This window comes from Phragmites australis, chromosome 4 (genome assembly GCF_958298935.1).
Source record: "Phragmites australis chromosome 4, lpPhrAust1.1, whole genome shotgun sequence".
Lineage (NCBI taxonomy): Eukaryota > Viridiplantae > Streptophyta > Magnoliopsida > Poales > Poaceae > Phragmites > Phragmites australis.
In genome coordinates, this window is record NC_084924.1 from 48,500,164 (window position 1) to 48,782,278 (window position 282,115).

General features: G+C 43.7%; 22 protein-coding genes, 2 long non-coding RNA genes and 4 pseudogenes across 47 annotated transcripts in view; 18 read left to right on the plus strand and 10 right to left on the minus strand.

The window, feature by feature from the left end:
• Positions 1-17, plus strand: part of LOC133917022 (CBL-interacting protein kinase 9-like) — a 7,035-nt gene extending 7,018 nt beyond the window's left edge. For both annotated transcript variants that reach the window (XM_062360951.1, XM_062360952.1), the window contains exon 16: positions 1-17. This exon is cut by the window's left edge and continues 312 nt beyond it. The gene's annotated coding sequence lies outside the window, so the exon portion shown is untranslated.
• An 8,613-nt stretch (positions 18-8,630) lies between these two features.
• Positions 8,631-10,594, minus strand: LOC133917023 (heavy metal-associated isoprenylated plant protein 39-like). 3 transcript variants are annotated; one of them, XM_062360955.1, is made up of 4 exons: positions 10,368-10,594; positions 10,157-10,260; positions 9,749-9,824; positions 8,631-9,647 (listed from the first exon to the last, which is right to left on the minus strand). In XM_062360955.1, exons 2-4 carry the CDS (start codon positions 10,163-10,165, stop codon positions 9,055-9,057), a joined length of 678 nt encoding a protein of 225 aa, XP_062216939.1. In that variant the 5' UTR covers positions 10,166-10,260; positions 10,368-10,594; the 3' UTR covers positions 8,631-9,054. The 3 variants fall into 3 exon arrangements, with proteins under 3 accessions (XP_062216939.1, XP_062216940.1, XP_062216938.1); XM_062360956.1 differs by having other exon boundaries at positions 10,474-10,592; XM_062360954.1 differs by having other exon boundaries at positions 10,157-10,594.
• An 18,690-nt stretch (positions 10,595-29,284) lies between these two features.
• On the minus strand, positions 29,285-30,540 carry LOC133914529 (uncharacterized). Its single transcript, XR_009909259.1, has 3 exons — positions 30,306-30,540; positions 29,977-30,035; positions 29,285-29,392 (listed from the first exon to the last, which is right to left on the minus strand). It is a non-coding gene; the product is annotated as an uncharacterized LOC133914529 (long non-coding RNA).
• A 3,822-nt stretch (positions 30,541-34,362) lies between these two features.
• Positions 34,363-35,351, plus strand: LOC133914530 (transcription repressor OFP8-like). Its single transcript, XM_062357628.1, has one exon. It carries the CDS (start codon positions 34,418-34,420, stop codon positions 35,144-35,146), a length of 729 nt encoding a protein of 242 aa, XP_062213612.1. The 5' UTR covers positions 34,363-34,417; the 3' UTR covers positions 35,147-35,351.
• Positions 35,352-41,723: 6,372 nt separating this feature from the next.
• LOC133914903 (phosphoglucan phosphatase DSP4, amyloplastic-like) lies at positions 41,724-45,157 on the minus strand (annotated as a pseudogene).
• On the plus strand, positions 45,038-50,333 carry LOC133917024 (probable F-box protein At4g22165). 3 transcript variants are annotated; one of them, XM_062360957.1, is made up of 4 exons: positions 45,038-45,295; positions 47,668-47,746; positions 48,321-48,406; positions 48,493-50,333. In XM_062360957.1, exons 1-4 carry the CDS (start codon positions 45,156-45,158, stop codon positions 50,132-50,134), a joined length of 1,947 nt encoding a protein of 648 aa, XP_062216941.1. In that variant the 5' UTR covers positions 45,038-45,155; the 3' UTR covers positions 50,135-50,333. The 3 variants fall into 3 exon arrangements, with proteins under 3 accessions (XP_062216941.1, XP_062216942.1, XP_062216943.1); XM_062360958.1 differs by lacking the exon at positions 47,668-47,746 and having other exon boundaries at positions 45,132-45,295; XM_062360959.1 differs by lacking the exon at positions 47,668-47,746 and having other exon boundaries at positions 45,151-45,453.
• A 6,830-nt stretch (positions 50,334-57,163) lies between these two features.
• LOC133917026 (flavanone 3-dioxygenase 2-like) lies at positions 57,164-67,140 on the minus strand. 3 transcript variants are annotated; one of them, XM_062360960.1, is made up of 4 exons: positions 66,853-67,139; positions 66,508-66,755; positions 65,128-65,452; positions 57,164-57,677 (listed from the first exon to the last, which is right to left on the minus strand). In XM_062360960.1, the coding sequence occupies exons 1-4, from the start codon at positions 67,045-67,047 to the stop codon at positions 57,435-57,437; spliced, it is 1,011 nt and encodes a 336-aa protein (XP_062216944.1). In that variant the 5' UTR covers positions 67,048-67,139; the 3' UTR covers positions 57,164-57,434. The 3 variants fall into 3 exon arrangements, with proteins under 3 accessions (XP_062216944.1, XP_062216945.1, XP_062216947.1); XM_062360961.1 differs by lacking the exon at positions 57,164-57,677 and adding an exon at positions 58,406-60,770 and having other exon boundaries at positions 66,853-67,140; XM_062360963.1 differs by lacking the exon at positions 57,164-57,677 and adding an exon at positions 58,406-64,932 and having other exon boundaries at positions 66,853-67,140.
• An 11,197-nt stretch (positions 67,141-78,337) lies between these two features.
• On the plus strand, positions 78,338-79,401 carry LOC133914904 (uncharacterized; annotated as a pseudogene).
• Positions 79,402-80,943: 1,542 nt separating this feature from the next.
• Positions 80,944-82,173, plus strand: LOC133917028 (uncharacterized). The gene is made up of 2 exons (XR_009909561.1): positions 80,944-81,858; positions 81,978-82,173. It is a non-coding gene; the product is annotated as an uncharacterized LOC133917028 (long non-coding RNA).
• An 883-nt stretch (positions 82,174-83,056) lies between these two features.
• Positions 83,057-95,089, minus strand: LOC133917027 (MADS-box transcription factor 50-like). 4 transcript variants are annotated; one of them, XM_062360965.1, is made up of 9 exons: positions 94,871-95,083; positions 94,529-94,791; positions 94,195-94,347; positions 84,734-84,812; positions 84,097-84,158; positions 83,928-84,027; positions 83,778-83,819; positions 83,629-83,670; positions 83,057-83,424 (listed from the first exon to the last, which is right to left on the minus strand). In XM_062360965.1, the coding sequence occupies exons 2-9, from the start codon at positions 94,708-94,710 to the stop codon at positions 83,251-83,253; spliced, it is 834 nt and encodes a 277-aa protein (XP_062216949.1). In that variant the 5' UTR covers positions 94,711-94,791; positions 94,871-95,083; the 3' UTR covers positions 83,057-83,250. The 4 variants fall into 4 exon arrangements, with proteins under 4 accessions (XP_062216949.1, XP_062216948.1, XP_062216950.1 ...); XM_062360964.1 differs by having other exon boundaries at positions 94,529-94,771; positions 94,871-95,079; XM_062360966.1 differs by lacking the exon at positions 83,778-83,819 and having other exon boundaries at positions 94,529-94,771; positions 94,871-95,089.
• A 17,577-nt stretch (positions 95,090-112,666) lies between these two features.
• Positions 112,667-115,146, plus strand: LOC133917030 (SUMO-conjugating enzyme SCE1-like). Its single transcript, XM_062360969.1, has 5 exons — positions 112,667-112,826; positions 112,950-113,033; positions 114,352-114,504; positions 114,593-114,706; positions 114,835-115,146. The coding sequence occupies exons 1-5, from the start codon at positions 112,758-112,760 to the stop codon at positions 114,895-114,897; spliced, it is 483 nt and encodes a 160-aa protein (XP_062216953.1). The 5' UTR covers positions 112,667-112,757; the 3' UTR covers positions 114,898-115,146.
• A 154-nt stretch (positions 115,147-115,300) lies between these two features.
• Positions 115,301-117,631, plus strand: LOC133917029 (phragmoplastin interacting protein 1-like). The gene is made up of 3 exons (XM_062360968.1): positions 115,301-116,326; positions 116,956-117,002; positions 117,098-117,631. Exons 1-3 carry the CDS (start codon positions 115,940-115,942, stop codon positions 117,441-117,443), a joined length of 780 nt encoding a protein of 259 aa, XP_062216952.1. The 5' UTR covers positions 115,301-115,939; the 3' UTR covers positions 117,444-117,631.
• A 2,139-nt stretch (positions 117,632-119,770) lies between these two features.
• LOC133917031 (B-type cell cycle switch protein ccs52A-like) lies at positions 119,771-123,884 on the plus strand. The gene is made up of 10 exons (XM_062360971.1): positions 119,771-120,516; positions 120,780-120,902; positions 120,990-121,094; positions 121,741-121,920; positions 122,077-122,139; positions 122,243-122,437; positions 122,851-122,952; positions 123,044-123,106; positions 123,192-123,260; positions 123,354-123,884. The coding sequence occupies exons 1-10, from the start codon at positions 119,914-119,916 to the stop codon at positions 123,411-123,413; spliced, it is 1,563 nt and encodes a 520-aa protein (XP_062216955.1). The 5' UTR covers positions 119,771-119,913; the 3' UTR covers positions 123,414-123,884.
• Positions 123,885-136,868: 12,984 nt separating this feature from the next.
• LOC133917032 (homeobox protein knotted-1-like 3) lies at positions 136,869-141,099 on the plus strand. The gene is made up of 6 exons (XM_062360972.1): positions 136,869-137,589; positions 137,712-137,832; positions 139,951-140,141; positions 140,286-140,417; positions 140,556-140,689; positions 140,790-141,099. The coding sequence occupies exons 1-6, from the start codon at positions 137,254-137,256 to the stop codon at positions 140,791-140,793; spliced, it is 918 nt and encodes a 305-aa protein (XP_062216956.1). The 5' UTR covers positions 136,869-137,253; the 3' UTR covers positions 140,794-141,099.
• Positions 141,100-141,857: 758 nt separating this feature from the next.
• Positions 141,858-144,986, minus strand: LOC133917033 (uncharacterized). The gene is made up of 8 exons (XM_062360973.1): positions 144,734-144,986; positions 144,607-144,628; positions 143,569-143,625; positions 143,385-143,466; positions 142,879-142,974; positions 142,633-142,757; positions 142,530-142,548; positions 141,858-142,438 (listed from the first exon to the last, which is right to left on the minus strand). The coding sequence occupies exons 1-8, from the start codon at positions 144,834-144,836 to the stop codon at positions 142,121-142,123; spliced, it is 822 nt and encodes a 273-aa protein (XP_062216957.1). The 5' UTR covers positions 144,837-144,986; the 3' UTR covers positions 141,858-142,120.
• A 3,334-nt stretch (positions 144,987-148,320) lies between these two features.
• On the plus strand, positions 148,321-150,624 carry LOC133914905 (zinc finger BED domain-containing protein RICESLEEPER 2-like). The gene is made up of 5 exons (XM_062357873.1): positions 148,321-148,509; positions 149,230-149,474; positions 149,598-149,680; positions 149,765-150,430; positions 150,524-150,624. The coding sequence occupies exons 1-5, from the start codon at positions 148,321-148,323 to the stop codon at positions 150,622-150,624; spliced, it is 1,284 nt and encodes a 427-aa protein (XP_062213857.1).
• A 17,071-nt stretch (positions 150,625-167,695) lies between these two features.
• On the plus strand, positions 167,696-170,073 carry LOC133917034 (uncharacterized). The gene is made up of 2 exons (XM_062360974.1): positions 167,696-168,712; positions 169,481-170,073. Exons 1-2 carry the CDS (start codon positions 168,131-168,133, stop codon positions 169,532-169,534), a joined length of 636 nt encoding a protein of 211 aa, XP_062216958.1. The 5' UTR covers positions 167,696-168,130; the 3' UTR covers positions 169,535-170,073.
• A 22,866-nt stretch (positions 170,074-192,939) lies between these two features.
• Positions 192,940-197,990, plus strand: LOC133917035 (homeobox protein BEL1 homolog). Of its 6 annotated transcripts, none has more exons than XM_062360975.1 (6): positions 192,940-193,104; positions 193,495-193,563; positions 193,643-194,374; positions 195,187-195,569; positions 196,594-196,654; positions 196,982-197,990. In XM_062360975.1, the coding sequence occupies exons 3-6, from the start codon at positions 193,673-193,675 to the stop codon at positions 197,630-197,632; spliced, it is 1,797 nt and encodes a 598-aa protein (XP_062216959.1). In that variant the 5' UTR covers positions 192,940-193,104; positions 193,495-193,563; positions 193,643-193,672; the 3' UTR covers positions 197,633-197,990. The 6 variants fall into 6 exon arrangements, with proteins under 6 accessions (XP_062216959.1, XP_062216962.1, XP_062216960.1 ...); XM_062360978.1 differs by having other exon boundaries at positions 193,648-194,374; XM_062360976.1 differs by lacking the exon at positions 192,940-193,104 and adding an exon at positions 193,111-193,331.
• A 20,089-nt stretch (positions 197,991-218,079) lies between these two features.
• On the plus strand, positions 218,080-219,909 carry LOC133917036 (probable receptor-like protein kinase At5g24010). Its single transcript, XM_062360982.1, has one exon. It carries the CDS (start codon positions 218,257-218,259, stop codon positions 219,667-219,669), a length of 1,413 nt encoding a protein of 470 aa, XP_062216966.1. The 5' UTR covers positions 218,080-218,256; the 3' UTR covers positions 219,670-219,909.
• Positions 219,910-224,677: 4,768 nt separating this feature from the next.
• LOC133917037 (uncharacterized) lies at positions 224,678-225,912 on the plus strand. Its single transcript, XM_062360983.1, has 2 exons — positions 224,678-225,481; positions 225,596-225,912. Exons 1-2 carry the CDS (start codon positions 224,783-224,785, stop codon positions 225,608-225,610), a joined length of 714 nt encoding a protein of 237 aa, XP_062216967.1. The 5' UTR covers positions 224,678-224,782; the 3' UTR covers positions 225,611-225,912.
• Positions 225,913-230,751: 4,839 nt separating this feature from the next.
• LOC133914531 (uncharacterized) lies at positions 230,752-233,042 on the minus strand. The gene is made up of 4 exons (XM_062357629.1): positions 232,785-233,042; positions 232,001-232,262; positions 231,568-231,635; positions 230,752-231,195 (listed from the first exon to the last, which is right to left on the minus strand). The coding sequence occupies exons 1-4, from the start codon at positions 233,007-233,009 to the stop codon at positions 230,950-230,952; spliced, it is 801 nt and encodes a 266-aa protein (XP_062213613.1). The 5' UTR covers positions 233,010-233,042; the 3' UTR covers positions 230,752-230,949.
• A 2,088-nt stretch (positions 233,043-235,130) lies between these two features.
• On the plus strand, positions 235,131-238,630 carry LOC133917038 (probable polygalacturonase). Of its 2 annotated transcripts, XM_062360985.1 has the most exons (7): positions 235,131-235,230; positions 235,324-235,611; positions 237,208-237,328; positions 237,434-237,506; positions 237,546-237,608; positions 237,696-237,766; positions 237,855-238,630. In XM_062360985.1, exons 1-7 carry the CDS (start codon positions 235,147-235,149, stop codon positions 238,535-238,537), a joined length of 1,383 nt encoding a protein of 460 aa, XP_062216969.1. In that variant the 5' UTR covers positions 235,131-235,146; the 3' UTR covers positions 238,538-238,630. The 2 variants fall into 2 exon arrangements, with proteins under 2 accessions (XP_062216969.1, XP_062216968.1); XM_062360984.1 differs by having other exon boundaries at positions 237,434-237,608.
• A 141-nt stretch (positions 238,631-238,771) lies between these two features.
• LOC133917039 (large ribosomal subunit protein uL5c-like) lies at positions 238,772-240,232 on the minus strand (annotated as a pseudogene).
• Positions 240,233-242,081: 1,849 nt separating this feature from the next.
• Positions 242,082-244,606, minus strand: LOC133917040 (beta-carotene 3-hydroxylase, chloroplastic-like). 2 transcript variants are annotated; one of them, XM_062360986.1, is made up of 6 exons: positions 243,809-244,606; positions 243,665-243,724; positions 243,328-243,529; positions 242,648-242,773; positions 242,511-242,567; positions 242,082-242,401 (listed from the first exon to the last, which is right to left on the minus strand). In XM_062360986.1, the coding sequence occupies exons 1-6, from the start codon at positions 244,181-244,183 to the stop codon at positions 242,253-242,255; spliced, it is 969 nt and encodes a 322-aa protein (XP_062216970.1). In that variant the 5' UTR covers positions 244,184-244,606; the 3' UTR covers positions 242,082-242,252. The 2 variants fall into 2 exon arrangements, with proteins under 2 accessions (XP_062216970.1, XP_062216971.1); XM_062360987.1 differs by having other exon boundaries at positions 243,323-243,529; positions 243,809-244,603.
• An 8,328-nt stretch (positions 244,607-252,934) lies between these two features.
• On the plus strand, positions 252,935-257,045 carry LOC133917042 (G-patch domain-containing protein 1-like; annotated as a pseudogene).
• A 2,163-nt stretch (positions 257,046-259,208) lies between these two features.
• On the plus strand, positions 259,209-262,737 carry LOC133917043 (sphingoid long-chain bases kinase 2, mitochondrial-like). Of its 2 annotated transcripts, XM_062360988.1 has the most exons (12): positions 259,209-259,480; positions 259,570-259,646; positions 259,790-259,843; positions 259,928-259,987; positions 260,104-260,181; positions 260,313-260,359; positions 260,456-260,496; positions 260,850-260,934; positions 261,011-261,125; positions 261,220-261,342; positions 261,429-261,529; positions 262,160-262,737. In XM_062360988.1, exons 1-12 carry the CDS (start codon positions 259,327-259,329, stop codon positions 262,287-262,289), a joined length of 1,065 nt encoding a protein of 354 aa, XP_062216972.1. In that variant the 5' UTR covers positions 259,209-259,326; the 3' UTR covers positions 262,290-262,737. The 2 variants fall into 2 exon arrangements, with proteins under 2 accessions (XP_062216972.1, XP_062216973.1); XM_062360989.1 differs by lacking the exons at positions 259,790-259,843; positions 259,928-259,987; positions 260,104-260,181 and having other exon boundaries at positions 259,210-259,480.
• Positions 262,738-265,986: 3,249 nt separating this feature from the next.
• LOC133917044 (probable serine/threonine-protein kinase At1g01540) lies at positions 265,987-269,771 on the plus strand. Its single transcript, XM_062360991.1, has 7 exons — positions 265,987-266,858; positions 267,469-267,573; positions 267,674-267,796; positions 268,717-268,887; positions 268,982-269,111; positions 269,207-269,416; positions 269,509-269,771. Exons 1-7 carry the CDS (start codon positions 266,137-266,139, stop codon positions 269,596-269,598), a joined length of 1,551 nt encoding a protein of 516 aa, XP_062216975.1. The 5' UTR covers positions 265,987-266,136; the 3' UTR covers positions 269,599-269,771.
• Positions 269,772-269,892: 121 nt separating this feature from the next.
• On the minus strand, positions 269,893-275,726 carry LOC133917045 (DET1- and DDB1-associated protein 1-like). 6 transcript variants are annotated; one of them, XR_009909562.1, is made up of 6 exons: positions 275,461-275,726; positions 274,807-274,864; positions 272,215-272,276; positions 271,976-272,119; positions 270,784-270,961; positions 270,492-270,746 (listed from the first exon to the last, which is right to left on the minus strand). XR_009909562.1 is itself a non-coding variant. In XM_062360993.1 (5 exons), the coding sequence occupies exons 1-5, from the start codon at positions 275,549-275,551 to the stop codon at positions 270,441-270,443; spliced, it is 384 nt and encodes a 127-aa protein (XP_062216977.1). In that variant the 5' UTR covers positions 275,552-275,726; the 3' UTR covers positions 269,893-270,440. The 6 variants fall into 6 exon arrangements, 5 of the variants coding, with proteins under 5 accessions (XP_062216977.1, XP_062216976.1, XP_062216978.1 ...); XM_062360993.1 differs by lacking the exons at positions 270,492-270,746; positions 270,784-270,961 and adding an exon at positions 269,893-270,469; XM_062360992.1 differs by having other exon boundaries at positions 270,491-270,961.
• Positions 275,727-282,115: the final 6,389 nt, after the last annotated feature.

Below are 282,115 nucleotides of genomic sequence, written 5' to 3' on the forward strand. Positions count from 1 at the left end.
CATTCAGATGTCTGGCATGTCCTATGGTCTGTATTAGTGGGATGAAGTACTTCGTTATTTTTATTGATTGCTTCTCTAGGATGACATGGGTATATCTTACGAAGCATAAAGATGAGGTGTTGAAATGCTTCTAAGATTTTTATGCTCTTGTGAAAAATCAATTCAATACTCAAGTCCAAATGATAAGAACAGATAATGAGACTGAGTATGTGAACAAGGAATTTGGTGCATTTCTGTCAGCAAATGGTATATTGCATCAGACTTCATGTCCAGACACATCTCCATAGAATGGTATGGTCGAAAGGAAAAAATCTTCATATTTTGGAGGTTGCTCGCTCATTAATGTTTACCATGAACGTGCATAAGTTTTTATGGAGTGAAGCTGTTTTGACAGCTACATATATCATTAATCGTACTTGTGAGGAACAACATAATTATATACAATATAATGAGATGTTTGGCTAATTAATTATGATATTTGAGTTAATCCACGTATTAATTTAGTACTTATGAATATTTGCAGTTTACATTATGAAAGTGAAAAGTAAAACTTTTCCATGGCCCACATGTCATTGTGCCAACTATTAGTGATGATTGCAGAAATTCACTTCTAGGCCCACTAGTAAGTCAAATGCATTAGTACTATGGGCCATTGGATTGCAGTGGCACACACAGTACGTCTGACTCTAGTCTATCATGTAAAAAAAAAACTATAGGTGCCCAATATTTTGTTTGGATAAAGTTCCAAGTCACTGATAAAGCATAACTTTTTACCTTGCTTATCCTCCACGTCATGTGACTAGCAAAACCATTGTTTTCCATTTTTTTTCAGAACACCAAATCCATAGGCACTCATAGGCTTGTATGAGTTTAATTGTTTTGACTTAAGTCCACTGATACTACAGGACACTGACTATTGGGCCATCAAAGTAAATCTTGATACCTATACCAGTAGCGCACGCAGCTCAGTTTGGATTATCTTGGAGCAGGGAACATGTTACCTTGCATGTTTATCATTGTAGAATGCAAAACTTCCGTAGTGGCCAAGTCGTCGACGCTTATAAATAGAGTAGTAAACCACCTGCTACTGACCATCCACAACGACTCTTCTTCCAACAGTCACACACCTCCACTCAAGTTTTCCTCATACAATACACACGTACACACACTTGCACTTCCATATTAGTATTAGTCAAGATTATTAGTATACCATTAGGGTGCTATAGTCTATAGATAAACTATAGTTTGGGTATTCTGTCAAGTTATAGTCTGGGTTTTTCGCCGAGATATATAAACATCGGTTTTCAAGCGTCGGTTCTACCAAAATTTCATATCAGAACAAAGGCGCTATATCTTGGTTTTCTTAGTAAGAGGCAAGCTGCGTTAACCCCCGTCTTATTTATATCATACTTTTATTTGCAAGCTGCATTGGCACCCTACTTTATTATTATTATGCTTTTATCTGCAAGCTGAATTCACACCCTCTTAGAGTAACATATTTATATCAAAATTATTGTCTATTTATATTTCAATATTGTATTTCCCGTTATTACGCATTATTATCCATTAATATTGCAGTTTGATGTTACATTTTAAGTTATGTTTGTATTTCTAGAATAAAAATACATATGTTCAATTAATTATTCATACTGTTGTCGATCACTAATGGTAGAGTGGATACTGACGTGGACAGTCGATACATTTTGAGTTACCGGGAGTGCCTAGTGAAAGATCTAGTCATGTAGCCGGGACTATATTATTCACCTGTATGATGTGGCATGTGCATTAAAAGTATCATTTGGGATTGTCCATAGGAAAAACTCAGGCCTCGTCGTGATACAAAACACGACGTAATATTAGTGATTAGACAATCTCTGCAGAGTTAAATAAACAATGAAAATTTGATATTAGAATAATTCAGGTTTATTTACACATGCAATGTCTTTATCTTGCTGAGTATTTTATATTCACAATTGTTTTGGGTGTTAAACGCAGAATCTCAAGGTCATGATCAAGACAACGACGACTAAGATGCTATACACAGGAAATTTTGGGATATATCAATAGTGTAGTGTTTAATAATTTATTTACATCAAAATAAGTTATATAAGTAGACACTTAATCATGTAAATTATGACTTCTCATAAAAATAAAGCTTCCGCTAGTTGCTCTGTAAACCACTGATTTTATTTGAGTATTTTTGCCTTAACATGGTTATGGGTTTTTAATCCATAATTATGTGGCGGCTGTTGCGTGAGCCCGTATACGGGGCGTGACAGTACTCCTTCAAGAGTACTTGGGATGAAGACCTCTTGTGAGATGTTGTTGAGTGAGAATAAGTTTGTGGTACCACCTAAAGTTTTTGGATATACATGCTTTGTGAGGGATCATAGACCCTCAGTAGGAAAGCTAGATCCACGTGTCGTAAAGTGCATCTTTGTGGGGTATTCTTCAGGACAGAAGGGATATAAATGTTGGTGTCCTAGTGAGCGACACTTATTTGTAAGCATTGATGTAACTTTTAGGGAGTCAGTGTCCTATTATAGAGAGATGATGACCTAAGTTTTATGTTTGAATCTGACTCGGCAAATACAGATGTGGTCAGTTAAGAGGGTGAGAATAATGGTGCGATTAGTAGTTCAATTGAGCAACTGTCAAGGAGAATGGAAGAGGTGATTAATTGCTCAACTCAACCAAGAATGAAGGTTGTGATTGGTGGTTCGACTCCAACTCCTTGTCATGAGAATAGCTCTATAGGTGAGGAGCAGTGAGATAAAGGAACCTTGAAAGTGTATACAAGAAGGAAGTTTAGATCTCAAGTAGATGCACCAACAGTGACTCCATCATTGACCTCTGAACAAGGTTTACCAACCCCAACGGATATTGTTGAGGTGCCATCAGCCTCTGAAATTAAGATTGAAAATGACCCCTCAGAAGATGTACCCATTACATTACAGAAAGGTGCACGAGCTAAGGTCAGAGTGCCTCCACCAAGGTATGGGTTTGAGCATGATATTAGTAATTATGTCTCTTATGCATCCCTATCTTCTGCATATAGGGCATTTGTTGCATCATTACAATTCATAGAAATTCCCAAAGGTTGGAAAGAAACAAAGCAAGACCCTAAGTGGCGTGAGAACATGTTGGAGGAACTGAGAGCTCTTGAAAAGAACAAAAATTGGGAACTTATAAAGTTACCAGCCGGAAAGAAAGCTGTCAGATGCAAATGGGTCTTCACTATGAAGCACAACTCAGAAGGTAAAGTGGAAATGTACAAAGCAAGACTTGTTGCAAGGGGATATAGTCAGACATATGGTATTGACTATGATGAGACATTCGCACCGGTGGCAAAGATGATCACGGTAAGAACTTTGATCTCTTGTGCAGCTAACTTTGGTTGGCCCTTGCATCAATTGGACGTCAAGAATGCTTTCTTGTATGGAGATCTTCAGGAGGAGGTGTATATGGAGACTCCATCCGGTTTTTCTAATCCTGAAATAGCTGGGAAAATTTATAGATTGAAGAAGTCCTTGTATGGGCTCAAACAGTCTCCACGAACTTGGTTTGACCGATTCAGATGTGCACTGTGTGGCATGGGTTATAAATAGTGCAATGGGGACTATACTGTGTTCTATCGACATTCTGGGCATAAGATCACAATTTTGGCTGTGTATGTGGATGATATCATCATCACAGGTGATGGTGAAGTAGAGATTAAACATTTGAAAAAGAATCTGAGTAAGGAATTTGAGGTGAAGGATTTTGGTCCACTCAGGTACTTTCTTGGCATTGAGATTGCTCAATCTCCAAAAGGCATTGTTCTCTCACAGAGAAAGTATGCACTAGACTTAGTGAGACCGGCATGCTTGGGTGTCGATTTGCATCAACACCTATTGATCCAAACCACAAGTTATTTGTTGAATCAAGCGATCTAGTAAACAGAGAGAGCTACCAAAGGCTTATTGGTCGACTCATTTATTTGTGTCATACAAGATCGGATATCTCCTATGCCGTAAGTGTTGTAAGAAGGTATATGCATGATCCTAGGAGTGGACATCTGGATACCGTTTACCGGATCCTAAGATATTTGAAGAGTAGTCCTGAAAAAGAATTTTGTTTCAGAAGCCATGGTCATTTGAATATGGGTGGTTATTGTGATGCTGATTGGGCTAGTTGCCTTGATGATAGGAGATCAACTTTGGGCTATTGTGTTTTTGTTGGAGGAAATTTGGTGTCATGGAGGAGCAAGAAGCAATCAGCTGTATCTCACTCAACTGCAGAAGTAGAGTATGGAGCAATGTCTCATGTGGTGATTGAGATGTTATGGGTAAGAAATCTCCTGTCCAAGTTAAATGTGCTAAGGAAAGGCCCTTTAAGAGCCCGGTGTGATAACAAATCAGCTATTAACATTGCTAACAATCCAGTTCAACACGATAGAACGAAACATGTGGAGATAGATTGCTTCTTTATTAAGGAAAAGTTAGATGATGGTATACTAGAATTAAGCTATATAAACTCGGGTGCTCAAGTGGCAGATTGTTTAACTAAGGGTTTAGAAGTAAAAGAGTGTAATGTAGCATGTAACAAGATGGAAATGATATATATCTACCACCCATCTTGAGGGGGAGTGTTGGACTGTAGTCTGGGCTAGTATGCCCATATATGTACAATATATGTATGTATCTCTGAAGGAGTAAGAAGTGAAGTTCTAGAGTTTTCCCAAAACCAATTGCCAACACCTTTTTTTACTGAGCGCAATTGTACACATACATGTATGAAGAGGCCCTCTTGGAGATGCTCCTAGCATTGCAATGGGATGTCGAATCAGCATCCTGAATGCTCTTTGGTTGTGACCATGGTTGAGTGTGCCTTTCTTCTAAGCCGTGGCGAATATGTTGTTGACGAATCACAAGATGAACAATAGCATAAGCTAACTGCGCAATTGCGGATCAAATTTGCTGTAGTTGAGGAAACTGCTATGCGAAACTTTAGTGGTTACCTAGAGTGGTGCACTTTGAAATGCATCATTGCCACACACAAGGCATAGCTTCTGCGGGATACATACCCAAATTCAGCATAGATTTATTTGCTCGACCTCTTTCTTTCCTGTGGCGTAGATGGTAACATTGAACTGTGACCTTTGTTTGTTCAAATTCCATCTCCCTCACCCGCGGTCTCCAGTATCGGAGGAGACTGCTAATTTCGCACTAGAGATTGAGCTTGTCAGTGATCTTTTCCATGCACTCCTGAGTGCCGCTGCTTGGAGCAACTAGTAATCTCAGAATCTGATGCTGATATATTCATCTGTAAGCAAAGCTTGCCAATCAATGTATTCGCTTCAACGCTTGGCAGCTGCGTAGCACAGGCTTTGCTGCTAGTTTTGCTGATTTGAGCTGCATCCAGCCGCCGGCCGGCAGGGCCAAACTTCTCAACCTGATGCCGCTACCACGTGCTGAACCTGAACGTCGTCAGGGAGCCCGCTGCGGCGCGGCTCCTTCGCCCCTGGGGGCAGCTCGTGGTGTCGCGCAGGTGATACGGGTGTTGAAGCAAGACGCCATTCAGTGCGTGCAACGGCAGGCACCCTGCGCCCGGCCGCCGTGCCAAGCTCTCGTCCACCGAATTTTCAGCGAGCTCGGCCACATGCGATTCCCTGCTCTGCACAGCCTCCGTTTCGTTCGAGCACACAAGGGGCAGCAGGGAAATACACTACGCATATAAGTTGAGTGTCAGGCGTAGAATTTTGTTTGGTTTTGGTGAACTGACCTCTTTCTTTGGCACTTGCTTGTGCCGCTCAGAGTAGTTGCCTTGCCTTTGGTAGGATGAACGTGTGTAGATTGCTAGACAACGGTTAGCCATGCAAGACAAATGGAGCTCAATAGCCTATCGTGTAATTCAGAGTGACTCAAGTTGGAGAACCATGGGGGACCTGAACAGGTTCGTACACGAGAGCACCTACCTTAGGTAGTCGTATGTAGAAATGACAAGTTTGATGAGGTCCTTCAGTTTTGCAAACACAGTTTTGATGTATGCGTAATTACGATGCTCCTGATAAGGGAACGGACGAAACTCTCAGCCTCTCTCATTTCCGTTTCTTTTTTTTCTATTATAAATAATACCGTCAAAAGCACTCATGTGTACGTAAATCGTGGATACTAAGATTTAAACCTAATAGGTGAAGTTGTATACTCACACCTCTACTATCACACCAAAAGGTGTTCCCCTTTATTTCTAAATTTGATAAACCTATGTTTGGTATTGTGGTGGCTCTTAAAAAGCAATTATCTTTTTCTATTTCGGGATAGGTTGTTAGTTCAAAGCATCTTTCTAGGAGCAATAACAACACAATCTCCCTCTAAAAAAAATAACAACACAATCTCACTAAAATCAGTAAATGTTTACATAACTAACTATAATCAACTACGCATCAACCACAGCCTGACCCTAAGATAGTGACAAAAAAAAAGATAGCCGATACATGTGCGTCTACATCCATCTTTATCCTTGTTTGGAACACAAAAATGTTTCCCAATTCCACCAGTAATATAACCTTTTCCCTAAAGGATTTTGTAAAATCTACTTCTTTTTAATATAATAGACATATATCCTACTTGTTCGTTTCAATTAAAAAAAATGTAGAAGCTCTTGCGTTCTGAAGAAGGCCTTTATTTTGTAAAATGTCGTACATGTCGCATCAGATCAGACGCTGCTTTGATGGACATCATCTTTGCGTCACAAATGGCTAGATTGCAATGATAGCAATCTGAAAGGCGGGAGCTAGTAGTTATACAAGATCACTAGCAGAAACAGTGCTGCTTTTGTGGCTATTCGTCCGCGGTCGCTAGTCAGTACAACCATCTGAGCTCTGACACTGATTTCCGGAGAAGAAAAGGAGAGCTTTTATTGGCCAACCTCATACTCTACAGGTGCTTGATGGGCAACCATTTGAGTATTTGTAACGCTCCCATCTGTTCTGACAGCAGCCTCTCAAGTTACAGTATCTGTTCTGTGTGTTTGCTCTTTTAGTTTCAGAAGACGGCGGTGTTCGTCTAGAGACGCTGAGCTGATTTTCGACGCACGTCTACATACAATTCTTACCTGCCTGTGTGACAACGAGAGTAGGCAGGAGGCGCGGTTGATAAAAACCGCAGCAGGTAGCTAGGTTTTCTTTAATTCCATTCCATCCATCGCCATCGTCACCGACCACCGCACGTCCGCACCCGCAGAGAGGTCCATCTGCTCCGATTCTCCTCTGCCTTTGACGCAGACGGGAAACGAAACCGAAACACGAGAAAGAGAAAGAGAAATTTTTCTCTCCTACCAGAATACCAGATGCAGTACAGGACCTCACAAAATTAGCCCCAAGTTTTCATCGCCTCTCCGTGGCCATTGTTTCTGCAGGAGAAGAAAGAAAGAAAAAAGGAAGGAAGGAAGCACGTCGCGTTTGGATAAACTGTTGAAGTCCTCTTGGCAATTCAAAGGGCTGCCGGTGCCAGAGGACCGGCTGTCGTCATGGGGCGTCGAGATCGTCCTACTCATCCGCACCGAAAAATTTGACGAAAATGGCAGAGGGATTCGCTCCGTAGTCGGCTAGGAGAATAGAGGCTGCCTGCAAACTGCAGACGCAGATGCAAATGCGACGTCACAGCCGCTACTATACTAAACAAGTTTTGTCAGGTTGGAAATTAAAATGCTACGTATCTACCTTTTTCCGAGCCCTGGTGATCGTGCCGTATTTTTTTGCTTCCTCATAAACAAGTCAAGATTGCAAGTTGCAGTTGGCTTGAGATCACAAAAAAGCCTTTACTTTTGGGTAACCCTTTTTAATTGTGGATCAACAAGGTTCTAAAACCAGCGTGCAATGAAGTGTTAGCAGACTGTAATCCACTATTCATTAAGGTTCGGTTTAGTGGCAAAATGTTCGGTGGTAATGCACGAGAAAAAAGGCAGACATTGCTGCAATATTTCTACTAAAATTTCCAACTTCTCTCTGGTCGGTTGTTTCATTCTTGAAAGCAGAGGGGCTTTGCTCATGGGGGCCGAGCTGCTTCAATTCTCCTTCTTCAATGCCGTAATGGTGGTGGATTAGAGTAAGTGGTAGCCAGGAAAGAAACGCATCAAACGTGATTTCCTCACGGCGACGACATCTGACGACATCTTCCATAAAATTATTCGGCACTCCTTTCAGATGCGTCGAAGTGTATGCTTCTTGCTGCTTCATTGTCACAATCTCTTTTCATTTTTGTCCTGATTTACCTACCTACATCCTTATTCCCGTGCCGGAATTAATCAGACGGTTCAAATGTCTCTGGATGGTTTTCAGCTAATTCTATGGGAAAACAGAACGCCTTGATTTCAACTTTTCAGAAATTCAAAATCACCGACAAGTTTCATCTCCCCTTTGAATTCAAACAACACGTGCAGCTAAAAAAATATATCTTACGCCAGGTTTATGTACCAAACATGATTCGACGAAGAACAAAGTGTAGTGCATCCAGCTTGCATTGTCAGATGGCCATGGTTTTGATTCCCACAGACTAGAATTGTTTGGCTTGGAGATCTCCTCCACCAGCTCCAAATTTCCATGTCTGGTCCGAATTGTTTTCTCTTGAAAGAAATATGGTTTTCCAAAATTATGAAATGCCAAGAACAATCTATCTGTACATCACCAGTAGCACACATGCATCTAGCTACAAGCAAGTGCCTGACAAAATGCCAAGATTTCATTATTGTGGCTCCAAAGAAAGCAGAGTTTGAACAGCCCCCAAGACCGCCCACCCATCATGCACCGCATATTCCTCTCTCCAAGACTGATCACTCTTTCTGGCTCTCCTTCATCTCTTTGCTTGGAAGGAAAAGATGATGCAGAAGTGTGCAATAGGGCAGGCAGCACGTAGCATCACAAATTTTGGTTACAATTTTTTACATACGTACTGCTAGTTTCGACTTGGAAAACTAGTTTTTCTTCTCTCTCATAATACGACGGATATACACATGGATTGATTGAACACGTACGCCTACCTCATGCAGCGCAAGAAAGCGGCCGGCCGGCTTCCTTCAGCATATGGCGCAGGAGTTGGGGTTCTCCTCCATGCTCATGTTCCGCACGTAGTAGTACTGGGGCGGCACGTACGGGTACGGCTGCGGCGGTGGCGGGCGGTACTGGTTCATGTAGTCCGTCGTGATCATGTTCATGTACTGCGGCGGCAGATGATGCAGTGGCATAGGCATAGGCGCCACCACGGTAGGTTTCTTGTCACCGCCGCCGCCTTCCTCTTTCTTGGCCGCCGCCTCGTCCTTCTTGCCATCGCCGCCGTCCTCCTTCTTGCCATCGCCGCCGTCCACCTTCTTGCCGTCACCTTCCTTCTTGCCGTCGCCGTCTTTCTTCCCGTCACCTTCCTTCTTGCCGTCCCCCTCCTTCTTGCCGTCGCCTTCCTTCTTCCCATCTCCCTCTTCCTTCTTGCCCTCTCCTTCCTTCTTGCCCTCCCCGTCCTTCTTCTCCTCCTTCTTCTCCGGCTCCTTGGCCGGGCCGACCGAGTCGATGTATGCCGCCCACGACTTGCGCAGCTTGCTCACCACGTCCACCGGGTCCACCGTTCCGATCAACGTCATCTTGTGCGATGCCATATCCACCGATAAGGCGTCGATGCCTGATCACAAGCCAAATTGTTGAGAACCAGGGTCTTTTGCCAACATATCAAGGATGGTAGATGATCGATCCATCTGATTCAGCAGTGTGAGTGGTACGTACCGACGAGCACAGAGACGGCCTTTATCGCCTTCTGCTTGTCCTTGTTGTCATGCAAATCCAGCTTCACCACAATTTTCTGCGCATACCAACAGCAATGCATCATCACAGTCAGAGTCAGTCAGTTACTCTGGCTCGGAACCGGGGAAGGCTACAGGCGATGTGTGAGCAACACAAGCTAGCTACAAAAATCAACACCTGAACAGAGAGCAAAAGTGCAGAGAAAAGAAGCCGTCTTTGATTCTAAAACGTCCAAAAATCATTCCAACAGAATCTCAATCAACTCTGATGTAGTTGTAAGTTAATAAAGCTCCATTTTCAGAACAAAACAAAAATTCAACCAACTTGAGGACGCACAGAAAGGAACGGAATCATGATCAGTATGTATCCAAGACGAACAAGAAGCCTCACCTTCGACATGTCTCCGGCCGGTCAGCCACGCAGAGAAGAAGCGCAAACGGGTAGGATAGGAGCGACCAAGAGCAACACTGACGCTGCGCAGGAATGAAGGGCACCTGATCGGGAGGAGGGAGGAGGGAAGCCAAAAGTTAGGCGAGCGTGCCACAACACGCAACAACAAAGAGTGGCAAAGAGAATTCGGGAGTGGGAGGCGACTAAACACCAGAGGCAGCTAGCTAGTGTTGGTACAGCCCAACCGCCAACCGGATTAGCTAGTCGCGGCTGATGGCAAGTCTCCACCTCGGCTCAGCTGTGACTGGTACTATCACCTCCCCTCCCCTGCCCGGGCCTTCTCTTTTGCTGTCAGTGTGCGACCGTGCGAAGGCAAACGAGGTGAGATGACAGAGGACGAGGGATGTCCGGCCATGGCTGTGGCCGGACGAAAAATTCCACTAGGTCATTAGATTTATATTGAATAAGTAGTTAAAAAATTATAGAATAAATAAGAAAATGTAGGTTAAATGAAAGGGTTCAGAATCTAGGACGGAATTGTATGAGACGTCAATAGATATATAAGTATTAGGTTGAAAAGATAAACAATCGAGATATACCATACCTGTAGAATAGGCGAACTTACATTTTCCTGCACAGAGGCCAGAATAATTATTATTCTTTTATCTAAAAAACATTTCCCTGGGCAGGACCCCAGCCGCTTTATTGCTTGTTCCGAACTTCCGATCTGGCGCGGTAGCAAAAGGCCGAGCAGTCCACGTTCGTCCCACGCAGCCGTGCTCCCCCCCAACCAATCATTCCCCGTTCATTTCCGTCCCTCTCCCACCGTCCTCTCGCACGCCTCTCATGGCCTCATCGTTTTGTCTGTGCTCCAACACAACGCAGCCTCTGCCGTCTGCTGCAACTGTTGGCTCCTACAGCGTCCTTCCTCTTTTTTCAGAAACAGCCTGAATTGTCATGTTGGTGTCATTGTGCGTGAGAGTTATGACCCGTCCTGCCTTGAGCATTTCGCCGTAGATTCACTATCTAGGACGGCACAGGGTGGATTCTTGGAAGGAGAATCTGAAGCCGGTTGCTACAGCCGAGCAAAATTTGAGAATCTTCAGATGATTCGAATGATTCCTGTTGTTCTCGACAGGGTTCCATTTCCCGGAGGCCGGACAATTCTTGCTCCCTGCCGGTAATCGGCAAGATGGAAACCAGCCGGTATCTATCCCGTGATTCATCAAAACATCATGCCGCGTTTATTTCGAGTTATAGCACGTCAAAAGCAGAAATGAATTGCAATCCCATTGTTCATGTCATTTTCATCTGTAAGTGATCAATAAGCACATGTCACCTCTCTTAGATTCTTTAAGAACGATCATTCGAAGGTTGCTCTTTGAAGTTGATACATACGGTGCCAATCATATAGTTTCAACTGATAATTATCAGGTTGCACCACATTGCAATAACATTAACGAGCTCTGGTGAACAATTTAAGTTGCCCCGTCACGATCGCTTAAAGCCAACGCCGAGAAGCCAAGTTGAACTGGAGTAGGCCATGCATGCATGAAAGGATTTCGTCTTTTCCTTTGCATGATAGAGGATAGATTGCGATAAATTTAGGACAGTATTTTATATCGATTTCGTTTTCTTGTATTGGACGTAGACCAGCCGAATCAAGATTGCAAGTTAACTCACGCTGCCGATTACCTACACCACCAGTTGCAATTGCAACACACTCGATTCTTTTATTAGACTCTCAAATCAAAGCCAAGCGTTCTAAGGTCAAAGTGTCCAACATTGTTCGCAATCTGGCGATTGGTGAAAGGCATGCGACGTAATCTGGACTCTTACAAGCTCCTTTCTGACTCAGTCCGATCCTCTAAAGTTGTGCCATCTTTCTGAGTGCTCAAGACATTCGTGCAAGGCGAGCTTCCCATTTCTCTTTTTCCTTGTGCTGGGTGTCTTTGGTGGGCCTTCGTGCATAGGACTAGTATTTTGCAGTCAAGCATAATCCAATTTTCTGGCCATATACAAAATTATTCTTGCTAGGAGCATGCATGATTCATATGGTTTGTATATAGTATCCAGATATTAATAGCCTAATAAGGGAACTTTTGGATTAGTGGTCACATAGTATTTTGGATTAGTTGTCCTCTAGTCTAGCTCTAAGTTCTATTCTCAGAGTAGGCCCGAATGCCCGATCGAGCTAGTGTAAATCGAAAGGGAAAAATGCAAAAAAAAAAAAACCCAAAAGTCACTTGGATTTTGACTTTCCTCCCCAAAAATTATTTTGTTGCACCCCCCCCCCCAAATGTTTGGTTTTGTTGCAAAAACACCCCCAAAAATTCAAAAAAATCTAAAAAAAACTAGAGACAATTCTAAGACCTTTTGTGATTTTTTTTCAAAAATAATATCCTTTGCATCATATTTCATGGAGAGGAAGTTTGAAAAAAAGAAAAACGTGCATCTCATTTATTAATTCGAGTTAAATGCATAGTTAATTATTTACTAATCTAAAAATCATGAAACCAATTTTTTTAGTCTTCTTACATGATCCTCTATCTTCTAAAAATACATGAAATCTTAAAATAGTTATTGTAACATGCAAGATTGAGTAAATGTGTTGCAGATAGATTAATTCATAACTAATCCATAACACCCCTAAAATTAGTGAAACCACTTTTATTAGTTTACTTAAACAATTATTTGTGTAGGAAAAATAATGGTAGACATGAAAAAGTTAAAATAACATGAGTTAATAAATGAGCTGCACATTTTTCTTTTTTTTTCCCAAACTTCCTCTCCATGAAATATGATGCAAAGGATATTATTTTTGAAAAAAAAATTCACAGGAGGTCTTAGAATTTTCTCTAGTTTTTTTAGTTTTTTGTGATTTTTTTATTTTTTTAATTTTTAGGGGGTTTTTTTACAACAAAGTCAAACTTTTAGGGATTTTTTTTGCAACAAAACAACTTCTTGAGGGAAGTCAAAATCCAAGTGACTTTTGGAGGGGGGGGGGGGGTTGCATTTTCCCCAAATCGAAAATGCTACCCTTGAAACCTAATTTGTACAGTATCTAACCTGTGGACTCCAAGAAATTCCAAGTATGGCCGCACAATTATTCCAAGAAAAATGGGGACTACCTTGTGGTACTTCTCATTTGGGTTTCACTAGGCATCTTGTATTAGTCTCTGGAGCAGTAGTTAATACACACATTTCTAACAAATTTGCCATTACAGACATACTTCGAATACAATAACTAGATTAAAGACTTACATACTTACATAATACATTACAACACAGAGTCCAATCATAGCTTTACAAGCTTAATAGAGTAATACAGTACAATGGAAAACATAATGCGGATGAAACCTTAATCTTCTATTCTTCATCGCAAACATCGGGGTAGTTGTTCTCTAGATCTTCATCTGAATTCAATAAAGCAAGGATGAGAACATAAGGTAATCACTAAGTCCTACCTCAAGTGATAATTATATACATAAGGGGTAGACCAAGGATGAGGCTACAAATCTTTAGGTTTTGACGGAAAGCTAGTTTTAATGTAGATGTTTAGTTTGCGAAGTCTAACTCAAAGAATCTAAGGAAAGCATTGTTAAGTTAAGATTATGGAGTTACTGGCCCTAGGGGAGATTCATCCATTCCACCAATTCCCAAGTTTTATAGTTGGTGGACACTCAATCATCTCTAACTCAAGGCACATAACCTGCAATCCCAAAACACGAGCACACAACCCACTCGTACACCAAGGAGATACACACACATAGAGCTAATCATTAAGACTGAGCCATAGCGCCGTCCATGACCACGAACACAGTTATTTGAATAGATTTCCACTCTGCAAAGGTGTACAATTTTACCCACACAATATGATTAGACTCTCACCATCGTCGTGGTTCGAGCTGGCATAACAAGATCCCATTACATCACCATGATATACACTCACGGGACTGCTAACTAGGGGTCTAAAGCAATAGATCTCATTAAACATTGCTCAAACATGGCCCTTATAATAGCACCATTCGGACATCGGGACCCACATGGACTGCCCAAGTCTTTCCTTGGCCCTCGTTGCTATCCTGCCACTAAGTGGGTATCGAGCTAAGCTAGTAAGGTGTGAGGCCAAGCCCTGCAACATACATGGCATGCGTCTGTACGGTAGTCGCTAGGTAGGATGTCATAACGAAACAGTCCTTATACAATCGAGGCAAGTGTCACCCAGCAAGAACACCACATAAAGCGAACCTTGCTCATAAGGCATTCTCACCTTCATAAGGTACCTTACTCACCCCCATCAAATTAATTTTTAGAGTTTCATTATCACCATCATTCTTAACTCACTCACACCACCCCACACAACATTTAACACTTTTCGCAATACATGATAACACATGTATTTATCTTTATTCCTCATTCACGCGAGGCAATTCTAAACATGTTATTAGTCAAACAATCATCCAAACAATCAATATAGTTGATATTGGGAACCTTCTAGGATTTCAACAGAATTTAGGTAAATCAATTTCAAGGCATGGCACGCAGGTCAGGTCGATTAGGGTTAGAGCTCAGGTGTGGGTACGTCTCGATTCGTGGTGGAGAGAGGGAGGAAGAGAGGTGGTGGGGCTCATTGGTGAAGGAGGTGAGCTTGGTGGTCATTGCCGGAGGGGGCGGCCAAGGCAGTGGCGACCGAGATCCAATGGAGCAAAGAGAGGAAAAGAGAGGGTGGTGCCGAAGTGAGGGAGGGGGAGTGCGATAGTGAGAGGGGGCAGTGAGAGGGAGCGGCGGGGTGAGGTGACAACATGGCAACATGGGGGATGGCCACAGTGGCGGAGGGGATGGTGACAATGGGCAGCAAGGACGGGGAGGATAGTTGCGACGGTGTGACCCCAGTGTCGTTGCACGGTCGGAGTGGCGCCAATGCTGGGGATGGTAGCCATTGTGAGACGTGACGGAGAGAGAAGAGGGGGGGGGGGAGCCATTGTCCCATATAACGCAAGATAATATGTCACAGTTCATTTTTAAAAATTAAGTTATCACGAGGCTGCTCTTTTGTTTTGTTTATCCATCCACAACAGTTCCATACAGAAAGACTGATAAATTGTTGTGTCATCACAAAGGTTCTTTTCAGAGACAGAAAGATATGCTTGATGTAGCTCGTTTGTTGAATTATTTACAGGCGTATAATGCAGCAAGACTCTTCTCTGATATTTCGATTTTTGAGCATTTTTATGTCCTTTTTAGATGGATCGACTCTCTGATCAATGTGCTGACCGTTGAACCGAGACAGACAAAATGTGGATTGTTTGCTCTGCTGAGCATCGCATGCAAAACATATTGCGAATTGTTCATGAATTGTTTTGCCTTTCCGATCATGCTTAGGTTGGGAATAAGTCCAGGTGACACACAAGTCACATCGGGGATTTGATTCTGCTTGACACCAGGAGTTCACCTCTTCGTCACCATAAATTCATGGAGATAACTCTTGCCACCGAAGGTTAACGAAATTCTCGATTTGCCACTGAAAAAATCATGATTCCTTCCATGTCATCACTATTTTTTCCTTTCCATATGTGCCATCGCCATCATAATGGAGGTGACGACAGTGGCACACAGGGGATGGAAAAAAATAAGATTTTTCATCCCATGTGTGCCACTAACGTCACTTTCGTTATAACAGTAATGTCACTTAGGGTTGAAAAAACTAAATTGATGGCATGGAATGAATCATAATTTTTTTCAATAATAAATTGAGAATTTCGTTATCATTTAGTATCACACGGGGAATTATCTCTTCATGTATCAGTGTATCACTACCATCGGACTCCGGATATATTACCATTTAAATGAAGCGAGGGACCCTTTTTTGAATCTAAGGATTTCCCGGAGGCGATTCCGTTGGCGTTTCTCCAATCTCCCATTCGTGCAGCACCGCCCTGGCCGCACGTCGCTGGCTTTGCTGGCTGCCGAGGACAGGGCCTTCTCCTTCCTCATGTACGCTTGCAACAATGGACCAAAGGTGCTTTGTTTGATCCGGGGTCCCTGAAGTCCGGCCAGCATCCTAAATGGACGAGGCAACTCCGACCTCAAATCATTATGATAAGTTTCTCGGCCTTGTTTCTCCATTAGCCACGGAGGTTATCATCGTGGCACGCCTGGACAGATTCTTGGATGATGAGATCATACAAGCTGAAAAGTGTGTCGACAATGGCGATGATGCTTTGCTGGCCTCCCGTATTGTAGAGACTATGGCAAATCATGTCACCATTAATAGCCTGAACCAAACCAGGGTTGTGGCTACTACGAAGAAGGGTGCATATTCTGATCGCTCTTCCGAGAATTCCCAAGATCAAGCTCGCCGTGGGAAAAGCCGTGGATGGCTAATGCGACCCTGATGAGGAGCACTGCCAAAGGTGCGCCATCCCCCTGTAGTTGCGGTCGGTGATTTTCTGCCAGCAAATATGTTGTCCACGGAAAAATCATATCATCCAATCAAGGAAAGGTTTTGTGTGAATACTGCTACCAAAATCTTTGACGGTACCAAAGATCTAGATATCAAAAAAGGCGATACCAAAGATCCGCCTATTTCCTCATTTGATAAAGCGCACAAGGCAAGTTTTGGAACAAATTGGAATTATGTTTTTGGTGCCATCTGGGAAAGATGCCGAATTAAACATGTTTCCATTCTTCCCACGTAAGGCTTTGAGTCGATTTCTCCATCACGAATGTCGACAATGGCGATGATGCTTTGCTAGCCTCCCGTATTGTAGAGACTATGGCAAATCATCTCACCATCAATAGCCTGAACCAAACAAGGGTTGTGGCTACTAAGAAGAAGGGTGCATCTTCTGATAGCTCTTTCGAGAATTCCCAAGATCAAGCTCGCCGTGGGAAAAGCTGTGGATGGCTAATGCGACCCTGATGAGGAGCACTACCAAAGGTGCGCCATCCCCCTGTGGTTGCGGTCGGTTATTTTCTACCAGCAAATATGTTGTCCACGGAAAAATCATATCATCCAATCAAGGAAAGGTTTTGTGTGAATACTGCTACCAAAATCTTTGACGGTACCAAAGATCTGGATATCAAAAAAGGCGGTACCAAAGATCCGCCTATTTCCTCATTTGATAAAGCGCACAAGGCAAGTTTTGGAACAAATTGGAATTATGTTTTTGGTGCCATCTGGGAAAGATGCCGAATTAAACATGTTTCCATTCTTCCCACGTAAGGCTTTGAGTCGATTTCTCCATCACGAAGTCGAGAAAAGAGCAAATGTCTATCCTATGCTCAGGTGCTAATGGCCGGCGGTGAAGATGATCAGCCATCTGGTCTGTTACCCAGCGACATGAGGGGCGTCGGTAGAGTGGCACACAACAGGCCACCTCCGAAGCCCTTTGGCTGGTCATTCCCTCAACACCAACCTATGTCGATCTTCAATTCGCTTGCGTCTGCAAATTCGGCTGGCCCTGGTTCATCTAGTACCGAAGTGTTCTCTTTTGGTGTCTCAGGTGCACAGCGAGGAATGGCCGGGGGTCCTTTTCACCGGCCGCGTGTGACCAGTACTGGGCATGATCGTGGTAGATCAACGGCGGCTCCTTCTTCTTCAACACAGGGTGCTGCTTCTTGGCCGAATATTGTTGTGACGCCGCTAACTTCACAGCAAGTGAGGTCCTGGAGTGTCCATCAAAAGGAAAAAAGCCTTATAGCTTCCGGTGTAAGACCAAAGGGCATACCACGGAGCATTGTGAGGTGACACTTTACTGTGAAATCTACGATAAAAAGGATCACATTCCTTCCAAGTGTCCACTGCTCTGGCTACCAAAGCCAAATGCGACACTTTTCAGCTTCGAAGGAACTAAACTGGGGATCTTTCATATCTGAGACCGGCCATAAAGGTATTGTTCCTCAATCTCCTCCGACTGCTATCGTTTCTGTCATAGGTGGTATGGTAACAATAGAAGTTATTCAAAATGAACTTAGAGGCCTCATCCGCATAGATTGGAATTGGGGGCAATCCCTAAGGGGGCGGATACTTTTCTTGTGGCTTTCCCTACATTGGAGGAGCTTCACAAGATGGTAAAGGCTGAATTCCGTCTTAAAGCACATGGGGTAACACTCTCTTTTGAAGAATGGATGCCATCCGATGTGCCAATCCCCTATTATCAACTACACAAAGTTTGGGTGCATGTTTCTGGAATACCACCTGCGTACCGACACTATTTGGCCATTTAGGCCATTGGCACAATGCTTGGCTCTCCATAGGAAATTGACATGAAATGCCTTCGGAGATGAGGCATTGTTCGTATGCAGGTGGCCATGATGGACTCCAATCTACTTTTGGTTAAAACGGACATAGTTTTTGGTCTTGATGGGTATGAAATCACTTTTGCTTTGGAAGATTCGAGATTTGTCGTCGATGATGTTCAAATGCTCCACCTTTCGATGGGGATTTTAATGATGATGATGACGACCTGCTTGATGATAATGATGATCATACCAAGGGGGCAGATGAACAGTCAAAAAATCAAAAAAGAATGAAGCTCCCAACTCAGATGAAGCTACACATAACGCGGTCCCTATGCAGGTCGACAAAACAACGAAGATGTCTTCTAGGCAGATGGAACATGGGGAACGGTATTTACCGAGACTATCATCACTCCCACAGCTGCCAAGTCATATCGTGGTTACCCCTTTGAATCCAAGACTCTGACACATTTCAGCACGGCCATGCAGCGTTGAAACTGATGCAGCTGCTTCCTCTGTCTCCACATCTCATATCGCATCCAGTACGGAGTACTCAACGGTTATGAGTTCAAAGGTCTCACTTGCTACTACTGAGCACTGTGGGCATGAGTCCTCCCCCGCGTAACTCGCGCCCAAGCCCTCGGCGACATCCCAGCTGCCTGTAAAGTTTCTGCTAGCTTCACCAACTAGAGACGTGCCGGTTAAGGAAGCTGCTCCGTTGGTGATCATGCCTCCTCTTGTGGAAGCGGGTGCGCCCAGGGCTACTACTGCTTCTTCCCAGGTGGCTTCTCAGGCTCTGAATGCTACACCGGCTCATGAGAATAGGCCGGTTTAGATGGTGTCAGGACTGGCATGGGTGGACACGCCGCCTCAGGAGCCTTCTCTGGTGGACGAGCCCACATGGCATGCCCACTCTAAAAAGGTAGCAAATTCTCTCAGGGAGGTGATGCCTTTGATGGATGCTCCGGCTCAAGTGGCTGGACTGGTTACTCCACTGCCTTTTGGTGAGATGGGATCACATACTTCGTCACTGCTTCCAACTAGCCAGGAGTCATGATGCTCCTCAGCACGTCGTGCCTACCACTGGCCTTCGTTGAAGCGGTCGTTTCAATGAGGCCTTCTCATTGAACGGTCTTGCTTTGGCGGATGAAGACACTATGGTCAATGCTATGAAGCGCACTGCTGCTCGCAATCTTGATTCTCCAGTGATGGAAAGGAAGGTGGCTATCTCATCTAAGTCACCATGCTTGGTTACCACCACTCATGATACTAATTCAGGTATGCCACAAACTTCTACTGCTATTTCTATTGCTTCTTTATCTAATGATAGATTTACTTCTAATTTGAGTAAATTAGGCGTGTCATTATGTAGTTGTAGCAGTGAAATAACTTTATCTATCAATGCTTTGAAACATGTCGAAATTGATAAAAATGAAGGTGGCTCCTAGTTTCAAATCAATGAACAAAGTACAAGAGATAAATCCCTTTCACGAAAGTGATGACGAGGGTACTAAGCCTGACGGTGCCCTGCTCTCTCACTTGGTTAAGGAGGTGTCGGAGGTCGATTGGGATGAGGTGGAGCTAGGCACAAAAATTTGTGACCTTATGGCTACTGCTAGAAAATTTAATTTTTCCTCTAAGACAAAAGGGTGAAAGGCCTTGAACATTAGCAAGAAATCCAATAAAATTGTTTCCCAATGAAAGGCATCTTCTGGAATAGCAAAGATCTCTCCGACTTGGCTTAATTTCGGTATGTTGCTGATGGTATTAGGGAACATAATTTGGACTTTGTGTCCCTTTTAGAGACAGGGAAGAGAGATATGTCAAGAACAAATCAGGCTCGCCTCTCTGGTGGTGCTGATTTCCTTTGGCATTGTCTCCTTCCTCGTGGTAGGTCTGGAGGCATTCTACTTGGGATCAATGCATCCACTCTAGATTTGTCTCTGGTTTTGGAAGGGGAATTTTTTGTTAAGTTCCATCTGAGTAACAAGATAGACAAATTTAAATGGATCCTTCATGGCGGTCTATAGGCGGGCGCAGGACGATTTCAAGTCTAGCTTCCTTGCGGAGCTAGTGCGTGCCTGCCAGCAGAACCACCTCCCAACCTTGATTGGCAGGGATTTGAATATCTTGCGTAACAGTAGCGAGAAGAATAATAACAGAGATAACGGATGTTGACATTTTCTGTTCAATGTTGTCATTGACATATTTGATCTTAGAGAAATTGATTTAAAGGGTCGACAATATACTTGGGCAAATTTCCTTCGTAACCCAATGTTTGAAAAGTTATATAGAGTTATTATGAGTACGGAGTGGGAGTCTAAGTATCCGTTGGTCTCTGTACACGCTCTGGATAGAGATGTTTCAGACCATACACCCCTGCTACTTGACATTCGAACGACAGCTTTCCCAGGGAACCGGAAGCATTTCAAATTAGAACTTGCATGGTTCACTAGGGATGATTTTCATGACCGTGTGCTGGAAATCTGGAATAAGCTGGTAAAAGGACAGAACCGTACCCAACGATGGAATAACAAGATAAGCGCCTTGCGCAGACATCTACGGGGTTGGGCGGCCCATACCAGTGGTACTTACAAACAAGGAAAGTCTAACCTTCAGTCCATCGTAGATGATTTGGATATTGCCGCTAAGGTACTAAGCCTAACTGACTTTGAGAGAGACTAATTGGCTCAATCCAGAGATCGACTGGCTAGGCTTCTTCGTGAAGAAGAACTCAAGTTGTACCAGCGCGCGAAAGTGACTGACATCTTGCTAGGCGACAGTAATACCAAATATTTCTAGATGGTTGCCAACGGCAAACATAGGAAGAAACAGATATTTTGCCTTGAGCAATAAGAAGGCAAAATTGAAGGCGAGACTGATCTAATATCCTATATTACCTATTATTACAAAAAGTTGTTTGGGCTGCTTGAGGACAATACCTTCTCGTTGGATGAGTCTAGGAATGAGGACGTCCCTCATGTCTCATAGGCTAAAAATGATTTCCTTATGGCACCTTTCTCGGAGAAGGAAGTTCGGGATGCTGTGTTTGACATGTAACACAAAAAAGCTCCCAGCCCGGATGGGTTTCCAACAGAATTCTACCAGAGATTCTGGGTTGTCATTAAGTTTGACTTGATGAATCTATTCCACGAATTATATACAGGTGATCTACCTTTGTTTAGCCTCAATTTTAGGGTGATAACTCTTCTACCGGAAATCAATGAGGCAAATCGTATACAACAATATAGACCTATGTGTTTGTTGAATGTTAGCTTCAAGATCTTCACAAAGGTAGCCACTAACTGTATTAATTCTGTTGTGGATCAAGTGGTCAGTTCAACTCAAACTGTGTTCATGCGAGGACGAAAGATCCTAGAGGGAGTCGTCATCTTACATGAAACAATGCATGTACTGCACAGAAAGAAAATGAATGGTGTAATTTTTAAGGTCGACTTTGAGAAGGCCTATGACAAGGTCAAATGGTCCTTCCTTCTACATACACTACGGATGAAAGGTTTCTCGCCCAAGTGGATCTCTTGGATTGAGACCTTCGTCTCGGGTGGAAGTGTAGCAATTAAAGTGAATGATGATGTCGGACCTATTTTCCAAACAAGAAAAGGTCTCCGACAAGGTGACCCACTTTCACCAATATTGTTCAATATAATAGCAGACATGCTAGCAGTTCTTATCAAAAGGGTCAAAGCAAATGGGCAAATAAGTGGAGTAGTGTTCTACAATATATCGATGACACGATACTCTTTATGGATCATGATCTTGAGAAAGCCCGCAATATGAAGTTATTGCTTTGTGCATTTGAGCACCTATCGGGTCTCAAGATCCATTTTCATAAGAGTGAACTATTTTGCTTTGGTGAAGCCCAATCCATGACCGAGCAGTACATCGAGCTTTTCGGCTGTGGTATGGGTGTATTCCCTTTACGGTATTTAGGCATTCCTATACATTATAGGAAACCGAGGAATGCAAATTGGAAAGGGGTCGAGGAACAGTTGGAGAAGAGACTCAGTAGTTGGAAAGAAAAACACCTTTCAACAGGTGGCCGTTTGACTCTGATCAGTGCTCAGCAGTTTGCCCATGTACATGATGTCTTTCTTTGCTATACCAAAGGGTGTGCTTAAAAATCTTGATTATTTTTGCTTCAGGTTCTACTGGCAAAGTGATGATCAAAAGAATAATATCGACTTGCTAAATGGGACATTCTGTGCCGACCCAGAGATCAAGGGGGTCTAGGTATTCAGGATCTAGATACTAAGAATATTGCCTTACTCAACAAATGGCTTTTTAAGTTGCTCACATCTGATGGTATGTGGCAACAGATGATTTGTAATAAGTACCTGGGCTCTAAACCCTTATCGTAGGTCTAGTGGAAAGCTGGGGATTCACACTTCTGGGCCAGCCTTATGAAGGTGAAGCGAGATTTTCTCCGTTTCGGAACCTTCACTATCAAAGATGGTGCCCAGGTTAGGTTTTGGGAAGACCAATGGTTGGGTAATTGAACAATATCCATGCCTCTACAATATTGTAAGGAATAAACATAATACAATAGCAGAAGTCCTCCAAACCTTCCCTCCAAAGGTTTCTTTTAGAAGATATCTTATAAGACCAAAATTAATAGTATAGAACGCTTTACTTCCTCGAATCGCAAATATTGTGCTTACTCAGAAGCCAGATGAGTTCAGCTGAAACTTAACCCCAAATGGGCAGTTCTCGGTGAAATCTCACTATCTTCCCTTAGTGCATAGTGATGTTCCTAATGTTAATAAACGTCTTTAGAAACTGAAGGTGCTACTCATAGTCAGAATCTTCCTTTGGTACTTACGCCATGGTGTAGTTCTGATAAAGGATAATCTAGCTAGGTGTAATTGGTAAGGGGATACGAAATGTTGTTTTTGTCATCAAGAAGAGACAATTAAACACCTTTTCTTTGAATGCTATCTTGCTCGTGCCGTGTGGACTATCATACAAGCTGTTTCAGGACTTTTCCGATCTCGTAGTGTCTCACATATGTTCGGTAATTGATTACGGGGTCTTAGAAGGGATTTAAAATCGAAAGTACTGCTGGGGGCGGCTGCTACTTGCTAGTCGCTTTGGTTATGCATGAATGATATGGTATTTGACAAGAGAAATATTTCATCTCCTTTAGAGGTTATCAACTTTTGTATCCACTGGCTCTGTACTTGGGCTATTCTACAGAAGCCGGATTTCAAAGATATGGTTACAGTGGCGTGTCAGCATTTAGAGCGGGTGGTCAGGAAGTGTTTTCCTCAAGTTTATAGGTGGCGGTCTAGTCGGAGGATCGGAGCGCCTTAGCATTTCATGTTTCTTCTCTTATATTAACCTCTTTTTTATTTCTTTTCTTTTTGGACTGTGTGTATTTTGGCTATACAGAGATCAAAAATATTCTAAGTATGATTGTATCATTTGATGTAATTGTTGAGTTTAATAAAAACTTCTTTTATCAAAAACCACCGGACTCCGGCGGTTGGAAGTAGAATTTACGAGGACGCGCGCGCGAGTAGTCAGTCAGTGTGTCAAAACGGCAAACGGGATAGTTGGTGGGCAGTGGGTGCCGGCTGCGCCGCCGCCCACCGGTACCCGCCGGGTTTTGACGTCCTCCCTCCGCCCGCCCGCTCGGCGGCGCAACTTTCCCGTGAGAATGGCCTGAATTCCACGGGCGCGGCGGCTAACTGGTCGTGCACGTCGTCCCCTTATACATGCACCTTGCTGGACGTCGAACAGATCGGTAGGATTACTACCAGTGTCATCCATATTTTCCGCATGCAGGTGCATGCACGCGTGCATGTTGGCGTGCGCGTCAACTCCATCGACAGGGATGTGAGGTGTTTGGTCCATCACCGGTGACTAGGCCTAGGTATAGACCTCACTGTGGCGAATCACCCCAACCGGCAAAATTCCAAGCCATGGAGAGGAGACATGCGCCACTGTTGCCGCCGTCGTAGAGCTGATGAGTGCACATATACTAGCACTTTCCTCGGTTCCTGGAAGAAGCTACTACTAGTAGTGCTGCATAAGCATAGTAGCGCACATACTGTTTCAAATTCCTGGTTCAAGATACGCATACGAAATAGCAGCCAAAATCTTTTGCGTGCTAGTGTTTTCTCTCTGGATGCTTTACAGGTCGGATGAGCCGTCCGGTGTCACCCCAAGAATAAACGACAGCGAGCAACATCCAATAAAGCATGATTGCATTGGTGTGTTGATATGTATCCTGGCATGTCGAGCATTATTCCACCAAAACAATGGATTGGATGGGAGAAATGATGTCAGAAAAATGACAAGATTTTGGCCCTATAGAACCTAACTCTAGGGCTCCTCCAGGCTGCAGCCCACTAAATTCCAATTAGGCTTTAGCTAGCTAGCCCAACTAGCTATGGTGAATCGGTGTCCTCACTCCTCACCTCATTAACCTTTTCCTTGCCACAAACCCATCAACCTTTTCATTTGTTTTCGTTTGTATCACTGGAACAGGCAACTTATCTGAAAGAGATGACAGAAAGAGAGCTATTACACGTACGTCGACACCTCAAATCCAAAAGAGATGGCTGCAAACCAATCCACGACGCCAATTGCTTTAGAGAGAGACGACCTCTCATCTCTCTAGTCTAGAATTGCAAACCAATTGGGGCACTTCTACTTCTTGTTGGATGCGTCCCTTTCCAGCGGCTTGAATTAAGCACAAGGGGAAAGTAAGGAGGAGACAGGCAGATTTGCGAGATAGAACCTGACCGAGTTATTCGAAAGGAACGGCTCGCTCACTTGCAGAGATGGTGACGCTTTTTCTCTGTAGAGTCTGTACATACATCTTAGCACCACAATCCACATTGATCATGTACGCCTCAAGAAATGAGCTCAAACAGAAGTGAACAGTCTTGATAAGCCATGTGTGCACAAGCGCATGTGAAAAAATCGCGTTCACCTAAGAACCTCGCTGCACCAAGTAACAAATATGTGAGCTCATTTGCATAGTTGAATAGGGAAAAGGGCAATTTAACATCTTATGATTCCACGGTACACTAACATTGGATTATCAAGAGAAAACACCACTATTGACACAATCATGATTAACTTATAATAGAGACAATAATGAAGTAATTAACTTTGAGATTTACTCTACTGTTTCTATCTTTCCTCTTATTCTTTACCAGCCTTAATAATCACCTTTGTGCATGAAGTCTGCAAATTAACAAATTAAACATATTTTAGGATTACTAGTTGAATGCTCGTGCGTTGCAACAGGAACAAAAAATTTCACGAAATAATATAGTTGGCTGGATGAGGCTAACGCAAAATAACACCACACAATCAACCAGTAGCAAGCTCAACTCCCATCACAAAGAAGTTATGGGGTCGTCTTCCGCACGATTAAACTATGATACACCCTATTCTCCTCTCATAAGCGACTAAACCCCTCTATATTAATCTTGCCACAAAGGATTTATCCTCGCAATGGACTCCTTACATGGGGTGTTACGTCACAATGCCTGTTGCATGTTTTGACGATCTCTCCTTGCTTGCCTCTGCATCGGTGTCATATTTGCATAGCATGCCCTATCACGTGCATGTCTTGCTTTCCTATGAGCATTTTGTTGATCATACCTTGATTGTGTTTGCTCTTGTGTCATGGTTCCCTAACTCTGCTCTGAAGAAGCCTGAATGTCCATAGGGTAACCCTCACTAACAAGATTAGCACAATCACCATCTTTTATGGATTCAACTGGGACATATATGCTAGCGAGAAGGGGGTCGTCCACTGGATTGTCCATGGTGTTTTTCATCGCAATGGTCTCCAGAATGGTGCTGCGTCGCAGCTTGCGGCATGCGTTTTCACAATCTATCCTTGCTTTCTTCTACTCAGGTGTCATATTTGCATACTGCGCCCTATCACATGCGCGCCTTGCTTCAATTTTCTCCATTGTTAATCTTGCCTTGATTCATGACTTGGGTTGTTACGTTGCAATGCGCGACAGGTGTTTTCACGGTCTCGTCTTGCTTTTCTCTGTTTGGGTGTCATATTTGCATAGCGCGTCCTATCACGTGCACGCAATACTTCAACTTACTCGTTTGTTTGCCTACAAGCACTTTGTCTCGACTCTTCTAACATGTTAGTAGAATGTGTCGTATCATGAGCATGCTTTCTTCCTAAAACGGAGTCACATGATATTAATGTTAATGCAAGAACCCATGCAACATGAACAGATGTGTGTAAGTTGTATACTGACCATTAGATTCTTCACCTTGTAACAATGTACTCGATGGCAATATACTTTGAGAAGGATATACGGATGTCGGAGGATGAACTCCTCAAGCGGGGATCCAGAGGAACCCCCTTTGAGATTCGACCGCGGGGGGGGGGGGGTAATTCCGAATCTACCTCGTACGTGAATTAAATGAGAGTATACGAGAGATGCAGGAGGGACGGATGATCGGATGCTAGTGGAGTAAATACTCGAGGGATTTTAGACAGGTTCGGGCCGCACGGAACGTAATACCCTATTCCTGTGTGTATGCTATAAATACTCTGGGAATGCCTCTCTGTGGATCTCTTGCGTTACAAGGATTTCTGCCTAAGTCTAGAGCTTCGGTCCTGGAGAACCTCTGCTCGGCTTCGAGCTTCGTGTGTCATATCTTCGTTAGCTTGTCTGCGTCTGTTGAACTTCTTGAACTTCTAAAGCCCTTCTAAGACCCTGTCCTTGTCGTCGGGTGCACCTCCTCCTTTTATACCGTCGGGGAGGCTTGGCGTGCCCAGAAAGGAGAGCACGAGTCTCCATGAGCCATAAATAGAAAGCAACCATCATGAGCTGCAGCTTGATGTTACGGGGGTTGAAAAATGCATCCCCGACCAGTCCTATCGTCATCATGCCACTTTTCAGCGAGTGCAGCAGGGGGCCCACCGGGCAGCCACTGAGCAACCCCACGTGCCTGTCCGGTCAGAGCAGGCCTGACACAGCAGGGCGGCAGGCGATATGCCTCGAGCCCAGCGACGATATCCCAAGGCGCGCCGGATGACGCGTGATGGGACCCGCCGCATTAAATGTCCCCACGCCTCCCTGCCAAGCAGTGGCAGGGACTGACAGCAGGGGTGGGGGGAGTGGTTGGAAGTGACAGGTCACGCTCCCTCTTAAATGTAGCATCAGGCTTCTCACCAACTGACACCTCACCGCTAAACCCTCGTGGGGTCCACCGGCAAGGGGCTTCTCAAGTTCTCGGGGAACTCTGGGTGCTCGGGGACTACTGTTCATAACCCCGAGCGCCCTCTCCCGGATATGCCTTTTCTCAGTTCTCAGGGAACTCAGGTACTCGGGAACCACTGTTCATGGCCCCGAGCGCCCTCTCCCAGAACTATGTCTTCTCGGGTCCTCGGGGAACTCAGGTACTCGGGGACCACTGTTCATAGCCCCGAGCACCCTCTCCTAGAACTTGTACTTCTCGGGTCCTCGGGGAACTCGGGTACTCGGGGACCACTGTTCATGGCTCAGAGCGCCCTCTCCCGGAACTTGTACTTCTCGGGTCCTCGGGGAACTCGGGCACTCGGGGACCATTGTTCATGGCCCCGAGCGCCCTCTCCTGGAACTTGGTCTTCTCGGACCTCGGGGAGATAGTCCCCGAGGGAAGACGCCATGTGGTATTCTGTTGTTCTAGCATCGGGACTCGGGGACCTCTGGTTCGTATGTCACCGACAACGGACGAAGGACAATTTTGGTTGGCCTCATCTTCATGATCTGAGGACATGACACATAAATCTGATGGTTCAATTACAAATAACCCAGTAGGGGTAGGCAAGGAAATAATGTTGTGATATCTCTCTGTGCATTATATCCATACGAGGACATGACATAATCTAAATCATAATTCCAGAAAATATAACAAAAAATGAGTCATTCATCAAACGAGCAGACACTACGATCAATTCAAAGAATATTGATGTAGGTATCTCAATTTATATGCTTTAACTTGAAGATTTATCAAGATAGAATAATAGACAGGGAAAAATGATCAACTATGAGGCAACAAATAGGTGCATTCACAACAGATTTAATTTGGGTAACGAATTGAGTTGATGCATGTTTCTACTACCTAGTGAGTAGTACTCAGTTCCACCAGAATATTAAATTTTAGAGCTGTTAAGCAATGCTATATCTTCTACAATATAAATTTCAATCTGATAACCCAAGGAATCAAACTTAAATAACACAATAACTTAAAAAACATTTTTTTAATTATAATATTAAAGACTATTATAGATTAATAGATAGATGTCATGGTCAAGCTCACTCCATTCAGTACATGACATTTCAATTGCATATATTGATGTGCATGCTTTCAACCAATCAAGCAAAAATAGGTCAAACATCGAAACTATGCCTCAAGTTTGCAGGAACAGAAGAGGGCATACTGAGAACCATGGATTAGGTTTTGTAGCAGTTTTTTGTCAGTAGGAGATCTTGCAAAACACCAGCTTCCAGTCTGAAAACACACTGTTAATATATATTACACACACATATAAATGTAACAATCTAAATGGAACTTTTAACAGCTACATATACTCCACACTGAGATGTTTGGTCAAAACATAAGTAACAAAATGGCAAACTTGAACCACACATACTCAATACAAAAGGGTTCTATTTGGGAATAGCTATCTGCATACCTCTAATAAGATTACGGGAGTTCTCGTGAAGCAATAGCACACGCCAGCCAATTATCTTGCTAGCTCATGTTTTGCAAACAATATGAGCATGGTAATGAGCACAAACATAATGAGGGAGTTCTCTTGAAGAAATAGCAAAAGTCAGCCAAGTATCTCATGTCAATAAGCACACGAAGTAATTTAAGTATACATACCTTTCTGTCTTCAGGACCTTGTTCCATAGAAAAATCTTAACGATTTTCCCATGGACTGAAATTTTAGTGCACAAAAGAGAAGAATTGGAGAGAGATGATATAAAACCTCTGCACATAAAGATTAACTAAAGTCAAGACAAATATTGGAAATCAGTAATTTTTCCATAGAGCAAATGTCAAGGACCATTTCCATAGAGCAAATGTCAAGGACCATTTTATCTGTTTGATAGAAAAGGGATTTTATTGATAGACAAATATTGGAAAAGAATTGCTAGATTCTAAGCAATTTGATCAGTTTTTAGCTTTTTGCTAGTCTGTCGATGTTTTGTGATGTATAATTAGCTTGGTTTACCTTAGATCCACAAGTGTATGTATAAGACTTTCAGAAATCAGGTATGGGCACCAAAGTATTGGCAGAGCAAATTAAGGCTATCGTTTTGCAAAAGGATCAGAGACATGTATTAATTTCTTTAGCTCGGAGAAAAAAACTTTTAAGTGAATTCATGATCTAGACCAATCGCTTAGAAAGGCTGCCGTACCAAGCTGCAAATATTTTAATGAAATGTTGTAGTTTGCTAAAGCAAGGACTGTATGAAATTTGTGGGATCAGTAGCAAAATAGAAATCAGGGAACATCTATGTAACAAAGACAACAAACTGATGCATGGATCGACGCCTTCCCTTCTGACTCACCTGTTTCACCGCCAGCGTGACAAGAAATCAAGAATGCACATTGAATATCCTTGTTGCCCCTGCAAGAAAAAGACAGGTTGAACTGAGGTCAGCTGCATGGACAATTTTGACATACGAGATCAATCGGTCTTGCGAGCTAAAGACGAATGGCATAATCGAACGTTGAATGGATTAGATTAGTAGGCCACCACCATGCAGCATATAAAACCAGCAACAAAATGAACGGATGGAGAATGAACGACTTCGATTTGATCGCTCATCTAACTGGCCATAAAGAGAAGATTCCCAAGAAAGAAACGATCGAATCCGATGAAGCTAGGGTTCCTTACCAAGGGGAAAAGAGCAAACCAACCTGAGGCGGCCCCACTAGCGTGCGTTGTCCCCAGATTGCCTGCCCTGACGGCGCCGGCCATGGCGAAGGCACCACCGACCCGGCGGCGGCGGTGGCCAGCAGTTGGAGGAGAGAAGGGATCGGGAGGTGAGGCAGAGAGGATCGCTGGAGTCGTGGAGGTGGTTGCGGGAGGATGAGGTGATGCAACCGATGTGCGTGATTCAAGTAGAACATTTGTTATTGGAGATAATGCATTAGGCGTACGTGCCAGCGTAAATAGATGGAGAGATAGGCAGACGAATGGGCAGACTACGGGCGAATGTTGGGACTCACGAGACGCACACGGCGAGGTGAACGATCTACCTTCTTTTTAAGTAGTAGAGATATCTTACTTCTTTTACAAATAAATTAGAATATCTGGTAATCTCTTATTTATTCAAATCATGGATGATATTACATTCTGACAAATTTAAATCCATGCCATTTCTATTGATTTTGATTATGTCATTGGTGTAATGAAATAGTAGTAGTATTACTAGTCATAAGAATCATCAAACAAAAATATAAGAATTGACGTCAATTCAAAAGCCTACATATGCATTTATGCATTTCATAGGGTGATAAAGGCCGATCACTGCCATCATGCGTGACTCATAACGGTACATGGAGTTGCATGAGAGGTTGGCATCATCCAGCGTAAAACTCTCAAATGGAGTTGCATCATGTTATTCATACATTTATATAACATTTGAAGGATACAGAATCCTGAAGAGTTTAATGTCATGATATGTGGGAAACCGTGTTGGAGATTGTCGTTGTTGTTCTGTTAACAAATATTCTGCCATGTAGAAAGATACTTTCTTTAAACTTATATATTTTGGCTTTTTATTGTGAGAAAAACAGTTATTTTTAAAATACTCTTTAACTTGGTGAGGTATGTTTATATACATACCCATTACTTGCTGAGTTTATCTCGCCCCTGTTAACTCTTTTTCAGGTACATTTAGGTTGTTGATGTGTATTTTGGGAATGAGACTTGGTAGCTGCACGTATCACTTCACCACGATATTAATAACCAACCATGCGTTTTGAAACTTTATCTTTGGTAGTATATCGTCTATGTTGTATCAAGTTTTGTTTGAGGAGAACTAATCTAATGCCTGTTGTAAAGTATTGTATAGCATAGTTGCGTTGTAAGAAGTTTTATATAATGTGTGTGTGTGTGTATATATAGATGCTGCAAAAAAAAAAATTGAATTTTTAACTGTTTTATGCTTAATCGTAAAGTAGGATGTTACAAAAGCATCACTAATTTCCATGTGATAACTTCTACATGATATGCCCTTATCTTTCTCAAAGCATTTCTTTGCCTCCCTAAAAAGATGGTACCTGAGAGCAAAGATGGATATGAATACACAACTAGCTAAGTAGATACAACAGGCAACTAAAGATATAAACATACACATTTAAATAATGACATCAACGGCAAGATAGCTTCGTGGTAATCCGAATGAGAAGCTTCTAGTATATTATTCCACAACAAATCAAGGGCCTTATGAACCAGCAATGTAAACCACCAAGTCAAGCACTAATCTAGCAACCGTAGTTGTCAATAACTCAAAGAAGAAATGTTAAACTGATATCATGCCATGTGAAAAGGGCGCCAGATTTATGTGCAGGAAAAGTTTTCAGCTCCTTCTCTAAGCTCTTGAGGGTTGCAGCTGCTTCTCTGCATTCCTTTGTCCTCATCTCCTCAACTGAATACGTTTCTGTTCCGCTGGACAGAAGAAGCACAGAATGAATGAAGCATGTCTCCCAACTCTGTGAAATAGAAGAGGTCACGCTTCTCTGAATCTTGAGAAAGGGACAGAACATCAAAGGGGCTAGGACCATCAGATGCATCCTCAGGAAATTTGAGTTTTGGATCCACGACTGATTTCAAAATCTCTGAAAACCCCTGGAAGTGCATTAGGAGGATTGAGGAAGTGTTGAATGAGATCCCGAGCCTTTGGGAGCCAACAACCATTACAATTGGAGTCAGTAAAAGGGCAAATCCACAAACTCCACGAACCGTGTCTCTTAAACTGAAACACTGCCTCAAAGATGGTATCTGCAGTGGTTCATCAAGGATGAGATGCAGGCGATGCCGGTGGCGGGCGGCGGCGAGGGGGACAGAGGCGGAGACGGTGCAGATGGGCGAGCGTTTGATGGGCCTTGCGGGAAGCACAAGTGTTACACAGTCTTTGAGAGTAGATGGGCCGGGCCTATCAGAGCAGATATCGGCCCACGTTATAACAAAGGAGTAATCCCGCAGGTCCCAATTTTCCAGGAATAAAGCATCGACGAAGGGCTCTGTACGTTCCGAAGGAGGAAGAAGATGAGAAGGTGCGCTGCATCTCCGAGCCGAAAACGAGGCAGGGATCTCGCGGACCACGCCGGATGAGCCGCGGCCGCTCTTCGCCTGCCCTCTCGTCGCCGCCCGCACCACCTCGCCTCGCCGCCTTTTAAGAGTAGTGGAAGGATCCGCATCTGAGCATGATGCCATCCTTCATTTGGCACCAGCTTTAGTAGCACCAACTGTTAGATACATGCAGGCATGCGCCATGAGCGCATCACAGTCCTCAAAATTTTACACTGCATTGCACCGGCCACCACTATTCTTGGTTCCAGTTAACGGGAGAGGATATCTCATCGAGTTATCATGCCGTCCAAAATGAAATCAAAAGTTGGATTCTCTTTTAGATCGAGTGGATTCCATGATTATAAGTTCATAACCCTAGCATCTATTCCCATTTTTGGCGTTGTTTTTTTTAGAGAAATACAGGAAGAAAACCCCTGTGAAATTGATGAGAGCCGAAGTCGAGCAGGCTCAAATGTGGGTGCCACGGGCGTAACAATGCGCATTGACCAATTGCGCTAAGCTCAACTTCTTATCAAAAGTTGTTGCTTGTTATGCCTGCTGCTTGCTTTGGTATGTCTTTTCATCATGTCCAAGTGAAGCCTGCTCTTTTGGATTATCTCTAATCACCCCAGATTAAGCGCGTATGCTTAATTAAGCTAAGTAGCTAACTAGTCCACGTACGAGTGTACAATCTGTCGTTAGGCCTACTTACTCATTCACCTGCTTGCTTCTGATTAGATCTAATTTTTGGTGAACTTGTGATGAGATTGTAGGAGTAATGCAATGCCAAGTTTGGTAACCTTCTGTTGAGCGCATGATGAGCGGCAGGCGGCACTTTGCCTAGTGTGACCGGAATGTATCAGCGGACGCATGGGACAGCAAGCAAACCGTCCAGGTCCAGAACAGTGTTTCCTTCGAAGGCATCTCATCACCTAAGGTTAGATCCCAAAAACTGAAACAAGAATTTGGTTATGCACATCCAAATCTCCTGTCAAATCGTTTTGGAATACAAAATGTTGGCTCATCCTCCCTTGTCTGTGAGTCCTGTCTTTTACTCTCTTCTATTCGATGGAAGTAGCAGAGAACGCAAGCCTGGGAGATAGATACAAGCATTTCTGACATTTGCTTATCAAGACCATTCGTTTGTGTTAGGATTCGTATTAGAGTGATAGGTGAAAAAATTATAGAGTAGGTGGGAGAATCAATTGATAAATAAATATCAAGTGGGAGAGATGGACGGCCGAGATAGGTTGTGTGCGTGTAAAGGCATGTGGAGTTGCATTTTCCATTAGTCGCCTTTCATGTTGTATATCTTGGCTTGCAAATGCAAATAAACAGTATCTTAACTCCCGAGACATTGTACTGGAAGAACATGGCTAGTGTAGAACTCACTGCAATTTACCACAAGCTCATCTGAAACTGAAAGGCTGAAACAGGTTAGGTAACTCCATGCCCTTCACTCACCACGAGCTAATTACACACTGGTTTGCGCCAATTATCACTGCTGGTAATCGAACCAAATGTGACGTTGACCACCTAGCAGCCACTAGTCTGATACTAAGTTTCAGTTGATCAAATCAAATTACTAGCGATTATTTATGTGGCCACCACTACTAAACTGGATCACACTCCATTTCACCTGGCTCTTCACTAGCTCCCCGTAGCTTAGCTTGTCACACGCGTACACACACTTGTCCTTGGCCGAGGGCATGAAAGCGACGACACGGCGCGGCGCGGCCGGGGGCCTACCGTCCAAGAAGAAGAAGAAGAAGGCCGCGCGCGGCTTCATGTGCGGCTGCGGCGGCTCCAAGTCGGTCTCAACCATCTCCCGCGCCGCCGCCAACATTTCCTCTGTCACGACGACACCGACGGAAACCGCAACAACGGCGTCTGCGGCGAAGCCAGTGTCAGCAGCGAAGAAGACGGTCGTGTCGTGCTACCGTGGCGTGGACGCCGACGACGCGGGCGCGAGCGCGGAGGGCACGCCCGGCGTGGACGCGCTCCTGCGGCAGTTGCGCGAGCTGGAGCGCGGCGTCCGCGCGCTGGGCGTCCGGGAACGGGAGGACGACGTCGGCGCCGAGGGCAACGCGCCAAGAAGGCCGCGGCACAGGCGGAGCGCGAGCGACTGGGAAGTAGGAGGCGGCGTCGGGCGCCTGGAGTCCGAGAGCGTGGCGGTGGTGACTGAGTCGGCGGACCCGCTGCGCGACTTTCGGTGGTCGATGGTGCAGATGATCGAGGAGAACGGGATCACCGGCGGCGCGGAGCTGCGGGGGCTGCTGCAGCGGTTCCTGGCGCTTAACTCGGCGCGCCACCACCACCTCATCCTCCGCGCCTTCGCCGACGTCTGGGAGGAGCTCTTCGCCGGCGGCGGCCGCGCACCACCACCTCCGGCTCCAGAAATCTCGTACAGCAGTAGAGCTAGCAAACAGTCGCGCTGACACGTTGACTACAGTCACTTGTGATAATTTCCGCCCTCGGGAATTGTTGCTGTCCGAAATATAGAGTAATATGCCTTGCACGCGTGGTTTTCTGTGCCGTGACCAGAAATTTGTGCTCCATTCTCGTGAGTTTCTTGCGTTCTGTACATGTAATACGTAACATTTTCCGTGAATTTTGCATGGTGTTGCGTAGTGCATTCTTTGATCGACCACAACATCCGTGGTACGGGGAAGGAGATGGAGATGGGCAGATGGCAGGAGAAGAACCCGCGACTTGTTAATTTGGTTTTGGTAGAGGAAGCAAGGGAAGACTAGCGGAGGGGAGAATATCAAATTTCCATTAACCCAAATACTTTATAAAGATTGTTTATTTATATTGAGATTTAAATTGAAAAATTGATGAAAATAAATTATAGGATATGTGAGTGAATAGACGAACGAAGATATATATGTCTAAAAAAAAGCATATAGAGTTGCATTTCGCGGGATTGGAGGCCGTCATCTTCGCGAGGCTGCTCGTCGGTAGGAAGCGAAAGTGCGACAGAGACGAAACGACTCGACCAATTTGATACCTTTTGTCGATGGTGACGAGTAGCAGGAGGTGATGGAGACTGCGTCGGCGCAGCAAAGACGTCAAACTGGCTCGGTGAAACATCGAATCGCAGCATATTTGCTGGTGATCTCAAGGAACTAACATCTCGTCGTTCTCATCTGACGTCGCGATTTCATCGTCTTCCGTGTGTCTGCGCCTGCACGCAGGATGTCGAGTGTTTGGTCTCTGCCGCGCGCCGTATGGACATGGACGCATTCGAATATTGAAGCAGAATATGCGCGTGCAGTAGAGGCCAATCAGCCTCTGATGGACTGTTCGGCATGTCTCCGAAAGCTAGCTCCAAGATCCAAATGGCTTCCTTGAGTCGAAGTTGGAAGCTGCTGCACAGTTAGTTGCAGATTCTGTATCTGGGAAGGTAGCTGCAGGTATCGCTAAAACTAGATTATCTTATCAAGCTGTAAGCTTCCCACTTGACTTTTTTTTTTTTTGCCGGGTCGGCCGAAAGATTGGCCGACCAAATTTCATTAAGATTGGAGGGAGTTACAGGTTACAAATCAACGACATGAAAAAGTCGAAAGTCCCAGGAGGGCGAACCCCCAGGACTACTCTGTACAGCAAGAAGAAGCTAAAGGACTACTCTGTACAGATTTTGAAGACTCCGGCCTCTCTCCAGATCGCGATTTCATCGCGAATGTCGTCAAAGAGCTGATCTGCTGTTTTTTGTTGCTGAGTGAAAATTCGGGTGTTGCACTCTTTCCAAGTCAGCCAACACACCAACATGCAGAGAGTGTCGAACGCCTTCCTGTAGCTTGCCCGAAAACAGAGTCTGGCTGCCGACCACCAGTCCACCAAGTCAAGACGTAGCTCTGCCGGTATTGGAAAGCCCTCATTGATCCAAGACTTGATCCTTGCCCAGACCTGATTCATGTAGAAGCATTGGACAAAGAGATGTGTGCAGTCCTCCTCATCCGCTTGGCACAAAGAGCATCATGATTCATGCGGCCATCCTCTCTTTTGTAGATTATCTGCAGTTAAGCATCTTCCCTTGGTGGCCAGCCACATGAAGAATTTAACTCTCGACGGCGCCCTTGTCAGCCACACCAGGTCCGCTGATCTGGACCTAGTTCTTGCCATGAAAAACAGATTGTAAGCCGACGCCACCGAAAAAAGAGCGTTGGACTTGAGTTTCCAAAGAACCTCATCGGGTGACCCTGGTTGGAGGTTGATCTGTTGCACCTCATCCCAAACTTGGAAGTACTCACCCAGGGCCTGAAGGGAAAGGCTGCCCTGCAAGTCCCTCACCCATTTATTCGCCACCAGTCCCCTAGCCACAGTTGTGGTTTTGCGAGCAGCAAAGGATGCCAACACTGGCCACTGTGTTTCGATACTTCCTTCCGGCAGCCAGCTCGCATGCCAGAAATTGATGTCATTGCCGTCGCCTACTTGGAAGGAAGTCGAACTGCTCATCATAGCCTGTAAGTTCTGTGGAGTCTGCAAATTGATTAGAGTCCATGGTCTTCCTTTCTGCTCCACCTTTTTCATCAACCATTTCAAGCGCAAGGCCTGGCCAAAGAGTTCCAAGTCCTTGATGCCCAACCCCCCACATTCCAGAGGCGCACAAACCCCTTTCCAGGCAACCAAACAGTGTCCTCCATTCACCTCTTCCTGCCCCTTCCAAAGGAACCCTCGGCATTTTCGGTTTATCTCTTTCAGCGCCCACTTGGGTAGTTCCATGACCGAAAGGAAATGCACAGGAAGAGCCATGAGTACAGATTTGATGAGGCGTAGACGGCCGTCAGGAGTCAGCAACTTTGGTTTCCATCCCGCCACTTTCTGGAGAGACGATCCAAAATTGGTTGGATTTCTGCTTTGGTGGGCTTACGCATGGACAGCGGGAGTCCCAGGTATGTAATTGGGAAGAAGTCGACCTTGCACCCCAGGACCTCGTACACCTCCTGAATCTGGTCATCGCCACATCTGATTGGGGAGATCGCGCTCTTGGTGAGGTTTGTCTTCAAACCTGTCGCTGCACCAAACAGATCGAGGATGCTTTTAACTGCTGTTGCTTCCTGCTGGTTTGGTTGGAAGAAAATGACTGCGTCGTCGGCGTACAAGGATATATTGGGCAACCTCCTCCTGGACATCATCTTGGCAATGATGCCTTCCCTCTCCGCCTTTGCAAATAGGGCATGTAGCACATCCATGACAAGAACAAACAGCAACGGCGATAGCGGGTCTCCTTGTCGCAATCCCCTAGCAGGTTTGAAGGGGGCGCAATCAGCCCCGTTCAGTACCACACTTGTCTCTGCCGTTTGTAGTATTGCTGCCACCCAGCTTCGTCATCTGGGCCCAAAACCTCTGTAAATTAGCATCTCCATCAAGAACCCCCACGAGACCGTGTCAAAAGCTTTGGTAATGTCAATCTTGAAGAGAATCATAGACCTCCTGCTGCGGTGGAACTGTTGTGCGAGTCCCTTCACAAAGATAAAATTCTCATGTATGGATCGCCCTCTTATTTGCTGAGCCACTGTGATAAAATTCGTAGGTCATAAACAAACAGTACGCATCGCCTGGAACAAGAATTCTTACGTTCCTGCAAAATTCTTGCGTTCCAAACAGATACTCTTAGTTTGTTTAAATTCATTAAAACATATTTGAGAGAGTGACTTAAATATTTCGGTTCATAGCAGCAGGCCGGTCCAATAGCATCACTAAGTGGCCTTCATTAGTTGGGCTTCAGACAATATTTGGTAAATCACTTCGTGCATGAGGACAACTGCAACCTATTTTTCCTGCAAAGCTATTGTGCATTAGGCAAAAATCCTAGCATGCTTAGGGGGGATTGGGGAAGGGAGGCTTTCTGTGTTCTCATGAGGATGATTCACCATTTCTAACCAGACTTTGTATGAGTACATCACGTTCCCCGTAAGCTCAATAAGTGATTTCTTAAGGCAAAAACCATACCCACTTCTTATTTTGGTACTCTGCTCTTCAAACACTTGCGGATAGTGTATGCCTGATGACAACTCTTTCAGGGTGCTGGGATCGCAGCACATCTGATGCTAAAATTTTGGCCTTGGTTACAACTTGTCGGCTGGGAGATTGATCCTATGGTGACAACTCTTCTCATTAGTCACTTTTTTGTTTATTCATCACAATGCTTAAAGTTCCGATAATTTTACTAATGTCTATCATGCGAATAGTCTATTATCGATTTGTCAGAAGGACATTCGTAATCTATCCTTGGTTATGCTAAACTTTTCTTGCAGTCTTATCTATTTGGTTTATGCATATGCTTTTCATGTACCCAAATTTCATATTTGAAAAGCTGATTGTGTTTCATGAGAGATAATTGAACTGTCAAGGGATTATTTTGGAATGTCTGATTTAGAAAAAGGCCACAGAATCAGGTGGTTCACTTTCTGTGCGCGTTGGTGATGCACTTTCTCCATCAGCTACAGTTGAAGGAGGATTGGCTGGTGAATAACTAACCTGATGACAATGGAATACATGTTTACTGCCTTATTTTTCAAGTACATAATTTGATTTATATGTGGTTAACTGTAAAGTCTATGCTATTTGATCAGTATTTTCAGCATAACCAACCTGAGCTTTATCAAGCTTGAGCTTGCGCACAGTTATTACACTAGGGAAGCTTGGATTGAGTCGAGCTTAATAAAGTTAAGGTCATCAAAACTGTTATTTGGAGCAGTGTCTAGTCCATTCGCTAGCAGCAGTGGCCGATCGAGAACCAGGAGGCAGCTGCCTTGGGTCAATTTCGGCCAACATGGGACGTTCCCTAGGTATGGGGAGGCTGCTATGGAAGCACTGCAAGTAGGACGATTCGAAGGAGAATCTATCGGGGGAAGACGTGGTCTTATTTGGATCGTGCATGCTAAGATAGGCTTAGTTCTTTCGGCTGACAACTAAGACGGCCAACTGTTAGGTTTGCTTTGTATGTCAAATTAATCTCAAACAGAGACAGATTAAAGATAGGCAGTTTAACTTTATCCACTGAAGCTACCTAGCCACTTAGCTATATAGCCTGGAAATTTGAAATAGATAATTTGAGGAACTCCTTATTTGACAAGAAGAATGAAATCAGTTGGCCATATTTTAGAGCTGCAGCTAGGGTATTGAAATCCATAGCTGTTTTGGTTAATCCAATACAGCTTCTCTTTTTATTTTTTATTTTTTATTTTTTTGTGTCTACGTGTATGTAGCTGCTAGATGGTTGGCACCGTAGTCATAGTTTCTATGGTCTCCTTATGCTGTTTTCTATATTTGTGCATTTGCATCTAGCTAAAACTTGCAAACTCGTATCTGTTTTCAGTGATTAGTTATTGTCAATATATAATTCGCCGTGCCTCCATATTTTAAGCATCAAAAGGTTTGTCCTGTGCCTCCCAAATTCCTGTCTACGCCATTGCTTGCACACCGTGATTCTTGTTCCCAGTTTCATTTCTAAGTCTTGTATCACACATTTCTATGTCATGTATCAACTATGGGAACATTGCAAATTTTTGTTGTGTGCTTGGTTAGTAGAACGTTGGTTGGGGTAGAGAGGGAAGAAGGCAGCAGCAAATAGATGGGAATAACGACATAGCATAGGGGCTTGGGTAGGGGGAGAGACATAGGGAGACATGATACGGACATACGGTTAGGGTACTTTGGTAGTTTGGTTTACTCTCTGATTGCATTCTTCACAATCAAATTAACCAAATTAGTAAAGATAAGATAGAATAAATAACAAAAGAAAACTAATCTCAAAAAGAAGGAAACTAGTGACAAGAGATGGCGCTGGTACTGTAGCGTTCCTGTGCGTTTTGCATGGCCCGTGACCATGACTGTTCTTTTTTCAATCTTGTTCGTTCTGCAGCTTCTGTTTGTGCTCTTCTTTATTAGGCAGTTAACAAGGAGCTTATCATTTCTTTCCATTTTCCTTGTCAGAAATTATTTGAAAAGACACATAGTATAACACTAATTCAAGAAACATCATGTACATATGACATTAGCTATCATGAAAGAAATAGGGAGAGTTGAGACATTAGCTTGTTCTTAGTCTGTTTTTGATACTGAAGAAGGCATGAGCTGACTAGCATCTTCTACCTAATGTTTGGAAAGATTGACTTTTTGATACTGAAGAAGGCATGAGCTGACTATGCTTGAAATTTCTGATATTATGACTTCTTGTAAAGATTAATGATCCCAACAAATTCGCTTCGGCATCCGGCCGCTAGCCCGGTTGGTAAGTACGGCGCTCCCACGGCGCAAGTGCTCGAGTCAACCCGCGTTCGAACTCGAGCGCTCGCACAAGCATGGAGCGGGCGCGTACGGAGCGGTCTCACTTGACCCTGCCTCCAAAGAAAGCCGTAGAAATGGGTCTCACTGTTAGAAAAAAAAAATTCGCTTCGCAACTTGATCTAGATAGAGATGGTGACAAACACCATGCTTCAGATGCAGATCTAACTAATTACTGAGTGCATTTGATAAAATGCAAGCTACCAACAATTGTTTCTAGTATTTTATTATAATCTGCAGCTGAAAAGACTAACTCGTGAGTACATACGACAAAATGCACAATATCTGCAACCAAAATTATTTGTTGTAGTTTAATGTAACGAGATGCATTGTTGACAAGTTGACATCCACATCGAAAACAAGGAATAACTTGGTTGTCAGTAGTTTCCTTCTCAAAATTATGTTAGTTAAGATACAATAAGCGGCAATCTTAAGTATTAGCCAGGACAACTCATTTGCTTAGGAGGCGGAGCTCCCATTCGCTTGACCTAATGAGAAATTTCCTTCACTTTAAAGCTGCTGCTATTATATTCCGATTTTCAAGGTTTAGACATGTTTCCGAGCTTGCATGCTGAAAGTTTATTAAATAAGACCTATTTTAATCCACTAAGCAACCAAATAAGGATAAATTGCTAGTCTAACAATATTGATAAACCTGGAAGAGAACAAAGGCGCTAACAATAATATCATTGTCCCCAATCTATTAAGCAGCTTGGATAAAGGTTTTCTTCAGTCTGTCAAAGGGAATTTCTTTAAACACCCCCTATGTGTTACATAATTGAAGAAAAAACATACCTGTCCCCAGCCAATGTCAAGCCCAGAAATTTCAATAGAAGAACAACTACCATTTTCCCACTTCAAAGTGATGCGATTTCTTGGTAAGCCCATCAGCTAAATAACAAGATAGTCATCACTTAGCAGAAAGATCTGTGACGCACCACAATATACAAGAAGTATTTATCTTCTCCATCATAACTAACACTGAGAAAAGCGTACAGCATTCACTTATGTCAGCAGTTGCCAACTTAATGGCCTCCAACTTTGGAAAGCAAGCCCTTTTACTTTACAAAATAAAAAAATGAATTTAGAGATAAACAAATTAACAAAATATGTTAACTAGCCCCGTGGTAATAGCACCATGCCTACCAACAAACATTTACTGTAGAGGACAGATGAGTGGGATTAGGGATATTCACACAAGCAGACGATCATTAGAGATCGGTGTTACCAGTGTACAGATAATGCAAGCGAGCATTCAGCTCACCGGTAGTGCGTGTCCTTGCCGGTCCGGGGTTTGAACCCTGGGCTTGCATAGGGGCCGGTCATTTATTTGCTCGGTGGTCAGACTCAAGTAGAGAAAGGTCTGATCGGCCAAGGTTCGAGAGTCTGGATAGACCTTGGCTCATCCTTGGTTCCCGTGACCTCCTGAGGCTGGGGAAGCATTCTACTCCCTACTTCCCTACCAGTGTACAGATAATAAGCATATTTGATTTTTTTTCCCATTGAAACTGTTGACCATTCCACAGAGGCAAATAGTTAAGTTTTGTAACTTCATAAGGATTACCTGCAGTAGCTGATGTCCTTCATTAAGACTGTACCCAAGAATCCAGAACATATAAGCCAACTGAAATTTTATAAAATGTGCTCAGATTAGAAAGCTATCAAGCAACCAATGCTCAAGGCTATGGACAACATCAAATTGTAGCCAGTGGTGCATCCCTGTAAGTAAAATTTTCTAATTTCAGTTGAATAACTTGGAGTGAGAAATGAGACTATTTAAGTCATTGTTGGCATGGCATCTTGATGCTATTACAGCACTATAACACTGCAAACCATAGCATTTACTGACACATAATGGATGAATAAGTTGTTCTCTAGGAATCATGACTTCCATTGAGGTGACAGTGTTTTGTTATCTGGGCGGGGTTAGTAGTCTAGTACTCTGTTTGAATGAATGCAAGATAGTTTTAATTTTTAATTTTTTGGGTGAGTGGGGATACAAATATCTGCAACGAGAAATAAGAAAGAGAATGTAAATGTACTGCCACAGAAGGAGGTCTTGGGAAACAAAAAGGACTATGTAAAACTACTGCGACAGCAGGAAGTCTTGAGAAACAAAAAGAAACAGGACTATGTAAACCTACTGCGACAGCAGGAGCTCTTCCAAGTCCAGCAGTACAATGTATATATGTTACACCACCATTACGGTTGATAAGCTTGTGCAATTTGCTAAGCACAGCAGGAAGCCTCAATCGCAAATCAAAAGCATCAAAATCCATGGTGCAATTACACATTAGACCAGCATAGAAAATCCAAATATGCACAAAGAAGACAAAAAAAAAAGGACTTGGATCAATGCAGGGAAAAACTAAATTGACATTTGAGTGCTGAATGGAAATGCAGGTCCTCTCCTTCCCCAGTATATTATGAATCTTGTAAGCTTTAGTGATGAGGTTGACCCAATGATTAAAAGGAATTGCTTAATTCCATTTGCATATGAACAAGGCTACTGATTTGTGCAAAAGTTCTTAGTCTCAAAGTTCCAATACGAAATAACAGTATTATATGCCTGTTTAAGTACCTAATTTCAGCACGTCAGTGCTCAATATCTTTGAATTGTAGGCTATAATCTTGAATTGCACCTAGTTCTTGTTAAAAAAATTGTGGCTTGACCTTTTTCTGGTAAAAAAGAATCGGTTTATCGATAGGATTCATGTGATTTGAAATCATCAATCTCATACACTTGAAAGGGGTAAAATTTGCTAAACCAGACAGCTTATTTATAAAGTTATTCCTTCATTTCAGCAATAAAGACAACAAAAGCAAGTTCAAATAATGGGGATACTCAAGGTCCGAATCTTGTTGCAAGCAGAATACAGTTTTTACACCAATATTCCGAAGCTTATCAACATCATGTGGGCTCTGCAGATGAATGCAGATAGTTAGACAGAGGTGGGCAGTATTACTTCAATTCGAAAAAGTTGCGATGAGAACCTGTAAGAAGGAGCCTACGATCAAGTCTGGGCGTATGAAATTGTAGTTCATCCCGAGCTCATGTCTGTACGTCAATACTGAAAATGATTTTTGAAAAAGGAAAAAATATCAGAAATGAGCGTTCATTGACTGAATTTACTGAACTACGGAGGTGGGTACAGATGCAAGCCTACTCGGGAATTTTGTGCTTAGCATTGGTCTATAAGTCCTCAAATTTTGAATGCTTGGTATCAAGTTTCTAGCGGAATCTAGACAATGTAAATAACAAAAAACAGATGGCAAGCACAATGTAAAAGCAGCAAACGGGAATATTTTCCGTAGAGGAACAAAACTAAATGTGAAACTGATCACACTAACAGCTCTGCACTTTGATGTTGACACCCATACGAGGTTAGGCAATTTTTCATTTTCCAGCTAACGACGGATTCAAACTTTCAGCAACCAGTAAGTCCAACAAGTACTAAAACAGTAAGTGCCTAAGGCTGATGATTCTCCTTACCTGATCCCATAGCCTGTGTCATGTTAGTGCTATATACTTGATTTTTCGGTGCCCGCCTCTACTGCACGGAAGGAAATTCTATGAGACTGGATCTCATAGAAAGACCCTCTTTTGTGTATGGCACGTGTCCCTTTCATACCTCTCAGTTGCACGTGACAACTGTTAGATCAGGGAAGGACATCATAGATCAATATCTCATAAAGATCTTTTGTGAAGAATCTCATAAAACTTCCTTCCTAAGTGGACGCCTCATGTGCCTGCAACGGCCAACCGACAAACTTCAAAGATTGAGCGTCAACGAAGTGACAACACCCACACTGATATATAGTATTATTTTTTAAAATTTCATGAATACAGAAAATAGAAATTCAAATTTATAGGTACAAAGCAAAGCATGTAGTGAGCTCCACATCTATGAAATAATCACGCTGAATTCATCCATCACAAGATGAAAGGAGGGGAAGAAAAGAAAAAAATAAATGGAATGGGCTTCCATGTGCCGGGCTGCTGGCCCATTCAGCCCAAAGTGACTTACCCTAACCCATAAGCACAGCGCGCGCGCGCAGCCATCGCCGTCGCACGCACGCTCGCCACGCTCGCCTCCCTCTCCCCCTCCGCCTCCTGCTCGAGTGCTCCGCTCTGTTCCGCTCTCTCCCCGCTTCATGGGAGCGCGGCCTCCCAGGTGCTCGCCGGCCTCCTCGGCCGGGCCGCCACTCTCTGCGCCGAGGTCAACCGCATCCTGGAGCGGCGGCGGCACGGATCTGAGCGGCGGCTCGGCATGGCTTCTCCGGGCGTGTTGCAGGTCTGTCTCCTCCTGCTCCTCTCCCTCTCCCCAACATTGGACATGGCCGTAGCGCGTCGGATGCGTGTGGCACCGTGTCCGTCGACGCGGCAAAAAAAAATTTTGGACTCGCGTGTCCCTGTAACACTGGATCTAAGAAACCTTTATACTCTACATAGGTAAGGAGTCTTTTCTTTTTATTGCATATAATTCGTGGTAACCTTTTAGAATGGTTTTAAGATAAATTAATTCTGTCTATCACATGCTCCTATTGGCTTAGTTTGGGGCTTCAAAGTTCAAGAGACATTGCAGCAATAATATTTTTTTCTTTCATTTAGATGCTACTATTAGCTATACTCAAGTGGATAAAAACTTGAGGAAGACAACTGATTGATCATATATAATGCAAGTATGTGCCTGCACAGAGTTTCATACATAACTGAATTAACTCCTAAGAATTTGCCTACTGATTCAACCGAGAATTTGCCAGGAACGGCATCTGCAACTTTCCTCTTGCTGGTCATTTGGATGTGAGATTATGAAGTTTTGTGGAAATGTCTTTGTGTGCAAGTTTTAGCAATACAGATTTTAAGTTGCTATTGGGCTAGGATAGCATTTAGTGAGAATATTATTTGGCTAAAACTAGCTCAGTTTTTCTACTATATCCTTTTCTTTTATCTTTTATGTGAAAACTAAGTGGGAGTGTTTCTTCATAGAACTCATAATTTGAGTTCTGGTAAACACCAAATTTCCTTATCCTTGTCCTATCCTAAGTTCGTAGCCAAACGTGGTTGAGATATATTAACAAAAAATCTTGATTGATGAAACCTAGGATCCAAACAACTGCTTCATTTATTGTGTAGTGGCAGATTCTTGCAAACTATTTTTACTGTAGTGCTGGTGCGTGAACAGGTGTTAGACTTCCTCGCTACATTGAATTTTGTGTTTGTGTGCTGACTGTTTATCTGCTTTTATTCTGTGTGCTTGTTCACAGTGGAGCACATGATGGTCACTACTATGCTCATGAGGCCAACCCTATCGTATCAGTGGTTGGTTTTTTTAATAAATTCTTTGGCTTTATAAATAAAATTACTCAACCAGTTGCTAGATAGTTCCATCCTCCTGTTATGCGTCGCCTTTTGATGCTGATGATCGCTGAATAGACATGTTGGCTGATATTAGTGTTCTTAAATTGGACTACTGATATATGAGTGCGGATTTTGTGTCCAAGGGTTCCGGCGTCCCCATTAGTGAATTCAGCATGTTGCAACATTTCAAAAATTCGTCAAAAATCATGTATGTAGTACAAATGAAGTTAAGTAAATCTACAAATTCAGCATCAAATTCATCTTATGCATTGAAAAACAAAATAGACAAGAATCATTCTGGCATTATTCATCATGTGTGAACAGTACCACTTGTGTTTTTTGAATCTCTATATCAAAGATGAATTTGAAAATGAAAATTTGCAGGCTTACGTAACTCTATGCACACTACATACATGATTTGTTATGAAATTTTTGAAACATTGCAACATGTTGGATTATCGCATTTTCGCTAATGGGGATACCGGAACCCCTGGTCACCAACAAATTTCCCCTCATATATCTTACTAGGACACATGGTTGTTACTGTACAGTACATTTCCCTGCCTTGTTTCTCAAAATAAATATCTGAAGAGTTTGTTTAAAGTTGAGAATAATGATAATCTCACCAGAATTTGTAAATCTATGTAAGTTTTTCTTAGCTAGAGTAAAAGGCCCTTATGCCAGTTTTCATAGAGTAGTTGGTTCTGGTGTTTCCTGTTAGCAATGCTAACCAGCCAGCTACCTTGGGCTTCAATAAGTTTGTGTAAAATACATAATCGTCACTTGCCCGAGAGGCCGAGATTCCCAATTGGTATGGTGTTTGGGATATTGATATTATACTTGCAAATTACATTGTGAAAGCGCCCTGACTGCATGTATATCTTGTAAAATCAAATTAGAGAGTGTGATATTCTCAATTAGACATTGATCAGTGCATTTTTTCAGATACTCGAAGCAGATTACAGTTTCAGGAGTAATCACAGTGCAACAACAGTAGCCACTTGCGTAACAATAGTAATACATATCTTTTGAGCAAGAAGGCGGTAGCCAATGTTCATAAAAAGAACTTGCTTTTCCTCAGAATTTTATGCAACAGCTTTCTCTTATTCGTGGGGACGAGCCGATGGCTCGGTGGCATACCTCCATGGGTGGAGGGAGCCGATCGGGGGAAGGCTCCGGGAAGGGGGCCCGGTTCTAAAAAAAATGCTTATGCCCTTTCATGGAGTGAAGTATGCTCTCTGATTTGTACATCCCTGCAAAAAGTTTTCAATTCACGAAACATTTAGATATTTTTCTGCACACCAGGTACAAATTTGACGATGAGTGTATAACAAAAGAAGGTAATAGGATGGCCCTTGGAGAGCAATATGGGTTTGAGGAAGATGTATGTTCTGTTTAATGCTGACATTGAACAAGTTTGTTCTACTCATGGCCATCATCCACATATCCCACTTTTGAATTAAACAGCTTTCGTTGTATTCGTTTTATGCTGAGTGTTATTCACTTGTTTGTCATACTCGTACATACGTTCAGAAAATTGTTTGTTCTTGAATGATATAAATTTCCTTGCAGTAGTCCAATACATTGTGCTTGATATTTTAGACAACTCAAGAAAGATCTGTTAAAAAATGTAGAATTCCTTTGTGTTGTTTCCATCGCTGCACTTCACTTCTATGGAGTCCTGTTACTAGTTTTCTACTGCACAGTATCAAATAAGGTGCACAATGCTGTGCTGAAGCTTGTTTTAGGGATCAGAAATTGGTCTGGTTATGATATGATAGAGTTGTACCCGTTTCCTTTTCTGTATGCTTGTAATGATATGCTGGAGTTTTACTTTTTTTCTTTTTCTGTATGCTTGTAATGATATGCTGGAGTTGTACTTGTTTATGCTTGTTTTTTTAGCGCCTGTTGTGGCTTCCAGATGCAGGATGCTTAATTTTGTTTAATTGCTCATGTAGGATTTGTGGCATCTCCCTCCTGAGAAGAGCAAGGAAAATATTCTTCTTTTCTTCATACTCTACAATCTCGAAGAGGAAGAACTTTGGTAATCTTCTTTGTGAGCTGACTTCTCCGTCATCTTTTGTAACTTATCCCTACAAATGGCTGATACACATCCTTTCATCGATGTAGTTTTGTGAGGAGTCTCTTAATAAAGGCCTCGGGAAAGCTTCCAGAAATCCTGACAAAACTAAGTGAAATGGCTGGATTTACGCCATGTGAAGAAATTGAACTTCATGAGTCAAGAGTTAAATTCACATTTGCAAGCATTTCCTGTAAGTATAGTCAGGAGCCAACCCTTGGTGTGCTCCATCTGAGGTTGCAACTTTGCAAGAATTTCTGCAGAAGCAATTCATCTTCCATGAGACCTGGTTTTGCTCCAATGGGGCCCTGTAGCATAAGCTGGATAATGAGCTTACGGAGTCTAGCTATACACCCGAGAAATTTACGCGCTTTTGTATTCAGAACTTTGCCTAAGCTCATAGTGCTTTCTCCTGGTTTATTGAATAAATTCCGAGAAGAACATGTTCATCCACCACTGATGGAGATTTCGGCAGGAAAATTGCCAGAGCTGCCCCGGGAAATCCTGATGGATATATTTGCCCTTCTGGAGATCCCTGATCTCGTGCGTGTGGGCTCTGTCTGCTCCTCCTGGAACTCTGCGTATACCAGCTTATGTAACATTGGGCAGTACAAACAGTCGCAGACACCATGCCTCCTCTACACTTCCGAATCTGCTGGTGAGAATGTTGCTTGCCTCTACAGCCTTGCCGAAAAGAGGGCCTACAAATTAACTCTCCCGGAGCTGCCCATCCACAGAAGGTATCTGATTGGGTCCTCACATGGGTGGATGGTTACTGTTGATGAGTGGTCTGAGATGCACCTTGTCAATCCAATCACTTGTGAACAGATTGCTCTGCCATCAGTGATCACCATTGAGCAGGTGAAACCCATTTATGACGATGGAGGTGCAATTTGTAAGTATCATTACTCAATGCACACTGCACAGTCAGTTTTTAGACGGCCCTTAACACTTGATCTTGGCAAGTTGCGTTACTACTTCCATCATAAGGCACTTGTATTTTATGATACATCTTCAGGAAGCTATATCGTGGTGTTCATCCACAATCCATTTGGGCAGCTTTTATTTGCTAGGTTAGGGGATGTGAAGTGGACCTGGCTGCCATCTCACAGAAATTTTCAGGACTGCATCTACAAGGATGGTCTGTTATATGCAGTGACATCATTTGGCGAAATTATCGCCTTCGATCTCAGTGGGTCTGTGGTCACGACAAAGATAATTATGGACAGGGTAAAGAATCATTGTGGGAGTGAGAGTGTTTACATTGTTCAGGCTCCATGGGGCGATCTACTGCAAGTTTGGAGACCAGTCATTCGGATAAAAGAAGAGCACAAGGCAACATTTGAGAACACTGCTAAGTGGATGGAAATATATAAAGTTTGTACTGTGACCAAAAAACTAGTGCGAATAGATAACTTGGATGACCATGTATTGTTTCTAGTGAGTAACCAATCACTTTGTTCCCGTGCTGAGGAATATCCACAGTTGAAACCAAATCATGTCTACTTCACAGATGATTTTGAGGGCAGGCCTTTTGCCTGCGAGCGGGGTTACCGCCTTGATATTGGAGTCCTTAACTTTGGCAACAAGAGCATGGAGGAGATTATATCTCCTCGGCCTTGGTCCAACTGCCAGGCTCCTTTGCTGATCATACTAAATCCCAGGAAGATGGATTCAGCATTGCACATTTAGATGCAACATCCCTTATATTTGAGTATTAGGCCCCGGTCTCATGTCGCCTGAATCGAATCAAAGTCCTAAGGATTTTGATCCCAAAATCCCTTCCTGAACATGCCTTTAATCATAATCTTTCCGCTTGATACGGCACACACTATACAGTGAACTATTACTTGTGCCTTTAATCATATCGGCCCTTCATGGTTTTGTGACATTCTTCTGTGTTAGACGTGAACCGAACATTGAGATATTACTTAGCCTCTTTTCATAAAAAAGTTCAGTTCCTACAGATTTGAACATATTTGTGCACCATTATAATTTCCTTGTGTTGCATCCTTCCTAGATTAAATGATGATGTTAGTCTCCTTTTTCTAGACTAATTCCTTTGATTTTAGCAATTTTGATTCTATCTTTATGTTCTATTCATCTTGATCTTCTTAATACAAGATTTTTATCCTCAATGGATGCTTATGCAACGAATGGTACTATAGTGCTTTCCTGTACCACATTCTATTTCCTGTTGCTATCTAGATTTCCCGGTTTAAAGCATTGCATATGGAGAAGTGGTTAGTAAGCTTAGTCACAAACCTGGGTGAATTTTCACGCTGGAATTGATTAGCCATCCACTGGTAGACAGAGCTATATAGTTGCTTGCATGTTGCTACATAATTTGCCTTATCTTGCTTAAACATATCAATCAAGCATCTCATTTGATTGTTTCCTTTTGTATGTTCATCTGAATTTGCAACAATTGTTTTAATAAAGTTTGTGACCTTGAGTGTTGTAGTGTGTTCTTATCGCTAATGCTAAACTTAAATTCTCATTGGATCTCCAATTTTCCATTGTGTTTAATGAAGACGTTGTCCACCCTTTCATTTACCACATAATAAATTATCTGGGACTAACCTTGATTCCGATATTCCAGTTTCTAGACCATGGCAAGGTTATGCCTTCTCTCATTTACTCCATTTAGCTCTTATTAGATGATTCAACCAATGTAGTTTCTTGCCCCTGTTTTGTAGTATAAAATACATTTTGTTGCCAAAGCAAACATGTTTATAGTATGTTGTCAGTGTATATCTCAATAATTGTAGCGCTGCTGACATACACGAACATTTGTTCTCATGTGGCGCCAAAATACCTAGAGACATTGTATGTGCTGAAATACATCATCTGCATCTTTTCATCGAATAAGAACTAAGAGCTGAGGACGAATTCTGAATTATATGCATGTCAGCAATCTCTTAATCAAGTCTATTCTGAAGATTGAAGAGGGATTTAGACAGGTAAGATGCTCAATTCTTGATCACCTGTTTAATTGCACCCCTAAGTCTTTGCGGACAAGGAAAGGTGACCCTTGAGCTGGAAGAAGGAACGCTTAACCGCTCTGAGCATCCGTCTAAAATCTTGGATCTGCTATATCTATACATGTTGGTTTGGAATTTGGCTTAGTGCGCCTTATCTTGCATAAACCTAGCAAAATTTCGATGGTTCAACACTAGAATTAATCCTCTGAATCAGCGAGCGACACGCTTAATAAAAATGATAAGCAAAAATTTCAATGGGAGGCATTTGAGGTCAAAGTTGGAAATTGGATTCACCTACGCATTGTATACTCGAGTTACATTTTAAAATTAAACTAGCATTCCGTCACGTCAAATTAACGGCATTAACTTTGACACGGGACAATGTTTTGCTGAACTAGACGCTACCATTTTTTAATAATGCATTTCTTTAGCATAATTGCACTTATAAATTATAATAATTTATCACTTAAAACTGCGGTGCGGGACTTGACGGTTCTGAAATGTCTATGAATTATATGCTCTGTTCTATGCTAGAAAGACATTCAGTGACAAATTTCATTATTATTAGTCTATTTTTCGTTTCATGGCATTCCTTCTACCTCATTCTAATGGTAGTTTGTTAATCATTTGCAGTTATACTGTTCCACATCTCCGTAGCTGATTTTTCATGTCTGATATATGAGTTGTGCTTTTACGGAGAAGGCTTTTGCAATAGTGCCACCTATTTAGTTTCTGATACGAAGGACTCATAATTTTATCAGTTACTAGCCTAATAGTTAATTGTAGCCTTTTTAAGGAGGAGTAACTCCCTTTTTTTCTCCTGCTGTATTCGAAGATCTTTAACAGAGTGAATTTTCATTTTGTACCTGCATTAGTTTTATTTGATTGTTCATTATCAGTTTAATTTTTTATTCCCAGATAGTTAATTTCATTTGCCTTCTTTAGTCTCACCTCCTATATAGTTATTCGCAGGGGTGTTTCCTTCTGGAGCGCTGCTAGTTTACTCGATCATGCTGTAATCTATTAAAACAAAGGTTTACACTGCTAATGATTAGATGGTTCCTAACTGACTCCAAATTTGTCTTCAGCTGTTTAGCAGTTTCCCAAATGGTTCATTTTGCATGTTCCAAGCTACCGATTTTTACGGTCATATAATATTTAGCTATGGAAGAATAACACATTCTTGGTGATTTGCCTGAAGCCCTTAGGTTGGCCTTTCTTCGAGGAACGAGAATATATGAAATCTCGTTTGTTTTGATTTCGCATGACTAGCGCTCCAAATGTCTACTATATATGCACATTTGAATATCCTCACTCAGTGCCACATATGCATTTGTAAAGACATAATTTTAGTCAAACAGAGAGAACCGTTGCTTGCACAAAGCTGAACAGAAAAGGTAAGTCATCTGCGACTGTTCCAGTGGGATGAGTATTTTGTGGAAGTGATAGCTGCATGTATCACAACCTCACAGCTAAGGTATAGATCCTCAATGTCAACTACACAGTTCTTTAAAGATTGAGCTTCTTTAAAGGTTGAGCTCCCGGAAGGATTTCTTTTGAGTGTTCTCATTATGGTTTTGCTAGGGGCTTCTCTTCAATTTTTTTTAACTATAATCAAAATAAATAATTCGTAACATTCATCTCATTGTCAGTCTATGTAACGTGGTTCATTTACAGATATACACGAAAAGGACAACCGAGTGGTTACCTCTGAACAGATCATTTGGCGTCGTACGTCTCAGCATGCCCAAGCCCTTCAGGATGTCGTGGAGGAGGCACATTTATTCGACGAGCGGAGCTTCGAGGAGTACCTGCAGTGGTACGTGCTAAGTACACGTACAAGGATCACCTTCACCCCAGAAGATGTCCGGTCCCACGTCGCATCGACTACGGAGGCCTACCCGGGCCATTAGGACGAGGACGCTGCATTAGCGTTATGTATAATTTACATCTTATTTTAGTACCATGTACTTACGTAAGAACGACTATAAACTGAAATTCTCATTTTTTATTTGTTTCCACAGACCGATATCATTTATGATATCCATAGGGACGTAGCTGGAACTATGGACCGCCTTAGGCAAGGGGTGCAGCTCAGTGCGGCAGATGTAGCGGAGTTCGCCAAACGGGTTTTCGATAAGACCGCGCGGGCCCTGAAGTTTACCTCTTGCTGGTCCACCGCAGACGTCGCAGGGGCGCCAGTCAGGTCGAGTGGGGTCCACGCAGAGTCGTCCAGGAGATCTGATGTGCAACGCCGTCCACCGGGGTCGGCACCCACACGGCCCCCTATACCACGGCCTACAGGCCCGGACCTAATAGGTACAGATATTTCATACGCATGGCGTTTAAAGATATTCGTTTGTTATTGGTGCATTAATTTGAAACAAATATTAGGTGTACTTACACACGTCTCGACGCTGCCACCTAGACCGAGCCCAGTATCGACACCCTCACCACTCGCAAGCCACTCAGGTACTGGGCGACACTACATTGTCGTATTCAATATATTCAATAGTATATCTAATATTGTCTATAGGTTACTTCGGAGATGAGGCCAGGCCATCTTCAGCTACACCTCGACTGATCCCACGACGAGCGTTCAACCTCTACTATGTCACGCACGCCTAGCCATCTGCTGCTACACCTGCATACCACACAGGTACAATAGTGCATTTTATGCAAATACTTTCATTTGCATATTTTCCGTATCAAATAAATTCATCTAGTCGTAGGCCCCTCCAGCCAATACACATGGACACCGGCAGAACCTTTGCAGTCTTCATACTCGAGCCAGGAGGATGAGCCTGGGCCAGACCCCCCGTTCGACCTCGTGAGGGACTTCTTCGGGAGCACACCAAACTACGACGTCTTCCAACAGTCCCAGCTACCCAGCTCACTTCGGACACAGCACACCCATGAGGAGGTCACGACACCTTTGATCCTTACTAGGCTTACCAGGCAGGTTGGTGCACCCGATGCCCTGACCTACTCTAGGGGTCATGTGAGGGCCAACTAGCGGCATCGGTACCAGGACCATGATGGTGGGAACAGCCAACGTCAACGGGAGAGATAGCGGTAGGATTGTACATTTATTTTTGTTGCTTACATATGCATCTTCGATTCGTGAGCTATTCTTACATATTCGGATGCGTCTAATCTCTATGGTCTACTTACCATATCGTAACTACATTTCTTATTCTAATATGACTACACGCTAGTTGCATTTCTTAATCCAACGTGACCACATGCTACTTTCTATCGTCCTCGGCTATGTATGAACCGGTCACGACAGACTAGAAAAGTATTTTTTACAAAATTACTTATACACGAAGTGACCACTTGAAAACTCTGTTGGGAGTCTACCTTTAGTCATGAAGTGACCACATGACTCAACTTTAATCATTAAATGGCATCACCTCTGTCCTGGCGTAATCTGCAAACACGAATTGACCATACCACTCAACATTAACTATGAAATGACAACACCTTTGTCCTTACGCAGGCTATAAACAAGAAGTGACAACACGAGAGAGCTTTTACCAAAAATTAAATAACAACACATGTATCTTGACACATGAAATCTCTACCCAGCATCAATGCTACAACTTTTCTATTCTTCAAGAGGGAATCCAATGCTCTTGTCCCTGCTAAGCCCTTCCACCCACTCATTTCTTCAAGAGGGAATCCAATGCTCCTACCCTCCATCACCATAAATAACCCCACCTTCATGTATGGATACACCACTCATTTCTCAATTCTCTCAACTACATGTCTTCCTCAGCTCCACCAAGCCCACCCAATAAACATTGGGGGATTTTCATCCCCAGAGAATCGAACCATCGATGTGCTTCTGTGGTGATCTTTGTAGGTTTCGTGAGTCACAGGACATCTCTTACACATATGGCCTATGCTTCTTCATGTGTGCCAACTACCAATACAACAAGTCTCAACATGGATCGTATGAGTATCCACTGGTATAGCGATAAAGATCAGCCACATCTTTCTCAATTTCACACACTGTTTTACTAATCTCTCATCTTATTTTATTTATCCAATCTCCTCCACCTATCTGTGACTTTATTGAATGGCTCGACATTGAGCAAAATGAAGACCAGAAGCGGTGGGTCAACATGAAAATGCGATGGAGGAGGGAAGCTTACGCACGTCGGGAGTACGAGCAACAACAAGAGGAACTACGTCTGAAGCAGCAGGAAGAAGAGCGTATGAGGAAGGCAACACAAGACCATACCGCGGCTCAGGCCCGCAAAGCTAAGAGGGCAAGGAAGCGGGAGAGGACCCGTCGCGCTAAGGCGGTATGTCCCGATGCCCTGCGAAAGTGCAAATATCCTCGATGCACTCAGTAGAGAGTATCTAATGTAACCTGACATGTTTCCACTCCCTAAGGCATGTTACGATTAGGAGCGGCGCACTATTAAGTAGGTTTTTATGTGAACCGTACATGCCACCTTTTTTATCGTCGTGTCTTTGTGGTTACAGTCTCATGTAATGTTTTTCACCGTATGCATAATCTTATGATTGTCACTGTTTGTAATCTCATTGCCGCGTAATATGATACGAGTGCTTCACATATATAATTTGGTAGCAAATATTAATTTTGTATCCTCCTAATAATACATAAACTAGTCCAAAATATCGCTTCCACATTATGCCGTATTGGCCACTTTTTAACCATTTTAATTTCAAATTTTGCAACATATCAATTTCAAATATTGAGCAATATACACATTTACAATTAAAAAAAACTAGAGTGGGGCCTACTCGCCCTGTAAGAGGGCGGTTGGAACCTACCCGCCCTCTCAGTAGGCGGTTGCCCCTACCCGCCCTCTGAGATGGTGGTTGAGCCACTTGCCGCTCTCTCAGGGGCGATTAGACCACCCGCCCTTTCAAAGGGTGGTAAGGACTCCTTATTGCACTCTTAGAGGACTGCAGCTTTTTCAGATGGCGACAGACGCAAATGTTGACCCGATGAATATATTTATTTAAATTCTTAATTAAAAAATAAAAAAATAAAAAAACTCCGGGAACGCAGGCGTCGGCTTGGCCCGTATTTCCGACTCGGACGTAACCGCTCATCTGGGCCGTGCGCCTGTGCTCAAAACGGCCTGCTTCCATCGGCCGCACGACCTTTCCTTCCCCTTTTCGCTGGAGCCTGGAGCCGTGGGGCGTCACGCATGGCGGCATCTCACGGAGCAGCAGATGAGCAGAGAGGACTGGAGCACCGTCTGGTTTGCTGCCGTTCGCTTGCCGGTTGGGCCAACTCTGTTGATTGTTACTTGTTAGCGTCGGAGCTGCTCCGTTGCTACAGGATCCTATTTGGCATAGCTCGATTTCTATATTCATCTCATATAAGGTGTTTATAGATGAATATAAAGTGGTCTAAGTATATATTTTTACTTTAGAATTTAAATAAAATACTTATATAAACACCTTCAGTGCACACTAAGCTTCAACTTTACCAATTTATAGAACTATAGATATCTCTGACATGCGTTTGCTTAGATCCCCTATCAAATTTGTTCGTCTGCTCTGCGCCGGGTAATAGCTTTTCAATGCAAAGCATCGTCGACCCCAGTTTTCAACTGAGGTTTCCCTCCACCTGAACAAAGTTTCTACAACTAAAACGACCTAGATACGTTTGCGAGTTGTACTAGTATCGAACTCTCACGTCCAGTTTGAGTGAGTTGCTGAGGAGGAAGCTGATGAGAGGCCGCTGATCGAGTCTCCAAGTCGCAATTAAAAAACTACAGTACTGATGTAGCATACATGTATATCTAGTGGCGAAGCTAGAACCAAATTCTAAAGGGCTGGTTTCTTCTTTCTACTCCACCTCTTTTTCCTGTCTCCTCCACCCTTCCATTTCAATGGAGCTGCAGCCAGTAGAGGCTGCGCTGTGTACACCGACAAAGTGGGGGAAAAAAACAAAAAAGACCATCTGAAACACTACCAACTCTTCTATTGTTTATAGAGGTGTAGGTGTTGCTTAGCTGCTAGGTTCTGAATAGCTCCAAGCAGTGCTCCTGATCCAGGTTTCTGCTCCAGAACTTGTTGTAGTACTCGGCGTAGGTGTAGTCCCTGTAGACGGCCGGAGAGTCCTCGCTGATGAGCTTCGCGGCGGGGCCGATGAGCACGTCGTTGCACGGGCACAGGAACGACGCCACGGACATCCTTGATCTGTCGGAGTTGACGACCGCACGGTGCCAGACGCTCTTGTATTTGGCGTTGCTCAGTGCCTTCAGGGGGAAGATTCAGTTAAAAAAATACTGGGCTTGCAAGGGAAAAATATGTAGGCTATATCGGAGTATACTGTGTCAAGTGTGAACCACAGACACTAGGACCTGAATTTATACCAATTTGGCCATGCAAATCATAATTAGTGCTCAAGTGCATTAAAAGGTACAATACTAAGTTGCTTGACAGACTGACATATACCTATATACTACAGATGGTTTTGATTGTACATGCTTGTACATTCATGGATTATTTGTCTTGTCCCACATGCATGAAATAGTGCAATTAGTTATTTAGCTGTTCATCAGTCTTTTGCTGCAGTTCTTATATTGTTGGTGAAGTGCGTTTCTTTTGTGCATGTAGGTTTGCTGAAGCAGATCTAACCATATTTTAATTTACTGTACTTCCACACAATAAACAATTTAGAACTTCCTTCAATTTAACTATGTATGTCTACCATGGGTAAAGTCGATCATATAATATTTATTTAAAGTAAAGATACATAATCATCAATGATGCTTATCAAAGTGTTGCTAGTGAACTCGGAACTCCATATCAAGCTACTACATTCCTTATGATGAATCGTTTGGCAGTATCCGTGGTTATTTTACCTGTTGGCTCCACATGAATCCATTTTGTAAATATATCAATAGCGGTAAATATGTGTTCAAAACCTCTGAGAGCTTTTGAAAATAGTCCCAGAATATTCAAACCCCACGTAGCGAAAGGCTAAGATAAAAGAATTGTTTGTAGTGCTTGAGCAGATCAGTGAATCTGTTGGCTATGAAATTGACATTGTTTATATTTTTTGACCAATTCTCCCGTATCATAGAGGGTTGTATGATAATAGAAACATTATCTTAAAAGCCTTTTCGACCAGAGTTCTAAAGGAAGCATAAGCTACACAACCTCCCATGGACTTCATCGAATAATCTCTTATCCCGCGTCTCATAGATGCACTTCATCAAAACTCCATTGGCTCCTCTTCGACAGAGGACTCCATCGACTAGAATATACATTCTAGCCTTTTGGGGATTATTTCTGATTCGACATCATCATCAGGTAGAACTCAATCATGATGGTATTCATACACGTTTCTTAGTACTTGAATTGTGCAACGACGCTTTGCGTTACTCCGGATGAGATGGTAGTGATTTGCGACATCTCGGGTCAATTATCGATTATTTGCGATACCTCGAGTGATATGTCCTTATCAGAGATAACTACTCCCTCCCGTGTCTCGACTATTTACGATATAGAATACATCGAGAGTTTTCCCATAAAATCCCCAGAAGGTACTGGAGATCATGTGGAAGCTAACCTTGTCGGCCTATCGACTAGGACTTTATCCCTTCTCGGGATGTATTGTACCTCTAGTACGATGAAATGCCGCTCAAGCTTCCTAACCTCCGAAAAGGTATGCAACCATGGTCGAGTTGGAACACTTATATTCTTTTTTGACCTAATTCATGACTAACTGTGAATATCCCTTCAAAAGAAGTTGATGAATTCCAAGCGAGACAACTACTCAGAGACCGATCATCAGTCCTTTGTATTTTGCCATGTTATTTGTGGCCATCGTACTGCTTGGAGATCGGGTGTGAAAGCTCGATAGCCGATAACCATAGAGTGCCTCTCCGATAGTTGGAGTCATAACCATGACCTCGGGAATTGCATTAGCATAATTCCTAGAACTTGGTCTAGTTCTTCTTAGAGACTACCTCTATTTCCCGCTCTGTTACGAAGTTCATTGATCTTGTAGTGTATATCTATATTAGAACAATTTGTGGGGGGGGGGGGGGAGGGTTGCATGACATTCCTGTTAATCACAGACATGCATCTTCTCATAGGCTAGTCTAGCTTCTCTCATTCGACTAGAGGAAACTGGGTTGGAACTATTTCAACATGTGCTACCTATTTGAGAGGTAGATCTTGCAGAGCTCAAGCCTTCTACTCGTTGTTGTGCATCTGTAATAATCCCAACAATATCTTCATCCACCGCACCTCTTCTAGAGTTCCTAATCCTCCTCACATTAAAGATCAGAGTTCTCGCACCTTGCAGGTACCGAGCAGTACCAGAGGCAAATTGTTAGTTGTTGCCTTGTCGACCCAACGAACAGAATACTAAACGACGAGGTGACATATGTTGACTCATGCGATGGTTGATTTTCGCCTGGGATGTGTGCTGAAGAGGTGGACTCAATTATCCTCATGAAGCACCATCGCCGCTTTTTTATGGTAAGACTCATTCCTAGGGCTAACATCCGGATGATCCTCTGGATGGCCATTAGAGATCGCATTAATGCCATAATCGTCCATGTTTTTATTTTCTGTAGATGCGTCAAATTCTGAGAAGCGAGGTTCGTCCTCCAGAATCTCCTTCTTTATATTGATGATTACTCGATAACAAGAGCTACCGAAAGTTGAGGCCACAATCACAGTCGGGTTTTCGGACCCACAACCCATATGTGATCATGTGAGTGATAATCTTGACTAGCAAACCATAGGATTTGTCGATCGAAATTCGCTATCAGAGATCGAGAGACATCACCTCATCGGGCTTCATATAGATGTCGGGTCCAAAATTGTCGCAGAACCCATCATCGGAATAACCCATCACCGGAGACTTGATGCGCTTAGTTGATAAAGACTCTGTCTTATCATATCCCCACGGACGATGTCAGTTGTCGATGATTGGTAAAATCGATTATGCAAATACTTATTTAACGTAGGATTACCTGGTCATCAATTGTGTGTTTTGAAGAGGAGGATACATGATTTTATATAGACCAGGTCTCTCTTAGGATAATAGTCATATATCATGTTTCGCTTGTATTAATCTTAGGAAAATATACTTACAATGAGGATGTGTCTAAATCTAATCCTGAGGATCTCGACAAGTTCTCTTGTGTTCTAAATTCTAAACCCCTTGTCAAATGAATCTCGTCATGGTATGACTCTGTTGTAGATCTCAATGGGTTGTTTCTGCTACTACCCGACTAGGCTTGCTCTGTATTGCTTGTCCAGTTTCTTGCTTGGAAACTGATTATCTCATCTGGAATTCCATCGCCCCCTTTGGATGTACCCTTTTCCCTCTATAAATAGTCGGATCAAGGAGATGTAACATACTTGTAGTCTCTGAATGTAATCTTTCAATATTTATGTCTTCCGAATATCTGTAAGACTCTTCCCTAATTTGGGGATCGCTTCTATATAGAATATGATAAACTGACTAAAATATCAGCGTATGTCTTATTTACCCTATAACAGTTGTGAAACCTACCGTATCAGATTAAAGACATGTGTATAGTGGATAACCATTCTAAGTATATATTGTATTTCTATTAAATATATAATATATAATTATTTATTCATCGTCAATATTACTTCGCTACAAAATCTCAAGTGATCCTGTACACATAACAACACTACAATGGATCCTCGTTAGATTTTAGGAAGTATTTTCTGTACTCTTTGTTGTACATACGTCCTCCCTAATTAGGTGTTTGAAAAAGAGTATGTACATCTTAAAAAGTGGTATATACTTTTAAAAAATATATTCACTTATAAAGAAGTATATGCATCTTAGAAAATATACCATCTCAGAAAGTAATATATACTTCCGTTATAATAGGATCAACTATGGATCGAGCTAAGATTATATACTCCCAGGAGTGCGTGTGTCTATATATATATATATATATATATATATATATATATATAGACGTACGTACGCACGCACACACACTATATTACACATATGGTGTAGAATATTACCCAACCCAACACCGATCCCTTTTTTAGAGACGTCACTGTCCTTCCCGAGCGCCCCTTCCCGAGCGTGGCTTCCTCCGGCGACCCGGATCCCATCTCTAGTGATCTCATGCCCCTTCCCGGTCGCGGCTTGCTCCGGCAACCCCATGCCCCTACCAGGTAGTGTATCGAGGAGGTTGTGCACTTAGCGAGGATCCAACATCGGTGGAGGAATGGAATCTGGGTGGGAACCGGAGCAAGCCAACATCCAGGAAGGAATCAGTGGGACGACCATCACGACAGCATTTGCAAGCTTGTTGTCACTGAGCGGAGCTCTGGACACCCCCCCCCCCCTCCTTTGACCAACGGTGGTGTGCCCAACATCATCATTTTGCCATGTGTGGGTGAAGCTCGTTGATGTTGGTCCAACACAAAGCATGGATGTTGCAGCTGATCGAAAAATTTGGCTTAGCATGTGCTACTAGTTCACTTCTAGTGACCATTTTTGTTGAGGCTCATAGGAGGTCAGGAATCATAGGGATAAGTGTGATTGTGTGAAGAAAGGGAGAGAACATACTACCCATGATTTTCACGTGGTTGCTGAAGCAATCAAAACATACTACTTAGTCAACCAACCTAAAAGTGTATATAGTCCTTTTGTATGGTTTTGGTAATTAATTATAATACCTATGGACTAACAACATTGTTAAAAATTGTTAGTATGTTGTTTTATAAGTGATGCATGGAAGGGAGATATGCATGAGCTCTAGGTAAATGTGGAAATTGAAAATGCATCAAGATGAATGAGCTCTTAGTGATGCTAGGTGATGCTCATGAGGAGAAGGAGAAGCTCAATAAGATTAACAATATGCATGAAGACTAATAAATTATTTGTGGAGATCAAGTAACTGAAGGTATAAAGTTGTCAATTGAGTTTTATAAAGTTATCAATTGAGTTTTATGGACTAACTTATGTGCTTTGTGTTTGAGAGTGAGTTAGGGTTAGGATCCATAAGAAGGCATGAGTTGAGATATTTTATATGCTAAGAGTAAAGAACAAGATTAGACTGCATATATGATAAAGTAAATTTATTAAAGATATCGAATACAAAGTGGTTTTCTATGACAAAATAATGAAAGACAAGCAAGACTTGGCTGCCATGGACCATTCGGTGGCTAAGGATAAGCAAATGGTTTGACGTTGAAAGACCAAAGCGGTGGTAAAGAGTGAGTAAAGGCTTTGCGCCTATGCCGTGCGAGATCATGTGAAGCTACCGGTGATTCATATCAATCACATGAAGAATCAAGAAGAGATGGAGTGACGATGATATAAAAGTTGACAACCCTCTAAGTTTGAAGGAAAGAAGCGATATTTGAAGGTATTCAAAGGCTCAATGTGATTCAAACGTGTTTTACCTTTGAAATTGAGTATATGTATGCAACACTGTTAAGAGGGATGCAATGTGAGCTATTTATTGTGTCTCAGTGCTCAAGAGTTTTCTAACCAACCAAAAGTGAGAATTAGCTTAAGAAGCCTGGTGCGAAAATTATGAAAGTGTCCGAATTTGATTTCAGAGTGTTCCTAGTTTGATCTAATGTGTTTGAGGTCATAAATTCAATTGGGATGTGTAGCATCTGAATAAGTTTTCCATAGAATCCAAAATCGTTGAAATTGGATTTTGGGACTAAAAGTTATCACCATTTTTCAGAGGGCCAGCCGTGCTGAACTCGGATAATTCGGGCTAACCCGGATACTCCGGGTGAGGTTTCGAGCCGAGTGGTCTGTTAGGGTCTAAGTATTTCACCCGGATACTCCAGGTTGACCCGGAGACTCTAGGTTTCGAACCCTCCGAGTTGTACATCGGCTAGGGCTCTCAGTTACGTATTCTAGTGCCAAAAAGGTGTGTTCTAAAATAATTTTCTTCCGTGCCAAAGCAGCAGCAACAAAGAATGAGGGTGAGAGGGTATAATATTCAACCCCCAAAAACTAGCCATTACACACATTTTTTACCGACGTCTAGTGTATGATTTGACAAGAAAAATGAGTTGAGTTGAGAGATTAAAATATTGAGTGCAAGTGAGTAAACTTTATTCTTGAGCCCTTGAGTTCATCGGCGAGAAGTTCGTGAAGCATTTGTTACTCTTGGAGCTTAGAGCTCTTAGACGGCTAGGCGTCGTCAACAAGCACTTAAGGTTGTGGTGTGCCATGAGAAGTTTATAAATATTTCGATTTTGTCTCCGACAGGGAAGAAATCAAGAGTGAAATACAAGCTCAAGTGTGATAGAGCTTGACGAGAAAAACAGTTGAAAGAGACCCAACTCAAGTGTGATCAAGCTCCTCAACGAAGATATAGGAACCTCTAGAGGAGGTCATCTAGGATTGTAATCTTCACATTTATTTAAGATGATTATGCACTAGTTAAGCCTAATATATTTAATATTTTTATTTGTAAAAAATTCGTTAGTTTATTTTTCGCTGCAAATTTAGACAACGGTAAAAGAAGACGATTTTTTATAAAAACGTCGACTCACCCCCTGTCATTTCCCAACGACCTGCATGTAATTTACGGAATCTATTGACTACTGACAATTTCTCAAATTGCCACGATTTAGAAGCTATAAGTTGGAGATTCATTAGTGCATCCTTCTTATCAATAGTTCCCAATCATAGCACTTTTTTACTAAAGCTATGGCTCAAATTTTACTGCATCATTGGTAAAGTTTCGGTAGTCTAGTTAATGTCTGACTTAGTAGCTATTTCTCGATCTTCCTGGGATCTCCACCATTATTATCGACGAGCATCCTCTCTAAGCTCTTCCCCACTCCTCAGGTGTTTGGTAGCTTCCATCGATGTCATCTTAATTTTTTTTTAGTAGTACTCTCTTTTAGCATTAAGTAACTCAGACTCGTATTGAGACTTTTGCAGTTCCAAGTCATCTCAAATTTATAGCATTCAATAACACATATCTAGACTTTTACTGTTTTAAGTCATCTCAAATTTCTCAAGCAATACACATTTGCACATTTAGTAGTCTTTCAGTAGCCCGGATAGGAATACTGAACCCAGTCGGGCTCGAGCAGCATGGCGTCCTGGAGGCGGTGCGGCAGGTTTGGCACAGAGATCTCGGGGTATGAATCACAAATCAATGGTCGGCGGGATCAATTTTGCCGCAATGGTGGCAAATTAGGGATCGGTAGCAGCGTGGACTTGGAGTCGTGCTTGGGGTAGCGGTTTGGGAGCGTGATCGGAGGTCGGAGCGGTCCGGTGTTGCAGCGGGGCATACGCGGGGGAGCGTTGTCAGGGGTCAGGAGCGGTCCGGTGCGGCATCGGGAGGAAGCAAGAGGAAGTAAGTTGGCGTGATTCAGAATGGGAGGAGCCATGTTGGGCACTCATACTGCTCTTATGCGAGTGGGTTGCGTACGGGATGACATGTGCGGTCGGGTGGGAAGCGGTTTGGTCTGGGTGGGTTAGGAAGGAGGTGGGAGCTTTGGGTTAGGTTCAATCTGTGGGGAAAATCTGGTTAGTTGAATTGAGTTCATAATGTAGAATAATATTTTACACTTTATATGTAGAATAGCGTTTCTGTATAGAGTTTTGTTTATATATGAAATTGCACTTCACCAATCAGTCAGGTTAAGGTAAAATTTACTGAAAACAGGTAGTTTTTTTAGGAATGAAAACTGGCAGTTGTGCATCACCTGCAGCTGGTCCCCAATATTGATCACCAGCGCGTTGGGTAGTGGGTTCACCGCGATCCATCTGCCTTCCTTGAGGACCTGCAGCCCGGCCACCTGCTGGTCCATGAGCAGGATGGTGAGAGCGTTCGGGTCCGTGTGCGCTGGGAGCCCGTACGTGAGGTCCGGCGCCGGGCACTTGGGGTAGAAGTTCACCGCCATGTGCTGCTCCTGCTCGCCGAGCACCTTCTTGATGTAATCTTCCTCCAGGCCCAGGCTCTCGGAGATCGCCGCGTAGAGCCTGAAACCGAGCTCCCGGACTTCGCTACAGTATGTGCTCATGATCTCCCTGTGGCACGATCAACACAAAATGTGGCTTGTTAATGATTTTATCATCATAAAACTCCAATGAGCTCCCAGTCCCAGTGAAGCTCTTTGTTAAGAGGGTGCGATCTTCAAACTTGAGTGATCTACGTGAGTTACTTGCTCCCCAACCACTAGATCCGCGGGAGGATTACAATTCCTAACGAAGTGAAATCTACATCCCCTCCGAGCTGCAAGATGGGCCTACGCAATCGGCACTACTGGATCCTTGGCGGGCGGCGTTCCCAGCACTCACCATGTGGCCACCTCATCGTTTTTGTTTCTGTGATCTTCATGTGATCGGGCACATGGCCAGATGTGCTTTTCTAGTAGCAACAAGTGTGGCTCTCGTTGCATTGTCATGTACGCCCCTTTTCCTCTGGTGCCCATGCTAAATATTGCCTGTTGGAGACAGAGAAGGCAGAGGCCGGGACCCACTGACACTCGCACCCGTTCTTGTTCAGGTGATCGCACGCTCCATTCATACTAATAGCTATTGCTAGTACGGGTAAAACATTTGGAGTGGTGGCCTCTTGGACCAGTGCTAGGTTTTTAGCATTCCTTATTTTCTGTCTCCTGAACATATCTTTTCTCAGAGCATGAGCTCTGTCTGTCCTAGAGACGGTTCAAAAATGTAGGGCCTGCATCTCCAGCACATGGTAGATTCGTTCAAAGTACATCTCCAAATTTCCCTTGAAACATTTATTTTAGAATTCCCTTGAAACATTGCTCAGTACTAGCTCCTTTCTCTGTCTGCAGTTGAAGCTCGAAGTACTATATATCATGAAAAATTTATCATTATTAATTTTGCTTTGGTGTCCGTGCAGCATAATTAGCGACTTAGAAAGACTGCATTTCTCAAGGAAAAATAATGCTGGAAGCCTGAAACATGAGGGTGCAGAACTCCAGATCAACAAACCATTGTGATTTGTGAACTAAACAACCATTTTTTGTTTCAGTCCTAAAGGAGAGATCCAGCGAGCAACAGAGAAATAATGCAAGCAATAGAGAAATATATCTACGGAGGTTGGTGCTGCATACCTGAAGGAGGGTGGATTGGCCGGCCAGTCAGAAACGTACTGCTCCAGCGGGTGGCAGTGCAGGCGGAGGTAGTCGCGCCAGTTGTGCACGGTCTCCTTGCGCACGTTGAAGCTCGTTGACAGCCGTATCTTCTTGGCCGTGTCGTCGGAGTAGAGCTTGGCCTTCTCCTCCGCCGGCAGCCGGAAGAAGTCTTGAGCTACCTCTATCACCGCCAGCATCAGCTCCACGGGTATCCCGTGGTTCAGCACCTGACCAAATCAACGCAGCAGCGAGCAAACGTCAGCATCATGAATCCTGCCATATCATGGAAAGAGAGGTGTTGGATCGTCGGTAGTCGATTGGGACCTGGAAGAAGCCGTGGGAGCGGCATGCCGCGCCGATCTGGGCGACGACTGCGGCGCCGTCGGAGCTGGCGAGGTCGACGACGGGGATGTCGGCGTCGGTGACGACCTCGTGGAGACGCGGGCGCTGCGTCTCCGGCCGGACGTAGCTCCCCGGCAGCTTGTCGTGCTCAGCCGTGGAGATGAGCTGGTCCGCCATGCCCGGTGTTGGAGAAGGAAACCGACGGCCGGCGCTCGGCTCACTTCACGCAGGCTAGCTGTGCGGTGCGCGCTCCATGTGTGTCACGCAACGGAGTGCATAAATAGACGTCACGACACACGGAGCCAAGGGACTGAGCATATCGATCCGATGACGACGAGCAGCACTTCGTCAGTGCTGACTCATGGTGATTAGCCGCGCGCCGCGCATTTAACGCGATGAGAGAAAGGGCCCCGCCTGTCAGCACGACAAAGTAAATTCTACGCGGATTGCCGACTGACCGGGATGAGCGTCAGCTGGACGGAGCGGGGTAACGTCACGTCGGTGACGGCAGCACGGTGGCCAATTCTTGCGCACTGTGTCCGCGTGGCGTGTGATGGGAGCGAGCCGAGCGTCTGTTTGCCGCGTGTGGAGCATGCTTCGGATTACCACTCGGCTCGCACACTCCGATGACTCTGATCAATTTTTTAACTACTAGTATTCCATCGAAACAAGTGCGTCGATTCTGCTTCCGGGGCCAGGTGCCGAGTTCTGAAACGAAATCCAGGACGTTGGCATGGCGAAGACCGTGGAGATCTCATACAGATTTCAAGCATTGGTGCTGTCAGCCAGCAGCTCAAATCTTTCAAAAAAATGTACAACACCCACGTCAGGTTCTCACCATAGTGATCGGAAACGTGGAACCATACCACGTTTCTCAACCCGAGAACGTCATCCCTGTTTTGAGAACGCAGAAACAATCTCGTCTCTGCCTTATCAAAATCTTTCGCAGCGTACCGTACTTCTCATTCCCGTTCCTTGACCCATCGACTCGGAAATTACGTGACTATGGTTCTGACCTCGACAGGCAAGGAGCGTACGGGCAGTTGTTCTCTGTAAAATCGATGGGCCACAAGGAAACAAAGGACGAGCCTCATGACCCGAGAGGCCGAACAAGACGGAGTGAACGCCGGTCGCCGCAAACGTATATACTAGTATTATACTATTATATATTATATACCGACAGGCGACAGGTGTATAGTAGGCTGAGTAAGATGGCAGTGTCTGTTGCCTTTCTTTTGGGCGGCTGCCATGGCTGGATGCGTCGACACCGTGATATCTATTGGGGTTACTGTACAGACGACGGCTAATGATGCCAGATCAACAGAGGCACATGAGTAACGCGGAATTACTACAAACCACAAACTTTTCTTTTCTCTTTCGTCGTAGGTGGTTGAGCCGTTCGGCACCGCCACGGAAAACTTTTTTGCCGGATCGACACCTACATTTCGTCGGCAATTGGCAAAGATTCGTCGGAACTCCCGAGTGAGATGGACCGAGACGGGCTTCCTGCTGTGTTCATGCATGCATCGAATCGACGGTCTAATAAGCAACCTACCCTTCCCTGCGTCTTGCCCATGCGGTGGTGGGGACTGGGGAACCGATCGACGAGCTAGAAAAGATGCCATCAAGGTGCAATGCGACCATTCGATGACTCAAGTGCTCAGAATTGCAATAGTAATTTCAAGCTCAGTTTGACATACCATGTCCATATGCATGCTGATTCAGGTCCAATTATTCGGTAAGCTCGTGAAGTCAGCTCGAGCAGTATCTGGATATACATGGATATATAGAGGCGTATGGGACAAGACATATATGACCGTCTAGCTTCAATGCAACCAGGTCGGCAATCCGCGTGGAATTTGATTTCGCCGCCATATGATAATGTATATATATTTTCATCGCTAAAGGCTGCCGACCTAGTCGGCAATCCGCGTAGAATTTACTTTGTCGTGCTGCTAATGTGGCCTACCTGGCTTTCCCGTCACGAAAGAATATTGTTGTTACGGATAGATATCTTTTTATAACTATAAGATCAAGTACTAATAGACATATCTCCCTAATATATATGATCTCTCATCATATTGTTTTATCATGTTATATATATATATATATATATATATATATATATATATATATATATATATGTAAACCATTCTTTTATTCTTTCTACTCTATTCTCTGGGTTCAATCTCTCGATCTCTCTCTATTTTTAATACGTTATCAGATATTATTGTTTTAGCTCTACTGTTAATTGGCCACACCTAGATCAAGAACACAGACTTGACGGCCTCTACGATGAAGAAGAGTGGCGCGACAGCCTCGACACAACAAAAATCGGAGGCATGAAGTCCTCAACACAAGGACCCCCTGCTCCACCGGTGGCATCTCCAAGATCTTTCAATCGGCGGCGAGGCAATCCACAACCCGGTATGCTTGTTGTCTTGCCTCCTTATCATCAGCAGTGCACACTAGCACTGCCTGCCCCATGGCGTCGGCCACTCGCACCACGCATCGGCTGTGGCGATTCGCCCCCTCCAACGGTGCTTGCACGAGCTGACCACTGCCCGACGGCGGATGGCCTTAGCCCAGTGATGGCCGGCGAATCTAAGGAACAACAGTGCCTCACGTGTTGGGAGATAGCAAGCGAATGCAGTTCTCCCATGCCGGCGGCCATGTCTTCCTTCGATTCTGGGCACCCCATTTTGGCCACCCCCACCCGCGCCCATTCAGCGGCACCTCACCCTCATAGAAATACGCCATCCAACTGCAACCATCTCCGATGGATCCTCCCTTTGGTGGCAACCATCTCCCACGTGCATCGGCCTATCCGTTGGCGGCCCTCGGCGACCACTGGCCGACATCCCGCCACCTCCCTCGGCAACAACCTGGCTGTGGTGCCTGCCCAAGCCAGCCACACTGGCATTGCTTTGGCGCCAGGCTCTGACAGATCAGCCCGGATCTCATCGGGTTGTTCGCACACCAGCGGCGCACCTCCATCAGCGGCGCCCGACGTGCCCCTCCGCACTCCAGCGGCCTCCTCGCCGTCCGCACCCTAGCGCAACCACCCTCAAGCGGCCACCTGTCGCGCCTCCTCCGGCGGCGGCGTAGCCCAAGCGCCAACAGCCGCAATCGCTGATCGATGTCCCTCATACGACGACGACGATGACACGCCTACTCCAGGCCGGCTTCACCGGTGGCCTCTGCGCCACTACGGTAGAGCACCGACCGGTGGCCTGTAGCCACCTGCCAATCGATGGCGAGAAATGGCGACCGGCTGCCTGATGCACCAGCCTGCCCGATGGCGGCATCGACTCTCCGGCGGCCCTACTTCCATCCTGGTTAGCTTAGCTCCAGCCCAACTCTAGTGGTGACGACGGCACCAGGGCAGTTAGGGTTAACCCTAACCGCCGACCAGCTTCCTCCTCTCGTATTTGTGTGCGGGGAGGGGGGAACCCACATGGGCCATTGAGCCCAAAGTCCGATTGGGCCACAGCTTAAGTTGACTTGGCCCACAGGCAAGTAAACCCACCCTAAGGCTATTTTGCAAAAGCGACCTCTAGTTTCTAAAAATTTTCAATATGGTCCAACTAATAGTATTGTGTATTAAGTACTTGTCATGTTTAGGTCCCTGAAATTTATTGTAACAAAATCCAGTATTATTTAGTGTTGTAATTTAACATTCCAGACTCTGTTTTTCTGAAATATTGTGCAATGTTCAATGAGTTTGACTCATACAATCCCTATAACATGCACTTATGTTTGCGACCGCTTTAATTTTGCAATTGAGATTTATTATCTTTGCAAAAATATATATTAATTCACCTTAATTAAGCCTAAGGAGCCTTTACACCCAAATGTACTTAATTCAAGCAAAATTAAAATACAAAATTAAGTGACTATCTCAATTAATATTGGTATAACATAAGATCATAAATGTTATGAAATCTACTGCAATGTTTGCAGATTATGCTCATAACAACGAATTACTCGCCCACTACTGTACGGTCTACATCATTTTTTTGTGACTACTGTCAAAGTGTTAAACCATTGCTATGCGGCCTACACCATTATCGGTGGCTACCATCAAAAAGTTAAATCACTACATTTGAGGTCTACACCATTTTGGTAATTACCTTCTATGTGATTACCTCTATTTAATATTTGTGAAACACAAGGTAATGGAATGACATCTACTGCATATTTATAGATTATCCTCCATTACTGTGAGGTCTACATTTTATCATCTTGACTTAATGACTATCTTCAACGTGTTCTTCCAAATATTCTAATTAGCATAACAGAAGGTAATATGAACATAGGCGTCTACTGACAAATATCAGATTATGCCTCATACTACTATGAGATCTACACCACATTTGGTGATTATCTCCAACGTGTTATCTATAAAATTTGAGGTCTACACTGTATAATTTAAGTCTCAACTTGACTTTACCAATTTTACATCATTATTACAACATTATCATGATGATTTTTAATTTACCTACCGTAAATTAATCAAATTTATGGTCAAAATCCATGTACGATACAATGACCGACAAAGAGTTCAATGAACTCACACTCAATGGTCACAATTATTCAACATGGATAATGGATGTCAATGTCAATCTTGTGTCTCACGGAATAGTAGCGGCTCTACCAACCTCCCTAAGAGGGATATCCATCGCTACTGGATCATATTAAATATGGTGCATTATACATATGACATCATATCTATCTGGATCTTAAATCTGAATATCTGATGGAAGAGAATCCGAGTACTCTATGGCTAGATATGAACAATAGAAGGCATTTATTCTGCCCAATGAAAATCATAAATAGACACATCTCCGACTTCAAGACTTAGTGTTTTACGATCATGCTGTTTGTAAAATCTGCTCAAAATTGTGTTTCTTAAAAAAAGAACCTAGAGATGCGAAAAAAATAGAGCTACTATGCTTCTCACTGATATAATCTTACAGCAACAATATCATGCAAAAGAATACTAAGTTTATTATGACTTAATACATGTATTATTTCAGGACGAAAAGCATGATGAACTCTTTCTAAAAAATCATCTTCGGTGTCCAATCGACGCTACTCAATTACATGAAGTACATGCGAATGTTCAAAATAACAGCAAGTTTGATAGCTCTTTTGCGTGACTTATCATAGAACTGCAATTTGGACATGCGCATGTCTAAAAGAGCTATCGAATCATAGAATGTCTTATCATAGAAATGCTACACTAAGAAATGTGCAATTTGGACATCCACAATGGTCTAGCTGAATATCTCATCAAGAGAATCAATTCAGTTGCATGACTTATCATAGAATTGCAATTTGGTAACATCTTTTTGGTGACATGCGTCATTACATACCGCACCATTAAACCAAATTCATTCAACTGCAATCATACCGCTCCCTCTGTTGTAGTTAGTACATGAAAATTTGGTCTCATCCAAGTATTTCCCATTTGTGAATCGGTTATGTTCTGCATGTATCGATATCACCACCATACAACATACATAAATGGGCATTAGGACCATATAAGGTATAATTATTCGTCAATCATATAATACCTTGAGTCCCTCAAATGGGATATATTCATTGCCCGTACATTTATAACATTCTAAGGACAATTCCCGGTATTAGGAGGAGAGTAATACCACAAAAATATCAGGAATCATAAGAGAATGCCATACACGTTCACATTCAGTCATCTTAACCATGTACCTAATACCTGAATCCTTATTCAGAACATCTTGTATTTGTAACATATTGCAAATAACCTGCTAAGATATATTTACTGATAACAAAGATGTCATCAAATCATATATTCATACTAGGAATGTACCGAAAAGAGTGGAGGTACCAAACAAAACCACTCAACTCCCAAATCAAAATAAGAGGAAGAGAAGTATGATTACAAAGGAAAGCTTCTTATAAGCTATCGCAGAAACAGGGAAATCCCTCTTCCAAAACAGTAAATGTAAATTAACATCAAGTTGATAGACACCTTATAGATATTCAGTATCCAAATGCCTTTAGATGTTTAGCATCCAAATACCCAGCATAAATATGTGCACAAATTCAAGTGCTGGGTCATGGGAACATCCTAACTCCATTATTTTGGAAAATACATGGAGTTAAATTAGACAATATTTCCACAAAGTATATTGATTCTATATAATCAATCAATACCAAAGACTACAAATTGTCAAAAAACATTTTCTCCTTGAAAATTACTGAAGGTCTTCAATTGTTTCCAGGCCAAAGTCCATGGCCGTAGCAGGATGCTTCAAGCACCCAGATTGTACCAAATAGAAGAAATTAATTGAGGTAGAATTGCTCTCACTTACAAAAAGAGAGGTATTCATAAAATTAATACCTACACCTTCAATGTCTTCCCAGTGTTTTTTCTCAGTGTCTCTTCTCAGTGTTTTGAATTTGTTCTATTTTCGTGAAGATTTAGCAGGGGATTTGTTGGTTCGGATGCAAATTGAGGTCAATAGTTGTATCCTGCGTGTTCTGGGGTTTGGGTTTCGATCTGATTTGTCTATTTCCTCCTATCAAACGAGTATTCGGGACTCATCAGCCTCGAGCTTTTGCCGGCAAAATCACTGATGTGTTCGGCCGCTAACACGCTCTTGACAAGCAAGGTCCGCATTGCTCAAGTCCTATAGTTGTGAACAAAAAGGTGTGTTACGTTGACAAATCTACAACACTACAAAACCTCTTCTTTGACTACCTCCCAACAAATCTGTATTATAGTTGTGAACTAGGTACCCAAGCAGGTGTTCTTGGTTTCATTACAAATATTAAAGTACAAATTCTCAATTTTATTTTCATCTCCATTGTGCTCCATATTATCAAGTGACAAGTGTTATAGACTAAAAGTTAAGTTAAATGTTTGCTATCTTTTTCATACCTCGTTACCTGCTATCTTTTTCATACCTCATTACCTGTTATTCCAATATTATTCTACTAAATATTTGGTTATTGCTTGCTAGGTTTCAATCCATACAATTTCATGGGATAATTAGTATATTTTTCAGAAGTAAGAGCAATTCGTGTAATTTTATAGTTGTGATGTCTAGTAGATCATGTAGTAATTGCCAATTTTTTTCCTAACATTGTCAATGATTTCATTTTTAGGGTGTTTTTCTATGTTTTGAGGTGCAACACTTTTTCAGTATATTTTTCCCTCAATCAGTGTATCACTTCATTTTCATTTTCAGCATGTAATATGGACACGAGGGTCCTTCTCAGTTGCCAACAATGTCTTTTACTGCCATTTTCCATATAACTTTTGTGAGACTAAGATTGTCAGGTGCTTATACTTGTTTACAAGGTACCATGAGTTTCATTATCTCCTTTTTATTGCATAGTCTTTTTATCATATTGTATATCAATTGATGAGTATATTGAAGAAAAAAAATGGATTCTCTTTTCTATGTTGATGAAGAATAAAGAATATGGATTTTTTTTTTAGTATTTCTTGCTGTCTTGGAATGCGTCTTTTCCAAGATCAATTGTAAATTATGAAGAATGAAGACTTTTTTTCAATCTTTAGTAGTGGTGTTGTATTGTAATGTGTACAATAGCTGGTTAAGTGTAATGTGGAACTGTAAATGTATATGTCGAGAGAAATTTATATATTAATGGAATAGATTTTTATGTTTTCATATTTTGTTGTACTAATAGTGCAAATATGGTACTAACTGTACTAATTTTGTAGTTGTTGTCTTTTGTTTTTTTAATCATGACTTTTGACTCTTCGAACTTCATTTTATTTATATGGATAGGAAAAGGAAATGTTCTATAGGTAACATTCCAATGCCTGATTCTTTTGATGGGACAGAGAGTTCCGACACTACTGGACATAACAACAACTTACATGATTCTGAAAGTTCTTTTTTTCAAATTTTTAAATTTACAGGCATATATACTGGTATATATATTACCTTTTTATTTGTATGTTCTCATTTTCATAGGTCACATCATACGGATGGAAGAATTTGTTGATTATGCAAGTCTAGGGTACATCTTTTGATTTACTTTATTTTTGTATATTTTTGCAAGCCGAATGGACTAGTTTTTTTTACAATATTGAGTTTCATGTGTTTTTCAGAGAGCAATCTACCGTAAGAAAATGGATGAACATGAGAGTAAACTAGATCACATGATTCAAAAGGTACATGGAATCAATCTTTGCATGAATGATGACCATCTTATGCAATAGTGCTTCTAATATATGATGTTTTTATAGGATACAAATCATCACATCATTAGTCCATCTGCTTCTGGATCTTCTAAATTTTTAATATCTTATTTCTCAAGAGTGATTGAATCCCTCATCCAGTATCAAAGGAATGTTATTGACAAGTATGGTATGGGTTGTTTGCTGAAATTTGAGAAGTGATATGTTCCCAAGAAATTTGCCAAGTGGATAGCTAGACACATTGATGCAAATTCTTCTGAAATCAAGTTAGCCAAAAAGTCAATACCAATATACAAAGGATATGTTCATATTGTGCTAGATTTGCCAATTGGTGACAATGAGATCATTCTAAATAGGGAAGCTGATAGATCTTATCTGTTATCCAAGTTCCATCTGAATTCAATTCCTTAAGTTACATATTTTGGAAACATGCTTCAGCGCATAGACATTTCTGATGAAATGATGTTTTCGTGCTTCATGATTGTTGCTATGTCTTATTTTCTGCCCCCCCCCCCACTCATCTATGAAGTCTACTTCAAAGTATTTGTATGTTCTGCAAGATATATCTTCTATTCACAAGTTTGTTTGGTCCAAATTTGTTTATGATTGGTCCAAACTTGACCATCGTAACTATGGAAGGAAGCCAATTAAAAACTTATCAAAGACATGCTACTCAAAGGTTTGTAATATGCTATTATTGATATGTTTATTTTGCATTTTTTTTTACATGTATACATGCTTCTGTCTCAAGTTAGTTGATTTTGCACTAATACTTTTTTCATTATTTTTTTCTCATCATTGAGTATATTTCTCAAAGGTTCTCCTCTCGACAAAATGATGATTCTTCACATCATACATTTGATTTTAACCATAAGCTTGAGGATTCTTTTGGTGATATTTTGACTTCTAAGGTGAGTTTTCTTATTTCTTTTTCCTTGAATTCGATAAATAGTTGATAAAATTTATTATATTAGGTAAAGGATTCTTTGTTTCTTACATAGGTCATAAAAACTCCTTACTGATACATATTTTTGTTCATCGTTCATTTTGATATAATTCTAAACCATATATTTTTATATTAGATAAAAGATTCTTTACGTGATTCGATACATGAAAATTATTCCAAGAAGTGTGAAAACTGCAAGGTGAAGGCAGGTTCCCTTATTCTTAGTGTACTTCATATTTTGTCTGATGCTACTGGAAGTATCAATGAGGAGCATGCTCTAAATAACGGAAACAATGATGTTGTTGTGAAAAAGTTTGTTGATTGCAATGAAGCTATTGACCAACATTAGAGTTTTATCGCCAAGCAAAGAATGTCCTTCTAAATTTGGAAGACCCTACACTCCCACAGACATCTTGCAGTCGAGCAATGGTTACTCAAAATGAGCATTCACCTAACAAAGAAGTAACTCAATATGTTACTAATGGTATGTTCCTATAAACTTGCAAACCATATTTTTCCTAACAAATGGTTACATTTTTTTAAATTTTTTCATTCTAGGAGCACAAGAGCGTCACATATTCAAGTGTGTCTACTATTCTTCTGGTATTGCTGTAACATGTTGTATCGCCCGTTCTTTTCCTTTCTTCTGCATATCTCCTTTTCCTCTTTTTTGCCTCACGGTCAGTTTCGATCTGATCTTTTTATTCATGTTTCTCTTATGTCTCCTTTTTCTTTCTTAAGCCACAAGTTTTCTGTTACCCTCATACTTCTTTCTAGATCTGTAATCCAGTTCAGATTTTTACTATAAATTTAGTTTCGAGTTTGACACACCATTTCACCCGTTAACAATCAGACCCATTAAGAATGGGACAGGATACAGTCTTCTAGTTTCCCGAGCACAGACAACAGAACAAACATTTTGACTATTGTAGCAACTAATTTTTCAGTTGATTCTTTGCAAAAAAACAAAACAAAAACTGACTGCAAACAAAAAAAAACAATCATATTTTCATTTGCAGGAAACCAACTTATTCATGCCGTGTTACTTTTTCATTGGTTCAAAATCTTATTATAATCAGAAAAAATAGCTAGCTATCAGTAGTCATTCCCTTGCTTTTGACAAAAATCAAATCAGGGTGGTACTGTAGCCATATCTTACAGGTTCTCTGAAAAATCAAATCAGGGTTCGTCACAGTCTCACCGGCTGTTAAATCGAAAGACGGGCCGGCCCAATCCAACCAGGCCGACTCGAGCAGCGTCCTCTTTCCACGATGGGTTGGATCGTTCATGCCAAGATGGGCTGGTTCTATCCCGAGAGTAGCCTACGTAGCAGTGGGCAGTACAAACTACAAACAGGGTTTGAAAATTCGTTGAAAATCGTTGGGTAATTGTGATATTCGGCTAATTCGATCCGCACCGCATTCTAAATTTGATCGGTTTTCTAATTTGAATTTAATTTTTTTTAAAAACATAAAAAATTCTAAAAATACTAGAGACAATTCTAAAACCTTTTTTGAAAAAATTCAAAAATCGTTTGTGTCATATTTCATAGAGAGGTAGTTTGAAAAAAAGAAAAAAAATGATGAAATAGGTTGTATGAACAGTATGATTTGGCTCATCATGTTAAAAAAATCTTAACATGCAAACACATATTTTTTGTGTGGAGCATATCTTAAGAGAATCTTTAAAATTGATTTCACTTTTAGAGCTTTATTAATTTCTCCATGACTTTTACAAATTTCACAAGCATAAACTGAACATGTTAAGAAACAACACTGTAATTAACCTTTTCTTGTCTACCATTATTTTCCTATATGAAGCATAGTATAAGTAAACTAATAAAAATTGTCGCACTAATTTTAGAGGTGTGATGAGTGAGTTATGAATTAATCTAGTTGCAACATATTACACAATCATGCATGTTACAATAGCTATTTAATGAGTTCATGTATTTTTAAAAGATAGAGGATCATGTAAGAAAACTAACAAAATTGGTTTCATGATTTTTGGATTAGTCAAGAATTAACTATGTATTTAACTATGTTTAGCAAATACATTTTCTCATAGAAAATATTAAACTTTTTTATGAGTATAAACACTTTTAACATGTAGATCATGTTACAAGGAAACTAAAAAAAATTGTTTCATTTGATTTAAAGCTCAGATGAATTAATTATTGATTTTACAAGGTTAAGTTATTTTATTTTATTTTTTTGCTGAACTTCACTGCAATTTGGGAAATACGTCGGTAAATCAGGAAAACCAATTGGTTTTCGAAGAGTTTGTTCGAAATGCGTTCAATGCGGAAAGTTCAGAAAATGCTGTCGGTTTTTTTGTGTAATTCGATCGGTTTTCGGTTGAATTCGAGCAGTCATCAAATGGTGGATTCAGTCAAATTCTCACCAAATTTTACAAATTTGATAGGTGAATTTGGATGAATTCTCACCAAATTTTGAACGATTTTTCCGATATTCACGAATTTTAGAAATTAGATGGGTCCTTGTTTTCGACTATAAAACAAAATTGTAAACCTGGGTACAAACAGCCCTAGACACCATGCCTCCTCTACACTTTTGAATCTGCTGCTGAGAATGTTGCTTGCCCTATGCCTCTACAGCCTCGCGCAAAAGAGGACCTACAAATTAACCCTCCCGGAGCCGGCCATCTGTGGATTACTGTTGATGAGCGGTCTGAGATGCACCTTGTCAACCCAATCACTGGTAAACAGATCGCTCTCCCGTCGGTGATCACCATTGAGCATGCGACGCCCATTTATGACGATACAGGTGCGATTTGTAAGTATCGTTACTTGACGGACACCACACAGAGAATAACTAGACCGCCCTTAGCACCTCCATTATAAGGCACTTGCATTTTATCGATACATCTGCAGGAAGCTACATCGTGGTCTTCACCTACCATCCATATGGGAAGCTTTCATTTGCTAGGTTTTTAGGGGATGAGAAGTGGACACACGGCTGCCATCTCACACACATTTTCAGGACTGCATCTACAAGGATGGCCTGTTATATGCAGTGACATCATTGGGCGAAATTATCGCCGTCAATCTCAGCGGATCTGTGGTCACGGACAAACACATGGACAGGGTAAATGATCATTACGGGCTTGGAAGGGTTTACATTGTTCTCAGGCTCCATGGGGCGATTTGCTGCAAGTCTGGAGACCAGAAGTTTGGACAAAAGAAGAGCTGGATGGGCATGAGCACGAGGCAACATTTGAGAACAACATTGGGAGGGTGAAAATATATAAAGTTTCCACTGCGGCCAAAAAACTAGTGCAAGTACATAGCTTGGATGAACATGTCTCCGCAGTCGAAACCAAACCATGTCTACTTCACAGATGATGCTGAGGCCATGCATGCATTTCAGATGCGCGAGGGGATACCGCCCTGCAATTGGAGTCCTTTCACTTTGAAAACAAGATCGTGGAGGAAATTGTATTCCCTCGGCCTTGCTCCAAATGCCTGGCTCGATCCGTTTCTGACCACACCAAATCCCAGAAAGACGGATCAAGTGTTGCACGGTTGAACACACCATCCCTTATATTTGAGTATCAGTGTTCTGTACCTATTTTCCTTTGTTTTTGTATTGTCCGGCAAGATACTTTTGTAATAATATTTAGATAATTAACTGTAGCGATTGAGTTAATTATTGCCCAGTGTTCTTCCAATGTTATGAACACGTGTGTGAACACAATTTTGTACTGATCGTGCTCGTCTCGGCGTGATCATAGTATGAGAGGAAGGTTGCCGAGGGTGTGGGGGGGGGGTAGCGATGGGCTGGAATTAGAAGCCCGTTGCCTACAAAGAGAAAGGGCCTTTCTATAACATCAATATTAAGGAAGAAGTTCTAAAAGCTAATAAAAATCGGAAAAATTTAGTTCAATTTTGGGTTAAGTTTTTTAGATCAAACTAGTAAAAATAGGTTACAGATAAATTATAAATTTACACAAAAAAAAATTCTAGAATTTTTGAGATAGAAAAGACATTCGTTTGAACTGAGAAAGAGAAAAGGAAAGGAATCATTGCCAGTCGGTCGGTTACTGTTCATACGACACGCATGCCTGTTACCTCTCGATCTCCTTTTATCTCACTTTGGACAGAAACGTACTAGGAGACAGGACATCGCCACGCCACCGAGCTTGACTGCCACGTCTACAACAGGTGTCCCTCTCCTCTGCCTGACACACCAAGCCAAGTCCTTATCCTCTTGCTCTCTCTCTCTCTCTCATTTCTCTCCGGCTGAGCACAGCAGCACGAGCAGCAGCCTGCTGCTCCTCTCTCGCACAACCAGTAGATCCACGCCGAACTCCATGGCCGCCGTAGCTTACCGATGAGAAGCATGCCAAGCTGCCCCACACCCAGAACCACCAAAAGGGGGTCCCCAAGATCCCCTCTGTTGGCCCAGCAAGGCCGCAGCTCACCGTCCTCTCCCTCGCAGCAGAGCTCGCGAGTGCAACCTCTTCTCTTCCAACTCCGGCCGTGAAGAGCGACGCGCCGCCGAGAAGCTCGATGCCGCCTCTGCTCCGAGCTTCGTTCGTCCATCCAACCGAGCCCATGGTGAGCTTCCTCCTACCCCGTCGATCTCGCTGGCCTTTCTTAATCCTCCCTGTGGTCCTGTTCCTGCTCGCCGCCATGTACAGAACCGCCGGTGCCATGCGCCGTCGGCTGGTTACCCGTCTAACGGGATTCCCACGACGCGCTGATGCTGCTACTGCTCTTCCTCAGCCGAGCTACGCCGCCGCTCGTCGTCAGCGAGGTCGTGCAGTGCTGCCGGGCATGGAGGCTGTTGTACAACCATGGACAAAGGCCATGTTGACCTGAGTCAACAGCCCCCCCCCCCCCCCCACCACCACCACCACCATCTATCTCTATGGCTAGGTAACCTCTGGAGCAAAAAAGACAGAACAATTTACTACCCGGTTATTTCCAGAAAAGTGTGAAAAGGATTAATCGATACACTATTAAAACGGGTGAATATCCTAAAATGCATAGGAAATTAATCATGAATCCAGTCTTATTAGTCTTCTAGCAATCTGAGCTAACTAGGGTAAAACACTGTACCTACTCTCATGACAAAGCAGTTTAACATGCCTTTAGATGGTTATGATCCATTAAAGCTTGTTTATACTAGAAAATTCAATAAGAATCCATATTAAGTAATTCTCAATGCAACGCAATCATGACATGTGCCTCTGCATCTCCTTTGAATGTCCTGCATTGGGGAGCATTTCTTATCGCATCGCATCATGTTAATTGCGATACATATTTCATTTTTTTACTAACGAAGAACCGAAGAGTGACGCAAGTATCGATGTTAAATCTGAGCTCGAGATTGATTTTGAAGCATCTGAGCATCAAGGTTTGGGAAATTCCGAAATATGCAGGAAGTATCGAGGTTAAATCTGCTGTTATGTTATTGGTTCCTTCATGATTCATGCGATTCTGATGTGATGTTTCATGTTTTTTATTCCTGTCTTCGTGATGAACCTTTCATATCGTGTGATGGTATGGTTTGCTTGTTATTGGTTGTGCTTTTTTATCATTTCTAATTATGTTTATTTGATATTCGTATTTTCTAGTATTTATTTATTGAAGTTTCATGAATATCTTTCTATCCAAAGATTTAAGTTTCAAGTTATTCCTTTGCATCTCATTCAAGTGTCAGTGATACCGGATGTGTAATTTGGTTCCTATATTCAGATTCATGTGAGTGCTGGCTCCACTACTCGGTTTTATCGGTAAATGCTAAGGATATACTCACGCCTGAACATATAACTACTGTTTCATCGCTATTTTCAGGTTTGCTATTTTCGTTCTTCTTTGATTTCAATTTGATTTCGATGTTATATGTTCTTCTAAGTTGCAGACTGCACTTACCGAGTATTTTTACTCACTTGTGTGTTTCATTTGATTTGTAGGTACCGAATGACCCTGGCATGCGTGGAAGGGTTAGTATCTTGTTCAGCACACTTACACCAAAACTTGGTCTTTTCAGTAATGACATAGAGTGGTAATTACCATGTCTGTTATAGCGGGTTGCGTTGGTCAAATGTATTGAGTTCAAGAGTTGTATCGGGTCCTAGTTTTAGCTTTGAGTGAAATTTCATTTTTGCACGCGTGCGCTCGGACGCGTTTGATCTGTTGCGTAGGGCGCAACAGAGCTCACGTAAAGGCAACCTTATTCAAACTTATTTTTGATAATTTTTCTTAAAAATTTTAAACTAAACTTTTGTAGTGCAAATTTTTACCACACGACAGACGTTTTTTGTTGCTTTCTGTCGAAAGTCGTGTGTGCGCCTGCTAGCACACGTGCACGGATTAGCAGGGTCCGGCAATGAGGCTTTCTTTCTACTTATATATTATGACTGTGGAATCTTGTGGGTTTTGATTGTCGAGGGAAGAGAGTTTTAGTGGAGACTGCCAAAAAATTTCAAAAAGTTCCGTATTTAGTGATATTTAGGTGTCTGGTGGTGACCCCGGTTTGTGGATACCGGTCTGTGAAAGACCACAAGCCCACCGTCCGCCCGCAGGCCGCAACGCTTCACTCCAACACCCACACCGTGACACTGGCCTCCGGGGGCCAAAAAAGGAAGGAAGAAAGACTATTGCAGAACGGATCCCAGCCAGCCGTGAGAGTGAGTACTAGGTCCGATGCGTCGCAAGGATTATCTGTCCCGGCGCTCGCATCAGAACTTGAGGCGCCAGGCAAGGACCATCATGCCCTCTGCCGTCGGAACCGTCCCAAGGATGAGCCCCTACGTGAAAGCGTCTCTCCTCGCGCTCCCAAGTGGCCAGAAGCCGCCTCCCCTCTGGCCCGTCGACAAGACGAGGCCCAGAAAGCAAATTATAATCAGCGTCGATCGATTACTTCCACGCGCGTTCAAACCAAACAGGTCCCCTGCATGACTTCCTCCCCTCATCTTCGTCCTCTTCAGAATAAGTACAGCATTCTGCGAGTCTCAGAGCACCGGCATTTGCATGAACCAAAGCAGGAGTATATACTTCAAATTTCGATTGAAAGAAGAGATACCGGCAGCAACTAGTATTTCTGTCGGATGTTTGTTGCATGTGCCTTGCATTTGCATCCATGGAAAACACAGGTAGGTAAATACAACGCGATTGATTTCAAGGGCGTCATTGATTGGCTTGCATCTCCATGCCAGAGATCTAGATTATTCTCCTCCTGTTTACTCAAGCATGGTGAGCCTGACTAACTGCTGCGGCCTTGTGGGGACGATTATCTCTGCCAGGTAATCCTATATACAGCTCGGTCTCCACATCCATGTCGTCGACCTTCTGGTCCGGGTGCTCATCTTCTCTGGTGACGACTGCCAGAGGAGTCGCCAGCACAGGCTGATTCTTGCACTGCAGAAATGATCAAGAGCAGCATATCATATGCGTCCTGAAGTTACAGATATGGTAGCACTTTGGAAGTCTAGGTTTGTATATATGCTCATAAGATAGCACAGGAGAGGTAAGCAGTACAATCGAAGTCTGACGCTAAGTTAGTCGGTCGTTCCATCCAAACAGGCAGCATCTGCATGGCAGAAAATGTTTCGTTACCATTACCTTTTCACGTAAATCTTCATTGCTCTTACGCAGCGTCATCTCCTGATTGATTTTTATGCAAGAGATAAACAACACAAGGTTAGTAACTAACTAATCCGATGTTCTCTTCAGGTTATTGTGGGACAACAATTTGGCGGGAATTGAGATACCTTCTCTCTCAACTTATTAACTTGCTGTTCGAGCAGCTGAGTCTGGCATGTACGATAACACACATATAAAACGCTGTAAGCTTGTGTGCATACATAGGCAGCTTCATTTTTGCAAACATTATAGACTGTAGTGACTAGGAAATAACTAACCTTTCTTCCCCTGATGCTATGGAGGCTCTTTTCAAGTCTGACTTCCAAACTGTGCAGTTCTTCAATTGAGCATTCTTCCAACTTCTCACCCAAAAGTTTTCTGCATCTCGACGAAAATTAGTTCCTGCTGGTATACAAGGATAGCAGTATTTTGAGTGCTAAAAAAAACCTTTTGTAAGCTTCAAGTGCTTCTAGTTTCTTCGCCAGGCCCTCAGCATCAGCTTTTACTTGCTGCAATTCAGATAAGATAATCTTAGAAGTCACCTCCCTAAAAATTAAAATTACCATATGCTATTACTGTCAATAGAGTGATTCACTGTAATTATACCAACAGAACCATACAAGAATCTCGGACATCCTTCTAGGTTACAGTTGAGTTGAATTTTTTTTACGGAACACATTTAGCATAGTTTTAATTTTTAAATAAACTGAACATTCCTCAAGAATTCTCCAACTGCTACACTGTTTTCGTACAAGGTATTATCATATAGGCATCACATGTTTTTCTTTTCTTTCAGCTATATTGATTAAACTCCGTCATGCTTCAGTCCAGGAAAGTATTGTGCTTTCAGGTTTCAGTAAAAGCATCATCAACTGGAAAACGGACATTCAACAAAAGCAAATTGAGCAATTGAAAACAAAGACCTGTTAATGCTAAGTATCATACGGATCCACTGAATAGACAACAAATTTTCCTGACGAAATATGAACATTAGAAACTTGAAATTAGACACCAGAGTACGCCCACTATAATAAGGACTGTAGTCAAGTCTATCGAGCAGAATGGTCGTATTGAGTGTTGTCACCTCTGTATCCTGCTGCACAGTCTTGCTGCTGACATTGTCCTTTGTGTATTTCCTATAACGTTCAATTGTTTTCGGCACACTGAAATGAAGATAGAGTCAGTAAAAATTGTCATAACTTAGAATGTTGCTGATTCATTTTGAGAACAAAATATGAGATGTATCTCTAAACATTCAGAATATTAGCTGTCTCCCATGGTAAAACATGGATTATTGCGTGCAAACATGGACTGTAATTGCCATTCATGAAGTCTTACACCCTTTTATCCATGGTTTGACCGGGCAATTAATCATTGTAGTTATTTTTTAGAAATCATAATCATTGTAGTTATGAAACAAAATACTAAGATTCAAGAGTGCATCTTGTTACAGATTTGCTACCGGTATGTGCCAGAGCTCTTAACAAGCTAGAACACATGCTTAATTGGCATGGAGCATAATGTCTATCTTGAGAAACAGTCATGTCATATTGGAACCAGGCTTGTGGATTTGGAAGCAATTTGGTACTACTGTAAAGGAACTTATGTGTCAATTTCATTTTGAGTGAATATTATAAGTTAGAATACTTGATCTTCTGCATTTTTTAGCAGCTATGTGTGACCTATCCAATTGCCGGATAAGATACAGTCCAATTGTTCGAAAGGTTACAGACAAAAATGTAGTTCCACAGTAGTCACTGTCATGATACCTGACTACAATGTAGGACCTGATAATGTTAGATATTATGATTTCTCTGTATAATAACCTCAAAAGAAACTACCCTTAGCTCAGTCATAAGTAGAAAACAAGACCTGATAGTGTTAGATCTTTGGATTTCTCATTTATAACTCTAGGAAAATTTACTACTTAGCCCATTCATAAGTAGAATTTACTTTCTAGCACATTTATCTCTTATATTGGTTCGATATTTTGCACAATGTCAGTGGATAATCTTTCTTGTCAGTGAATACAACAGCCTATATACATCAGGAGTAGCAAGCGAAATATTGGTATTATTGTTTACGGGAATACCATTTGTAATCAAATGGAAAATGGGAAAAGACAGTAAAATAATAACAAAAAGTATTAGCAGTGTGGTGAGTAATTGATGAGGGTCCATGAGTTATAATTATCTAGTAATGCTCCAACAGTTAATTTCTGAAAGTTTTGCTAGAAGCAGAGGTTGGTAGAATCTTAGGGGGAGGTGACCCGCTTCAGCTGAGAAGAGTTGAATTCAAGAAAGCGGAAATTCTCCTAGAGTTTTGCAGGAAGGATTTTGAGATTTGTCACCACCTGTTCGCTTAATTTAGATTTACCAAGCGTGTCTGGTCATATCTAGAGGACATGATGTCGCAACCATCACTAAAATCGGTTTCGTGGCCACAAACCCACTCCATTCACCAATGGTGGACAGTCTTGGCCAGCAGCCTAAACACCCCAAAAAAGGGCTGAAGTCGCTCATCATCCTGGCTTGCTGGGAGATCTCGAAGGAATGCAACGCCAAAACTTTTAATAAAGTGGAACAACCTGCGGTCTTCGTTGCCCGGAGCATCAAAGACGAGGCTAGCACTTGAAAGTTTGCGGGAGCATGGCACCTAGGCCGCCTTATCCAGAGAGCATAGATCAGTCTTTTGTTGTTCTTTCGTCGGATACTTATTTTTTATATAATTGGCAAGTCTCCTGCTAATTCGTTTTTTTAAAAAAAAAAATCTATAGTTCTATCATCCTTGCATATCCATCATTTGGGTCTCCAACATGCTCTCCATTCTACCAAAAATCATATAAAGAATTTGTTAGGAGTAAAGTTCTTCAATTGACTCTAATTCCAAAGAGAAGTTACTTTCAAACATGGACATGGTTTGCTATAGTTCTTACTTTGACTACTAATTTTATCAAAATATGTTGATACAAATAACAAACTATTGTCTTTGTTAATGTTCTCAAACATGAATAAAATGTGAGTAGGAAAATGAATGTGGCAATCCGTAGCACTCTAGTGTATCTATCATCCAACATTTCAACGTACATGTAGCTAAGAGAAATATTTTATCTCATTAGTGTGTCAAAGCTGTTAATATTATTGGTGCATATAACAGAGATCGATCGGGGACCGGATGAACAATACCGACGGACGGAGGAACATTAGCCAGGCGCGATCAATCTGTACGAGAACAGAGGAGAGGCTAGCGTCCTAAAAAAAAACCCCAACTCCAATACCATGTTAGAATAGCAACATGTATTCCCTAGAGACACTAGACCAGTATATATACATGGACCAGTGTGTGTGCGCGCGCGTGCGTGTTCGTGTGTGTTTGTAACACGATTAAGCTATTTGTGCCATCTCTAACCATAGCTTTGTGCCTCCGGCACGAGGCTCTAACATTACAAGAGAAAATGACCAAGAAATTGTGTCAAAAGAACATGCTATGTTGAGCATAACCTTAATAGCTTCAGTCATCGACTAGTTTCCATTGTTTAGGCACTATCATGAAGTTGTCAACACTGTGCCTTCTCATTGACACTATGTTAAGAGTTTTGCCATGCTATGAACTAAACTTATGGGTTGTAAATCCTTGAACAACAAATCATGTTTTTCTTTGTGTGTAGGCTATTAGCATGATTTCAGTTTTTGCAATAAACAATTGTCACTGAATATCGTAGAACATGAATAGTGCCATTATATCATACTTCAGACTTTGTGTTGTGTTAATGGCCGGTTTGTTACCTAAAAAGGCCCAATGCACCCTTACTACCCAAAAGGAGACGTGGCGGCTAATGTGCTCACTTATTAAATTGTGTTAATGGCCGGTTTGTTACCTAAAGCGGCATTGGTATGATCTCCTAGTTCCTACAAGGTGGGAGACAATGAATTCGATCCATGGTTTTCCTCCCTTTTGCCACATTTTTTCTCAAAATGTTTAAGGGGAATAATCCATCAAGCTATTCACAAAGGTCAAATCGATCCTCTTTCCAAGGGATCAATGATAGTGTGTGCTCAAAGAACCTTGACAAAGTAGTACAAATGTGGGTCAGATGTAGCATAAAAGTTCTATCCTATGTGTGATCTTGATTGAACGATGGCTATTGAATTCCCACTTTGTTCCCGAGACCAATGAACTAGTTGCTTCACCATAACAAGTGGTTTCGGAGATTCTTTTGCCATAACTTCCTCATTCGAAAATTTTGAGCGGCTCCTAATAGATTTTCTATATAACATCAACACAATTGTATCCCACTTAACATAGTAAGCACAAGTTGGGACTTGTTTTCCCTTGACAATTGGCACATAAGAAATAGACCTTGATGTTGGATTACACAAATTATAACACAAAACATTTTTTAAACTATACTCTTAAGGCTTTATCCACAAATTCTTCAAACAAATAAAAAACAATGTTATTTTTTATATAAGTGAGAATAATGAAACATGACAACAAAGTTTAAAGAAGATATTATATTTATATATAATTACTTATAATAAATTACAAGGAGTGCACATCATATCTAATAGAACCACAAGAATCATATATAAATTATGATCTCAACTTTACATCACTTTTGTAAGAATCACGTGGTCCACTAAATTAATAATTGAGCTGCGACATTTAGCTTGCATTGCAAAAGCTCAAAATAATATTCATATAAATGCCCACACAATAGTTGGAAAGAACACTAAGTGGACTATGTGATTCTAGAGACCCATGGGTAATAGTATCACACAATAGTTCTGGGCAATAGTTTTGGGTAATTCTACATGAAACTAAGTGCCCTCGCGAATCATGACCACAATGAGGTCCACTGGGTAATTCTGGAGGGGGAAGCACTAAGAAGTGTAGAATTATATAAAAGATCTTTGTGGTGTTCTATCTTCAATAGTATTTGCATGACTAGCCTATTGCACATCCATGGTAGCACCGGAATATCCTAAACCATTCCTTATTTTCTAAATAGTTGTTGATTTATTAATTCACACTTAGACACTAATATAAAAAATCTTATTTCAAACAAAGTTACAACCAAGCAATAAAAACATATAATGTATTAAAATATTATTCAAGATGTTTTATATTGCAAAAGAATCGTATCATATTCAAAGTGATACTATTTATAAGTAAATATGATAAATTAAACGCTTTAACTTATTTTTAAAAAAATACTAGTGTGCATGGAAAATTATTATGACTAGTGTCAAATATCAACAAAGGTATGCAGTGGTGACACTATTTATAAGTAAATATGATAAATTAAACACTTTAACTTCTTTTTTTTAATTCCTGGTGTGCATGGAAAATTATTTATGACTAGTGTCAAATATCGACAAAGATATGCCGATAACTAATGATTGAAGTTGCACTGTCCACATAAAATATAAGCATCTAAGAATTTAATACAAGATGAATTCAGAATTTGTACCAAATCAAACATGTCCACGCAGGACATTCTACTGAATATGCAAGGATGGCCAAATATCTTGACATGCCCTAGCATTCACGTAACAAACTAGCAATGGTTGGGCATAAGCATACAATGAGTATAGGTATAACTGAATTATTCAACAACCAAATCTTAATAGTTCCAATCTATTGTAATTTCCTTCGTATTGATACTATTTACCTAGTCCAATTCGGATCAAAATTCAACAACCAACATTTTAGAGTATAGTCTAAAAGGATATGATCTCTACATACGTATCAAACATCATTCACAATTAAATCCTTAACTGAATATAAAAAAATAAAGTCTAGCTTCAATCGAATTACGAAAGTTGTTGTTTTGAATCTTTTTCTACATAAATTAAAAAAACATGGATATTGGTTGCTGAATTCAATAACGCCCCACATAATGCAATTCAAATAAGTGAAATTCATCCAGATTTGTGCTTCAGAAAAATTTCTAGTGTTGACCCTAAGTAATATACAAACTTTCTTCAAGATCATGCCCCAAATTTAGGGTTTTCGTAATATATATTTCCTATCCAAGGTTGTCACCTTCTCCCAATGGTCGAATTTTTTTAATATCCAAATAAAAAAAAGAGAGAGATTTGTAGATCTTTTGCATATATGTATAAAGATGGGAGGGCCACAAAAGTTTTCAGGGAAGTGGGAGAGAAGTGTTCATTGATTGGAGAAGATTAAATGCATCTCCGCCTCTTGGGCTAGGCTCCCTTTTCATAGGCCCCTTGGGGGCTGGGGCAGATTACAACAAGATCGTTCCAACAAAGAGGGAATACCTAGGGTCAAACATTCATTTCCCTTTTCCTGCTCCACCCATGAAATCCTAACTTAGTGATGCCACGCTGGACCAATTCCATGGATTGTTCCATGGCCACAATCCATGGAGTCCTTCAAAGTGTTTTTTTCAATCGGAGGAGTTACTTCATATGGGTACCTTTAGACTAGTATTCAGTGCAGACCTTGACGAGAACATGACTCTCTTTAGGCCTATTCTCGGAGGGGTCAGGGGTGGACTTGAATTGTACGGGCGCCTCTCAAATAAGGCACATCGAAGGGGGCACACAGGAGGGTTAGACCCAGAGTGGACACCATGGAGCAGGCCTTTGGGTCTTTCTCCAAGTCTTGACGTCGTGACAGTTGATGACCTTGCGTCCCCTTCGTGGGATGTGTCATGGCTGGTCCAGACTCCCACAACAATCGCGTCCTAGGATCAAATCATTGAATTTAATATCATACCCCACTCTGCCAAACATATTGTTTTCTTAAATCTACATATATTCAACACTTGTACTTTCTAAAATTGCATTTTAACATAATTTAATTTAAAATTATGGTCTCAATGAAACATTTTGTGTTGTTTATACCATTCCTATATTCCTTACTTTATTTTTGTTATAAAGTTGCATTGACGTTGAGCAATGTCAATCAATTGTGCTGGCCGTTGGATTAGTATTCCTTACCATAGATTAGATACTAACTACTCCTAGAACATCATATCATTTCTTCGATGTTGGAAGAAGCTTTGGTATATCCTAGACTCCAAACCAAGAAGGCATTACAAGAATGGTCCGATGATTGCTATTTAGTTTTGTTGATGATTGGTGAAGTTGATTATACAATACTTATTTAAAATAGGGATATATGATCATTAACTGTACATATCAAGAAGAGGGCACAAGATTATGTATAGATTCAAGTCTCACTAAGGATAATAGCACTAAGTCCTGTTAGCCTTAATTAATCTTAAGAAAAAACGATTAAAATGGGGATATGTCTAGATCTAATCCTAAGGATCTCGACGAGTTCTCTTGTGTTTTAAATCTTGAAACCCTTGTCGGATGAAACTCATCGTGGTTTGACTCTGTTGTGGATCTCAATGGGTTGTTTCTACTCATATCCAACTAGGCTTGCTTTGTATTGCTTGTCCAGCTTTTAGCTTGGAATCCGATTGTCTCATCTCCAATTAGCATCCTCTCGGTCTGCCCTTTGGACTGTGTTATTTTATAGTCAAGTCAAGGAGACGTAACATACTCAGAGTCTCCAAGTGTAATCTTCACAGACTGTGTTATTTCCGAATATCTAGAAGACTTCTTCCTAATTTGAGGATTGTTTCCGTGAAGAACATAATGAACTACCTAGAATATGTAACATTTATATTCTTGTGGCCTAGCAATATTGTTTTACTTGCTAGTTGTCGCTACTATTGCTGATAACAAGAAGTTTGCTTTTCATCTTGTGAAGAAGACGTTAATGGATAGAAGGTGAAACTTTATAGTTGAAGGACATATGCAAGTAACTATTTATAATTAATAAAGGTCGATAAAATCAATAAGGATAGCACGTATAGTGCATTCACAATCAAAGAAAAAAAATCATAGCATCGAATCCATCCACTAAATCTAGATCGTAAAATTGTAAGACTTCAAGACTCAGATCGAGTATCTGGCAACTTTGCATTTGTCTATATAGTAGTAATCAGTGGGCCTCATAACTTTGTATCAAATCAATTCCAATAAGGACATGGTATCTTTCTATGTCATATGGAAAAGAAGTGGACTATATTATGATATTATCACATGCTTGAAATCAAAAGCGATATTCACCTAGCATTTATTTTTAGTATTGATTTTGTAAACAAGATGATTTACATGATATTTTCAATGGACAAATAAAGGTAGTCTAATTCAAAAGTAGATAAATAAGTATAGTATTTTCAAAGTATTCCATAATATTTGAACAAAACCAACTTAAAGAATGACAATTTGCAATATTGTTGGCATATTTAAATGTGGGTTGTCTTTCTATCTTAGATAAGTCGTTCCGAGTTGATGAACTTGCATTAAGAAACTACGTAGTTATAAGCCCACTGAATTACACGAATTCGTTTTAGGTGCAATATTTTCATGTGCTACAAATCAAATATGTAACACGAGGAACATAATTAAGATTAAGTGATCTTTCAAGCAAAGATACTTAAAATAGTGACGCAATTTAGCAGGTGATCCTATGCATATTTAAATAAAAACAATTGGTATACAAATTTTCCCCATAGAAGTGAACCATAATAACATAGTATATTCATAAAATGCTTAAATGAATCATAACTTGACTTCTTAACCACATCAAAAAAAAGATTCGATTCTTTTGGTGACCACCCTAACATCCTTGGGCTGGACTGTTAGGACAAGAACCAAACAGTGCAAACAAGTTACGTTAGGGTGTGTTTGGTTCAGGGTACTAGGGTGGATGGGATCGCCTCGTCCAGGATTTTAGACTCATCCCTGTGTTTGGTTGGTGATCCAGAGTGGAAGAAGTCATCCAACCAAAGTGAATATTCCCTGAGATGCTAGATGACTCGGTCCCCCAAAATTAACCGGACGAGTCCATTGCGTTTCTCCGTTCCTCTCGATTCCGCGTTACTCTCACCGCCCTCTTCCTCCCCTGCCACCGACCCCCTCCACCCGAGATGCACGCGCCCATGGAGGAATCAAAGCAACTACACGCACATCACCTCCGCCGCGGCACACTCCGCCTACAGCCGCTGCTCCTCCACGTTCTCGCCACCGGCGACCTTCGCTACGTCACACTCCTACTCAAGTAGAGATGGCGTCACTGCATGCGGAGGGGAGTAGAGAGGGCTTAGAGAGCAAGGTGGAATGACGCTAGACAACGTCAAAACAAGCGCTTCAAAAATTTTCCTTCCCTCTTTCTCTATTTGGCCAATGGGGTTTTCGTGCTCTAAAAATGATGAAACTTTTTCTGTAGGTTCTATAATTCATGATGAATCCATTTTAAAAGGATTCACCTCAAATCCTTGTAGATTTCAAAACAAAAATCTCCAAAGCGGGCTACTCCTAAAAATTCTAGCAATTTTTAAGGCCTCAACAGAATTCCCAAAACTCTGGGAAATTCACTAATATTCCACTCATGTGGCGTAATAATTTCTAAAATTATTTCCAACCGTAGGTTATTTGGTGAAAAAATGAGTTCATTTGCAATGCTACATTTATATGGATTTTTATCATTTCATGTGATATTCTCTTTTTAATTTAGTTTGAATTATAACAAATTCAAGCATGCAAAAATTCATCCAAACGCATATAAATATGAATGTGCACAAATTAGGGTGATATATAAGCAAGAAGGTAAGTTCACCAAAAGGTTATCACAATCAACTCAATTCATCCAATCCATCCAACTAAATAGAAAACTAGCTCATCTTATTCACTCTAATCCTACCAACTAAACAGAAAGCTGACTCATCTCATTCATCCAACTAAACAAAAAATTGACTCATCTCATCCTAAAAAACCGAGATGACCCTATCCCATCTAACCTTGTCCTCCAACCAAATGCACCCTTAGTGTATCCTAGAACTTAGCTAGCATCTATCAAGTCATCATGACGCAGACCAAAACAAAATGGTAACACCAAAATCTATTGAATATGGATGCAACTATAACCGTTGGCAAACAAGAGAGCACTCAGTAGTTAAGCAAAGCCACCATGTGATGTGAAATCGAGAATTTCTACGGATTAAATATATCATGAAAACTGAACTGTACATATACAGTGAAAGCATAGTACACAATATCGCATGCGCTGGTTTTTGTCTCCGAGCAGCAAATGAACTCGCATATAATGCCATCCGTACTGCAAGCAAGGCCAATAACATTGCAAACAATCTCCAAAACGCTCCACGGTTTGATTAAATGGGATTAATTAGTCCAAACAAAAAGAAATGGACGATGCCCACTATACTCTACAGATACAACGTACTACTAGTAAAATTCGTTGTTCAGACAGCAATGCATTTAGTGCAATCTTGGCCAATTCTAGCCTGGCGCATATCGCCGTGTAGCATTACATTTGCCATCTTTTCAGCCAGATTTTCCCTATTGGCTGCGCCTATTAGTTATTTATCAGGGCAATGAGCTGCCTACATGTACTACCTACGTGTCTTTTAGGCCTGAAACCACGCAAAAGTTCAGTGCAAACCGTAGAAGGAGCAGCAAGGAAATTAAAACGCACTCCACGGCAAAACCAAGGCAAGATTCTCCCGGACGCAAAAACTTCAAACCAGCCAATGGAGAGGAAGGGGGATGTGTGGGATGGCGTCTGCACAGTACAGGTGTTCGTCCCCCACAGGCCACAAGACGAGAGGTCACGCAGTTGCTACAGAAGCTGGCAAAGGAACGCGCAAGGATCCATCAGATTTTGCAGGGCTTTCTCTCTCTAGGAAAGACTAAACTAATCGTCCAAGCTTCAACACCAGCAAAAGAACACTGGCACTACCAAAAGGATGGGTAAAGAAAGACCAAAACGAACATGGATGGATGGATGGGTGGGTTGGGGCCGCGGGTACCTGGCGCTGGCGAACTCGTAGAGCTTGCCGCGCGCGGAGAAGACGACGAGTGCGACCTCGGCGTCGCAGAGGACGGAGAGCTCGAAGGCCTTCTTGAGCAGGCCGTTGCGGCGCTTGGAGAAGGTGACCTGCCGGCTCGTCGGGTTCTCTATCCTCTTCATCTGCGTCTTCCCCCGCACCATCCTGGAGTGCCGACGGAATCACCCGCTCCCTCCTCCCCGACCGATAGATTGCCGCCTGCTCCTGAGAGGAGACGACCAGGGCTTTATTATCCGAATTGGGGCGGCGGGGAAGCAAAAGTGGAAAACAAAGGGGATCTGGGGAAGGGAAAGAGAGACTCACCAAAAACGGCAAGGGCGCGGGCGCGGGAGAGAGAGAGAGAGAGAGAGAAGAGGCCGCGTAGGGTTTGGCCGTGTAGCTCCCCGCCCCAGCCCCCGCCCTCTTTCTCTCTCCTCCTCCTCTCCTCTCCTCTCCTCTCCTCGGCTTTCCTTTTCCGTCCCGCCGCGTGTTTTGTTTACGCGCAAGGTGGGCCGGGGGAGGCAGCGACGAGCCAAGCGACGCGAGACGAGACGGAAAGGAAAGGAGAAGAGGGGATTCGGTGGGGTGGGGTGGCGCTGCCGTTTCATGCGCGACGGACGGGCACGGCAGCAACGCCATCCAGAGCCCAAGGGGCACGAAAGCGAGCCCGGAATTTCCCATCCCAGGAAAATTATCGGCCCCGCCATTGGCCGGGTGCGCACTGTCTGCCTCTTTTCGGGAAGGGACCGCCGGGGGCATTAAAGCCGATGGATGATGACGGGGTGGGGGTGGCGCTTTTGCGGGTTAGCCCCCGTGACCACTCGCTATTTGCACATCAGTTCCACCCGAAACCGACGGGGACGACTTTAACTTGACTCTGCCTTGGAATCAATCGTTGGCCAGTAAAAGAGGAACGAAAAGGCTCAGAGCTTCGAGCCGACCATCGCTTTCCAGTGCTAGTGGTACTACTTAATCTGGGCTTAACGAAAAAAATCTCACCTGTCGTTAGCGTTCCATTGACTGGTGACTCAGAATTTTCACAGCGATCCCACTCCTCCGTGCGCTACCATCACGTGGATTTGATAAACATATATAAGAACGACAGTCATCTTGGGACACTGTCGGGCTGATTATATTACTGTTGGATGATGGGGGTGGGAAACAATGGAGTTTCCGTTAATCCGTTACTGCTCTTGGTAATTTTACAAATGATAGATATACTTGTATGGATGTGTTTCACCTGGCTTCGGAAACATATACAACCTTTGATACGTGGCATACACAATGGATGGCCCTTGGAGCACAATGTCATTGTTGAGATGCGTGGAAATTCTTTTATTCTGAAAATCCAATGCTTAAATACATCTCGTTCTAGAATACATGCAGTCAAATTTTAGAAATTTTGATCACTAATATATATAAAACTATTAGGATTTGGAATATGAAAATAATAGTAATAAATTGATCATGAACAATAGTTTAACATCATCTAACTTTTATAATTTTTATCAAAAGATAGTTATCAAATATACTTATTGAAAACCGTATCAATGACCTAAACGATAAGTAAAAGAGAATAAAAATAGTAACAGAGAGCAATGTAACCGAAAGAACAAGTCTCTTTGTAAAACATTATTTATAATATCAACATTAAATGATCATTACACATAGATACTGAGAGCGATGTCAATTCCTTCCACCTCATATGGATTAGTGTAGACATTCTCTCCAATGCAAAGTTGCTTCTCCACCTTACAAAATATGACATATCTATTTTTCCATTATTTCACATTATTTGCTTTGTTTTATGGAACACATAAACATAGACATTGTCCACTTAATGCATTTATTAACTTATTTGTTGTGTTGGATTTTATGCTTAGCTTATGTCTTGTGGAAGACACTAACTCCCTTTTCCTCTCCCCTCCTCAATTCTTTGTCACGTTATCAAAAATCCTATGCGTAATGATCATTTAATATCTAAGAAATAAACTAAGGTGGGGCATTAAGAGTGGACTAGTGAGTACATTTTATTCTAATATTGTGTACATTTGTCAATACTATAACCTTCACCATCATGAGTTAATTAATCCTGGAGCAAGTTGCACGTGCCAAAGTGTGTTAATTGATGATGATAGAGAAAAACAGGGCGCAAATAAAATTGGGGTGTTCTAAGCATACTACATTACTCCTCGGATAAAAAAATACAAAACGTATTTTAGTGCGGCCAGTATTCAAAACTAAACTTTAATCATTGTTTTCTTATAAAATATATTATTTATAGCTATAAAATAAATATAGTGTGAAAGTATTTTAAAATATAAATCTAGTTGTACAATTTTTATAGGCTAAACATACTTATAATTTGATTAATAGCTTATCAAAATATATAAAGTTTGACTTTTTAAAAATAAAATATGTCTTATATATTTTTAACGAATGGTGTATTTGATTATGCTTCTCATAAATATTAGAAACATGTTTTGAGTCTTTTATGTGTGAACCAGCGGTCTCATACTATTGTTATTGAGGGTGTGCGGCCATATCTTATTTCAAACAGCTCGATCGTTATCCATACGTATTCGAGATGAGAAGGAACAACTCATGAATTTTGTACTCATGCAAGGCATTGGATAAGAGCTTTGAAATTAGGGAATACGTAAACATAGCGCCACGACTAGTGCAAAGTGGTGTAGACGTTATCAACGCTAATCTCGTGGAGTGGGATCCATGGCGTATGGCATGAGTGGCTAAAATTATGACTGGAGAGCTCATCGCATCCTTTTATTGGCGTGACTCGAAATTATGAATGACCAGATGCTTCTGGTTGTATATGAACAATGTGAAAGTATATACTTCTGAGCATGTACAGAGGCAGTTAGGGTACCGACATGTGGTACCACTACCTCCGCACGAGACTCTGGATGGGTGCACAAGTAAATGTGTTATTGTAGGAAGTATTAGTATCTTAGGTGATCCATATTAATAAATTGTAACTATTTATGTCACGTACAGGAGCAACGCACAGGGACGGAGGCATGCAGGACTGGGTACCCATAAATGACGAGCACATACGGAGGTGGACGGAGTCAGACGCGATAGATGTCATCGTTCTTGCTGGACAATACAACGACACCACGTACTAGGAGTACCTTTCGTGGTATCGTCCGTGCACGCGTGCCACCTTACTCAGCAGACTTGTAGAGCCGGCCCCGAGACTCTTCCCGATGATCGTGCTCATCTTCTTCATGTTGTGGTAAGTAATGCGGTACTTATAACATTTTTTATTGGTTAAACCCATGTATTACTGATATAACCCTCATCTTATACAGACTGAAGAGGCATACGAGATGCATACGCAGGCAGAGCAAGCTTGTAGGGAAGCAAGAAAGTCATCAAAGCAGAAGGATCATAACCCTCTCTGGGACTACATGAGGATGAGAGAGTCCTGCTTCTTGTCTGAAATACGTGGTCTAGGAGGTTATGCCCCGCGTTAGAGGAGGTATGACCTACCAGCTATGGACCCGTCATGTATATATCACAGTATGCGCTCGTCTAGTGCCCGTGACGAACCCGTTCGAGCACACTCATGAGAAGCACCTTCGGCTTCAGAGTATCATGTGTCACGTTCTGGTGTTGAGGATGAGGAGTGCACACAGGTTTTTGAGCCCGAGCAGTGTATACTATGTTCACAGGCCACGCAGTGGACGCAGCATCATCAGATTATGATGACATCTCTGCCTACAGCATCGACTCATCACGAGGACGTCGTTAACTGCACCCAGCAGACGCCTAACTAGAGCGGCATGCATGATTTTGACTAGGCTGCTGCAATGCTGGTCGCAAGCATCATTGATCTCCTCAGCTGATAGTATCCCTAATATCCCGATGCACCTAGGGGGTTCATAGTGGTACCAACAGAGCGAGCATTCAGCATACTGGACTCATCAGAGCACGTTCTAGGGGCGTTCATACATCCGCATGAGGATCCTTCGTCATGGTACATATTGGACCAAGTTAGCGGGTCTGGATACACGTTCGACGGGGGTTCCGCATGGGAGGACGATGATGATGATAGGCAAGCACACATGAGGCAGGGGCCATCGCAGGTCACTAAGGTGAGGGCCACACATTCGCTAGACACTTACACTCCTGGAGATTGCATGCGATGTCGTCGTCGTTGAGTAGCCAGTGTAGTTGTTCGGTGTACTTATACTTGCTCATGACATATGTATTATTCACTTTAATGTAGTAGTCATCCCTATTATATCGTATTCATTGTATTGTTGATGTAATTACTTTAAATTATTTAATATTTGTTAAAAAAATTATGTCACATAACTTCATTTATTAGTTATTTCTTAAACATTATTACATATTAATTATGATATTTAATACTATTTTAATATTTGTTCAATAATCAGGGATTCATGCTTTTAGTTCAATAAATTATCTAGAACGTTGCGGTCAAGGACCAATAAATTTATGATCAAATCTTCTAGTTCAAGATTTTCATGGATACCTACAACGATCGATATAGCATTTAATGCCTCATTAAAATGATCCCTCCCTCCGAGGCCTCTATCTTCAAGGACACTGATGACCCTAAAGATGATGGTAAATTACTATTACCCATTTTTACAACTTTTCATCACCATCTTGAAAACGACAACTATCTTACTCTAACAGTATTGACTGGTATAATGAGCATTCTTCCACTATTTTATATCAGCACTTTCCACCACCATCTTGAGATGGTATTCTCTATATTCTCTGAGTTAGTACACATTATGTGGCAATACAAACTTGTTTTTGCACGTTGTGATGCATGTATTTTTCACATTGAGACTACCAAATAGATTTGCCACAACGACCATCCTCGGGTGGAGGAGGAGGCAGCCATCCAAGCATCAGCACGCAGGCCAAAACATGTCAGAGGCAGGGTTTAGGATAGGTGTCAGGGTACGGGACAGGGTAATGGTCAGGTGTAATTTCTTTTACTTGTATGCTTAGTTAATGTATTTTGTTTAGACTATTAATTGTGTATACCTTTTCATTACATTAGTTCCATTCGATAGGTATATGATTAGTGTCTTATATTACAATACTATTTTATGAACTATTTGAGAACTTCATGTCTAATACATGTAATGGTTAGTGTATTATACTAACGTACTATCCAAGCATACTTCTTTCCAACATGTGAAAAGCATCACTTAGCCACTTTCGAATGTATTTACGTGCCATCCGGTCAGGCAATAAATCGTTGGCTTACAACTTTGCACATCAAAACCATTTGCACATGAATATAATGTTACATGGCATGGTACAATTTATTCAATTACGAACAACATGGTAAGGCAGTAAATCGAGATACATTGCTTCTAGTCATACAGAACTGAAAGCACACGTAGCATATGGCACATGAATGCATTTCGTGAAATGCATTGGCGGTAACAAACTCAATAGTCTGCACTTGTTGAACCACCCTTTTTCGCGAGATGACTTTTCTTTCTCCGCCTCCCACCTCACAAAGTCATCGCCCATTTTCTTCAACCTCTCCTTCGTCTCCTTCACTTGTCACTTCATCTTGAGGTCTCCCATGTCCTCGACTTTGATGTCAAAGTCAATCCACATTATGAAGTCACAAAGTCTAATGGATGACTTAACGCACGATTTAGTTACTATCTGGATCAAAAGTTAATGAATCATACAAAATATGACACAGACGAAGGATCAAAATTTGAACACCAGAAGAATCTCCTCCCATAGATCTCGAGCTCATGGGATACCTTCATTTCACATGTAATACCGCACTTGCACAATGGTGGTGGTATAACAAACATATGCATACCCGAGCTCACCATCTCTTTACTTCGTCTTGCGTCTAGAGCAGGAATAACATACATAGTTCAGCGTTGCTCTTGCAAGCACACACTGTTGCAACCACACCTGTCGGAGGATGAACTCCACAAGCGGGGATCCGGAGGGACCCCCTTTGAGGTTCGGCCGGGGGATGATCCTGAATCTACCTCATACGTGAATTAAATGAAAGTAAATGAGATGCAGGTGGGATGGATGATCGGATGCAAGAGAAAATAAATACTCAGGGGATTTTAGACAGATTCGGGCCGCACAGAGCGTAATACCCTACTCTTGTGTGTATGCTATAAATGATCTGGAAATACCTCTCTGAGGATCTCTGGTGTTACAAGGGTTTCTATCTGAGTCTAGAGCTTCGTTAGCTTGTCTCGGTATTCTTCAACTCGAGAGACTTGGTCGACTTCTGTGAGCCTTGGTCCTAGGGAAGCCGTTGTCTTCTGAACCTCTCCTGCCGTCGGGATGTGCCGCCTCCTTTTATACCATCGGGGGGACTTGGCGTGCCCAGAAAGGAGGACGCGAGTTCCAAGACGCCATAAATGGAAAGTAAACATCATGGGCTGCAGCTTGACGTTACGGGGGGTTGAAAACGCGCTCCCATCTGGTCCTATCGTCATCATCCCGCTTTTTAGCCGGTGCAGCAGGGAGGGCCCACCGGGCAGCCACCGAGCAACCCCGCGTGCCCGCCCGGTCAGAGCCTGACACAGCAAGGCGGCAGGCGATATGCCTCGAGCCCTGTGATGATATCCCGAGGCGCGCCGGATGACGCACGATGGAACCCGCTGCATTAAATGTCTCCACGCCTCCCTGTCGGGCAGTGGCAGGGACTGACAGCAGGCGTGGGGGGAGTGGTTGGAAGTGACGGGCCACGCTCCCTCTTAAATGCAGCATCGGGCCTCTCAACAATTGACACCTCACCGCTGAGCCCTTGTGGGGATCACCGGCGAAGGACTTCTCAGGTCCTCGGGGAACTGTGAGTGGTCGGGGACTACTGTTCATAGTCCCGAGCACTCTCTCCGGAATATGCCATTTTCTTGATCCTCGGGGAACTTAGGTACTCGGAGACCACTGTTCATGGCCCCGCATGCCCTCTCCCAGAACTGTTTGCTCGGGTCCTTGGGGAACTCGGGTACTCGGAGACCACTGTTTATGGCCCCGAGCGCCCTCTCCCGGAACTTGTACTTTTCGGGTCCTCGGGGAACTCGGGTACTCGGGAACCACTATTCATGGCACCGAGCATCCTCTCCCGGAACATGGTCTTCTCGGACTCGGGGAAAAGTCACCGAGGGAAGGCGTCACGTGGCACTCTGCTGTCCTGACCTCGGGACTCGGGGACCCCCGGTTCCCATGTCACCGACAACACCCAACTGCCAAAATAGTACCTCTGTCATGAGTCAGGCTTTAGATATAAAGTAACTAAATGACTCAGCTTTAAGCATGAAATGACAACACCTTCCTACTAGCACATCATCTCTATCGTAATTGACACTTTAGATATGAAGGAACCACATGACAGAGCTTTAAGTATGACAGGACAACACATCTATCGTGAATCAGGCTTTAGACATGAAATTACCACACGACAGAGCTTTCAACATGAAATGATAACAGCTATATCCTGGCTTAGACTTTAGACACGACGTGACCACACGATAGAGCTTTAATCATAAATTAAATGACAACACCTCTATTCTGACTCAGTTGTTAGACAAGAAGTGATCACATGACAGAGCTTCAAGCATGACATGACCACCTCTGTCGTGAATTAGGCTTTAGACACGAAGTGACAACACGACTCAGTTTAAACCATGAAATAACAAACCTCTCTACGGGCTCAATGTTTAGACACGAAGTGAACACACGACATAGCTTAATCATAAATGAAATGACAACTCCTTTATCGTGACTCAGCCTTCCATGCAGAGGCAATAATAAAGTTATTGTTGAACTTTTGAACAAGGAAATGACCACACCAAATAATAACTTTCACAGAAAATCTATACCAGACATCAATGCCATAATTTTTTCAGTTTTCATATGGAATCTCATGCTCCAGCCCTCACCCATGTAATACACTCAGTCCGTGCACCAGCTCCCAACCACCATAAATAATACCACCCTCAACTATGGATAGACCACTCATTGCTCGACTCTCTCAACTGCAATATCATCCTCAGCTCCACCAAGCTCACCAAAGAAATATTGATTTTCATCCCCAAGAGGATCGAATCATCGATGTGCTTCCGTGACGACCCGTATAAACTTTGTGAGTCCCAAGAAATCTCCTACACATATAGCTTAAGCTTTTTCATGTGTGCCAACTACCAGTACGATAAGTCTCTACATAGACCGTATAAGTACCCACTGATACAGTAACATATATCACTCATATGTTACTTTCCATATGATTCCATACACTATCTTACTGATCTCCCCTCTTGTTTTATTTGTCTAGTCTCCTCTACCTATCTGTGACTTCATGAAATTGTTAGACATAGAGCGACATGAGCACCAAAAACGGTGAATCGATATGAGTATGCGATGAAGGAGTGAAACATACGAACGCTGAATGAAGTGACATACGTTGTCTATACAGTGATGAAGCATACGAATGCCAGGAGTACGAATAACTACATGAAGTGCCGATATATTATCATTTTTGGCAAATACTATATGTATGTTGTCTATTTTCAGATTTTACCTATGAAGTGACATATATTGTCTATACGGTGATGAAGCGTACGAACGACAGGAGTACGAATAACTACATAAAGTGCCGATATATTATCATTTTGGTAAATACTATGATATATATTGTCTATTTTTAGATTTTAAAAATACGCACTTTTGAAATTTTTTAAACCAGATTTTACCCATGAAGTGACATATATTGTCTATACGGTGATGAAGCATACGAACGACAGGAGTACAAATAACTACATAAAGTGCCGATATATTATCATTTTAGTAAATACTATGATGTATATTGTCTATTTTTAGATTTTAAAAATATGCACTTTTGAAATTTTTTAAACCTCAACACTATGTATACTCACCCAGGGGCGGACTGACGTTAAGGCTCGAGGGTGCACATGACATCGGATGATTTTTCGTTTTTCAATGATTCATCATATGTATCAGATCTATAGGACACTGAATCTCTAAACTAATAAGTAGGACACCCAATTATTTTTATTCTAGTCCGCTACTGTACTCACCCCCATCTATCAAGTTTGTCCAAAAGAATATTTGAGACAAGCTCGATGCGCGCCGTAGGATCGAGCCCGGGCAGTATCGGGAAGACTTGCCAACCGAGCTATACAGGCATCATGAAGGTTAACTGGTTCATTTGACAGGTCAAATATCAAATATGCAGGAGTAAACTGCGAGGGGGTAACTGGAAGGGATAAATGAAAAAAAAAACTTAAAAGTCACTTGGATTTTAACTTTCCTCCTCAAAAATTATTTTGTTTGAAAAAAAAAATCCAAAGGTTTGATTTTGTTGCAAAAACACCCCTAAAAATTCAAAATGTTTTTAAGGAAATCACAAAAAAATTCTAAAAAACACTAGAGACAATTATAAGATCTTTTGTGAAATTTGTTTTCAAAAATAATATCCTTTGCATCATATTTCATGGAGAGTAAGTTTGAAAAAAAAGAAAAACATGCAACTCATTTATTAATTCGAGTTAAATGCATAGTTAATTATTTACTAATCCAAAAATCATGAAACAAAATTTTTTAGTCTTATTATATGATCCTCTATCTTGTAAAAATACATGAAATCTTGAAATAGTTATTGTAACGTGCAGATTGAGTAAATGTGTTGCAGATAGATTAATTCATAACTAATCCATAACACCTCCAAAATTAGTGAAACCACTTTTATTAGTTTACTTAAACAATTATTTGTGTAGGAAAAATAATGGTAGACATGACAAAGTTAAAATAGCATGAGTTAATAAATGAGCTGCACATTTTTCTTTTTTTCCAAACTTCCTCTCCATGAAATATGATGTAAAGGATATTATTTTTGAAAACAAATTTCACAGAAGATCTTAGAATTGTCTCTAGTTTTTTTTAGAATTTGTTTAATAATTTTTTATTTTTTTAAAATTTTAGGGGGGGTTTTCAACAAAGTCAAATTTTTAGGGAGTTTTTTGCAAAAATAACTTTGGAGGAAAAGTCAAAATCTAAGTAACTTTTGGGGGGATTTTGCAGTTTTACCTAACTGGAAGCATCACATGGCATTTGGCAGGTGCACACCGTCAGCTGCTTCCTGTGGACGGAGTGACTTCCCCTGTCAGATTGTCCCATCCACTACCTTTTCCATCGACCCACATCTACCTCTGAGCTCTCGAAGAACCTAATGACCGGTGGGACCGACCATAGCAAGCACGCCACATGTCATCCAGTGCGGCAACGAACAGCCCATGTCGAGTCGCTAAAGCCGGCGTATGGCCAATCCCGAGCGAGCGGGACCCGCAAGAGTGTACGAGGGTCGCGAATCTGTCGGCGTCCTCGGACCAGTGACCGTACGGAAGCCCACTCGGGATGCGGCACGTGGAAGACCACGACGGGCTCGTGCATGCTGCCCACTCCTGGAAATGGGTGGATTCTCTGTGGCTACAGATTTACGCATACGGCTGATGCATTTACACATTCTAGAAATTAATCCGGGGCATCCTAGAGATTGACTGCGCAAGGTAAAAATATAACTATAATAAATTTTCTAATTTTATCGATCTAAAAGAGTTTGATGGAAGATCAAGTTATTGGATCGATAGTTGTAGTATCAAGAAGGGTTATCAAAAATATTGCTCGATTGTTATGTCGAATGTTTAAATCATGTACTTAGTGCGAAATAAGTATTATGTTAAGAATTTGTTTTAGGAGTCTGGGTATCAAAAGGTGTTTTAAACCTAACTATTTATTGTTATCGGAATTACTGGCGAAGAGTGATTGTGATCAAGTCTTAGCGGTGTTTGACATTGTTTCACGTGGTACCTAGTTTAATTTTAAGGGATTAATTTTTTACAATGGATGGAAGCGTTCGAATCGGCTTTTAGAGTGTTTCAATTTTTAATCTAATATGGTTGAGATCATGATGTCAGTATGGATATGTAGTTCTCTAAATAAAGCTTCTATAGATTCTATAATTATCAAAATTAGACATCAAAATTAAAAGTTATCAGTATTTTTTTAGGGATTATGTGTGCAAATTTTGAATGTTTCGATGTGTCAGAACCTCTTATTTTAAGAAACAAGAGGTTCTCGGGTTTAAGTTATTTTTAGATTAGATGTTTCAATCCATACATTGTTTGTCCCGATGTATTGTTTTTACTAGACCTGATTATTGAGATTTGAAGGATCGAATGTGGATCTGAAATTTTGATCAGTATAGAGTCTGTCTAATGGTTAATTTTTTAGAGTAAATTATAAATACCCTTTGCCTCTTTGCATGGCGGCAAGTCTCTGGAGTACCGCCCACTCTTAGAAATGGGTGGATTCACTGTGGCTATAGATTTAGGCATGCGGATGATGCACGTATTTTACTCATCTTAGAAATTAAATAATTAATCCGGCGCATGCACGGGAGCGTATACACGCTCTCAACACGTGTTTGTGTGTTCACAGCTCAAAATACAGCAAGTGGTAAGCGCATCACAACTAGATTTTTCAAGTTGCTAGGACTTGTATACTTTTTATTTTTTTAAATATGCGAAATTGTCGGCAGAAAACCGTATTGTACCAATGGAGTGTAGCATGCTTGTGGGTTCCATGGTAGCTATGTTACGTGGTTTAAATTTGCAAGTACATGACAAAAGTATCTATTCAAATGTATACAAGTATGTGTTAGTACTTTCTTAAGGCTCTACTCCCGTCGTATTTTTTATTGGATGTTTTTTATTTTTCACAGTTTTCAAGAAGCAACGTTTACTTTAATTTCCCAAGGCTCCACTCCCTCGGGTTCTTTTATTTGACGTTTTTCATTTTTCATGATCTCCGAGAAGTAACTTTTACCATCACTTTTTATATATTTATGTCAATATACAGTAACAAAATTATACTTATATAATTTTCGCATAGCGAATCTTGGTAGTTTTCAAATATATTGATAGTTATACTTAGGAAGTTTGAAAATATGGATTCTAGGAGGTCAAATAAAAGAACAGGTGGTTTTCTTTTGATGCAAAATTGTGGGGGAGTTCCCCCACAACAACATTTTCTATTTTACTAAACAGAGGTTAAAAAGAACATACCGAGGGGGAAAGAAAATGAGTTCTACCAAAACAAATCTATACAAGCATGTCTAGCCATTGAAAAGATGATATGCTTGAGACCTTGTGGGACACTGTAGAGGTGCCAAAGTACTTGTTCTTTGTATATCTTTTTTAATCTTTGGAAATGATGGAATAAGATATGCAAATTTTATAGGATCTGAAAACCATACAACTACGCTGACACACTAAACGACATCTTGGACACTACAATTGATTAAATTCGTCGTAGGTTGTCGTTGCTAAGCATGGCTGTAGCTTTGACTTTCTACGGCGATCCGCGACTAGTGTCTCTATCCATCGACTCTACACGCAAGGTAAAGCCATGCACTGCATCATCATTGTTAGGCTTCGTCGTGCCCTCCAACATAGCAGCTCCGACTTCCCCACTACATGGCTAGCCTCACACGGAGAGCAACACCCGAAAGAAAATCTCAAATGAACCGAATGTTAGGTGTGATCGAAGCCACCGCTAAAAGATCCACGCTCGCGCCCAATTCTATAACCACACAAATCTAGGAAGGGACCTCCATTGTAAAGTCTCTAAGAAGAGAAACAATGTCCGCATATGCTGTCATGGATGTCCATACACCTGGAGCTCAATTTACACCCGAAGAGTCCCCATCATGCATTAGATTTTTTTTATGAGGTAGAAGACGGGGCGAATGACTAGCACATTTTTTCCTCGATCCAAGCAACTGAGTTAGAACATAGGATCGGGAATGGATGGCCCATTGATCATCCGACCCCTCAAATCTACAAGCACGTTACTCATTTGTTTTGAGGAATTGGACAGTGATTTTGCTTATGATGAGGTATGAGACGGGCGAGACTAACACATTTTGTCTCGCTAAGGCCATTCGACACTACGGGCCAACACATCTTAAGATGAGAAGAACGGTTTCAGATTCTTAGAACAAAATACCGTGTAAGGTCCGAGTGCAGAAAGCATTGCAATATCATGTGTTAACTGTAATATCTTATGAGAGTGGTCACGCCCACCGTTCGAATCCGGTGTCACACCTCTTTAAAATAGCATCTAAAAAATCCCTAAGTAAAAGAGAGCCGATGATAAAAAATAAAAATAATTAAAGCACAGAAGGAAGGGAAGAGCCGGGGCAAATACACAACCAGCAAACAAAAATCGGAGCAAAATGACACTTAAAAAATCCGAGCAAAATGTGTAAACGAGATATACGTCATATGCGCTAGGTTTATGACGTAAGTTGTGACGTGTCGTGGGGCGCTGGGCTGTCGGTGGTCCATGCCATAACAGCAGGTGCGAAGCGTGAAAAGCTGTCACCGTTGGCTGGCCACGGAGGCTGAACAGTCGTTAGACTGCAGTTTGAGGCGCGCATGCGAGCTGCTTCAGCAAAAGGATATTTCCTCGCTCACAGGCACGGGCGCACGGCTAGAAACGGAGCGACAGAACCGGCCCTGTTTGGCCGGTAGGCGTCCCATTCCCCATCAGTCTCAAAATTTAAGATATCTTATTCTCTTCTATAATATTTAGATATATACATTTCTAGATAACTTTAATGAAAGTTTTTCAATCTTCTCTTTTCTATTAAGTAACTTCTTTTTTAATACAAGTTTTATTTTCTTATTTCCACATAATAAATGATAATAAAAATGTAAAATAATTGCTTCATTATTCATTTTAATACCTATATATAACTCTAATCCCTCATCTGTTTTGAAATATGGGAATAAGAATCTTAGCGAGTACATGGACACCATTTCCGCAATCAAACTTGGATAGCGAAGCCGCCCATATCTTGGCACCGAGACAAACAGCGACATGAGGACCTGGTTTACTACCTACCAAGTCCATGAGGACGAGGAAGGAGAGGTGCCCATCCATCCGCTGAGTGCCCCGTGAATTGGTTCTGTTACCATCGCTCGGTCAGATCAGTCCCCGTGAATAGCCACAAAGCCGGGCGTATCCGGGTGTCAGATCAGCATTGCTTCGCTACAGTACTATTCGAGGATACGTCCATGATCGAATATTCCTTGTGCTTTTGTTTCTTAAGTGATATTATTTAAGAGGATATATATAGTAAGAAGTTAATATTTGGAAATAAGTTTTTAATGTAGTTACGTGTTTTACTAGTTTATTAAGATCAGTCTTAAAATAATTTATTATCTTATAATTATCTAAGATTGCTCAAATAACTAGTTTCTTTAAAAAAATCCATTCTCTTCCATCTTTAAATTATTTATCACATCACTTTTTCTTCGTCTGGATACTAGTTAATGCTAAAAAAACTAGCATCGAGAGTGTAGCAGCATTTGGTAGATTTTCAGCTTCTAAATCTATGTCCGTTTTTAAGATCGTAGACTAAAATAAAATTATTTGAGTCACTATTTTTTAATTTAAAATAGAAATCAAATGACTGATCTAAATATTCTGGTATCATTATATCTACATCTGTAACTTAACAAATTCAGCTCTAATAATAATAATTCTTGAAGCGGTCTGCAACCAATACCACACCTACTGGCACTGTACACGATTGCTTCGTGTTCATCGCAATTAGTAGACAAATTAAATCTTGTACGGCGTGCCAATATAGGAAAGCTACTACCAGTACTAGTGTCTGATGATCGATTGAGCGAACGGTCGGTCTGCGTGCATGCAAGGTTTTCTCTATCATTTATTAGGGTAGGCGTGCATTTAAGGTTTTCTCTCTCATTTATTAGGTAGATGTGCATTTAAGGATTTCTCTATCATTTATTAGTAGTATTTGATTAGAGGGTGAGATGAGATGAAATAATTATATTTATATATTTAAAGATGTGATAATTTTATTTATATATAGATAATTTTGTTTATATATAGATATTTATTTGATGAGTGAGATAAAACGAGTCTATTTGATGAGTGAGATACTATTCGGACTCATCGTTAGTATCACGTTCAAAGTGAGATGGCTGCATTACACTATTTTTTTAACGGTGCTGTCTCGAATATTTAAAAATACTCTCTCTAATTGCAAATGTAGGTCGTTTTAAACTTGTGCACATAGATTAAGAAAGTAGATTAAATGACTTTGTTACCCTTTATTTATTCTGTATTAAAAAAGATAACTTATTCATTTGTGAGAGTGATAATATTTATTAAACAAAGGTAAGAAGGGAATAAAAGAGAAAAAAGTAAATAAAAATTTGAGAATAACTTATATTTAGATAATAGTTGAGAGGCTAAAACGACATATATTTTCAATCAGAAAGAGTATTATCTAATTTCGAACTATTTCATCTCTCTACACTACATCCAAATAGCTAAAAATAAAATAGAATCGCTCCATCTTATCCTATCTCACGAATCAAACACTAACTAGATTACTATTTATTACTAAGAAGAGTATATATATATTGTGTTCGTAAGTGACCAGAAAGAATAGTGTTCGGGGATAGACAAAATTAAGCTAATTTTTAGGCCTCGTTTGGTAGAGCTCTGGGAGCTGATTTCGCGCTGGAATCGCTCCCAGTGCTGCTAAACGGGCTGGTAGGGGAGTGATTCCGCGCGAGAATCACTTTCCGTTTTATATACTGAGGTGGGAGCTGAAAAAACTAGTTTTCACATGATTTCTGACTGATTTTTCTCAATTTTAACATAATATTCTTTCAGGAATCACTTCCACCACTAGCATACCAAATAATTTTACAAATAGAATCACTTACACCACAGAATCATTTTGACCCTATTTTCACCATAGAGTCACTCTCACCATATTTTTACCACAGAATCAAAACTTTACTAAACGGCCACTTAAATTCGATTCAATTCAATCTAGGCCTGAAAAAAGAACAAGGTTCAATTCGATCAAGGTTGCGTTCACCTTTCGTTTTAGGAAGGAGTGCGTTCACTCAGAAAGAGGCTGCTCGTAAAAGGAGGAGGCCAGACATCGAACGAGGTGGACGTGTCGTGTCCTGAAAAACACCATAATAAAAATATTCGTTAAACATAAGTAAATGTAAGTAGACTTAATTCTTTAAGTTGGCTTTCCATTATATTTATGGCTAATATGATAATAACTTTTGTTATTTGCTGGATTTTTATTTGCAGCTCATAGATAAAATGATGTAATAATAAATGATTATATACATGCCTTATATAGAGATCAAAATAACAAAACATTCTCTTATCTAACAATATATAAAAAGAACAGAGTCCTGACAACGAAGCAATGGGAGTTTTCTCTAATAAAAAAAAAACAAGCAATGGGAGAAGACAGGACAGGAGCAGCACACGTTTTGTTTTTCTGGCGGATGGCCCAGTATGTTCGATAGCCCAATGGAGGCCTACTCGAACACTGCAGGCCGTGGGATGCTACTCTTGGGGCTTCAGCTCGGCCGGGTCGGCGCTCTCTTTAGGCATGTATGTATTTGGCCCAAGTGTCGCCTAACTTGGATAAACTTTTTGAGCTCAAACCCCAACTTTACCACTCACTTAGCTTTTATTTTACCACTTGCTCAACTTGAATACGCACAAAGTCTCTTTTTTAAGACCAAGTAAGCACATAGTTTTAAGAGAAAGCAGATTAAATTCGTCCAAAAGTTGAATTGACTACAAATTCCCACAAAGGAACATGACTTGTTCCATCAAGCAGGTACAATGAAATATTTGGTGGAGCACTCGATTCTCAAGCGGCAGCAATAGGGATGAAAATGAGATAGATATTTCCCGTCTCTCCGTCCAAGTGAAGGTTTACGATATAAATATAGAATACTATAATAGTTATTCAATATTATCCCTGTCTAACTTTGAATCTAAGAAAAAAAAATACATGATGACTAATATCCATCTAAAATATCTTAATGTTAGGTGTTACGAGAAAGACTATTATGATTTTATTTAAAAGTATGATAATTTATAGGTAGATTATAATATATCTGTAGACATATAATATTGAATGCTATTTTTCACATACCAATTATCATTCTCTGAATGCTCACTTTAATTGCCCCTATATTATTTAATGTATTACATGGGATACAAATAAAGTAATTTTTTATCTATCCGACTAACTGAAAGCTTGTGGTATTATCTGCTCCGACTCTAAATAAAAAAATATAGGATATGATACAGAATAAAAATAATAATTATTCGATACTATTCATATTCGGCTCTAACTCAAAAAATATATAATAAAATATATAATGAGTTATATCCAATCCAATTACACCTCTAATCAGCAAAGAGGACTTGGTTTCTAGCTAAAAAAGGAGGACTTGATTCCCAGTGGCATCAAATCAAGCTCAAGTTTGGCTCCTCATCCGTCGCCACGCTCACACCAGAGTCATGCAATCTTCGATTTTTTATGTTTTTATATTTTTTAAATAAAAAATTAAAAGTATATGTGTATGTTTTAATTTTTAATTTTTTATAATTATTTCTTAATGTTTTAAATTTTGAGGACATTGAAACGGACGATAGCTAGTGTAACAGATGACAGGGTCTCATAATTTTTCAAAACCAACATATATGTACAACTTTTATATAAAAAATTATGCAATCTTGTTGCACACGCTGAGATTCCATTCCATCAATCCATTCCATTGGGGCTTGGGCCGTTTGCAAAGCACGAAAAGGGCGTGGAATACGAACCTCGGCCTTTTCCGCCGCCGGCATCGGGTCAATTCTCGCGACGTTGACCCATGGGCATCCGATGCTCCAAACAAAAGCGGAAAAGGAAAATGGAATCACCGTCGCTGCCTCTGCAAGGTGGGGCCTAAGCTTCGCCTCGAAGGAAGGAAGCCAAGCGCGCTTGGTCCCAACCGCGCAGTGTGACAAACGCCCACGCCGCATCGCGTCTAGCCCCGTCACGGGCGTCCCTGACACGCCGACCCCGCACGAAACAAGCTGCCCTCCTGGAGGCCCACTTGCCAGGAGAAAACAAATTGTAGAAAAGGAAAAGAAAAGGAGATGGAGGGCGGCGTTAAATACGAACGGGCGACGGGCGCTGCAGCACATCGCCCGGAAAAGTTCAACCCCCAGACGCCCGAGCCGGAGGCGAGGAAGAGGAGAAGCCGCCGCCGCCGTCATGTCGGGGGGGATCGCGCGCGGCCGCCTCGCCGAGGAGCGCAAGGCGTGGCGCAAGAACCACCCCCACGTACGTGCCTCTCGATTCTCCTTCTCCCAATTCTTCTTCTTCTTCTTCTTCTTCTCCCTCTCTCTCTCTGCATGTCGCGTCGCAGGTTCGAGTGCCTGACCTGCTTTTGTTGTGGTTGCGCAGGGTTTTGTCGCGAAACCGGAGATGCTGCTCGACGGGACGGTGAACCTGATGATCTGGCACTGCACCATCCCCGGCAAGCAAGGAGTAAGCCAGCTCCGTCTAGTCCTCGTATCCAGCTCTAGATTGGGGCGATTTGACGCCTCTCCCATTAGCTACCCACTGTTTGATCAGATCGGGTGTGATGGATTTCCTAGTTCCGTGCCCCTCTTGTGGAGAATATGCCAGATTCGTGCCTTAGGTTTGTGTTGAACTGATGTCTGCCTATGCAGTCACTACTCACTACCGTGTCGTTTCCAGTCCTATTCTGTGTGCCTTGCGTTTCTCTTTTTGTTTGTGACGGGGATCTTAGAAATTGTAACGTGGTTTACATTTTGTTATTGGGATGCCGTCCTTGGTTTGAGGGACACGACATTGCTTTTGCCGTATTGAATATGTTTTATGGTGGTTTTCTGTGGTATCACCATGGGGAAAATTGGTTTCCTTAGTGTGTGTTCAATTCTATGAAGAAATTTCTAGATGACTTTCCTAGATTCTTCAGATGCTGTGCTCATTTTGGTAACTACATACTACGGGTGGATTGGGACATGCTTGAAACAATGGCAGGCTAAATTGGACAAAATTCAAGTCTACTGGGTAGTTCCATTGAATACAGGGGAACTCGTGTGAATACTGTGCCATAATCAGTAACCATAATAAGAACAAAAAGAAAATGTACTTTGATTTTAATGTGTAGAATCGTCCTTATCTAAAAAAAACATGTGGAGAAAACTGATGCCGGGGGCGAAACTCTAAAGGAAAGCATTCTGTGGGTTTAAACTTAGCCACATAGGAGAATTTTTAAGAAATTTATGCTATAAACAGCAAATATCATTTTGGCTTGCCGGATGCATGTTACTTATTGGACGACAAGAAGCATCAGATCACGGGGCATTTTTTTTAGCTTTTGCATACTAAGTAGGAAATGTTGAAGTACTGAACTAACATCCTATCCTATTTGAGCTACTAGCATGCTTTCTAAGAAGACAACCAATTGAATTTAGGCTCATTTGCTTTATGCCTTTATCTACTCTAAGTGTGAACAATGAAGATAAAGCTGGGTAGAATCCTTGGAACAGTCCTTGGGTTGGTTCAGCGCAGTATAAATTTCATCAAAACAGGTTTCTTTTCTGTTAATGAATTTTTTTTTTTACTTTGAATTTGTTGGTTGAGGTTATATTATTAAATTATCGCCCAAGGTTAGCGGTTTGACAAGCCTTATTTTTCTCTATCCAAAGCTTGTAATAGTAATAATCTCACAGCTGTTTTGACGTTTTCTTATTTTGTTGCTAATAGTTATATGCAAATTGTTTGCAATAGAAATCACAGTTTTAACTTATTCCCATATTTATTTTTCTTTTTGCAGACTGATTGGGAAGGTGGATACTTCCCTCTTACCCTTCATTTCAGTGAGGATTACCCTAGCAAACCTCCCAAGTGCAAGTTCCCACAGGGTTTCTTCCATCCAAACGTCTATCCTTCGGGAACAGTCTGCCTTTCGATTCTTAATGAGGACAGCGTAAGCTTGCCAACTAATGTATAGTTTTATGCAATGTCAGACTTAATGCCATGGTCTTACCTTTACTGTTTCAATTGCATCCTATCAGGGTTGGAGACCTGCTATTACTGTCAAGCAGATTCTCGTAGGAATTCAGGACTTGCTTGATCAGCCAAATCCTGCTGACCCTGCTCAGACCGAAGGCTATCACCTTTTTATTCAGGTTAGTCAAAAGTGATCAACCAGCAGCAAGCTATTGTCAGAGGCAACTATTTGTCTGAAACTTCACTGCTTAGTCTTACAGTTCAGATATTTAGTCCTATACTTGTAACATTCATTTTTTGTTTGCAGGATCCAATGGAATATAAGAGGCGTGTTAGGCTGCAGGCTAAGCTGTATCCTGCGCTGGTCTGAGAACATTGGCCGTTTAGGGATCCATGCTGCACATCCGCATAGTTGTTGCTAGTATCTTGAATGAAAGACCAGATTACATATCGTCGTTGTGGACCAATTGTGTCTGTAAACGGTGTTCTTAACCGTTTGAGTGTGCATTTTATGGGATAATGTCAGAACTTTGCTTTGACCTGTTTATCTCCAAGACTTGATGTGTGTGCTGTTGACAAAACTAAATGTGCAGAAACAAGTTTGCCCCAAGATTTGCAACATATGGCGTTTCAACTGTTTTTCTTGTTTCGATGGAGTTGTCCTTCGATTGTATAAATTTGCAGGGAGGGTGTAGCCTTGTTGGCATAAGAGTCCAGCAAAATGCACTACTATGCAGGGAGGGTAGTATTGCTATGCTTCGTGTGTCAGCGCATAGGATTTCCATGAAATCATTGACGGGGCTCTACGAGACCTACATAACCATGCTTTGGCACTGTTTATTGACTACTGCAATCTACAAAGCTAAGGAGCAATGGAGAATCAAGCAGGTATCATGAGCCCTGGAACTATGATGGTATCTGCGGTTGACACCGGTCTTATGGGACAATTTTGTGCATTTCTTTGATGTTTTTGGCACTGTTTATTCTTTCGATCTGTGGCCCCCTCAGACCTCGGCATTTCGTGCGAGTTTATTTTCAAAATTAACCTTTACCTTGCAGTATAGCAAGGTTGCTGTGTTTGAACATCAGAGTGCAGTGTCGCAACACTGACCTGAAGAATCACTCTCAAGACTTACTAAAGATCTCAGTGCCATGACTCGTTCATTTGTTTGGCTATAGACTACGGTCGAAAGTGTAGCAGATTAGCAGGATTTTTTCTTCTTTTTTGCTAAAAACTAGCAGTATAATTTATTTGGTGGCAATGCTGAAATTGTAAAGTTTCTTTTCTCTTTCTTTTTTGAAATTGCTCTGCGCTAGAATAGATGGGGGCATAAACGCTGGTTGTGTTGTACAAGCCTCGCTTCGGCAGCGGCAAAGGCAAAGGCCAAGGCCGAAAGGATTAGGGTTTAGCCATGGCGGCCGAGGAGCATGCTCCGCGCACCAAGCCCCACGCCAACAAGACTAAGAAGCGGAAGAAGCCGAAGAAGGACAAGTGGGGCCAGACTCTCTCCGCCGCCGCCGCCGAAGAGCCGTCGGTGGAACCGGAGCAGGAGCCGTCGGTGGAACTGGAGCAGGAGCCCCCGGCGGAGGAGACCACGGAGGCGGCAAAGGCGGAGGAGACCGTGGCGGCGGCGGAGGGCTATGAGCTCGGCAAGGTGGTGGCGAGCGGCTTGCCGTACACGATGACAGAGGCGGAGATCCGGAAACTGTTCGAGTGGTACGGCCCCCTCCGGTCGGTGCAGCTCTCTCGCTTTCCCGACTCCGGCAACTTCCGCGGCCTCGCCTTCGTCTGCTTCGAGGTCCTGCCTACCACGCTTCTTTCTCTAGGCATTACATTACATTTCTTCTCGCAGTATTGCTTTCCTTCTTGATGCTGAGGTGGTTATTTCAGTGGTCATATCGTAAGAATTTGTTCAAGTTGTCGTGCAAGCGATTAGCGGTGTGGGGCTTGCTGGTTTGCAACTGAATCATCAACTGAAACTTGTCATACAATTGTTATGCTGCCACGATCAACTAGGATGTTGCTCTTATTGGGACTATTTTTTAGACGGCACGCACGCTTCATTGTTTCATTTACTTCAATGGATAGTGACATGGGCACTGTAATGTTCGGTTTTGTTGTGTTCCTCATCCAAGGATCCTCTATTATAGTCCTTGACTTTCTATGCAGCATAGATCACTGTGTATCATGACCAATTTGCTGACTGTTGAAGTTCTAAAACTTTTAATTCTGGGACCCCTTTCATCCTATTTCCCATCTGCACCAATACTTGTTTCTCTATGTATGTTTATTGTATTGTCCAGGTGATACTTACCTAATAGTGTCGATTAAGAAAGCCAAGTAATTTTCAAAAGTTGGTTCCTGCAATTATATGGCATTTCTAAATGAATTTGACAAGTCTGATTTTGTTGCATTCTGTCATTGCAGTCTGACGAAGTTGCAATAAAGTCTCTTGAGCTTGATGGATTCAAAATGTAAGCTTTAGTGCATCTATTCATTTCTCTTTTAACTCATGACAGCACACTGGCCAATGTTTTTTTTCTTACTAATGTATACATTACATGTCCAGTGGCAACAGATTTATGAGGGTTGAAAGATGCAGGGTGACCGCCAGCTCAAATAAGAAAAGGAAGGCAGAGTTCCAAACTGACCCTGAGAAGTCTGAAGGCTGCCTCTCGGCATATGTTGGCAATCTCTCATGGAATGTTACAGAAAAGGACTTGTGGGATTTCTTCAAATCGTCGAAGATTGCATCGATAAGATTTGCCATTGATAGGAGAACCGGAGGTTCTCGTGGCTTCTGCCATGTTGATTTTCAAGATGACGAGTCGCTTGAGAAAGCTGTAGCGATGAATCAGTCTGAACTGCAAGGTAGACCTGTCAAAGTAGCGTATTCAGTCAGTAACAGGGTATGAAGACTACCCACCGTGGATTGTTAGCACTAGTGAGCTTTTAATGTTATGGTTTTGTTCCCTCAGTTTTGGTTATTAATCATCTTTCGTTTGATAGATTTTGGAGTCCAATCCATGGTGCTATTTCTTGCACCCAATATTTGCCAAATATACTTTGTAAGTTACAGAAACGAAGTGGTTATACCGCATCAGCCTCTGTCTGCTTACTGGTTTACCTCTGACACCTGATATTCACTGCCTGGTGTTTCCTGTTTGTTCTTACTTCTTGGCCATCCATGGGTTTCTCTGGTAAAGAAACCAAGTCTCTGCATAGAAATGCATCATACTGCTGGATGACCTGCTTACCTCGTTCCAAGCACAGTTTGCTGATAATGGTCCGGTGTGTTGCTGTTTGCTGGTCCATGTGGAAGGCCGGGGATTAGGCGTGTGGATTGAAGATCCATCTGTGCTGATCGAAAACATCCGTGCATAGCTTGAATCCTGGGCTGGGTGATTTTGCAGAAAAGAATATCAAAGCCTGCTGTGAAGGAGTGATGCAAATCAAGCAGGTGGCGGTGGAAACTTTCAAGCGTTCTCAGGGACGGGCTCCGACGACCAGAAGCAATACAAGCTTAGTGGCGATGGTTACTCGCGTTGTCTTGTGGTTTGGTTTGTAAGCATCTTTCTCCCTTCCATTTCTTGAAGATTTTTTTTTACATAATCCTGCACATTTGATGATAAAAAAAACTTCATCATTACACATGTACAAGTACATGATAAAGTAAACTGTACATGTACAGGATTGTTCCATTTTTTTTTTCTGGTTGACGCATTCAATCACTCGATGCCTTCCTGACAAGAGCATGTGGGCAGTAAGCGAGATGCCCGTGACGTTTATTTATGCGCCACCCTCCCACCCCCACCATGCTTCTGCGAGCACTGCACGCTCCCTCGGCCATTGCCATCTAGACAGTACAGACCATGTTCCGGAATCAAGTGAAATCTCTACAACTTGCAAAGATCACAGCGATCTGTTGGGTCCAAACTCCTCGTGCTTGTGAGAATCGGGAATGTTTGTGTAAGCACCACTGAGCACGGCCTTTCGCAGGTCGCCGGGGCAAAAAAGAAAGAAAAAAAAAACAATAAGTGAGATATCCAAAACTCTAGCGGACCAGTTCGAAACACCTAATTATTTTTTTCTAGATTTACCGCTGATGGGAACCAATGGCCATGTGATGTGTGCATCTAGCTACTTGATCGGGGTAAACAAATCACGCCGTTTTCTCATTGATTGCTGGCCGGTCGGCCGTTGCTGCAGATGTATTCCTCTCCGGGGGTGCAAGAGACATTCAGCTCGACGCCGACGGGGGAGACACGGGCCGGCGCCGGCGCTGCCCACTCGTCGAGAAGGGAGGGATCCACGGGCTCCAGCCGAGGAATTCGACCAAAAAATGGCCAACGAATTTGGATAAGCACTGCTAGGTTTCACCCACTAGGCCACTACTTCCTCAGGTTCCCGTCCGGTTGGTTATCTGTCTCGCCATTTGCCGCGCCGCGACGCTACGCAACACGTCCACGTCTGGACACGCTGGTCCAGCACGGGCTCAGGTTCCATCGGCGTCCGCGTCTGCCGGCCCCCACCAACAGTTTTGGCCCCTGCCGGATGGGTGAGGGTGTCCACGGCTGTCCGCCAGGTGGTGCGCAGCGCCACACAACAAACACGCTGTCCGGGGAGGCAACGGAGGAGTCCGGCCGTCGTCTTGACGTTCCACTCGCCGCCGGACTAAGAAAGTGAAGTGCAAGGAGCTGACTAGGCCACACTTGTTGCAACGATCAACGCGCCAAAGAGAAGGGGTCAAGATCTGCTTTTGTGTTCCATGATATATTCCCCCATCTGTGAAGATGCCGCTAAGCGGCGAGATCTGGGAGTAGTTTTTTTTTCCAGATTTTTTCAAAAAAACTAAAAACTATCCAAATAGTTGAATTTTACCCTATTTTTGACTGTGTGAGAAAATAGTTGTAGCTAAAATAAATTAAAAATTGAAAAGTAGATTCTAACTGATTTATCTGTCTTTCGAATGTGTTAAGAAACTAAAAATTTATTATAAAAATTAACAATTAAAATTTAATAACCATAACCACTTTCCAATTAAATCGAAGCTTCCAAAAGCAACGTTCTATCTAAATAAACGGGCTCAAGTATGTGTGGAAAATGCAACGGCCAACAATGCTGCTACGAAGAGTCCACTGGTAACACCTGTGCAAACTTCGGAAGATCCGTGACACGTGTAGGGCTGCGGATGCAAGTAGCAGTTATCATTATGGTCAGATGAACTCTCGGTCGGAAACGGTAAATAAAGCAAGGAAAAATTAACTCCCCGAGAGGAGAGAGAAAAAGCGCGGGGGCGCGAGTCGCATCACAACTTGCAAGGGCAAGCGCAAGCGCCGCACCCACCCCGTCTCCTCCTCCCGATCCCATCCCTCTTCGCCGCCCATGGATCACCGCCACCACCACCACCAGCAGCCGCCGTCGCCGATGGAGAACTCCGCGGCGGGGTCCTCCAAGCCGCCCACCCCGGCCTCCACGCCCAACTCGCTCCTCGCCTCCGCGCGCCCCTCCCGCCCCTCTGCCACGCCGCCGCATCCCTCCACGCCCGCCTCCGCGCCCACGCCGGCCTCCCGCACTGTCTACAGCGACCGGTTCATCCCCAGCCGTACCGGATCCAACCTCGCGCTCTTCGACCTCGCCCCTTCGCCCTCCCCCCACGACGCCGCCGCCACCGCCAGCGGCACGACCGCCTCCTCCGGATCTGCGCCTACCACGTCACCGTACTGCGCTCTCCTCCGCGCCGCGCTGTTCGGGCCCGACACGCCGGACCGGGTGGCGTCGTCGGCCACCGCGTGCTCGTCCTCGTCGGCGGGTGCGTCGCCTGTGGGCACCCCGGCAACCGGGAACATATTCAGATTCAAGGCGGAGGTGCCCCGGAATGCGAAGAGGGCGCTTTTTTCCGGCGGGGACGAGGAGGAGACGCTGTTCCTCGGGGTGTTCACGACGAGGGGCGCCGGGCCTAGGAAGATCCCAAGGTCGCCTTACAAGGTGAGAAAAGGAAGCATTGGATTCGGGGCTTTCTTGATTGGCTCTTCTCTGTTTCTTGATTTGGTTTCTTGGGTTCTTCTGTTTCTTGATTGTGCTTCTGGTGCATCCTGGGGTTGTGAAGGTTTTGATCTTTTGTCAATTACTTTGTTCCAAGATTCTGTAGTGTGTAAAAATTCGGAATTTCAAGAGCGTAAGGTGAATTCTCAAGGTTTTCGACTAAAAAAGTTTGGTCTTGACAGCAATTTTCTTCCTGTTGCTTGTAGGTGTTGGATGCCCCCGCATTGCAGGACGACTTCTACCTTAATCTTGTGGATTGGTCGTCACACAATGTCCTCGCTGTAGGATTGGGCAATTGTGTATACTTGTGGAATGCATGCAGCAGCAAGGTACGTGAACATGATCATCTTTGTAGTATTTCTTTTTTTTTAGACTTGAAGACGGATTATAAACAAGTTTATCGTTGTGTTGTGTAGGTCACCAAGCTATGCGATTTGGGAGCGGACGACAATGTTTGTTCCGTGGGCTGGGCACAGCGCGGCACTCACCTAGCTTTAGGGACAAATCAAGGCAAAGTTCAGGTTACGTCGCATTCCTACCTTGAATTATTATTAGATGACATGTTCGTGATCCGTCAAGTATGTGATGATACTTGAACCTTTTTAGTACAATGCAATGCAAGCATCAAGAAATACACCTGCATGCTATAGCAGTTACAAGAAGTTTGAAATTTTGCAATTACTACTACCAGCTCATCAGCAGGCAATGTGTGCCTTTTGGCACCTCTATGGCCTCGTTCGGATTTTGGGATATGAGAGGTGGGAAAGGAAATGAGCACTTGAAATTCAATCCTAACCATCCACTCATTTTCACTTTTCTATCCTAACCCTCTATTCATTTCTCTTCTCCTATCCCACTCCTCTTTTCCTAGTTGTCAAACAAGGCCTATATGGTACACGCGACGGCATTATTATTGACACAACAAACTTCTGTGGAACATCTTGATTACTGTATACTTTTATGGTTAACCTTAACTACTTTAAATATCATATCCCTTTATGTGCTCAAAACCTCAAATAATGAATTTTATCCAGTTCTGCTCTCGATTTAAATTTTTTTTGATGTGGTGAAATGATCAATCCTACTAGTCTTTCGTATTTGTATGTAATGTCTCACTTCAAGAGTGCCTGGAAATCTGATTGTCATGTTACATTTGATCTTATGTAGATTTGGGACGCAACTCGTTGTAAAAGAATAAGAACAATGGAAAGCCATCGCATGCGTGTAGGTGCTCTTGCATGGAGTTCTTCGTTGCTTTCTTCTGGAAGTCGCGACAAGAGCATCCTTCACCATGATATCCGTGTTCAAGAAGATTATGTCAGCAAACTTACTGGGCATAAATCTGAGGTAATCTATTCTTATCTCCATATAATATGCTGCGTTGTATTTGTATATATCATTGTGTCAACTTTTTGACAGTTTTGTTCAGTATATCAATAATCCTAATGGAGCTTATGTTTCTTTTTAATAATGTATGGTTTCCTAATTTCACACATGTTGCAGGTATGTGGGCTTAAATGGTCTTATGACAACCGTCAGCTTGCATCTGGTGGGAATGACAACAGAGTAAGATATTTGTCCCGTATGTTTCCTACACTTTGGAGTGCACTGTTATGAGGACTTCACAATGTTATTTCTCTTGCTCATAGTAATTTCTCCCTTTGTCCAGCTTTTTGTTTGGAATCCACATTCGACACAACCAGTATTGAAGTATACGGAGCACACAGCAGCTGTCAAAGCTATTGCCTGGTCACCTCATCTTCATGGGCTTCTGGCATCTGGTGGAGGAACCGCTGATAGATGCATACGATTTTGGAATACAACCACCAATACACACTTAAGTTGCATGGACACTGGAAGTCAGGTAGTTTGCAATCCTGTTTTATCTTTCTGCACACCGTTACAAAGTTGCAATGATCGATTGAAGTTCAGTCACGACAAACAATTAGTATCCTAGCAATTATCAGAATATGTCTTTACTTACATCCATGTTGAACTCTACCAACTGAAATTAAAGATTTGAACCACATGTATGAGAAGCCACAGTTCCATACTCTGAATTCCGAAAAATTGTGAAATACAGTGGAAACAAACAGAAAATGCCAGGAGATTTCAGCAAAGCTTTCTGGCCATCTTAGTCGAAATGTTTTATATGATTTTACTTTTGGTTGTTTCTGTTTGATATGTTCACTGGCATCTCTCACTATGATTGGGGAAAGGGTAGGTTTAAATATGTTGTTTGTTGACATGAACTGACGATACCAAGTGACTTCACAGGTCTGTAATCTTGTGTGGTCAAAAAACGTAAATGAGCTTGTTAGCACCCATGGATACTCTCAGAATCAGATAATTGTTTGGCGATATCCAACAATGTCGAAGGTATGCTGCAACTGTAATCTGAAGTTCAGATAGAACTTATACCATACCTTTTCTCGCTTACATTAATTGTGTTTCTCTTCTTTGTTTGCAGCTTGCCACATTGACAGGCCATACATACAGAGTATTGTATTTAGCTATCTCTCCTGATGGTCAGGTGAGTCTTGTTGATCTTATTTCCAAGTTCTGTTTGAGGCAAGTAGTGTTATTTGGTCTCATCGCCTTTTCATCATTGATAACAGACTATAGTTACTGGGGCTGGTGATGAAACACTGCGGTTTTGGAATGTGTTCCCCTCTCCGAAATCTCAGGTAGTTTACTAGCCTCAAAAGATGATTTCCTTGTGTATATAATCCCATTTCTCAGATAGTTTCTAACTTTACTTGCTTTTACTTGTCTTGCAGAGTTCTGACAGCTTAAGTTGCATTGGAGCAACATCATTTGTTAGGAGTTACATCCGGTGACGCACTGAAATGGTTCACTGAGCACAATAGGTTTATTGCAGCACAGTGTTGATGATCATTAACATCATTCCACTTGTAACACCCATGCCACCAGGTCATCAAACATCGAAGCTAGCCAGATTCTAGAGATAGCAGGATGCACAAACTGATGAAGCGGCTTGCTGAGTCCAGGCATGGCTCTTCTGCTGAAAGAGTGTACATATTTATCAAATTGCGTTGTAGGACTGAACACCACAGAACATTTGACTATCAGCAGTGTTGCATTGATAAGGATACGCCATCATCTTTTTGTTTCTTTTGCGAGTCAACCTCGAGCTGGAGCTCTTTCTGTAATGTGCTAGCAGTTAACCTATTAAAAACGTTTACTAACTTATGACGCCCGCCTCATCCGTGTTCTTTGGTGGGCTGTGAGAATATTTCTTGTTCAAATTTCATTCCTTGCTTCTCAAAGGAGGGTTGATTCGTCCTGAAGTCTCTTGTTTTGCTTTCAGATTTAACAGAAATGAGTGTTCATTACTAACTTATCATCAAATTGACTAGTTAGTGACATGAATATCAAGAAGATGCTTAATTGGTTGCTTATCGTGTAACTATTTTTATTTGTGGCAGATCATACTCAGCTTACAGTCTTACACTTTAGAGCTTCCAGCATGTCAGCATTCTTAACACTTGCGTTGGCGTTGTCGCTGCAATGCAATCATCAATGATTGAAGACAATGAAGAGCTCGATCGTATATATCACTGACTTAGCTCCCGCAAGAACAAGATAAGGACTAGGCCATCGAGGTTGAACTTCACCTGCTAAAATTGAAGTTTTCACACTAATCAACCGATGCTGAAAGTACCACCTACTCGATGCAATCATCGCTCTCTATGCTGTGATCTGTTCAATTCCGTCAGGTTCTGGTCCGACGTCGCAATCGGATAGCACGGCGTCCTCTTGAAAAGGCAACACGGATTGGAGCTATCTGGTTTAGCTTCTAGGATTCTCAGGTACACTCATAGATATCTGGGGTAACCCCTGTACTTGCGTGATGGAACCCCTTTTCTTCAGAGATGGCGCCGGGCTGAGCCATCAGGAAAACTACTCGAGCAACTTCGATCACCAACCAACTACCATACTCTGAATGTTACAAGGGATGATTGAATGATTTATCAGAAGTTCACAAATCAGAACTGTAACTGCCCGGCGATAGAAGCGTTGCCCCTTTCCCTTTTTTTAACTCTGCTGTCAAAGTGGTCCTTCATATTCAGTCTATATGTGATCTCCTAGAGAGATAATTAAGGTAGTATTTAGTTGAAGAGCGAGGTGAGATGAGATGATTTTATTCATGTATTTAGGGATGGGATGGAATCAGATGTTTGTTTGGTAGGTGGGATGAAACGACTCCATTTCGAGTCCACCGTCAGTGACCCGTCCCAAGTAGTATGACTGCGTTCAGCCTTTTTTTGGAACGGATCCATTTCGAATCTTCGAAGAATATTCTCTGATTCAGAACCATCCCATCCCACTAAACTCTAACCAAACAGCTCAAACACAGGATAGATCCGCTCCGTTTCACCCGTCCTACAAACCAAACATTATCTAAGTGGCCGACTTTGATTCTACTGCTATGAAACATGCTTATCAACGAACAGCACTGATCGATCGATCACACCAGCAAGCAGTCTATGCCCCATTGATTTTTTTTAACGAGTCGTCTTGTCACCAAACTGACGAAGAAAGCAAGTTGCAGCAACGCATGCAGCGTCCGACAGTTGCAGGAAGCAGGCGAATCCTTGGAGAAAAGAGGAGGCATGCAGGGGAGTTTTTTTTTTCCGGGCCGACGGGACAAGGTGTTGAGGTTGAGGCCTAGATGCGTAGATAGAGTAGCGTTGAAGCCCGGCAAGAGAAGAAGAAGAAAAAGAACGGTCTGAGCATGGCAGGATGGATGGATAATGGCTGTAGGTGGACCAACCAACCGATTGGGACCCTTGTACTCCCCAACAGACGCCTCTCACCAACCGAATTATTTGTCCACAATTTTCGGTGCTCCACATCCCCATCTCCCCCAAATACTTTGAGCAACCAGCACACAGATACGTCCACACACTAGATGCTAAATTTCTTGGAAAGGACTCACTTGCAACATGTACCCACTGAATTTCCTATAGCAAATGGGTGTGGTTCTTCCCATGAAGTCAACAAGTGCGTGAAGTCTTCTCTACAAGACGTTGAGATTGTCAAAGCAAGCAAAGACATCTCTGGATGCTGTCCATCTTTCTTTTCCACATTGAATGAATGAACCATGCCTTGATGAACGAACTTGGGAGGAACCAAACAAAGTACTGCATCAAGCAGTTGTCCTACCAAATGGAGGAGCTGCAACACTCGAAGCTACCTGGAAAAATCCTCGTGTCACATCCCTTCCCCTGTTAGCTCCTCTCTTTATTTTTTCCTTCGTCTTTGCCTTTAAAAAAACTTTGCTTTTCGTAAAGTTTCAGGTCCTACATCCAAATTCCGGAACATGGTATTAGAAAAGGAGGCTGTAATTTTCCCTTGCCTTGATTTGTCTTTGTCTTTCTTTCCTTACCTTTCTGACTCTTTTGGATGTCGTGTGTGTGTACAGTGTAGAGAAGTATACACACTAACTACTTTGATGTATTGGCCTTTTGTGTCATTTACCTGCCTGCACTCTGCACTAGTGTTCTCGATTCAGAGTAGCTTAATCCCAGTGGAAGTGTGGGTGGAAGTTCTGCATTTTCTAAGCTTGTTATTTTTGGATCGAACTTTACAGTCGTGATTTGCTTTACTCATCTACTATGTAGTACAATTTCTTCTGTAGTCGTGTTTAAATTCTAAAAACTATGATATAAAATTATACCGATATTCTCCAACCTACAATAGTGTGTATAATTCGAGAAGCCAGATGAAAAATGGGTTTATCTGTCACCACTTTCATCCCTATGAGCACAAGGTGTAAATAAAATAAATTATCATAAGTCGTAACATGCTGCTCTATCGTATTGCATATGATGAATTTTCCCAATCATGAGAAGTTTACGTGATGAACCAGTCCATCCCAGAACGAACCAAAATCAAAGGCAATTTGCCAGCTGTGTTGCCTGAGCTTGAGTCCATTTGTCTGAGCAATACTGCTGAACTAGAATCACAAATTTGGAGCAATATTCCACAGACAGACAACATACAAGCAAGGTTCTTTCTTGTCAAGAGGCCTCGTTTGTGGATTCACTGACAGCTTTTCGTTTCAGTAAAGGCCCCAGTCGCTTGCATTTCGTACGACCGGTATGCTCGTGGATGCGTACATGTCAGCCTTACAGGACTCGATTGCTCGACACGGTCGAGTCGACAGGGACTGGGTGTGTAGAAATATAGTGAACAGTCACTCATCAGGGTACCTGTCAACATGTAGTATGATTCTGTAGATGTCAGCCAACTGATCAGTTTGAGATACTCTTATTGTTTGTTCTACGTGACTGGCCTCAGGACCACATAATCGTTAAGGGCGCTGCTATCTCTTATTTCTCTACACTTCTAAAAAAATTTATTTTTATTTTTCTATATCTTATAATGCTTAGAGCTGTTTTTTATTTTCTCTCATTTGAAAGCTAGCTCTACAAGATTATTCTTCACATAAATAAGATGTTCCTTCATATTAACTTCATCTTCACCCTATTCACTTCTCTTCTCTGTATATACTATAGTGATAAAAACTAGCTGCTAGCTATTATCATTAGAGTTGCCCTGTCAATCGTTTTCTGCAGTTTGAAGCAAAGAGAGCAACTGTTCTTATTCTAAGGGAGACCGGGCGATCAGTCGACGGCGTGTGTTGGCATCCATGCATGGGTAGTAACGGAGACCACAAGCGCTCGTTTTTTATGTGTACAGCTAGCTACAGGTGCGAAGCGAACCAGTGATTAGCTGAAAACCGTACGTAGCACGGAAGCACGATGGGCTCTTGCTGCACCGCTACCGAATTAATCGATTGTTTCGTCCGTCCCAACGGGAGCTTGCTTGGCTGAGAAAGTGCACAGACCAGCGTCGGAAAAGCTACCATCCGGAGCTGCCTTTCACGTGCGGCGGCACCGACAGGCCGAGGCAGCGCGGGAGCTGCGGCGGTGCCGTGGTGCGGCGCACCGCTCCAACCCCAACCGGCCCCGGCGCCGCACCCCGGCGACTGGGACCAGGCAGCAGCTACTACCGCGGCGTGGCCAACCCAACCACCCGGCCGGCTGGGCCTTCTCGCGCCACGGGCGTGGGCGTGGGCGTGGGGTCGGTCGCTCTGCCCCCACCCGCCCGCGGAGCCGCGTGTCGCGCGCCCCGCCCAGTCCGGGTGGCCGACGCCGACGTGGTGGGTGTAGGATCGAGACCAATTGCCACAACCCCGGCTTGTACTTGCGGATTCGGTCTTTCGGTTCCGTTCACTGGATTGGGATTTGGACCAGCAGCCCTGACCAGTCAGCTTCACATCCTAAGCTATTCTCCCGTTCTACAATCATAAGTTCGTAACGCCATCTCTCTCCCCATTTGGACGGCTACCACGTAACTCTGCGCGGACGATTCATTCTTTGATTATTTGTATAGTATTTTGTATAACTGTATTGTATATTTTAGATTAGGTGAAACAGTCTGAGAGTTGAATTTAAATTTGTATTTGATAAACTGAATCTAAAACTATATTGGAGATTCACCGTTGCATCCCGTGAGCCTGGATCGGAGCTACGACCGATTCAGCGCACGAGCGGATGTAGCATCGGACCGTATTTGCGCATGAGCAGATGCAGCCTCGGACCGCTGCGTCACGGCAGCCAAACACTCGTCTCCGTCCGCAAATACGCACTAGCGGAGCCTGCACGAGCGGAGCAGGCCACCGTCACGGCAACCAAACACGCCCTTTCTTGTTTGCTACGGGCGCGGCTAGTACCTCTCCCTGCCCCTCTCTCTCACAGTCTCACTGCTAGCGCCATTAATTCCAAACAGGAAGAAAGAACATCCCCCTCTGTCCTTCTCCCACCTCGCAGGAGCCCTGTTTCTGCACCAAATGCGGCAGTCTATTGCAGCTTCTTGTCAGTAGAATCTAGAAAACACGTTCTTCTCTGTTCAAACTCTGACCAAAATAAATCCCAAACTGGAGTACCTTTAGAGCTGAAAACAGACAACGCATTAATATAAGGGATAAATGCAAAAACCCCTCTAAAAGTCACTTGGATTTTAACTTTCCCCTCTAAAAATTATTTTGTTGTAAAAAACCCCAAATGTTTGATTTTGTTGCAAAAACACCTCAAAAAATTCAATTTTTTAAAAAAAAAATCACAAAAAATTCTAAAAAAATAGAGACAATTATAAGACCTTTTGTGAAATTTATTTTCAAAAATAATATCCTTTGCATCATATTTCATGGAGAGTAAGTTTGAAAAAAAAGAAAAACGTGCAACTCATTTATTAATTCGAGTTAAATACATAGTTAATTATTTACTAATCCAAAAATCATGAAACAAAATTTTTTAGTCTTCTTACATGATCCTCTATATTGTAAAAATACATGAAATCTTGAAATAGTTATTGTAACGTGCAGGTTTGAGTAAATATGTTGCAGATAGATTAATTCATAACTAATCCATAACACTCCCAAATTAGTGAAACCACTTTTATTAGTTTACTTAAAAAATTATTTGTGTAGGAAAAATAATGGTAGACATGACAAAGTTAAAATAACATGAGTTAATAAATGAGCTGCATATTTTTCTTTTTTTTCTAAACTTCATCTCCATGAAATATGATGCAAAGGATATTATTTTTGAAAACAAATTTAACAGAAGGTCTTAGAATTGTCTCTAGTTTTTTTTAGAATTTTTTTTATGATTTTTTTATTTTTTTTTGAATTTTTAGGAGGTTTTTTTTGTTGCACAAAGTTAAACTTTTGGGGTTTTTTTTCAACAAAACAACTTTTGGGGGGAAAGTCAAAATCCAAGTGACTTTGGGGGGGGGGGGGGGGGTTTTGCAGTTTTCCCTTAATATAAATATTTGACACGCGCGGTTCTGCTCAACTCACCCTTGAGAACATTTAGGGCTTGCCTCGTCCATTCTGCTGCTCAGTCGCCGTTACACCGAAGAGTCTGAGTTACCCCCGGTTCAGGTTGCACCATTATTTCCACGTTAAATGGCTCCAGTAACGCAGCCTTTCTTCAGGTTTATCATACAATCATACTTGCCACGAAAACAGAAAAAGGGAAAAAGAAAAGAAAAACCAATATATCAACGACGCTTAGCAAACATGGGTTGGCCAGACTGATTCAGGCCACCAAATGAAAGCCTGGTTTGCTTGCTCCAGCTCCTTGTTCAGCTGTCGATTTTCTTTTCTCCACAAAACGGATATCAATAAGACGAAGAAAATAAGAGGGAGAAGAAGGGCGTTGGTCGCCAACTGAAACCGGGGACCATCACCAGCTTGAGCTTGCTAGGAGTGCGGGCGCTGAGAGGCCATCCATCAGAGTCAGAGGCTTGCCCTACCCCTTAATCACCACACGCCTGTTCCCAACAACCATCGGAATAGTCGCGTGCTCGGCTCCGTTGGCCCGTCCTCTCAGCCTAGCGACGGGACCGCCGGCATGGGGGCGTCGTCCAAGTGACCGCAAGTACACGTACAATCCGGTCCGACTTGACTGGCCACTGGCTTCACTCCTAGGCCGAACATGAAAATTTCACTAAAACATACTGACGGATTGCTTATCAGATTAATTATTTATTTACGTTAAAATTTACGTTAAAAGAGTAGGTAAAAAAATATAAAATATGTGAGAGAATTAACAGATATAGAAATATAAAATAAGAGAATTGGACAACTAAAATAAACCATATATACACAAAATTACGCCGAGTTGTATTTCCCCGAGGCGCCCTATCCACCCAGTTGCCGTCACCGTAGAATCGCAACTGATGATTGGAACTTTGATGCACCAATGCCCCCTTACCGTATTGCGTCGCAGGCAGTGGCCACTGGTTGAGTAGAACGTCTCGAGAAAGACATAATTAAGTTTCAGTTCAGAGTGCATAACATTATTCGTCCATGTAGACGTCACTCTGGCATGAAGGTTATACTACTTCCTAGTTCATACTATCAAGATGAATACAACTAGAAGGAGGAGGAGGAAAGCACCATCAATTGAGTCCGGACGCCTGCAGTGGTGGGCTGGCATGGGCAATAGGTGGCCTCATAGCATGCTTGCAGGTAACAACTAACAGAGCCATAGCTAGGGCATTGTCTGATAAGATTTTAGACTTACATCGTACTCATACCCATACATCCACGTAGTTGTATACTAGCTGACATCTAAATAATATTAAGAACATTTTTTTGAAACATATGCAGGAGTGATGCTATTCATTAAAGAAGAACAGGAGGTTTCACAACTAAAAAATGAGTTTCACTGCCGGCTATAAAACCATCTTTATTACCGGTTTTAAACCTGATAGTGGATAAAGACAGTGATAATTGAGGATTATCACTAAAGGAGGTTATCACTACTGGTTAAAGGCTTCGACTGGTAGTGATAGTTTGTCCTCGATTCGATGTTTTTGGGCAGAAAAACAAGTCACGCGATTTCTCGTGCAAAATACACGTGCGTACAGTTCGTGGCACTCGAACCCAGGATCTCTCAGCCCGCATTATACGTCCTGAACATCCCACAATAAAAGTACTAGCGATAACAATAGCATATGCAATCCTTTTGATCTCTTATGTCTGAAACTTTAAATGCTTATTTTGATATCTAAATGATTTTAAATGAAAAAGTTTTCAACTACAAAGTTATAGATCTCATCAATGGCTATAATTTTTATATAAAATTTATCCTCGTCCGACTTTATATAAAAAAATATATAATTTTTTTAAGATAAATTATCATCAATTATTACTACTGGTTCGTAACATGGACCGACAGTGATATTTGATGAATTATCACAGTCAGTTCTTAACTAGAGTTGACAGTGATACTTGAAAGGACAATGATGTCGTCTAGAGGGGGGTGAATAGGCGTTTTTACAAAAATTCGTCCCCTTTTACCGTTAGCCTAAACTTGCAGCGGAATATAAACTAACGGGTTTTTCACAAGTGAAAAACCTAAATATGCTAGGCTCAACTAGTGCACAATCATCCTAAATAAGTGTGGAAATTACAATCCTAAGGTGACAAAAATTACTCTAATCTAGCAAGATATATGCAATAAAACTTAAATTGAAAAAGATGAAAACACTGTTCATATGACTGAAATTACTGTTTACCGGATACTCCGGTGAAGACCGGAGTCTCCGGGTTGTACAGGTCTGGAATCTCCGGTAAAGTCTGGATTCTGTACAGAACTTAGCCCGAAACTGAATATAAAGGATGGGTAGAGAGTTCTAGCTCAAACCAAGTGATGTCATGTGTTCCCGGAGATGATTCCAAGTAAATTCACGGAGAACCTACATCCAAATACACACAAACAAGTAGATCGAGCAATATGCACAAAGATTTGAACAAGAACTCAAAAGTAAAGAAACAAGAGAGGAGACACAAGATTTGTTTCCTGAAGTTCGGATTCACCACTGTGAATCCTACGTCTCCGTTGAGAAAGCTCCAACGAGCCGGGTCTCTTTCAACCGCTTTTCTCGATCCACTCTCGATTTCTTCCCTTGCGGAGGCGAAATCGAGCCCTTCACAAAGTTTTCCGCGGCTCACCACAAGCACGAGAGCTCACCGACGACACCTAGCCGGCTAGGAGGCTTCACCTCCAAGAGTAACAAACGCTTCGAGAACTTCTTATCAAGAACTCAAGTACTCAAGAATGGATTTAGCTCACTTGCACTCAATCTTCCAATCTCTCAACCCAACTCACTTTTCTTCTCAAATCACACACTAGAATGGAGTGGGAGAGGTTCTTTTGGCTCTAGAGGATGTTCTTTTCGTACCCTTGCAGTAACCCCAAAGAATGGGGTGAGTGGGGTATAAATAGCCCACTTAAAAAAACTAGCCGTTAGGCTCTTTTCTGGACTTTACCGGAGAATCCGGCCTACACCGGAGTCTCCGACCACTCCAGGTACCGGAGAATCCGGTCTTCACCGGAGTCTCCGAGTATAGCACAGCTGACCTCTGAAAAATGGCGATAACTTTTGATCCCGGAGTCCGATTTTGACGATTTTAGACTCTATGGAAAGCTTATTCAGAGAGCTATACATCCCAACTGAATTCATGACCTAAAATACATATGATCAAATTAGGAACACTCCAAAACCCATTTTGGACACTTCCACACTTTCCGCTCCGACTCTTAACAACAAACTCTCACTTTGGGTTTGGTTGGGAACTCTTGAACACTGAGACATGACAATTAGCTCACGTTGCATCCCTCTTAATAGTGCGGCATACCTAGACTCAATTTTAAAGATAAAACACATTTGAACCAATTTGAGCATTTTGAATACTTTCAAGTACCGCTTCTTACTTTCAAACCTTTGAGGGTTAACAACTTCCATAAAATCTTTGCTCCATCTATTCTTAATTCCTCATGTGATTGATGCGAATCACTCATAGCTTTTCATGACCTTGCACGGTTCATTGGCGCAAAGCTTCACTCGCTCTTCACCATCGCCTTGGTCCTTCAGCACCAAGCCATTTGCTTGCCCTTCATCACAGATGGTCCATCGCAGCCGAGTCTTGCTTGCCCTTCACCGTCTTGCCATAGAAAACTATTTTGTATTCGACATCTTCAGAGAATTCACTTTTTCATATATGAAGTCCACTTTTGTTCTTCACTCTTGGCATATGTGATTTCAATTCAACTTATGCCTTCTTATAGATCCTAACCTCAACTCACTCTTAAGCACAAAGCACATGTGTTAGTCCATAAAACCTAAATGATAACATTTATACCTTAAGTTACTTGATCTCCACAAGTAACTTATTAGCCTTCATGCATATTATCAATCTTCATATAGAACCTAACCCCACTCATTCTTAAACACATAACACACAGGTTAGTCCATAAAACTCTATTGACAAGCATACCTTTAGTTACTTGATCTCTACAAGTAACTTAGCCTTCAAGCTTATTGCTAATCTTATTAAGCTTCTTCTTCTTCTTATGAGCATCACTAAAATCTCAATGACTTTTGATGTAGTTCTTTGAACTCATGATATTTCTCAAAGAATCCATGCTTCACCATTTATGCATCTCCTATGGAATAACCTAATAAAAATTCTCAATATGATTGTTAGTCCATAAATCATTGTCATCACTTACCGGAGCATCACCTAGAGATCATTCATCTTGATGCATTTTCATTCTCCCCATTCACTTAGAGCTCATGCATATCTCTCATCCATGCATCACCTATGAAACAACCTACTAACAAACTCAACACCATTGTTAGTCCATAGGTATTATCATTAATTACCAAAACCACACATAAAGGCTAGATGCACTTTCAATACTCTATCACTGTCGGTTCATAAGGAACCAGTAGTGATAAGTCGATATATAAGGTCTATTTTACAGCAGTGTTTTACATTAACATAACAATTACCGAGCGAAATCGATAAGGAGCAACGGCTAAAAAGAAAACAACTAGATTTGACTACAAACAAGGAAATTTAACACCGAAAAAAATGCATAATCTCACATAGCGTGGGCACAATTTTTGACTATTGAACGCATCCACATATGTATGTATTATTTCTCTCAATATTTAATCATAAGAAAATATGAGTAGATGTAAAAAAAACTCTAACCAACTTAACTCTGCTCAGCTCACCATGCCATTCTTTCTTGGTGCTTCTCTTCCTAGTGTTTGGTGGAGTCACTACTATAGAATCAGTTATATATATCGGTTCATCACTGTCGTTACCCAAAGGGTCGGGTGTATATGTCAACCGTGCGGAAGAATAAGTCAATATGGCTTTATAAACCGGCAGTGATAAATGACATCACTACCGGCTCAAGCCTGATAGTGATAAATGGCATCACTGCCGGTTGAAGGCTTGAGCCGGCAGTGACGCTTCACTATCGAGTGAAGGCACCGACCGGCAGTGATATATGAACTATCACTGCCGGTTCTAGCCACGAACTGACAGTGATAATAGGTATCACTGTCGACTCGTGTGACGAGCTAGTAGTGATAATTGATGATAGCTTATCTTAATAAATTCATAACTTTTTTTATACGAAATTGGATGAGAAAAAACTTTGCACGAAAATTCTATCACTCGACGAGATCAATAACTTAGTAGTTGATTTTTTCAATTTGATATTATTTAAATACCCAAAGAATCTTAATAATATTTCAGCCGTAGTTAATGATAGCTTATCTAAAAAAAATCATACATTTTCATACATAGTCAGATAGAGATAAACTTTATATAAATATTACAGAACTCGACGAGATATACAACTTTATAGTTAATAACTTTTTCATTTAAGATCATTTGGATGTCCAAATAGCCGTTCAAATATTTGATCAGAAGAGATCAAAAGGATTAATTTTGCTATTGTACTCGAGAACGAATGAGATGTGAGATGGGTCACGCGTGAGGAGCTTCTGAGTTGAGGGTGTGAGTTCGAGTCCTAGAATTCACGTGAAAAAAAGTCAGTGAGCAATGACTGGTCGGGGGGGGGGGAGCAGTGATTGATCAGTCGCGAAAAAAAATACTTTTTGCTTTTTTCAGTCCAAAAATGTTGAATAGAAGCCGTCTATCACTGCCGGCTGGAATCTTCAGCCGACAGTGATAATTCCTTCACTAACGATTCTCAGGTTGATAGTGATAGTCTAGACTACCACTATTTATCGCTTACTGCTGGCTATAAAATTGATAGTGAAAACTATTTTAAAATTGGTAGTGAAGCCACTTTTAATAGTAATAAGTACTCGTAGTTTTACACCTTTGAGCCATTGTCGTTAGTTTGTTACAGTAGCTGCATGCGGTGGTTAAGTGGCAAGTCTTGTACATCCTTTTGAGACTGCCTTAGAATTTATCTTAGATAAACAAACAATAGTTATCTATATAGAAGCAGCGATGTATGTATCGGATAAATTTTAGCTGTCCTGCCTGTCCTAATGCATGTATGTACATATAAAAATGTGTGTGATTTGCCATTGCCAAACACATGAGCGACCTATCCCACACAAATTAATCTTGTCACAAAGAGCACATATATTTTTAACAAAGATCAGAAGCTGTGCAATAACGTACATGATTGACCAAAATAATAAGAATGCATGGATCCTGGATGCATTCCGAAACAAATTAAACATGAGCACGCGTCAGGAAAAGCTAGCTAAAGTGCTAGTATATATTAAAGTTGCAAACCAGAACAGCAGGCAGCGTGTACTACGTCATTATCCGTCTGTTACGATACGAGAAGACAAAGCTACACAGTCCTTTCGCAAAAAAAAAGAGAGAGACAAAGCTACAGAAGCCGGGCCTACCATGGACGACTACCCAAAGAGCTGTCAAACGTACGGCCCAACTAATACCAATATTATACATCTAAATCCGATACGATTAACACCGTTGATCCATTACTAATGCTTGCTTAAGTAGCTAGCGAGGCAGGCCAGTACCAGCATTTAGCTGCATGCAGCCGAAAGCCAATAATGGAGACGACGACCGATGCAACAGCACACGCCCGCCCATTCCCAACGCCAACCGCAAGGTTGGTAGAGGCAACCAAAGTTCCCAAACACCACCAAAAGAATTCCTTGGAATCAACTCCTAATTATTCAAATTACCAAATGAAAAAGGGATTGGATTGTTTATTTTACATGGATCCTATGCTTGATTGAAAATGTATTTGTAATTTAAAAACCCGAACATATTATGACTAAATTAAAAAATATATCGATTTCATGTCAACTTGGGGACACCAAAACAAAGGCGTCTGTATACCATTTTGCACCCCCAGAAAGAAAGGTTTAGCCTTAGTGTACTACATTTGCACGGTGAACAAACATGCAAGAGTTGTAGACAGCGATTGAATTACCCCATGCATGCGGCTGCCTAATATTTCTTGCTTAACTTCCAGAGTAGCATGTATAATAAGCTATGTCGTCCTAATTAAGCTACACTCTTTAAAGAAGAAGAAAAAGAACCACATGATCCATGCGAAGCTATATATGCAACCTCCTAAGGTTGTAACCCCTTGGAAACGCATTGGTGCAACTCGGTAGCTAGCTAGGCACCTTTTTCTTTAGGTTCTCTTTGGGCATGCTTAGATTCCAAAGCTTCACCCTCCTTGCGCACCTCACCATCTTCTCTCTTACCGGTCATTTCACCAGAAATGCAATACCATATGTCCTTCGCACGCACGGTCTATCTCAATCGTTCATCCTTTCTACTTATCCCTCGAGTGAGAATCTTAATATAAATAAACGATACTAATAAACTATATATGCGTATGCATGCTATATTAGAATTTTCTTTCCAACCCGTATTATATTCCTCTGCGGCTATGCATCATCGATCAGGCCTCAGCTAGCTACAGTTGGCTAGGTAGCTGCTCGATCATCTGCAGCTCCCGGCCGCCTTTTCCCTTGCCGTTGCCCCCTGGCTTAGGAGGCCTCGAAAAGACACCTCACCATCTCCTTTGTGTCCTTGCTAACGAACTCCTCATTAATTCCTTCTTCCTCTCCTCCGTCTCTCGTTGCTTAATTAGCTAGATAGCTCTATCTAGTCATTATCCTCGCCATACATACCCAACGCCGCACACGCAAACGCAAACGCTCGAGAGCACCAACCGCGCCAAGAAAGCTATAGCAACCTCTATTAGGTGTGCGCCCAAGAAGAAAGGGAGATCGATCAATCGATATATGCAGGGTGGTGATCAAGGAGGAGGGAGTCTGGACATGGACATGGGTGTGGGGTTCACCGGTGGCGCCGAGTGCTCGTCGTCTTCGGCGACGGCGGCCGCTGCCGCAGCGGAGGCGGAGGAGCGGCAGCTGCTCAAGGGGGAGATCGCGGTGCACCCGATGTGCGAGCAGCTGGTGGCGGCGCACGTGGGGTGCCTGCGCGTGGCGACGCCCATCGACCACCTCCCCCTCATCGACGCGCAGCTGGCGCAGTCGAGGAGCCTCCTCCACTCCTACGCCGCCCACCACAGCCCCTTCCTCTCCCCGCACGACAAGCACGACCTCGAGTCCTTCCTCGTACGTGCTGCTGCTACTACTAACCTCATCCTATTATCTAGCCACATCAGTTTCCATCTAGGTTTCGAGCTAGCTAATTGTTCCTCGGCATGCATGCATGGTTTGCATGGTGATGTATGCAGGCGCAGTACCTGATGCTGCTGTGCTCGTTCCGCGAGCAGCTGCAGCAGCACGTCCGGGTGCACGCCGTGGAGGCCGTCATGGCGTGCCGCGAGATCGAGCAGTCCCTGCAGGACCTAACCGGTAAGACATATATTCCTTACGTTTTTCAGTTCTCTCTTTTCCTTTCTCCTTATTTTTTGGTTGCATTTACATGAAGTGACCGAAGGTGTTATTTTCTCATGATCTGGTGCACTTTTCTTGTTCCTGTTAGTTAGTTTGAATGGTGCACACGCACTGTTTCTTTTGTTTGTTGACGCCTGCAAGCGTACAAAGGTAAAATTATTAGTTGCAGCGTCGTCGTCTTCCCCATGGCATCAGCTCTGAAGGTGCATGTGCCTTGCCTTTTAAGGTTTCCTCAATTCTTCACAGGTGCGCATATCTGTTGAGATTCAAGATCGAAATATTACCGAACAGAAAATTTAGTATACAAAAAGCATTGGAATAAGAATGCAAAATCAAGGAGAATACATATACATACATGGTCTGTTGAAGACTGGTCCAACTTAGATCGGGTGGTGAAGTTAAGGCCCACGTAGCAAAGCCCAACAGCCCAAGCGTACATGGCAAGGACAGAAGAAGCCGAGCCCTATCATCTATGTTAAAAAAAAAAAAAAGCTAAAGCACACCAAATTCTTATTATTTAGAGTATAATTTTCGTCCATTATAAAAAGAGAGTATATATATATTAAAAGAAGCACATATTATTGGATGGTTTCCTTATTATTTAGAGTATAATTTTCGTCCATTATAAAAAGAGAGTATATATATATATTAAAAGAAGCACATATTATTGGATGGTTTCCGATGTTAATCATGATCGCCAAATTCCAAAGTTCGACAATAAACCCACCTAATGTGTAGTTAGCGAGCTCAAGAGCATGGCTGTTAACCACAAGAGACGGGTGTCATACAGTTGGACTAGCTACTAAGTTGGTAGAAACACAGAATCATCAATTCCAACCATATTGGAATTATATGTGTGCGTGGATTTGTCTTCACGAATATTTATAATATTATAAATTTATTGGATTAAATGAATATATTCTAGATGAAAATAGTGATCAAATGTACGTATCAAAGACCGCGCTACATTCAAAACATAAGTATTTTTAACTGGAGAGAGTAATTAGATATGGTTTTTCATAGTGTTTTATTGTTTCTTTAATGGCATTCACTAAAGGAGGAGGTGAGTATTCGAGCCAGTTCGAAGACAAGACTTGGTCTATTACGCACAATTTCAGAAGTTTCATGATCATAAAAATAAAATTTCTTACCTACAAATATCTAGGAAAAGCGAAATCATCTCCAGGATTCTCAATCGATTATACCACATGACCCTGGAGGAGAAAAGGTTTCACATGACATGACCACACACTCTTAGCGTTCGGTCGTCCTCTCTTATAATGAGAAGTGAGACACATAAGCTTAGTAAAAGAGAAGGCCCATTCGATGCAATTACGAAAGAGCCGGTGTGCGAATAGCTGTGCATAGCTTATTAGCATATGCATGAACTACAACACTTTTGCCGTTCTAAGGTTTATAGGCTAGATCACCATTATTCTACTGGGTATCGACTTCAGGATTATTCCCGTTATTTTCAACCCTAATTCGATTGCTAGTTTTTTTTGGGAAAGGTTTTATTTGATTGCGCTAGCGTTACGTCGAAACCGCGAGGCAACGGGGAGTGTTTCATTGTTAGAGATTGCTCAATTTTTTCAGAGATCGATAGTAGTATCATATCAAAGCTTGGTGGTTTTGAGCTATGTTATCTTATCAACCTAGGCAGGTATAGTTGAAGCCCCTGTAGGCACCCAGCTACTATATATCCATCCAGTTTCCTATAGCTAAATGCTCCTGAACACTGTTACAAATAGAGACTAGCTGCAAAATTCCAAATGCGTCTAGATCTAGCATGCATGCGTTTTAATTGGGCATGCACTTCTCAAGTTGCCATGCGCATGGCTGGTACAATTTTCTACCTAGGCAGCTAACTCTCACGTTCCAATTCATGCATGCCTCGCCCACGTCCACAGGAGCCTTCATGTATGCATGGCTCCGTACATGTCTGTGTGGTGACTGGTGATTGTGATCTGAATGCAAACGGTCGAGCAATTTTCCTGTTTACAATCCACTAACGCTGTTCATTTCGAAAAAAAATTCATTCATGCTGTTGGTTGGTACGAATTTACTGATGTGCAGGCGCGACCCTGGAGGAAGGGACGGGGGCGACCATGTCGGAGGACGAAGAGGAGCAGCTGATAATGGAGGGGGCGATGGATATGGGCTCGGACGGGCACGACATGATGGGCTTCGGCCCGCTCCTCCCCACCGACTCTGAGCGCTCACTCATGGAGAGGGTCAGGAAGGAGCTCAAGATCGAGCTCAAACAGGTACGTAGAATCAAATTAAAATGTATACCACATGCATGGTCCATGCATTCTTAATTAGTTCTTCATTCATATATGCATGTTCATCGTCACATTTCCCTGCTCTGCTTTAAGCTGATCGATCAGGTCATTTCGAATTCGTTGCAGGGTTTCAAGTCACGAATTGAGGATGTGAGGGAAGAAATTATGAGGAAAAGGAGGGCCGGGAAGCTGCCTGGGGACACCACCAGCATCCTCAAGCAATGGTGGCAGCAACACTCCAAGTGGCCATACCCCACGGTGAGTACATTGTACCTGTCATGCATGGATGCAAGAATGCAACCAGCCATCTACTGCCACTCTACCTGTCGCCCTTCTTAGTTGTTCTCCATCCAAGCTACTTGCTGAAAGACGATATTATTTGAGTGGCTGGTACAGGAAGACGATAAGGCAAACCTTGTTGAAGAGACTGGCCTGCAACTGAAACAAATCAACAACTGGTTCATCAATCAGAGGAAGAGAAATTGGCACAACAACTCTCAGACGTCAACCCTGAAATCAAAGCGTAAAAGGTTAGATAAACTATAATGGTTAGATCTATCCTGTAATTTACTCCATAGTCTCTACGGTCTCTGATACATTTTTTCTCTCCCTTCGGCATATTATATGCAGGTGAGGGAGCTGCAAAATATACACCTGACACGTATACCAACTCGCTAATCAAACGAAGCTCGACCATGGCGACTCACAAGAATAAGAGGATCGATCGATTCAATTGTATATCTATTCGTTAGTCAGAGGTGACAAGTTAATGACATATATACATACTAGTCTGACCACTGCCATATTTGTTTGTTGTGATTTTTGAGCTGATATGCTCAAAGCATATTATTCTTGCTATTGGTGTAGTCTTAGTTTGTCTTTGAGTGTACGTACATAATCTGAGGATTAATTCATTTCCTGCGCACATATATAGTGATCATCAAGTGGCAGAAAAAAATGCATTCATGCTTGTACATTGCGTACAAGCTACTGTTATTTCTTGTCAACAATCTGTTTCATTCAGAAAATATGTAGCCGTCAATCATATACAGTAGTTGTTAAAGCATTCAACGGCTTATTGATGGAACGGAATCTCTATCGTTGTGGGCCTTGTATCAATTATGTATACCAAATTGAAATTGGACTACTGGTGGAGATTATTGGGACGATTAGGCCTAACCAAAACCCCAAGACAAATTAAGGTTGGAGCAAACCTCTCGTGACATGATATATAATCCCAAAGTTTTTCAGCATATAATTAACAAGAATTCTCGCAAGGACAACATCTATGCTTCCGATTAGTGTCTAGAATTGCATGATCATATAGGGATAATTGGCATGCAACTTGTCAAATATTCCAATCAACTAATGCTGGAGCTAGCTACGTCTCAACAAAGGACAACTCCGTTGAGACCTCACTGTCATGGAATCAACCTCTGGTTTCCTGATAATTGGTTTATCAGAGAAAAAAAATTGAGAAGAAAAACACCAATAAGTATTGCTTGAAGGTTGCTGTCTGTCTGATGTCTATCCATCTCGTCCTATGATAATATGTATCAAAGGCACTGGTTGTGCTCATTAGCATTTCATTCCATCACTCCAATATCAACTGTATAAAGTTGTGATTTTCGCATAAAGTGAAGTAAACTCACAACCATAATACTCGGGTTTAACATGACTCAGACGCGCTCCAGTTGCTGATCAATCGTCGAAAACAGACAACCTACAATCTCCATGAACAACGGTTATCACCAAATTCAAATACAGCTTTCCGACTCTGACTTGCATACATCACAGTCGTTCCTTATTTAAAGGATGTACTCAACACAGAATGATCAACACCCAGAGCATTCACATTGACTTAGCATCACCTATAAAACTACAACAGTCCTACTGTTTACATGTTTCACACAATATTTTGGTTGCCAAGCTAAGGCATCTCTCCAATTGTTGAACGTTGTTTACTTGCCATAGTAACCCTGTGGGGGGTAGGAACCTTGCGGGGGGTAAGAACCAGGTGGAGGGTGCGCACCAGGTGGAGGGTACGCACCACCCTGAGCCTGGGGATAACCTGGCGCAGGGTAACCAACTGGAGGATAACCTTGAGCAGGAGGAGGTGGATAGCCACCATAAGGCTGCCCGTATGCTGGTTGTGGTGCATATCCAGCAGGAGGCGGGATAGGCTGATCGATGCGCGACATTTGTTGCACTGGTGGCACTGCCATAGGCTGTGGGCCAAACTTCCCATCCCTCTTGTCCATTTCAACTTTGTGCTGTGTCTGCAGTTGCATTTCAGTGCCATAAGATGGATATGTATGGGTTAAGAGTGACGATTAGTTAGGTTACAAGCAGAAATGGATGTGTATTTACCTGCATACAGGCACAAACCCTGCAAACAAGGCCGCATAGGATTATCAAAACTGGGAAATTTACTATGGAGATGAGAAAGGAAAAATAGTTAGGGGAGCCTTACGTCCAGTAGACCATATCAGATATGCAGGAAAGGATCTGGGAAGCCTCTGAAAGTTCCTGACTGCCAACAATAGCTGCAACTAGAGAGAAGATGCAAGCAACTTGGCTAAGGCAGAACATGAAGCCCTGCAGTAAAAAGTGATACTCAGTCCAACCGACACATTGAGGAAAGAACATGAAGCCCTGCATAGGATCTTGAAAGTAAGCTAGGGTCAGACAAAGCAAAGATAGGAGGGAAGTGAGGTACAATGATGCAGTTATCGCACTGAGTTGTCTGGATGTTGAATTCATCTTGCAGCAAGAAGCGGGTTGACGCTACTGAATTGCCAAAGCAAAGAAACACCTGAAAAGAAAACAAATATTCAAGTTGAAATCAAGTCTTACCTAGGTTAAAATTATAGATATAAAAGCATCAGAAGTTTGACTGTGAGAAATGGGCTTTACATCAGCGTTGCCCCAATAGTACAATGATACAGGCTATTGATCAAATAGCCTAAAACACGAAAATAGCCAAATAAATCTATCTCGAGTATAAATGATCTGCAGTGATCATTTAAGCCTAATACATGGTGTTTCCAGGCATACCATGAAATAATAAAGTACACTGAGAATAGCAAATATAAAAATTTAATAAAATCAGCACAAACTATTAGATAGGTCACATATGGAATTCAAGCGCATCCAAGTCATAACTAAAAGTACACTGAAAGGAAACTACGGGGTAAAAGCAAATGGAATGGGCCTTGTACGTACCTCAGTTGCAAGACAGAATTCTGGGCATCGGCTTTCACCACACCTTCCACTGCATGGCATATAGCCAGCACAACAGACATATCTACAGCACACAGAAGCACAATGGAAATAAGTGATGAGGGGGACTAAACAAAAAGTCCCAGTTATAATCATAACAAGTAGAACAAAATAGAATGCACGCTACCTCGACATGTCGTTATAGAGAGCCCTTTTGCGAAGCATGTACGACACGCATGGTCCACTGAACAGAAAAGTAACATGCAGCGGATCAACAAATGGGTAAAAATATTCACATTTCCAAATGCTAACCCTGCCTATCCAATGCCTTGCACCACATGCTAGAACAGCAGTGTACAAAATGATGAAACATACTAGAGCCCTTCCTTTTGCATTAAAATGCTTTGGAAAGAGTGCTAGACCCTTTATATGGTTGATTATGAATGAGAGCACAGTCTGGAATGAACTTGAAGGCAGGGAACGAACACTGTTGGTCAAGACTCGACAGAACAAAAGATGATATACTTTTCAATGTCCTTTGGCCCAATTCATCTGGTGTACAGCTAACGACGGAATGCAGTGGGACTCTAATCTTTGTTTTCCATGCTTCGGCATAGTTTCTATCCTGGAATTGTCGTACGCTTGCTAGGATCCTCAGGTATTATAGGGTGTTTGGAAAACCAGTATGTCTCAAGAAATGCCTAAATTGTAACAGTCTAGGTCTTAGCCCAATATGAGCCATGTACGTACTGGTTTAATTTCTTTTGAATAGGATTCAAATGGAACAACGAGCTTGCTGCTCCGTGGAGTAGGATGCTAAAACATCACCAATTGCCACATGCATGTTTCACAAAGTTACATTCGTGAATGTATGCTCAGACGTTTTTTGATGCGATAATCTATTTGGTAAACCCAAAATATAGCCTGAATCAAGCAATATGCAAACAGGACAAGGGCACAACAATCCGACATGCCTAATTTTTAGAGTATTCAACGTTTGCCTCTAATAAATTGTTACGAATTTAGGCATTTTTCTGGTCGCTGGTAACTAAACAGCACAAATGCACAATGCAGAATCCACACAGAACTCTCATGATTAAAATCCCCTGAAACCCTAACTAAATTGAAAAATAGAACGGGCAACTTTCGCAGATCTATCAAAAAAACAGGGAGTTCAAAACTGAAGAACCGCAGACACGGAGATCGGGGAGGATCGATCGCTCACCACCACAGCGCGAGGCAGCAGTCTGCACAACGGGACAAAACCAAAAATCCATCAAAACCAAATCCCGCTCCGGAGATCACAGGAGAGTGGGGAAAAAAGGGGAAATGAACAAAGCAAGGGTGGTTACAGGGGAAGTCGGCCTGGATGGTGCTCGTGAGGTCGGTGTGCCACAGGTTGCGGTAGCTCTGGCGGAGCTGCATCTTGTCGAGGTTCGCCTGCGACGACGCCATGGCCGCCCTCCCGACTCCTGCGGAGAGATCGCCTCTGATCTAGCGAGGCGGGCGAGGTGGGAGACCGATAGGGCACAGGTTGCTTTGAACCGGCTGCGAGGTGGGGGGCGGACGCGGTGTCGGGTGTGGAGTAAGCAACAGAGAAGCAAAGCCGACGGTTAGATGGAGGTTCATGTCACGCTGCGGAGTCGCCGCTTTATTTTTATTTTTTCCTTTTTTATCTATATCGTGCTGGAAGGTTATAACGAAAATATAAATATTAGATATAATAATATTAAGTATAAATCTACAGTATAGAGATGTGGATATATGGAATGTCGTACAACGAATATGTCGCGAGCGATGCTGCAATTTAATTTCAAATGAGATCTAAAAAGAGAAGATTATACGCTATTTTTTTTTATAATTTTCTTTATTAATATAATGAATTCTATATCTGTAACCAGTGGAAACTCGGGACGATATGAATAGATGATAAAATTAGATAAATTATTCAAATTTTCAAAAATTATTAGATAAAAGGAGATTAAGAGAAAAAAGGTTATTGTCGGTGACATGGGAACCAGGGTCTCAAGTCCCGAGGCTAGGATAGCAGTCTGTCACGTGGCGCCCTCCCTCGAGGATTATCTTCCTGAGATTCGAGAAGACCAAGTTCCGAGAGAGGGTGTTCGGGACTATAAACAGTGGTCTCCGAGTTTCCCGATGACCCGAGAAGACCCAGTTCCGGGAGAGGGTGCTCGGGGCAATGAACAGTAGTCCCCGAGCACCCAAATTCCCCGATGGTAAAAAAAGATCAAGTTCCGAGAAAAAAATGCTTGGAGCCATAAACAGTAGTCCACGAGCACTCGAGTTCCCTGAGAATCTGAGCACTAAATGTTTCTAGATGATTCTTAAGAATAATCCAGACACTTGCTGGGGGTATGACCACCAGCTTTCGCCCAAAAAGAAGGGGGAAACAAAATTCTTTGTAGCTAACGCGTAGGATCATCCGAGTTCCAAACCATGGATTCTGCTTTTGCCGGCCTGGCCGTCCCAACTGGTCAATATAATTTGTGCAATTTCTAAGACGACATAGCTTAACAGATCATGTTGCATTTGTCTCGCATTATTACCAGTAGTCCTCCAGGAACAGGAACAGTCAAATCCCAACAATCCTTTTAGAATTTGCAGGCGAACTGCATGAAGAAATACTCACCTATCCTGGCCTGAACATACTTTCCACGTGCTGGACGTCACATTGGCAGCATGCATGTTGATCGTCGAAGCTGGAGAAATTCTAGCTGTCGTGAAAGCGAATTGAAAACTCGGCAGTTTTACAGTGTCTCACAATTCTTAACACATGCTTGTGGAAAACATTCCAATAGTTTTACCAAACCCTGATTCAATTTATGCAGGTAAGACTAAAGGGAGGCCAAACGCCCAAGGCACTGAAGCAATGCATCGTCTGACACTCACACTCACACTTGGGTGGAATCTGAATTCTCGGGCGCAGACAGCCAGGGCCCTGCAGCTACAGGGCTCGCCCATCCGGTCCCAAATTTTGGTTCGAAGTTGTGTATACCCCGATCGATCCACACGTCCATGTACTCTCACGCTGTCCCAAGTGAACATAGTATAAAGCTGTAAATATAAATATGAAACATTTGTGCTTCGGCCTCCTGCAAAAACAGGATGAGCTGTGCGGCAGATGCTTGTTGGCAGATTAATCCTTGTCCTTGCAAACACCGGCCTGGAATTGCGAGTACCTGTCACGTGCAGGCAGAGGTGTCATTGGGCATGTTTAAATTTGATTCCATGATTCGATCGGACTGCCGAGTCCGATTTGAAACGCTTCTGGCCATCAGAGTATAGTGCGCATTTGCCATTCGAGCAGCTGATTGTGAGTTCGTTTCAGAAACACTGTTGTCAACCTCAATCATTCTTTTTTGAATGCTGCAAGTTCAATCCGAGTTCGTTTCAAAGGATACAGGTGTTGTCATATTTTTTTCAGTTTCTGAAAGTGGAGTACAGTTTTTTTTTGTTCTAGATATAATCCAAATTAACGCTATACTAACATGCTAACAGCACATGTCTTAACCTAAATTTTCATACTAAAATCTTTCACCGGATTTTGAAGAGAAGGCTATTTTCTAGTTGATCAATGGAATGGATACTCAAGGCACAACTTGATTATCCCAAAGATCACCATGAACACCCACATGGCCTCATTGCAGAGCATAAAATCGTGGCGGTTGAACCCACGGGTCACAGTCATTAGAATAAACAAAAATTCTGTAGCACCTCATATGTATTCTTGATTAAACTTGGCAATGGGCTCAGATTACTCGTGTGCCCGCGGGCAAAAAAACCCGACGGGCATGGATATGGGTGCCATTCTTCGCCCGCGGGCACGAGTGCGGATTTGAGTATGAACCCAACAGGCATCAGGAAACGGACATGAAAACACTGTGCATGTACCCGCTCCACCCGCATACCCGCTCTAGTACCACTGACAGGTGGGCCCTAGACATTTAGTATATAAGAAAAATTCTAGGATTTTTTCCTCTCCTTCCACTCCCACCCGGCCACCAACCCACCAATTCCAGCCGCCGCTCCACAGACCAGTTTAGCGTCAGATCTCGCCGCCAGAAGTCACCGACACCACCAGAAGTTGCCAACGCCAGACCTGCTTCCGCCGCTACCAGTAGTCGCCGACGCCACCCCGGATTCCGCCGTCACCAGCCCCTCCCAGAGGTCGCCGATGCCAGACCTGCTTCCACCGCTACCAGTAGTCGCCGACGCCACCCCGGATTCTGCCGCCACCAGCCCCTCCCAGAGGTCGTCGACGCCGTCGTGATTCCGCCGCCAGCCGCCACCGGCCCGTCTCGAAGGTCGCCGACGCCGACCCGCGTCCGCCGCCACCGGCCCGTCCCGGAGCTCGCCGACGCCGACCCGCTTCCGCCGCCACCGGCTCGTCCCGGAGCTCACCGACACCAACTCGCTTCCGCCGCCACCGGTCTGTCCTCGAGCTCGCCGACGTCGACCCGCTTCCGCCGCCACCAGCCCATCCCGGAGCTCACCGACACCAACCCGATTCCGCCGCCTGCTCCCCCGACCTCGAGCCCGCACTGCCACCACCCAAGCGTCCAGTGCTAGCAAGTAGCAAGGTGAGCTCCTGAGTCCTGATGTGCTGCTCCATGCGTGGTAACAACATGCCATTTGATGGTTCTAGGCTTCTACCCTTGCTGTGATGTATCATGTATATGCGAGGGAATCTGATTAATTTTGTTGATTTAGGAAGCTGGTATATATGCATTTGGTTGACACCTGTGAGCACAAATGGTTAATATCAGCTTGGGCATTATGCATTTATGCTAGCTGTTTCCCTTTTAGTGTCATCTTTAATATGCTTGACATAGTCGCAACATTATGTAATACGCTTGACATCTATTTGTTTATGTCAAACGACAGCCCTTCTTGGCGCACATCGGCAACCCCTGCTGTGATGGCAACCCCTGGGAGTAGCTCTCAAGTGCAAGCCTCTCATGTATCCGGTTCTCTTGTTCCTGCATGTGGTACTGGATCTAGTGATGAAGACATTAATGTTGTGGACGTATCGGAGGACGAAGAAGTTGCTACTGCTGCTAGCTCAAAGAGGAAGCTCACCTCAGCTGTTTGGAACGACTTCGAGAAAGTGCATGTGGATGGAGTTTGGAAGGCTAAGTGCAACCACTGCAAGAGGAAACTTTCAGCCACATCAAGAAATGGTACAACCCATCTGAAAACTCATTTGAAAAGTTGTCCCTACAATAAAAATAAGGTAGGGGTGAAAATACAAGCTAATTTGCGGTTTGGAACCACCGAAAAGGGGGCAGTAGCTGTAGAAAACTATGTGTTTGATCAAGATATAGCTAGAAGAGCTCTTTTTTCCATGATATATTGCATGAGTGCCCGTTGTCTATTGTTGATCACCATGGCTTTCGTAAGTTTATTAGTACATTGCAACCTTTGTTTAAGATGGGAACTAGAAATACTATTAGAAATGACATCTTGAGTTTCTACAAGGGAGAGAAAAGGAGAGCTAGGATATTCTTGCAAAGGACAAATTACCGTGTTGCTATTACTACTGACCTTTGGACAGCTGATAATAAAAAAGAGGCTATATGACAGTCAGTGGACATTTTATTGATGACTCGTGGACACTTAAAAGATGCATATTGAGGTGATTTTCTAATTTTGCTTGCTGATTACATTGTATGTTTATGTTAATTACTTTGTTCAGCTGAGAGTCTCAAGTTTATCAAACTATGTGAAGCTTGCCATATAACTTTTATGATATTTGTGTAGGTTTGTGTATGTCCCATGCCCCCATACTGGACAAATTATCTGTGATGCGTTGCACAAATATCTCCAGAGTTGGGATCTTGATCGGAGGGTATCCATTGTGACCCTTGACAATTGTAGTACCAATGACAACATGATTGGCCTAATGGAGACAAGGCTTGGGGCAGCTAATATGCTATTGAAAGGAAAGTGGCTGCATATGCGGTGCTGCGCACACATCCTAAACCTCATCGTCAAAGATGGCATGGAAGTCATTGGAACTGCCGTTGCACACATTCGAGAGAGTGTTGCCTATTGGATTGCTACACCAAAGAGGTATGAAAAGTTTGAGAAAACAGCTATAGATGAAAATGTTGAATTGGATAAGAAGTTGCACTTAGATTGCAAAACTAGATGGAACTCAACTTACATCATGTTTAAAATTGCTATCCCTTATAGGAAGGTTTTTGAACATTTGGGTGAACTTGATAGGAACTTTGTTTGCCCTCCAGAAAATGATTGGATATTTGCTACTACCATTTGTGAGAAATTAGAATTATTCTATGAGCTCACTGTGTTGTAATCTGGGACAAAGTATGTGACAGCTAACCTTTTCTTCCCTAAAGTATGTGAGATTAAACTTAAAATCAATTCTTGGGGTCATGATGAAGATGAAACTATTAGGAAAATGTCTGATGCCATGATAGAAAAGTATGATAAGTATTGGGCTGACATCCACAGTCTTATGGCTGTTACTGTTATTCTTGATCCACGTCTTAAGATGACAATGTTGCATGCTTGCTACATTGCTCTTTTTGGTGAAGATGCAGCTGAAAAATATGTTACAGAGGCTCATCAATTGCTAACTGATTTGATGAAACATTACCAAGTGAAAAACCAAGAGTTTGTAAGTACATCATCTAGTGGTGCTTCTTCTTCAGTTGGTGCAGCTGCTGTGTTGTCAATTTTTAAAACCCTTGCTGCAAATAAGAAGACTACTAGCTTTGTTAGAAGTAAGAATGAGCTAGATCGCTATTTGGATGACGAAACTCTTCCTCATGATGAGAATGATTATTTTGATGTCTTTGGTTGGTGGAAGTTGGAGGGAACTCGATATCCCACTTTGAGACTTATTGCTCGTGACATATTGGCTATTCCAATCACCACAGTTGCTTCTGAATCAGCCTTTAGCACTAGTGAGAGGATTTTAAGTGAGCATCGCAGCCGTCTTACTCCTAGAATGTTGGAAGCTTTGATGTGCAGCCAAAGTTGGCTTCGTCACACTCTCAAAGGTAAACAAATGTGCATTTGTAATGTATTCTATTTCTAGTTTTCTACTATATAACCTGTAGATTGTTACTAATGTACATGAAACTTGATTGTAGACGAAGGTGATAGAAAGTTCAATAGCTTCTGGTCATGCCTTGAAGATATTGAAGAAGAAATGAAGGAAGAATCATGCATCACTACCATTGACTCTGATTAGTGACCTTTATTGTGTAATTGCGTTGTTGAACAATCTTGTATTTCTGTATGTGATCATTGTTGAACTTTATTGTGTGATGAACTACATGAGATGCACTAGAGTACTTGATGGCTATGTTATCTATAAACTATGTGAGATGTTATCGTTATATTGTATCACGAGTTGGATGAATTATTTTCATGTTTCTTATCTTTATATTCATTATTGTTCATGTATGAATTGAACTTGCATCCTAGATAAGTTTGTTGTTTCCTGTATACTAGATGTCCAGATCTGGATATTGTGTTGATACGTTTACCGTATGGCTGGCGGGCATACGGGTTTGCCTGCGGGAGTGCCTGCGGGCACGATATTCCCGCAGGCAGCAGGCACAGGCGGCGTTTCCTGTCCGTGGCGGGTGGCAGGCGCGGGCGCGGGCGCGGGCGTGTGTAGCCTCTGCCCACGAGCATTTTGCCCGTTGCCAACTTTATTCTCGATTTATGGAGGTAATCATTGCTAGGTATTGGGCCCTTTGGGACCAGCCAAGGGATACAAAAGGCAACCAATGCGAGTAGCAGAGGGCATGAACAGAACAGCCGAACCGGCCTTCTCTCACGTTCTTACTCCTCGGCCTATTCTTCCCTAGCTTTTCTACCCCTCCTCTCTCTCTCAAATCTGTACCATTCATAAGGTCTGTTATCCCATGAACGAGAGTGTGATTTGTCGAGTTTTTGAGCCATTTGGATCAGTGAAATATGTGAAGGTGTTTGTGGAACCAAATTGGGTGTTTGCTCGGGTTGTGTTTCAAGTGAAGCAGGAGGCAAATTAGGCTTATCGTGACTTGCATGGCCGGTGTATGTATGATGGTTGCTGTCAGCTTGACATCCATTATGGGACTTTTCATGGGCCCGAAGTTGCTCCGGTCACGAGCAGCGGCGATGTCATCCCCAACTCGGCTGCTTCTATCGAGTGCGTCAGTGTCATTCCATCCACCAAGCCTAACACCAACGACGAGTGCTTCTTCCTCACCTCCTCCGACTTCAAGGCCTCTGTCGTGGGAGCCTTCGACTCCGTCCTCTCCGGCACCGATGGCGAAGGCCGCTACCGACCAGTGGTTCATCGACGTGCTCAACGCCCTCACGTCGCACCCCGTTGAGCATGGAATCCATAAAATGGGCTACCTCTTCAGCATCGACACCACCTCCAACAACAGCACATGCCATGTTCACCGAGGCTCTGAATGACGGTGCAAATTACATCAGCCGCCTCTCGGACGCAATTGTGCTTGACATGTTCCCTGTGCCTAGGTTTGATGGGGTGGTGCTGCTGAGGATGTGAAGCGTGAAGAAGGTGATGTTCGTGAGCGACTCGCTGGCGATGAACCAGTATGAGTTGCTACTCTGCAAGTGAAAGGATCTAATGGCCCTAGGGGGTGAATATGGCTCTAATCAAACCTTAAAACAACTATCGATTTCTAGAACAAGTAGTAGCCTTAGCCTAGAAGAAGGAAATGCAACTACTCGAGCAAGCAAAATAAAACATAGAGAACAAAAATGCAAGCATATAACTTAAGATTAAATTATGGAATTGAAACTTACATGAAAGTATATGCTAGAGGTAAATTGCGGAATAGAAAGAGAGTAGGGAAGAGGGCACCGATTTTTTCTCCGAGTTATCGAAGAGTTGTCACTCTCCTCTAATCCTCGTTGGAGCATCCACACAAGGATATCGCTCCCCCTTGAGTCACCAAGACTCAAATGCTCACTAGTGATTGCAACTTCTCCATCTCCGGATTGACGGACATCAAACTAAGTACAAGCTCTTCTTGGGGCTTCCACAAGAACTCCAAGAGCTCACCGAGAATACCTCCAATCATCACGACCAGCTGCCAACCACCAAGAGTAACAAGCTAACTGGTTTACTTGATCCCTCAAGCTTAAACAATAGCTAGATGCACACTCGCTACTCTTGAAGTACTAATGAAGTCCTTAATATTCAATTAGGGACTTGAAAATCAATTCAAGTGCTCTCCCTTGCTTCTTGATGACACAAACAGTGTATGAACTCCTCTAGGTTGCAAGAGATACGAAAGAAACCGAGTGAGGGGGTATATATAGGCTAGAGATCCAAATCTAGCCATTGTCCAACCACCCACACTTTCTGTGAACACTGGATGTTTCGGTGCATACACTATTATACACACCGGATAATCCAGTGAGTAACCTTTTCCAAAAGCTAGCCTTCCAGCTGTCAGTAGCTGTTGCCTAAAAAACTTTGGTGTTTTTCATACCACATTACCGGATAACTCGGTGAGTTTATTTCACATACACTGAGACACCAAGTCTGAAAATGCTCCGGTGTGTTGCACATCTAAACACCGGACCATCCATGCCTTGAATTACAATTCCTCCAAAAATTCCAACTTTCTGTTAAATGCTCCGGTGGTCATCTTCTCTGAACATCGAACAATTCGATGTACTTAGCTTCAATTTTCCTCAGAAAATGTTCCTTCTGTTAAATACTCCGGTGGACATATTTATCATCACCGAACAATCCGGTGAGGTCATTCAGCTTTTGCTCAAAACAGAAATAAGGTCCAATGAGTACTCCTTCAGCACTGGATAATTCGGTGAGAACAAAAACTATGAGGCTCATCCAATTCAATTGACTTTGAGCACTAACTTCTTGACTTCTCACCCATGTGCTTCTTTGAGATACCTAGTGCTAGATTTTTGCACGTGTGCATCTAACTAAATCTAGACTCAACTAGATCAAGCTACAACACTTAGTACCCTTTATAGTACGGTCAGAAGATTAGAAAGGAACCTATATTTATTATAAGTGTACTTCATTACCTTGTGACACTTAGAACTAGAAGATCCTTAATTTTGACGTAAATATCCTTTTGGTCGTCCAACAGAAACTCATGAGAGACCAAGAAAACCCATATAATCATTGTGAACTAAGTTTTTGATTCTCTTCAAAATATACATGTTAGTCACAATAATACGGTTGTCATTAATCATTGAAATACTTACCACTTACCTAGTGGCCTAGATGCTACAACATGCTCCATGCCACCATGCCTAGGGCTCGCACCATCATCTCACCGACGTCCGGGATGATCGACCCCTCCGCCACAGTTCGGTTAGAGGACTACAATGTGATGCTAGTATACTACTTCGCGTTGCGCCTTGCAGCATTCATGGCCATAGCGGGGGTGTTGTGAGCAGAGGTGGAGGCCGTGGATCGCACCATGCTGTCCAAGTTCATGGCTGATGACATCGACGTCACAACATGGGTCGCATTCAGGGGCTGTGAAGGGAGGTGCGTCTTGGTCACATGGATGCCCCAGGTCATGTGGTGCGCCAAGGAGCACCTCGATGCACATGAGGTGTTCAGATGCGAGCTGGAGTACATGCATACACTAAACATAATATCGGGCCTAGATGCAGTAAGGTAAAGAAGTGATCCGATCATAGAACGATAAAGTTTTTGGTTAAGCGATTTACCCGTTGCATCCAACTCGAGATGTCCATTAGTAGGCATGAGAGTCTTGATTGGCTTGCAATCATCTATCTTGAATTTTTTAAGGATGCCCTCGTGTACTTTTTTTTTGATGAATAAACGTCCTTTCATTCAATTGCTTGATTTGAAATCCAAATAAGTAGTTGAGCTCACCAATCGTCGACATCTCGAACTCCCTAGATATTATGTCACCAAATTCTTTACAAAAATCTTTGTTAGTTGAACCAAATACTATATCATCAACATAAATTTGACACAAGAAATGCTCATTGTTGATGATCTTTGTGAACAATGTAGTGTTCACCATATCAATCTTGAATCCTTGGTTAATGAGAAAGTCATGTAGGCGTTCATATAAGCTCTTAGGGCTTGCTTGAGTCCATAAAATGCCTTGTGCAACCTATAAACATGATTAGTATATTTAGAATCTTCAAAACCGGGAGGTTGTTCAATACAAACAAGTTCATTAATGAAGCTATTTAAAAAAGCACTCTTCACATTCATTTTATAAAGTTTGATATTATGATGTGAAGCAAATACAAGAAGGATATGAATGGCTTCAAACCTTGCCACAGTAGCGAATGTTTTGTCAAAATCCAAACCTTCAACCTGTGCAAAACCTTACGTAACTAGTCATACCTTGTTACGCACCACCACACCATGTTCATCTTGTTTGTTGCGAAAGATCCACTTGGTGCCAATCACATTCTTTTCTTGAGGCATCTCTTCAAGTATCCATACTTCATTACGAGTGAAGTTGTTAAGTTCTTCTTGCATAGCAATCACCCAATTCAAATCTTTAAGAGCATCATCTACATGTGTGGGTTCCAAACAAGAGATAAACGAGTAATATTCACAAAATGAAGCATATTGATGAGAGCAAGTTCTTACTCCCCTAAATGGACTCCTAATGATCAAGTCAATTAGTTGATCCTTAGAAATGTATGTTTGCTTCACTTGTGGTTCTTAAAGTGTATCGTGTGGTGCTCTAACATCTGAGCTTAAACTTGAGCTTCCTCTTGAGAGATATGGACATCTTTATGATGGAAGTGGTTGATCATTTTCTCATCATCTTGACCAACTTGAGGTGCTATGGAGGTGTGTGGAGTGGAAGTAGAAGGTACATCTTCATTATCCTCTTTAGACTCGATATCCTCAATCACCATATTCTTCATCGCATCTCTCAATGGTTCATCACCTACGTCGTCACAAGAAATACCTTCTCATTGGGAGACATTAGATCCATCAAACTCCACATCATAAGTTCCTTCAATAAAACCGGTGGCATTGTTGAATACTTGATATACTTTGGAGTTCGATGCATAATCAACAAAAAAAACTAATATCACAACGTTTTTCAAACTTGCCTATGTGTTCTCTTTTCTTGTAGATAAAGCACTTACACCCGAACAACCAGAAATAGGGGATATTGAGTTTCTTCCCAATGAGAAGCTCGTATGACGTCTTCTTCAAAAGTCGGTGGAGATACACTCGGTTGGATGCATGACATGTCGTGTTGTTTGCTTCTGCCCAAAACTTCTCCAGCGTACCATGCTCATCCAACATTGCTCTTGCAAGAGTGATCAAGTTCCTATTCTTTCTCTCCACTACATAATTTTGTTGAGGGGTTAGGTTGATGAAAACTCATGCTTGATACCTCTATCATCACAATAATCTTCAATTTGAGTGTTCTTCAACTTCGTGACGTTGTCACTCTGGATCTTCACAATTGTGATCTCAAACTCATTTTGAGCCCTTTTTGCGAACTTCTTGAAGATCCCAACAGTCTTGCCCAGAAGATCGCTGGCTGCAGGAAGTGGCCGCCCTGGTGGGCACAGCTCACCGGCTGGTGCTGGCCGAAAGCTCCCGTGCCACCTCCCACCACGGCACACGAGGCTGAGGCAGAGGACCAGGCTTCCTCTATACCGACCCATGACCGCTGGGGTTCCCCAGCGCGACGGTGTTCGCCTCCCAAGGGCGCTGCCCGCGCTACGAGATACGTCACCGGCTGTCGCGCATTCACCAACGAGCTCTGCCGGGTCAACTGGCCCACGAAGTTCAGGCCAGAACTACCGAAGAAGTACGACTGGTCCATCGATCACGTCGAGTTGCTCCAGATTTACACCATCACCGTTCAAGCGGCGGGCGGCAGCGAAAAGGTTATGGCCAATTACTTCCATGTAGCCTTGAGGGGCTCTGCCCGTTCATGACTTATGAACTTACCCCCAGGATCCATTAGCTCCTGGGATGATCTTTGCCACCAGTTCGTGACCAACTTTTAGGACACTTTCACGCGCCCCGGCTTGGAGTGCGACCTCCACGCCGTAAAGCAACATGAGGGGGAGACACTGAGGCGCTTCATACAGCGCTTTAGCCAGGTCTGCAACACCATCCCACGGATAACCCCCTATGCCATCATCGTCGCATTCCGGCAGGGCGTCCGCGATGAGCGGATGCTCGAGAAGCTAGGTACGCACGAAGTCGAAACCACCGCAGAGCTGTACGCGCTGGCCGATAAGTGCGCAAAGGCGGCGGAGGCTCGGGCGTGGCATGTCCCGCGCCCTGAGCAACCCGCTGCCGACCAACCAGGTTCTTTCCGCTTCGACAAGCGGGAAAAGAAAACGAGAAGAAGGCGCGATGCTGCCCCTGTCGTGCCGGCAGAGGGTCCCGCCCGCATGCATGCGGAGGGCCCAGACCACAGGCTGGCACGCCGGGCGGCCGCCGACAGAAGGCCCGCTCCCGCGAGGGCTCTGGCTCCCGCGAGGGCTCCCGCTCCCGCGAAGCCCAAGCCAGGAAATTGGTGCGAGATCCACCAGACTGAGTGGCATGACCTCACGGAGTGCCGTTCGGTCAAAGGCCTCGTCGAGTGGCACTAGAAGGAGCGCGAGGAGCGCCGAAGGGGCGACGGTGACAGAGCCGCCCCCGAGAACCAAGAGCTCGGGTTCCAGGAGCCCGAGCACACCGTCGCCTTCATCGACGGAGGTGCGTACACGCCCTCCTCCCGTCGCTGCATCAAAACCATGCGGCGCGAGGTGTGCTCGGCGACCCTAGGCGCTGCGGCCGCAAGGCCCCTGAAGTGGTCGGAAACCCCGATCACCTTCAGCCTGACGGACTACCCCGCGAGTACTGCAGGCGTGGGGCGACTACCTCTAATAGTGTCCCCCACTATCTGCAACGTAAAGATCAGCAGAGTGCTGATCGATAGGGGTGCAGGCCTAAACCTCCTATCCTAGGAGGCTTTCGAGAAGCTGCAGGTGCCTTCCCAGCACCTAAAGCCGTCGCTCCCCTTCTACGGGGTGACTCCCGGGCACACCCTGAGCTGCCCGTGACTTTCGGGGGCTGGGACAACTTCCGGACGGAGAACGTCATCTTCGATGTGGCGGAAGTCCCTCTCCCCTACAACGCCATACTCGGGCGCCCGGCACTCGCTCGGTTCATGGTGGTCACGCACTATGCCTACCTTACGGTTAAGATGCCGGGCCCTGCAGGCCCCATCTCCGTGCCCGCCGAGACCGGCAGTGCCATCTCCTGCGTCGAGCAGCTCTACTCGGCCTTGGTCTCTGCTCGGGCCGAGGTCGAAGGACACCCAGGGGGCCCAAGACCCTCTTCATCCAAACCCCGACTCGCTGCTGACACCTCCGTTCCTACGAAAGAGGTCGTGGTGGGCGAAGACGCTTCCCAGGTAGTCCGGATCAGCGGTGACCTGGGCGGCAAATAGGAAAGCACGCTCGTCACCTTCCTCCGAGCTAACGTCGACGTGTTTGCATGGCAGCCGTCCGATATGCCCGGAATCCCTAGGGAGGTGTTCGAGCACCACCTTGCTGTGCACCCCGACGCGCGACCGGTGAGGCAGAAGGTCCGGCGGCAGGCGCCCGAGCGCCAGGAATTCATCCGGGAGCAAGTCAGCAAGCTCCTTGACGCCGGCTTCATCCGAGAGGTCCTACACCCAGAGTGGCTGGCAAACCCAGTCATCGTCCCGAAGGCCAACGGCAAGCTTCGCATGTGCGTCGACTACACCAACTTAAACAAGGCATACCCGAAAGATCCTTTTCCTTTATCCCGCATAGATCAAATTGTAGATGCCACTACGGGGCGCGATCTTTTATGTTTTTTAGATGCAAATTCGGGTTATCATCAAATCCGCATGGCCAAACAGGACGAGGAAAAAACTTCTTTTACCACTCCGGTGGGGACTTATTGTTATGTGTCAATGCCATTTGGTTTGCGCAACGATGGGTCATCTTTCCAGCGGGTCATGCGCATTACCCTTGATTCATAGGTTGGCCGTAACGTCGAGGCTTACATTGACGATCTCGTGGTCAAATCTCGAGACCATGCCACCCAGCTGGAGGACTTAGCCGAGACTTTCAACAGTCTCCTCACTACCCGCTTGAAGCTCAACCTCGAGAAGTGTGTCTTCGGGGTGCCCGTGGGCAAGCTCCTCGATTTCTTGGTTTCTAGCCGAGGAATCGAAGCCAATCCGGAGAAGATCCGGGCCATCGAACAGATGCATCCCCTGGCTCGACTCAAGAAAGTCCAGCGTCTCGCTGGCTGCATGGCGGCCCTGGGGCGCTTTATCTCCAAGCTCGGGGAGCAAGTGCTCCCTCTCTTCAAACTCCTGAAGAAGATCGGTCACTTTGACTGGACTCCGGAGGCCGAGCAGGCCTTTCAAGACTTGAAGAAGTACCTTACCTCACCACCAGTACTGGTGGCCCCCTCCGAGGGTGAGCCTTTATTGCTCTACGTCTCGGCCACTCCTTAGGTCGTGAGCATGGTGCTGGTGGTGGAGCGTGATGAGTGCTCGGGGCAAGGTGCTGGGTCCGAGCTCCCGACTGCCCCCGAGCAGCCTCTAGTTCTCGCGACTCCTCCCGACCAGGGAGTCGAGCCCGAGAACCCGGCTCCTCCCGAGCAGGGAGTCGAGCCCGAGGATCCGGCTCCGCCCGACCAGGGAGTCGAGCCCGAGCACTTGGCCAGCCCCGACCACTGCGCCGAGCTCGGGGGCTGTGACAAGCCCCCGGGCGCAGCCACTGTCCTGGCCCGCCGCGTACAGTGACCGGTGTACTTCGTCAGTGAAGTCCTCCGAGACGCCAAGACAAGGTATCCTCAAGCCTAGAAGATGCTTTATGCCGTGCTCATTGCTTCCCGGAAGCTGCTCCACTACTTCCAGGCGCACAAGGTCTCGGTGGTCACCATATATCCACTGGGGCCAATCCTCCGAAACCGAGAAGGCACTGGGCGTATCGTCAAGTGGGCTGTGGAGCTGACAGAGTTCGATCTGCACTTCGACAGCCGCCAGTCGATCAAGAGCCAGGCCCTGTCTGACTTTGTGGCGGAGTGGACGCCGGTCCCCGAGATCGACCATGAAGAAATTTCTGCATACCCTGGGCAAGATGGGCCCGGGTACTGGGTTATGCACTTCGACGGCTCCCTCATGCTGAAAGGTGCGGGGGCTGGAGTGGTTCTCACCTCTCCAACGGGTGAAGTACTCCGATACGTCGTGCAGCTACATTTCCGAGCAACCAACAACATGACGGAATATGAAGGCCTCATCGCTGGCCTCCGAGCCGCGGTGGGCCTTGGGATTCGTCGCCTGCTGGTCAAGGGAGACTCTAAGCTGGTGGTGAACCAAGTATCCAAAGAATACCAGTGCACGGATCCTCAGATGGCGATGTACATGGCGGAAGTCAGGAAGTTGGAGAGGCACTTCGACGGCCTGGAGCTGCGGTACATATCTCACCGCGACAACGCTCTGGCCGATGACCTCTCTCGCCTGGCCTCTGCCCGGGCGCTCGTCCCAGCCGGAGCCTTTGTCCAGCCCCTGCTCGCCCACGTGGGCACGCCCGAGCCCGGCTACCCTCCCGGACTTCCGCGCCTGACAAAGGATGTCTCGCATCATCAGCTTCACGTTGGTCCACTCGGCCACGACGGTCTTGAGCTCGTCCTTCGTGATTTGCAGCCGTTCCTCAAGGCTGATACCGTCGGCTGCGCTGTCAGGGACGCCCCCGGTGGCTGGGGCCTCGGCTTGTGCTCGCTTCAGCTGCTCGACCAAGGCTGCGATGGCCTGCTCTCGGGCGGCCAGTTCGGCCTCCCACTTGGCGGCCTGCTCCTCCCGAGCAGTGAGGGCCGACGATGCCGAGGCAGCCTTCGCCTCGCGCCGTGCAATCTGTTCCTCCCGGGCATCCTGAGCCATCGTCGTGATCTCGACATCGGTCTCACGGATCGCAACCTCCTCCTCCTAACGAAGGACTTCGGCACGGCCACGCTCAAACTCGTCGCTTCGGCGGGCTAAGTCCGGCTGGGCAGACTGCACGGACTTCTCGCGCTTGCCGATCGCCTCTTCCCGAGCTAGTAGCAGCCGCTCCCGAGCGAGCAGCTCCGTGGCCCGCCTCCAGGACGCCTGGTCACGCTCGGTCGCCTGCCGCTCCATGTGGCTGGCCTTCTCCTACGCGGCGATAGCCTCGTCGCGCGCCTCCTCCAATGCCTCCCGCTCCTCGGCCACCGCGCGCATCGACCTCTCGTGGGTTGCACGGGCTGAGGCGATACGGGCCTCCAGGAGCTTGCTGACCTCTTCCAGCCGCCCCCTCTCTTTAACGAGGACGGCGCGGTCCTTGTCGAGCTCGGCTCGCTCTGCCGCCACAGCCGGTTCAAGCTGCTCGATAACCTCCCGGGCGCTTCCGAGGACGTCCGGAAGGGGTTCTGGGGCCTGGCTCGACGGTGGCCGGGTGCTGGGTCCCCTGCGAGCCCTCTCTGCAGAGGCGCTCGGGGTCCTCGACAATTGCCGCGCCGGCGTTGCCCTCGCCACAACCACCTCCACCGCGGCCACTCGCTCCGCCCTCGGAATGCTCGGGGCAGGCTTGGATGGCGCTGACTGCTCGGGAGCGGCCGCTGCCCTCGGCTCAGGGCAGGGTGGCGCCCGCGGCTCCAGGTCCGCGGGTGCGCTCGGCTCTGGGGCGGGCGCGCTCGGCCCAGGAGAGGGAGCCGGCCTCGGCTCCTCTGGCTGCCTTTGGCCTCTTGCAGGGCCCTTGGGCGGCCTGAAAACAAAAAAGGTAAGTACCTAAACCAGCATCCGGGCAGACATGCTCGGGACAGAGAAGGAACTTACGTGGACTTCGGTCCGCGGTACTGCCATCGGGACTCGGGGATTATGAAGTCGGGGCCCTGCGGCTTCGGCTCAGGATCCGCCTTTCTCCTCTTCGGTGGAGGGCTCTAGCCCTCGGGCCATTGAGGGGGCCGCCTTGGAGCCTGCCTCCGGCGGCGGGTCGGTTCGGGCGCAAGCTGTTGCGCCACCGGTCGGGCCCTGGTCCTCAGGCTCCCGCGCCCTAGACCTAGCCTCTGTCCCAGATTCTGCGCCCGATGATTGGCCGCCTCGACCACCCTCCTTCGCGCCGCCCGCCGCCGGTCGTTGTCGTGGAGGTGACGGCGACGACGAGGATGACAGCTGGGGCACGTACGACCGGGGCATTTCCCTTTGTCCCCTGGGGCTTCCGTCTCGCTGCCAGCGGCGGCCTTGCCGCCGGTTTGCTGGCTACTGGCTGTGGCGTCCCGGCGGCCTGCCTGCTGCCTGCCGCATGCGGCATCCCCGCCGCAGGCCTGCCGCCGGCCGCTCGCGGCGTTCCTTCCACCGGTTTGCGGCCTGCCGCCCACCTGCTGCCTGCTGCCGGCCTCCTCGTCAACCCCGAGGATTTGTATAGTCCTGAGGTGTCGGTGCCCCGACGCTCCACCAAGCCCTGGGCGTCGAACTCCGGCAGGGTCGCCTGCAGTGCCACCCGGCCCAGGTCCGCGTAGAGCGCCAGCTCCTCTCGGGGTAAGACCGCCTGGGTGAGGTCCTCGACGTCGGTCACCACCCTCAGCAAGGTCGCCAGCGCTCCCTCCTCCAGGTCACCGTCCTCGCTGATGTTGGTCTTCGTGATGTCGTTCGGGCCCGTGTACATCCATGCGAAGCGGGTCCGCTCCCGCAGGGGCGCCAAGCAGCGGCGCAGGTAGTCAGCCACCACCATCACCGAGGTCATCCCTGCCCAGCGCAGATCGTCGATGCGGTTCAGCATCAGGCACATGCACTCATCCTCCGCGGGGGCCACCTCCCAGGTCGACCTGTGGGCTTCCGCCACCGCCTCGGGCAGCGTGAGGCGGTCATGGGGGCTGACGTCGACGTAGACCCAGTCTCGGCACCAGTCCTCCCATTTGCTCCGCAGCACTTGCGAAATGTAGAGGTTGCCAAGCCCGTCCCACAGCCGGAAGTTGCAGCAATCGGTGACGTCCACGCCGGAGGATCCCCTCTTCTTCCCGGCCGCTCGCAGGACAAATAAATGCCAGAACAAGGCCACCGACGGCTGCACTCCCACGAACATCTCGCAGAAGTGCGCGAAGATGGCCAAGATTACCACCGAGTTTGGACTCAGGTGGACGAGCTGGATGCCGTAGGTGTCCAGCACCTGGAGGAAGAAGGTGGAGAAGGGCGGCACCAGCCCAGCGGCAACGAAGGAGACGAAAATGATGATCCGCTCTGGCCGGTCCGTGGAGGGCGGAAAGCTTGCCGGCGACACCACCGACGCCTCCCACTGGTCGGCAGGCACCATGAGCTTGCAAACTTTCTCTGCCCCCTCCTCATTCACGATGCGCGACTCTGGCAGCACACTGTCGGAGCCAGACTTGTCCCGATGGCTGTTTCCTGCCCTCGGCATCTTTGGGGGTGGGGGGTGTGCTGGAAGGGATGGGAAAGAGAGTGCGCTGCGGGCCGGAAGAAGGGCGAAGGCTCCTGAGCGCAAGGAAGAAGAAGGCAGAGGCAATGATCGCGAGAATGGCGTAAGGGGCAATGGTTTGCTCCCCTCTCCTTTTTTATGTCCTGGGGATTTCAAACGGCGCTTTCCGCAGCGCATTTGGCGAGGCGCATTCCCTCGATCGGCGCGGGTGACAGGCGAATCTCCCTCGATCCGTGCGGTTGCCAGGCACACGATCCTCGATCCGTGCGGTTGCCACGCGCGCCTCCCACCTCGTTATCACGCTCCTCGGAAGTCGAAAGGACACGCGTCCCTTCGGTTCCCCGCTGGGCCATACTAAAAGCCTGGGCCAGAAAGACCACGTGGCAGCGATGTTGGGATCGGCCTCGAAGAAAACAAAGGCCCCATCCGCAGTCTCTGGTCCATCGCCTACCAATGAGCCCGGGGGCTGCTGTCGGTGATATGGGAACCAGAGGTCCCCAAGTCCCGAGACCAGGACAGCAGTCTGCCACGTGGTGCCCTCCCTCGGGGATTATCTTTCCGAGGTTCGAGAAGACCAAGTTCCGGGAGAGGGTGCTTAGGGCCATGAACAGTGGTCTCCGAGTACCCGAGTTCCCCGATGACCCGAGAAGACCCAGTTCCAGGAGAGGGTGCTCGGGGCCATGAACAGTGGTCCCCGAGCACCCAAGTTCCCCGATGGTAAAAGAAGATCAAGTCCCAGGATAGGGTGCTCGGGGCCATGAACAATGATCCCCGAGCACCCGAGTTTCCCGATGACAAGTGAAGTCACAGTACCAGAAGAGGGTGCTCGGGGCCATGAACAGTGGTCCCCAAGCACCCGAGTTCCTCGAGGACCCGATCAGTACAATACCGGGAGAGGGCGCTCGGGGCCACGAACAGTGATCCCCGAGCACCCGAGTTCCCCGAGGACCAAGAAAAGGGCATATCCGGGAGAGAGTGCTCGGAGCTGTGAACAGTAGCCCCTGAGCACTCACAGTTCCCTGAGGGACTGAGAAGTCCTCCGCCGGTGGCCCTCACAGGGGCTCAGCGGTGAGGTGTCAACTGGTGAGAGGCCTGATGACGCATTTAAGAGGGCGCGTGGCCTGTCACTTCCAACCACTCCCCCCACGCTTGCTGTCAGCCCTTGCCACGGTCTAGTAGGGAGGCGTGGAGGTATTTAATGCACGGGCCCCATCGCGCGTCATCCGGCGCGCCTCGGGATAACGTCGCAGGGCTCGAGACGTAACGCCTGCTGCCTTGCTGTGTCAAGCTTGCTCTGACCGGGCGGGCACGCGGGGCTGCTCAGTGGCTGCCCGGCGGGCCCTCCCCGCTGTACCGCTGAAAAGCGGAATGATGACGACAAAGACCGGACGGGCTGCGCGTTTTTAACCCTCCCCGTCACCTCAAGCAGCAGCCCATGATGGTTGCTTTCCATTTATGGCGTCTTGGAACTTGCGCCAATCCTTTCTGGGCATGCCATCCGCCTTGCCGGGTATAAAAGGGGGGCGGACTCCCCGGAGGAGAAAAGACGGACAAGTCATAGAGCAGACGAATCCGGAAGACCAAGAAGACAGACAGAGAAGAGTTCTCAGAGCACATCGGTGGAAGAACAATGAGCACGAAGCTCTAGACTTAGACAACATTCTTGTAACACAACATATCCTCAGAGAGACATTCTCAGAGCATTTATAGCATACACACAGAAGTAAGGTATTACGCTCAGTGCGGGCCGTACCTGTCTAAAAAAATCCCCTGAGCATTTACTTCCTCCTGCATCCGATCCTCCCCTCCACCTGCATCTCATTTACTCCCATTTATTTCACGTACAAAACGGATTCAGAATTATCCCCCTGACCGAATCTTAAAGGGGTCCCTCCGGATCTCCGTTTGAGAAGTTTATCCTCCGACAGTTATGTAGAAACAACTTGTGTTTTATAATTACTGGTATAATATGCCAACAAGGCCTTTTTTTTTAGGAATAAGATTTTTTTAGTAGTCCCGTGGTCCTTGCAATCACATGAGGGTTGGGCCTCATCGTAAGGCTATCTATGCTTAACGGGCCTTCACAGGAAGAGGAAGCTGGTGATGGTCAGAGCATGGGAACCCGTGTCTCACCTTGCTGTGCAGTAGCTCGAATGACGGAGGAACAAAATTATATAAGATTCTCTGCAGAAAAGTTTACGTGAGATCTTGATCTATACTGTTTGTTTTGAATTTAATGGTCTGATTAAATATATATGAAAAAAATAAAGAACACGTGTCATACATAGATGGGACCGATCTCATATAAATTTCTTTCCGATGACGGCTCAAGTTGAGCTTCGTACGAGCTGCACCGTGCCGCTGGTTTCTCTGTACGGAACAACCGGCCGAGGGAGAAAATGCCGAGAGGAAGTCCGGGGGATGCATGCTTACTCGCCAAGACGAAATAAAGGTGCCTTGCTCGATAAGTCCTCAATATTTTTCTCCCCTTTCCGCCGCCGGTCACAACTCGCCTGAAGATCCATTGCATTCGCATGCAACTCCCCCAGAGTTCATCGTGTCGCCATCACGCGTGAGCTCGTCGTGTGGGCACCCATGGCGGCATGTGACCCGCCTCTTGCTTACCAGCGAGGGGAAACAGTGAACGAATCCAGCCCGTTCATTCGGTTGGCGCCCATGTGGCAAGTGGTTGGAGCGACTACTCCGGTAGAAAAGGATCTGCTCCTTCTACTCCCCGCCAAAAAGAAAACGAAAGTGGGATCAGAACCAGATTCGGATTAGTCGTAATTGCAACGTAGAAGGGCTGCTTTACATCTCCAGAAGAAGCCTCTTAACTCTTGCTTAGATGCAGTCCAAGTAGGAGAACAGTGGAGCAGCTCGTGAGGTGAAGACTGAGATGTCAGAAAAAGAGAGGAAGCAGATAAAGATGTGACACAAGGCGCACTTGGGTTTAGAAATTAAGGTAGGGGTGACGTGGGCTTGCCTTATCCTCTTATCACCTCCATTTGGCTTGACAGAGCTGAAATTTCTAGCCTGTAATACGTAATTCTATTCTCTCTTTTTTTTTGCTGAGAATATCTAGTTGTGAAGAACTGTAACCTGACCTCATTTCTGCAGCAAACATCGTCGGCACATGGGACGTCCAATTTGTCTGTCGTGGCAATGCGGCATCAGAAGCATATGGTGAGCTCTTCCGAATCGTCAGCAATCCATTCAGAGTTCAGGGGCTGAGGACTGTCGGGATGCAGAAACCAACAGAAAATTACGCGTTTTAAACCAAACCTTAGTGCAGAAACCTTCTTGCAATCACAACGTAGTTTCGATCTGTACGATTGAAGGAGCACCTTCGATCCAAATGTGAATCAGCTCGGCTCAATATTCTGACCGAATGGAAAGAAGTGCTAAGGCGTGAAAAAAAAGATCAAACTGAAAACCCTGTCACAACCAATAATAGTCTGGACGAAAATTCTAATGCGGTCATCGGCAGAAACAAGACTCTTCTTCCTTCATCATGTGTTAGTTGTAGAGCAATAGAAAATTTCAGAGGATGCTCCAGTTCTTCCAACTTGTTCCACAATGTTTGTCAAACAAGAAACGGATCAGTGATGCCGTCATCAAGATTATCCTAATTCTAATCAGCTGTCGACTCAACGGGACCTGTTATAATATCCTACCTAGAGTCGAGTGACATAAGACATTTGCACAAAAAAAACACACACACACACACTGCAATTTCAGGTGCAGTTCCTACAACCCCTAAGCCAATTTCAGCAGAATACCTTACAAAGACTTTCAGCACAAGCCGCGTGGGTTCACAATCCGGTTAATACAAGCCGCGTGGTATAAACTGGTAGATCGACAAGCCTCGTGGGTATGAATATCCGTGATGTTTCCAAGCCTGTGCAGGTTTGGCCCTGCATCCGCCCAACTAAACCGGGTCAACTCATCCGTCCAGATCATCGTCAGATCCTAGGACTCAAAACATATTTGAAAATCGTTGCCACTCAGATGAAACCAACGCTCTGGGTGTGGCAATGGAGACGTACCGGTATAACTTCACACATCAGTATTTAAATTCCGATGTCTACGATTTAACAGTATTTTTAACAGTATTATATGTAGAGGCATAGTAGTATTACACTCTGTGTGCGGTGTGAGTGTTAGTGATGCGTGTGCTTGTGTTTGTGCGTCACTTGTAATGAAAAAAGAGAGACGAAACCACCCAGCCGATCTGTCGGCTGGGCAGCCAGGGAAGACCGACCGGGTTTCCAAGGAACCCGAGCGGGCCCTGACGCGTGATCAACAAAAAGGGCAGCCGTTAACGGTTGGCGCGCGCGTGCCGCGGCCGGCGGGGGAGCGCAGATCGCGGCATGTGAGCAGGTGGTGCCCGCCGGCCATGAACCTAGCAGCCTGTGGTTTCCATCTGGGTCTCTGGTGTTGCACCCATGGCTTCCATGTGTTCCTTCCGAAAGCACGGCTTCCTTTCTCATGCATCAACCCTTTCGTTCGTTTTCTGGTTATCGTGCTCGACTCCTCCTTTTGATCTGTATCCGAGAGTCAGAGGAGAACATTCGGAAGCGACGGACGGATGGAGGAGTACGTTGGACCGTGCGGACAGATAAGCTTGTTCAATTATTCCGTCCCTGCTGCATTTCTTACGTACGGAACATCAAACATGGAGCAACTCACAGAGTGTCTACGTCATTCAAAGTTTCAACCTGTACCCCGGTTTGAACACATGGACACGGGAGCTAATCGGCACCAAATTTCCTTGAAACCGTGTACATCTCATAGAAATTCCCCTCCTATCGTACGAAATTCACCAATATATGTTGGCACGACACAGTAAAGGAGGCGCAAGCAAACACAAGTGGTGCCATGAATTTGCACCAAACTCGTGACGATTGAACCGCAGCTACGCAAGTCGTCCGTTCCGTTGCTCCCTCCCACGATCGCCCGCCGCAGCCGCTAACGGAAGGAAGCTTTCCTCCCACCTCTCAGCCTGAGCTGAGAGGCCCGTTGGGCTGCCACGGCCGTGGGGCCATTCGGTCAAATCCCTCCCAAACAACCATCATCTCTGACCCGACCCGACCGGCGCACAAAAACTCCCTCTGCTTGCCGTCCCAACTCCTCCCCCGCCCCGCCTCCGCTTAAAAGCTCCGCTCCGACCGAATCCACTCCACCCAACCCGCAGCTGTCTCTGCAGCTCGCTCTGCATAACACAACCAGCCGGATTCATACGACCAGTGCTCACTCGGCAACGCACTGACGCGACGTTGATCGGCGGCCGAGAGTGAGCGATGGAGAAGAAGCTGCCGCTGGTGCACAACGAGCGGCTGTGGGCGCGGCCGTGGCGGTGGGCCAAGACGGCCTTCTTCCTCGTAGCCATGCTCGCCTCGCTGCTGCTCGTCTGCGCGCCGCCGCTGCTCGTCGTGCTCCTCGACCTCCTCCTCCCGCCCGCGCTCCTCTCCAACTTCCTCCGCGCGCAGGCGCAGGCGCACTCCCCTGCCTCCGCCTCCTTCGCCGCCTCCCTCCTCGATCAGGCCAGGGCTTTCCGCTTCGGCTCCTCGCTCGTCGACCTCCCCGCAGTCTCCGCCGCGCGATCCTTCCTCATCCTCGGCGCCTACACGGCGTGCGGGGGCGGCGCGGCCTACATGTGGGTGGCCGTGGCCTGCAGCGTCACCTCACTCTGCTACGTCCTCGCCAAGGCAGTCGCGGTGTTCGGCGCCGGCCTCGAGCTGCAGGGGAAGGACCAGCTGGTCGCCGTCGAGGCCATGTTCCTCATGTCCCTCGCGCTAGCCGCCGCGCACCTCGCCATGGCGTACCGCGCCAGCTGCCGCGAGCGCCGCCGCCTGCTCGTCTACAGAATCGACGTCGAAGCTGTGAGTCCTCCTTCCTATGCTAACACTAGCAATTCTTCTCGCCTTAAACAAAAGGAAAAAAAAAATCCAGCTTTTATAATTTGTGCTTGTGGGACTGGCAAGAAGGCAAGATTCTTGAGAATAATCCAGACACTTGCTGGGGGTATGACGACCAGCTTTCGCCCAAAAAGAAGGGGGAAACGAAATTCTTTGTAGCTAACGCGTAGGATCATCCGAGTTCCAAACCATGGATTCTGCTTTTGCCGGCCTGGCCGTCCCAACTGGTCAATATAATTTGTGCAATTTCTAAGACGACATAGCTTAACAGATCATGTTGCATTTGTCTCGCATTATTACCAGTAGTCGTCCAGGAACAGGAACAGTCAAATCCCAACAACCCTGTTAGAATTTGCAGGCGAACTGCATGAAGAAATAGTCACCTATCCTGACCTGAACATACTTTCCACGCGCTGGATGTCACATTGGCAGCATGCATGTTGATCAGGACAAGTCTCTAAGAACAAGACGATCCCTCTAGAAATATCTAGAAAATGGCAGCCATCCGTGAACAACGAACTCAATTGACATCACCACTGAAATTTTTTAGCCTATCACTATCGGGGTAGAGCCTTTATGGTTCTTTTGGCGTGATCGTCGAAGCTGGAGAAATTCTAGCTGTCGTGAAAGCGAATTGAAAACTCGGCAGTTTTACAGTGTCTCACAATTCTTAACACATGCTTGTGGAAAACATTCCAATAGTTTTACCAAACCCTGATTCAATTTATGCAGGTAAGACTAAAGGGAGGCCAAACGCCCAAGGCACTGAAGCAATGCATCGTCTGACACTCGTCTGACCCTCACACTCACACTTGGGTGGAATCTGAATTCTCGGGCGCAGACAGCCAGGGCCCTGCCTGCAGCTGCAGGGCTCGCCGGTCCGGTCCCAAATTTTGGTTCGAGAAGTTGTGTATACCCCGATCGATCCACACGTCCATGTACTCTAACGCTGTCCCAAGTGAACATAGTATAAAGCTGTAAATATAAATATGAAACATTTGTGCTTCGGCCTCCTGCAAAAACAGGATGAGCTGTGCGGCAGATGCTTGTTGGCAGATTAATCCTTGTCCTTGTAAACACCGGCCTGGAATTAAGATAATACCTGTCACGTGCAGGCAGAGGTGACATTGGGCATGTTTAAATTTGATTCCATGATTCGATCGGACTGCCGAGTCCGATTTGAAACGCTTCTGGCCATCAGAGTATAGTGGGCATTTGCCATTCGAGCAGCTGATTGTGAGTTCGTTTCAGAAACACTGTTGTCAACCTCAATCATTCTTTTTTGAATGCTGCAAGTTCAATCCGAGTTCGTTTCAAAGGATAAAGGTGTTGTCATATTTTTTTTTCCGTTTTACTGAAAGTGTAGTACAGTTTTTTCTACTCAGATCATTGTTCTAGATTTAATCCAAATTAACGCTATACTAACATGCTAACAGCACGTCTTAACCTAAATTTTCATACTAAAATCTTTCACCGAATTTTGAAGAGAAGGCTATTTTCTAGTTGATCAATGGAATGGATGCTCAAGGCACAACTTGATTATCCCAAAGATCACCATGAACACCCACATGGCCTCATTGTGGAGCATAAAATCGTGGCGGTTGAACCCGCGGGTCACAGTCATTAGAATAAACAAAAATTCTGTAGCACCTCATATGTATTCTCGATTTATGGAGGTAATCATTGCCAGGTATTGGGCCCTTCGGGGCCAGCCAAGGGATACAAAAGGCAACCAATGCGAGTAGCAGAGGGCATGAACAGAACAGCCGAACCGGCCTTCTCTCACGTTCTTCCTCCTCGGCCTATTCTTCCCTAGCTTTTCTACCCCTCCTCTCTCTCTCTCTCAAATTTGTACCATTCATAAGGTTCATTATCCCATGACCGAGAGTGTGGTTCATCGAGTTTTTGAGCCATTTGGATCAGTGAAATATGTGAAGGTGTTTGTGGAACCAAATCGGGTGTTTGCTCGGGTTGTGTTTCAAGTGAAGCAGGAGGCAAATTAGGCTTATGGGGACTTGCATGGCCGGTGTATATATGATGGTTGCTGTCAGCTTGACATCCATTATGGGACTTTCCATGGGCCCGAAGTTGCTCCGGTCATGAGCAGCGGCGACGTCATCCCCATCTCGGTTGCTTCCATCGAGTGCATCGGCGTCATTCCATCCACCGAGCCTGACACCGACGACGAGCGCTTCTTCCTCACCTCCTCCGACTTCGAGGCCTCCGTCGCGAGAGCCTTCGACTCCGTCCTCTCTGGCACCGATGGCAAGGCCGCCACCGACCGGTGGTTCATCGACGCCCTCAATGCCCTCGCGCCACACCCCGTTGAGCATGGAATCCATAAAATGGGCTACCTCTTTAGCATCGACACCACCTCCAACGGCAGCGCAACACATGCCATGTTCACCGAGGCTCTGAGCGACGGCGCATATTACATCAGCTGCCTCTCGGACGCGATTGTGCTTGACATGTTCCCTGTGCCCAGGTTCGATGGGGTGGTGCTGCTGAGGATGTGAAGCGTGAAGAAGGTGATGTTCGTGAGCGACTTGCTGGCGATGAAACCAATATGAGTTGCCACTCTGCATGTGAAAGGATCTAATGGTCCTAGGGGGTGAATATGGCTCTAATCAAACCTTAAAACAACCATCGATTTCTAGAACAAGGAGTAGCCTTAGCCTAGAAGAAGGAAATGCAACTACTCGAGCAAGCAAAATAGAACATAGAGAACAAAAATGCAATCATATAACTTAGGATTAAATTACGGAATTAAAACTTACATGAAAGTATATGCTAGAAGTAAATTGCGGAATAGAAAGAGGGTAGGGAAGATGACACTGATTTTTTCTCCGAGCTATCGAAGAGTTGTCACTCTCCTCTAATCCTCGTTAGAGCATTCACACAAGGATATCGCTCCACCTTGAGTCACCAAGACTCAAATGCTCACTAGTGATTGCAACTTCTCCATCTCCGAATTGACGGACATCAAACCAAGTACAAGCTCTTCTCGGGGCTCCCACAAGAACTTCAAAAGCTCACCGAGAATACCTCCAATCATCACGACCGGATGCCAACCACCAAGAGTAATAAGCTAACTGGTTCACTTGATCCCTATCAAGCCTAAACAATAGCTAAATGCACACTCGCTACTCTTGAAGTACTAATGAAGTTTTTAACCTTCAATTAGAGACTTGAAAATCAACTCAAGTACTCTCCCTTGCTTCTTGATGACACACACAGTGTATGAACTCCTCTGGGTTGCAAGAGATACGAAAGAAACCGAGTGAGAGAGTATATATAGGTTAGAGATCTAAATCTAGCCATTGTCCAACCACTCACACTTTCTGTGAATGCCGGATGTTTCGGTGCATACACCATTGTACACACTGGACAATCCAGTGAGTAACCTTTTCCAAAAGCTAGCCTGCCAGCTGTCAGCAGCTGTTGCCTAAAAAGCATTGGTGTTCTTCATACCACATCATCGGACAATCCGGTGAGTTCATTTCCCATACACCGAGACACCAAGTCTGAAAATGCTCTGGTGTGTTGCACATCTCAACATCGGACCATCTAGTGCCTTGAATTTCAATTCCTCGAAGATTTCAACTTTCTGTTAAATGCTCTGGTGATCATCTTCTCTGAACATCGGATAATTCGGTGCACTTAACTTCAATTTTCCTCAGAAAATGTTCCTTCTGTTAAATACTCCGGTTGACATATTTATCATCATCGAACAATCCGGTGAGGTCATTCAGCTTCTACTCAGAACAAAAATAAGGTCCAGTGAGTACTCCTTCAACATTGGATAATTCGGTGAGAACAAAAACTATGAGGCTCATCCAATTCAATTGACTTTGAGCACTAACTTCTTGACTTCTCACCCATGTGCTTCTTTAAGATACCTAGTGCTAGATTTTTGCACGTGTGCATCTAACTAAATCTAGACTCAACTAGGTCAAGCTACAACACTTAGCCCCTTTTATAGTACAGTCAGAAGACTAGAAAGGAACCTATATCTATTCTAAGTGTACTTCATCACCTTGTGACACTTAGAACTAAAAGATCTTTAATTTTAACGTAAATATCCTTTGGTCGTTCAACAAAAACTCATGAGAGACCAAGAAAATCCATACAATCATTACGAACTAAATTTTTTATTCTCTTCAAAATATACGTGTTAGTCATAATGATACGGTTGCCATTAATCATCGGAATATTTACCACTTACCTACGGGCCTAGATGCTACAGCATGCTCCACTCCACCACGCCTAGGGCTCGCACCATCATCTCACAGACGTCTGGGATGATCGACCCCTTCGCCATAGTTTAGTTAGAGGACTACAATGTGACGCTAGTCTACTACTTTGCGCTGCACCTTGCAGCATTCATGGCCACAGCGGGGTGTAGCGAGCAGAGGTGGAGGTCGTGGCTCGCACCATGCTGTCCAAGTTCATGGCTGATGACATCGACGTCACAACATGGGTCGCATTCAGGGGCTGCGAAGGGAGGTGCGTCTTGGTCACATGGATGCCTCAGGTCATGGTGGAGTGGTGTGCTAAGGAGCACCTCAGTGCACATGAGGTGTTCAAATGCGAGCTGGAGTACATGCATACACTAAACATAATATCGGCCTAGATGCGATAAGGTAAAGAAGTGATCCGATCATAGAACGATAAAATTTTTGGTTAACCGATTTACCTGTTGCATCCAACTCAAGATGTCCATTAGTAGGCATGAGAGTCTTGATTGGCTTGCAATCATCTATCTTGAACTTTTTAAGGATGCCCTTCGTGTACTTTTTTTTAATGAATGAACGTCATTTCCTTCAATTGCTTGATTTGAAATCTAGATAAGTAGTTAGGCTCGCCAATTATCGACATCTCGAACTCCCTAGATATTATGTCACCAAATTTCTTACAAAACTCTTTGTTAGTTGAACCAAATATTATATCATCAATATAAATTTGATACAAGAAATGCTCATTGTTGATGATCTTTGTGAACAATGTAGTGTTCACCATATCGATCTTGAATCCTTGGTTAATGAGGAAGTCATGTAGACGTTCATACAAGCTCTTGGGGGTTGCTTGAGTCCATAAAATGCTTTGTGCAACCTATAAACATGATTAGAATATGTGAAATCTTCGAAAGCGGAAGGTTGTTCAACATAAATAAGTTCATTAATGAAGCCATTTAAAAAATCACTCTTCACATTCATTTGATAAAACTTGATATTATGATGTGAAGCAAATGCAAGAAGGATATGGATAGCTTCAAGTCTTGCCACGGGAGCAAATGTTTCGTCAAAATTCAAACCTTCAACTTGTGCAAAACCTTGCGTAACTAGTCTTGCCTTGTTACGCACCACCACACCATGTTGATCTTGTTTGTTGCGAAAGACCCACTTAATTCCAATCACATTCTTTTCTTGAGTCTTCTCTTCAAGTATCCATACTTCATTATGGGTGAAGTTATTAAGTTCTTATTGCATAGCAATCACCTAATCCGGATCTTTAAGAGCATCATCTACATGGGTGGGTTTCAAACAAGAGAGCGAGTTCTTACTCCCCTAGATATGAGTTCATATACTACAAGGTAGCAGCCACTGTGTTCATCAGAGCTTGCGTCAAGGAAGAATGGAGCTGAGACTGAAAAACAGAAACCATGAATTTCTATGAGCTACCTAGCACTAGAGATTCACAAGTGTGCATCAAAACAAGTCTATACTCATTTAGATCAAGCTACTACTCTTAGGCCCTATTTATAGTATACTCAAAAAGACTAAAAAAATGAGATTTATACTATTCTAAGTGTCTGTCGGAGGATTAACTCCTGTCGCAGGGATCCCAAGAGACCCCTTTTTAGAGATTCGGCCGGGGGGGATGATCCTGAATAAGTTCGTCGGAGAAATAAATGGGAATGAATGCAACGGCCGATGGGGGGGGGGGGTGTCGACCTAGTGCAAAGAGAAGTAAATGCACCCTACTCCTGTATGGATGCTATAACTATCCTGAGGAAGTCCCTCAAGGATGTTGCTGGTTACAAGGATGTTGGCCTAACTAAGAGCTTGAGGCTCCTTGTTCTTCGGCTGGAACTGTGCTCAGACTTGCTCACAGTGTCTCTCTTCGTTAGTCTGGTTCGTTGTGTGGTTGGTCTTCTTCGAGAGAGTTCCCCTTGCTTCTGAGTTGCTGGCTATTTTAAGTACCCGCCGGCCGAGACATGCCCCGAACGGGAAGGAGGGAGCACAAGTTCCAAGACGCCATGACTGGAAAAGGCGTCATCATTTCTTCTGGGTGAAGTGATCGGGGGTGAAAAATGCATCGCACGCCCGGTCACCTATCACCATAAACGCCCTGGCAACGGGCGCCGTGGAGAGGGCCCACCGGGCAGCCGCAGAACAACCCGACGTGCCTGTCCTGTCTTGTTCCTCTGCCACAGCAGTGTGGCAGACGGAACGTCTTGATCCTCGTGATGTTATCCCAAGACAAACCGGATGACACGGGACGGGACCCGTGCAGTTAATAACCCCACGCCTCTCTGCCAAAACATGGCAGGAACTGACGCTGCGGCGGGAGCAGTTGGAGGTTTCAGGCCACGCACGCTCATTAAATGCGACCTTGGACCTCTGACTGATTGACACCTCATCGGCGGGCCCCTCGGGGGCCTTTCTGGGTCGTCGGGGCACCGAGTGCTCGGAGGTACTGTTCACATCCCCGAGCACTCTCTCCCGAGCACGCTTATCCTTATCCTCGGGGTACCGGGTGCTCGGGGGTACTGTTCACCTCCCCGAGCACTTTCTCTCGAGCACTCCTGCTCGAACCCTCGGGGAACCGAGTGCTCGGGGGCTGCCATGTGCAGCCCCGAGCACTCTCTCCCGAGCACTTTTGTACGGATCTTCGGGGAACCGAGCGCTCGGGAGCTGCCGCACGCAGCTCCGAGCACTCTCTCCTGGAATTTAGCTCTTCTGATCGCGGGGGACTAGGGTGCTTGGGGGTGACCAGACACCTCCCTAAGCACTTTCTTCCCGGTACTCAGACTCCGTGGATCATCGGGAAACTGGGGTGCTCGGGGACCATTGACTGTGGTCCCGAGCACCTTCTCCCGGGACTTGAGCTTTTCTCATCCTACAGGAGGGACCTCGCGGGATGGCGCCATGTGGCGGATGGCTAGCCTGGCCTCGGGATTTAGGGACCCCCAGTTTCTGATACACCGACAGTGTCCTTTCTCTTTCTTGTAACACTTAGAACTAGAAGATCCTTAATCTTAATGTATATCACCTTTGGTCGTCCATATAATCATCTTAGAGACTAAGAATACCTAATCATCATTGTGAATGAAAATATTTGATACCCTTCAAAATAAACTTGTTAGTCATAATGATACAATTATTATTAATCATCGAAACACTTACCGCTTATCTAGAAGTTTAGATACTACAACGTCTTCATAAAGTAAGAACTAAGAGAAGAATCAAGCCTAGACTTAGGTGTTTAGTGGAGATAGTTGAACCTTTATTATTAGGAATAAAACTCTATGTTTGCTCCTTATGTATCTTACTAGGCTACAAATTTTTAAGTGATAAACGATGTATCTATCAATAACAAAACATTTATAACAACTTTATTAATTTTCAAACTTCATATCATCAATCTTTCTACTGGTTGCGTCTGCTTGTTCTACTGGTTTGTTCAAAAGAAATCAGAACTCAGAGAGGCGCATGCACGCTAGTGACGTGGTTTTGCGTCAGCACTTCAGGAGGGGGTTAGTATGGACTATGGAGTGTGTGGAGAATTCCACGCAAACAAAATTAGAAGCTAAGAATTCCCGGCCCAAGCCCAGTTGACCTACTTGGCCCAACAAGATCAGTGGAGTACTTGTCTATGTTGTGTGACACGCACTAGTTAATCGGAAAAGCTACCAAGGGAGTCCGGAATTCTGAGCTCGTTGGAAAAAGGGTCACCAGCTTATCGTCAATATACATCAATGTTCTATACTGAAACATACCCGTCTTCTCCAAGTTCATGTAAACTTTTGCCTTTTTTTCGACGTGCCGTCAGGCGTTAGCCATTCATCAAGGAACGAATTGAACACAATGGGGGAGGAGAGGTCACACATGCTGTACTGTCGTTGTCTTGTCTAGGACACCACGACTCAGAATCCGGAAAGCAAGGGTAGTCGGAGTGTCGGACGCAGTAGTAACTCATTAGGAGTCAAGCTAGCTGGTTGAGACGGTTAGTGGATATGATTATACCTTTTTAATTAAATCTTATGTTTGCTTTTGAATGTCTTATTATGATAGAATTTTTTCAGTCTAGACGATGTACTCATTGACAGCAAAATGTTTATAATAATTTTATTAATCTTTAAATTTTGTATCTCCGATCTTCGGTAGATATTACGTAAGAGTTGTAAGTTACACTTGTGTTTCTAAAAATAGTGGCTTCAATCTCAATCGTGATTTGAATTGCGGAGCCCCAAATGTAGATATATGTTTCCAATTTCCGGTAGCTTTTCATCCGTCGGCAGGCTACGGCGAGTGGCGAGAAACGTGACCAAATGCGGCGCGGCGCACTAACAACCGCAAGCTAGCTACCGGCCATCAGGCCTGTGGTTGGAGCAGACGATTTTTAATGACCAGAGGCGCGCGGCAAATGCCATGTTCCCCACCTCTGGATGATGAGCTAGCAGCTAAGCCAGATTACGGTGCAGCGCGAGTGTCCCCCGGGGACTGCACATACATCATGGCGGCACGAATCGGTGCATGTGAGGCCGCTGTCATGCCCCCCGCGGCGCGCGAATGAGGCAACTGTGCGTGCGTCGTCGTCGTCGTCGTCTCGTCTCGTCTCGGGCCCCTCTCCGATCGGTGGCGACGCCTAGCTTATCGATCCGAGCTCCAAACATGTGTGGCTCTCTCTGACTCGCGCATTCAGGTTTTAGTATGTTCTGGTGTCCGGTACTGTACCCAGTTGGTCAGTAGCAGACTGTATATTTCTTGCATGCATCAACAGTGTATTCCATCGATGGTACGTGTTGTGATTTCGGATAGCACTGGCAGGTCGAGACATAGGCTAGCCTAGCCAGAGTGTGCATGGTTCATGGTTGGTACCATGATTTAACAGCACTACAAAACTGCACTAGTAAACCCTTCGGATCGACCTTTGCTGCATGCCGTCGGTGCCGAACCTCGAACTTCACAAAAAGCACATGATCCGAAGGACAAGGATCTGCTGCTGCGGTACGTACATATAGCATGTAACAAAACGTCACACGCGTGCCCAACGATCGATCATGCATATATGTCGGGTAAATACGACGAGTGGTTGCTCGTCAATGCAAGGCCATCATCTCAGCAGCTGATTAGTTGATTGGTGGATGACCCCAGACGAGTGCGTCTGATTGAAAATATGCCCTCGGGACAGCTACAGATATGTAGATAGATGGTGACGGCTCGCGCGAGCAGAGGTAGCTGAGGTCGTCGTGGCTACCCAAGCAGCGGTCCGCGCACTCCGACGACGCGCACGGCGTTTTCACTCTACCTCCGAACAGGATTGGCGCATACATTTCAGCCGAAACTGCCGCCTCCGCGCGCCGGATCGCTCGCCGAGCGAATCGTCCAGCAAGGTTCCAAGCACGGCGCAACGATGGGGTCGGCGTCGGACCGGTGGGTCAACAGGCAGGGCCTGTGCGTGCGTGATCCAACTAGTCGCGGATTCCTCTCGATCACCAGCTGCGCGTGAGCGAAAAGACGTCGTCGAAACGCGCGACTCCGGCGCGCGCTCCGGTTCGCGTCGCGGGCCCCCGCCTCGACTTCGTTGCCGCCCCTGGGAGCGTCGTAACCGGCAAGCCAATCATGACCCTCCCTCCCACCGATATTTCGCTGGAAACGCCTCCGCTCCTCCCGTCTTGTTGCGGCTGTGCTGCAACGATATATGTATATGCTGCGTGGTCGTGTAGAAAATTCAGCGGCTCGAGTGATTTTGGGAGGAAAAAATGATCGATCTAGACAGCTTTTAGTCATATACTACCACCTTCATTAATGATTAAGGGGACTAAGCTTTCATACTTGTTGTACAAGCTGTAGGCTTTCACCGTACAAAACGACCTGTTCTTCGCTCGTTGAACGTTCAAGTATATACTACGAGGTAGCAGCCACTGTGTTCATCAGAGCTTGCGTCAAGGAAGAATGGAGCTGAAACTGAAAAACAGAAACTACGGCCCACTCATGTTGTACGTGTGCCCCTGCTCACATAGACGATGAGTCAGATGGTTAAGTACACGAGGTCGTCTGCTTGCATAATCATCGTTGCAGAAACGAGATTGACAATTAGATGAGAGTAAATAAGCGTCTTAATAATTTTTTTTAGAAAATTAATAGATTTATTCTATTTGGATCACTCAACGCACCTCAAAATTCAAACAGAAGCAAAAATAAAGTGAAATTGTAACAAGAGAAAATCGAGATAACATGACTCAATAGATGATATATGAATCATATGTTCTATTTAAGATCAAACCATATATCTTAGCTCTCGAAAGAGCACAACTTGCAAAGAGACGAGAAAAGATGAACGCTGAGCAACGAACTCTTCAAATTGATTGTCTAGATACAAGAGAATTCAAGATCCTATCATATAAGCGCGTGCATGTGAATTTTATACCTCTAGAAATAAGAAGAATGACCTCATAAGTGCTAAAATTTTAACCCAAAAATTAAAACGAAAATCAAATCCGAAAAAAAAACTTATAAACTTGTAAGGGAACCAATAGAGAAAAACTAGAAGTAGTTGAGTGCAATAACATGAAGAAAAATAATTTTTATTGTACAAGAGATCAATCCTATTTTAGATAGATTAAAAAAAATTCTCACAAAGCTCTCACATAATATATAAGCTAAGTACTCCTCTTACTCAACTCTAAAACTCTAGCACAATTAAGGCTCTCATATGGATGACACAAGAGGCTCAAAATGACTGGTTCATCCCCTTCCATAGCCCTATCTATCTATTTATAAGCCTAGAAAATTTGACCTCTAAGTTTTCTAGTTTTTTCCTAAAATATCTCTCTCTTATAGTTCACTCCTACCTACTATCGAGGGTATTTTAGTCTATTTTCTTCTTGATTCAGCGGACGATCGCGACGCCTCACGACTTAACTTCGTCTCGACGCAAGCTTCGTGATAGTATCACATACTCATCTAGTCCTCCCACGATTTTAAGGCTAAACCGTAAAACGCTATCACGCTTCTCACAACGTGACTCCCCACTTGCTTACATCTTAAGCCTGTACTCCGATGTCGACGCATGTACTCTATCTTGCGATCCTGACCGTCGATAAGTCTCTTCCGCTCCCGATCCCTCGGGCCGTCTTGTCACTTATACCGACATCCTCTTCGCTTGACTTTGTCAACATGCTGTCTCCATCCGTCTTCTATACTTTGTTTGATCTACACGTATTCAGCTAGGATCATCCTTGACTCTGGCCGACCTCCTTGATCATCCGACACCAAGCACTCCGTTTGGTCCCGATTATTCCATCATCGACCGCCAAGTTACATATATCACATGCACACAATAAGACAAATAAGCACATATTTCCAACTCCAATTCCAGTTAGTCAATACTCAATATGCTCAAATAAAATTCCAAATCAATTCAAATTACATCAAAGCTCATGCAAAACCGAAGATTATCAAACCAAATAAATACCAATATCTATCACTAATCACAAATAAATCAAAATATATTTTAACTTGATTTCTCAATCGTACATATAGTTTTAAGTCCTACAAGGCAGAAAGGTTGGATAGGATTACGAGCGTGTTTGGTTAGCTTGCCCGTTCGTCTCCCTCGGCATGCTAGCGTTGGAGAGCTAGTTTGGCTCCCAGATGAGCGCAGGCAGCGGGCAAAGGATCCGTGATTTCTTGCTGCACCAAACAAAACAAGAAGCGGCAAGCCTAACAAACACGTCCTATATGTACGTGGGACACGTGATGCATGCATCTGCACCAATAATATGGGATACAGATACAGTTGCAGCAGTCATGGCATCAGTGCGTAAGCATACGAGCAGAACAGATCAGGACATGCGGCTCCTCTAAAGCAAACCTACACCAGTCACCACCACTTAAAAAGCCTAACGGTGTACTAATCTTGGCTTATCTGGTGCGTAGAAATTCATTCCTTGACTAGCTCATGTTCTTTCGTCTTGCGTCCATGCGTGTGCACTGTCTGGTGCAGCGAGACAAGGGAATGGGCGACGTAACCTATGACGTGAATCCGATGGAAGAAGATGGACCGATGAGCCAGCGTGAGCTAGCTAGCTCATGTGAGTGCATAGTCTTTTGTATTATATATACAAGTGAGGAGGAACCAGTTTGAATGATAAGATGTGATGACAAGAAAATAGGTGTAAAGTTTTGGAGAAAGTGACGGGGAGGTTAAAATAGAGATTGAGAATACTAGAGATGGACATTAACCCATTAATCTGCATGCAAATAGGCCGGAACTTTGTCAGTTCTGCCTGATGAGATCTATGATCAACGAAGACGCAGGACGCTGTTACTTATTTTTTTTTTTAAAAGGCGCAGGACACTATCTCATTGATGATAAAATGTGTTAAGATACGGTATGATAAATTACTCTACGGAAAAATATGTTGATTCCATTTTTTCTTATATTCATTTGGTAAAAGATGAACATCAGCCAAATAATACAACGGAATTTTCTACTAGCCTATGCGGACGCATGTCTTCCGTTCATTTATGTTGAAATTCGTGTTAAAAGGGTAGGAGAAAAAAATCATAAAGTATGTAAAGGAATTAACTGATGGATTAATATCTGGTTGGTGAAATGGACAGATAAGATGGATCATGTGTCCACATGTGCATGTGAAGTTGTATTTCCCCTATGGCAAGATACTTGGCTACAAGACTACAACTAATATAAGACATATTTGGTAGAGCTCATTTGGTCTAAATTTATTACGGGAAGTGATTCTCTAGAATAAACTATATGGAGAAAGTAATTCTGTGAGGAGAGTGAATAAAGAGAAACTGGTCTTTTTAGCTCCCAGTTGTTAGCACTAATCATTAGCCCTAACATCAGATATATTTGATTGAAATAATCCTAACTATAAGCTACAGGTTCATGCCACCAACCGTTTCAACTGCATATAACTGCGAGAGCCCAGGAGTCATTGCAAGCACATCCTCATTCCGTTCAAATGCTTTTAATTTGAAATGGTTATAATCCAAAAACATGTATCCAAGTTGCATGTCAACCGATTGTAGAAGCGTATAGACAACAGATCTTTCAGCTATAAGCCTTTGGTCTGTTTTGGAGCTAGATGCTGTTAAAGTGATACATACTTCTTTAGGTACTGCAACATCAAAAGAGATAATGGTTTTCATTTTATTGTTATCAGTCAATGTGGTCGTCACCATAGGTGAGGTGCCACCAATGTCCGTAATAATATCATGTAGCCATTATAGTTGAGGAAGCATCTACATCAATCGACATACCAATTTTTGAATTTAATCGTGTCAAAATTTATTAACTGCAAACTACAATATTAACTGATCTTCTTATAATTTCTAACAAAGAAATTTTCATCACAGAGCATGTAGATGTACCTGGGACAAGTCATAGGTACATCTACATGCCCAGAGAAAAAAGGGCAATGTCAAATCAATCGGCTCATTTGAAATTAAGTCAAAATTAGCCTCAGATAATGACTACCATAGAGGTTTAGGATTTAGTAACTCAAATTGATAAAAATGGTGCAACAACATGTGGATAATGACTCAATGATGATCTTTAGCATCTTTGAATTACCATTAGCCACATATTGTCGCGCCATCTTTAAGAACCCAAAACCCTATAAAACATCTAAAGAGTATCATTATTGGTCTAAGAACAAGGCAACACAACTTTGAATTACCATTAGCCACATGTTGTTACACCATCTTTAAGAACCCAAAACCCTAGGAAACATATCTAAGAACAAGGAAGCACAACTAAATTGTTAATACAAATTCTAGGACCTAAGTTGGTTAACTACAATTTGCTAACTAAAATTGCTAACTGTAATTGGAGACTTAGAATTTGAGAACTAACCCAGGTGTTTCTTGGCTCTTCTGGGTAGGGCATGGATACTCCATCGTGAATATGGAGGCCGGGAATGCTAGGGAGGTCACCCGAACCCGGACGTCTAGATAGGATGTAGAGGCTGCCTCAATGCTGCATGTTTCTATGCCCTCCACCTTCATTGTCGTTGTTGCTCGCCATGGGGACGTCGAGGAGGCAACGAGCAGGAGGAGGAAGTGGTCTAGTGCGTGAAAAGGAGGAGGAGGTGGCGGCCCAGCGTGCGATGAGGAAGAGGCGGCAGGCCAGCACGCAAAAGAGGACGAGGAGGTTGCGGTGGGCTGACGCGTGACGAGGAAGAGGCGGCGGGCTGGAGCGTGACAAGGAAGAGGCGACGGGCCAGCACGTGAAGAGGACTATTTGTCTATCGCTGCCTTGTAAACTATTTCTATTGAAAACATGATAAATAAAATGTGCAGGTTTGTTTAAACAAAAAAATGCTTCACTGTATTATAATTTTATTTGTCTTAAAAATATATTACAATAGAATTAACTTTTTAATGTTACACTTTAAAGGTTGTGTCAATATCTAAAACAACACGTATATGTGATTGTAGGGGTTAGTTAGTTAGGTTAGAGGCCACATCAACCATGCATTTTCAATGATTTTGGTTCAGACGTTTTAAAGCAAAAATTAGTTAAATATTTTATGCTTATAATTAAGTTTAGAAGTAGTAAAAATGCTTACTTCAAAAATTGAGTGATCAAAAATTTGTTTGAATGCATAAACATATGGCCTTTGATATGTGGCTTGTGCCAATGCTTAAAATAGAGGTGTTCACAGTTCACTTAACCCTTCTTAAGAATGACACCCTCATACTTGAGACTTGACACAAAACTACATCGTTGGCGACCATGTGACGAAAGTTCGACATGGAACGAAGGTATTCTAAGCCATGTTCTTTCTTCTTGAGCTTGGCATGCACTTGCCTGACATGACCCCGCCTTTCAAGATTTTTGCCAAACATGACCTCGAACATGTGAAGGTAGTCAAACGACGCCATCGTCTTCTGGAGGACCAACTTCTTGCTCCATTTGTTGTTCTCCCACTTATTCGGTAGTTATGTGTCCGTTCTCTCAATTGTGCTAATCAAACTTGTCCTCTTAGGGACAAATTCACTTGAAGTTAATCTGGCACCCATGTCATAGTTCACCGGGGCCACTCACATGTCAATCTCCCTTAACATCTTGGACAACATCATCACGAAAGTCGGCAGAGAGATGAAGCCGGAGCGAGTGAGACGGCGAGGCATTCCTTCACTGAAAAGCTCAAGCATGATCTTGATCATCCGGGTTAAGCTCCACAGCTTCCTCTACACCATAGGGATTTTGGGGAGGCCAATGAGCAACAACACGAAGCAGGAGTGAGCATGTGAGCAACCATTGGCTCATTGTTGAATAATGTAGCCACCACATGCTGATCTAACCATGGGACCTTGGTTAATATCAGACTGCAAAAGCGATTGGATGTGCCTGAGATCTTGATTTAGTTATCTAGGGCTTGATATCAATAGAGAAACAAAAATAGGTATGTAATCAAAACTATTGCCCCTAGGCATCCTGCCTACCATGAAGATCGTGTTGCTGGTGATCCAGTCCCTGATATCTCTTCGTCCAGCTGCCTTGTTGAGTTGTCTTGGGTTTTTAGTCATCCCATTCTGTGTGTTATTTCCTCGATTTTCTGCTACTTTTCTACTCTCCTAATTCAATCTTCATGCAAAGTATGTATTTCACTTTTACTCTGCATCTCTCTCTCGCGTGCGTGCCACATGCATGGTGCATAAATATCCTTGGAGCCACGTTCCTTCTCTCGCGATGCAATCAGGGCCAGTCCTGATATTTCGGTGGCCTAGGGCGAGGTTAAAAAATGGGGCCCCATTAAATATAAATTTTGAAATATTTATATAGTACAGTGGCTCAAAACAATAGTATTATATTATATATATAAAAAAATAGCAGTTACATGTATCATATAAAAAAATAGCATACCCCAGTACACAATAACATAAACAAATAAAATAAGATGCAGACGAGACATAGGAGTATATGACTATATGATAAGGTAAAATAAAGACATACTTCTCAGTCCAGTCTCTGTATTTATCAGCACCAAGATTAGCAATCACGACTCCATCACCCAACTTGAAAACAGAAGCTAGCTTATCATAAATCAAAAAAAATATAAGAATATGATTATACATGTTAGACATAATGAATGTAGCTAAACTTACAAAGTAAAATTGCATATGAATATAACTTTACCCGTGGAGATCATCTGAAACAATTTCTTCTAACATTTACAGAAGCGAAGTCACTAATGATGGTATCAACATCAATCTCATCTAGTAAATTTTTCTCAATGCATAAGGTCGCCAAACCAGTTAGCCTTTCTTGAGACATTACTGACCTCAAATAGTTCTTCAATAACTTCAACTTTGAAAAGCTTCTTTCAGCCGATGCCACAGTCACAGGTACAGTAAATAAGATTCGATAAGCAATAGAAACATTAGGATAGCAGTCCACTTCTCTAACAAATTCAAAAACCTCTATAGCAGACATTGTTATATCCGGCAAAGTCAATTGCATAACCCTTAATTCAGATATTAGATCATTTAACTCCACATCAGATGAACCATCCAGATAGAAAGTTTTTGCAAATTTAGTGCAGCAATCTGTTAGTTCAATATTATTCAGTGACTTCAAGGCGTTTGAACTCAGTAAAAACCCGAATATACCTTGAAACACTTGGAGTTCTTCAAATCTATTTTTCAATGAAGTTGTTGCCATATCAACCATAACCAAAAAATAATTAACTTCAAATGCCTTCTCGGCTTGCAGTATTTCTTCATTGCAATCAATTTCATCAAATTGTTTCTTTCTAAGAGCCCGACGTTTTACTGGAAACGATGGCTCAACACCCATTTCAGATGCAAGGTCTTTGGCAATGTTCAAACTAGATGCATACCCTTCATTTCTGTACTTGTCAAAGTATTGAACCATACCTTCAATTTGGTGCAAGGCAGAGTCAATGCATACGGATGATGATTGCAACTTCTTGCTCACAGTATTTACAGCAAATAAAATATCATACCAAATAACCATACCAAGTATAAACTCAAAGCTACCAAGAACATCGAATAAATTTTGTGCATCACTCTTGTCCTTGGGTTCGGTATCACAAGCTTGATGTAACTCAGACAAAGCTGACCTTAGATGAGAAGCTTGATATCTAATTGCTTTAACACTGTTGATTCGACTCTCCCAACGGGTATTGCTCAATGATTTCATAGTCAAACTTGGAACATGATCAAGTAATACTTTCCATCTTTTGGTAGAACCAGAAAATAATACATATATTCGTTGCACAATACCGAAAAATGAAATAGCTTTAACACATGATTTTGCCATGTCACAAAGCGTGAGATTAAGACTGTGGCAAGCACATGGCATATAACAAAGCTCTTGGATTGATATCAAGCAACCTTTTTTGTACCCCCTGGTGTTTTCCTTTCATATTTGAACCGTTGTCATAACCTTGACCCCTTATATCACCAATATTAAGATCAAATGACTTCATAGACTCAAGCAATACATTAAAAAGCCCCAAACCAGATGTGTCGTCCACCTTCAAAAACCCAAGAAAGTACTCCTCAATTTTTGTTTTCCTTTTAGACATATTAACACATCGAACTATCAAAGTTATTTGTTCTTCATGACTCACATCAGGGGTACAGTCAAGAATAATGGAGAAATATTTGGCCTCTTTGACAATCTTTAAGATAGTATTTGTAACATTGGAAGCCAAAAGAGAAATCAACTCATTCTGAATTTTGTGATTGAGATAATGATAATGAATTTCATTGTTTTGAATGCGCCTAAGGTGGTCTTGCATTACCAAATCAAACTCTGCAATCATCTCAACACAAGCTAAGAAATTACCATTGGTATCATTGTAAAGCTGCTCACTAGATCCTCTAAAAGCCAAATTTCTTTTACCAAGATATTTAACAATGGCAACTATTCGAAACAAAATTTGCTTCAACCGTTCTTTCTCCTTTGTGATTTCCTGTTGGAAATCTTTGTCAATTGTTTCATTTTTGCTCAACCTAGTACTTAATTCATTCCAAGACCTCATGCTAGTAATATGCTCCACACTAGTTTCATGTTCTTTGAGCCTTTCGCTGAGATGCCTCCAATCTCTAAATCCATTATCTCCTAATGAACTCTTGCTATTGTTAGATTTGAAAATCTTACAACAGAAGCAAAACACTTTGTCAACATGCTTAGAATAAACCAACCATTTTCTGTCATGTACCTCTCCATTGCTCATTATTCTAGAATAATGAGCATACGAAAAATGCCTTGAGTTACCATCTAAAGGGAATTTAAGATTTTTTTTTCTCTTATAGGTCCCTTCTCAACTAATACATCTCTAGCTTTGTTATCAAGATTACCCCAATTTCGTGGATCATAGATATCCATAGAAAAAAATGGTTGTTCATCAACACTAGCAGATGAATTAAATATATGCTCATGATCACTCACATTGTTATCATCCCCATTGGTATCAATATTTTCTTCTGTAAGGCATTGGTCTTCTGAATTCTCATTAGGTTGTTCCTCCATAACAGCTATCGCCAACTCATCTGGGATCTTTGAACTGCTCGTATTACTCTTAAAAAATCTGTCAATGGCTCCCTTTTGTGATTCCACGAACTCATCTACTCGTTTTCTTTTTTTCCTTTTTTCGCTGCCAGATGCATACTTTCTAGAAGACATAATTCAAGAATATGCTGAAAATTAAAAAGAAAATACATTAGTGGTTGAAAGACTACAAGTATCACCAATTAGATGATTAAGACGAGTTATTATCTCAACGATTAGGTCAAATTGCCGTCTCACCGTTGTCTCCAATCACCAATTCATCAACTACAACGACTAGATGAGCCACCGTCTCGACGTCTTGCCGTCTTCCCGCTGAAAATTAAATCAAATTAACAATTGATGTGTATACTTAATACTTTGAGAATTGAGAATTAATCATGGACAAAACGACTATCGCATTCTGCATTCACCGGTCAGTCGGTCACCACCACTCAGTTACTCACCAGTCACCACCACATGACCACGGTGCCGCGTCTCGCCTCTCGGTGCTGCATCGCAGGCTCGCAGCCGTGGGCCGGTGGGCGGTGGGCGGTGGGCGCGCGTCGGGCATCGGCAGTCGGCAGACCGCAGGCAGACGGCAGTAGGCACCGCACCACGCGTCCACGCCTGCTCGGCAAGTCGGCAGTCGGCGGTGGGCACGCGGGACGCCGGACGCGGCGCGTGGCGGCGTGGGCGTGGGCGACTGCGTCACTACGTGACGGCGTGGGGGCGTGGGCGGCTGGGCGCGTGTGCGCGGCGCGTTGCGTGGCGGCGTGGGCGACGTGGGCGTCTCGCGTCGGGACTCGGTCACTCGGGCTCTAGGCGTTTCGCGTGGGCGCGTGTTGAAGTCCCAACTCGCACGGACGCACGGTGGCCGGTGGGCCCCTGGGATTTGGGGGCCCGGGGCAGCTGCCCCGCTCGCCCCCCCCCCCCCCCCCCCCAGGGCCGGGCCTGGATGCAATCACGTATCAGAGGCACCACCGTCTTCTTCAACTTTGTAATCCACAGCCTCCCTCCACGTCGATGTTGTACCCTCACACACAAATTCGCACGTCAATCTCCATGAACCTCTTGCACGACATTATTGCATAGATCAATGGCGAGCAGAGGCGTGAAGCATGTAACATCCTAAGTTTTAGTATGTAAATTAATTACAAATTTCATTTTAAATTAAAACTTTTTATATTTAATTAAGCCGACTAAACTCAAGAAAATATGTATATATATAAATGTATATATATATATATATACAAATATGTATAAATTCATATATATATATATATATATATATATATATATATATATATATTAGATGGACTAAGTATTCTAAAATTTCACTAAATTTATTTTCAAAATAGTCTCTGCGTTAGATTAATTCATGTGCTAGGTTTGAAGTTTTTATGGTTTTTTTTGTGAAGATTTGAAATTGAATGTCTCTCAATTTCAAATCTACTCTTAGGTTATATTCAACTCAAATTTAATTCAAATTCAAATCATCTTATGAAGCTTAAGATTCAAGTTTAAATCATAATTCAAATATGTTTAATTGAATTAATCTCAATCCAAAGTCAAATCTGAATTCAAATCACACATTTGAATTTAATTCCAAAACCAAATTTTCATTCCTCTTCTCCATTCACCCTGGGCTCAATCTCTCTCTCCCTCTCTGTTTTGGCCCAAGTGCAGTCGACCCAACTTTCTTTCCTCTCTCGCCTGCGTGCGCTTGGCCCAACTCCCCCCAAGCGCTCTCCCGCCCCCAGCTCGCTCGCGCCACGTCGGCCTGCTCCCACGAGCGCTCCCACGCCGCACTTCGCGTGGCCGTCCACGTGTCGGTGATCCGGCGAGCGCCCGCACCTTTCCTCCATCTCCTCCAGCGCGACCCAATGGTGCACCTCGTTGTCTCTTACCACTGCGATGGCCAGCGAGCCACTTGCCTCTCTCACCCATCCTGTCGCGCGCTCCAACTCCCTTCCCCCTCTCTCAGCTCTCTCTCTCTCTCCCGCAACCCAAAGCCCCTGGGGCCCGTGACTTTCGCGACCGCGCACGTGCATGGACGGCGCAGGCCACCCATACCATGGGGAAAATGGTGGGTGCAGTCTGCCACCTCGCCGCAATGCTACCCTCCGATGTCCACCCGACATCACATGCCCACTGTCTCTCTGCTCACTTCTCTCCCCTCTTCTGCCTATAAATAGCACACCCAAGTCCTTCTCCTCCCCCTTTCCCCTTTCGCCGTCGCCACACCCATTCTCTCCACCGTAGCTTTGCCATCACTGAACCACCATCGACATGCTGCCGAGAAGCTCTAGGAGTCTGATGCCGTCCCTGTGCCACCGCTCGTTCGCCAGAGGCCTGACGGGAGCCGCCCGCGCAAGAAGACCAAGTTGCTCCACCGCTTCTACATCGTCGCTCCGCCAGCCACCTTCCACTTCTCGCTGTCTCAACACCGGTGAGGTTTCCATTTCCCTCTTAAGGCCATGTAGATAGCATGTAGGCATCCCCACAGCTCTTTCTTGCGTGTAGCCGCATGTAGCCGTAGCATTTTGCCTCCGCCGTCGTGAAACCGTCTGCTACTGACATGCTTTTGCTCTGTGTTATGGCCGATCATCGTGCCATGAAGCCTAGAGGCACTAGGCCTATTTTCTTTGTAGGTTGGGGCCACTATCCCCTCTCCGGGCGCCATCTGGTGTTGATCTCGTCGCTGTCATCATCGACGAGCTCCCCGCCGCATCTGTGGCACTGCGTAGAAGCCTGGTGTCGACTTCTCATCGTGAAACCCTGTCAGAATCCCAACTCCGGCGAGCTTACTAGTGCGTGCTACCGTGGATTCCTCGCCATCGACCGTTTTTTCCCTCCCTTCCCTCACTCACGTTGTGCCAGCTTGCCCACGCACTCATGTAGACTGGCCTTGGACCATGGCTTGGCCTGGCCGAGTGGGCCATGACTTAGCCCAGCGCGTCGTTGGCCAGGCAGGCCAGCCCAGCAGCCAAAGGCGGGCCGACCCAGCTCTGTAGCCTGCTAAGCCAGCACTATGCAGCCCAGCACTGTGCAACCCAAAGCCTGACCCAGCCCATCCAGGCCAGGACTCAGCCCATCTAAGCCCAGTTCAACCCAATCTAGCACTGTTCATGTGGGCTCACTGAGTTATTGTTCATGTGGGTCCCACCCGTGGGCACCACCCATAAATAGTGTATTTTTGTAATTTTCCAATTTAATGTTAGATTAAATCTTCTGGAGTCATAACTTCTCCGTTCTGACTTCGATTTTAGCGATTCCTTCGTCAAAATGCATCTAAATTCGTGATCAGCGCGGGGGAAGGGGTCGGCGGAAGAGGCCGGCTGGGGCTGCTGCAGGCCGGCTCGACCGATGGGCCGGCGCGGGGAAAGGGAAGACAGCCCACGAGAGAAGGAGAAGGGGAGGGAAAATGGGCCGAGGGAGAAAGAATCGGCCCGAGGGCATTTTCCTTTTAGAATTTCTTTTTCCAAATGAATTTCATCAAATTTTCCAATGGGGTTTTAAAGCGACGAAACCTAGCGAAATTTTGCAAACTTTTTTCACCCAAAAAAACCTTATTGCATCTACAACGGCATGAATGCATCAAACAATTATCCTAGGCCACATTAATTTTAGAAATTAATTTTCTAATGAGCTAAGTTGCAACACCTGAGTTAATTCTAAGAAAGTTTTAAATTATTGTAAAAATTTGAATTTTGGGTGTTACAGAGGATCACATCCAACAAAAACATAGACGAAGACTTAGAAGAGTAACATAAGAAGGAAAAAACAAGAAAGCAAATGGAGATGTTGATGGGCCCACAAATAGGCGTGGTCCCACCATTCGTTTTCATAGGCTGTTGTAATTGCAATTAGTTGGAAACGGTGGACCACTCTTTCCCAGCTGGTGCTGGCCCTACTCCCGGAATATTTTGTGGGGAGAGCAAACTACTGTGCACATATATATATACCTTTTAAAGCGTGTTTTACTTTTCGCCAAATTCTTTCCGTAGATTTTACTTCGAAAAGAAGATTCCCCGTCTTCTCTTATATACACACTGAGCCTCAAAATCCTTCCCGCAGAACTAAGTGAAGGAAAATATTCAATTTTAAACGTCTGCAAAACGTATACTAAAACAAATCTTTCATGATAAAACAAATGTTGCTGTTTAATATTGCAGCGGTTATATATATAGTGCCGGCCAATCCAACCTCATTGAAACAACTCGTAATTGATAAATCTGTTTTAGAAAACCGAAAATCACACATTAAAAACATGAAAACAAAAAAAAAAGAAAAATCATTAACACAAAAACAAGAAATAACATAAAAAAATTGATAACTGTAAGATCTCTATTACAAAATAGAAAAACACTTATTTCAAAATTGAAAAACTGACAAACGAAAAACCCCTATTTAATACACTGTGTGTTAAATATACAGAAAGAGTATAGCCATATGCTCGAGTTTCCACATGGACTGCATTCAGACCAGTTGTATTTTTTAAAACGAATCTGACATGTTGTACATAAGTTATTGGTTTTCTCGTCCAAGCTCAATCTCATGTTCGCAATAAATCTGCTATTTTCACATTAAGCTAATTCTAGGGCTTCTAGCTAGAATACTTGCATCCCAAGCACAGACATTGATCGATATCAACAATACTGTGTCAATGGACCGTACAATATATACCTACTAAAGAAAGAACAGAGGTATTACTATATCTTTTTTTTATCTTTTCTAAATATATCTATACCTTTTTTGTGTCCCTGTATAAACTAAGTTTGTGCTATCAATCGCAACAACAGTCTATCAGGTAATGATAATTAATTCCTGTTGTGAGATTTGTAAGCATGATTTTTTCTTCTTCTTGGGGCGTTGTTTGTTTGAATAAATTAATTCAGATCGAAAAATGTAATTTACACATGATACGAAACAAGTCACCTTTACAAATCAGAAAAGAAAACTAAAAATAATATTCTGCCTAATTAATCAATTGGTCGGGGTGTAGTGGAATTTTTATTTTTTGGCCCTTTTAAAAATAGTTTTTACAAATAGACCCTTTAAGGAACGATGTTCAGAAATAAATTATTTTCACGACGTCATAGGTAGTGGAACCGTAAGTTCATTTTATGGCGACATTAATATATATTGATGTCGTAGTAGCTACCACGTATAATCTTTAAAGTCTAAAATAGAATATCTATAGCACTACGTTAAATAATATGATGTTGTACTATTCAACCACGGTGACAAATATTATGACGCCGTGGAAAAGTTCCATTTTAAAAAAAATCATGGAAATCTATTAGTAGAATATATTTATACAAAAGGTCAAAATGTAAAAATTCCACGGGGGTGTCGCAATTACCCCTACAGATACATACAAGTACTGGAGCTACCACTTGAGAGTCCGGTCCAGATATTTGGATGGAATACAGCAGACCAGCAGTGGCAGTGGAGAGAAGTAAAAGTAGTTGCAGCGGCAGGGCGAGGCGAAAGCTTGACGCGGCAACCACCACTGCACTGCACCCCGCCGAGCCGAGGTCCAGAGCTCGCGACGAAAGCTCCCATCCCATGTATGCTTTTCCTGCCATCGCCCCCACCTTTTCCCCGTTTCCTTCTCGCTCGCATGCTTTCCCTGAAATGAGATCTTTGGTTTGGCTGGTTTCTTTAAGACCTGTGCGTCCAAATCGCCCTGCCTTTTGATCCCAATTTTCTTCTTTTCCCTGCCCTCCCAAGGGAAAGCAAGATTCTTGTGTGAGGTAAAGGAGCCTAGCAGATATAACGAGCTGCTCTTGGATTGGTACTTGCAACGCATCTTGTTTAACTTGTGTTTTCTCCCTGTCCCTATGTGTTTCTCACCTTCTCGATCACTGCAAGCTGATTATTTGTAGCTCCATGGATCACTGCTTGTTTGGTACAACTGAGTACTAAGTACTAACTGCCTCCCACTTCCTCTCTTCTAGTTATGTCCGGAAAGATTTGGCCGGCCAAGCTCTCTCTCTAAAGCTCTAGCCACTTCGCACAAAATAAAAGTGAGTTCTCCTTTTGTTGTTTCCCTGTGTGCTTCTCTCAGCTGTGCTTTGCTGATCGGTGTGTGGTTCATGCTTTAAGGGAAGCCTTTCGGTGGCTAGTCTGACGGAGATGGCGCATGATCCAAGCCTGGGCTTCGCAGACTACTTCTCGGCGGCGGATGCCACGGCGGCGTCGGTGGCCACGCTCATGCCGACGATGGAGGACGGGGCACCCGAACTGTTCTGTTTGCATACCGACATGGAGTATCTCGGCATGCGAGGCCTGGCCGCCATGCCCGGCGCGGCGTCGGCCGCTGCTCATAGTAACAACAGCAAGGCTGCGCTCATCGACCCGGGAGCAGACGGCTCCTCGAACACAACCATGCGCTTCCTGAGCGCCGGGCAGCAGCACCATCACCAGCCGAGCCAGGCGCCGCTGTCCCTGTCCCTGTGCCGGCCGGATGGCGTTGGTGTGACGTTACACCAGCACCTCGGCGGCTCGTCTCGGCAGCAGCAGCTGGCGCCCGCGGCATGGATGCACGACTATTCGGTGCCGCAGGGGCAGCACGCGGGCGCGTGGCACCCGCGCAGCTCCAGGTTCCTCCTCCCTGCGCAGCAACTACTGCAGGAGTTCTGCAGCCTCCCCGTGGACACCAGCGCCACCAAGCGCACGAAGGCGGCAACGACAAAGCCTTCGTCGCAGCAGCAAGCAGAGGACGGCGGCGACGGGTCGTCGTCGTCGGCCTCCTGGGCCCCGTCGCCGCAGATCCAGGCCATGGACGCGCTGGAGCTGCAGCGGCTCAAGGACAAGCTCTATATCATGCTGGAAGAGGTGAGCGACCGATCACGGAGCGAGGCCGCTAGCTGCTAATCCGCGCGCGCACTTAATTAGGCTCTGCGGCAAGGCGAATCTGTGAGGGGATAAAGGTAACAGGAAAGTACTAGGAGTTCAATAATGGTTGCCGGAAGGGTACACCTGCGACTAGGGCTGGGAAGGGAGCCTATTCTGTGGCCTCATCCGCTTGCTTTTGGAAACCTCTATTCCCTTGCCCTTCTTTAGGTACACGAGGCCGGGTCCCCTACCTAGCCGGCCGGAGGGCAGGCTGGTCATACATTCAGCTGTGCAGCCTGCAGCAGACTCTCACACACAGTACGTCTCTGCACAGCGCCATGACTCTGCGAGTGCAAGCTGCCTTTCTCTTCTGCATGCATGCTCCTCCACTACCTCTTCGCATGCCCATCCCTTGCCATTCAATGCCGCAGCTCACACAAACAATTTTTACTGGTACTGTGCCGTGCTGCCGCGCAGTTGCACCAGGCAGCTGAGCTCATGCATGTGAATTGGGCTTTGCAGAGTTCTAGGGTGAGCGCGCAGAAGGGCAGAGGCAGTAGGCAACTGCAAGTTACTGCACTGGCAGTTGTTTCCGTTTCACTGTTACATTGGCCATCACTTTAGATTAGTTACTGCGTCTACGTGTACTATAGTGTATTTGCGTACGAACTAGCTAGTGGAGCAGCTAGCTAGGAGCACAGGAGAGGAAAACTATGCGCCTGTAAAAATGTTAAATTCGAGCTTGTTTCATTAATTACTGCGCGACGCATGTATTTTGTATATACGGTGCTGAAAATGCGTGCGCATGGCAGGTGGACAGGAGATACAGGAGGTACTGCGAGCAGATGAGGTCGCTTGCCGGCGGGTTCGAGGTGGTGGCCGGGGAGAGGGCTTCGGCGGCGTACACGGCGCTGGCGTCGCGGACGATCTCGAGGCACTTCCGGAACCTGAGGGACGGCATCGTGGCACAGCTGCAGGCGGTGCGCAAGGCGCTCGGGGAGAAAGACGTGGCGGTGCCGGGGATGACGCGCGGGGAGACGCCGCGGCTGAGGGTGCTCGACCAGTGCATCCGCCAGCAGAAGGCGCTCAACCAGCCCGGCATGATGGAGAGCCATCCGTGGCGGCCGCAGCGCGGCCTCCCCGAGCGCGCCGTCACCATCCTCCGGGCTTGGCTCTTCGAGCACTTTCTGCACCCGTAAGCACACGTACCATGATGCATGCTTGCATATCCATCTCAGTTGCTAATATTTTCTGAATTCGGAGTGTTCGATCGCTCTTAGGACTAAGGATTGATCGTTTCTTAAGATTACAATATATTTGCAACAAATATAATGAAAGTGCTTTCTAGATAGCTAGTAATCACGTCACTGTGCTTGTCACACACTGGATGGTGCTTAGTGAAAGTTAGCGCGCTTGACAATTACTTGTGATGGTACAGTATCTACTAATCCTCTTAATTGTCTTCGTATGATTTATCTCACAACATTGTTGTTTCCGGACCACAATTTGTCGTGGCCAGTACTGAGCATCAAATTCTCAAATCGCCATCTTGGCATATGTGTCCAGCGAATGCTACTTAAGCATAGACGTAATGTCATGTGTCCTTACTAATCCAGTGGTGCTAGTTAGCAATATTAGTTAAGCAGTATGGTTAGTATCTAAATGTCGTTTCCTACTGAATATTCAAAAGATTTGATTGCTTGCATCTTTTATGTTGAGCTGACAAACATCTAGCTCTACACACAACAACAAAGTTTTTCCCAAATGGCATATGCGGGAGAGGTGGCTTATCCCACCACTTATTATGCATTGAGACGTGTAGTGCACATGTGTTTTGTCTCATGTACAGTGCACAAATCTCAGTGCAAATATAGATGATATGGATAAGCCACCTCGCCCATAAGCTATTTTAGCAGTACATTTTCCCTACACACAAATTGAATGCACAAGTTCTTCACAAAAAAAAAAAGAGATGAATACAAACAGTGAGGTTTTTGTTACTCCAAACTAGTGCTAACATATAATAGTGCAGCATGCATGCATCCAAATTACAATCCCTGAAACATGAACCAAACTACTAATGTATGTATGTGTGTGTGTGTGTGTGTGTGTATGTATGTATGTATGTATGCATGTATGCATGTATGCATGTATGTATGTATAAAAAAGAACCCAAATTAAACTAACATCGTTTATACGTCTCATTCAAATCACTTCAGGTATCCAAGCGACGTGGATAAGCACATTCTGGCTCGCCGGACGGGCCTATCACGGAGCCAGGTACGTGTGTACTGTACCCTAGCTAGTTAAGCTGAACTGATTATGTATCCAAGTTCCTATAAAAAATTAACAAGGTAAATATCAAAGCAACATGATGTGTTGTTTGCATCGATCGGTCGTTTGAGGATAATAATGCGTGCTAAATTATATATGCCATTGCGTGTTGCGCCCCACCGATTCTATCCGCGTCGCGTAGATGACACATCAATTCATTGGTTGCCATGTCAAGGTCGTGCCATGTCCTCTTGTGCTCGCAAATGTTTCGAAAAAAGATTCCTGTTTGATCACCCCGTGTACCTCTCGTCACAACGACGACCTATGCTGCAGGTGTCCAACTGGTTCATCAACGCGCGCGTGCGGCTGTGGAAGCCAATGATAGAGGAGATGTACGTGGAGGAGATGAAGGGTGACCAGGATGGCAGCAGCAGCAGGGGCCAGCAGAGTCTAAACCCTAACCAAAGCTGCAGCCACGCCTCCGAGGCGCACGGCGCCTGCGGCGGCCATGCCGTTGATGAGGCTGATGGTGGGTACAACGGTGATGACCGGAAGCCGACGCGGGCGCAGCTCCTGCACGACGCGGGCTCGTTAGCCTCGATCGTGAACATCGGCGGCGTCCCGCGGCTGGAGAACTTCGGCATCATGGACCACCTCGACTTCGACGCGTACGACGGCGGCCAGCAGGGGAGCAGCTGGGGTCGCGCCGGCGGCGGCGTGTCTCTGACGCTGGGCCTGCAGCAGCACGACTCACACGACAGCGGCGTGAACATCGCGTTCGGCGCGCCGCCGTCCGCGCACCACGGCGGCGCCGCGGGGTACCTGTTCACGGCCGGCGGGCAGATGGAGGGCGGCATGCACCCGGAGCACGGTCACCACGTCCAGTTCGGCGTGGCCATTGACGGGGAGACGACGCCGCACGGGCAGGAGCAGTACCGGAACCTGGGCGCCGGGTTTCACCTGCTGCGCGACTTGGCTGGGTGATCCATCGGCCGGACGGGTTCGAACGGGTTAAGGAGGTGACGGGGATGTCGTACCGATGCATGCATGCGCGCGCGCTCTCCCGGGTCCCTGTGTTGTGTGCTACATCGCTTTAGCTTTTGGTGGTTTTGCTGCTTGCCTGATGCATGCCGCTCCCGGCGCGCGGCAGGTCTCTATCGATCTCCAACGCCGATTGAGGGGGCCGGGGTTGCCTGAATTATGTGGTGTGCGCAGGGCACCGCCAGCTCGGATCGATCGAGTAGTTTGGACGCGCGCAGGTGCAGCTCACCGGCCGGACGTGTATAGTTGGTACATGCAACTTATTTGTCAAATTGGTGGATGATGCAACTTAATTATGCAACATGATGTTGCTGGAAGAATATAATGATCATCATGCAACATGCATGGTCATGTGATTCTTCCGCTAATGTTAATGCGCTAGTTACAATGTGGTTGTAACTAGCGCATTAACACTGAAGAAGAGAGCTCTACGTGCGCCTGCATTTACCCTATACATGTGCAAGGGGCCGTTTGCACCGTCACCTCCATTTTACTGTGCTTCGAGATTTGTTCACTTCAAAAGGTTGGAATCGATGAGATAGTACATGTACAAGTCGCTGATTGTAGACTTCTTTTCTTCTCACATGGTTCCTTCATCGACATTTGCAAACGCGCATGCAATATGCGTCAGCACTGGAACCAAAGCTGCAACCTCATGACACTGTCATGCATGAACTGTGATAGTACTATTGAGCTGATGCATGTAAACTGGTATTTGTACGTACGCGTGAAATTTTTCAATATTTAGCTATACAAATAACTCTCTACTACAGAAAAGATCAATACATACGGTTAAAAAAAGACATAGAAGACGATTTTTTTTAACCAACGGCACTAGTTCTACCGGTTTTATTAGATAAGACATAAAAGAGTAAAAAGAAAATATAGATAGCTACATGATGGCTTAGGCCATTGTACTGCACTGAGGTGCAACCCACTACCCTGCATCAAGGAACAACAACATACAAACAAAATCAGAAAATAGAGGTTATAGCTCTATGGAATTCATGTATATGATCTCTAGATAGCTGTGTCACCCTTAAAGCATCTTCAGATTTGCTTTGAAGCGTCATTCAATTCCTTTGATTCCAAATATTCCATCAAAAAATGATGACTAAGCCATTAAAATCTCGGCAAAGTTGTTTGTCAATCCTTTTGGATGCCAGCTTCCACTAACCGGATATTGTCTGAAACTGATTATGTCGGTGAATCAGGAACTAGGGGTCCCCGAATCCCGAGGCCAGGCCAGCAATCCGCCATGTGGCGCCATCCCGCGAGGTCACCTTCGCAAGGTAAAAAAGACTAAGTCCCGGGAGAGGGCGCTCGGGGCCACAGTCAGTGGTCCCCGAGTACCCGGGTTCCCCGATGATCTGCGAAGACTAAGTGGCGGGAAGAAAGTGCTCAGGGAGGTAAACAGTGACCCCCGAGCACCCAAGTCCCCCGACGACCAGGAGAACCAAGTACCGGGAGGGGTGTGCCCGGGGCTGCAAGCAGTAGCCCCCCGGGCACCCGAGTACCCCGAGGGCCCACTGAAAGAAGTTCCAGGATAGAGTGCTCGGGGTTGCGAGCCGCGGCCCCCGAGCACTCGGTTCCCCGAGGATCCGTACAAGCATGCCCGGGAGAGAGTGCTTGGGGAGATGAACAGTGACCCCCGAGCACTCAGTTCCCCGACGAGCCAGGAAGCCCCTCCGTCAGTGGCCCCCACAGGGGTCCAGCGATGAGGTGTCAGCCGGTGAAAGGCCCGAGGCCGCATTTAAGAGCGCGCGTGGTCTGTCACCTTCAACTGCTCCCGCCACGCTCAGTGTCAGTTCCTGCCATATTCTAGCAGAAGGGTGTGGGGACATTAAATGCACGGATCCCATCCCGTGCCATCCGGTGTACCTCGGGATAACGTCGCAAGGCCCGAGGTGTTCCGTCTACCGCGCTGCAATGGCAGGTGAACAAGATAGGGCGGGCACGCCGGGCCGCTCTGTGGCTGCCTGATGGGCCCCCTCCCTGGCGCCTGTTGCCAGCGCCATCATGACGACTGATGACCGAGCGCGGGGCGCATTTTCAACCCCCGTCACTTCGCACAGAGGCTATGATGACGCCATTTCCATTTATGGTGCCTTGGAACTCGTGCCCTCCCATTCGGGGCACGCTACTGCCGGCGGGTATTTAAAGCGGTCGGCAGCACGGACAAAAAAAGGTTCGGGGAACTCTTGAAAGCTCGGCAAGCTCTGCACGGTTGAAAAAGTGAAGGAAGTAGAGAAGATCGAGAAGTCCAAGAGCACCCAAAGCCAACAGATACATACAGACTGAAGAACAAGGAGCCCCAGGCTCTATGATAGACAAACATTCTTGTAACTAGCACATTCCTGAGAGACATTCTCATGACATTTATAGCATCCACACAGGAGTAGGGTGTTACGCTCCGTGCGTCCCGAACCTGTCTAAACCCCCAGTGCATTTACTGCATTCCGCACCAGATCATTTCACCCCACCAGCCATCGTATTCATATCCATTTATTTCTCCGGCAAACTTATTCAGAATCATCCCCCCGGCCGAATCTCTAAAAAGGGGTTGGTCCCTTAGGATCCCTGCGACAGGAGTTAACCCTCCGACAGATTAGAATGGGGCAAATTGTCTAGGTGCAACCAATTTGAGATGTGCATCCAAACTTCTTTTGTGTAGACACAATCTTTGCACAGGTGTATGGCGGTCTCCCTTTCTTGGTTGCATAATCGACAATTTTGGCTGTGTGGCCAATTTTGTTTTGATAAATTATCCATGGTTAGGATTTTATTTTGTATGAGGATCCATGAGAATATTTTGCATTTTGATTCAGTTTTTTCACGCCATATCGTTTGCATTTTATATCTATTTATCGATCACGAACTGAATGTTGTAAGCACTTTTTGTGTTGTATTGGCCATTTGAGGTCCATTTCCATGATATTGTGTCATGTACCTTAGGTTGCAGCTAAATAACCCTCAATAGTTGGCATAGATTGGTTAGCTGCTGCAGCTCCTCCTCTATCTCAATTGTTCCTATATAGCCTAGCCACCTATGAACATTAATGTTACGTCCCAAAATCCGTAATTGCATAATTAAGTATAAATATGTTTCTTATAATTTTACATGATTTTGCTGTATAACTATAAAGCAATTCATTTAAAATCATTTGGATAAGAGAAAGAAAATTTAGAGAGAAAAGAATAGAAATCGCATTGGAAATACCTCATTTCTCTAACATGTGAGCCCCACAAGTGGGCCAACCACCCCAACCACTCAAATGGACAGCCCCACCTGCCCTCTCTCTCTCTCTCTCCTCCCTCACTCCCCACGTCCCCACCCATGCATCACACAGCAGCTGCAGCTGCTGCCCCTCTCACTCCCCTCTCAAGCTCTCTCACTCTCCTTTGGATTTCTCTCTCTAGGAGCAAGGTCATGGCATGCATTTGGTACCATTGCATTCTCTAGCTCATGAGCTGCTCATCTATCCAATTCATTTTTGTTTTCGTGGAAGAATCGAGTAGTTCTTGAAGTTCTTGAGCTTTTTAAAGCAAAAATAGAGTTTTAGACAAATTTGAGATATAGAGTCGTGTTGCTAGTTGATGAGTGAGTTCCAGGACCCTTGTACTATCCCTAACATGTTCTATTTAGGCTTGGAGAAGATCGCAACTCGAATCGACCAAAAATCCACTCGAGAACAGCTTTTCTAAGCGGACCTGGATACTTCGACCTCACCCAGATACTCCGGGTTCAACAGAAATCATTCGTTGAATTGTGTTCAAAATTGGTTAGGGTTTATGGTGCAAGATGGGTTTAGCATCCTTTGGATAGGGCAGATACACGTTTGTGTAGCATAGATTTATAAAGTGAGTCAAATCATCCGAGGGAAAAGTTGTGGAAGAACTCAAGTCTACCTCACTCGGATAATCTGGAAAAACCCGGAGACTCTGGGTAATTTCATAAACGATTAACCGATAGCCTCTTCCGGAGCCTCACCCGGAGTATCTAGCACAACCCGGATAGTCCGGACCAGCCCGGAGGTTCCGGGTTAAGTTAGAATAGTGGCTAACCGAGCACCTTCACCGGAGGATGGCCCGAAGGCTTCAGGACCCGGATATTCCGGATTCACCCGAATACTCCGGGTTAGACAAGCAAAAATGCAGTAACCGAGTGCCTCTTCCAGAGGTTCACCCGGAGGGTCCGGAACTGGATACTCCGAACCAACCCGGATACTCCGGGTGACTATTATTTTTTAGATTTCGTTTAGATCGTTTAGTATTGCATTGATTCATAATTCTTATACTTCTAGCATGTTGTTAAGCATTGTGGCATACCTTGTTGCATTTACTCATGCTCATCATTGCATGCGCTCTTCTTTAGTGAACAAAGAGCTGGAGCGGGAGACAACCGTGGTCGAAGACGCCTCTAATCTTTCAGATTTCTGCGAGTATTGCGTGGGTAATTATAGACAGCCACCTGAGCAGCAAGGCAATCAACTAAGCATATTACACCTTTGTTAAATTGAATGAAATCTAAAATTGATAAACTATGCTTGTGTATGTTTGCATGTGTCGAGTCGAGATCGGATACAAGTGGGTAGATCCTATGTTGAATGCATCACTTCTACCTTAAATTGTTGTTCATCCTTTCCTTGTCGCCTTGAGTATGTTGTTGGTGTCTAGATTACAAGTTAAATCAAAATGCTTAGCAATGCATAGGTCATTCGGTAGAAGTCGAGCGGTGAATTATTTCATCGTTCACGAGCATAGGCGTTATTTACTTTCGTAATGTTAACAATGTTGGATATGGGTTGATGATGATTGTATGAGTGGTGAGTATGAGACGAAACATGGGCGGTGCTAGGAGGTGTTTATCATGTCCGGATGTGGAGTTCCCCTGGGTAGGTCGGGAGAGGAAACTGGACACCGTAGACCGTTTGCGTCGTTTAAACACCGATCATCAGTGTAGTCGGTTTTAGCACTTACCGTAGTCACCACATGCCGATTTAATGGTAAGGCAAGCCAAATACCTTTGTGGCTGTGGTCATTTGGGGCCCGAACATCGATGGTGTGAGCGAGCGGGCTTGCAGTGGTACTAGTTTGCTCCAGGAGTAGTTCTAGTACCGCCGCGCCGAGCGATACATGTTTCAAATGATCGGGGTTTATTGGGAAAGGTTGACATGAGTACCCCATTGTATGGATCTGTGTGGTTATGCAAGCCGTATGGTCCTCAAGGCATGTGGGTCCAGAAGTATTCCCCTGCAGGATGTAAAAATATTTCGAAATGTCGCGCTCTCGGTCATGAGCATGCTTTTGTCCATCTGCATCGGTCGTAGAGTTTTCGCTTGTGGTTTATAGTTGGATATGTGAGAGATGGTTGAGTTGGTCTCTATTACATGTATGTTCATAATGGTTTCAGTTATTTATGTTCAGTTGGTTATGACAGGGTAGAGTTATGTTGTTGTTGGTTAAGTTAGTTGCTCACACATATGTGTCCAGGTTACTCATCGCTTATGTTTAACTTAACCATGTGGTTTTTCCTTGCTAATAGCTCAATGCATAATCCTTGGAGTCGAGCTATGTTTATGTGCTCTATATGGTTTAAATCTTGCGAGTACCTTCATACTCTTGCCTATTTTTTTAGGTGCTGCTGGTGAGAAAGAGCCAGTGTTTGGCTACTTCGTGCCTACCGATCAGGGTGGCGGGCAAGAGTAGTGCATCTTACTCTCGGAGGTCGTGCTTTTGGGGTGGAGCCTAAGGGCATGTGGCTCCACTCTCTTTTGTTGTATAGGTTTATGTTTCCACTACGTAGATGTTGTTACCGTTTGATGTAAATTGTTGAAAATATTTGCATGTTAAGGACTTGTGATATAAATGTAAATTACTTGCTCTTTCTTAAGCTATGTTGTGATGCTAAATATTGAAAGGCATGTGTTCCGATCTTAAGCACAAAACACGTATCGGGACTACCCGGATGATATTCTGGTTAATCATCGAGGTTGTGATTATAAATAATGATCATCCTGGTGATTAATTAGAATATTATTTGGACGGTTTCCCACAATTAAGGCCATCCTTGACTTTGAAATTTTTCCTGGACAATTTTGTAAAGATGAGAGGTGCAAGGTTTTGTAGTGCATTACCATTTAGCCAGTTTGAGAATTGTGCCTTTGCTCCATTTCCCAACAACACCTTTGTTGGCGCATTGAAAAGTGCCCTATCCTTTTCATCACATGGCACTGGCATACCTTTCCATGGTCGGTCTTCTTCCTACCAATCGTACCATTGCCATCAGAGCCTCAACGCTCTTGCAAATTTCTCTGGCTCTAAAGTACCCAAACCCCCTAGTGCCTTTGGCTTAGTGATTGCCAGCCAATTCACAAGATAGTGACCACCCTTCACGTTTTCACGGGCTTCTCCTCTCCATAAGAAGTTGCGTCTTATTCAGTCAATTAGTTTCTGAAGCCATTTTTGCAACAACATTATGGTCAAGTGATAAGTTAGTTGTGATGATAGAATGGACTTACAAGAGTGTCACGGCCTGCTAGTGAGAATAGCTTTCATTGCCAGCCTGGTAGTTTGTTAGCAATCTTATCAATGAGTGGTTGTACCTCAACCTTTTGCAACCTTCTTGTATGAAGAGGCAGGCCCAAAAACTTGCACGGAAAATCCCCTATTTTCCCTAGAAAGCCTTGCAAGATGGTTTGCATCGGCAATTCTTGACACCTGATTGGATAGACTTCAGTTTTGGTCAGGTTAGAAACCAAACCAAAGCACTGCCCAAAGTCATGTAAAATTTTCTGTAAAGCTTGCAAATTCTATGTCCGGGTTTGCAAAAATTGTTGCGGCGTCGGCATACAAAGAGCATCGGAATTTCATTGATCTTGTCATTAAAGGCTTTAAGATGTTTTATTGTGCAGCCTGTGAGATGATTTTTTGAAGTGGATCAATAGCAAGGATGAAAAGCATCAGTGACAATGGGTCGCCTTGACTTAGCCCCTGTGCATGCTTGAATGGTTTTTCAGGAATTCCATTTAACAGGACCTGTGTGGAGGAGGTGGCCAGTAAGAAAGAAATCCAATCTCTCCATTTTTGGCCAAAGTCGAGACATTGGAGCACTTCAAAAAAATATGGCCAGCTTATCGAGTAGAAAGCTTTTGATATATCGAGCTTGATAAATAGAACCGGCTATCTGTTTTTGTGTAGGTCTTTGATCACGTTTTGTACAGATAGAAAGTTGTCATGAATCGATCGTTTTTTAATGAAGGCGCTCTATCCTCTTGGTACAAGGTCGTCCAAATGTGGTGCAAGCCAATTTGCAAGAACCTTAGTGATAATTTTTGCAAGGCTGCTAATGAGACTTATCAGACGGTAGTCGGTAACTGTTGTGGCTTCTAGCTTCTAGCTTCATATGCAGCTTATCTAATCCCATCCTATAGAATGCATGGATTGCTCCATATCTTCCTTGATGATATCCTAGCATTTTTTTGTAGAAGAGCCCTATGAATCCGTCCGGGCCAGGTGCTTGTTTTGGATGCATGGAGTTGATTGTCTCCCACAGCTCTTGCTCATTGAAGGTGTTTCAAAGATTGATAGGCCTCTTTGTTGGTACTCCAATGCATCCCAGTTGACAGCTAACTGGCGAGGCACATTTGTGTCAAGTTGTTCGATGAAGTGTTTGTATCAATTCTGAAAATATTTCATGCACTGTCTGGACACCTTGATAGTATAGCACACACAAACAAAATTAAAAATAGTAGGGCAATTAGAACATCACAACCATATATGAAGAAGCCATAGCAACACTTAAAGATATACCAAAAAGGAAGAGCTAGTTTTACCTTCAATGAGAAGAGCAATAACAGGTTCTGAACTTCTTCTGCAGCTGTGCACAAACACTACAGCTTCCAAGCTCCTCTTTACAGCTACCAAGCTCCTCTTTATAGCTTCGAAGCCTCTTCAGTCCCAAGTCTTTACCTCAGCAAATGTAGCCCAGAACACATCTAAATACATCACTAAACTACATAGCAAAAGGGCCAACAAAAACATGATTGAAACAAGCATGTTGACTGTACACAAATACAATGTGAAATAAATAATAAAATTTATACTACATGTTGCAGAATTGAAAATTTCAAAATAAATACTAAATCCTTATCTCAAGGAACAATAGATAAACATAGTATTTTTAATTTATTCAAACTAAAGGTAAAATTGAAATTTATCAAAGCAGATAGTATCTCTGATAATTACATAGTTGAAATGGCATCAAACTAATCTTCTCATACAAAACCACAAACATTCCAAGAATGACGTATGGAGATGTAAAGTCTATTTTTGTTCTTTGGATGTTGGCACAAAAAGGCAATGATACATGCTCTGTATTTGTTCTTCCTACTTTGGCTTCGAAAAACATGATGCATGACTTGTTTCTTTGTCTGACCCGTATAGAAAACAGCTAATTGGATCCACTAATACTCTATTATTAAACCACATCTGAGCGCACAAACCATGCACCAAGTAGAGGCTCTGATTGGAGCTCATTGGAAAAATAGCCCATGAATCAAGAATCAAACCTAAACAAGAAATCAAAAAAAAAGTTCCTCTCATGAATCAGATCTAAATATGTTTGGTCCAGCTAATCCAATCTTGCATATTAGGTTAATAAGGGCAATGAGGATGGATCGAAGTTTATTGCGAGATTGGCCCGGCTGACCTAAACTTTCAGAGAGATCAATCCCCTCCTCTCGAATGGCTTCGGAGGCGCTTGCTCAGGCTTCTTCCTATGACCTAGCGCTCAGTTGTTGCTCCTCCATTGTCGCCATGTTCTAATCTACATGGGGAATTAGAGGAGGACCATAGCTTCTGGCAACTGGCTACTAGAGGGGTGAGTTCGCGGCCTGAGGAGGTGGGTGGAGGGGGCCCGACATGAGAAATCAGAGGAGGAACATGGCTGTTGGCTGCTCGGTGCTGGGCAAGATGAGGTGGATGGAGACGGCTGGTTGTGAGGCTAACTAGGGTTCTGAGGGACCATAGATGAGGTGACCTTGAAGAACTTTTTTTCTTCTTTAAGGGGTACGAAGGCTTGTGAAAAAAAAAAGATGTTTGGCGCGGACGAGGGAAAAATAGCGCCAAGCAGATTTGGTCTCGCGTCAATCGACTCACATTTACTCTGTCGGTCTTGTACCAACAAGAAAATTTCTCGCCTAATTTCCTTGAGTGTTCTGGCGACACCGATAAGGCAAATCAAATTTCCCTGAATGTGTACTCATATTCCTGTGAGTTCAGACGGAGCCGACAAGGAAATTATTTTTTCTTGTGGGTTTTAGTTGTGCTCATAAAAAAATATCTGACACACAGGATTATTTCAGTTTCCACTAGCGTGTGTTATTAACAAGTTAGTTTATGATCGAACGATCATGACACATTATTGGGTCGCTTGCGACAACACGGCAAACCACCATCATTAAGCGTTCTAAAACAAAACTTAAAATATCTTCTGAGATAATAAAATGACGGATTGTGTAAAGCTTTGGAGATTTGGTCAGGTGGGAAGTCACTTTCATATGTATCTCGTCGTCTGCAAAGTTCTGGAGTCATTACAGGGAGAAGGACAAAAGATGCCCATCACCAATATATGATGTTATCTCAGAGAACCTTCGTCATTAGCATCGTGTTTTAAATATTAAAGATTCGTCATGTAACAGGAAATAGAAGAAACTGCAGAAGTTACCTTCAAATAAAGTGGACTGTAGTGCTTTACCTGGCCTTTTTTAATAAAGATATTAATAAGACATTCACTTACCATTCATTATAATAAGTTCATGAATGGATGCCAACAAATAACAAAAGTTCACACATCCAAATCCACTATGTGAAAAGCAGATAAAAAAGATACAAAATTAGTAACAGATCGTAACATGATCCGTCACTGATGATAATAGAAATAAATTATAGTTGTGACTCGTCACTAATGACCACTCATCAATGACGAGTCATCCTAAATCATAGGTGATGAGTTACGGTTATCACCTGTCATCTATGATAATTCATCAGTGATGGGTCATCATATCTAGTCATTAATGATGGGTCAAGTTGTGACCCATTACTAATGATAAACTCATCAGTGGCGGATCGTCGTAAGTCAATCATTAGCGACGGGTCAAGTTGTGACCCATCACTAATGACGATATATTTTTTATTTTTCTCATACAATATCAATGATTTCATTGGTGACAGGTCACTGTTACAAGGATTCATTTTGAGCAATGGTCAAGAAGTTGGTGGTCCAATGCATATTTCATTTGAACAAGAACAAGTGTTATAGATATGTATATGTAGCCGCCACAACCTTGTACATATGCATGATTGTAGATGCATGAACCATTTGAAAAATAATACTTCTACCATCCACTAAAAAGATATATCACAACTAATTTGGTGTCATGTTGGAAATATATATATAACATATACAGTTATTTTTGTTAGATGAGATACAATGTAATGAAACATCAATGGACTTGCATGCATGGTTCGGCCATCTATTTCATAGAGCACCTTCCATAGACATGTTACATGCATGCATATTCATGCTGCAAGTGCATGAATATTTTTTATTTTTATTTATTTTCTCTCACATCAGTATTATTAGAATAAGAAATATTATATATTTCTACTTAAGTTTCATATAAGGTGCTACGGCTATGAACATAAATGCACACTCCGAAAATGGTGCAAAAATTTCAAGGGCGAGAACTCAATTTTACATGCCGAATTTGGTCTCGAAAAATTCACCGAACCTGACAAAGTCGGTAAGAAATATATGTAACTTTTTATGTAGATGTTCGTAAAGTAAAAAAATATCGAAATCGGAGTCCATATGCAAAAGTTATGCTCATTTTACCGAAGTTACTCCAGGTCGCCTATCAAATTACGATAGTTGGCATGAGATATTCAGAAATTCATAAAATATTTGGATGAAAAAATATATATATAAATCAACAGTTCAATAATCAACAATTCACTAAATTCAATATCAAATAATTCAGTATAAAACAATTCAATAATCAATAATTCGGTAAAAATAGTCATCAGTATTGGATCATAACTGTGACCCATCACCTATAACCTGCATAAGTGATGGGTCACAGTTATGACCCGTCACCTATGATAAATATCTAGTTTCTACCACAACAATGTGATAGATGAGGTAGTAAGGGGTTCACGCTCAAGGGATTTGATTCCCACGGAACACAAAAAATGAAAATAGTTTGTAAAATAACGTGGTTTGTGACATATAGGATAGGCCCATTTGTCAAAGTGGCTTGGGTAAAAAAATATTTTTTTTGACTTTTCTCATATCTAAAAATATCAAAAACGTTCATCAGTCATGAGTGACGGATCACTGTTACGACTCGTCAACTATAACATTCATTAGTGATGAGTAAAATTATGACCCATCACCTATGACATCATTAGTGACGGATCTTTACCTGTGACCTATGATAACTCATCAACGACGTGTTCAAGGTGACGGATACGAGATTTAGTGATGAGTCCCACACGTGTCACTTATGATCTTTTTTTCATGTAGTGATCATGATGAAAATAAAATCAAGCAGAAGGGCTATTGATAAACATCCATTCATGCTTAATTGGTGAATATCTCCATAACTATCATCTCCAGGATGCGGCATGACCACTTCATCCTCACTTGTGTAGGGTTCCCTTGAAGATTAACTGCAAGTAAGAATGTGATATAGCTTTATAAAGAACAATATTAACTTTCACTCAACCTTATAACCTAATATAAAACACTTCTCTGAACCAAAACTTGAGGTCTCAATATTGACTCAACATTTCATAGCCAAGTTATAAACAAATGAGCTACACATGTTGGTGGTAGTAAATCATAGGCAATATGAATCGATCTCCATATAAAGTTTGCAAATTGGCATTCAAAAATAAATATTGTTTGGTTTCTTTGTTGCTAAAAAACAACATACCTTGCGAATTGAGCCTTACTAGATTATGTGTAGCCTACCCGGCCTAGCCTCCATCGCTAAATATGTGCAATGTACATAAAGTTGTACCATCCTGGCTATTAGCCAGTTTAATTTTTGTACTTGCATAGTGCCCTCATACGATGGGGATTAAGCTATCATAATTTAGAGTCTGTTTGGTTAGATTTTTCTAGGTTTCTACTCTTATCAGAAGTCAAGTTAAATAGTTCAGCTGATTTTTGGATAGCTAAAAAGTTGATTTATGAGAAAATAAACTAAAAGTTAACAGGCATGCTGAGATAAGTTTTTTTATTTTTAGTGTATAAAAAACTAAAAATTTATTGTAAAAAAACAATAGCAAAAAACCATCAGTCAGAAACCAGACAAATAAAAAACTAAAAGCCTCAACCTAATCAAACATATCCTTAATTTAAATATGAATAAAGTCTAAAATTTTAAGAGCAGTTCCCTTTGTCTAGAATTTTGAGTTTAGTTGCCTCTATCAATCACCAATTTGGCCATCAAGCATGTATCATATTAGTTACGACACAACAGTTGTTCCGCTTGGTATATCTATCTATTATATAATAAAAGTAGATAGCCCTAGGAAGTTATGGAAAAAACATTTAGCTGTTGATAAGGTGGGCCCTAATTACAAAGGAAAATCAACCGCTAATCATGCGATCCGATCATTTTCTTATAGAAGATTTACATAAAAGGGAAGAACCCAACTGAATTGATTAATATTGTGATCCTATCAGTCTCTTGGTCTACGATTGCTAGGAAAAAGAACTAGTCTACAAATTATAAAGGGAAATCATGTGACCTTATCAATTTCGTATAGAAGATTTAAATAATATGAAAGAACCCATTCAATTGATTTGATACTATGCCCTTCTTGTAGAAGATTCGAATTACAGGAAACAATCAAACCAAATTTATCATAGCCACGTAATTGATCCTAGTCACGTGCTAATTTAACGTGCCTTTTCTTTTTCCATAACAGGGTTGCCTTCGGATTCCATTACCACATATAACGGAATTAAAAGAGTACCACATTCACCAGCTTAAAATGTAAAGAAAGAACGAAAACAAAGCAGAATAGTTTCAACAGACTATGACCTAGACTCATCCGGACCGAAACCAGAGTCCAAACACCAACTACAGACTGTTGCAGACTCCAAACACAGAGCTCAATCCTTCAAACGTCAGAGTCTTCATGTGCCCCACGCCTTGACGTTACAAGCTTCGGATTTGTTGGTGGAGATGCATATCTGCTCAACCAGGTCCAGGGTGGTGAAGCAACGTAGCAGCCTATAGGATTCTAGCACCTTCCAGAATGACGTTCTTCGTCTCTTCTTTTTGCAGACCTGCCTAATATTTAAGAAACGCACAAGCATAGCACAAAACCTCAGTTAGATGTTTAATAGTTTTCCCATCAAAACATGCTTTGTTTCTAAGCTTCCACAAGGCCCAGATAATAGCAGCCAGGCCAACCATATGTATATGGTTATCATTGAGCGATAGCTTTCTGATCCATATATTCTACTAGAAAAAATCCACCGGTCTACAGTTTGCTTTGGGTACAAAACCAACCAAGCTCCAAACGTATTTAGCCAAATTGCAATAAAAAAGAGATGTAATATAGTTTCATTTTCCCATAGAATCTGCATTTAGGGTCCCCATGCCATTTGCGTCTGATCATGTTATCTTTAGTCAAGATAGCATTTTCATTGATCAACCACATGAAAACTTTAATTTACGACGGAACCTTTGATTTCCAAATTTTGGTGTTAGTTTCATCCTCCAAATGCTGAAACATGTGGTTGTACATAGAATTGATCGGGAAACAACTAGATTTATCCCAATCCCATTTAGGGATGTCGGCATCATGGGATAGCACAACCATAGCTAGTATATCTCTCAACTGCCTAAGTGTGGTAACCGTCTAAATAATATTCTAATTAATCATTAGAAGGATCATTATTTATAATTACAAACTTGATGATTAAACAGAATATCATCCCGATAGTCCGACACGTGTTTTGTGTCCAAGATTGAAACACATGCCTTCCAACAATTAGCATCACAACATAGCTTAAGAAAAAACAAATAATTAACATTTACATTACAAGTCCTTAGTATGCAACCATTTCGACAGTTTACATCAAAAGATAATAACAACTACGCAACGGAAATATAAACCTATACAACAAAAGAGAGTGGAGCCACATACCCTTAGGTTCCACCTCAAAAGCATGACCTCCGAGAGTAGGATGCACTACTTTTGCCCGTCAGCCTGATCAACAGGCACAAAATAGCCAAACACTGGCCCCTCCTCACCAGCAGCATCTGAAAACGCAGGCATGAATATGAAGGTACTCGCAATACTTAAAACATATATAGCACATATACATAGCTCGACTCTAAGGATTATGCATTGAGCTATTAGCAAGTAAAAGCCACATAGTTAAGTTAAACATAAGCGGTAAGCAATCTAGACATATATGTGTGAGCAACTAACTTAACCAACAACAACATAAATCTGCCTTAACATAACCAACTGAACAAACATAACTGGAACCATAAGAACATACATGTAACAAAGACCAACTCAACCATCTCCCACATATCCAACCATCAACTATAAGCCAAAACTCTACGACCGTTGCAGATGGACAGAAGCATGCTCATGACCAAGAGCGCAGTATTTCAATGTTTTTACACCCTACACGACTTGAGGACCATACGGCTTGCATGATCACATAGATCCATACAAAGGGGTACTCATGTCAACCTTTTCCAATAAGCTCCAACCATTTAGATCATGCATCGCTCGATGCGGAGGTACTAGAACTACTCCCGGAGCAAACTAGCACCTCTTATAAGCCCGCCCGCTCACACCGTCGATGTTCACACCCAAATGATCACAGGTACAGAGGTATTCGGCTCATCTTACCATTAGATCAGCATGTGGTGAGTAAGGTAACTGCTAAAGCTAACTACACCGACGATCGGTGCTTAAATGACGCAAGCGGTCTATGGTGTCTGGGTTCCTCTCCCGGCCTACCCCCAGGACTTCCCTCCGGAATAGATAACACCCCTAGCACCTTCCATATCTCGTCTCATACTCACCACTCATCCAACCATCATCATCCCATATCCAACATTGTTATCACTGCGAAAGTAAATGACTTCTACCGAATGACCCATGCATTGTTAAGCTTTTCGATTTAATTTGTAATCTAGACACCAACAACATACTCAAGGCGACAAGGAGAGGGTAAATAACAATTCAAGGTAGAAGTAATGCATTCAACATAGGATCTACCCACTTGTAATTGATCTCGACTCGACACATGCAACATACATAAGCATAGTTTATCAATTTTAGACTTCATTCAATTGAATAAAGATGCAATATGCTTAGTTGCTTGCCTTCCTACTCAGGTGGCTACTTATAATTACCCACGCAACACTCGTAGAAATCTGGAAGATTGGAGTCTTCTTCGATCGCGGTCGCCTCCCACTCCGGCTCCTTGTTCACTAAAAAAGAGCGCATGCAATGATGAGCATGAATGAATGCAACAAGGTATGCCACGATGCTTAATAACATGTTAGAAGTATAAGACATGCGAACCAATGAAATACTAAACGATCTAAAAGAAATCTGGAAACTAACAGCCATCCGGAGTATCCGGGTTGGTTCGGAGTATCCGGGTTCGAACTCTCCAGTTGAACCTCCGGAAGAGGCGCTCGGTTACCACCTTTTTGCTTGTCTGACCCAGAGTATCCGGGTGAATCCGGAATATCCGGATTCCGGAGCCTCCGGGCCATCCTCCAGAACCTCCGGGCTGGTCCGGACTATTCGGGATGTGCCGGACACTACGGGTGAGGCTCCGGGAGAGGCTCTCGATTATTTGTTAACGCAGCTACCCGGAATCTCCGGGCTTACCCGGATTATCCGGGTGATACAGACTTGGGTTCTTCCACAACTTTTCCCCTCGATGATTCAACTCACTTTACAAATCTGTGCTACACAAACGTGTATATGCCCTATCTAAAGGATTCTAAACCCTACTTGCACCCTAAACCCTAACCAATTTTAAACACAATTCGACGGACGATTTCTGCTGAGGCCGAAGTATCCGGGTGAGGCCGAAATATCCGGGTCAGCCCAGAAAACTGCTCTCGAGTGGATTTTTGGGTCGACTCGAGTTGTGGTCTTTTCCAAGCCTAAAGGAACATGTTAGGGATAGTCCAAAGGTCCTGGAACTTACACATCAACTAGCATCACTTACTCTAGAGCTTATATTCGCCCAAAACTCTATTTTTGCTCCAAAAAGCTCAAGAACTTCAAGAACTACTCGATTCTTCCACGAAAACAAAAATTAATTGGATAGATGAGTAGCTCATGAGCTAGAGAATGCAATGGTACCACATGCATACCTTAGCCTTGCTCCTAGAGAGAGAAATCGAAGGGAGAGTGAGATAGCTTGAGAGGGAAGGTGCTGCTGCAGCTGCAGCTGCAAGGTGTGGGCGTGGGGAGTGAGGGTGGAGAGAGAGAGAGCAGGTGGGGCTGCCCACTTGAGTGGTTAGGATGGTGGGGCCCACATGTTAGAGAAAGGAAGTATTTTTTAATGCGATTTCTATTCTTTTATCTCCCAATTTTCTTTCTCTTACCCAAATGATTTTAAACGAATTGCTCTAATATGCCAAAATAATTCCCCTCTAATTTAATTATAACGCTAATGACACATGATTAAGCTAAATCTCACGATTATAGAATTTGGGACGTGACACTAAGCAACCCTTGCTTATGTTCAGAGAGCCATCTTCTAAATATTAGTTGCCAGTTTCTCTGTGCCAAGAGGGCAACAAAAATGGTTTGTTCATTGCAAATCTCATAAAGCTCAGAGAAACTTTCTTTGAGAGGCGACCTAGTGCACCATGTATCCCCCTAGAAGTCAATGGATTTGCCATTGCCAAAAGCAAGGGACCTTCCTTTAAGATGCAGATCTTTTACTATGAGAAGATCAGTCCAAACAGGGGAATCAGTGCTTTTGTGCTTTACTTGAGATATGCATTTTTTCTTTAATATATTTTTGTCTCACAATCTCCTGCCATAACCCATGTTCTTTTTTCAAGTTTCCACCACCATTTACAGAGAAGACTAATATTCAATTTTCTTAAATTGTGTATACCCAACCCACCCTTTTCTTGAGTCTGCATACTTTGGCCCATTTTACCAGATGATATTTTTTCTTAGTCCCACCTCCCTGCCACAGGAACCTCTTTCTGGTTTTGTCCATGTTAACATGAATAGTTTTATGCAAAAGGTACATTGACATGTGGTATATAGCAATGTTGCTCAAGCTAGAGTTAATTAAAGTGACCCTTCCAGCAATAGACATGGATCCACCTTGCCATCCATCAAGCCTTTTGAATATTTTTTCCTCCAAAGGAAGCCAATCCACAATATATAGTCTTCTTCCACACACAGGGACTCCCAAGTATTCCATTAGCCAATTTCCAGTCCCACAATTGAAAATATCAGCATAAACCAAAGCTTTCTAATCATCATCGATGATATCATAATTTCACCTTTTTTATTGTTGATTTTAAGACCAAACATTCCCTCAAAGAGATATAACAGTAATTTCATATTGACTGCCATCTGGGGTCATCTTTAAGACACATGATTGTATCATCAGCATACTGCATGATGGTCACCCCTTTGGATGTATTGAGGGACTAAACCTTCAATCAAATTATTTTGTGTGGCCATATTAATCATTTTGGTTAAAGAGTCAGCTATCGGATTGAATAAAAGAGGTGATAAAGAGTCACCTTGCCTAACACCTTTACTGCCGACAAAGTAGGTCCCAAATTGTTATTCAATTTCACACGAAGGGTCCCCTTGGTAACTACTATCTTAATCCAGTTACAACATTTTTTATCAAATCCCCTCATTGCTAGGCATTCAAACAGGAATGCCCAGCTAATTTTGTCATACGCATTCTCGAAGTCCAGCTTAAGGATTACACATTGATTATTATGTACTTTAGTGTCATGCACAATTTCATGCAGCGTCATGATTCCATCCATAATGTTCTAGATTTGATAAAATCATTTTGGCTTGGGTTAATAATGTTGTTCATGACAGGGTCCGCTCTCACAATGAGGACCTTGGTGAAAATTTTGTATATAACATTTAATAGGCGAATAGGCCTATATTGCTGAATTTTGTTAGCCTATTTAATTTTTGGGATTAAGGTAATCACGTCATAGTTTAATCTACTTAGGTCCAAATTTCCCTCATAAAAATCATCAAATAAAAACAACAGGTCAATTTTGATTATATCCCAGCATGTTTGATAGAACTCAACGGGAATGTGGCCATGGCTAAGGGCAGTGTTTTTCTCCATCTCAAAGACAGCCTTCTTAACTTCTCCCTCACTGAATTTCCCGATTAGCTTTCCATTGTTAGAGTTAGAGACCTTGTCTTTTTCCTGCCAACAACTACTATCCATATGGAAAGAGGGGGGGTCAGAGGGACCAAACAAGTTTTTTAATAATTATGGCATGGTATAGCGGGTGGTCATCCCCTTCAATCACTCTGTCCTCATGAACCATACTAAAGATTTTATTCTTTCTTTTCTTCCCATTAACAATTTTGTGAAAGAATTCATTGTTATTATCACCTTTATGAAGCCATTTCACATTGGATCTTTTATTCCAATACATCTCTTCCTCATCAAGGATTTTCAACAGTTCAACTTGGATTTCAGTTTTTCTGGCTAGTTGCAGAGGAGCTAACAAATTATCTTCTTTTAAAGCTTCCAAGGAAGCTAATTCACCTTGCAATTCTCTTTTCTTTTTCTTTTGATCTCCTTTAATGTGGTTACCCTAGCCTTTTAGATAATTCTTAACCCTTTTGATCTTAATGATCCATTTATCCAGATGAGATTTAGCTTGCACTGGTTTCTCCCAAATGTCTGTAACAATTTAAAGGAAAGTCAGTGTGTGAAAGTCAATTGGTCTCAAAACGAAAAGGTTTTGGACCTTTGACCTCATTGTTTTCAGTTTCCAGGATGAGAGGGTTATGATCAGACATATATCTTGGAATTTTGTTTAGAGTAACTAGAGAAAACGTCAATTCCCAAGTCCTATCCATCAAACATCTATCTAATTTTTCTAGGGTAGGGTTTTCCCTGTTGTTACTCTATGTGAATTTTCCACCCGCTAGGTGTATTTCCCTGAGCTCATTAGAGTTAATTATGGCATTAAATATGTCTGATCGTTTATTCATCACAAAAGTCTTATTCTTCTCATAGATGTATCTCAGGATATTGAAGTCCCCACTAATCAGGAGAGGATATTTATGGTTTATACTAATGTGAGCAAGTTCAGAGAGGAACTGCTCTTTATCCACATCATGAGCATAGTCACATAATTCCCGGGTCGATGAGATCGATAAATGGAGTCAAAGAATACGATATGTTACTCATGACTAATTTTAATTGTTTCCGCATTTTCGGGGCGAGGAACACGGCATGGTTCCCGTTCTAGATGACTATGGTCATGAGAGCATAAGACTTTATATAGGGAACATACAACTCTCTTACAGTAATAACTAATAAACAACCTCTGAAATAGACAGATTAGCGGAGTGGAACGTTAGGGAAATATGAAAAGTGGAACTCGAGTCAGGGTTTGGAGAAAAAAGAGAAACTTCCAACGACAATGACATGCACGCGCGAACCATGAATTTAGCATTTCATCATTCTTCAAAATCTTGGCTGTTTACACACTTATAAGTAGGTAATTAATAGGTAGTTCTGGATCAGTACTTAGTTTATTTTTTCTTAATTTAATTAGGTGGGGAAATCTTTAGTTTATATTTATTGAGTTTTGGGTTGACTCAATGACTCAAAAAATACAAAACTTACATCCCTAATACTTGACATATTAAAAAAAGGTAATCTTTCGGACCTGAGTGGATGGATACTTCATGTTCCCTATTATAAAAAGGGACACCTAATCTTCATGAAGCGATAAAATTCTTGACAGGTTCTTTATTACTGAGAAGCAAGATTACAATCATCAATCACAGTACTTTGGAATGCAATTGATTGACATACTAAAAAGTACTTCCTCCAAACATAAATAAGCATTTTAGACACTTACAATCATCAAACAAACTTTGACTATTATTTTTTGTTGCAATATGTTTGGGCCAAACCGAGTATACACTTCATACTTCCAATCCAACCCACAACAGACCTGCACGCCCACGAGAAAAAAAAAACCTACGGCCCAACATGCAGAAAAGCCCATGCTGACCGGCTCGTTAAAGACCAAACCAAACGCCACCACGACGCGTGGGCCCCGCCCCGCCCACCCAGTCGTCTCCCCCAACTCGACGCGCTGCATTGATTCCCCCACTCCGGCCCGCCGATCTCCAGCTGTCCTCCAATCACCACCACCATTTCCTCCTCCCTACTGCTCAACAAATCGCCACCCAAATCCAACGCCTCCGCCTCCGCCTCCGTCTCCGTCTCCATCGCCATGGCTTGCTCCCCGAACCCTACCCGCGTCGCTGTCCTCCTCGTCTGCGTCCTCTTCTCCGCCGCCACCGCCGCGCGGTTCGCCCCGGCGGACAACCACCTCCTCGCGTGCGGCGCCTCCAACCCGGTCGTCCTCCCCGACGGCCGCCGCTTCGTTACGGATTCGGGCTGCGCCTGCACGCGCCTCCGCTCCACCGCCCCGACACTCTCCTCCGCCGCACCCAACTCTCCACCGCCCGCTTCCCCGCTCCACGCCGCCGCGCGCGTCTTCTCCTGCCGCGCGTCCTACGACCTCGCCGTTCGCCGCCGCGGGCACCACATCCTCCGCATCCACTTCTACCCCTTCGACCCCGCCCTCTCCGCCTCCCGCTTCCACGTCGGTGCCGGGGGGTTACTACTCCTCCACAACTTCACCGCCTCGTCCCCCGTCGTAAAGGAGTTCATCCTCCCCGTGGACTCCGACGTCCTCGTCCTCACCTTCGTCCCGGAGGCTGGCTCTACCGCCTTCGTCAACGCCATCGAGCTCGTCTCGGCGCCCGAGGAGCTCGTTGGCGACATCGGCACCCTCGTGACGTCCGGCGGCGCCGCTCAGATCGACGGGCTGTCGTCTCAGGCCTTTGAGACTCTCTACAGGATCAACGTCGCCGGGCGCAAGGTTACGCCGTTCAATGACACGCTCTGGCGGACATGGGTTAACGATGGGGCCTTCCTCGTTAACACGGAATCGTCTGACTACATGGTTTGGTCGTTCAGTGGCCGGATTGCTTATCCCAAGGATAGCAGGATGATGAGCCGGGAGGTGGCTCCCGATAATGTCTACAGGTCAGCAAGGTCGGTGAGGTCAGGGGCCAATGTGACTTGGGGTTTCCCCGTGCCCGCTGGCAGCCGGTACCTCGTGCGTATGCACTTCTGTGATACTGTCAGCAAGGCATTGTATGAGCTCTACTTCAATATCTATGTCAATGGTCATCTTGCAGTCAAGGATTTCGATCTTTCCGGTGCCACCGGGTTCTTGGCCTATCCTTATTACATCGACTTTGTAGTGGATGTGGAGGATGAGGGCATGCTGAAATTGGCCATTGGTGGCTCGAAGAAGAGCCGATCAGATGAAGTAAGCGGTATCCTAAATGCATTGGAGATAATGAGGATGAACAAGACAAGTGGCGGTATGGATGGGAACTTCCCAGTTGCTCTAGACATGGAGTATGGTATGAGTAAGGGGATTGGGGAATTTGCTCGCTCCCTGCTTTGTGGTTTCATCTTTGCGGGGTTGTTTGTAGCTTTGGTCATGCTGGTGCTGAGGTTGAGGGCCGAGAGGAACAATGGTACAGCTTGGTCTTGGCAGTCAATGGATTCTGGTGAAGGGAAATTGGCTAGAGCGTATCAGCTTGTGCCCAGTAAGATAGACTATTGAGTGGCATGAGATGAGCATCTTCGAGGAGTGGCAAACTGCGCATTTTGTATGTATCTAATGATGTAATACCTCTATTCAGTTATAAGTACTGTAGTTTTATCACGTTCAAAAAAGTATTATAGCTTTACATTTTCACACCTTTCATGCTTGAACTTTGGGCTGTTTGTGCTTTTGTGCTTCACTAATGGAGGACATGCTCCATTTATGTTGTAAAGGTATTTTACCCTAGATGTGTCTGTATTGCTACTACTTCACTTATTCAGTTCAATGTTTGAAATATGCTTGAATGAATGCCTGTGTGATATCTCTAGTTTTAAATATGCTGTTGTAGACTCATTGTAGCATTATCTCATTATGCTGTGTGCTTAGGAGAACTACTCATGGAAACAGTTAGTTGGCATGGAGACAACCGTAGACAGATTTGCAAAATCATCATTTCTTTTATTTGTTAGGTTGGTACCCCTCCAGGAATCATGATCGACTGTAGCAAACACTGAATTCTGGATCACATCTTCCACAAACATCTCTCGCAGAATTCATCAGTTGAATTGTATATTTGACTGCTTGGTGGGTGTGATCCTGCCAGCCTTACCATATGTTCTGTGGGATGCTGAGGCTCTGACCCCTTCTAAAACAAGGTCTACTACTTGGTTGAGATGGAAGATGACTTGATATGATTATAGATTTTGAGAAATTGTAACACACCACAAACACATGTATTTTTGCATATTTCTTTTTACTCTAGAGTACTTAAACCATATAGTTGCTCTGATATGACATTTGCCACCCAAATACGAGCAAGATGAACCTATAATGCTTCCATGATTGTAAATTACCATTAGTTTGCTGATTTATCACTTTTGTAGTTACGGGGTGGCATTGGGCGATTGGCTCCCTGTTTTCACCTCGCAGTCCGCAGCTGCACTTCTCCAGCTCAATGTACTTGTCTTTTTTTGAAGTACCAAGTCCCAACTGCTACAGAAGCTTTCCTTTACTTTTCATATCTGCTTTCCCTATCTGATTTGATTTCCTTACATTTTCCACCCACTTTTAAGAACTAAAATGAAGCTATTCTCATTGAGAATCTCACCATCCTAGTCTGCCTTTCAATGCACTGTTTCAAGTGTATTTATGGTAGCGAGCCCAAACAAATTGGATCAGCCCAAGTAAACATGACTGGCCTGACCCATTTTCCATGGTCTGTTCTTGTAATAATGTGATAGTGTTATACATGCTGCAATTCTAATGTTGTAAAGGACTTAACCTGCTTAGGGGAGGAATTTTTCATGGTATATACTGCCAGAACATTGTTGAGAATATACTGTTTGTGCCAATAACTTGTTTATTTGGAGGGTCCTACACCTACTTGAGATGTTAGCCTGTTGCATGAAAAGAGAATCCTGGCTGTGTATGGTACCAAAATAGCCAGATTTGAATTGTATTCTAATTTGAATTTGGGCATACGTTTATAAAAAGGAAAAAATGTTTTGGAAGAATTATTTTATATTGATTCGGCTGTTCAAAAGATATTGAATGTTAGTTGGCTGTAGTAATCGCGTAGGATTGCAATTATGCTAAGACATGCAAGTTTTAGTGGTTAAATTGTTATTGACTAGACTTAAAAGCTACTGAGGCAAGCAGCATAAGACCGGCATTGCTTATTTCAAAGAGAAATCGCATGCAGCATGCTACACTTGCACAAGCCATATGAATGTGTAGTTGTACCAGTTAACAACCATTAGTTGACAAAGCATGCTGAATACTAATGTTAACTTTAAGCTTTCGTCTTTTGAAAATAGCTGGAAACGGAGCAGGAACTATGTCATAGAATTTTTCAAACACCTTATTACTAGAAATCCATCAACCGATCAAGAACTTTCTGTCACCTGCTGGTAACCATCTAGATACAGCATTGATTTGTCTTCTGGTTTTGACTTCACATGTCTGGCTTATACACAGACATTTATTTAGTCAAAGTTTACTTGAATTTGATTTCCTATTCTACTCACTATGATTTACCTAGCTCGTTTTAATACCTTGACCGTGTAACTAAATTTGTCAAGATAATGCAGTTCCAACTTTACAACTCAATAACTAAACTGAATAGTCCCTTTTCTATCGAGTTATATAATTACTGGCCAGTTTCTTAATTGGAGATAATATGTTGGTAATGGTTCGGCCTTTCGATAAAAGGACTGTCGGCATCAATTCATTGTATCTGCATTCTTCGGGGCCATATATATTCTCCATATTATGATGCAAAGTGCTTTGAGTAAAGAGACAGGCATATCACAAGTTCACAACTCCTAGAAAGCTATAACCTGGTGGGGGCAAACTGTACCCCAATGTTCCACAAAAGGATTACCAAAATGTGCCATGTTAAAAGGTTTGGTCGGCTCTTATGTGTAGCTGCTGTCTAACGCTGCTATCAAGTGTTGGGAGCAAGATCTGCGGTAAAATCCAGTGTAGGGTAGTGGGCACATTTGTTGGACTCCTTGCTTCCACTTCTTTTACCACTTTTGCCCTCAATGCTTGCAAAGGCCTCCCTTTTTTTTTCCTCTTAACTTTTTTTTTCATTTAACGACCACATGCTGGTAGCATCTCATATTTTATGGGTGTTCATGATCTTTTACAAAAGACTATTATGCTATAGTACAATATGGCATCATTGTTGAATCATTGTACAGTCGCCTTCTTAGATGCATTTTTTTAACAGAAAGTGCTTCAAAAAATTTCAGAGGAAATCTCTTTGGTCTGAAAAATAGGAGAATACACCTTTTATTTCTCCTTTTTCTATTTGTGATCACTATGCCCGACCATTAGTAAAAAGAGAATGTGCCACCCCAAAAGTTTTGAGCGGTTCTTTTTCACTTACGCACCACACTGGGGTTCTTTTCGAGTGGCTGTGGCCCATGGAATTATTAATCTCCCTTTTTAACAGCTGAGATGCCTAAACAGCAAGGAATTCCTTGCGTCAGGTGAAATATTATCAACATGGCAATTTGCTTTCCAAAGCATGAAAAGTCAGGTATGTGCGCCCATAGCTTCAAGAGGTAGCGTACATGATCGAACTACATCATCAGATATACTTTTATATGCCTTTTTTGACATTTTGAATACCTCTCGTCTGCTTTATTTTTATTTCTCTTCCCATCTGCTGATGTCTTTCTGAACACTATAATGTATACTGTATATCCTCATCGTCTGTACGTTCTTTTCACCATGATTGGATGGCAGCATCTCTCCTACTCTACATCTACACCCCTGTACATCTACTGTATTCTCCCATATGCATCTAAATTTTTGTTTGACCTTGAGTCCATGATCAATGATGATGCTGTCTAGAATTTTGTGCCATGAATACTACAAACATGGCAAGTCGCATTCCCAAACATGAAGCATCAAGTGATGCACATATATGGCTTCAGGACGTAATATACATTGTCAGACTGCATTGTTTCTATTTTTTATCTGTTATTATATATTTTCGATACCTCTCATCTTTTATCTTTTTATTTCTATTTCCAGTCGCTCATTACTTTGTGAAAGCTGTCATTTTTTTAGTCTGCATGTTCTTTTCCCCAAAATTGGACTTGGACGGCGGCAACAGCTCTCCTACTTGTACAGTTCTACTCCCACATGCATCTAAACTAAACTGTTAACACTTAACCATGAGCAATCATAATGCTGTCTAGGATTTGCACATGTATGCTATCATCAATACTGAACCTGTCGCTGGCAGCAAAACTCCAAACCGAGGCAGAAGCGCACGAATGGAACCTGAGCCTAGAACGGAGAACTGGTATGTCTTCCTGTCGTTACTGCTGTTCTGCTAGATGGTTACACAGACAGTCTCCCTTGTTCAAGGGTCTCAGCTCTCAAGCTTTTTGCCTGGACCATGCTCAGCTCTTGATTCTTGAACTGTGTTATATTTTACCCAGCATAATCCAAGCCTGCGTCCCTCGTCGCCTGACACGTCCCCTGCTCCATGATTTGTATACTCCAAGTTGGTGCCGGCCCCAATCCGAGATTGGGCACTGTGGCATGATGAGCATAGCTCATAGAAGCTCATTTCATTTCGCAGCAACTAGTGCAGATCTCGCAGTGCGAGGACCACAACCGCCGAGGGTAGCAGTTGCTCACTCTTCCGGCTGCATTTCTGGTGGATTTGGGGCGCTGATCGGGCTGAAACACACAGCGGGGGACATGACGTCGGGCTGGGGAGGTGCCCGTGCCGCGGCAGCGTTGTCGCGCGTTTTTGTCAGGATTATCTCAACCACCCGACTGACCCCCTATCGTTGTGAATTATTTTCCGTTTAATCTTCTCTCGGCAACACAAGTCTGTCGTTGACAAATAATTTAGGGTGCCGGATTGGATGTTCGGACGCTTGTCATTTTGCCTAATCTGCTACGAACTGACTAACCAACGTTGCCGTTCATTAAATTCATGGCCGGTTGCACGCTTGCCTGTCAGCTGCTTTCATTCAGGACGAGGACGATAGTTCAGCTTTCTGAGTTTTTCTCTTTTCATTTTCCTTTTCTTTTGTGTATGTGTCAACGCAAACTGCATTTAGCTTCATAGACTTCACTTTTAATCTATTTGGCAGAGCTTTAATATTTATAATTCTCGAAGCTGGTCATAAAATTTTTAAGCCGGAGACGTAGATAAATTGAGAGTCTTTGATGAGTCATCTTATATTATTTTAGACAAAAATAGAGGTTTAAACTACTTTATTTTATTTTACAAAATTCAAATTATAAATAATATAACAGCTAAATCTCTGACAAACAGAACCTTTATGTGAACCAATAACTCGTGAATTCGGCAATCACAAATCACAAATACGTCTATTACTCCACTTAGTATGGTATTTGTCTGTAATTCGTCCATGTACAGAGACCTGATCATCGAAACCCGATACGTTTCTCACGGGAAAAGACTTGAATCCATGTTATGACAGCGATAAGCATAAAAGAAAAACGAATTTGCACAGAGAGAAGGGCAATATGGACATTGCGCCAGACGCCACGTGGACGAGGCCCCTATATCTGTGTGTGCCATGCCGTGCCTGCCCTCAGCGCACACCACACCACACCACACCACCGTGCGCTGATGGAGCTCATGGAGGTCGTCTCGCTGCAGCACCACGGCGACAGCTTCTCCTGCGGGTGGCTCAAGTGCGGCGCGCAGGCGCCGTCGTTCGACCGCCTCGTTGACGCCGACCTCCTTCATTCCTTCGGCAGCTCCAGGTCCTTCATCGACATGGACCCCGCCGAGCTCTTCTCCATGCGCTGGACGACGTCGCTGCCGACGAGCGACTTCGACTTCGGCTTACCTGGCGACGGCAGCGGCAGCGGTCCTCCGTCCCCGATGCTGGTCAGTGCCAGCCAGATCATCCGCAACGGCCGCCTCCTCCCCAGCGAGCCCGTCGGACTCTCCGTTTTACAAGAACACGGCGACCGCGTCACGGAGCTGCCCAGCGCGCCGCCGCGGTCGTCCACCTCGTCGCCGCTGTACCACTCGGCCCAGAGCACGCCTGCCTTTCTGAGCTCGTGCTCCAGCACGAGGAGCATCGCCGGCCATAAGAACACCGGGCCGCCCCCTTTCGCCGGGAGGCGCGGCCGGGCGTCGTCGTGGAAGATACTGCTTCGGTACCTCCGGTTCCTCATGCCGCTGTACCAGAAGGTCAGGACCCTGAGGCGGTTCGCGGCGCCGAGGCCCCGGATCGCGCCCACGTCGAGCATCGATTGGTGCCATGGCAATGACGACACGGCCGTCCGCGACGCCATCCTCTACTGCAAGAAGTCCAGCGTATGTCCACTTCTCAAATCAATCGAACAAGAAATCACGCATCCGCACACTGCACAGACGTTGATCGATTAGTGAGTTCTCTAATTAATACCAGTTTTTCGCGTAATTTTTCAGGGACAAGATCTTTAGCACCCTAAGAACACATCACATACATGAGCTTGATGTGAATTCGCGAGAGCGTGAGACATCTTGTGTTCTGTCGTCTCAGCTCAAGTTCTTTGTGTTGTATCCTCGGATGTCTTGGCATCGATCCATACCCACACAAGATTACACAGCGTATATACATGCATGTGACAAGATGTTCGTGGAATACGTTTAACCTCAGGTTCTGTGAATGACTCGTGTACAAGTTACTCGATAGAGGATCTCGATCTCCCTTTCTTGTATTGGGCTATCAGTTTATGTTCGTCCATGAAGTTAACCTTTTTTTTCTTTTTTGCCTCCTACTGCTGGGGTCATTTCTTCCATGAATTAGGAGAACGAATAACAGATTACGGCGAGTGAAAGCATCTCATTTGCTGGCTCAAATTATGCGCTTTTTGTGGACAAAATCGCATCCTGTTCGAACCTAATCCGCGGAAGCATGCATTATTGTACTAGCAACTCCCAGCACAGAAATCTTCAGTTTTATACTATTGACGACCTAGTTCCCGTTTAGCACGTCGTGTTTGGCGTTTCTAATTCGGCGAGAAATATGAATTAATTCTGGTACATAATCTATGGACCGTTAATTGGATGCGTTTGGTCAGTCTACATTTTTTTTGTTGCACAGAGCATAATAAAAAAAGACTAAAAAATTGGATTCACCTTTTTTAGATACATCAATATTTATTTATAAATTTATCAATATTTAACACATTCATTTAATTATAAGAAAAACAGTGGTACTGTCATGCATGCGTACAATTTTAACATGTAGACGATAATAATACGAACCTAACTAAATGTGTTTCATATTTTTTTTTGAGTTTTACATATTTTCCTATACATTTTAGATTATTTCAGCCGATTTATCAATATAACTATTACTTCTTTCGCTATTTTTCTAGAATTTTTTAAAAAATTATGTATATATATGTATGGATATGTATATGCATATATATATACACACACATATATGTACGCTCATATTTATATATACGGATACATATGCATATCCGGATATATGCGTACACATATATGTGACACATATGAACAGTAGCTACAGTAATTAGATAACCGGAATTTCTGCGCTTCTGAACCCTTTAATATATGTTATAGATTTGAGCTGAACAGAGACTGTTATCTACACGGGTCTGAACAGGATTCAGAAACACTTACAAATTTAGACAGCAAAGTATTGCTAAAACGTGTCTCCATCTCAATACTAGTACTATATCCTAAGCAGAAGGTGATCCTCGTTTACAAAAGCTCAAATTTGACCTAGAACAACAAACCATTGTGCATGATATATACGTATACTTTTAAAACTATTGAAATAATTAGTCTCAAACAAACAAAATTTAAAAAATCAATCAAACTTCCGTACACACGCTGTGTAACTAACCAGTCAGAGATCCGACAGATTAGCCTAAGGACGCCATTAGGATGGCCATATGCGTCGAAGGATTAATGCAAGCCAATGTATGGATGGGAGTTGTTCATTTTCTCACCCACCAGATGGAAAATAGGAGAGATGAATACATTATTTACGTCTCCTGCCTTAACGAAATCGGCACAGCTCCTGCCTGGTTCCAAAAGAAACATTTTTTACGTCTTGTCCCTGTCGAATTACACAAGAATGTCTCAAGGAGATCGAGACTAGGTACAGGAGGCAAACCAGGCAGCGCCAGCAAACATGATTTGTGCACGAAAGCAACTCACGGATACCGTCTCTATCTCCTCTTCTACCCCGTCAAATGACAGTTACGGTAGCATAAACAACCATCGTGCACGCATGCATGTAAACACAGGTAAATGGCAGAGACTAGTGGCGGATCTAGAGTTATAAAATAGAGGCTCTTTCTCTTCTTCATCCTCGTCTTCTTCTTTCTTTTCTATGCCTAAAAATTGTAAAAATTGAAGAGGGTAATGATTTCCAAGTGCTGACCACCGCTGGCTTGAGAATCCGGAATCATCATGCGTAAATGAAAGGGACACTACTCCGCGTTATGAACGCCACAGATCCGATCATGACACGTCGATACGCAAGCACGGCCGTCGATCGTTCAAAATTTAAACGAACTGGTGGATGCATGGGACCGGCTCTGTACGTGTGTGGGCTAATTCGATCGGCCGGGACCAGGGCAATAATGTTTCGTTCGCACTCGAGGCGATCGAGCTGTTGTGACTTGCATATATTGTTGCACCAAGGAGCTGAGGCGACAAGCTTTTTATGGCGTTGCACGCATAGGCACAACAACCCTGCCCAGTTTGTCACGTTTCGGGAGATGGAACGGAGGCGGACGGGGTGTGGCCTACGTGTGCGGGCGTTGGGGCGGCGCCGGGACCACCAGGCGGTCACGCGGGCATGGACACGACGACGGACGCCCGTGGACGGACGGCGGGAGAGAGCCACCTGCGCGGCCCGCCCGTCCCGTCGTGCCTTGCTCGTGTCGCAAGGCCTTTAACCGCAGACTCTGATGGACGTTCCCAACAGCTGCAGCTGATCAGCCTGCTGGTGAGTGTCATGGCTGCGGTTTCCGAGAAACTCATCAAGAGCCACAGCGCAGAGCATGCGAAAGAAGCGCGAAGCTTTTTTGGTGGCAACTGACAGGAACGTGCAACTTGTCAGTGGTGTTTCACCCATGCTGGCAAGCATACAACGTGCCCTGTGGAACGAAACGCTCGAGCCTCCTGGATAATATAACCCACGTTTGCACTGCATTGCAGCCACAACTGTCCGCTGCACAAAGCAAGCCTCCAACTGCTGCTACTCGCTCCGGCTCCGGTCTGAGAGCGGGCGCTGGTCGACGTCAGTCCCACGTGAAGGCCACATTGGCAGGCAGGAAGGGCGACGTCGCGTGCGCGCGGCGGAAGGGGACAGAACCGTCGCCTTTCGTCGCTGCGCGCCAACTGGTTGCCGATCCGCATGCCGGGCTGTAGCTGCACGGGACAAGCCGGGCTTTTAATGCCGCCTTGGCGTCGCCCGCCAACGTCCGTCTCTCTCCCTCTCGCTCCTGCTCTTGCTCCTGCTCCTGCTCCTGCTCTGGGGAGAGGGGCGGGTCCGGCCCTCCAACAACGATCGATGGGGTGCCAGCTCCAAGTTGAACGAGTTTTTTTCTTTTTCCTTTTCTTTTTCTTTTTGATGAGATCCAATTTGAAGGAGCTACGCAGTTTGTTCATCAGGTTTGGCAGATGCCACTCGGCATTTGTTTTGTTTTGGCAGTGCAGCACCGAGGACCCCAGCCACCGGCCTGCATCTTCAGAAAAGGTCCAAGTCTCTGAAGATGGGCCAATAGGTTCTAACGGGCCAGAATTCTAGCGTTCTATCCTATTGGGCCGGGAGGAATCAAGAAGCTCCTTAATGTGTCTCAGAGCCCAGCACATGCCAGCCCAAATTGTCAGCTGACCAGGCCGGGATCAGCTGCCACTCTATTATGGCCGACCGATAGCCATCTGAAACTTCACTAGAAAATAAAAAAGATAGCCATCTGAAATTCTGAATCAGGGAGCCACAACATCTGCCTCCAGCTCAAAGTCGAACGTTCCAAGTTGGAACACAGCTCAAAGGCAGCATATTTTGAGGAGCAAGAAGCCGCACGTAATCCACACTCTGATAGCGCCGTCCAAGGTCAACCTCCAAAGGAAGAACGGTCAGGGAGGCCTTACTTGACCACAGGTGGATCGAAGACATCACCGGTCCTCTCAGTTTGTCGGCCATTGAACAGTACCTTTGGCTTTGGGGTCAGCTTGAACCTATCTTCCTGACCAATGACGATGACCGAATAATTTTTTGCTTGGCTGGTGATGCTCGGAAGGCTATGGACAAAGGCACGGCGACGGCGTCACGGTCTCCAGCCCGACGACTCCTGCTCTCTCTGCTCTCAGCTCCCTGAAACCGCCGATCACTTACTGCTCCACTGCTCCCTCGCGAGAGAGATTTGGTGGCGCACTCTGGGGGTTACATCACCTGCACCTGCATCTCTGCTCTTCTCTTGGTGGATGAACCTCCGGCGGCGTGTCGCTGCTAAGCTGCTCAAGGGTCTGGATTCCCTCTTCCTCCTGATCTGTTGGAGAATTTGGCTTCTGCGCAACAACGTTGTCTTCAACAATCATAGCATTTCGACGGATTGCCTTGTGGTGCTAATCAGAGCTGACACCGAGCGCTGGATACAGGCCGGAGCAAAGGATTTAGGAGTCCTCTCTGCGCGGCTGAGCACTTACGGCTCAGTGCTCTGAATGCTGCTCTCTGCTGTTTTTGTTGCTCTTTTCTTGTATAATCGTGTGTTAAACATGCTCTAGCCTAGGCCTCCGTTCAGGTGACACGAGGGCCGTCGTGTAAAACTTCTATGTTTCCTTCTTAATATAAGATACGCAGCTCTCCTGCGTATTTAAAAAAGAGTGCAGTCCAAGGTTAATCATAGAGGAGAATGCATGCGATCGCCACATACATTTAAAAAAAAAACAGCATGCTGCTCAGAACAGAAACAACGGCACAACAAAACCTTCCTAGGAAGGCCGGGATGAACACTCCGAGGAGGTTCACAGCTCAGTCTAGCGCGAACATAATCCGATACTAATAAGGACACTACGATACTATTTGGTAGAATTTCAACTCTCAACTTTACGTCAAATCTTGTGTTTGTAAGCTAAGATAAAATGATTTAAATCTCTATTTTTAATTAAAATAGAAATAAAATGATTCAGCCAAACACACATAAATTTCTAGAGCTAAAAATATCCAACTCCAAGAATTCTTAGAGCTAATATGCCACTCGTCAGCGTGCTTCTAAGCCACAGCCACACAACAAAGCTAGAGATAGATCACAAATCCGAAGCACAGCTGCAGAGCTGGGTTACCTCTTCAGTGAAGGAAGATGACCAACCATGCTGCTGCTGGCTCTGTTGTTCCATGCAGAGATGGTGGAGGATTAGGAGCAAGACGAAGACACATGCCGAGGCGTGGGCAGATCAAGGCAAGGATAGCGTCCGCTGCTATGCATTCCGTCACTTCGGTGCTTCTGAAAGCCCTCCACAGCAGCCACGCCCTGGTCAGAAACCCTTTCTAGTGGAACGATAGAGAAACAAGCCACCAGTTTCCAGCATAAGCTCCGTTTGATGAAAGTATGAGCATCAGAGAGTAGTAACTCTAGATGAACCATGAATGTACATTTCACTTGTTTTTGATGCACGACAAAATGCAGACATATATAATGTAGAGAACCATATGCATGCATGAATACCAATCATTTCGTGTTTGTAAACACATATTTTCCACAGGTGTAACCCAGTGTCATCCGACAGTTAGTGGGTTCCTAAGACAGCGGCTATACCCATTCTGACAGTTCTGTGAATTTTTCATCATCAGCCTCATGTGGAAAATTCGTTGTTGTTGCAGAGGGCTTCGCGCCCGCTGAGACGATGTTCTTGAACCAAGTGCCCTGGAACCTAGGTCTATTTCGCTTCTGATTAGTTGGGGAATCTGCTTTACCCTGATTATTTTGAGCCAAGCCTGCCATAAATCTGTATGCTACTCTACTGGCATTGACAATCTCTGTTTTAGCCTGTCTGAACTGCAAAACCAAATGTAACCGCACATAACAGCGCAGAATCATGTCAATAAAATAGAGTTTCACATGATTAACTAATCAACCAGAAATTGCACGAGTGAAATCCGGTAGCTGCCTCGCTATTCGCCTTGACTAGCTAATTAAATTGCGATTTGTGTACCAATAGAAATCCCGACTTACAGGGTTCCAGATCATGAGGCAGCTTTAACACCACAAAATATGTACACAATGCTTTTTTTGCGGTAAATTAGATTATTTTTTGCGGTAAATACTACTATGATAAATTAAATATTTGATAAGGAAAGATAAAGCCATCTATTGATTTTGCTTGTGAATAAAAAGAAAATGAATGCCAAGCAGCAACAGTATATGTACCGGCAGTACTGTAGTCCCAGCAACAACCGTAGCTGTATCACCAGTATTGGCAAAACGATTAACCCAACCTTCAATGTTGCAAAATGAAAGTTAGACAAAAGTGAAAAGATACATGCTTATAAATGAGAAATTGGCACTTTGAAACTAGCACAGCTACAGGCCAGGCCACTGCATAGAGCCCCAGGAATAATGCAGCTCCTGGTAACTAAACGGATAACAAATAAATGCCATGATATGGACTTATTTCAATTTTTAACCTAAATTACCAGAATGGTCTATAAGGTAACAACGATATTCAACAATCACGTGAAGAGTATGCAAGTAATCATCTACCTTTTCTTCACATCTTAGGATAACTATAAAAATAGAAACTGAAGAACTTACTATTTGAAAATAAATATTCAAATAAACAATCCTTGAAAAGAGCATGCACCTGGAATTTTACGAACACCAAGCTTTTCGCAGAACACATCAGAGAAGTGATTGCAGTTTCTTGACAGGAGGTCATACGAGTATCCAGGCCATTCACAACTTAACTGGCTCAAGATCTGGTTTACTTCCGAGATTGAACAGCTTGTCTCTCCCAGGACAATGCTCTCACGGTATGTGTACATAGGATTTTTGTGGATTGGGCAACTGAACACTCCACTACCACTTAGGCAATACCCAAATGACCACTCATCTTCTCCATAGACCTGCAGGCAAAAATTCCCATTTGGATTATCAGTGTACGCCACACCAGGCCTTCCTCCTTGGTAGAGGGGCTATTGCATTGGGTTTCAACTGCGATTTAACAACGCTGCGTAGCAAAGAACATCCCAGGTTAGACCTACTTCTGGTCAATCCTGTCAAAATCAGCATATTTTGAGAATGACCAACAGAACTACTCTTGTGTAGAGCAGGACGAGCTTTGAAGTTCATTTACATTTTTCAGGTCGATAGAAGGCGCGCGTATAATTCAAGATCCAACCTTTGTGATTTTCAGTCCAACAACGGAGTTTGCGATAAAAAGAAAGATTATCAGATTTGTATGTGATTATAAATTAGCGCACACCTAATCCGGCAAACCCTCAAAATCAAAACCGAACTAAATCGATTCAAACCAAACCACCCGTCGCATACGCATTGCGTCTAGTAGCGAGCAAGCTTTGCTCGATCAGTCAATCGAGAGCCCTAGATCTAGCAGGGAGGGACTAAGAGCAGCCGCCAGGGCTCACCTGCACGGCGCTGTGGAAGATGCCGCCGATGCTGAGGCGGTCCTTGAAGATGCGGTTGATCTGGAGGACGGCGGCGTCGGTCTTCTCCGAGCCGGTGTTGGTCGCGTCGTACACGTGGACAACCACCTCCCTGGTGGAGCCGGAGCTCATCGCCGACCCCTGCCTGCTGGCCTGCTTCCCCCTCCTCCTCTCTACCCTCGCGCAAGTTTGGCTTGATGGTTTCATCTTCCCCGGGCCCGGGCGCGTGAGCCGTGGAGAGCATTTTTCAAGGCGTAGCGGTCGTGCGGACAAGAGTTTCTTTTTAGAGAGAGAAGTCGTGCGGACAACTAGAGTGCGACTCAGACTGACTGACTACATGGGCCCGTGTCATGCAAAGAGAGATTGTTTGAAAAACCTCTCAGACCAGTTAATCAGTTCTACTCTGTTAAACGAGAGTTTTCAATTTTCAGTTTATACAGTGGTTTTATGAAATGAACTAAATACTGAAAACTGAAAATACAGTATCATCTAATTCTCTTATCTCACATAATCACTTTTCTCATAAAATTTAATATAGACAATAACTTTCAGCCACAAAATTATTTTCTTGAGATAATTAATTTTTTATAGATAATTTGAATCAGATAGAATTGTACTAAATAGACTCAGAGTAGACTGATGTACATGTTGAACTGACATAGAGTTGAACTTCTATGATAAAAAGAGAATTGAATTTTCTTGAGCTTTTGATAGACCCCATGTTGGACTGATATAGATTTGAACTTTTATGATCTAAAAGGATAATTGAACTTTTATAAGCTCTTGATAGGCCTATCGATGAAACCCGGTTAGTGCTATGCGGCGAATTTTTACTTTTCGCTCATTGAAAGTGCCGAAGAAGTCTATTTAGAAAAAAAAAATCAGACCTGGACGTCTTAACCGTATATTGGGTAGCTCTCAAAATCGTGGGCTTCTGCCTTCGCCACCATGCTCCCGACAGCATGGCAGATGCTAAGGTCAAATGCATAATGGATGTGATTAGAATGTCATTTAAAAATATCTTTCGTTATATCGATACAGCAACCGATGGAAAATAATATATTTTTTAGAAGTGGATATTGTTTTCTTCGATTACCTAACAAAATATCTCAAGGGCCGCGTTCATTTCTTATAAGAAATATATAGTTATCAAGGTTATGAGTCCAATGCATTTACTTTTTACGTCTAAGAATCATCGTAGAGGAGAAATACTAAAGACGAGGCACCCATGCTCGAATTCATGATGGCCTCATGCATCATGTATGCCAAACCTGCGACTCTGTGAGCTCATGCAGGATCAGTTTCGATGATCCGTGACAAGTCGATTGGAATCATAATCGGTATCCGTCAACAAAATGGGATCAATTTAATCTAGCATTTTTTTTTTCAGAATTCAATTGTGCTACGTGTTCATTCGCAGATCACACTGCGTGACACGGATCTTGATCGAATTCCTTCACCCTCTATATATGACAAGTGCTTAAATTCTTTCACTTGTTATCCCAAGAAAGACAATATATCAATCATTTCATCGAAAGCAACCAAAAACATTTCGCAAGACAAGATGGCTTGCACTCCTCGCCTTCATCACGCCCCTGTTGCACTGCTCATATCCTCCCCTCTTCTTGCAAGGCATCTCATCATAACATGAGATCCCAATCCACCGCGATATCAAATCTTGCCTTAGAATCTTAGATGGAACTAGTCCACACGCTCCTAAGTAGTGATGCAATTAGGTATCCAATAGGTAGTCCTGATCACTACTTAATTTATTTTGTTACTTAGTTAGGTGGGAATAAATCTTTAGTTTATTTTTTTCTGATTGTACCGATCATATTTTTGGTTGATTTTTTTAAACTAGATTATAGCATCCTATACATCATATTTTTTTTAAAAAAAATCATGATAATTTCAATAATGTTTTAAATTTTTGAATGTTGTATTTTTATTTTTTTTAACATGTCGTCCGCGTGAAGAGTGACATATTTATTTTTTAAAAGAATATATCATCCATTGGAAGGACAATAGATATATATCGTACTTTTAACGGGGACAACAACCTACTTTTGTATTTTTTTTTTTAAACGGACATCTAGTTTTATAAAAAAAAAATCGAAATAAAAAATTCCACTCGCTGCGCTCGCCTCATCAACACTTGTCACGTCCAAATTTTTTATTTTTTAAATCCGAAAATTGCAAACAGACGTTTTAAAAAATACATATAACGCTTACTGGTTTGGCGCTCGAGAAATTAAGACAGCAAGGGCAAACCCGTGATTTCCTCCGCCGGCCTCGCGGCCTCGGCCTCCTGCTCGGCTCCCATAAAAACACCACCGTTTCTGCAATGGCCACCTATAATCTGCGCCGGGGGGGAGACGCATCCTACACTCTCGAATCTGCAATGGCCACGGGAAGATATCTGCTCCATGTAATCCTCCCCTGTCTCTCGTTGCCATCCTGTGTTGTTTTGGGGCTCGTTCGATGGCTTATCAATGAGTGCATGTGTTGGTTCTTGTTGCAGGCGGCCGTGGCGCTGTGCGCGCTGGCGTTGTGCGCCGGCGGCATCGACGCGTCAGGCGCGGGGTGCCGGAAGCACGTGGCGAGGATCACGGAGTACGGCGGGGTGGGGGACGGGAAGACGCTCAACACGGAGGCCTTCGCCAAGGCGGTGGCGGACCTGTCCAGGCACGCTGGCGACGGCGGCGCGGCGCTGGTGGTGCCGCGCGGGAAGTGGCTGACGGGGCCCTTCAACCTCACCAGTCACTTCACCCTCTTCCTCGACGAAGGCGCCGAGATCCTCGCGTCTCAGGTGAGGCCTTCTCTTCTCCATCTCACCATCAAGTGCGGTGTTAATCTCTCTCGCCGCGTGCTTAGGCGACAAACTGCCCGTGTAATGGAGCATTAAGGCTCGTGATCATGCGGCGATTAGTATGACACGTTGGGCCCCGTACACCCCTCACATGGCTTCACGGGAGGGCAGGAAGCTGTGTGTCCGTTTGCGTAGGTCGCTCCCTTTTTCGCTAGGGGCAATGTCTTTTGGGGTCTGTCTTAATCATTTATCCTTATCATTTAATATTTATTTATCTATTGATTATCATATCTATTTATAATTTTTTCACCTACTTTTCTATCATAAATCTCAAGTAAATGAACAGTCCTAATAAATCATGCAGAAGTGTAATTTGGATGTTTGCCATGGTTCCATGCCTCTTATTCAGTGGGTTTTATTTGGTAGTATATAATTGTGGGCATTTGAAAGTTCAAACTAGTCTGCATGAAAGGTATGGAAACTGTAGTCGTGTATCATTGATTGAGAATCCGAAACGCTTGCCAATAAACGCATACCTTTTCCATAAAAAGGTTTGGAGATTTTGGCAGTGTCTCGCAGTTGCAGTAGTTTCTGTCCGTTTGTTCAAGCCGATTGATACCCATCGTAAATTATGGCTGAATTCATGGTCTGCGTAGAAACTGTAATCTGTAGTGATAACGTATCGTTGATTGAGAAGCCGAAATGTTTGAGAAAAGGCCAACAATCATATCCATCTTCCTGCATGAAAGGTATGGAAATGCGGTAGCGTCTTACCGTGATCAGTATCTGTTTGTTCAACCTGATTGAGGCCCGTCATAAATTACGGCGAATTTCGTAGTTTGTATGGAGTAAAATGTAGTGGAAAACCCAATTCGCACCCACCATAATTGGGAGGAAATTGTATCTAGGCGGCGCTTAAATATTCCAAGGGCAACCAGTTGGGAGTTAGAACCCGTCCATGCACTTGGTAGTGGTTGCCTTACCGAAAAGATGAGTTGGTGGCTATTGAATACTTTAAGTACAACTTTTGATCAAACAATTGCTTGGTAACATTTACGAATCATATGATCAAAAGAAACCGCCTATGCCGGTTGCTCCTTTCCGTTTGGAAAGGGATGTATCTCAACAGACGGGACGTACATTGGACATGTATATATGTACATCAAGATCATGAATGAAGTATCGATTTTCACTCTCATTTTCCCTCTCGCATTCTCTACTGCTTCGATCACTTGCAACAGTACCGACCATTGGACTAGAAGCTCAATCAATATTTACTGTGATCTGTTTCAGTGGGCTGCCAGGCATGACTGGGTGCAACTGAAAGCCAGAGAAAACACTGCTCTCATATTTCTTTTCTGAAATTCACTGACTTGTTCCAGTTTCATGTTTTGAACGGTTAGTACTAGATCATAAAAAAAAAATATTAGTAACAGATATGCTGTTCTTATGTATTACTACCTGTTATTGTAAGCTGTTCAGCTTGCTTGTACCCTTTTTTGTGGAAACAGTAGGAAAGGATCCAACTGTAAATATAAGCTTGCTAGTTGTCTAGTGGCCTGACCTATCTAAGATGTCCATCCTGTGTTTCTTCAGGACATGAAACATTGGCCTCTAATAGCTCCCCTGCCATCTTATGGAAGAGGAAGGGACGAACCTGGTCCAAGATACAGCAACTTCATTGCTGGATCCAATCTCACCGATGTCATCATTACCGGTATATGCTTACTACCCCAAGCTTAGTAATTCCCTAAGGTTTTCTGTAATTTTCAGACCAGGTTGTAGCTGTAGAAATCTGACCAGGAGCAACACAACGTTTCAGGTAAAAATGGAACTGTCAATGGCCAGGGACAAGTCTGGTGGGACAAGTACCACGCCAAGGAGCTCAAGTACACCCGCGGCTACCTGCTCGAGCTCCTCTACTCTGACAGCATCATCATCTCCAATGTCACCTTCGTCGACTCGCCGTCGTGGAACCTCCACCCTACCTATTGCACGTATGGCTTTGAACTCTGAAGTCACACCTTAAAACCTACCTGATAGTTCGATCGCGGTACTCACTTACCTTCCATTGTTCTGGACAGCAATGTGACCATCAGTGGCGTCACAATTCTCGCACCGGTGCATTCGCCAAACACCGACGGAATCGACCCAGGTAGATCAGTTAACATTCAGTAATGCTCCTCTGACACTAAGAGAAGCATACGTTTTGAACGTGCTGGGTTCTTACGTTGTCTGTGCAGACTCTTCCTCTCATGTCAAGATCGAGGACTGCTACATCGTCTCCGGCGATGACTGCATCGCCGTGAAGAGCGGCTGGGACCAGTACGGCATCAAGTTCAACATGCCGAGCCAGCACATCGTGATCAAGAGGCTCACCTGCGTCTCCCCCACGAGCGCCATGATCGCGCTCGGCAGCGAGATGTCCGGCGGCATCCGCGACGTGCGCGCCGAGGACAACACGGCCATCAACACGGAGTCGGCCGTCAGGGTCAAGTCCGGCGTGGGGAGGGGCGGCTTCGTCAAGGACATCTTCGTGCGCGGCCTCAGCCTCCACACCATGAAGTGGGTGTTCTGGATGACCGGCAACTACGGCCAGCACCCCGACAACTCGTCCAACCCAAGCGCGCTGCCCGAGGTCACCGGCATCAACTACCGCGACGTGTTCGCTGAGAACGTGACCATGGCCGGCAGGATGGAGGGCATCCCGAACGACCCCTACACCGGGATCTGCATATCCAACGTGACCGCGCAGCTCGCGCCTAACGCCAAGAAGCTGCAATGGAACTGCACCGACGTCAAGGGGGTGACCTCCGACGTCTCGCCGAAGCCGTGCCAAGAGCTCGGGGCGGAAGGTAAGCCGTGTGCCTTCCCGGAGGAAGAGCTTGTCATCGGCCCGCCCGAATTGCCAAAGTGTAGCTATTGATGGTAGGTCCAAGAGAGATTATATATCTGCTCAGTGTTAGTATAGGCAATCAGTCCGAGAAATGCAGCTGAAATAATGGTAATCTTTAGTACATCTCATGCATTTTCGTGCGTATGGTCATCCATTTTGCACATCAAATTAACGATTTGTTAGGTCCAGATGAACATTCTCGTTTCTTTAGTGTTGAAGAGATTAGAGGCCACAAATTATGGCATGCAAAACTCCCAAAAAGAATAACATGACAAAAGCAAAGGCTTTCCCATTCCGTGTTTGACGTTTTAAGTACACCAACGACACAAGTGAGAGACAACAACAACATTAAATTTCTAAACCAAACTCTCCAAAAATATCACAATTGACAGACTGAGCAGAAAGCTCACTGTGCGAAAACATGGCTTCCTCTCATCACTTTCTTCCCCTTCCCTTGCTCATGAAGTGGTGGCGCTTCAACCTCTTCTTCCGGATCACCACGCCAGACTTGATGTTCTCCGAAAACGGCATGCCAAGGAGGGTGAGCAGCCTCAGGGCCTCGTTGTCCGTCTTGGCGGTGGTGACGACGCAGACGTCCATGCCATTCTTCTTCCCGCCCACCTCGTACGGGATCTCCGGGAACACGCCCTGATCACGGAGGCCAACGCTGTAGTTGCCGTGCCCGTCAAAGCTGTTTGGGTTGACACCAAGGAAGTCCATGGTCCTAGGGAGCCCAAGGTTGACGAGCCTATCCAGGAAGTTGTACATTATCTACAGCAAGCATACCAATCAAACAAGCTAACAATTTTCACTTGTACAGCAGATTACACTCAAATGCAAGATTCCAAATTGCTACGAATTTCTAATTTATATATGGAACTGAGCCTAGCTCGGTTGGTTGATGGTATGAATGTACATCTAGACCGCTGGCTCAAGTTTTGAGTTCTCTTCGACACGAATTTGGATACATATTTCTTATTTACAATGTCACCTGGTTCCTCTTAGGTTGGCTGATTTTTTTTATGAATTTCTAATTTTATATGCCAATTTGACAGTTGCCAATGTATGCATTTCAAGGAGGCCAGAGGAACAAGGGGGCTCACGCTGCCGCGGAGAGTAACGGCGATACCGATAGTGTTCCCTTCACGGATCTTGAAGCTAGCGACGGACTTCTTGGCCTTGGTCTTGACGGGCCACTGTCCGGTGATCATGGCGAGCTCCTTCATGGCGGCCTCCAGCCCCTTGGAGTTCCCCGCCTCCGCCCCCAGACCGCAGTTCACCACAATCTTCTCAATCTTGGGCACCTAATCGAACCAACCAACCACCCACACACCTCAAAACTGAACCACGACAATGAATCGGCCTAGCTACGTGAGCAATGGCGGGCCTTTCTGTGGTGAGGAGCAGGGTCGAGCACCTGGTGGACATTGGTGTAGCCGAACTCCTCGGTGATGAGTGGGACGACCTTCTGGTCGTAGACGGTCCTGAGGCGGTGGACCTTCTGGGCCTCGGTCGGGTCGACGAGGACGATGCCGGAGGGCGAGGTCGGCGGCGCCGCCGGCTTGGGCGGCGCCTCGGCCGAGGAGGAGGCGACGACGCGGAGGGCCCGGCCAGGAGGAGCTAAGTGGAGGATAACGCAGCGGCGGGCGGAGGAGGTGGGGGGGGGCGACAGGGAAGGGGGTGCCCGAGGAGGGCAGGCTCACCGCTCACAGCCGTGGCTGCCATTGGAGCGTGCGCGGAGGCCGAGGTGGGCGCGGCTTTATGGATGATGGGATAAGACGCTGGCGCTATCAAGTGTCGCGATTTTTTAATATTTTTATATTTCGAAAATAAAAAACAATTGTAAAAATGGGTGTTGGTTTGAAACAAATACAAAAATATGCTACATTGTGGAACAACATATAAAAAAATAAAAGTAAAGTATTTTAATACTCTTAAAATTCAAAACACTATCCGCCCTTCCAACGTCGAATCGGCAGTAACATATTTTTTCAATTTTTACAAGCAGACATCTATTTTATAATTTTTTATTTTTGAAATATAAAAATAAAAGAGCTCGAGTGTTGCCGTCGTTGCTCCCATTGAACCGTCAGAGACAGTTTACGCCCACTGAGTTGTCAAAGAGGGCTAAGGCCTAGCCCATCAAACCCGATAGACTTTAAAGGCCCATCTTGGTGACAAGGTGATGGACTCTACGTGCTGGCCGGTAGACGTTTTGAAAAATTGCATGGTCACGCTGCTACGTATTCAGGTGGAGCTTTAACTAGAGTCACTAAAGGTGGAGGAGGGAGAGAGTCCACATGATGGCCATGCGTCACAACTGCGGCGAGCACACCATGAGAACCAAAGGACATCGTGGATGGGTGTGGAGGAAACTGTCGTGGATCTGCAGCATGCAGCATCGTTGGAGTCGGGGCAGTGACGGATTAGGGGAGAGGGAGATCGGGGCGTCATGTCCATCGAGTGAGGGTGCGTGGGAGGAGAGCTTACAGAGTCGACAATGATGGCAGAGGGCGAGCGATACCAGGTCGAAGGGTGAGGACGAGCGATGCCAGGTCGAAGAGTGAGAGCGGCTAGGACAACATCGGGAGGAGGAGTGCGAAGGTGCACAGCGAGACAGAGGTGGATACAGTAGTGGGGCCGTACTCGTCGCCGTGGGGAGAGGATGGGGGCGGGGCTGTGCAGGGGTGGAGAAACAGAACGCACGTTGTGCAGTGGTGCTGATGGTGGCGTGCTAGAGCGAGGGCAGATTGGACGGGAGAGCGAGCGGGACACAAACACAATCGAATGGGCGATGCTTGTGTGGGGGAGAGGGCGCAATGGAACCGGCGAGAAGGGTCTGGGGCAGACAAAGAGATAAACAAATGTTAACAAGGCAGACAATCAGCCGCGTACTCTGACCGTTCCTGCGATTAACTCAAAGGGATCGCGTCCCATGTCCAGCACTGAGAAAGAAGAAAAAAAGGTCAAAAGAGTATCACGAGGAGGATCCTGGTCACATGCATATGCCTGTCAATGCATGTAACTGCGTGCAGCATCCAGTTTGTTCAACGATACCATCACCAGAACCTGTCTTTTCAAGGTCCCAACCCAGTTTAGTGCTCACCTGCCCTGTTCTACCAGTGGGCAGCAATAGCACGATCATAGATCCGCCATGACCCACGATGCCATGATCGTTGGTCTGTGGAGGGCCCTCTACTTTGCTTACTCAACATCCGACACAACCTGACCGTTAGCACTATTGCTTCCTGTCGTAAAAACCAGTAGAACCACATCGGCACCCCTGATTTATCCTCTCTGTTTTTCGACACGAATCTTAATATAAATAACTATAACTTATATATGTTTATGTAATTCTAGAAAACACTATACATAATATTTTTTTGGACGAGCAGTGGCTCGTTAGCATACCTCTATGGGTAGAGAGAGTAGCTGGAACCCCTGATCTCGCTTTTTTTTTCCGTCTAATAGTCTCGAGAGGCTCTGGAAAGAGACCCGATTATAAAATAAATAATAAAAAGAACGCTACGCAGAAAAAGAATGTGGAGAACATCGGCACGAGAATTTTCCAGAGCAGCACAGAAAACTGAAATGCCACTGTCAGCGCCACGATATGCACGTATAATCGATACAGAAAACAAAATCAGCACTAGCGGTAAGCATATCAACTAACAGGAAGTCAGGAAGACATACACACACTAGTATAAGGCTACACAGCAAAGAAGTACCTACAAGATGGGAAGATCTAATGTGAAAGCGGAAGACAAAATAAAAGAGAAATGTAGTATGTATGGCAAGTAGCTCTCATTGGATCGCATCTAAGGTCTCTCTCCTCTTGATCCTCCGCTTGATCTCCTTCTCCAGCTCCTCGGTCCCTCCCACCTCCGCCAGCTCCTGCAAATCACATACAAAAACATCAAACAACTAGGTCGGATAAATTTGTACACGAGGTCATTTGAATCTGCATGAACCCAAGTTAATTCCAGCACAAATCTTGACTGACCTTGGGCCCAAGGAACAGGCCGTAGGGCACGCCCTCGAACATGTCCATGTGATGTATCTGCAAGCACGGGCATCAGTTAAGAACCTGCTCTCGGCTGGCAGGCGAGCTGTGTGGTAGGTTGGGTGGCCGGTCCAGACCTGATGGCCGGCGGCGACCCACCGGAAGTAGGGCACGTTCTCGATGGGGCCCACGGGGAAGCGGCGGTGGACGAGGCCGTCGTGGACGAACATGTACGCCATCCCGAACAGCGTAATCCCCAGGCCCTGCAACGATCATTTTTTCAAAATTAAACGAACCGGCAAGAACCAACTCATCAAACATTATTAGCTAAGTGCACTGCATTATAATAAAAACACAAATATTAAACGTGATAACATCAAATACAAGCTCAATTTATACAGACATGGATACGTTATGTAAACACTACCAAACGAATACATTATGATCATGTAACAATACAAATACATTATGATCATGTAACAATGTCGAACGAATATGTCACAAGCGATAATATAGTTTTACTTTAGATAGAACTAACTAAGTGCTCGTTACGTTCTAACGAAACACACAAATATTGGACACAGTAATATAAGACGAATACGTCGATAATGGATACGCCGTACTCAAATTAGTGTTCTGTTGACCGTTGAATCATTTTTCACCAGGCCGCCATCGATGTGATGATGCGCTAATAATTTGACACGTTCAACACGCTCGGTCAAATTCTAGTGTTTCTCTTTGAGTGGAGCTATGTGCGGAAGGAATCGAACAGGGGAGGGGGAGGGGGAGGGGGAGGGGTGAGAGCGACTAACCGCACCGAAGCAGAGGCCGGGGAGGAGGCCGCGGTTGAAGAAGCCGTAGGCGAGGAGGGACATGGCGGGGACGGCGTTGACGATGGCGAACACGTCGTTGAGCTCGAAGGGCCCGTCGCGCGGCCGGTGGTGGGACTCGTGCATGTGCCACAGCGACGCGTGCCACAGCGCCCGGTGCGCCCACCGCGCCCAGAACTCCATCCCGACCTGCGTGATTCCAATTCCATGGAGTTCTTTTTACGTCCGCACGCCTCGTCTCACGGATGCACGCCCACGCCGCGACGCGCGGAGCGTGTCCAGTGTCTTGTTGGGGGAAGAACGCGTGGAGGCAGGAGCACTTACCGCGGCGCCCACCGAGAGAGCGAAGGTGCCGAACATTTCCGTCACCGGGATCTCGCCTCCCTGACCAAGCAGCCGGAACGGAAGATTTCGTTAGTGGCAAGAAGCCGCCTCGGTTGCGAATTGCACCAAGTAGACGGCACGTACCTCCATTTGCCAGGCGAAGCGGTAGTAGACGGCGGCGGCGGCCATGGACGTGATCCCCAGGCTGGACATCACCGCGGCCACCAGGTACGTCCGCCGCTCCGACTGCTTCCGCGCCGCGAGCTCCGCCACTGCCCTCGCGGCCTCGGCCTCTGCGTCCCCTCCATCATCTCCCGCTCCTCCGACGACAACCCTGTCGTCCGACGCCACGCGCACGGGCACGGAGCGCCGAACCGCCGAGCGGGGCGCCGCGCGCACCGAGAGAGGCGCGAACACCAGCCGCTGCGCGGCCGCGGCCGGCGGGCTCCGGACGCGGGAGGAGGCGATTGCGCCAGTCGGGAGAAGGAATGGAGCGGCCACCAGCCTCGCGACTGCCATGGACAGAGAGATCGATGGGTTTGGGTTCAGAGGAGTTTGGGGGCGTGGGTGTGGATGTATGTGCGGTCGGCCTCGAGGAACGGGAGGTGTGGAAGACACGTGGGCTGGAGTCGTCGTTGTTGGCAGTCAACTTGCAGGCATGGAAATCCGGGACGAGCGCCGGCCGGAGAGGCGGCTTTTTCTACTAGTAGTACGATCCGAGCTGACTCACCTCTCCTGCTGCCTTTTACGGCTAGCTCTCTCAAAGAAGTACTACGTACTGTTCTTTCATTCTCTGCGAGTGGAAAGCTGAAGACGAACGAGAAATTCGTTGCCTGACTCGTCAGGTTAGTGAACAACTGCATGCGTCACTGTCGTCCTCGGCTCCGTTTCGGTCTCAGGCTCAGCCGCCCGGCGGAGGCCATTGGAGAGCTGCCTGTCCTGAGGCGACGGCCATCCGGGGTAGAGTAGTAGGTGCAGGCAGCCTAGGCACCGCGGCAGTGGAAAAGGACAGGGCGCGCACATGGGCGGGCACGCCTCACCACGTGGCGGGAACGGGGACGTTGTCCCCGCGCGCACGACTGCATGCACCCCGCCCACGCAGACGCAGACGTTAGCACCGACTCGCTGCGTGGCCATACCCGCCGTTTCTTCTCTTGTCCACTGTCTTCTTCCTCCTGTGCAATGGCGGAGGTTGGTTAGCGAGGGTTAAAGTGAGCCATGTCCTCTCTAATATAGAAAAATTGTTGAAGAATCATTTAATTTTATTATTAAATATTAACAAACTGCTAATTTGTCTTCCTAATCTGAGTTCATGCTACATTGGCTTTTTTCGTACTATGCTATTGTTCTTGTGTATCACCGGTCACCAATATCTTCTTCATATGTATCACCGTAGCAAGCTCCTTAAAACTTTAGGCACAAGATGATGTTATGAGCTGCCCAATATATCAAACCAGGCTACAATAGCTATATCGGCCCAAGCTTCATTGATCACACAGGAGTCCACATGGAAGCTCATACCAAAAAGGTCTGCGCGAGTTGGATAGTTGTTCGTATGCTACAGAGAGACCAAATGGGTATTGAGAATGGAAGCATAAAGACATGTAGGGAGAAGGAGAGGATGAACAAGAACATGAAGTCGCTATGTTCTTCTGCTTCTAAACTCATCTCTGGTGTATCTTGAACCTTCTAGGTTCATTTGAAATAGCAAGAACTGTAGAACTAATTGATACGTAATATCATGATAACTACTTGGTACGTAATATCCTGATATTAGAGCCTGCTATCCTGGACCAATCCTTACACAACCACCATTCCCATCGCGCCTGAATTTGATACCAAATTATGAAGCTTGAAGAATATGATGGGGTAAATCGGGTACTGTTGGATCAGATGAAGGCGATGATGATGAAGATGGAGGAGAACCATCGGATGCTCACAAATGTTCACGCATCGGTGGAGGATCTGAAGGTGGCACGGATCGGGTTTGACACCTGGAAACTAGAGGTGGAAGCATAGGTCATAGATCTGTGCACCGCCATCAGCGATCTAAGGAGTCAAGTCGATCGCCTTCAACATCATCCACGAGCATCTAAGGACGAGGAGAGGAAGGATGGCGCACTGCTTCCTACTCCAGCAATTCCTCTACTACTAGAGACTTTGTGGGTGGTAACGGGAGACGACCAATTTGGGCACCGCTTCGATTGAGAGCACCGGAGGTCGGCACATGGAGTGATTACCACTTATGTGTCCCCTCTGGTCACAGGTGTGCACTCTTCCATCGAATCCCCATCGTTTACTCCTACGCGTTACAATTTTGGGGGTGTTGAATGTCAAGGATCACCGGTGGGATCGAACTTGGGACATTATGGTAGCTTTCTTCTGTGAATCGATTTTCCCCAATTTGATGGAAGTCTGTCTAGATTATGGAGGAGGATGTGTGAGTCCTATTATGAAGCGTATGGGATTCCTACTCACCTCTGGGTTAGGCTAGCCTCTATGCACTCTGTGGGATCACCGAATATGTGGCTACAGTCCTTGGACAGACTGCTAGTATTAATGGGATGGAAGGAAATTTTGTGGGTTGATCTCAGATAGACTTGGGTAGGATCAATATGAACTAGTGATAAGGCAGGTATTTGGGTTGTAACAACTAGGAACAGTGTCGGTGAGCATGGAGAAATTTGAGCAGTTGATGTAAGAAATTGTTACCTATAACTCCAGCGCCGCGATGGATCACGTGTTCTTTACCACACGATTCGTTGACGGTTTGTAGGACGACATCGTTATGTTGTATTGATTCAGCGCCCAAAGGACCTTGATACTGCTCGTGATCTCGCTGTGTTGCAGGAAGAAGTGTTGGAGGGACAATGACATCGAGATTGGAGGCACCAATTACCGACCGAACTGGACTGCGTGCAGCGGCGTTGCCTTTGCCCGCTCCTCCAGGGTGTGCAGCACAGACTTCACCACTATAGGACAAAAGTGGTGCGGAAGGAGCCATGGTGGCCAATGAGGATGACCACATAGCAGCCTTGCGTGCTCACCATAGAGCCAAGGGATTATGCTATCTTTGTGGCGAGAAATGGGTCACGACTCACAAGTGTCCTACCATTGTTTCCGTCCATGTGGTGGAGGAGATGCTGACAATGTTGACTGCGGACATGCCTAGTGGTGTGGCAACACTTGATCATGAGGGCAGTGTGCGTGGTGAGGAGAAGTTGTTGGCCATTTCCAAGTAGGAGGTTTGTGGAACTGAAGCAATCAGGACAGTGAGGTTGCAGGCAAGGATTCAACATCGTGAAGTTTTGTTCCTTGTGAACTCGGGAAGTTCTGAAAGTTTTTTTAGCATGAAATTGGCTAAACAATTGAAAGTAGTGGCTCAAATGAGTTCAATACTAAAAGTTAAGGTGGCCTATGGAGGGGTTCTTGTGATAAGGAGATTGTAGATTGTTAATAGGGTTGTCAGGGACAAGAACACTTCACCACCATGTGAGTCCTTCCATTGAGTCGCTATAGTGTAGTGTTTGGGATGGATTGGCTCGAGTGGAATAGCTCGATGGAAGTGAATTGGGCTGAAAAGTGGATTCAATTTCAGCATTCAGGAAAGTTGATCAAGCTGCAAGGACTCCGACCTCCTTCACTGAACTGTTATATGATTTTGGCGACTCAGTTGAAGGGCACGGTGAAGCGCATATCCCTGGTGCACATTATTCAGTTGTGTGCCATTGCAGAGACTGACAAAGAGGACATGCCACCTCTTATTCAAACACTACTAGATAAGTACCAGGAGCTCTTCGTAGAACCTAAGTGCTACCTCCCACGTGTGCCTTTGATCACAAAATCCCTCTGCTACCCAGTGCTCATCCTATCAAATTGAGGCCATATCGCTACAATCTGATGCAGAAGGACAAGATTGAGAAGCAGGTGATGGAAATGCTAGCGGCATGAGTGATTCAGCCAAGCTCCAGCCCATTCTCTTCCCTGGTGTTGTTGGTCAAGAAGAAGGACATGAGATGGCGGTTCTGCATCGACTACTATCACCTCAACGCACTGATAGCCAAGAGAAAATACCCCATGCCTACCATTTATAAACTTCTAGACTAGCTGGTGGGTGCACGTTGGGTAAACACTTTGGATTTTTTGCGCGAGTTACCACCAAATCCGCATGGATCCACGGGATGAATACAAGACGAGTTCCAGACGCACCATGGGCATTTCGAATTCCATGTTATGGCTTACAGATTGATCAACGCTCCGAGCACATTTTAAGGGTTAATGAACACGATACTCGCACCATTGCTGCGCAAAGGCGTGCTTGTCTTCATTGACGATATCCTCATTTACATCACCACACTAGAGAAGCACGTGGAATTGCTGGAACATGTCTTCGTACTGTTGCATCAGAATCAGTTCCGCATCAAGCGTTCTAAGTGTGCTTTTGCGCAGCCACTCCTAGAATCTTTGGGGCATGAAATCAGCACTGATGGGGTCAAAACGGCTGACAAGCACATCTCTACCATTCAGGATAGGCTAACGCTAGTGGGTGTCAAGGAGTTGCGAAGCTTTTCTAGACCTAGTGAAGTATTAAAAGTGATTCATGTGCCATTTTAGTATTCTAAGTAAGCCATTAACCAATCTAATAAAGAAGAAGATTCCTTATGTGTGGAATTTGGAGACTGTGTAGGCTTTTCAGTCTCTGAAGACTGCTCTCATGAGCGCGCCGGTCCTAGAGCTGCCTGATTTCGTGAAGCCGTTCGTGCTGGAGACGGACACATGTGATTCGGGCATCAACGTTGTGCTGTTGCAGGAAGAACATCCAATGGCTTACTTAAGAAAGGCCATGTGACCACGAAATCTAGGGTTATCAATGTATAAGAAGGAGTGTATGGCTATATTGATTGCGTTAAAGTCGTGGCATTCTTACCTGCAACATAATGAGTTCGTGATTCGTACATATCAATGTAGCCTGGTGCACTTGGACAACCAGCGGTTGACAACTACCTGGCAGTAGGAGGCGCTTATCAAATTATTGGGCTTGAGCTATCGAATTCAGTACAAGAAGGGAATTGAGAATAAGGCGGCGGATGCCTTATCCCGTCACACTCAACAAGATTGTTTGACTATAGCAGCGGCATAAGCAAAACCAGAATGGTTAGAGGCTGTGGTGAATGGATAATGTAGAGGACCCCAAATCTAAGCAAGTACTGATTGCATTAGCTTCTAGAAGTGCATTGGATCAATTTTCGCTGCGAAAGGGGGTCATTTATTACCAGGATCAAGTTTGGGTGGGAACTAATGGTCTAGCACAACGGGCAAATTCTCAAAGCCTTGCATGAAAGTGCATTAAACTGGTCATTCAGGGTTCCAAGTTATTTACTGGCGAGTTAAGAAGCTATTCAAATGGCCAGGGATGAAGAAGTCGATCCACAAATTTGTGGCTTCGTGCGCAGTTTGTCTGCAAGCTAAGGCCGAGAGGGTCAAGTATCCTGGATTATTGATGCCACTACTTGTTCCAACACAAGCATGGTTGATCGTTTCTCTAAACTACATTGAAGGGCTGCCAAAGTCAGGAGGCTACAAGTGTGTGCTGCTTGTGATGGATAAATTTTCAAGGTATGCACATTTTGTGCCCCTTTCCCATCCTTATACTGCATTTCAATGGTTTAGGCCTTCTTGAGCAATGTGTTTAAGTTACATGGTCTGCCTAAAGTTCTTGTCTCTGATTGGGATCGTGTCTTCACAAGTGCATTATGGAAAGAGTTATTTTGACTCATGGATACAAAGATTGAACATGAACTCGGCTTACCATTCGTAGACGGATGGCCAAATTTAGAGAATGAATTCGTGTTTGGAACGTTACTTGTGGTGTTTTGTCCACCCGTGTTTGTGGAAATGGTTGCAGTGGCCACCACCCGTAGAATTCTGGTATAACACCAGCAAGCACTCGGCGCTGGGCACCTCTCCTTTTTGTGGTCATGTATGGACATGAGCCAAATCATTGGGGAATTGATCGAGTTGAAGTATGTGAAGTACCCAATCTTCGGGAATGGCTACAGGAAAGGTGCCTAATGACCAAGCTCATACAACAACAATTGCACCACGCCAATCAAAGGCTGAAATCTCAGGCTAGCAAGCATCATTCGGAGAGGACCTTTGCTATGGGTGACTAGGTGTTTCTCAAACTATAACCAATCCTCTGTATCCTCCTGTGCTAACCACAAGTTGGCTTTTAGATTCCATGGTCATTTTCAGGTGCTGGAGAGTGGACGAAGTGGAGTTTCGCTTGAGCTTTGTCGGTGGGAAGCTTGATCCATCTCGTTGTGCACATCTCATTGTTGAAGAAGGCCTTGCACAGAATTGAAGAGGTCCAAATTGAGCTACAACTGCCCCGCCTTCATTGCAAGAGTTGATACAGATCTTGGAACGTCGTACTTGCCGCAAGGGAGCATAAAACATATCCCAGGTTCATGTGTGCTGGTTTAGCATGCCCATGTTCAGACTACAAGAGGTACAACGACCCAAGCTTCATCGACCACACGAGAGCCCATATCGAAACCCATATCACGAAGGTCTACGCGAGCTGGACAACCATCCTGCCGCTAGGAGAGACCGAGTGGGTGTTGAGAGATAAAGCATAAAGGCATGTAAGGAAAAGGAGAGGGAGGAGAGGATGAACTGGAACCTAAACTCGCTATGTTCTTTTGCTCCTAAACCCCTTTGTACTGTATCTCGAGTCTGTTAGATTCTTCTGTAATAGATGGAACCGTAGAACTCCTTGGTGCGTAACCGACGATGAGTGAAATTTCAAATGAATTATTTTACCGCATTATTTCTTGCTCGTGACCAACGCTAGCCAGCGTTCCTCGTACATTATCTTATCCTGCCTGCATCGACCAATCGCGTTTCCTTTTTCTTCTCTTTTTGGTGCTGTAGAGTCCGAGACGATACGTGGTGGCACGTGTCAACGCAGGGCGCCCGCGCGTTCGCTGGGCTACCAGGCTATGGTGCTCTGCCGCCCCACTACCGATCCCACTTGCCGACGGCCACACCTCCCTCGTGGTGACTGCGTGTTCGCGCAGGGGAGGAGGGGCGGGTCGTGCCATGCACCGTCAGCTTCTGTCGCCCGGACACCTGGTCATCACTGCACACGATAGTGGTGCGCCAAAGCGAGGTGTGGATGGATGCTTTCATGGTGGCGACGGCGACGTGAGGTTTGACGAGTCGCGTCACATGAGCTCGCCGACGTGGCGCTGCCACGCCGCGTCTACTTGGGCTCGCCGACACGTAGCTCGCCTGCGGGGGAGGACAACGAATTCTTTAGGTGCACGTAACGCCTAACCGGTTCGTGGTTAAACCAAGAACGATTAATTGGGAAGCTTTCCGTTGATTTGGGTGTCCTGCTACGCTACGTGCTGCCGCTACAACCTCCTGATTTGGACCGGGCATGCCTTTGGATCGCGGTGAATGGATGGCGCACCGCGCATGCAGGAGTGGACTCTGGAGGTCACTGCTGAAGGCTCCACGCTGCCATGCGTACTTTTCCTCATCTGAGTCGCGCGGCTAGACGCCTAGATTGCAGGCAGGGTGATGAGGATCGGATCTACGATGAGATTGGTCTCAAGATCTCAAGATGAGATTGGTCAGCATGACATGACAGCGAAGAACGAATACGATAACTAGCACGACGTGACGGCCTGCTGATCCGTATCACAGGGGATATCGCACTGTTCATGCGAGCGCTAGCAGTCATCGGCGCCAGAGGAAATACTATCGCGCTGCAGAGCCATCGATCCAGTGGTAAGACTACAATTTTTTTTCCTTATCACCAGTTTTTTATTATAGTAATTTTAATTTTATATTTTTCTTTCGTATTATTAGATTTATTATGAAATACATTTTTATATATTTATAAATTTTTAGGAAAAATATATGATCAAAATTATTATAGTAAAAAATTAGTGATAAAGCAAATGAAAACAGAGATAATATTTCGCGATTTATGATTAGGAAATTCTATCGCGCTGCAGACTCTGCTGTAGCGAACGAGAAGATATTTTCCTTGGCTAGTTGGCCAAATCAGGGACGCCGCATGGATCCACCACGAACCGCGATTTGATCTCAAGTCTGAAAGTCTGAACTTTCGTTCAGTCCAGGTCTTTGTCAGCAGTGAAAAACTTGGAACTCTGGACAAATACATGATCTCCCGATCATGCCAGTCACTTGCAGGCTGCGGTCTGCCGAACAAGGTCCACAACAGTGGGAATCACTGAAAAATTAGGTCTTCGTAGTGGATGATCGCCTACCTCATTGACAATGTCTCAGACAAAAGAGTTGGCACATCTTTGCAAATATCCTCTACTTTAACTTTTGTTTTCAACCTCAAATCTCCGTGTACGGATCTGTTTTGCTGGTGATTACGTGAAGAACACCAGAGACACAAGTTGAGAAGACTGGCGACAGCATGTTTTCATCGAGTGAATCGTCTGCCGATGAGCCTGTAGTATAAGCACTTCGTTTCATTTCAGATGGCCCAGTATTTTGTCTGAAATGTGTTGATCAACTTCATGATTGTTGAATTAGGACTCGTAAATTGTTAATAAATTATTGTTATTGTTGAATGTATATGGAAAAATTATACATCTAAAACAAAGAGTTACATTATACACTACTTGACTAGCTAAGTCCCTGTACGTTGTAACAAAAACATAAATATTAGATGCGATAATATCAAGAACAAACTCAAGATATGAAAATATGGATACGTCGTGTGATGGAGATGTAGATGTACTATGAGAATACCATCGAATAAATATATCAATAATACCGTAGTTTGATTTCAGATGGAATAAAAAAAGGAGAAGATTATATACTAATCTCTCTACTAATTTATTCATTTATTTTTATTAGTAAAACATGTCTCATATCTGTAGCCGGTAACGATACGGAGATACTGGACGACGATGGTGGATGTCAAAAGTAGGTAAAATATTTGAATTTTAGGTATTTTTATTAGATAATAGTGGAGTAGGAGAAAAAGTGATAGAAAAACAACTCCTGATTTATAAAGCGGACAATATATAGGGAAATAGAACAAAAGAAGAAGGAAAAAGAAAAAGTACTGCACTCTAGTGGCCCGGTTGGTGGGTCGATTTGGGCTGACCGACTAGTAGGTGCTCTCGTTGGGACGGGCCGTCGATCGATCCCCACTCACAAATCAAAGTGCGAATCTCCAGGCAAAAATCACGGCCTCAAAGCGCCCTTGCCCGCCCAACTAGAGTTTCCCTCTCCGCCCCCCTCCTCCGGCAACTCAGGAGAGCGCGGCCCTATTCCGGCGGCGGCGAAGGCCGCGACGGCCCCACGCAGCGCAGGCGCATGGCTGCACCGGAGGCGCCCTCCTGCTACGTCGGGATCGCGCGGCAGTCTGCCGCTTTCCGCCTCATGAAACAAATGGTGCGTGATCCAATCTCGTCCTCGTACAAATTTTCTAGTGGAATGCGTTTTGTGACCTGGGCAAGTTTGGCATGTGCCGGGGTAAGGTAAGTTCAGATGCAGACGTTATTGTTGCTGTAATCAAAGAAGCAGTGCCCAAAATGTTTCTACAGAGGTCAATCTTTGCCTATTAGGCAAGAGGATAGCAAGTTCGAAATTCTGTCTCGGTAGGACATGGATTTCTATTACTATGAAATTGGGCTGAGCCGTGAACAATTCATTGGGTTGCATAGGTAGCAGACGGAGCACAGCACCTGGAGTTAGTTTCGATGGACTATTGAGGAATTGTGGTAGTTACGTGCGTTCACGCGTGCCTAGCAGGGTAGATAACTGCGCCATTTTAGTCCTGCGATAAACATATGATTTCTGAAATTACTGAGAGGAAGAAAAATTTGTACTGCAGCTGGAGTATGAAGCGAACTTCGTTCTGTTTTTTGTAATTGCTGAGACAACAATACATGAAGTGAAGCGAACGAGCTTTACTTTCTGTAAATCGGTTGCTTTCTCCAAGTTGTGCTGGTCTCTTTTACTGATCCTACTATGATTAATACCGTTCTAGGGATGGGAAGAAGGTGAAGGCCTTGGCAAAGACAAACAAGGCATAAAGGGCCATGTTAGGGTGAAAAACAAGCAGGACACACTAGGTTTGCTTTCTTCTTCTACAACACCTCAGGGTTTCAGTACAACTCCCTCAGGGTTTCAAAATTTACTGAGTAATTTAATATCTCTTCCTAAATAGCCACATCTGAGCTTGCTGAAGTGTGACTCTGGTTTGTATGCAGGTGTCGGTGTAGACAGTCCTCATAACAAGTGGGTATATGACACCACCCAATTTGACAACATACTGAAGAAACTGAAAGTGGTACAACACATATTTTTTGAGCTGCTCTTATTGAATTTTGATTTATAATGCCTAATAGTTTCTCATATTTTTCTTGTGATTTTGTCGTTGTTTCTCTCTGCAATAGCAGCAAACAGCTAATCCTGTTCGAAAAGGTATACCTAGCACATCGTTTTTATATTCTCATTTGTAAATGTTGTTTAATCACACCCATCTTTTTTTTTTTTTGCAGAAGTGGAAGCTGCAAGTGATTCACCTGATAGCACACCCAAGAAAGAAAAATCCGTAAAAGATGAAGTTACTAAAGTTACTCGACCTCAAGGAAGGTTGGTTTGACCCTTATTCTGAACCTTTTAGATTCATCTATTTTTTTTCTTTCCTTCACAATTTTACATGATAACCATTTTTTCAGATACAAGAAAAGAGAGAAGGGGAAAAGTGTGAGCGGTTATTCAGTAATAGATCTTCAAGGCATACTTGTGAGTGATTGCTTTTTTTTTTAATCTGTGGCTATTTCTTTCTTAAATAATCTAGTTATTGCCCATGAGCATTTGTTTCTTGCAGTGTATAACTTGTGTCTGTACGTGTGTCCAACTCTAATTTGTGCTAGTGCTGGCTTTCATTGTGCTGGACTGGACTGCATGCATTTGGAATAACTTGAACTGCACTCCTCATGAATAAGATATTTTAATAATTTGCCTTATTCGGATCTCTAAAGCAACTTATGTTTGCACAGATACGAACGAAGATAATTGCCAAGTGGATCACAAAGTGGAACCAACATGCTTGGATGAACCTGATCCTGTCATCTGCCAAGATGCAGGTCAAAAATTCGTTTTGTGGTTTCAACTAGCTTATTTTTTTCCTGCTAGACTATGTTGCATGAGCTTTTGGCCCATTATTTTCTTACTGATCTGAGGTGCCTCCCTTTTAGAATCGGAATAGGTTGTTACTGGAGTACTTTCTAGGAGTTAAAAATAATAATTTCTCTAAATACGCCAGAACACGTGCAATATCTACTGAAAGCTGATTTTTTGGAATCAGGTTGGTTATGTGATCATTTTTGGGTTCTTTTCAACTGGAAGTACAAGTTTGATCATCAAGCTCAAACTGATCCCCTTTCCCACTACAAAAAATTGGACCCAGAAATTCTAGAATGTCCACACAGCATACAAGTGATATAACTACTATATGTAAGTTTTGTTTATATTACTGTCAATCCGTTGTCTCCTTAATTAAAAAGAATAGCTACTGTGACAGCATCTGAGCTGTTATAGTGCTGCTGAAACACAAAGCGTGTGTTGTGCTCTTACATTTGTTTCTTCTCTAATGGTCTTTATCGTGTACTAACTTCATTTAGGTTTTAGTAACTTGCTTTTTCAACTCTTCCTTGGTTCAGTATCTCAAGCTGAAGATGTGAACTGGTGGGGGCACAATTATGGCTTTGTATCAAGAGGCTTTCTAGAAGCAACATCTCGTAAAAATAAATGTTACGAAAAGATCCTGCTAGTGTTCGCCAGACATTTGCAGAGGAAGATCAAGAAAATCTATACAATCTTGTTCAGGTTTGTGTGCACTGTACATAATTTTCCCATGATGTTTAACAGAGATCTTGCTATTTTTATATTTTGCATTTGCAAGATTATGTTGTTAACAATGCTTAGCATATTCAAGATGTGATTTTACAGGCTTTTCAACCACCGATTAAAGCACATTGTCCATCGATTCATTTTGCTCCGCTGAGATTATGTTCTGACATTTTTACCTGATGTCCTGAAGTAGATGCTGATTTATACTGATAATTGTGTGTATAGTTACAGAAAATATATGGTGTTTTTACAATTAATAGGTATACCATATACCTGAATTCTTAAAATATCCATTTCTTAAAAATTATCTTTGTAATTTGCTGCAGGATAAAGCTACTTCTGGAAAGCAGGGTCTTGGCATCAAGGGTCTGCCAATGAAAGTTGCTGGCCACCGTTGGAAGGGAAACAAAACTTCGCTTGGTGACAGCGATGACGAAAATTCAGCCCAGTCCAATGAATATTCAGAAAGTGAAGAGAATGACTAGGAGGAAGAATCTGTCAATGATGCTGAATCAGTAGACATGGAGGAGAATGCAGGAAAAGAATTGCGTGTGGATGTTAGCTCTAAAACCAGGGTCAAGAAACTTTGCAAAAGAATACTTTGTCAGGTATAGTCTCTATCTTCTCTTTGTGAGTACTTGATGTGCTCTTTTCTGGTATATGATGTTTACTGACTCTTGTTCTTTCCAGGCCCCATCCCAGTCGATGAAATTGAAGGATCTTAAGGTAGCTGTTGAAGAGCATTCAAATTCTGTATTCTCCAGCTTCTCTTGTAGACGTGAAGCTCTGTTGTTTTTGAAGAACAAGGTATGTATATATATATATCATTACCCTGATCAGTTTGCAGTTACGAATTCTGAGCCATTTGTCTCGCTGTCTGTTTTTCTTAACTATAGTTAGGCAGTACCTACTCCGGAATCCCTCTTGGGCTACATGTTGCTTGATTGTATCTTCATGTTAGGAACTTAGGATGCATCCTGTTCTTATTCGTTCAAGGAATAATTATTTGCTGATATATTATAAACTATATTCTCAGGCTGTATCCTATACATGAGGTCCTGCATACTGTTAGTATGTCTGCTCACTGCTGATTTCCATTTCGTCTCTCAATTGTGTCTTGCAGCTTCAAGGAAGCAGGAAATTCAACGTGGAGGGCAAGAAAGTACATCTTGTGTCATGAGAGCGCAAGCAAAGATTCTACGGATAGTGGTGCACAGTGCACTGTTGAGGTTTCCAGCGCTCATATTTTTGTTGCTTCAGATTTGTAACAGATGTAGGTGCACATTGAGCTCTGCAGTATAGATAAGAAATTAAACGCTTCCGCATATGCGGAGGTAGAATTTTGCAAAATTTTGTAATAAGAGTTGCTAATCTATGTGTTTGCAGTACATTTGATGTATCTGTACTGTTCTGGTTGGCTCGAGGCGTACGAAACTGTAAATTGGAGTGATTGTGCTATGTATTACTTGGCTCGCAAAGTGTTTTACGCATTGCTCTATCAACTGGCTGTCTGGCTATGCACATCAGATCTTCTCACAAAAATCCAAAAATAGTCTACGTATGTGATTATATTTATTAGAATAGATAATATGTTACTGTATTTATAAATTTAGTATATTTTTTAATAAAAAATGTGTTTTTGATAACTAAGGTGTAGAATATGGTATTGGGCACTATATTCGGTATATGAGATGTCGAAAATGCTGAATACGGCACCTTTAAATACAGCCGCGCGTCGCACTTTCTCAGGACGAAAGAAGTTGGAAGCAGTTGTACGTGTGTGTTTAAGTTTTTTATTTAACTCTTAATTTTATATAGAAGTATAAAAATAGTTTAAAAATTCTAAATATTTTAATAAGCAAATTGAGCTCACTAGCAACCCTTTTAATTGGTTTGATGTAAAAAGCATGAGGCAAATTTAATTAAAATTATCTATATAAGCATACTTTTATAAATTTTAGCAATATTTAATACTCAAATAAATTCCCAAAAATTTAGAAAACTTCACTACTATTTTTCTCACGTGATGTACTAATTTACAAAAATATTTTCAACTCTAGGTTATTTGGTGAAAAAGTGAGTTTTTTTAATGCTCTATTTATATGTATTTTTATTATTTTATGTGATATTCTCTTTTTAATTCAATTTGAATAAAAAAAAATTCAGATATGCACAAAACCTTGGTTCTCGGATTAATATTAAGCCTTTGTAATGCTCCATTTATATGGATTTTTATCATTTCATGTGATATTCTCTTTTTAATTCAATTTGAATAAAAAAAATCAAACATGCACAAAACTTTGGTTCTCAAATTAATTCAAACATGCTTTATTTAATATGTTACCGACACCGATCTAAAAACATCGGGAAACCTCTTGTATTAATATTAAGCATCTCCTTGCTATTTTTTATGCTTCATTTCTTTTTTGGTTATATCTTCCTACTTTGAGACATGATATCCCTATCTGCATGCTTCTTATCTGTTTGTTTAAATTTCAGATATATTATTTTCTATATTTAATTGATAAATATTAAAACTTATTGTATCACTATCTACTTTGAAAAGACGAATATAAATATACATTCACAATTCCTGGATTCTCTGCTTCTTAATTGTCCAATTTTACCATCTTAGTAGTTGTCAACCTGTCATGTATCACATGAGAATAATATTAATTAATTTATGATTTTTGGGATTATATGTATCAATATGAATGTTTGAGTTTTTATTCAAATTGAATTAAAAGGAGAATATCACATAAAATAATAAAAATGCATATAAATGGAGCATTATAAAGGAATTCACTTCAAATAACTTAGGGTTGAAATATTTTTATAAATTAGTACATCACATGAGAAGAGTATTAGTGATTTTTTCTAGATTTTTGAGAATTTATTTGAGGCATTAAAATTTGCTAGAATTTATAAAAGTAGGTTTATCTGAAGAATTTTAATTAAATATCTGTCCATGCATTTTGGATCAAACCAATTATAACGGGTTGTTAGTGAGCTTTAGTTTGCTCATGAAAACATTTAGAATTTTTAGACTATTTTTGTACTTCTAAATAAAATTGAGAGTTAAATAAAAAACTTAAACACACACGTACAACGAGCGTGACGAACGGGCGGCTATATTCAACACCTATGGTATCAAATATGATACTGTGCATCATTTTCGGCATCTTATATGCCAAATACAGTCATGAATGCAGTGCACAGTACCGTATTCGGTACCTTATGTGCCAAAAATATGTTTTTGTTAAACAGGATGCTAAATACATATACTAAATTTGTAAATATGTTAATATATTATTTATTTTGATAAATATGATCGTATATGTTGGTTATTTTTGGATTTTTGCCCGTATCTTCCATCTGTCCCTTTAGAGCATAAAAGGTTGGACGCGTCGAAAGAAAGATCTTCATCTGAATTCTTAAAGTTTGTATTGCCAAGGCATGGCTTTAATTCAAATACCAACGGAACATTTGAATTCTGAAAGTTTCATGACAAACAAGAGTTTGATGTGCCCGATTTAGAAAACACGCCTACAGATAACTGGCTGCACATGAATCACCAAGCTCGAATTGAAGGCGCATTCCAAGTTTCACGTAGCCATGTGATTTTTGCAAATCCGCTTCGTCCAGCACATGGCGTACTACAGCAGTAGGCGGCGCCGCCACACGGCAGCAGCGTGCTTCCTTCTCTCGGGTCAAGCCGAGGATAAACCGCCAGCGACGCCATGGCCGCGCCAGCGATGCCGAGGCCGTCGCTGATCCTGCCGCGTGCCTCCTCGCACGCCCACTCCCAACCCACCGCCGCCGGTCTCACCTCCGACCGCGTCGCCGCCTCCCACCGCCGCCGCGGCGACTTCGTCTTCGTCGTCAACCCCTCCGGTACGCTCTTGCATCCCTCCTCCTCCCCGGTTGCCCTTACCAATTCGCGCGCTAAGCGCCGCTCGCTTCGCATGTACTCCACGGTGCAGGCGCCAATGGCCGCACGGGCAAGCAGTGGAAGCAGCTGCTCCCCCACCTCCGCACCCGCCTCGAGGACCAGTGCAACGTAAGCCGTCAGATCGCTAGATGATAAATTTCACTCTTGGAGTTGCAATTACCGTCTGAAACCGGGTTTGGTCTCAGATCCGGAGGTAACTCCGAGGTCTGACTCTCACAGAATGTTTTGATTTGTGGGTGTTGGCTGATCAGATTTGCGAGTGCATCACTTCGGGCCCGTCCCATGCCATAGATGTCACAAGGGAGGTGTGTGCATGTCTCCTTGTCAAGTACTAAGCTCCACTTGGCGCTTGTTTATTCTAAGCACTAGTAATCGTGTACTTACTGTAGGCTATAAAGAATGGGGCTGATGCCGTGGTCGCTGTTGGTGGCGATGGTACGCTTCATGAGGTATTCCTGTGTGTGGGGTGTTTGTACAACCATGTTAAAAACAGTTTAGTTTTTCTGACAATTGATATTCGGAGCGCATACGGTTACAGAGTTGAGGATATTAATTGGATATGTAGGTGGTGAATGGCTTCTTTTGGAAAGGAAGTCCAGTGCGTGCTCTAGATCGAGGGCCTGACCATTCAACAGCGCTTGGTGTGAGTGCCCGTGTACCCGATTAGATCACCCTTTTAGCTTTTAGATACTTAAACTATAAGAATGTTATGAGATGTTTGTTTTATGCACCGGGATTTGTTCAGTAGTGAAGTGCCTTGTTATTCTCTAACAGCTCATTCCACTTGGAACTGGATCAGACTTTGCTCGGACATTTGGCTGGTATTTTTGTTTTCTTTCCTGCATGATCTACATATGTCACGTTTATTTGCTAACCTCTATTTTCTTTAGATTGATGTTATTGTTTTAATAAACCAGGACAAATGATCCTCGTGACGCGATCGATCGAATCGTGAGAGGTTTCTTCCTTAAACTTTCTTCTTTTTTGTGGTTGAAGTGCTATGTACACCTTTGATGTTAATGGACGGACAATGGTGATTCGTCCCTTATTACCAAGTCAAGTACATGAATATGCAGTCAACAGAATAAAATGGTTCGGTTTTTGTGCCTCTGATTGCTGTATTCTTAGTTTTAAGAAAGACGGTAAACTTCTAGCCAAGCAAACAAAGAGATTATATGACATCTCTGTGCCTCTGCCCATCTTTTTATGACATTTGTAGAACTAAAGGCTGGATTATATAATTTCATTACTTGTTTACTCGATGGATTTGCAATCTCTACATCTGAGATCACAAGTGAATCCTTTTTGCAGGAGTAAAATCAAAACTAGACATAGGCATGATGGAGGGTCCAAACAGAGACCCACACTTCTTTGTTAATGTTGCTGATATTCATTTGTAAGTGAAAAATAACCATTTGAAACATGAACTTCAGTGGATGATTTGAAAAAAATAAAAAATGATACACCTGCAGGAGTGCTAAGGCAGGCTATTTTGCTTCTATGTACAAGAGATTTGGCAACTTATGCTATGTCTTTGGAGCTTTAAAAGCCTTTTGGGGACATAGTAATCGAGATCTGAGAATAAAGGTGTGCTTTGATTTATATTTCTTTTGGAAGATGAGTTTCATGTTTACAGGTTTTCTTTTGCTCACTCTAATTCAACTTCTCTTACCCTTGATAGGTTAATGGGGGAGAATGGAGAACCGTCCACAAAGTCACCGCCCTATGCATAGGAAATGCCAAGTACTTTGGCGGTGGTATGAAGATCACTCCAACAGCTGATCCCTTTAGCGGCAACCTTGAGGTAACTCAAATGCAAAATTTGTTTTTAAATTTTTTCAGTAAATGCTAAGACATTATATGCTTGCTAATCTGTATGGTACTTTATAGGTTGTTATTCTTCAAGATTTCAAATGGTACGACTTTCTTCTGAAGCTACACAGGCTGTATGGAGGCACACATCTCTCAGTGAATGGTGTGTCGTCAATAAGGTAAAAACAAACGTTGAATCTCATCTTGAAGGTTCTTTTGTTTGAGGAAGTAAGCATAATGAGAATAGCAATAATGAAATGATTCTGTGTCTTCTCTAAAATATATGAAATGATTCTGTGTCTTCTCTAATAATATATGAAATGATTCTATGTCTTCTCTTAATATATGAAATGATTCTGTTAGCTTGCATGATGTGACTTCTGTAAAGCTTTTGCCTTAACTGAAGACGCACAAAGTAGTACTGCAGATACCATATTGCTTTTTTTTTGCTCCGAAGGAAGGTAGTTGAACAGTTTCCTTGAAGAGGTCCACAGCTAGTAAATCTTGAAGTGGAAAGTTCTGCTTGTTGCGTTCTTGAAATCCTAAGAGTCATGGGCTACAATGCTATCTGGCTTCATGCAACTAATACCCTCTAGGGGTCTGAAACTGTTGTACCTAAGTTTATTTGGTATACGCTACAACCTATAGGTCAGATCATCTGACAGATCTTTATTATGTTGAGGAAGCTCTATTGCTTTCCTCCTGAACTGGGTTCTTAGTGGTTTGAGGCCTTTTCAAAACAAAGACCAGCACTAGAGGGCTGTTTTATTCATTCAATCTTCATCTAATTGATAATATTGTTTTTGCAGAGTTGAGTCAATCGAAGTAGTGGAGGTGACGCCTAATGGTGATATCTTTGTGCAGTCTGATGGAGAGCATTTCGGCTTTCTGACAACCAAATTTTCAGTTCTTCCTGGTGCAGTTAATTTCTTCTGCTAGATCACTATGCTCCTTCCTGTTGGACTGACAGAAGATGCATGATTCTTGGTCAACTCGCTCCGTGTACGCAGAGTAGCTCATAAGGTTCAAATTGGTTATACTGTTTTGAAATGATATGCCAATCGAGTTGCTCCACTCATCTTCTGGCAGTACATGAGACAAGTTTTGCCGTTCTGTAGCACGCCAGCACGTAGTTAGTGTACTTAATGCTGCACACCATGCTCGAGTTACCGCTGTTCGTAGACTGGCCGTAAAAAATTGATGACGGCAGGTGCACGAGTGCATTTAACTGTTGGATTATTCTAGCAGCAATGTAAATTTCACAGTGAGTTTGTGACCTCCTATACCATGTGGCAATAATACTGTTTGCCTGTTGCTCAACAACAGGAGGGACATGGTTAGCTGTAGTTTAAGTATCAAGTTAATGCATTCCCAACTTCCAATATTACGTACTCCTACCATTTGAACAAATTAACACATTGTACGAAGTAGTGTGACACAGATCACTGCATCACCTAGCATCTGTTGTTTGCTCTGCATGTGCGTTTTGTTTTGTAGTAATATGGATCGCGAGTAGTAATCTACTCCATTATAGGGCTGAGTTGTTCCGATTTTTCCATCTCACTTCCACAAAAAAAAAGTGTGACACCTTCGTCTCTGAACCGGAACCAAACTCTTCTTTGTTGTGAAGTGATTCCCGATCAGAATCTTTGCTGATTACTCGTGTCATACGCAAGGGATAATTTCTGTTGCTTGATAAATGAAATGCTCACCGGCAGAAAAAGCACCCTGCTCCCTGATGCCATGGCACCAAACTTTAAGCTCCTTTAACCTTGGCCATGACTTGACTTTATTCTTATTATCACATGGACGACTGACCTCGAGGCAACTTGTGGTAACTTTGGAAGTACAGCAGCTTTGGTTTTGAATGGTGACCGGTGAGAAGGAAGTTTTGTAACAGCTGCCTGCCTAGAGCAAAGAAATGGTTAGATCATCTTTAACTGTTTCTTATTAGTATTCATAATACTATTTTTAGTACTATAATGGTTTTTTTATAGTTTTTGTCATAAAGGGATTTTAAGATCATTAATTTTAGGATGGGATTATCTCTATTTTTTGTTAATGAATACATTTGAAGAAAAGTTATTAGAGAGGAGAGAAAATAAAGGGAATAAAAACAGAAAAGAAAATTAGAAAGGAAATGAAATAAAAAAATATGGTTGAAGATGATCTTGGACTACGGTATAAACTGGGACGCAGCATTTGGTGCTGCCGTGCTGATACATCGTCCGCGTACCCGTATTTTTGCGTTTGGACGCCATGATCAACTAGATTAAGCAATTCGTCGGCGTCGGCAGTGTCGACAAGCCGGGGGAAGCAGAGTTTGACTCAGCGGGGACGCTGTCGCCAATGAGCTGGCGAGACGCAGTGCCAATTCTTGGAGACGTCGCCAATTGCCAAGCCCCAGAGCGAGAGAGAGCATCCGATCCGACACTGGGCTACACGAGTAAGAAAACAACAGTGCGAGACCAAAATATTTTCGAAACATCTCATCCTCATGTCAAAACGAGGAGGAATCGCTAGCCGTACTGGCGACCACATCTTCCCGGTGCACGCGGCCATCTCAGCCCGGGCTGCCTGTCCCCGTGCCGCCGAGCTGTCACCGGAGCTATCTGACAGCCCATGCAAATCTTGGAAGCACACAGCACCTACCTAACCCTTCTCCAAAACCCAAATCGAGAAGAACCGGGTGGTCCATGGAGTGGCGAAGTAAAGCAAAATGAAAAGAGTGTAGGCTATAAGATTAGATCGAGTGGTGTATGGGTTTGAGTTGAGGGTACGTTAAAGATAAAATTCTAAAATTTAGCTATGATTTTTGTTTTTAATACATCCGCACCCTCTCTCTTCCGAATAGCTTCGTCCATGGGTCAAGTACAAGAAACTCAAAGAGAATTTAAGCTCCATTTGCGTGTATGGCATAGCTATGGATTATACAGACGCAGAGCTGTAAATCCTTGATCGTATTTAGATATTTTAGAGTTCATTCTTTTCATTTCTCTTAGAAGTTTCATGTCTGTGGTATTATATTTAATATGCCTTAGAGTAAATTTTACAAAACTACATATTTTAAGAGTTGTTTTCAATCTTTGTTTTTAACCTTATTACCATGACGATAGTATCTTATTTGTAGTTTTACAGTAGTTGTCAGCTCATAAAATAAATCGTCCGAGAGTTCATGTGACTACAAGTGGAACCTATTCGTCAGGTTAACAAGTATGCGATAAAATCTATAGTTCTATGATAAAATCGGTGTTAAATTTGTAGTTTTGTGAGACTGTTACTTAAATCTGTAATTTTACAATTTATAATAATTTTATCAAAGTATCTGTAGTTTTATGAGTTTCTGGACGGTCCGTTTCATGAGCTGATAGCTGCTATGAGACTGCAAGCGGGGTTTGATCATCATGGTAATGGGGTTAGGAATAATTCCTTAGAATCTGTAGTTTTGCGATAAAATCAGTACTAAATCTATATTTTTGCGACAATTTTATTAAAATATATGTAGTTTTGAGATAAAATCGATACTAAATCTATAATATCGTGAAACTATTATTTAAATCTGTAATTTTGAGATAAAATCGATACTAAACATATAATTTCGTGAAACTAGTAGACTACAGGTTGCAGAAATTGTCTAATAGCGTTGTTTTTTTAATGATATGGAGATTGCTACAGATAACAGCTGCCTACACCTTTATACATGCCCTAATTAGCTAATCAGTGCAAGGACCTTTTCTAAAGCAGCAAAGCCCACTCTTAATTTTCAGCACAATCTTGAGCCTACTCTTCAAGAAAATGACGAATCCATGGGGAGTGGAAGGAGAGCTTTCACACAATTCTTTTGCAAAAAGATTAAATTTCAGTGGCGCTCGCACTGAAGGAAATGAAGGACCACGCAGGCACAAACCATATCCGCACTGTCTTGCACCATTTATTCTTCCGAACAACCTTAAAACATCTATAAACTATAATAGTAAAACTGACATGTTAGTCGGTTGTGGAGCTTAAAATTTGGTAAATCTCTTAAGTAGTCATATATATATATATGTATATATATATTTATATGTAAGTTTAAAGTACGCTTTATAGTATTGGGTGTGATATGCGTTTAGGTCTGCATTCAAATACTACTTCCGTTTTCAAATATACGTTGTTTTAAAATTTTAATTTTATTTTTAAATAGATCTTGTTTTAGATTTTAAGGTGTTGTTTTACGAGAGTGATCACATTAAAGATTATTGGAAAGTGGAATTTTAATTTAATAAATGTGGTTGATTAATAATTTATATGCAATTAATTAATATTAAAGAAATTGAGAAAAATAAATATACCATACATAAAAAATTTATTATAACATTGTTCTTATATATAGAAGACTAAAACTATATTTAAAAAAGAACGGAGGCAATACCGAGATAACCCGTAGGCTTAAAAAAAACATATCCGCACTGTCACTGGGTCAGCATGACAACCGGGCCCACCTGTCATAAGAAGCGCGCCGATAAAGCAACCCAAGCTAACGGCCACCGCGGCACACTACCCCACTACCCCACACCCCACAAAAATACTATACCCACCCATCAAAACCTTCCCCCAACACGCTCCTTCGCCTTCGTCACGCACAGCTCTGCTCTCTCTCTTTCTCTCTCTCCCTCCCTCTCTCTCTCTCCCTCTCTCTCTCGGCTCTCTCTCTCTCTCGGTTCAAGTCGCATGCATATGTAAGCAGCAGGCAAGAATCCAAAGCGCAAGGGCTCTCTCCTCTTTGTTTCATCAGCTTCGGGCGGCGATGGTGGGGCAGAGGAGGCTGCTGGCCGAGGCGCCGCCGGGCCATCATCACAAGCAGGGCGCGACGCCGCCGACGTGGAGCGCGGGGTACCTCAACGGGTGGCTGTCACAGCCCACCGGGGTGTTCGGGCTCCGCCTCTGGGTGCTCATCGGCATCGCCGTCGGCGCCGCCATAGTGCTCGTGCTCCTCTCCATCTTCGTCTGCCTCTCCCGCCGCCGGCGCCGGCGCGACGACCTACTCGCCGCCAACCTCTACCCCGCCGACACCAAGCTTCTCAAGCAGCACCTGCAGCAGGCCACGCCGACCAAGGACATCCAAGAAATCGTCCGCCGGCAGCAGCAGCAGACGCCCCCTCCGGCGGCGCAGCCTGCGGTGCAGCTTGCCAAAGCAGAGACGCCGCCGCTGCCACAGCAGCAGAGGGCGCATGCGCCCGTGGTACCGGCAGCACCCACGCGGAAGACGCCCGGCAGCGGCATGTCGGCCACGACGAGCGGCGGGAGCGAGCGGGACGGGGCCACGCCAAGGAGCACCGGGAGCGCCGCGGGGGCGCCGGAAGTGTCGCACCTCGGGTGGGGCCACTGGTTCACGCTCCGGGAGCTGGAGGAGGCCACGGACGGGCTCGCCGAGGAGAATGTGATCGGGGAGGGCGGCTACGGGATCGTGTACAAGGGCACGTTGCAGGACTCCACCACGATTGCCGTCAAGAACCTGTTCAATAATAGGTAACTTTGTGTCTTCTTTCGTGGAAACTTCATGCTTATTTTGCTCATTTGAGCTTTCGATTTGAATTGGGCAGGAATCTGTTCGTTTTAGATGCATGCTGGTTCGAATTCTGAGTGGGTTGAATTAGGATGTAGGAACGTTCTTGCATTTGAGATGTTAAAAAGGGTAGTGAGTTTCTCCTTTTGCTTGATTTGATTTGGGGGGAAAAATTTAACTCTCCCTTTGCTGGTTCTTTCCCTGAATCGCATGATTGAGTGAGATGAAGACATGGGGTACGGCTAGATGAGTATAAGTTCTGCAAATATGTGGATTGGGATGTGAAATGACTATAATTGTGTTCTATTTCCAATTGAAGCAACGAGGAGTACAAGTTTACTGCTCTTGAGATGTTTTGCTGATGAAAGGTTGGTTTGTGGGGCTAAAGAACTTTCAAATTGCTACAATCATGACCTCTGTTTCTGTGCCAGTGTCCATTCGATTCTTCTCGACTTCTGTGACAGAAATTTAAATACTGCACAGCTTTCTAGGACTAGATCGCCGTTTCATTTCTCACCCCATTTCATTCTGCTTTCTGATAAAAAAAAACTCTATTTTTTCCTGCTTCACCAGGGGCCAGGCTGAGAAGGAGTTCAAGGTGGAGGTCGAAGCAATCGGTCGTGTTCGGCACAAGAATCTTGTTAGGTTGCTTGGCTACTGCGTAGAGGGTGCTTATAGGTACAATACAATCTCTTCGTCATTTTGTACTCCTAGTTTTCCTCAAGTTCAAATATCAGTTAATGGAAGCTTGATTCATATCGCTATTATGGTTGAACAGGATGCTCGTGTATGAGTATGTGGACAATGGTAATCTTGATCAGTGGCTCCATGGTGATGTTGGGGAAGTGAGTCCACTAACATGGGACATCAGGATGAACGTTATTCTTGCAACTGCTAAAGGGTAATGCTTCTTTTGGTGCTATGTACCAATTTCAGCGTACTTGGTGGTGTTAGTATTATTGCCAAATTTATTCTTGAGTTAATAGTTTTAAAAAACGAGATCAAGCCTAGGAGGAATTAGAAGATTTTTTATTAAGAAGAAATAGACATCCAAATTCGAGTTGAAAATGACTCAAATCTGGGTTGTTGGGGGTGTACATCCACACCTCACCCCCCATCAACTGAGTTTGTCTTGGTTCCTTGAGTTGATAGTTTAGCATATGTTGTATACTGGTTAATGTGTGTGACTGGAATTAAGATAACAAGCAAATGTAGGCCACAATAATTTAGATTTTAGAAGACGTCAGGAGCTAGCTGGCATGATTAGCTCTGTTCTGCTGCGGTACATGCGTCTTGGTTAGGGTAATGGAGCCTATTTAAGGTGAGATTTGTTGTCGATGGAACTCGGGTGCTTTGCTAGCAAGTTTGTTAGGACCTATTACTTGTCATGCACATATTCCCTTTTAAGAAGTTAGAGAAAGAGACAGCCGATTGCAACCTATGCCTAGCAGATATGCAAAATTATGTTTTTTTTAGTGTGCATGGAACTCATTTGATTATGGTTTTGAAAACAATTCGGATTTTCCAACCGTTTAATGGTTCTTTCTTTTTGCTTCCTGTTACCAGCTTGCTTTATTTTAATCAGAGCACAAGGGTTGTTGTGATTTGCTCATAAGCAATGCTACACTGTTTGTAAATACATACACTGCATCTTGATATTATGTTTACCGGTCAAAATCCGAACTCAAGTATCATGTGCTAAGCAAGCATCTTTGCCTGGAAGCAATATTGTCTTTGCTTAAACAACCACAGAAGTTCTTTTAAAAGATTGATATGATAGTGAAATATCTGAAAACTGACACTCAACTTCTACATACCCAGGCTGGCCTATCTTCATGAGGGGCTGGAACCGAAGGTTGTCCACCGTGACATCAAATCTAGCAATATTCTTCTTGACCAGCAATGGAATGCTAAAGTATCAGATTTTGGGCTTGCAAAGCTATTGTGTTCGGAGAGAAGCTATGTTACAACCCGTGTTATGGGAACATTTGGGTTAGTAGTGAGAGGCCTTCCATACAAATTGCTACGCAACCTAGTATACATGAAGCTAGATCTTGTCATTACTGAACTATTGGTACTGTTGCAGGTATGTGGCACCTGAATATGCCAGCACTGGAATGTTAAACGAGAGGAGTGATGTTTATAGCTTTGGCGTACTTATAATGGAGATCATCACTGGTAGATCTCCTGTAGATTATACAAGAACACCTGGAGAGGTTAGCGTAGTTGCCATCTTTTATAACTTTCTTTTTCCATAATATCGAGGTCTAGTGAAGCTAAATTCTACCGTATCTGTGTGACTTCTCTTCAGGTGAACTTGGTTGAATGGCTCAAGACCATGGTCGCTGAGAGGAAAGTGGAGGAAGTAGTGGACCCTAAGCTGTCCGCAAAGCCTTCTCCCAAAGTACTGAAACGGACACTTCTGGTTGCCCTTCGCTGTGTCGATCCTGATGCCAATAAGAGGCCTAAAATGGGGCATGTAATTCACATGCTCGAAATGGATGACCTACTATTCCGAGATGTATGTTTGATTCCTTAACCATTTTTCCGTCTTCCGTTTACTGAATAGTAGTAATCAGTTAATCACATTGTCAATCACATTGATATGTACAGGATAAGAAGCCCGGAAGGGATGCTCATCCTCAGACGTCAGACAGATACAGCTCCAAGGAGGATGGGGGCTTCAGCAAACGGTATAGATGATGAACAACGTGATACTACATCGGAATACGAGGTTGTATGGATTGTCATTAGATGCTAGCGATATTAACAGTGTTTTTTTGTTACATTCTTTTCCCCCTCATCCAATCTCATAACCTTGCTCTTTGATTGTATTATATGCGAGCATCATTCTATGACACTTGATACTCAAATTACACACAAGTGTAGCATGGTGTTGTGACTAACATGCCCGAGCCAATACTTGCAAAATTTTTGAAGGGATTCCACCTAATGCAAGTACGGCTTTGTCTAGTCCACTGCATTCTGTACCAATCCATTCCTGATTCCTCGCTGCTTTACTGCACTAAAAGAAGAAGAACCGACCCCTTCTTCTTGTACCCTACTGGTTACTGCTTTGCTGCCTGCACATGAGGTCACATGCCTGCATCTGAGCCTTTGTTTCCTTAAGATCGCCATTAGTTGGCTGCGTGCAGTGCTTGGAACTTTTATATTCTCCTGGCAAATGCTTTTGTCCACTATACTGCATCTGGTGATCAGTTTCATAGCATTTGGGTCAGGTTCTTGTCTCTTCGCCTTGTCTTGATCCACTCTTCTTTAGTCGGATGAGACTTTGATCAACTTTGAATAGTTTTTTTTTTCCCCGCGCACCAGCTACGGATCTGATGCCTATTAAACCTGATCACTGACAGAACTGAATTACTTGCAAGTGATGATCAGAACGCTCAACAGTTTCCTTCTGTGCAATGGGTTGTGAAGTAAAATGTCATGCTACAGGTCTGACGTCTGACCATCTCGTCTCCAATGTTCTTTGGCAGCAGAGAAGTCTCTTTCGTTTTCAACGGCTAGCTTGGAGTTGCTGTACTTCATAAATGTTCAGAGATGTTCTCTTCCTCTATATAAAAATGAAGAGTTACGGATGAGTCCAAAACAACGGCCTGAAGAATAGCCGAATCGACAACAGAAAAAAACAAGAGGACGAAACATCTTATCGCAAAAGGTTGTGAAATTGCTCGGCTGGCCCCCAGATTTCGCACGGCTGTTTCAAATAATTCTGCTGGGGCAGGACTGAGGATTCTGACGTGTTCGTCCCTTTCATTCCTTTGAGATAACGATGAGAGCCCATGCTAAAGCTTAATAGCATAGGACGTCTCTGAAAGTCGCAGATATGCCTACGTGGCTGCCACTACCTTCGTGACACATCAAAGCATGAAAAACAGGCACCAGCAGCACACGCAGTCGCCGTCCATGACTCCAATCCGTGAGATCTACGTCTAGCAGCGACCTGTGACTGTCCCCTTGAACGAATGAGCTGTTTGGAAATGGACCCGAATGGCACTGCATATTGCACTGTCCAAAATTCCAAAAATGCAGGCCTGTCCGCTAGCTATACCACTCCACGAAAAAAATATCGTTTCTGATATCGACATAATCACCAAATAGTGGTATAATATATTTACAAAATACCACTAAATAGTGGTATAATATATTTACAAAATATAACAAAGTTGTAGAAACTACTTTTCAAGACAAAAAACTAGCTATACCATTTTCAAAAGTTGAATCAAAATATTTAAAAATTTATCAATAATCAAAGTTTAAATATATTGACTATACGCCTACATTTATCACATTTATCGGTGCTAAGAAGTCAAGGAAGAGAGAATAAGTTAACACCAATACCAAGGGATATAGACATGGATGCAAAAAACAGATTATATGGCATTAATGCTAAGATTTGTTACTGATACTAACTTTATTTTAGTAATAAAATTAATTATTTTAAATCACCTCAGCACCCCTTTATACCCTTAACACCTGACCCAAGGGCTAAGGGATGCAAGTGATGTGATGCGTCCAACGAGGGGCAAAACAAACGCTGCGCCGAGCGGGCGCACGGTTCGCTCTCGCATGCAACGCGCAGCTTAGCTGGAGAGCAAATGCCGTACATGCCCGGCTGCCCCGACAACGACTCACGCAGCACGGGCACGCCGGCCTCGTCGAACAGACAAGCGGGCAAATACCCCAGAGGAATCCCCCTTGGTCTCACGAGACAACGACGCCGTTCTCAAGTGAGTCGCACAACGACGAGAGGGAGAGACGGATAAGAAAAGGGAACAAAAGGCGACGCGCGTGACCACGACTGACGCAGCAGCAGCTAGCACCAGCAGTAGTATAATCTGACAGGAGAAGAGGATTACAGAGGCAATGGTCACCGACAGCCTTTGAAAAGCTGCTGACGCGACGAAATTATGCACAATCAAAAGTACAAGTAGGGCCAGCAGTATGGGCATATTCATTTGCAGGAAAAAAAGACTGGACTAGTGCCATGTGAAATGTTCCGCACTCAAACTCAAGTTATGTAAATGCATGTAAGGAAGCTTTTTTTTTTTTATCATACGTGAGGGCGCAGGCTCCACCAAGCACACAGGTCGATTTAGCTTCTGGTATTCGACTGGCTTCCACCATCGGCAACAGGTCCCCTGGGCTGTTTGTTGTTGTTCTCCGGAGCTAGATTGTCCGGAGCAGCTCTCTTTGGCCTCAGCTAGAGTTCAGGATATGATTTTAAGCACAGGTTCTGTAGTGCTGTAATTTAATTTATAAAAAAAAACCTTGATGGAAGTCTAACTAGCAGCTCACCTTCTCCTCGGAATTTTGATAGAAGTGCCTCAGCAGGATGTTCCTGGACTCTGTTGTTATCACTGCAGTTCTAGGGCATGCAATGTCAGTTCTCAGTAAGCAGTGAAAATACAACAAAGATGATTTCCGTACAGCAGAGCAGAGGAAGGAATTGGACGCATCGAAGTGGATGAGTGCTCTAGAGGAATTAAAATTGAATAAAACTGAAAAAGATTATGAAGCAGTTTATTAAGCCTGGTCTACTATGAAGTATGGACATATCTGTAAACTAAGGGTCGTGCTATTTCTCACTCGACTGAAATCAGTGTATCCTTTACTCGACGTATTGTAGCCGTTGGATGAAGATCGGACGTCCGTCGAGTCGTCTTCAACCTCCCGATATGTTTCGCGTTCTCTCCCTTGCGCGTGAGCTCAGTTGCTCACCGCCCTGCCCTACCACCCTCCTCCGACCATCCCCGACAACGTCCCCGCCACCGGGCTTGCCTCCGCCACCCCGCCGCGCTAACCGAGGCCCCCGCCCTGGCGCTGGCCCACCGGAAGTCCGTCGCTTGCCCGGGGCAGGCAGCATCCCCGCCTCCTCCGCCCGGCCTGCCTCCCCCCCTGAACCCATTTTTAAGCCCGGCAGCCATTGGAGCATCCCCCAAGCCCCGAAACCCTGAAGTCCCCCAACCCTAACTCTGGCGTGGAGAGCATCGATTGTCGACTGCACAGTAGTAAATACGATAAACTAATGCACTCACAGGACATGTACAAGGAAAAAGGAACTGGCAGCTATACTGGTAACAATTTGTTTATATCTGCCACAGGTTGGAAATAAACTTTGCCACAGTAATTCCATGCAAACAGAAAGCAGAAATAGAATCTGCCAATATTTTTTTAGGGATCAACTCCATGCCTGTGATGAATGAACCAATGGCATGTTATTTAATAAATTTTAATCACCAAAAGTTTGTAGCAAAAGTCCGATGTACAGTACAGAATTAAGTATCCCTTTAGATGATTTGAATTCTTGAATTTTTCACAAATAACTTCTCCAAAAAAATGCTGTCGGACCTAGAAAAAGATACCTAATATGACATTTTTTTTGCTGGTACCTTTTGCTCCTTAAACAATAGCATATTTCTTCGATTTGTTATGTACAGTTGATAAGCAGTGCACAATGGTGTTTTCACTGACTACATGTGGAGGACATGGCTGGGCCAAAAGCCTGAATGCATAAGGACTTCTTTTGCTTTGGCATAGCCTGGTAAATGTTTAGGCGTACATGCTATAGGGATTGACAAACCAAAGTGTTTAAGCCAAAAAAACCTAATCGGTGTGATCATTAGGCTACTATTTATTATTCGATTGACCTAACTTACTCCTCTCAAGGACATCCCAGTTCTAGCGCTCTATGCAGATGGCATTTTCAACTGGAAGGCTCCAAATCTCCAATGGTTCAACTTTCCCGAGAAAGTCTTGATACACACTACTTTGAAGGCGTAACGTAATAAATGCATCTAATTGGCCTTTTGTTCCATTTTGATTCTTGAGCACCAACATCCCTGCTATATCCTGGCCCTTGAGGCACTACTTAACCTTCTGTTCTTCTTCCTCATGCTCCAATATTAAAGCTCGTTTGGAGATTAAGTATATAAATCAGTGTGATGGTCCTGAGGGACCTACATGACAGAACGGAAGGCAAACCAACTTAGCCATAATATATGTAAGCTACATATGGGACATACCAAGTGTAAAGATATCAAGAACAATGATCAACCATGGTGTCAATCTCAACTCTATTGAACTATTGTATTTGAGATGAACACTTACTACGCAGTAATTTGAATCAGCATCACAAATGGCTTTACTTTTTATATAACTAGAGGAATCATACCAATGTGCTGTCAGCCAATGTGTTTCAGGAAAATTAGGAAGCTTGCCTTCAGAACTTGGAATTTCCTAAATGTAACAGGAAACATTTCCTAATTGAGTTTTGAAGGTAAAACTTTAACACTGGAAAAGGGTCAGTACCAGGACATTTGCAGGAAAGAAAAAGATTGTATGAAATCCTATAGTCACAGCTGGTACCTGGTACTACTACCACTAGCAAATGGTAAATTGGCCAGCGAGGCAAGTAGTTATTGTACTGCAAATGGCTAAGACAACTACCGTTGAATTATCAATCGTATCTATTAGCTGCTGATTACCAGCAACAACGACGAATTTATGGACTATGGGTTCAGGTGAACATAGCACAGGCCATCATTTGAGTAGATAAGGTGTTCAGTACTTCAGTCACTGGCTGATATCACCATTTGCAACTTGCAAATCTTATGTACTCCGGGCCCAAAATCTTTTATTGCTAAACATGCTCCACTCCTGAAAGCAATGAGAGTCATCCGCCTACAGACCAAACAGTTCTGGAGACCTAATTTACAATATAGAAAGTTCATAGTACTACAATAATAGAAGAAAATATTTGTCGTTAATGTGAATGAGCAATTGCATGAGATCAATTACATGGAATGCATAATGAGGAAATCAAATAGGATACATTTACAAAAGGGAGCAGCACAAGATCAATGGTTTAACAACATGGAAAGGGGTTACCTTGATTGAGAGGCGGATCTGTCCTGTGAGTCGCAATGTAAGTGGTTGGTGTGACATTCTGATGAGAAACATGGGGGAAAAAACTACCATTAGCACCAAGTCAATCGAGTATATGGGTCATAGTATAAGTTGCTAACATGAAGTTCTGAAGAGAACAGAAAAATGAACAAATAGCATTAGCACCACGCCAACTGAATATATGCTTTGCAATGTGAGTGGCCGATGCGATGTTGTTCCGACAAGAAACGCGAAACAACTACTACCATTAGTCCATCGCACCACACCAACTGGATCTCAGGGTAGCCATGTGAAAAAAGCAAGACCTAAATGTTTAGTCATTGTGCACAAATTAAGCCCTCTCAAAATGAGCCAATTCTTGAACAGTTGAACTAAGACAAACAACCATACCCTCTATCTCCAGCAATCCAATCCATATCATCATTTCAGCAGATACGCACGAATGCACGATACAAGTACAAGACCGATTCCTGCTTCCTGCCCGGGCAGACAAAACTTCTCCTTGTTGATAACACAGCAGCTTACGGCAGCAGAGTCTAACTAAACTATTCGAGCCTATGCAAGGTCATCAAGAAGCATGGAGACAAGCAGTACAGTATACTACAAAGGAGATCGCCAAGAGGGGGATGTGCTGACCGACCGAGGGCTGGGCGGAGGGGTCGGCCGGGACGATCTGGCTGAAGTTGTGCGGGTTGTATGACGGCCACCCGCCCAGAGGGCTACCCATCGCTGCGCTGCCTCCGCCCTCTCCTTCTCTCTCTGGTTTATTCAACCGGAATCGTGGCGCCGTCTCCGACTCCGGCGATGTTCTTTGCTCCTCTCTTGCTTGGTAGTTAGCAGCCTGATACTGAAGGGCTCCTTTTCATTTTCGGGGAACGAGAGGGGCTGATGACAAATTTCGAGTCACTAACTTTTTTTTAAGAGGATCGAGCCACTCTGGGCCCTGCAGCGTGCACTCAACCCCTTTAGGCCCTCGTAATGCAAATTTTTTATTTTTTTTAAAATAAAAATGTAAATATATGTGTCTATTTTAAAAAATTACAGGTCTAAACTTTCCTATCTTTGGCAACATGTTTAAATATAAAAATATTGTGTTTCAATACTGTTAAAATTAAAAAATATATAGAAATAATTCTGAAAAATTCTAAAAAAATATGTTATGCATAACATGCTATCATCCAGTTCTAAAAAAAATTCTTGAAAATAAGACACTATTGGATATCTCTTGTTGGACGAATATAAGGCCCCAGCCCGTCCCGGAGATGGATCGCGAATAATAATCGCGATCCGGCCCAGTCTGTTCCAATGATGGGCGTGAATAGTAATCTCGATCCAGCTCAGCCCGTCTCGGAGATGGGTCGCGGACGAGTATAATCACGACCCGGCCGAGTGCATTTCGTGAACGGGTGATCGTGGCCCAGCTCGGTCTACTGACGGCGGTGACCATGTCGGATGCCGGAGGCCGCGCCGCCGACGAGCCAGATCGACCTGCAGACCGGCGTGGGCGTCCCCAAGCATCCTCGCCACCGTCCGACGGATCGATGGGCAAGGGTTGCGGCTTGCAAGGAAATTGAAAGACAAGGATCGTGGTCTCCTTCCTTGTATTCCTAGGTAGATACTAGTTCAGCTTAAGAGTCTCCATTAATGGTGACGCTGAACGAGTGAAAGTTGACAGCTATCCTATCCTGTTATAGCATATGACCAGCTCTCTATCTATGGAGAGCCGTTTTCTAGAAGCCGGTACAACTCGAAAATACATGTACATATTCACACCATTATGCACATGTACTCATACAATATCTATTAAAGATCGAAGATGCAGAAGTTAAAGATTAACAAAGTCATTATTGTCAACAGATATATCACCTAACATTGAAAGAAAAATTCAGTTTAGTGAGACATGTAAGAAGCTTGATAAGCTAAGAGTAAACTAGCTTTACTAACCACTCGAGCAGGGCTTGATTCTCTATGGACAGTTGTTGGGAGAGACTATAGAGTCCCGATTCGCCACCATTTGTCCAAAAGAAACAAGGAGACGGGTCTCTTTCCTTTGCATGAAACGGCTAATATTGCACAGATGCAGATCGTGACCTGTCGATTCTGAGTTCCTCGTCTCATTGCTCTCGTGGCGGCCTCCATCAAGGCGGGAGGGAGGCAATCACCAAAAGCCTGCACAATAGCATAGCCGGGGGGTGGGGTGGGGGGGGGGACATGGAGCTATATTGATCACAAGCTCAGCTATTCGACATGGAGCATCACGACATGGCATAGATGTTAGGTTTCAGAGCAACTTACGTCTCAGATAAGATGCGAATCATATCGATGAATTTAAGCTACGAGTGCAGAAGGTTCGTCAAGTGTAATTTCGACAGGAACATTCACTTGCAAATATCCTGATCTTTCCAGCTGATATGGATGAACTTTTCTGTTGTATGTGTAAGCTGATCAGGTTCGATAGCAACGGCTAATCGGTTGCATTGAAAAAGACGGCGACTTCTTCCAGCATGCGTACGTGCATCTTGTTGACAGGGTACGGTAATATTGCACGCAGGCATGCCACTATAAAATTTCATCGACTTTCGACTCTGCACAATCCGTATCATTTGAAGTGCCTCTTCTTTCCTATTCAGTCTGGCGAACTCAAAACCTTGTAGCTAGCTAGCTATATTTTGTGGCCTAATGACGCCAGGAGGAGATGATCTAAATATACAACAGACGCCACTGCAAAAGGTTGCCCTTTCTTTCTTGTATCGACTTGAAGTGCCGCATGCACGTAGTGTTCCTGGCCTAATCTTTCCTCGTATGTTAATCGATGACCTGCATACACGTAGTGTTCCTGGCCTAATCTTTCCTCGTATGTTAATCAATGACCTGCATAATTGTACATGATCTTAACCAAGTTCGGTAAAGCAAGTGCATCAAATGCTAAACAAATAGAGCATCCATTTCTTTTCTTCACTTATTTAAGATCATAACTGTCACCAATTGTTCAGTGTGATCAGCAGCAATTACTTTCACCAAAGATGTTCCTTCCTGCAGGCTGCAGACATACACGTACTCAGCAGAGAGTCACGCTACAACACTTCTGCAAAAAGGATGTCTTTTCTGACGTTGGCGCAGCATCTACCGGTAGGCTTGTAAGTGGGGCGGGCCGTGCCGCCACCCCATTGGACTAGCCCGCACCGTGAGCCCGCATAGCGCCGCAAATCAGCCCACTTCGATGAAGCGGGTCCATACGGGCAAGCCAGCAGTTCCAGCGGCACCGCGAGCCCGCGAAGCTGCACGAGAAGAGCCCCCGCATAGCACCATGGGAGAAGCCGCCGCCGCCCATGGCTGAGGCGGACCCTTGCCGCCGGCCTCCCCTGGCTCTGCTGCCTCATCCACCGCCCCAATCTCTTGCAAGCCCTCCATGGCCACCCTTGCTCATCAGGATCTTCCGCCAAGTCGGTCGTCTACGCGCCCTTCGCCACCAACCACGGTGTCGTGCTCCACCTCCTCCACTGTCGCCGCTCCTCCTCCTTCCTCTGCTGCCGTCTCATCGGTAATTTCTTGAATCTTCATTTGTAGTGGTGTGATGTCGTTCTTAATGTAGCATAGTAGATCTGCAGGGTTTCATGTGTTCTTTGGTCTATACACAGCTCTGAACTTGTGATAGTGGCTAACTTACTGCTTCATTTTGCAAGTGAAAATTCGCAACAGCGTCTAGAGCTTTTCCTCGCTTTTTCTCTCTGGCAAGATACCTATACATTATAACAAAAGACTATCATCAGTTGCAATTAACATACAGGGATCCACCTACTCAGAAAATGAGCCATGCTAGCTCTTACAATTGCTAGTCTTTTATTTCGTTTTCTTGAGATGGTGCATACATCTGAAATAATGTTGTTGCATACCTTACACACAAACGCATGAGAGGAGATTTTAACGTAGCAGATAGTTTGTCAGACTTTACCCACTGATTTCATTTCAGTAAGTCTTACAAATTATTCAGAATTTAGTGCCTGTGGAGTTATCAGGTACTAACTTCCATGTTGGAAAAAAAGATACTAACTTACTTGTCCTCAATGGCAAAGCGGAAGATCCCCAGGGGAATCAAGCGAAGGCACCAGATGCAAAACGGTTCAGCTCATCAATAATACCAATGGTCGTGAAGTCTCCAAGGATAAGGCTAATGTTGTCGCCAAGGCTTAGGTCTCCATCCCCAATCTTAATATCTTCTTCTCGCCAGAAAGCAAGTAATCCTAGTCATGGTAAGTATTGTAATCCGCTGCTACTATTTTGTTATAAAAAGCATATCTTTTGTGCAATATGCTTTCATGCCATTGTCTTGAAATATGCTTTCCATGCATGTGGTTAGAATCTTCACGTAAAAATAGAAGACGCAAACTTAGATCTGACATATGGATTGATTTTGAGCCTATATATGACAGTCAGACTCTTGTGCAAGCTAAGTGCAAGCATTGCAACAAATTATTCAAATCTACTCGAGATGTTGGCACAAGTGCTTTGTCGTAGGCACTTGGAAAGTTGTGATGAAAAAACTAGATTGGATCGTATGCTTGCTCAAATGAACTCTAATAGTGATGCTTCTTTGAAAGATTGGAAATTTGATCAAGAAGTATCTCGATTGGAATTGGTTAAGTTGATTGTTGTGCATGAAATGCTTTTTAGCTTAGTTGAGTACCCAAAATTCAGAAGCTTTATTGCTAGCCTAAATCCTTGGTTCACACTAGTTTCTAGAACTACCATCAAGGCTGATTGTGTTAGTACATATGAGAAAGGGAAGGTAGTTCTACGAGAGATTTTAAAGAAATCAACTTCTAGAGTTTCTCTCACGGCTGATTTATGGACCTCGAATCAAACTCTAGGCTATTTGTGTGTCACATGTCACTATATTGATGATGACTGGAGAATTCATAAAAGGATCATAAAATTTACTCTCGTAGAGACACCTCATGATGGTAGAATCATGTTTAATGCAATGTTGAGGAGTCTCCAGGATTGAAATATAGAAAATAAAGTCTTTGCATTAACATTAGACAATGCAACAATAAATGATTCTTTTGTGAGGTTATTGCAAGAAAATCTTGTAGCCTAGCGATTGCTGGTTTACAAAGGAGAATTATTTCATTATCGGTGTGCTGCATATGTCTTTAATCTCATAGCTCAAGAGGGTTTAAAGGCTATTAGTGGTACTACCTACAACATCCTAAAAAATGTAGAGTATGTTTAGAGTTTCTAAGCTCGTAAGTAGAGATTTAAAGAAATAATTGAGCAAGTGGGTATATATAAGAAGCACCCCCCTCTTGGTTCCCAAACCACACCTGCATCGCCAACCGTACCACCGGATGCTCCGCCCCCAAATCATGCACCGGCGAGAAGCTGCCGCCTCCGGTTGCATCGTCCTGGACGCATTTTTAAAGGCAAATGCCACCAACATCGAGAAGATTTGCCAGACAATCATTCAGATCAGCAGGTTAGCAATCATTCACGTGCGTAGTGTGCTGGCTCCTTCTAACAAAGGCCAGTGCTCGTGGTGGTCGTATCCAATCTACTCACTCAATCATGCATGCAAAATACAATCAGTGGTTAAGGCTTGTTATTCTTTAAAAAATCTCGGAGTCCTAAACATGCCAACGTCCCTTCGGTCAAAATAGGAGCCAAATTCTATGGGATTCGATTTATTTATAGATCCTCATATTTGTAATGATACGTGTCTATTTATTCTCTCAACTTTTTAGCTCAGCTATTATATCACTGTATAAATGGTATGAACGTAATCTCATAATGATATTTCTGAATAGAGTTATATAGAATTTGCTTTCATCATAATACACTCCAGATGAATACTATAGTACTACTGCTTAGTTAACTAAGATGTTTTTGGATTAGTTTAATTTACAAAAGTAATTTAAAAAATAAGCATTGTCTTTTTTGATCAAAACAATTAAACTACTGTTTGACCAAACTTAATAGAAAAATATTCATATCGTATTTAAGATTTTTTTGATTAGTTTAATTTACAAAATTGATTAATATTTCAACATTGTTCAACTCCATCGGGCTATAACAGCTTTCAGAATCTTCAGCGTTAAAAAAAAATTCACACAATGTGCTGCAGACATGCTACAGATCGAGCACGGACGCACGGACATCGATCTTTTAAAACCTACTATCAGAGTAGATAGCGGCGGAGCTTGTAGGAAATATCAGAGGGGATAAAGACAATGCTTATTTTTTTCTTATTAATAAAGACTTTGATTTGGGGAAATATAGCTAGCGTATCGGCACTTGCTAGCTGCTGCTTGCTACGTGCTAGCTTATGTTCACGGGTAGATAGCATGGGCCAGTCTTAGGACGAAACCTATCTGAAACAGAGAGGGCTATTAACCGTGTGTTTGGTTCCATGGATATGGCCATCCGGGAGATGGCCATCCTCTTTTCTCGTGTTTGGTTCGTTACATCGGGTGGATGGAGTGGCCACATGCACTAATATTCGGTCTAGATGATGGACGGAGATCTTGGAAAACGGCTGTACCGAGTGATCCCTAGTTAATTATGCAGGACTGCGTGTCAATTATGCAGGCTCCTTAACCCTAGTTATGACGGTAATATCTAAGGGTCGCTTGGTAGCAATTTGGAAGCTGATTTTGCGTGATAGGAGCGTTACCAAACGCTATTTTGGTGAATCAATTCTGAGTCAGAATCAGAGGAAATTATTTTCATATTTTGTACTGAGGTGAGAACCGAAAAATTTAGTTTCCATCGATTTTCGGTTGATTCTTCTCAATTTCAACATAATCTTATTTTAAAAATTACTTTCACCACTAGCATACCAAACAATTTAATAAACAGAATCACTTTCACATAAAATCTACTTTCACCATAAAATCGCTACACCACAAAATCAGTAGGTTAAATAGCTCTACCAAACAAGCCTATCAGCTCAAGTGATTGTCACACGTATCCGATCCAGGATCTTCAAGCTAATTAACACTGTGACAATATCAATCTTTGTGTTGATAAAGAGTGTGATTGGTTGCATATATACGCTGGTGTCCGTATAGACCGTATAGTAGGTTAGAGAAAAGCAGATTGAGTGGAGTTATGTTTGTTAAAAAGAAGAGTGTTTGGTTAGTTATATCTGTTTGTATAGGTTGAGCTGAGTTTCTGGTTGGTTGACTAAATTTTAGATCGCATAAGCGGATGCAATAAAGTTAATTTTGTGACACTAACAATAGACTCGCTTGTATGAGAAGATGTAACAGCGTGCATTCGTCAAACCAATATA

Excerpts from the sequence above, each read along its gene's own strand:
- LOC133917023 (XM_062360955.1), bottom strand. Across the intron at positions 9,648-9,748 it reads GGCCGTCTCTGTGCTCGTCG|GCATCGACGCCTTATCGGTG; the intron begins GTACGTACCACT and ends GCTTGTGATCAG.
- LOC133914530 (XM_062357628.1), top strand. The coding sequence starts at position 34,418 with ATGAAAGCGACGACACGGCGCGGCGCGGCCGGGGGCCTACCGTCCAAG.
- LOC133917024 (XM_062360957.1), top strand. The coding sequence starts at position 45,156 with ATGGGAGCGCGGCCTCCCAGGTGCTCGCCGGCCTCCTCGGCCGGGCCG. Across the intron at positions 45,296-47,667 it reads CTTCTCCGGGCGTGTTGCAG|GTACAAATTTGACGATGAGT; the intron begins GTCTGTCTCCTC and ends TCTGCACACCAG. Across the intron at positions 48,407-48,492 it reads CTCGAAGAGGAAGAACTTTG|TTTTGTGAGGAGTCTCTTAA; the intron begins GTAATCTTCTTT and ends TCATCGATGTAG.
- LOC133917026 (XM_062360960.1), bottom strand. The coding sequence starts at position 67,047 with ATGGCGGACCAGCTCATCTCCACGGCTGAGCACGACAAGCTGCCGGGG. Across the intron at positions 66,756-66,852 it reads GCTCCCACGGCTTCTTCCAG|GTGCTGAACCACGGGATACC; the intron begins GTCCCAATCGAC and ends TGATTTGGTCAG. Across the intron at positions 57,678-65,127 it reads ATATTGGGGACCAGCTGCAG|GCACTGAGCAACGCCAAATA; the intron begins GTGATGCACAAC and ends TTCCCCCTGAAG.
- LOC133917027 (XM_062360965.1), bottom strand. The coding sequence starts at position 94,710 with ATGGTGCGGGGGAAGACGCAGATGAAGAGGATAGAGAACCCGACGAGC. Across the intron at positions 84,028-84,096 it reads GCACTTGAAGCTTACAAAAG|AAAACTTTTGGGTGAGAAGT; the intron begins GTTTTTTTTAGC and ends GTCGAGATGCAG. Across the intron at positions 83,820-83,927 it reads ATAGCATCAGGGGAAGAAAG|ACTCAGCTGCTCGAACAGCA; the intron begins GTTAGTTATTTC and ends CGTACATGCCAG.
- LOC133917030 (XM_062360969.1), top strand. The coding sequence starts at position 112,758 with ATGTCGGGGGGGATCGCGCGCGGCCGCCTCGCCGAGGAGCGCAAGGCG. Across the intron at positions 113,034-114,351 it reads CCATCCCCGGCAAGCAAGGA|ACTGATTGGGAAGGTGGATA; the intron begins GTAAGCCAGCTC and ends TTCTTTTTGCAG. Across the intron at positions 114,707-114,834 it reads GCTATCACCTTTTTATTCAG|GATCCAATGGAATATAAGAG; the intron begins GTTAGTCAAAAG and ends TTTTGTTTGCAG.
- LOC133917029 (XM_062360968.1), top strand. The coding sequence starts at position 115,940 with ATGGCGGCCGAGGAGCATGCTCCGCGCACCAAGCCCCACGCCAACAAG. Across the intron at positions 116,327-116,955 it reads TCGCCTTCGTCTGCTTCGAG|TCTGACGAAGTTGCAATAAA; the intron begins GTCCTGCCTACC and ends CTGTCATTGCAG. Across the intron at positions 117,003-117,097 it reads GAGCTTGATGGATTCAAAAT|TGGCAACAGATTTATGAGGG; the intron begins GTAAGCTTTAGT and ends TTACATGTCCAG.
- LOC133917031 (XM_062360971.1), top strand. The coding sequence starts at position 119,914 with ATGGATCACCGCCACCACCACCACCAGCAGCCGCCGTCGCCGATGGAG. Across the intron at positions 123,107-123,191 it reads CTATCTCTCCTGATGGTCAG|ACTATAGTTACTGGGGCTGG; the intron begins GTGAGTCTTGTT and ends CATTGATAACAG. Across the intron at positions 123,261-123,353 it reads TCCCCTCTCCGAAATCTCAG|AGTTCTGACAGCTTAAGTTG; the intron begins GTAGTTTACTAG and ends CTTGTCTTGCAG.
- LOC133917032 (XM_062360972.1), top strand. The coding sequence starts at position 137,254 with ATGCAGGGTGGTGATCAAGGAGGAGGGAGTCTGGACATGGACATGGGT. Across the intron at positions 137,833-139,950 it reads GTCCCTGCAGGACCTAACCG|GCGCGACCCTGGAGGAAGGG; the intron begins GTAAGACATATA and ends ACTGATGTGCAG. Across the intron at positions 140,418-140,555 it reads CCAAGTGGCCATACCCCACG|GAAGACGATAAGGCAAACCT; the intron begins GTGAGTACATTG and ends TGGCTGGTACAG.
- LOC133917033 (XM_062360973.1), bottom strand. The coding sequence starts at position 144,836 with ATGGCGTCGTCGCAGGCGAACCTCGACAAGATGCAGCTCCGCCAGAGC. Across the intron at positions 142,975-143,384 it reads AATTCTGTCTTGCAACTGAG|GTGTTTCTTTGCTTTGGCAA; the intron begins GTACGTACAAGG and ends TTTTCTTTTCAG. Across the intron at positions 142,758-142,878 it reads AGTGCGATAACTGCATCATT|GGCTTCATGTTCTGCCTTAG; the intron begins GTACCTCACTTC and ends TTTTTACTGCAG.
- LOC133914905 (XM_062357873.1), top strand. The coding sequence starts at position 148,321 with ATGGCAACCCCTGGGAGTAGCTCTCAAGTGCAAGCCTCTCATGTATCC. Across the intron at positions 148,510-149,229 it reads TTTGGAACGACTTCGAGAAA|AGTTGGGATCTTGATCGGAG; the intron begins GTGCATGTGGAT and ends AAATATCTCCAG. Across the intron at positions 150,431-150,523 it reads GCTTCGTCACACTCTCAAAG|ACGAAGGTGATAGAAAGTTC; the intron begins GTAAACAAATGT and ends ACTTGATTGTAG.
- LOC133917034 (XM_062360974.1), top strand. The coding sequence starts at position 168,131 with ATGGAGAAGAAGCTGCCGCTGGTGCACAACGAGCGGCTGTGGGCGCGG. Across the intron at positions 168,713-169,480 it reads ACAGAATCGACGTCGAAGCT|GTAAGACTAAAGGGAGGCCA; the intron begins GTGAGTCCTCCT and ends CAATTTATGCAG.
- LOC133917035 (XM_062360975.1), top strand. The coding sequence starts at position 193,673 with ATGGCGCATGATCCAAGCCTGGGCTTCGCAGACTACTTCTCGGCGGCG. Across the intron at positions 195,570-196,593 it reads TTCGAGCACTTTCTGCACCC|GTATCCAAGCGACGTGGATA; the intron begins GTAAGCACACGT and ends AAATCACTTCAG. Across the intron at positions 196,655-196,981 it reads CGGGCCTATCACGGAGCCAG|GTGTCCAACTGGTTCATCAA; the intron begins GTACGTGTGTAC and ends CCTATGCTGCAG.
- LOC133917036 (XM_062360982.1), top strand. The coding sequence starts at position 218,257 with ATGGCTTGCTCCCCGAACCCTACCCGCGTCGCTGTCCTCCTCGTCTGC.
- LOC133917037 (XM_062360983.1), top strand. The coding sequence starts at position 224,783 with ATGGAGCTCATGGAGGTCGTCTCGCTGCAGCACCACGGCGACAGCTTC.
- LOC133914531 (XM_062357629.1), bottom strand. The coding sequence starts at position 233,009 with ATGAAACCATCAAGCCAAACTTGCGCGAGGGTAGAGAGGAGGAGGGGG. Across the intron at positions 231,636-232,000 it reads TGGTGTTCGTAAAATTCCAG|GTTGGGTTAATCGTTTTGCC; the intron begins GTGCATGCTCTT and ends GCAACATTGAAG. Across the intron at positions 231,196-231,567 it reads CTGGGACTACAGTACTGCCG|TTCAGACAGGCTAAAACAGA; the intron begins GTACATATACTG and ends TTGGTTTTGCAG.
- LOC133917038 (XM_062360984.1), top strand. The coding sequence starts at position 235,147 with ATGGCCACCTATAATCTGCGCCGGGGGGGAGACGCATCCTACACTCTC. Across the intron at positions 235,231-235,323 it reads CGGGAAGATATCTGCTCCAT|GCGGCCGTGGCGCTGTGCGC; the intron begins GTAATCCTCCCC and ends TTCTTGTTGCAG. Across the intron at positions 237,609-237,695 it reads CTCCACCCTACCTATTGCAC|CAATGTGACCATCAGTGGCG; the intron begins GTATGGCTTTGA and ends TGTTCTGGACAG.
- LOC133917040 (XM_062360986.1), bottom strand. The coding sequence starts at position 244,183 with ATGGCAGTCGCGAGGCTGGTGGCCGCTCCATTCCTTCTCCCGACTGGC. Across the intron at positions 243,530-243,664 it reads CTCTCTCGGTGGGCGCCGCG|GTCGGGATGGAGTTCTGGGC; the intron begins GTAAGTGCTCCT and ends GGAATCACGCAG. Across the intron at positions 242,402-242,510 it reads GCCTGTTCCTTGGGCCCAAG|GAGCTGGCGGAGGTGGGAGG; the intron begins GTCAGTCAAGAT and ends TGTGATTTGCAG.
- LOC133917043 (XM_062360988.1), top strand. The coding sequence starts at position 259,327 with ATGGCCGCGCCAGCGATGCCGAGGCCGTCGCTGATCCTGCCGCGTGCC. Across the intron at positions 261,126-261,219 it reads ATCGAGATCTGAGAATAAAG|GTTAATGGGGGAGAATGGAG; the intron begins GTGTGCTTTGAT and ends TACCCTTGATAG. Across the intron at positions 261,343-261,428 it reads CCTTTAGCGGCAACCTTGAG|GTTGTTATTCTTCAAGATTT; the intron begins GTAACTCAAATG and ends GGTACTTTATAG.
- LOC133917044 (XM_062360991.1), top strand. The coding sequence starts at position 266,137 with ATGGTGGGGCAGAGGAGGCTGCTGGCCGAGGCGCCGCCGGGCCATCAT. Across the intron at positions 267,574-267,673 it reads TGCGTAGAGGGTGCTTATAG|GATGCTCGTGTATGAGTATG; the intron begins GTACAATACAAT and ends ATGGTTGAACAG. Across the intron at positions 269,112-269,206 it reads ATACAAGAACACCTGGAGAG|GTGAACTTGGTTGAATGGCT; the intron begins GTTAGCGTAGTT and ends ACTTCTCTTCAG.
- LOC133917045 (XM_062360992.1), bottom strand. The coding sequence starts at position 275,551 with ATGGGTAGCCCTCTGGGCGGGTGGCCGTCATACAACCCGCACAACTTC. Across the intron at positions 274,865-275,460 it reads CTCCGCCCAGCCCTCGGTCG|AATGTCACACCAACCACTTA; the intron begins GTCAGCACATCC and ends GTTTCTCATCAG. Across the intron at positions 270,962-271,975 it reads GGTGGAGCCTGCGCCCTCAC|CTAGCGGACAGGCCTGCATT; the intron begins GTATGATAAAAA and ends GGAGTGGTATAG.